The sequence below is a fragment of the Canis lupus genome, chromosome 26 (assembly GCF_003254725.2).
Source record: "Canis lupus dingo isolate Sandy chromosome 26, ASM325472v2, whole genome shotgun sequence".
NCBI classification, from domain to species: domain Eukaryota; kingdom Metazoa; phylum Chordata; class Mammalia; order Carnivora; family Canidae; genus Canis; species Canis lupus.
Genome location: NC_064268.1, coordinates 11,300,275 through 11,586,315, shown reverse-complemented (window position 1 = coordinate 11,586,315; position 286,041 = coordinate 11,300,275). Strand labels below are relative to the sequence as shown.

Below are 286,041 nucleotides of genomic sequence, written 5' to 3'. Positions count from 1 at the left end.
GCAGGTACAGAGCAAGGAGTTCAGGCTGTAAAGTTCCTAGAGTCCTTGGCCTTAAATCCAGTGCCATTCATGCATGACTTAGGGTGGACGTGATGGTCCACACTAAATCCTTGGGTCGCACCATTGCAATAGCCAAGACCATCAATCAGTAGGATTCTGTGTGCAGAAAAATCCAAGCAAAATCTGTCCCTCCGGGGCTTTTCCTAAAGGTTTCACCTCTTAGAAAATGTGACACAACAGGTCACTTTGACCTTAACCAATTCATAAGATGTCCATGTCTTGTTCCTTCCCCTTATGTTGTCCCAAGGAAGAAAAGCTTTGAGCCTCCTTGGAGGGAAACCCTAAGAATATCCCTGTACATAAATCTAATGCCTCTAGGACTGTAATTCTTGCTGTCTGGGTGTCCTGTCCCAGAGAACTTGAGTTCTCTGAGAAATTGAGTTAGGTCTCAGCTGTCCAAATTTGGGAGTAAGAATTAAAAAAGATCACTATCTACTTATGTTGCCAAAATGGTCCATTGGCAGAGAAGGTTCATAAGTTAGAACTCTGGGGTCTAAGCAACTGATGACTAGCAGCATTGTCTGACCCCCAATTTTAGTTCCAGATGGGAAGGTAAACCTGGTCTCTGTATTAAACTGAATAATCCTGGTAGCCTTCACTGCCTAAGCACTTCACCTTTTATATGTTGAGAACAAAAGAAAAAGTCGTAAACTTTTGGCACGTTGAGTGGTATTAAAAGCATAAGAAGAAACAAATTCCTTGTTCCTATCATTTGTACAAAATGCAAACATCAGTAAATAGGGAAATGCATGTTTTCACATAAGGAAACTTTAGATTTTTACGTCTTGTTGTAGTTGGAAAATCCAGTGCTTGCAAGGAGAGGTGAAGAGAGCATCTCCTATGAGGGAATACAGGGAAATGTGCTTGGCCTTAAAAGGGGTGGGTCACCTGACTGGCTCAGTCAGGTACATATCCAACTCTTGATTTCGGCTCAGGTCGTGATCTCAGGGTTTGGGATTGAGCCTCATGTTGGGCTCTGTGCTCAGTGGGGAGTCTGTTTGGGATTCTTCTCCCTCTGCCTCCCCCACCCCCCCGCCATTCATGTTCATGCATGTGTGTGTATTCTTGCTGTCTCCCTCTCCCTGCCCCATTCTTTCTAAAGAAAACTTAAGGAAAAGGGGGGTAGGGGTAGCAAATCTCCCTGCACTTTGAAATGGACACTGACACCTTCAGTTTTGTACATGCTTATCCAAACTCGTGGTCTGGTAACCTCTTCTGTGTTAGAAGTCCCCAAGACCCCACCCAGTTTCAAGGATTCACTAGGATACTCACAGGACTCCACATATACTTGTACTCATGGCTGTCTGTCACAGCAAAAGGATGCAAAGCGTAATCAGAAAGGGCATGTGGGACAAAGTCTGGAGGAAACTAGATGCAAGCCTCCCAGAGTCCCCTTCTCATGGAGTCATACGGGAAATGCTTAGTTCTCTCTAGTAAGTTGAGAACATGTGAAGTGAGCCTCTACCAAGAAAGCTCATCAGCTACTCAGGGCCCCGGGTTTTTATGGGAGGCTGGTCATATAGCCACCCTCTCCTTAGCACATACCCAAATTCCAGATTCCCGGAAGAAAAGTGCATATTCAGTATACACCACACTGCATGGCTAGAAATGGCTCACTATGCCTAAAATGATAGAATGGTAGGCACTCCCAAAATTCAGGTTCCCCGAAGGCAGCCAATGGTCAGTCTTGCAAGCCAGCCTTTCTCAGGAGAGCTATCCCAGGACTGCTGTTAGAACTCTCTCCTGTATTGGCCACTTCCTTTTCTGTGTCTTTGGAGTGCTGCTGCTGAGAATCCATCCACTGTAAAATTTCTGGGGATAACATGGCTCCATTTGAGATTCTAGACTTTACAAATGGCAAAAATCCACAGGACCCCGTAGTCCATTTCCAGTGTCAGTTAGTTGGTATTCAACTTAAATTACAAAGTTGTCAAGGAAATGCCTCCCAAATCCCTTCTCTAAGTCATCATGGTCAACTTACCTGTGAAGTCCTACCAAGGGAATGGGCAAAATGGCTCTGCCGGTCATGCCACATCAAATATCTTGGGTGGAACTCTCTAGTTCTAGCAAAGCATTGCCTGAGTAGCAGAGCCTGTGTTGATCAGGTGAGGGCAGGTGGAGCCAGTAAATGAGCCTGGTATCCTCAATTTCTTGGTCATTCAAGTTAATTCCATGATCTGATGGTTAGTCAAGTATCTTGCTCATCTTGGGGGAAGGCTGAACACGATGTGCACTTGCAAGTGAATGAGAATGACAAGAGCAGAAACATTGCGTTCAACCTGCAATCACTTGGCAGTTCCAGCATCTCTTGAGGATTTGGCATTGAGAATCTGGCCTCTAATGAGTCAAGTCGAAGGTGTTCCTCCTTTGAAATTTCTTGGATGTTTCTGAGGAGATTGGATTTAGTTGACAGTGAAAAATGGTCCGTACCATCTGGAATTCTTCAATCTCAGGAAGTCTTGTAGAGATGGTAGACTTTTCTAGAAGGGGGATTGGGGGGTAGACAGATCTCACTTGAGGGGAATGATAGGTCTTGATTTGTGTGTTAATGGGAGGAGACAGAAGGAACAGAAGCAAGATAACCTTAGAAGATACAAGGACTTCAGATTCTGGTCAACTCTGCATGAATACAGTGGAGTAAGCTCCGCTGGAATGTCTGATTGCGCAGAACCAAGTTCCTAGTGGTGGAGCCTTGCTCGGGCTACCCCTCACTTGAGCAGTTAGATCAGGTACTTGTCCAGAACCTAAGGGATCTCCTCCTGTCATGTGGAGTCCAGGATTGGTCTTCCGTGGGCCTAGAAATAGACTGTGCTTGTAAGATGCTGCTCTGGCCCTCTGCCCAGAGGCCTTCTTGGGGTGGATCGCTGCAGAGGCAAGCGAATCCTACTGAACCTGAAGGGGTGTGGACAGGAACTCCTCACCAGAGGTCCCATTCTCCCTTGACACTACCACCTCCTAAAGAGGATACCATGCTTCTTGAGGGGACACCTGTACTTTAACGGGTGAGGAATTCTCTTTCTGTCCTTGGGATTTAAGATTTCACAACCATGTTCCTGTGTACCAAAGGCTTCATCCTGGTTAATCTGAAAGGACTCTTTGAGTCCATTTCTTCAGGGAGTGACAGCCAGTCCTTGGTCAGGAAGGCTGACTTGGAGCTGACCTAGTTGTCCTAGGAGACTGCTCATGTTTTATCTTCCCCTTACCAGCTGGCACATGAGAGGCATGAAGTCCTGCCAACTGAAGAGACTTTCTCTCCCTTAGGGTCCTGACTGGAGAGGTCATCCATGTTGCTTGACCACTCCTAGATATGGGCAGTGTTGAGGGAAATAGCAGATGTTGACCTCCCTCAGCTAGTCTCAAGACCTCATTGCACTCCTCTCAGAACCCAGAGGGTAGGGGAATAACCAGTGTTCCTGCAGCTCAATGGTGTGCTGCAGCCATAGAAGCTAAAGTCCTAAAGGACTAAATACCCCACCTCTCTCTTCCTACAACCAATGGGAGGTGCTAGCAGGTGATGGAAAAACATTGGCTGGTTCTCTTGCCCCTTGTTCCTTCAGGTAAATACAAATGGCTGATCCTCTGAGCCTAGAACAGAGTAGGGAATGGTAGAAAGAATGAATCAAATAATCACACTCACTTCTATCCTGCTGTCAGCCTATTTTGTGGCATACATTCAGCTATGAGGATTGACAGCTTCTGTATCTAGAGCTGTACAGTCCTCGCTACCATTGGGGCTCTCTGTTCTAGGGTGGCCAGTGCCTTTTTGGAGCCTTTTTCAGTTTTTCTTGTTCACTTGCCTGACCTGGTCAGAGATTCTCCATGCAAGGAATCCTTCCTGATCTTGCCACCATCACTGTCCCCACACCTACGGTGGCTACTACTGTTCTCTGCTTCTCTCCGGTTCTCAGAGCAACAAGAGTAGTGACAATCCCCATCAATTCTACCCCTGTTGCCCCTGCCAATGATGCTGATTTTAAATATGTGTGTAGTAAGTTTTGGTCCTTAATTTTTGTTGGACTGTAATTCTTTGGCTGTGACTCTCTGTACAATGAAAGCTGCAGGTTAAGGGGGTGTAAGTAATCTGTGGCTCAAATGGCTGGTGAGGGGGCAGGAATCTGAACTCTCAACCCTGCTGGGGCCTCTTTGTGAGCTATAGGAGGAATTCTCTGCATCTTGGAAACCGCTCCAGTCCCTGTGGCATGCCCTCGTGTGGGTGAAGCAGGTGCTTATGCTGTGTCTATATCGCCTGGTGTCTCTGCCATGTTCAGATCCACTGGCTCCTGGAATAGTTCTAACAGCCAGTACAGCATCCTCTCATTGGAGGATGAACATCAGGTGGCTTGGGGTGCACATGAGGAAGACTGTTAGTGCTTTAACAGAGGATTGGTGGCTGCAGGGGTATAAATAGTCCAGCACCTCAATGCCACAAGGCCAGCTCGAGATGATTTGCAGTCTCCAGAGCTGTCCTATAGAATCAAGTCAGTTATACCAGACGTGGCTTGAAACTAAGACCTTGAATGTTTCCTTGCCTTTCTGTCCCTGCTTCCTTGCTCCCCAGCTGGTAGATTCTGAGGCCACTTCCTAAGAGCTTTCACCTAGACTTCAGAATAGACCCTATGATGGTAGGGAACCCCTGTTGCTCATGTGTCCAGCCCTGTGGAAATTAAGTTGGGGGTAGATAGAACCACTGGACTCCATTTTCTGAGCTTTAAAGTGGACATGGCACCTTTTAAGATGGAGGCAGAGATGGGATTGGATTGATCAATCCAATCAAATCTGGATTGATGTAGATCCACAGTTAAGCGTGAATTCTGGCATCAAACAGCACAGTGTGATGGGACTGGGAGGACAGAGGGCAGAATTGCTAACTAGGATGCCAAATAGTCCTAATTGCAGATGGCCCCAGGCTAACCAGCTCTCGTTCCTTATGCTGAAAATATCCCCTAGGCAGGTAGTTAAAAAACTACAAAATCTTAAGTGAATCAGGTGAGATCTCCTGCATATAGGAAGGAAGGCCTGGGGTAAACTTAAACAGATCCTTAAAGAGTGCCAATCTTGGGGCACCTGGGTGGCTCAGTGGTTGAGCCATCTGCATTCGGCTCAGGCTGTGATCCCGGGGTCCTGGAATTGAGTACTGGATTGGACTCCCTGCAGGGAGCCTGCTTCTCCCTCTGCCTGGTTCTCTACCTCGGTGTCTCTCATGAATAAACCTTTAAAATGCCAATCTTAATCTAATGGTGACTTGTATTTGTGTACAGCCATAATCCTACATTCATGCTAGGAAACCTCATTGACTCTATACTTATATGTGCACTTCTCTATATGTACGTGGAAACTTACAGTACAGAAAAAACACATGGCTCTATACATCCAGACTTGGTGAAAGTGCTGCCCACAATCCTATCACAGAATTATTGCTAAAATAGGATCCCCAGGATTCCTGAAAATCTTGAAGAATGGAATAATACCTCATCCACCTCTTCCTCATGCCACTGATCCATACTTTGCAATTGCTTTTCCTTCCCAGGTCAGACTTAAGGAAGAAGCATGGGGGAGCATAAGGGTCTTTCTGCCCAATATAGATAGCCTCTGTTCTTCAGAGAAAAGATGAAGTTAGAGACCTTGCCGAGTGGATGGGAAAGAAGTTTGTCTCCCCCGCCACCACCCCCAAGTTGAGGGGAGGCTGCCATTTCTCTTGAACCATCTTCCTCCCAGGTAGACAGATGCCTGGCTCAGTTTTCAGCCATAGCATCTGTTAGTAAGGCTATAAATCAGGCTCAGATGGGGTCAGACCCCATCAGATTGCCGATGGCATTAAGCTAACAAATTGGGGAGTGGGGTGTTTATATTAGTTTTGGCTCTTGAATTGAAGGAAGAATGCTGGCATTTAGCACTGTGATAAACTCGGCACCAACACACCCTGGGTCAGCAATTATGTTTCCAAGATTCCTTGGGAGGAGCTGGGGTGGAACATCCCTGGGCAAGTGTGGCCACCTGAGCAGAACTGCCCTGGCGTGGGCAGTGGATGAGGCTTGCCCCTGATGGAGAGGCACTAGGCTGAAAAGGGGCTGGTGTGAAGACTGGACATAATGCTATTGCTGATGTTTTACTGGAAATAGAAATGCCTCAGTCACTTCTGTACTCTATTCCCAAGGCTTTGCTGATCCTCTTGGAGTGGATTAGTTTGTTAGCAACTGCTTATTGGAAGACCCAGGAGAGAAGTGTGAAAGCAGTGCATAGGAGAGGGTGGGTGATGCCAGCGTGAGATGGGGAGCTTCACATCATGATGTAGATCCAATAAGGTCTCAACAAACCCATTGGGGACTCTAGAGCAAAGATTGCCCCTTAGAGAAGGGCCATGTGGGGCAGAAATGGCTAGGCCCTGGGACCCCTGCTCTGCCAGGGAAGACTAGGACCACAGCATACCTTCCCTTTCAAGAATTCCAGTCCTTTGCAGAATTTGGCTGATGCCCCCATTTTAACCTGACCCTTGCAGAACATGCATCTGTAGCTCTTCTAGAACTCTATCTGTACTCCTTAATGGCAGGCATAATTCAAGAGGTACCTCAAACATCTGTGTTCCCCTTTGTAGCTCCTCTAAAAGCCAGAAGAAAGGGTCTGGAGCTGTGTATTAAAGTCTTCCTGTCTCCAAGTGTCTGCTTTGTAGAAGACCCCCAAAAAACTTAAGGGGAATGGGAAGGAGCTACTAAGGGTGCCTAATGCTTCCAAGCAAGGCAGACAAAGTGCCAGGCAAAGAGGCAGGCACTTAAATGCTTGGTGTGGGCAACTGAATTGAACTTGGGAAAGCAGCAGAGTAGCAGGTTGTATTTTCCAAAAATGATCCCAACAATACTACTTGTCCTTTTTTTTTTTTTTTTTTCTGCCAAACCCATTCAAGAGATGGGGTTTACCTCTCCTCACCCCCTGAAACTTGGACTAGGTGTTTGCTTTGACTGATAAAATACAGCAGAAAAAAAATTGCTGTCTTCCAGGACCAGATCATAAGGGGCAATTAGCTCCCACCTGGCTTATCTTTTGGGACACTTGTTCTTGGAAACTACACCATGTTAGAAGAAAACCCAAGCATTTCCATGGAGAGGCCCAAATGGAAAAGAACCAAATACCAGCACCAGCTTGCCAGCCATGTGTGAGTAGAGGGGAAAGTATCCACATCCAAGGGTGCTCGTGTTCCAGCTATTGCTTTGTGGAGCTGTCTGCTCTCCTCTCCCCCATTCCCACACCATATTGATCTGTTGACAAAAATGACTATTTAACACACTCAATCTAGGCCGAGTGTATCACAAAGGTATCAAAGATACCTTGATACAAAGAGTATCCCAACTCTAAAACCACAGCTATGAGGTCTGGGAAAAGAATGCCTCCTTTTACTGGTGGATAAAAAAATTCAGAGAGGTGAAGTCCCACACCCAAAGTCATGAGGCTATAATAAGGGAAAGAATATTCCAGCTCACATCTGCTTGACCCTAAGCTCTGTACTCTTCTATGCTGCTAATAATCAAGAGTTTTCATGAGTATCACCAACACTAAGGCCAGGCAGTCAGTCACATGTTCACACAGAAGCGTTAGATGTCTAGAGCAAGGATTTCCGAGGACAGAGGGGTATGAAAGAGCTGCTCCTTCGTGCAGACCTCACACCTCTGGGAGGAGGCATCACCTTCTATAGTGGCTCAACCTTCTAAAATTAGAGCACTGCTGAGAAAAGCCATGCTTCATAAAAGCTCTTGGTCAGAGGCCTTTAGTCCTCATGATACCAGGAGATGGGCATGAATTGCTTAGTTTCCAAGTCTTCGTCTTCTCGGCTGTAAAATGGGGATAAGGAGCTTGCCCAATCCATGTATCCTGGAAGGGACTGGTAATTCAAATCGTGACACCCCCCCCCCCAGTCTGTTGCTCTCCCTCTTCCCTGACCAGAGTCCTCCCCAACACCAAGTAGAAGGGATGTGCTGATAGGAAATCTTTCCACCCTGGGTCTCCAGTGCTCTTGGTTCTAGTGCTTGCTAGCAAAGCCTGGGGAACTTCAGACTGGCTCAGACCCCAGGACAGGTCTCCGTTCTCCCATTTATTAAAGTTCCTGCCAGCATGCGAACTTACTATCTTTGAGATCAAGTAAACCTGTCCCAATGCTGTGAGATCATAAACAAACCATACCCCTCCCCGTTATAGGAGTTTATGGTCCTGTCTGTAAAGTGTATGTGCTGGTTCATTGGAGTGGGTTCTTTGGTAACAGATGGTGGTGAGTGGGCTCTGCATAGAAAAGCACTCTAGCCACAGTCCAGGAGGCTTTATAAGAATGGGCAAGGAGATGACCCACAGGGGACTAGGTGATAAAGGGCTGGTGATGTCTATTCCAGGCCCAAAGTTGGAGATCATAAAGGTGACTCTTGAAAGTGGGAGGCCTTGAAAGTGGGAGGCCAGGTAGACACCCCATCCTAGAATCAGGAATGAGACAGATAGGCAAGCCAAGGAATCAGAGCCTGTGATTACTGCCTAAAGACAGGTTTTACTGCCTTGTGGCTTTTATCTGCTAGGAACTCTTAGGTGAGCCACTTATCTCCAATTCATGGATCAGGTGAAAAGGCTCGGAGATGAGATTATTCAACTTGAAGCACTTCATGGGGAAACTCTGATCATGCCAAGTTTTGTATCCATGTCTAACATACTGGGTACTGTGAGAAAATGGTCTTAAGACTGCCACTACCTGCGTGGCCATGGCTGTGGCTACATCGGACTGAGAGGTTCCCCCAAGAGATGTCATAGGTCATATTTCCTGGGAAACCAACGGAGGTGAAGTTTATTAGGTAGGTGATTTAGGGATCATCTCTTATAGAAGGGGAGAGAAACTAAGGTACCATGTGAACCCAATGCAACAGTCTTGACTGATACCCCCCCCCCCCCAGGAAGCATTGGAGCTGGAATGACCCTTCAGAGGTATGCTGGGGCTGGTCTGGCCAGGCCTTCATGCCCCCTGCATAGGAGTATCCCTGGATCTGGGCTGCACAGAACAGGGAATGACCTTCAGATAGGCAGTTTCCTACAGCTAAGATCCAAGTGGTACATCCCAAGGAAATACATGGAGCTGGGGGAGTGGGTAGGGAGGGATTCCCAGAAAAGGTGGCATCTGGCCTGAGTTCTAAAGGTCCTATGAGACAGACTTGCCAGGTGAAAGATACTAGGGAAAAAGGAATATGTAGCTGAAGGAAACCTCACTGGTGAAGGGATGGAGAAAGACAGGCACGGGTCCTGTTGCTGTCCTTAGACAAACTAAGCACTGCCTGTGATGTCTTTGCTGCTCTGGGAATAGTCTTCCCCTAGACACTCCCATGGCTCCCTTCTCATTCTAGTCTCAGAAAGCCTTCCTGAGTAAGGGATCTCTGAGCCAACGATTCTTATCTCTAAAATGACGGCCCCTGCTGCACTCCATCCTGTACCCTGCTTTGCTTCCCATCTCTCACTGCCCTTCCCCTGAGAACAGAAAGCTTCCCAAGGGCAGGGACTATGAGCACCTACTTTGTATCCTCTGTAGCCGCAGCACTTGGAGCAGCACATACTTGGCTGCGTTCAAGGGCTCTGTCTGGAGTGAGTGAAGAGATTGGGGAGAAGCAGAAGCCAGGTAAAACGTATGATGACCTCCCATGCAAGGATCCTGGGGTAGAGGAGGAGCTTGTTTAGAAGACACGGTACATCCTGGTGCCTTGCCAGGTGCATTGACCACTGATGGTGGATGTCCTGGAGTGGACAGAGTGGCTGCCTTCCCAGAGCCCTGGACGATAGGGACCTACACTGCAATGGATAAGGCCCATCTGCCTGTTTCCAGGCCAGATGGTACCTTAAGCCATCCCAGGTGTGGACCCGGCCAGGCTCCTGAGAGAAAGACCTCTCAGAGGTCTCTCACACCAGCCTCCCTTGAAGTCTCACACCTTCCTGGGCAGGATGTTCCTTTATTGCAACCCCCCCACAAGCTGATTGTTCTCAGGACCCAGCCCTTTGATGGTTTTATTGTCCCTAAATTCACACCAGGCCCCAATAACTTCAGAGCAGGTAGAGAATGCAGAGCGGGGAGGGTGCTGGAAGTGAATGGCCCAGGATCAAGGCAGGAGATTACAATCTATAAATCTGCAGGGACCTGGCTTGCCTCTGAAGGCTTCCACGTGTGGGGCAGGGGTGGGTCCTGCAATCTCCGGCCCAGAATGCCAGGGCTAAGTGAATCAAGGTGGTCCCCCCACATCCCAGGGCTCCTGAGTACACCTGCTTTTACTGGTGGGTCCATGCAGCTGCCTGCTGCTCTGCCCATCAGTGACCAATTCCAGGACCTAGTGTCATTGGAGGCTGAAACCACAAGGCTTCAGAGTGGGCCCTACACATACCAGCTCCTGCTAGGATCAGCTTGGCTCACTTGGTCCAGGGACCCCAACTTGAAACCATGATCTGGGTACAAGTCTGTTAGTCTTCCTGCTTATTGTCACATTTCCCCATGCCATCCTTTCTGGGATGACCTCCAGATGAAGGGGGTGGTTAATGTAATGACCACCCTGAGCAACTGGGATTTATCCTACCTGGAACCTCTCAAGCCACTACTCTAAATAAACCTCAGGATTGCTCTGAGGAGGGAGGAAGCTGGGTATATACAACCATCAAGTGCTGTCTTTTATCGACTGGCAGGGTCACTCTGGGTGTTAACTTCTCAGCACTTCTGAATTGTTGCGTGTGATTATAGCATCCTCCCTTGGCTTGAGAAAGCATTTGGAGAGATGAAGGTGCTTTTGATACTAGGGTGGGGGCAGGTGGGCATCAGCATGAAGGCCATGTGACAAGAGCTGTCTGCTGAAGTTGCAAGAGAACTTTCAGGGTGGGTTTGAAGACAACATGTAGGCCGCATGTGCTGTATTTGGAAGCTTGTAATAAGAGGGGTTGTGTAGGGTTCCAGCTCTACACATGCCAGCTTCTGCTTGGACCAGCTTAGCAGTCTTGCTTCAACATTTACTGGTCGAGTTAACCAACAGCTATGCCCTAGCATTGTCTTAGGTACTGAGCATGTAGATCTGAAGAATCTAGATCTCTTGACTTCAAGCAATAACCATACTATTTCCTAACCCACTAGTGTAGTCATTCTTCATCACAGTGGTTGTCCTACTTGGCATCCAAATATAATCAAGAAAATAGCCAAGATGGTGGCACACAGCTGATCTGAACAGAAATCCCTCTAAGCCAGCAGCAGAGTGAAGAGCATCCTAAGTCGGGGACAGAAGAGGAGGGTAGGGTATAAGACTCAACAGAATTTGGAACCAGGGGGTGACTGGGTGGCTCTGTTGGTTGGGCATCTTCTCTGCCTTCAGTTTGGGTCATGATCTGGGGGTCCTGGGATTGAACCGTGTGTCAGGCTTTCTGCTTGATGTGGAGTCTGCTTCTCCATATCACCCTATTTCTTCTGTCTCTCAAAATCTTTTTTAAAATGCCAAGAAACTGTAGGAAGGCCCAGTGTGGTTGGGAAAGTGCAGTGGCAGATTCCCTGGGGAAGGGACCAGTGGAGCTGGACCATAACTGACTTTACAAGTCAGAAAAGGGAGCTTAAAAAAGGGAGCTTAGCTTTTATTAAGCCAATAGAAAATAGAAATGTTAGAATAATGCTTCAAAGTCTATCACCATGGATGAAACCAATTGGTCTCCTTTCTTCCCTTCTCTATAGAATAATCAGAGAGGAAGTGGGTAGATTCAGGATGTTTGTTGAGAGTTTGTGACCTCTTCGATGGGCTAGGAGAAAAGTCTTGTAGTTACAGGCAGAATTCAGATTGTATTCATTGCATCTTTCAGAAAGTAGACGCAGAGACTCAAATAAAAGGGAAACCCATTTCTTTGGGGCAATTCTTTGTGATAGGCTGGAGCTGGCTTTACTTCCCAACTGTGTCCAGAGGAGCCACAGGAATAGGCTGAAATCGGTTGAGGTGGAAGTATTTATACCACACAAATTGCCTATAAATCAGGGAGCCGGGGGTTAACCATTTACCAGCCCATCACTGACAACACCTAGGAAAGATAAGGGGAAGAAGCAAAATTTGGCAGGTTTGGCCTCTGCCTACAAAGTGAATCTAAGTGTCAGCTAATCCAATAGGGTGCTCAAGAGCAAAGATCGCCCGGCTATGAGAAGAGTCTTGTGCTGGGCAGAAATGGCTAGACCCCATGTCACTGCCCTGCTCAGTTGCTGCTGGGAGGCTGATCCCTGCAGCTCAATTAAGAGCTCTTTGAGAAGAAGTCTAAGTGCATTGCCATGCTGTCCCCCCCCCCCACCCCATGCCCCTGTGTGAAGGGCTATCCGTGGTCTCCAAGTGAAACCCTCACAGATCTAGTGGGTCCTACTATACAACAGATGGATAACAAACCCCATTGCCATGTCTCACGTCCTATCTGCACCAGCCTTTTTTCACTTCCTGTCTGTTCCAGCTCTTGACTTTTACTTTCTGGCCTCCTGTGGAGTTCAGCCAGTGGGAGCAGAAGATCAGAATGTAAGAGGAGAAAGACTAGGTGATCTGTTGATCCTAACAGTCCTTGTACTACAATATGAAATAGAGCTTGGACTATGAGCCCCCATGAGAACTGGGATTGTGTTATGTATGTTGATGGCTAAATCCCAGTGCCTAGAATAATACCCAGTGCAGAACTGTTGCACCGTGCCATTCAAATGGTACCCTGTGAGAGAGCCACCCTGGATTGGTGCTGTGCACACCTATATGGCCCAATATGGTGATTCCATCAGTAAGGTTCCAGGTGGGGCTGGGGGGGATACAAGGGAGTTTAAGAGCTTTGGAATGGATTCCATGCATTAAAGTGTTAGAGCAAACAAGGGTAAGGCGAGGCAACCCAGAGATGAGCAGCAGATGGAAGCTGCTACTATATGGGATGGGGAGCATGGGAAAGCAGTAGCATTGCCTCTTCCTTTGCTGAGCCATCAGATTGAATCTGAAAAGGCTTTGGATTTCCCCAGCAGTAGCTGGTGACCAGGGAGGGACAGAGCTGGCAACAGGGCCCAGAAAGAACGGAGAAGACCATCTGAGGACAAGAAGGAAGAAAAACCACTTGGTGGTCTCGTTTCTCCTTGTCCCCATTGGATGAACCTGAACCAGAGCTTCTGTCAAGGAGTCTGGGAAACAGACTGCAGGGGTTTTTGTATTCAGAGCTGAGCAAAGGGAAGGGTTGATAACAGGATGGAGAAGCAAATAGGTAGCAACAAGTGACCAAGGTAGTCTTGGCCTTGCACACAGTAGGTATTCAAATATTTGAAGACTGGTATCTTCTGTTTCCTCATTCAAGGAGAGACAGAATGGAGCAGACTCAAAGGGATGTAGGAGAGGCCATGTGGCCACAGAGAGATAGACCATTGGCCCGGACACTGACCATCTTCTGACTTCTAGCAGGCCCAGACATTCAATTTTCTACAAGTTTCATGCTTGAGCGGATCTATTTATAGTGGCCCAATGAGTCTTGATTAGAATAGTCTGATTCCAAAAAGGTGTTGCTGGGGGTGAGGATATGCTCTGTTCAATAACCTTCTATGGCTCACTGTTGCCTTCAGAAACAAGTATATCCTTTTGCTGATAGGCCTCAAATACATGCTAGAAAGGTTCAACTGCACATTTACATCCTTCTCTCTCACTTCTGCTCAGTGTGGCTCCAGCCAGGATAATCTGCTCAGACCTTGTATCACTTAGCTATTGCTGTGTCAAACTTCTAAGACTCCATGGCCTAAAACGCCAAATGTCTTATTGCTACTGAGCCTCTAGGTCTCAGCTGGGTGTGTATTCTGAGCTCAGTGGGGCTCACTCTGCATCCCAGTCAGTTGGGGTTGGGTAAGCAGCCCTGGGCATTCTCATGTAGTATTTGGGGGATCAATTGGCTATAGATTGATTTAGAATGGCCTTGTCTAGAACAGCTGGACCACATTGCCTATCCTTCTCCAGTAGGCTAGATTGGCTCATTTGAATGATAGTATGTTTTCTCTGCTCTTCCGTTTTTTAGAGTCCAAAGTAGTCGATGCCGTAGAGTGCCACCTGGATATCTGCTTTCTGGATGGATAATTGTTCCCCCAGATTCTGTGGGTTTGGGCTGCCAATGGTTTAGAGATCAGTGGTTCTCTGGGAACTGCCCTCTGCCCGAGACGGAAGCATGACGTTGGGAGAAGCAGTTCCCTTAGCAACCTACATTCATAGGGCGAGTCTATGGAGTGTATAAAGCTTCTCTCTTCACTCCACTTGAAACTGGGGTGGCCTATGAGCTGTCCCAAGGCTCTCCATGAGGCCACCTGAGGCTGTGTTGCAGCTGCATTACAGCTCAATTTCTCCCAGAAAGAAGCCCAGTCTCCTTCCATCCCCAGGTGCTACTCCTGAGGGTGGTCCCCGGAAAAGCCACTTGCAACATGTCCCATGAAGCCCACTGACTGACATAGGACTTTCCTACTATCGGCTGAAAAAATTTGACACACATCCGTAACCCTTACCAGTATGCCACTGGCTATGTATAGTATGCACACAATCAGCTCTCCAGGGGAAGAAATGGAGTATGGCTGCCAGTTTCCATGGTCATGGAAGTATTTACACCACTATCCAATGGGCATCTTGAAGTCCTTGAATGTAGAATTCTGAAATGTGCAAAACAGGCTCATGGGTCAGAAGAAGCCAGCTCTAGGACACCACCGACCCCAAGCCAGCTCCTATGTGTGCATGAGTAACAAAAACCAAAAGGTCTTGAAGTAATACCTGCCTTTACCATATACAGTGAACTTGGATTTGCTATTCTATGCTTTTTAAAGTCTAATGGATTTATGACTTACAGTTTGAAATGTATGCAATAGGATTGAGTCCTGCTTGGCAGAGCAAGCAGCAGCTGGTTGCTGGAAGGAGGGTGATCCTTAATTCAGACTTCTTAATTCAGGAGGTGGGGAGAAAAGGGTAAATAGAAAGCTTGTTTTAAAAACCGTGAGGGGCACCCAGTTGGCTTAGTCAAGCATCTTGACTCTTGATCTCAGCCAGGTCTTGATCCTCAGGGTTGAGAGTTCAGGCCCCACATCCAGCTCCAGCTTACTCTAAAAACAAACAAACAAAACCACAAACATTGAAAACCTTACAAAGTTTCTCCTTGCTCGGTTACTTCCCCCAAAATACTCCTTACAGATCTTAATTTTTTTATTGAAGTGTAGTTGATACATCAGTTTCAGGTATATAACCTAGTGATCTGACAAGTTGCTGTGCTTACAAGCATAGCTACCCTCTGTCACCATACAACACTATTACAATACCATTGTACCATCGACTAATTTCCTTATACTGTGCCTCTTATTCCTGTGACCTATCCATTCCATAACAGGAAGCCTGTGTCTCCCACTCCCCTGTACCCATTTCTTCTATCCTCCCATTCCCTCCCTCTGGTAACCAGCAGTTCTCTATTTATGGGTCTGCTTCTTTGCTTGTCCATTGGGGTTTTTTTTTTTGTTTGTTTTTAAGACTCTACTTGAGTGAGTCCTCTTACCTTTATTTCACTCACATAATATCCTTTAGGCCCATCCATGTTGTCAAAATTCGCATGATCTCATCCTTCTTATGCCTGCATAATATTCCACCGTCTGTATACCATATTTTATCTGTTTATCAATGAATATTTAGGCTGCTTCCATATCTTGGCTACTATAAATACTGCAATAAACATAAAGGTGCATGTCTTTTTGAATTAGTACTTTTGTTTTCTTTTGGTAAATACTCCATACAGAATTATTGGATCATATGATATTTTATTTTTAGGACCTTCCCCATACTGTTTTCCACAGTGCCTTGCCCCGGTTTGCATTCCCACCAACAGTGCACAAGAGCTCTTTCTCTCCATCCTCACCTTTATAATGTCGAGAGAAGTGTTTACACAGGGAGAAGTAGATTGTTCAACACGAATGTGTTTTCTAGTGGGGTTATATAGTGGGGGTTTTCTTACAAGAAAAGCAAAGTCCTTCTGTAACCCAACACCCCTACCATCAACCCTCACCCCATTCAAATAAAACTAGTGGGTTCTTAGGACACCATGGATTATGCAATCAAGCCAGGCATTCATTGGTAAACTCTATTCAGTCATTGATATCCTGGCATTAATTCAGGTCATCTCCCTCAAGATAGCCAAGGAGATGCCGCTTGGACCAACTGGCTACAGAAGGGTTCGATTCAGTGGCAGGCATGTCACTTGGCTTGTGCAAACAGGAAACGGACATTAAGCCCTGGAGCTGGGATTTCTTGTGACCAAAGTCTTCCAGAACTAGATTGTGTTCCCGCACAGCAATGACCTGATGGAGTGAAACCAAAACTCTGTCCTGAGCACACAGGGTCCCCACACACAGCAAGACTCCAAAAGAATGGTGGTGGACACTTGGACATCATGGTCCTGGAATAGATTTGGAAACCAGCACTGTCCCACTGCATGTGCTCTGATCTGCAGTACATCTCCAGGGCAAGAGTTGCCCTTAGCTAGGCAGCAATATAACTGGTTCCCAGCCCAATGTGTCCCTCCTACAAATGCAGCTCTCATGTTGGCTGTCTGTACTGGCTGGAAATGGTCTCCTGGTGAAGTTTCTCTCCTCCCGGGCATCTGAGCCTCCCTTATCTCTTTGAAGATTACAGGGCTTTAGCATGCCTTTAAAGTGAATTTTTCCCCCTGTGTTTTATTATAATTAATGGCCAAAAAACTCTTTTCTTTTTTTTCTCCCCTTTATCTCTTAAATATGTTTCTTTCCTCTTAAAAAATGCAATATTTCTTTTAACCCAGGATATGGATGAGCCTGTCCCTAGCAGGGCAGGCCCAGCTTCATCTGTCAACTTGATTATGCAAAGCCTCTGTTTTCAGCTGGCATCTGAGGTAGATTTCAAAGCCATGACTCATGTGTGCTCCCAGGCTTAGGACCTAGAGAGCAACCCTCCACAATCTCTCTGCACAAGTCTGGCTCTCTGAGAGATGGTCCTCCAAGGTCCCTGGTGGCTAAAGGACTCCCAAAACTTGATGAGCATGCATTCATGCATGGATACAACCATATAGGACGGTTCTGCCAACCTGAACAGGCAGTTTGAGTCTCCTCTTCGATGCAAGATACACATCTGCAATTGCTCAGATAACAGGAGTTGAGAAATCAGATAAATGTGCAAAGATGTAGTGAATAGGCAGGAGTTTTTTTTCTAAATACTTCATGGTACATGCACACAACAGAACAATACACAGATGTCCAAGTACAAAATTGCAAAAATTCGAGACCATTATATGTCCATGTATGTGTATGCGCATGCACAGAACATATCTAGAAGGTTTCTCCACTTCAGTAGTGATACTTGGGGCTGGATAAGTCCTTGTGGGAGGCTCTCCCATATGTCCTAAGATGTTTTAATAGCCTCCCTCACCCCTACCCACCAAAGCTAGCAGCACCCTTCAGGTGTGACAACTAAAAATATCCTCAAGTATTGCCAAATATCCCCAAAGCAAAGTTATCCCCCCAGCTAACCAGTATCCTACAAATGATACATGCCAAACTGAGTAGTGAATTCTTCAGGGTTGTAGAATTGTGGAGAATTGTAGTAATAAGAGATCTTGCTAATTGTCTCTTAAAATTGGCATTGTTTTGGCAGAGGGAAGGGGGAATGTTTTAATGTGAAACAAAGTTCAGAAACTGGTTTAATAAGCAGATAAAATTTATCAACTAAAGATCATGTTTTCAAAATCCAGAAAACTCATGAATGTAGTGTTCAAGGCATAAGTTTTCTGAACGCAAAGCAAAGGGCTCTGTGCATAGGTTCCCAGTGCATAAACCATGTTCTGGAATAAAAAGTAGTATATATGTTCATAGAAGTGTCCTCAGGAAGCTAGGTATGCATGTCTCTACTTATTCACTGTGCACGTGGCATGTGCAAAAGCTTGCTTTTGCAAAGTATTTGCTCATCTTTTTGCCCAATAAATGGGATGCAGTTTTCTATCAGTGTGGTAAGGAAAGCAGTGTGCTTGCTTTGCCTCCGGAGAAACACCCTCAGGAGTGATGGGCAAAGTGGGCCTCTGCCAAAAGTGAGCTTACTGTGCCATCTGAGTTAAGTCCCTAAAATATTAAGGACGCCCCTCTCCACAAACTACTCCTTGGAATGATTCCTGTAAAATTTCAGGAAATCCATCTAAGATCATGGCTCAAAACTGGCTTTGATCCAGTCATTCAGGAGAGTGTAAAAATCCAGAGACCAGAGCCCTATTCTGGGAGATGGGTTTCAGTAGGTCCACAGGACAGGGCCCAGGCCTCTGAATGCTTTGAAAGCCTCCTGGGGGGATTCTAATGTAACTTTACCCCATTTCTTGCGGGCCATCTCCTGCCAGAGTGCACTGCCCGAGGCCCTCTGTGATAAATGAGGGGTGGAATTGAAACCACAATAAAATACTCTTCTGCTATGACAAACCACCGTGAGGAACCTGGGATGGAAGCTTTACAGGTGGGCCCCACGGCTTTTGGCTATCTTGAAGATCGATCTCTAGGTTTAAAGTCTCTGTGGCTTGGACTGGAGGGGCCCTCCCACACGTGCTCTGCAGCCAGCAAGAGCAAACGTGCTCCAGAGGGTTTGCAGACCCCAAATCTGAGCCATGTGGTTGGATTGCCAGCTGAATTTGATCAGGAAAACTGAGATCTAGGGGGCCCAAAGTCTTCAGGCTTGGGATTGCTCAATTATGAAGTATTTAGTTTCTCTGTGCCCAAAACTGTGCTGTTTGGAGGAGGGAGGGCTGAGACACAGGCACACAGGAGATCTCTGCTCAAAGCTGGGGATTCCCACGCCCCACCCCCCAAATTCCACCCATTCCTTTAAGGCCTGATTCTAATCTCCCTACCAAGAAGACTTGCCTAGTTCCTGCAACCTTTAATTTTGAGCACATACTTAAACATGTTCACAGGTGAATATAAAAGCTCAAGCTCAACCTGCCCAAGTGAATGGACTTGTTCAAGGTTTGCTGATAGTCTGGGCTTGGACAGGCTTAGGCTGTCTACTCCACAAAGGATGGGCCAAAGGCTCAGGTGACTAGTATCCAACGGAAGAGTCTGGCTTTCTGCAGTGGGCAGGGATGAAGATGGGAGGAGAAACTGCTAAAATCTCCATGAAGTCTGGAACTTAACAGTAACACACCAAAGCTAACTTCTTAGTTTTAATAAACTCATGATCTAAGATGTTAACGTTTGAGGAGGCTGGTGCATCTGGGGAACTTTCTGTGCTCACTGAATGCCAATGTGGGCACTGGCTGCTGGTGTGTGTGTGTCCTGGTTTTGCTACTTACCAGCTGGAATTCTCTGCAGAAACAGAATGGGGACATCCCCCAAACCTTCACCTTCCACTTCTCTACCTGTAAAGTAGTGAAAATGGAACCTACTTTAATGCCTTAATGGGATTGTGATGGATTCAATAGCATTAAAGTGTTTGTATCCAGCTGGGATACAACTAGCTCTTCTAGAACCAGCTACTGGTAATTTCTTACTATACAACTGGTATTAAAATCTCAGCTCCTGAGATATTAGTTGAATGTAACTTTCTAGTCTGGTTTTCGCATTATTGCGACCTGTGCAAAGCTAGATGATCTCTGGCTCACAACCCTCAATAGTGTCCTGAGACCCTTCTGGCCTCCAGCCCACACTGCAGATCTGTCTACATCCAGCCTGGCTGAGTGCAGCCATTAGCCTGAGGCATAGCCCCTGATGGTGTGGCAAGAGCTTTTCATTGGGAGCATTTCTCTTACTGGCCTAAGTAACCCTATCCTCAAGTCATTTTAGGGTCCTCTTAGAAGGAACAAGGATATTCTTTGCAGCCTTCATTGTGATAGGAGGAAATTGGGACATCAAGAAGGGATGACTTATATAATAGCAATCTATACAATGGGCCACTCTGGTAACATTAATCTGCCTCCTTTCCAATGGTCACTGCAGTATGGAATGATCTCTAAAACAAATTGGGTAAAAATGCCATGTGATACATGATAGTCTATGGTCTTCATGTAAAAATGTTCAATAGAACAGGATAGAGTAATGGCAGTATACTAGATCTCAGCTGCCCAGAGCTGTAACCACTACTATGTAACACATACTATCGAGTACTGGAATGTGGTTAGGTGTGTGACTGGGGAATGTTAATTCTATTTAATTTTTAAGATCTTATTTATCTACTTGAGCAAATAGGAGCAGGGAGAAGATGCCAAGGACTGACTCTGGGCTCAATCCCAGAACCCTGAGATCATGACCTGAGCCAAAGGCAGATGTTTAACCAGCTGAACCAGCCAGGTGCCCCCCTTAGTTTTCATTAATTGAAATTGCCTCATTGACCAGTGGGGTACCATATTGGATGGTACAGGTTTGGAAAGCTACAGACCAGAATCCCAAGGGATTCACCCCACCCCCACCCCCTCCCCCAGTGCCTTTTTGAGTGATTTGGCTTATTTAGGAAATCTAGTCCTATATTATGTTAAAAAAAAAAAAAAAAAACTCTTAAATGCAGTGTGGTACCTTGGATTGGGTCCTGGACAGAAAGACAATAGTGGAAGCACCAGGCTTTGTTTGAATTTCATCAATGCGTTACCAGTAGCGTACCAGTGTTCATTTCAGTTCTGACAAATGTCCCATGGGAGCATAAAACACTAGGGGAGGCTGGGTGTGAAAAGTATATGGGGGGATTTTCTGTACTATCTCAACATTCCTATAAACCTTGAAACTACTGCAAACTAAAATGTAGTTTAAAAATTCTCATAAATGAGGTGCTAGGTTTTGGGGTGTTTTTTTCTTTGTTGCTGGTGCTAGGTTTGGAGTTTTGTTTTTTTGGTGATCCTATAGATTTTGAAAAGTCAGACATTTGTAGCTTCTCTGATCAAGGACAACCCACACTTTGAACCCTTGTTGGCTCTGGGCTTGGTATGTTCGAGAACCTTGCCTGAGATGAGGAGGCTGATCAGCCACTCAGAAGCACAATGAAAAGTGCACTTCCTCTGCTTGGTGGCTGGTCTTCCATCCCTGGTGCCCTCAGATACCTCCAGGGACCTGCTGACCAGCCCCAACCCCGGAGGTGAAGCCAAGAACATCTGTCCAATGGCCACATCTCCATAAAAAGGTAGCAAAGCAGGTGCTGCTTGAGCTCCTCCTGAGTTCATTCTGAATGTACCTGGAATTATGAAAAGCTGAGGACCGAGGACCTTCCCCCCCCCCCCCCCCGCCGGCCCATTTCACCCTCTGTTCTTCAGAGCACCGCCTAGTGGCAGATGGTAAAAGCAGTTCCTGATTTCATCTTCATGATGCAGTTGGGACCCCGCCCTCACCTGTGAGCCTCAGGATCCCACCTTGAGATGCCAAGTCTGACTTCCTGTGCCAGGCAAGGTCCCTGCCCCAAGGGAATGACAGCCTTGCAGAACACTCTGGAGTATGTATTCTAGGGTGCAACAAGCCTTGATTCTGCATCCCATTTCTACCACAGCCTCATGAGGATTTGAGGAAAACTTGCCTCATGTGCTGCTGTGAGCTTCCATTTACTCTTCTATAAAATATGAATGACTTCAAGCACTCATACCCTATCCAATGCCATGAAAATCCTCACAGCACCAATTCTTAAGGCCTGGTACCTGATGAGAGCTGCCATTGTTCTGCAGAACAGAACAATGGCAGAATCGTGAATCACCTATTCTTCTAGAGAGTTCCCTGGCCAAGCTAGGAAAATGGGAGGGGAAAAGCCTGTAACTCTTGGTGGGTTTTTTTGTTTTATTTTTTTATTCTGTGGCTCAAGCCAGAAGTTATGCAGTGATCACCTCCAACCTGGGGAAAAATCTGGAACCTGTTTCAGGTCCTAGTTTTGTCACTGGCAAAGGGTTCATAAGTATTCTGAGTAGCCTGCCCAGTCTGAACAGCTAGAGACCAGTATTTTCCTGTGGGAAATGAAATCTTGCAGTGGATAGGTCTGCCACAATAGGAGCATCTTGGGGGTTTAATGAAGTCCTCCTGCCTTGCCAGGCCCATCGTACAAAGTAGAGGCAGCAGAAGTACACTGTGACTCTCAGCTGGCAGGACTGACAGCTCCCACGCCAGCCTGTGGGTCATGTGACCACGCCTGCCTTCCCCAGCATTGTTCCTGATGTAAGTAAATGATGGCTGTTTAATCAAAACCAGACTTGCGCCTCCCTGGCCCAGCCAGCACCTCGCCGGCACCAACCTTCCCCCTCTGCCTTCGAGCTTTTGTGGTGTAAGTCCCAGGGGTCTTTGTCTACACTATCTAGAAGCAGCTGCTTTAGAGGGCGTTTTTCTGAGCTTCCTTCTGGGCACAGGCTAGCAGGTCTGAGAGCAAAAATGGGAAGGCCAGTTGTGAAGGATCGCCTGTCCAGTCCCATTTCACAAATGGACTACTGGCCATCTCCAGCCTTGCTGCTTGGGTGGGATTATTTCAGGGTCAGATTAGATGCACGGTGTGTAGAGAGGTTTGAGAAGCATTTGCTTCCCCACTTTCGGAAGTAACCTTCTTGGCAGAAGAGAGTAAAGACCGAGTTATGTTGGGGGGAAAAAAAATATGATTGACTAAATGCTAAACCCAGTTGGCCTAATGCCAGCTGGTCCTGTTGTCCTGGTATTGGTAAGGTTTGTAAGGGCAACCAGGATGGCATAAAGCAGGCTCTAGCTTGGTCACTCATACCAGAAATTCTAGCAATCCTCACCTGCCACAGGAGGGCTTGTGGGGTCTCTGGGGTCTGCTGTAACACTTTCTATGTTTCTTCCAAAAGACAAGCCACCATGAGACCTTCTCTCCGCACTCCCATGAGCAGCCTGGGCTCACCTGCATATTCCCAGAAAAGCTCCACTTCCTCCTGGCTATTCTTGGTGCCTGAGATCCAACAGCCAATGTCTGGCTGGCATGTAGCTCCTCCAGCAAGACTTTGGTCCCTTTCTCTGCAGGAGGAGCAGGTGCACAGGCTGGCTTCCCTCCTCTCTTACTCGAGAGATCCCAGCCCCCACCTCCCTGCCTCCGATGCACAGCCCAGGCACCTTTACCTTCTTCTAGATCTCTCCCAGAAGAGTCTTCTTTCTTCCTTGTTCTCTGAAGTGCCCTGCCCCAAGGTTTAGAGAGCACAGCAGCCCCCTGTATTGCAGTGATGAATGGTTTTTGAAGACCTGAATAGAAGTGCGTGTGTTCAACCCATGTGTGCCACTAGTGATATTGTGTCCTCTTATTTGCTTCTGAGCCTCCACTTTCCCCCATCTGTAAAATGGGGACAGTAGTGCCCATCTCCTAGGCCTGCTCTGAGACTTCAGTCAGCAAGTATTAAGAATGGAGAATAGTGCACGGCATGTCCTGTTGTACAAATATTAAATAAACAAATCTGAATCTTCACAAAAACCTCTGGGAAGAAGGAGCTCTTCTCTCTTACTAGTGAGGAAACCAAGCGGGAGTCTGTGCTTCACAGATCACACAGCTAGTAGATGGCAGCTTTGGGTCTCCCTCCATCTGTCATCCTGGCCCATACACCTGTGAATATTCTAGTTAACCAACATGGTGGCTTGAGATGATTTTCTTTGCACGTGACCACTTGTGTTCTGAAGCAGCATCGTCCACCAGCCTGGACACTGCCCTTTCAGAACATTGACTTTCTAGCCCATAACTTCTTAGCTGATCTATTGTGCTATGAAAACCTCATGAAATGTCTCAGGCTGTCTCCAAGTAAACTAAAAAACAATGTGGAAAAGGAAGAGGAACTTTAGGAAGAGGAACCGTGTTAATCCCATGGAGCCTTTTGCCACCTGGCAGGTTTTGAATATCATTGATATTGGACTCTGGGTTAAAAACTCAACTAAGCTCTGCATATGGTCTTAGGCCTTCCTGTGAGAAAGGAAAGTTCTGGGGGTCCAGTTCACCTGCCAGGGAGTGTCACCTGGTAAGAGCTGGACTGTGAAGCTGGGTGTCCTGGTTCCTGGGTGCATGCTCAGGACCAGGCTTCCTGGGACCAGCCAAGCATCCTCCCGGCCATCAGGGCCCTGTCTTGTGTGAAAGCCAAGTGCACCGGGGAACCCGGGCAAGGGGGGGGGGCACGGCAGGCAGCAGGCTTGCTATTCTTGCCCCACCTTCTGGAATGAGGTGGGTTGGCCTCTGGAGGACATTGAGTAATAGCTGGAGAAAGGGCCACTCTGGCTCCCAAATAAACAGGCTGGTGAGTGATGAGGGGACCCCTTCCTCCCCGGCCCCGCCCGGGCCAGCTGCCGCCACCCTGCACGCGTTTCTTACGCGAAGGCGGGTAAACACCACCGGGACCCACTTCAAAAGGCTCTGTGGGCAGCCTCTGAGCGGGCAGCTGCTGCTGATGGAAGCGACGTGCCTTTTGGGGGCTGGGGTGGCCTCCGGTAACAGACGGCCCCAAGATGTCCAAATACATCAGTGTGGAGCCCTCAAAGGCCCAGAGTCTGAGAGCAGGAAAAATAAATAATTCCGTTATCTCTGATGAATTTTTGTCTTTGATCTCATTTTCCCCCTCCTTCCATTGCCTTTTCCCCACCCCCTTACCCGATTTTTCTCTCCCCACTACCTCTTTTTTTTTTTTCTCTCTCTCTTCCTTAAACCTTTCCTCCTCGTAGTTTGATTTATGCCCCACACTGCTCGGCAAGGCTGACATCCCCTGATGGATTGGTGGAGTTGTTCTGCTCAGAGACCCCTAGCAGGCGGCTGGGAAGGGGGCAGGGGAATGGCTGGATGGCTCCTTCCGAGCAGGGAAATGGCCTGGCTCCAGCGAGGGGGCTGCCAGTGTAGACACATGCAGGCAGGTCTGGGTCCTGGGACAAGTGGAAGCAGGGGCTGCTCCAGCTCTTTGTATCTGAGCCAACCTGGCAGTAGGGGCAAGGATGCCTTTCTGTCTTTCCTCATGAGAAGGTTATTCATTCAAAGGCCATTAAGTGCTTACTGCACATAAGGCTCTGGGAAGCAAGAAGGGAGGACAGGCATAAGCTAGAGGCTGCGTATCATGATGGTTCTGTCTCAGTCCGGGTGGGTCATGCCAAGATCCCAGGCTCTGGGTTCGGAGTCTTGCTCTGCACTTCGCTAGCTGTGTGACAGTTTAAGAAAACTACCTAACATCTTTGCCCTGATTTTCTTACCTATAAAATAGGTAAGCATCTACACCATAAAACAAAAGCTTTTAACAGAAGGCAGAAGGTGCCAAGCACACCTGTAAGTGGGGGGAAATGGCAGAAAATAAGGAGCCCAAGGAATAATTAACAGGCATATATGCTAGCTTGAAGCCTCACCGATGGTTTGGGGGTAAAAGTGCATGTGCAAAAGTCCCTTGGCTGAAGCCCTCGAGGAATTATAAAAGCCACTATCATTAGAACTTGCCTAGAAATCCAAGAAGTAGGAAGAACCATGAGATTAGAGGAACCTAAGCACAGTCTTACAGGACAGGATCAGGAGTTTCTTTATCCAGTTGGCAATAGGAAGCCATTGGGGAGTAGAGTGATGAGATGTGTATTTAAGAGCCCTATGTGGCCAGTCCCAGGAATGGGGACTCCCGTGAAGGCTGGAAGGCAGATGGGTTATTGGAGTTGCCCAAATGAAAGTCAATTTTTATCACCCTTACCTCCCATGAGAATGGCAGCCTCTCTCTCTCCTTGACCAACAGTGAGGGATTGTTGGAGCCCAGCCAGACTTGACTGAACATAGCAGAAGGAAAGGTCAAGGCAGCCTCCTGAGTTTGGGAGCAATTGGGCATTGAGAGATGCCACTGGCCATAGCAAGGGAAGGCTGATGTTGTGTTTTGATTTGCCAAGTGGTGAAGACCACCACTGGAGCAGCTGGGTTTGTCTTGCACACTGAAGCAGAAAAGATTGGAAGCCAGAGCTAATAAAACGATTAGGAGTATATGTGAGTAGGAGGCTGTGCTCCTTGAGTCAGGAACTAGGTGCCTGAAACCTGACTTCATAATAAATTAGTGGTCTCCAAACTTTGCTGTGCATGGGGATTTTTTTTTAAAGTACTAATAAATACTTGGCTCTTACCCTTAGACATTGATTTGATTTATATGAGATGAGACCAGGCCATCAGGATTTTTAAGAGCTCCCAGGTGATTCTAATGTGGAACAAAACTTGGGAACCACTGTAATAAAAATTTGTATGTCTGTGCCAGGCATAGTGCAGAGTAGATCTTGTGGCTAACCTTAATCTCCATGATCTACAGGTTTAGTTTGTCACCTGTACAAGGAGATGGGAGTGACTCTTTAAGGTTAAATTTGCCCAAAAGGACACAACTAATATGTAGATTATGTTTGAACTTGAGCCATCTAACTCCAGATGGCAGGGCTCATAACCATTATGTCCTACTGCCTTTCCACTTTGAACTAGAGCAAGGAAGGGGGAGTGGTTTTAAAAGCTCACCGCATGGGTTGCCTGGGTGGCTCAGCCTGTTAAGCGTCTGCCTTTGGCTCAGGTTATGATTTCAGGGTCCTGGGATTGAGTCCTGCACCAGGCTCTTTGCTCAGCAGGGAGTCTGCTTCTCCCTCTCTCTCTGCCTGCTGCTGCTCCTGCTTGCTTGCTCTGTCAAAATCTTAATTTTTTTTTTTTTTACCACGTGTTTGGAGACTACCATCTTGGAAATTCCTCCAGAGCTGCTCATGAAGTTCTAGGGAGGTAGGACTAAGGGGAGGAGGTACCCAAAGAGGATCTTCACCATCAGATCTGGTACAAGGTCTGTTACTCAGTCTCCTGCAGTCTGCTGACTTGATGGCAAGAAGCACTTGGTTGGTGGCTTCCCAGGAGATATGCTGGATTCAGGTACTACTTGTTGGGAACACTATCAATGGAAGTAATACCCCTGGTGTGGAGTCTACCTAAGTGACCTCTAAATCCTTAATGCTTTCATTCCTTGGTTTGGTATTAGGGAGGTCATAGACCAGGCTTTGTGCTACCAAGAACTCCCTATCTGTCTTGGTCACCATACTTTTGTTGGTCTGGCCTTTGAATTTTGGCCATGTTGTGGCCTGCCTGCCTTGAGAATCTACCAGAACTATGTGGTATTTTTCTAATTGGATTTTTGTAATGTTCTGTGAATGTCACAAATATCCATTCTGCTTTGGACATCTGGTGGTTTCCATTTTGGGTCCATGATAAACAATGCTACTATGAACATCCTTGGATGTCTCTCCTGGTGCAAGAGGGGGGATTTCTGGGCCACAGAACAGAGACTTTCACCTTGATCTAGTGAATGATGCCAACCTGCTCTCCAAAGTGGTCTGGGTCCTCCCACCAACAGTTCACAAGAGCTCCTACTGACCTTGTCTACCTGGAAGTAGCAAGTTCCCACCTCCAGCATGTCCTATACTCCCAACGCCTCTCTCCTGTACCCCCTGTACCTTCCTTTTCCCTTGGGCTTCATTTTATCCTCAAACTGATTCTCCAAGGGAAGAGGTGGTAGGATCCCCATTTCGTGGAGAAGCAAATTGGTGTTTACTTGCAACATGTCGATGGGAAGGGACAGATCCAGATCTCAGATCTCTGTACCTTGCATTCAGTCATCACCTGCAAGGATCCTAGTGTTCCTGTGTATGGGTGTCCTCTGTATCCCCTAGAATGGATAGCAAGCACAGTGACATCTTCCCCAGGTAGGAGTAACTCTTCTTGTGGGTGTTTGCCTGCATTCTATGAGCTTTCAGTAGGGTGGTTTTGTTTCAGTAATTCCAGACCATCACGAGGCAGGTTCCATGCTTAGGTCTATAGGGTGACCGTACAGGAGCTGTGAAGAGCTCACACTTAAGAATCCCATTATTTTCTCCATCTGAAAACAGAAATAGCCTCTTACTGCTAGAGTCCTAGTGGACATTAGGTAGCATCATGGTCTGTGATCAGCAGGCAAATGCCAGATCCTTTCATTAGGATGTTTGGAACATGTAGTTTATACCACCACTGCTTCAAAACCAAAAACAGGATATACTTGAGAAAGTAACCTAGCTCCAGAAGTTAAAGCATAAATGTGGAGTGTTTAGAACTCAGAGCTTACAGGGAAGGATTTTGAAGGGAGGGAGGGGGGAATTGGGCCAGGAGTGGGGCAAGGGGGGGTGCAAGCACACATCTGGGGGAGTTATGGTTGCTGGAAGGGGCAGCTAAAAGGCCACCTTGATTAGGTGGGGACTCGCCCTGCTGCAGTCCCCCTTACATCCACACTTCCTGCTAGCCCATCAACTAGGAATACAATTTTAAATGGATAATATTCTAAACAAAGGATAAAGCAAACCCTATTACAGAGATGGATAAAACTAGAAGAGGTTAAAATAACAGAATGAGGGTAGAACAACTCTCCTGGTTAGGTTAAGACCCTAGCTGTACGCTCCGGAAGCGGCCGGCACCCCCACTTGCTAGAACTTCCAACACTGTTAACTGATATGCAGAACCCTCCCTGGATGTGTGGGAGACAGTGTCCCCTTCCTCAGGGTTCCATCGCCAGGGCCTAGCATGTCCTCACTGCGTTTTTCATTTTTCCTATTTGTGGTTTTATTTAGTGAGACCCCCTAAAAGCAAATATCTCTGAATGGGTAAGTGTATTTAGAAACCGACGTGAACCATTAGCTGGGGGTGGGATTGGGGGTGGGGGGTCAGTGGTGAACTCGTGATAGGACATAAGGAGAAGATGAGTGGGACATTTATAAAGTCTAGCTGGAAACTAAACACTATCAGCTGGAGTGAAATGTATCTGCCTGGCTCTCCCCTTCCTTTATGGTCTTCAACTCCCATGTGACCAACCCTTAAGGCTCAGAGCTCCTGGACGCCTTCAAACTAGGGTAGGCTTGACTCCAGAAGGAAAGGATTTTTGCTCATCTGCTGTCCCAGGGTTAGAGTTGTCAGCAAAAGACTGCAAGAGAGCCTTCTTCCTAACTCCCAGCTGAGCAGGACCCTCCACCATGGTGCCCTCAGCATCCCAGAGTGAATGGGTAAATCACCCCCTATCAAAAGTAAATAAACAAGTGAATAAATACAGGGATCTACCCCTAAGCAGTTTCCTTGTTGCTGCTTCCCTCCTCAAAAATCTCCTCCTTCCTGGCTGAGATGCTGTACCTGCTGGAGTCATGCCCTATTTAAGGAATGTCTTCCACTGGGACTGGTAATGCTTCCAGGGGGAATGTGTGGGGTACCTGGACTGGTCAATGCCAAAATGCAAAGGAAGGAAGGTGTGTTGGGCATGGTGGGTCAAGAACATAGTAGGCTGTGGGGTCAGAGGGCCGATTTAAACCTGTCTCCACCAGTTCCCAATGGTTTATTGGATATACTTTCTATCCCTGGACCTTCATTTTTCACTTCTGCAAAAGGGCAATGGTAGTACCATGAACTAGCGTTTCCTGTGGTGGTTGGATTCTATAAATTTCTCCCTATGTGCTCAGACACAGGTTTTGGAATTATAGTATTAAATTATTCCTCCTGTGCTCAGCATTTGCCACTGTGAGTTGAAAATTAAAGAGGAAACACTCAGAGTCCTATAAAATGGGGAGGACATGGTTCTCCCCTGAGACCATCATGAGGATCAGGTGAGGTTTGCTAAGACCTAGTAGTGCTTTATGCAGACCTCACCATCCGCAGAGCTGGACTTAAACCCTGGCTTCCCACTTGCTGTGTGGCTTTAGCCCAGGACTTCCCTGGCTATGCCTCAGTTTCTTTGCCTGTAAGATGGAGATCCTAGGACCCCAAAGTGCTGCTGTGAGGATTTGAGGGGATGATGCTTGGCATGTGATAAGGACCTGAGAAACATGAGCTGCAGTGATATGCATTCTATGTCTTGAGGATAATACAGAACAAGGTGTTCATGAAAACAAGTTGGGCATTGTGATCATTGTGCATCTGGCTTTCTACCTTTCTCTCCAGGGCTTTCCACCCCCTCTCCGTTCTATCCTATCTTTCCTTGCTCTCCACTCCTCTCTGTGGAGAAGAAAGGACTCTGTCTGAGAAGGTCCCAGCCCATCTGTTTCAAAATTCAGGGAAAGATGCCAAACAGCCTCCCCAGCTGGGGCCTAGCTGCCTCTGATAAGGATGAAGAGAGGTGAATTCTGAAAATTAAACAAATCCTGGTGTCTTTGAAAGGTCACCCAGCTCTGAGGTTGGCCGTCCCGTCGGTGACAGACTACAGGGCCAGCCAGCTGGAAGAAGGGAACAGAGGTAACCTGCGTCTGGGGCAGCCAGACAGAGAGGGTCTCAGATGCTCATGCCTGCAGGTAAGCAGCCCAGGAGATGGGGGGCATCTTCTGTGAAGCTGGCTGTTTGCAGGTGCCCTCAGAGCATCTATGTGCAAGTGCCAAGATTGAAGGAATTGTCCTGGAAGAATTCACTTTCCTAGTGAATTCACTTTTTCTAGTAGAAAGTTAGCATTCGTCTGCTGCTGGGCAGTACTAGAAAAGTGCTATGTCCAGAGGTGGACTTCTGATTCAGCGGTAACAGGAAGGGGGTGCCAGGGGTCCCACTGACCTTGCCAGGATCTGCATGAGACACAGTAGTTGTTGATCCCTGGCATTGGAGGTGAGGCAGTTGGGGCTGTGCTGCCTGTTCCGGCAGCCTTGTCTCTGTATGGGAGGTTAGAGGATCCGGTCTATGAGCCCTGTGGTCCCAAGAGGTGAGGGGGGCAGGACGGGGGCCACACTGGGAGGGCAGGGAGTTGGGAGCCCAGCTCTTGGATACGATGTATTGGAAGTGTCCCATGAATGCAGGATTATGAGACTGAAAGCGCAAAGAAACGTACCGGTCTTCTTTCATCCAATCCTCACAGCAGCCCTATGTGAGTAACAGTTACCTCTCTGATCCCCATTTAACAGATGGCAAAGTGGAGGCTTTGGATCCTGGCTCTCCCACTCCCCAGCTGTGTAACTCACAGCTTGGTGACTTGCTCCTGAGACACACACCACTGCCTCCCCATCTCTCAGGCCTTTCCCTTAAATGCAGTGGTTGAGAGTCCCCATTCTTCCGTCATCACCACCACCCCCTACCCCAGCATCTGGAAGGAAGAGCGTCTGTTCCTGTTGTGGACTAGATACATATAGAAACCTTAACACCCAAAACCTAAACCTTAACACCTTAACATATAGAAACCTTAGCTCTTCCCACCCCAGCCATGGCTTTGGGAGCTATCAGTGAGCCTCTCACCAGAAGGAAACACAAACCTTTCCCTTGGGCACCAGCCACCAGTGCAATGGGTCAGAGCCACAGGGGACATGGCTCTCTGGCCACTTATTTCTGGTTGTTTCCCAAGTTAGCCCCTTGAAAACCCACCCAGTTGAGCCCTGTCCAAGTGCCAGATCCATGGTATAATGAGAAATCAGTGGTGTTTAAAGCTATAGAGTTTAAGAATGTTCTCCATTCATTGGTTTGCCATCACCAGGCTGGAAGCTCAGATGTTAGGATTTTGTTCTACTATATCCCTGGGTCTAGAGCATGGTACCCAGCACTTGGTAATTGGTTTCAACCATCTATTAAGATATTGAAGCGTTCAAGTAGGCATGGTTGTCTTCACCACATCGCCGATTCCTAGGCAACAAAATCCCTGCCCTCCTATTGACTAGCAATGACTTGTGTACATTGTTTATCTGTAGTTACATATTCTTAAGGGTGGATAAATGATCGTGGCACAAGGCAGGGTGATTTGGGAATGTCCTCACACTTATCTCAAAGGCAAGATGCTCTCCCACCTGCCCCCGGAAAAGGGGCATACTTCTCAAATCCAGGACCCAGTGGTCTCTGTTGGTGGACTGCATCCCCATTCATTCCTTACTCTGGAAGCTTTCAGCTTCCAGTCAGTGCTGCACAGATATGTTCTCCATCTGTCCATCCAGCAATGGTTTCTGCTGGAGGTGGGGTTTCTGTGTTATGGCTCATCAGCTCTGGGTCCTCATGGGAAGATCTGAAGGGCGGTGGTTTCTGCTCCCTGCCACTACCCAACCCCCCCACCCAACACCGCCGTCTTCTACCCCATGAGTACTTTGGAGAAAGAGGCTTCTGCTTGGCTGCAAGCAAGAGGTGGGCAAGGAAAGATATGCCCAGCTTCCCCCAGCATTGCCTCACCTTTATCTGCCCCCAGCCTCGGATCCCGGCTCCAGTTCCTCACTGGCTGCGCCTGACAAGCTTGTACACTCGCACTTCTCAAAAGCAGTGTCCACTTTGGGAACAATGTTGGAGCCCAAGAGCAGCCACTTCCTTTGACAAATGCCAGTGCTGACAGCTAGACGCTGTTTTACAAACCCTGGCCTCCTGCGGCTCCCCGGGTGGTGCTGGGTAGAGCAAGAAGACGCTCAAAAGCAAGTCACTCACCAAGGACAGCGACACTTGCTGGAAATGTGTGCACACGGGGGCAGTTAGTGCTAAGACCTGGCAGTCCTTGCTGTCCTGCCCATGTCCCTAAGCAAGTTAGCACATTTCTCTGAATTTCCTTGTCCTCACCTGAAAAACAAAGGCCAGGATCTTGCCGTGTAGTTATATTGTTGCTTAGCTGATTACTGTAAACTTAGCTTCAAATGATAAATGTTTACTGGTTTCTGTGGGTCCAACCATAAGGATATGGCAAAGCTGAGTCTGCTGGAACTGGGTCTCCTGAAAGTTGAAAGACTTCCTCCTGAAAGTCAAGTGTTGGCCAGGACTGCAGTCCCACCCTAAGGGCTCCAGTGGTATAGGATCCAATCTCAAGCTCTGGTGGTGGCGGCAAGATCCATTTCTTGCAGGTTGTAGGATTCGCTGGCAAGAAGCTGCCCTTGGTTCTTTGTCACATGGGTCTCCCCCACCATATAGCCACTTGCTTCATCAAAGCCAGCAAGAGGGAATCTGCTAGGTTACAGGAGGTTGTAACCTTCTTTGCTATCACGGTGTGGCTTCCTATCAGCTATGCCCTGTGCTACTTGTCAGAAGCAAGTCATAGGTCCATTGGTTGGGGGGGGGGGGAGCAGTTTTATAAGGGTATGAAAACTAAGGTAGGGTTACTGAAGACCATCTTTAGGTAAAGCATGTAGTGTGGGGCCTGGATGGCCTCTTCACTACTCCTAGTATTCAGCATCCCAGCAGGACACAGATAATACGCTCAAATGAGATCCCTTCATGAAATTCCCCACACACACACACACCCCAACTATCAAAGGACCTGGAAGAGAGCATGAAAACACAAACTGAGGTGGTGGTGAAGTACTGTGGGACTAGCAGCACAGACCTCATTACCACCCCTATGCCTGAAGAGGCAAGGGGATACTATAGGCCCCCCAAAATTCATATATTGAAACCTAATTTCCAAGGCCAGGGTGTTAGGAGGTGGGACCTTTGGGAGATGATTACGTCAGAGTCCTCATGGGTGGGATTGGTGCTCTTATAAAAGACTCCAGAGAGCCCCCTTTTTCTTCTGCCATGTGAGGACACAGAAGATAGCCTTCTGTGACACCAAATCTGCGAGGACCTTGATCTTGGACTTTCAAGCCTCCAGCGCTAAGAGGGATAAATGTGTGATGCTTAAGGTCCCTAGTCTGTAGCATTTGTTAGAGCAGCTCAAGCAGGTGAAGAGGGAGGGGGAGCGGTCCGGAGAGGGCTTCTTGACCAACTATAGCCTTTGGTGGAGGAGACCCCACTAGCCAATAGGCAGCCCAGCAAGGGGAGAGGGTCTGGGGGGAGAAAGCATCTCTATTTTCCTGTTCCTCCTTCCAATAGCAGAGTCCCATGGGAGCAAGGAGCCCGGTTCATTGACCCTCACTGGTCAGCCTCCAAAGAGGTGTAGAGGGTGGCTTTTGGGGCTGACAGCATATCCTGCAGTTACCCATACATACCAGGCAATTTCCAAGGCAACTGATTGTTGAAGTTGAATGCGTGTTTTCTGCTTCCAAAGATTGGAACACCTACTCAGTTCTTGGCCCTAGAAATCCAGAGGCCAATACAGCATAGCTGATGGTCTAGTTGCAGGGGTCAGCTCAGGGCCCAGGTCTGGCCCACCACCTGTTTCTGCAAATAAAGTTTTATTGAAATACAGCCACTCATTTATTAGCATCTTGTCTGATTGTTTTCACGCTGCAGTGGCAGTTGTAGTTGCAATAGAACCTGCATGGCCCTCAAATACTAAAATATTTACTAAGTGACCCTTCACAGGGTAAAAAACGTCCACTCCTGATCCAGTGGAGAAAACATGTTATGATTAGTAAAATAAGCTTTTGGGAGGTTGGGTAGGAGGAAATTAAACATGATCCCTGTTTTTAAAGGTAAGTACGGGATTGATAGTGTCAGGTATCTTGTTTAGCTAGAGCACAGCATGAAAGCCCCTAAGTGACACTGTCTTTTGAGAGAACCTCTGAAATTCCCTTTGCATACTGCTTTAGTTTTAGACTTATTTTAGTTTCTGCACAGCAAAAGAAGCAGCCAACCAAACTAAGACAACCTACAGAATGGGAGAAGATATTTGCAAATGACATAGCCGATAAAGGGCTAGTATCCAAAATCTATAAAGAACTTATTAAACCCAACAGCAAAGAAACCAAATCATGAAATGGGCAAAAGACATGAACAGAAATCTCACCAAAGAAGACATAGACATGGCCAACAAGCACATGAGAAAATGCTTATCACTTGCCATCAGGGAATACGAATCAAAACCATGATGAGATACCACCTCACACCAGTGAGAATGGTGAAAATTAACAAAACAGGAGACCACAAATGTTGGAGAAGATGTGGAGGAAGGGGAACCCTCTTGCACTGTTGATGGGAATGTGAACTGCTACAGCCACTCTGAGGAAACTCCAGAGTTTTCCAAAGTTAAAAATAGAGCTACCCTACAACCCAGTAATTGCACTACTGGGGATTTACCCCAAAGATACAGATGTAGTGAAAAACCAAGACACCTGCATCCCAGTGTTTATAGCAGCAATGTTCACGGTGGCCAAACTGTGGAAGGAGCCTCGGTGTCCATCGAAAGATGAATGGATAAAGATGTAGTATATGTATACAATGGAATATTACTCAGCCATTAGAAACGACAAATACCGTTTGTTTTGATGTGGTTGGAACTGGAGGGTATTATGCTGAATGAAGTAAATCAGAGGACAATCATATGGTTTTACTCATACAGGGAATATAGTGAAAGGGATCATAGAGGAAAGGAGGGAAAATGAGTGGGGAAATATCAGAGGGGAAGGACAGGATATGAGAGACTCCTAACTCTGGGAAAGGAACAAGGGGTGGTAGAAGGGGAGGTGGGTGGGAGGATGGGGTGACGAGCACTGAGGGGGGGCACTTGACGGGATGAGCACTGGGTGTTATATGTTGGCAAATCGAACTCCAATAAAATACACAAAAAAGGACTTATTTTAGGGGGAGGTATAGAATCCCAAGCAGACTCCCACTGAGTCCAGAGCCTGACATGGGGCTTAATAACATGACCCTGAGATCATGTCCTGAGCTGAAACCAAGGATCGGATGCCCAACCAACTAATCCACCCAAGTGGCTTACATTTGTTGTAGAAGATAAACATGAAACAGGTACATAGGCAAGGCACATTCAATCCTAAAAATCTACTTCGTGCATATACAGGTGCTCTCCCTGAATGCTTGGCAATAAGAATTAGAGGCCCAGCAAAATCCAAGAATGCCTTCTGAATTCACAGTGAACTTCTATTACCAAAGCTTTATTCAGTGAATTCCTCTTGCCATAGCAAACTCATTCTTATCTAATTCCAATGAAGATTGTACATTATTTATTCACTCAACAAATATCTGAGCATCTTTTCCAGGCAGGTACCAAGGTTAGGTGCTGCAGATATTTGGAAGCTACAATCATTCCTCTGAGTTTGGACCTTGATCTCAGAGATGACCTACTTCACAGCAGGTGGACCAGGACTGTCTCCCAGGCTCCTGACTCTGCTGAGTGCTAAATACTTACTAGGTGTGAGACCCAGGGCAAGTCACTACCAACCCTCACTTTCCTTGTCCTCCACAAGAAGACTACCATTTCTCACTTCCTTGGCTTTGGAAGACAGGAGACGGGAAGCTCCATATGAGGTCCCCAGAGTGCTCAACTTCAAAGGCAGAAAGTAGAAGCCTGGTTGCCAGGGCCTGGGTGGGGGTGGGAAATGGGGAGCTATGGTTGAATGGGTATGAAGTCTCCATTTTGCAAGGTGAAAAAGCCCTGGAGATGAATTCCATAATGGCTATGCAACAGTGTGAATGTATTTCATGCCGCTGAACTGCACATTTAAAAAGACTGAGAATGAAATAGGAAAGCTTTTGTGAATGCTGCTGCACAAAGAGAGGGGTACCTTCTCGCTCATGGCTGTCGGGCTTTGCTGCCACCCACAGCGGACTCTTGAACCCTAAGCCCTTTGCTCCTCACAGCTGTCAGGCAGCCTCCCCAGCCCGGCTCATCCATCATTCGGTCCTTGCTCTCATCCATCTCCCCAAGGCCATCCCAGGGACCACATTCATCTGTCAGCTACGCCGATACCATCCACATATACTCTCCTACCTCCTTGACCCTCACTCCTGCCCTTCCTGTCCTCCAACTGAGCAAGATGCAAGAGAGCGCATTCTAGCAGGTGCCACAGCAGCAGCCATGGGACCACCCTGCTTGGAGCGGATTCCACCACCCCACCCCCATCCTGCTTCTGGAGACTGGGATTCTAAGGCAGTACAAATGATGATGTGTATGCCAGTCTGCTGGGGGGTCTTGTTCAAATGCAGAGTCTGAATTGGGAGGTGCAGGATGCCAGGCCCCATCTGGATCTCTCACAAGCTACCAGGTGATCCTGATGCTGCTGGCCAAAGGGCCACCACTTGAGAAGCCACATCTGAGACACTACCCGGTGGCCCCCTGATGCCTGGCCACAGGTGGTTGGTTGTCTGAGGACTCTGGGAGGGAACTCAGTTGGTGTTAAGGATCTTGCTTGAGAACTTTTGGTGAAAGCCCAATCAATACAACTTGAATAAAACGAGTGTAGGGTGGTGGTCTTCAATCCATCAAGCCTATTGTTATCCATCTTGGGGAAAGATGGGTATTTTAGTGGAATTTGAGAAATTTCTTTTTACAAAGGTAATTGACAAGGAAATTGGGAACAAGCCTTCATTATAGAAAAAAAAAATCCGAACGACATAAGCAGCTACTTCCCAATCCAGGATGTGGGGGCTTAATCTCCTCCTCCTTCCCCCCCGCCCTCCTCACAAATAAGAATATGGGAAGGGGTGGAGAAATCTGGTAAACACCACCTGGACCACATGATCAAGGTTAACACCATCCGTGAGGCAGGTGGCTGATGTGATGTGAAAGGTACTTCACCTCTGTGCTGTGGTCTTCCCAGTAACCCATAACGCCCATTCACATCATGAGAAAACCTCAAACTCCAGGGACATTCAACCAATCCCAGATCAGTACTCCTGAAATCAGTCAAGGTCATGACATAATAAGGAAAGACTGAGAAGCTGCCATCGATGGGAGGAGACAGGATGAGTAAATGCAATGTGGGGTCTTGGATGAGATGTTGGCACAAAAATAAGATACAACTGTGTAGAAAGTGGCGAAATCAGAATTAAGTTCAGCTCGTGGTTATAAACCAACATTGGTTTCTTAGTTTTGATGAATATCCCCTGGTGGTGGAAGATAATATCTTCAGGAGTAGGGCATATGGGAGCTCCCTGTATTATCTTTGCAACTGTTTTTTATAAATCTAAAATTGTAACAACATTTGAGAAGTGATTTTTTCCCCCAGATGGAAATTAGCCTCTGATACTGACAGCAGCAGTATAGCTTGGAAGCAGTGTTGAGCCAAGGGGGTGCAGTGGTCTTAGGCACAGGTGGAAAGGAAACATTTTATCACTTACATGGACATCAGTTTTGCCCTCCTGCTGGCTCTTCTCCAAAATACTTCTGTGCCAATCATTGGCACTTAGTGGGGAGTGGAGTAGAGGGTTGCAGTGGGCATAGCAGCCTCAGTACAAGCAATTGCAAGGTACATTGTCTATAAAGAATGAAAAAGCAGCAATAAAGTTGACTAGCAGGTGATCTTTATTATAGCTGCATGCTGGCCATTCTAAGCAGTCATGCTTGTTTTTTAGCTTGTTAGGAAAATATTAAATTTTTAGTTGAAATTTTAATCAACACACAACTTTTTACTAGGTTCAGGTGTACAGCGTCGTGATTCGGTATTTTCGTGCATGAGATGATCCTCTTGATAGGTCTAGTTACCCTCTGTCACCATACAAAGTTATATCATTGACTATATTCCCTATGCTGTACATTTTATAATTGGAAGTTTGTTCCTCTTAAGCCTTTTCACCTGTTTCACCTGCTCCCTCCCCCCAACTCCCACCCCTCTGGCAACCACCAGTTTGTTTTCTATACCTGAGTCTGCTTCATTTGTTTACATTCCACACATAAGTGAAATCATACAGTAATTATTTTTCTGTCTTATTCTACTTAGCAAGGTATCCTCTAAGTCCATCCATGTTGTTGCAAATGGCAAGATCTCCTTCTTACAGCTGGGTAATAGTCCATTGTGTACACCACATCTTCATCTATCCATGGACACTTGACTTCCATAATTTGGCTATTGTGAATAATGCCACGATAAACATAGGGGTATGTGTATCTTTTCAAATCAGTGCTTTCATTTTCTTTGAATAAGTACCCAGAAGTAGAATTGCTGGATCATATCATAGTTCTACTTTTAATTTTTTTAGGAACCTCCACACTGTTTACTGTTGTGGCTGTGCCAGTAAATCCTACTAATGATGCAGGTGGTTTCCATTTTTCTACATCTTCACCAGCACTTATTGTCTTTTTTATAATAGCCATTCTGACAGGTGTGAGATGATCTCATTGTGGTTTTGATTTGCATTTTCCTGAGGATGAGTTATGTGGAGCATCTTTTCATGTGTCTGTGGCCATCTGTGTATCTTCTCTGGAAAAAAACGTCTATTCAGGTCCTCTGCCCATGTTTTTAGTTGGGTTTTTAGTTTTTGTGTGTGTGTTGAAATGTAGGAGTTCTAAATAGTCATACTTTTGATCCAAAAATTCATCTCATAGATGCTGAAAATTGAAACCAACGTCAATTTCTGTCTCTGTTAATACCAAGGCCAAGTGAAAACAAAACACACCTCAGAAAAAAAAAAAAAAACTAGCTACTGGTTTGAGGACATACTTGCCCCTAGACAATGCGGCTGGACAACTGACATGACCATTTGCTCACCAAGGTTTGCACCAAATCTTTACCTTGTTGTCTCCTTGCCTGGAGACATTGCATCATAGACTCTCCCCGATCCCAACGATTCCCTGCCCTACAAGACCCACCTTAAAAACAATCCAGCTCAACCTTTAAAAATCCTATAAATGCTCCGTCCCACTTCCCATTCTGAGGCACTCAGGGAGAGGTGCTCTCTTATGGCAGTGAGTCTAGTGACTCCATTCTCTTGACCTACAGCTTTTTTGAGGGGGTCAACTTGGGAAGTCAACTGAGGTATCATATGGAAAGAATACCACACATGCCCAGAGATCAATGAAGATGTTCACATGCAGAATGACTAGCAATGGGGAAAGTTGGTACCTAAGTGTCCATCAAGGAAAGAGCAGGTAAGTAATCACTCAAGGATCTGTCACAGGATGAAATGCTAACCGAGCTATACATATTGAGCTGAAAACCTTCTTCCCCATCTAGAGATGTGCTACATAAAAATCACTATCTTTCAAAATGTTATATAAAAAATATGTTGACTATATCCAGATATAGTCAAATGTTTATATTTGAAATATAAAAATGCATTGAAAAAACTGGAGAGTTAACTCCATCTCCTTGCAAGGGGGAAGTCTGGGAGGGGTCAAGGGAGACTTTTGCTTTATTATATTAATTTGTATGGCTTTGGGCACCTGGTTGGCTCAGTAGCTTAAGCCTCTGCCTTTGGCTTGGGTCATGGGATTGAGCACCCATATCAGGCTCCCTGCTCCAGGTGAGTAGTCTGCTTGTCCTTCCTCCTCTGCTCTTCCCCATGTGTGCTCACTTGCACACTTTCCTCTTTCATAAGTAAAATCTTTAAAAAATTTGTATGGCTTTCTCTTTAATTATACAATAATGAAAATGTTCTTGCTGGTGGTTTTGTTTTACAGATTATCTGTCTTTCTCTCCTGGTCTGACAGCTAGTGTGTCCCTAGCTTATCCTCATCCCACATGATCCCAAGTGTGAATTATGACCTGGTTGGACACCTACCTTGAGCATGACCATGAACATGGTCCTCCACTTAATCCTCATGAGAGTCCTAGGGAAAGAAGTAGCTATCTCTACTTGAACAAGGGGAAGACTGAAATCCGGAGCTTGAATTTTTTGAAGGTCTACTACCATTTTTCTGCCAAAACAAGCACTGTAGAGACAAGTGTGAACCCCCAGCTCAGACCATGGCTGAGCTCCAGCCTAAGAAGTCCCCAAGGTAATTCCAAGGTTACCCCTGTCACCTCCCCCACCCAGTCGCCTCTACAAAGAGCCCTATCTGACCAATTATGGCACCAGTGTCTTGCAAACTTGTTAGAAATGCAATTTAATGTCCCCTGCAGCCCACTTGGGCTAGGGTCCAACTCAGCCTCTGACATTATAGTAGCTCAGGGACAGGTAAGGAGGCTGCCAAATTCTGGGGCATTGCTGGACAGAGTTCCCGGCCAGGGCCCTAGGAGCTGCACACTCTGTTCCAGGACCACTTTCTGAAAACAGTACCTGAAGGAGCCTAGGAAGGCTGGGTGCTAAGCCAGCAGAGAGGACTTGAAACTCTAGTTGATGCTTGACTGGCCGAGCCTGGGGAAGGAAGGTTGAATCTAGTAACTGGTCCCCAAGGGTGTGCCACAGCTGTCATGTGCTTTGGCTGAGCAGTCTACAAAGCAAAGGAACCTGGTCGGGCTTATTCCTGGCCCTGAGCCCCAAAGTCTTTACGGATTTAATTCAGAGACTTCTCCGGGTACAACCTTGGAGCACCAGCCTAGAGCCAATGGCCCTTCTGTTGGACTGGGCTAGATCCTCATTTCCCCAAGACTCCGATCGCATAGTTCAACAGCCTCAACATCAAAGACTCGGTCCCAAGCTCTGGAAATTTTCAGTCCAAGTGTCTTCAGTTTATCATGTGATGAGGGGAGGCTTCGTGGATTGAAAGACCAGTACTTTCCAGAGTGTGTGTCCCCAAAATGACTGTTTTTTAAACCATCAGCATCATTTGTAGCTAAGAGAGCATGGAATCTAGAGCCAAGCGGCCAGGGTTCAAATCCCAGACCCATCATTTGCCAGTTGTGTGGCCTCAAGAAAGTTCTTGAAGCTCTCCATGCCTCTACCCCGACTTTGAAATGGGGATGATGATAGCAACCATTGCATGATGCAGTTACTAAGAGGAGATGAGCAAATATCTCCAAAGTCCCAGAACACTTACCAGGGGTCAGACCCGTATCATCATCCGGGGAACCCCTGTTGCCACTCTGTGTTTACACTTCCTGTGATGCTCTTTTTGTTAAGAATATCAGTATGATAGGGAAGGAGATTCAAAGTAAAAGCTCGGACTTGTATTTCCCTGATGACAAGTGATGTGGATGTGATGAGCTCTGGATGTTATATGCAACTGCTGAATTACTGAGAACTACATCTGAAACTGATGATGTACTGTATGTTTGGCTAATTGAGTTTAAATTTAAAAAAAAAAGTAAAAGCTCTCCCTAACTACCACTGATCCTGTTTCCCCACATTAACCAATGTTAAGAGTCCTTTGTATTCTTCCAGGAAAAAATTACCATCCTTTAAGTGTGACAGTTAACGAATTCCCATGTTTTGGAAATGAAAGTATTTGCAGGGCTTTCAGTGGGATAAACAACTTCATTTATTTAGCATTTGCTCGCTACTCAGGCATTGAAACTCCTATCTTAAGCCACACAACTTTATGATCAGAGTCCTCTGTTCCATTTCACAGATGAGGAAACTGTTACAGTGACCAAAATGTGCAAGATGATTCAGCGAGTAGTACAGTAACAGCTGTTTTCCCAGGCTGTTTTCAGAGAGGTAGGGTGACAAGAGCAAGAAGTATACAGACTCTGAGCTTCCTGATTCACACGCCAAATTCTCCCTGGGAGCTGACTCTGGCTTCTCTGCAGCAGCAGGTGGGAGTTTGAGCTGCCCTGGACCCTTCCGTCATCAGTTGTGAAATGAATCCATCACCCTTGACAGAGCACTTTGAGTCATTGCCATCCTCGTGGGGCCTCATGTCTGCAGACCCCAAGACAAGATTCGTGGGCAAGGGATTTATTAATGGATTGTCCCCCAGGAGAGGCCTGTAAGGGAGAAGGGGAGATGCAAGAGAGGGAGGGAGAAAGGTGGTCCAGCAAGAATGTGATTTCAGGCAGACTCATTCTGGTCCTGTGGGGATACTCAGCACATTACGCCGCTGAAGGTGTCCTGACTCCTGGCAAGGGCCTGAGCTTCTATACATTCCATGGGTCACTCACTGCCTAAGAACTTCCTCCAGAGAACATCAAGTCCCAGACACTTCCTTCTCTGCCAACAAAGGCAGAGAAACTCCAGGCCTTGCTGCCACTCTCTTCCTGGAGTGGTGTAGACACAAGGTACCGGGAGTAAAAGAACACAGACGTGGGTAGATGGGGACACAGGATAAAGGTATCTAAAGGGACCAGCGTGGAGAGCCAGTAGGGTCAGCTCCACGTGGTGATTCTCCTTCCTCCCATTCTTTGGCACCCCACTCTTCCGTTTGATCATAGGTGGACCAGAACCCCCTCCCCGCAGACTGTTTCCCTTCTGGCCACAACTGCCCTGGCCTCTGGGACAAGGACCTCCCCTCCAGATCTCCCAGGCTCCTCTTTTGTGAAATGAGGTACTAGTTCCACTGGAATACACAATTTTTTATTTACCTCTCCCTTTAAGCACAGCAGAAGAAACTTTCCTCCCAACTGCATATTACAGAGATGCTTTAACTATAAATAGAAGAGGAGACCTGACCGTTTTCATGTACAGACTCATTGATCCTTGATATCCTCCCTCCCTCCCTCACCCACACAGATAACACTCGGGCTTCATGGAAAGAGGCACCCAGGGGGCTGCTGGAGGTAGTGTGAATTGTTAGCAGTCTAATAAAATCTCCTAAGATTCCAAAATTATGTGGCCTCTGACCCTCTTCTGAAACTCTATCCTAGCTAAATAGCAGGAGCAGTCACTACTCAGAGAGCATGGCAAGGATTTTGACTGTAGCACATTTTATAACCTCAAAGGAAAAAAAAGCCCCAAACTGGTGTGACCTGCACGTCTGTCGGGGCAATGGCTAAGCGATGATGTATCCACGGCATGGAGTAGTACGCAACTCTTAAAAAGAAGGAAGTCAATTTGTGAATCTTAACTTGAAACATGTCCAGGACACAGCTGTGAAAAATGTGTATTGCAGCATAAAAACATGGTGGGATCCAGCTTTTGCAGAAAGGGAATCAAGGGGCACGTATTCTCTGGAGTATGGAGGGAGTGGAGAAGTCCCCACCCCCCCTTGGATGGTTGCTCTTGGTCAGCTCTGGGTAATAGGGCACACCCCTCTGCATGTCCGTTTTCCTTAAAGACCTATCCTCCTCACTATTCAAAACTACAAAATTGGGTATTAAAACTAAAACCTGTAAGAGCTGCCAGGGAAGGAGGCAGAGTGGGGAGGGGCAGCTTTGGCCTCTCGTTTGCCCCTCTGCCCTCAGCCTGTTCTCCCAGGCTGGCTGGTGCATGGCAAAGCTTCGCCTCCCCCTCTCTGTCACCCCCTGGGCCCTCCCCAGCTGCCCTCCTGGGATGTCTCACGTTGACAGGGGCCATGCTGCCCCCCCAGCCCTCGGCAGGCCTGCTGCCCCGGCCCTGACCCCAGCTCTCCGAGAGGTTGAAAGGCCACAGTGAGATAACCCAGCTCTGCGCCCCCACCCTGCAGAAGGTCAGTTAAAAAGCATCGACTTGGAGGGAACCCCCTTGGCCACCTATCCAGGCTTTCTTCAGAGCCTCCGGTGGGAACAGCCCCTAGGTGCTGAGCGCTTACTATGTGCCAGGAACTGTGCTGGGCCCTCAAATGCTTGTTAGGAGTATGGGCTGGGCTCTGAGGCAAGGCACCTGGTATCCTGGGGACTTTGCTCATCTGTGAAGTGAGGAGGATGACAACAGTACCTTCCTCAATGTTTTAATCTTCCCGATGACATGTCCTGTGTAAGTGTGTCAGATTCCATGTGTGCGTATGTGTTCATGTATTATCTAGCCTCATATATACATACATCCTTATATATATGCTTTCCTATAAATACTTCCTTGTCCATCTTTATGTACATATACTAATTTACATAGATGGATGGATGGATACACGCATTCAAAGATACGTAGATTAGAGCAGGGCTAGTATTAAGTACACGCTCTTTGGGGAAGTTGTCTTCGAGGTAGATAAGAGTTCTGACGTTAGACTCAGTCTGCACCGGGCTTCAAATCCCAGCTCCACTGATGATAATGGTCTCCCAAGATGATTGCCAGGGGATGGCTGGGAAAGCATTCCCTATTGCTACCCTTTCTGAGAGCTAGTAGTGTCAGAGGGAAAATGTCCTTGCAAAATTCAGGGCCACTTGGATAGATTTCTCCAACAAGGGAAGATGTGCACGCAGGCCTGTGTGGGGCAGGGGGTGGTTTCTGGGCCAGAGTCTGGCCTTGGTCTTCTGAGGGGATGGACAAGGAGCCAGCTCAGGTCTCTGCACCACAGCACAGGGCAGGTTCACACCGTATTCCGTGTAGTATGAGCAGCTGCTCTCAGGGTAGCCTACCTGGTGGCCCCATCAGGGCGTCCTCGGGGGAGGACTGTAAGAAGTGTGCTGGCAATGAGGTGGGGATGGGGCTTTGGGGGACCATGGGGAAGCTCACTGTCCCTTCTGACCTCCTGGCAAACAAAGGCTTAGCCTTATTGATCTCCTACCCTTTTGCGTAAAATGAGAACATTAGCAGATCAGGACCATAGAGTAATAGAAACAACAAAATTGTCCATTAATGGTTAAAAAGTAAAAATTCAATCAACTAAAACTCTTGGCTTTGTACCTTATGTGTGCATTTAATCCTGCCCGTGGCCCTCGTGACTTTTTTTTTTAATTTTTATTTATTTATGATAGTCACACACAGAGAGAGAGAGGCAGAGACACAGGCAGAGGGAGAAGCAGGCTCCATGCCGGGAGCCCGACGTGGGATTCGATCCCGGGTCTCCAGGATCACGCCCTGGGCCAAAGGCAGGCGCCAAACCGCTGCGCCACCCAGGGATCCCCCTCGTGACCTTTTTAATCTCCATTTTTCTAGAAGGAGGGCAGCAGACCCAAGAACACTCTGAAGAGTGGCCACTTACTGAGCACCCATGGGCACCAGGCACCATGCTCTGCTAATTCGATAGCAGGATCAAAGATCGGCTGTCCCCAGTGCTCAGATGGGAACACCGAGGTGCAGAGAGGTCGAATCACCTGTCCAGTGCCTCCGGGAGACCATGAGCTAGAGCTGGGATGCAAACCAGTTTCTCAGGCTCCAAACCCCTTTCTCCATGGGCAAAGGGCTGCTCAAGCTTGAAGGGTGTGGGGGACCCCTTGTGGCTAACTTTCGCCTCGCTTGAAAATGATTCCACCTAAGGGGGACTGGTTGACCAGCAAGGAGAAGGGGAGGTCGGCAGGAGGGGTTGCATTCCCTCTATGAGGAGGGAAAGAGAGGCTCCTGTGAAAGCACCTGAATTATTCCATCTCCACATCAGTGAGAAGGTAAGAGATTTACAACCACACAGGTGTGCAACATTGTATACTCTTCACACTTTAAACCAATGTCATATGGTCACACCTGGATCATAATATGAATTATATTCAATTCTTCATGTGTTTAGTTCTTATTTGCATTTTCCAAATTTGATAAGCCTAAGTGCTTTGTTTTTCTTCTGGAGGAAAACACTGTCCTATGAAAAAATTCTTTTTACTAGGACACCTGGGTGGCTCAGTGGTTGAGCGTCTGCCTTTCGCTCAGGTCATGATCCTGGGGTCCTGGGGTGGAGTCCTGCATCGGGGTCCCTGCAGGGAGTCTGCTTCTCCCTCTGCCTGTGTCTCTGTCTCTCTCATGAATAAATTCTATTTAAAAAAAGTTTTTACCATACTCTTGTGGGGGAAAGCCTCAGCTTCAGGGCCTCAGTCTACCTACCTGTAAAATGAGATGACTAGATACCTTTTCAATAACTCCATTATGTGCCATCACTAGACACACCACTCATGTTTTTGGAATGTCCTAGAAGTTGAGTACACTCAAAAAGGTCTTCCAGTGGGGGTGGAGGGTCGTTCTGTCTATGGCTCATTTCAACCCCCTTCCCTCCTGAGGAAGGAGGGATGTCTGCTTCTACCCCCATCTGTCAGAAGGGCAAGTCACTGGCCATGTGTGCTTCCCCAAAGTCCATCCATGAGCTGCAGCTAAAAATCCCCCAAAGTGGGGGATGTTGCAGCCCCCACAGGGATGAAATCTGGGGAGGGGGTGAGAAGTTCGAAAGCACCTCATACATTTTAGAATGTCCCCCCCCCCCATGGGGTGGTGTCACACCCACTGCCTCACATGCGGCAGGGCAAGTGCCCTTCAGAGGCTGACAGGGGTCGCTTCTGTCACCAGCCCCATCCTCAGGCTAGCAGCCAGCCTGTTGCTGTAGCCAACAAGCCCTGCTGGCTCTAGCGTCTTCCTGCCTCCTGGAGAACCAGCCTTTCTAGATCTGATGGGGTTTTGGCTCCTCTAGCCTGTCGCTTCCTTCTGCGGGAGCATTCTAAATCAATTCTGCGATCTGTGTTAGGACACACAGGAGCTGTGGTAAGGATTGTGTGTGGGTGTTGAAAGCCCGGTCCTAACCGTGGCTCTGCCGCTTGCTGTTTCTGCAATGTTGGCCACTGCCTTTTCTCTATTATACCTGGGAAGACCTCGGGGCTCAGGCAGGGCAGTGATTCACCCAAGGTCACACCGCTGCCAAGTGATGGAGTAGGGGGTTTGAATCCAGGTTGGTCTGGAGCAACTCAGATCTTTAAATGTGCACTCCTGGCTTTCCTCCCATTCCGCTACTTCTGCTCTGCATCTTCACACAGGACCCCACCTTAAATGCAAAAAGCAGACAGTCCAGGTTACATTAGGCCACCTGGGTGGCAGGGCCCTGGCATAATTTGAGAGGTTCCGGGAGATCCTGTCCTACGCCCTCCTTGATCTCTCTGCCGACTGGTAGCTAGTCCTGGGCTTGCAAAGTGGTTTGGTTTGTGGACCACAGGACAAAATCCTGGACACCTCTCAGCCCTTCTAAACGCAAATTCTATATATATAATAATATATAGAAACCCAAGTTATTTATATATTATATATTAACATATATATGTTAAAACACTATATTACATACATAATATATTTACATATTATATAAATTATATATTTCTGTATAAATGTATTTATACATTATATATAAACAATATATAAAATGTATAAATATACAATAAAATGTATAAATACATTTATATATTAATACAAATATTTTACATGTATATTACATATATCTTGCATACTTAATATATAAAATATATCGCATATATAGTATCACATACATAATACATATTATCTCCTCTTTCTGTCTCTCCCAACCCTCTTCCCCTCTGTCATCCAACCATCTCTCCCTCCCCAGTCCCCCCTACACACATATGTGCAGTGGGGGGGGTGCTAACACTCCCTCACAGGTGTGTCTGAGAACTAAAGGAGCTGATGCAGGACGCCTGGGTGGCTCATCGGTTGAGCATCTGCCTTTGGCTCAGGGCGTGATCCCAGGGTCTGGGGATCGAGTCCCACATCAGGCTCCCTGCAGGGAGCCTGCTTCTCCCTCTGCCTGTGTCTCTGCCTCTCTGTGTGTCTCTCATGAATAAATAAAATCTTTTAAAAAGATTTTTAAAAAAATAAAGGAGCTGATGCATGTGAAGCACTTAGTAGGTATTCATCCATCATTAGGAGCACCTGATGGCCCTCATCACCATCACTACTGCCCCTAAACACTCAACAGTGATGCTGGCTGCCTAGGCCAGAGCTGGGCCTCAGACCCCAATCTTCTTCTGACCCTAGATACGCTGCTCTGCCCTGGGCTCCATGACTCTTCATGACATGGTTTCGAGTGGAGGGAGGGGCATCAGCACAGAGATGGGCACAGAGGGAGAGGAAAGAGAGCTTCCTAGAGGCCTCTGAGCCCGCCTCGCCCAGCCCCAGTGCCCTCTACCCACCGAGGCCTGGCCCCACTTGGCTTCCTTGCCCACTAAAAGTTTCCACTGCCCTGACTCCAGGCCCAGGTGGGACAGGAGCAGCCCAGATTGGTACGTGTGCATTCCTGGCTGTGTGAGGAAGAGCAGGGGCACTTGGAGTTGGGGTGGGGGGTTGTTGCTCCTGAAATAACTCCAGAGTGACAGCCAGGGCAACAGGCAAAAAGGAGGCTTCTAAAAGAAACTATGAAAAAAAAATAAATAAATAAATAAATAAAAGAAACTATGCCCAACTCCTCCTCTGTTCACCCGAAGCTGGCAGAGGGAGACGAGCCCAGATTACTCTCTGCAGAGCCAGGCAGAGGCCAGGCCCTAAACTCCACGCAATGAGGGCTTGCCACCTAGACTGTGTCAGAGAAACCCCAAGCCCCCAGATCAGCCCCAGTATACACTAAAGGGCTCAGCAGTAGAACCCAGCATCTCTCCCCTAGCAGCTGACTCTCCAAAGAGGGAGAAGGGGGTGAGGGGCAGGTCATACAAGCAGCTTTCTGAAAGTTCACAAGAGCTCAAATCTTTCTCTCACTCACTAGGGGGCCTGGGCCAGCTTGGTTTACCTCTGTGTGCCAACCAAAGGGGGGAGGGTCTTTCGGAAGGAAGGAGGGAAAAGGGCTGCTTCCTCTCTGATGGTGACTTCAAAGAGAGTATGTGGTCTAAGGTGGTGCTTATGGAAAAATGGAAGTCTCACCCTTTGGGATCCCAGAGCATAGACCTCTTGAATATCCGTGTTTCTTGGCGGGGTGTGGGGGGGGGGCTGCTGGGAATCTTCATTTTCTCAAAGTACCCCTCTCCCCAGGTGTTTTTGAGTTACCAGGTAGTTCCCCAGCAACTCTTCTAGTGGTTCCCAAAGTGTGACCCAAATGCCAGCAGCAGCTCCTGAGAACTTGCTGGAAGTGCAGATTCTTAGACTCTGTCCTAGCCCCGCCAAGTCAGAGACTCTGGGATAGTTGAGTCAGAATGCCCGTGCAGGTGGTTCCAAAACACTCCATGGGATTTCTCCATGGGCTCCAGGTGTCTTCTCTATTCTGGCACCTGGGAGGGGCTCGATCCTGCTTCTCTTCTGGGACAGAAGTTCTTAACCTGCTCCTGGGGACCCTAAGGGGGTCCCCTGACTCCCCTGAAACTGCATGCAAATGTCTGTGTACACATGCCCGTGAGATGCTTATCTGCTGAGAGACCCCCCTGGCTGGTACTGCACACCCAAAGGGACCTGTGACTCCCTCCACTGCCAACAAATGTTTGGAACCGCTAAACCTTTTTAAGCTTGGAACTGTGGGCACTTGGAGCTGGACATTCCTTTGTGACTGGGCTGTCCCCCTCTAGATGCCAATGGGACGTGTTTCCTAGTGATGCTGTAACAAATGATCACAAACTCAGCAGCTCAAACATCACAAATTGATGATCTCACAGTTCCATAGGTCAGAAGTCTGACACGACTCTCCCTGGGCGAAGATGAAGATGTCAGCAGGCTGTGTTCCCTTCTGGAAGCTTGAGGGGAAGGGGAGAGTCCACCATCTTTGCTCTTCCTGCTTTTAGAGGTGGCACACATTCCTTGGCTCATGACCCCTTTTTCCATCTCCAAAGCCAGCAACATGGCGCCTCTGAATGTCACTGGAGGCCCCACCTCTGACTCTCTTCTGCATGCCTCTCTTCCCCATTTGAGGAGCCTTGGGATTCCATTTCCTCACCCAGATAATCCAGGATAATTCCCCCATTGTAATGTAAACCGATTAGCAACCTTAACTCCATCTGCAACCTCCACCGGCCTTTACCATGTCACATACCATACTTGCAAGCCTACGGGAATTAGGACATGAACATCTTTGAGGGGACCACTACTCTGCCTACCACACTAGATACCACCCAAATTGTGACAACCCAACATGGTTCCTGATTGGCAAATGTCCCTGGGATTGGAAGCACCTGGGTGGCTCAGCAGTTGAGCTTCTGCCTTTGGCTCAGGACTTGATCCCGGGGTTCTGGGATGGAGTCCTGCATCGGGCTCCCCCACAAGGAGCCTGCTTCTCCCTGTGTGTCTCTTATGAATAAATAAAATCTTCTTAAAAAATGTCCCTGGGGTTAGGAGGGGATCACCTAGGTTGAGAACCACTGATTTCAAGGTTTCTTAAGCATCTTAAAGCTTTGCTTCTGACGGTCATGCTCTCTAGTGAGCTCATTAAAAGGGCATAGAATCGGGGGCAGGGAGGGGCTGGAGCAAATAGTATCAACTCCCAGAGCCTTCATGACCCTCCTGTGAGGCCAATGGCACCACATGAGCAAGCGACATAACCAGTATAACCTCCAGATCCTCATCTGTACCAGAACTATGTCTGGGGTTGTGGAGATTAAAGCAGAAGATATAAGGAAGAGGCTCCCACACAGCGGCTGGGGAACAGTGATGCTGAACATTGGATGCTGAGGGAGATTTTCTCAAATGGACAAATGGTATTAACTGTGCTCATCTTGGGGTCCCCCAAGTCAGAGCCCAAGACAAAGGTAATTTGGGGAAGTGATCCAGGGAGCTGGAGCAGAGGGCAGTGTGGGGAGGGACCAAACAGGTAAAATGAGGACCAGGGAAATCCACTTAAAGATGTGTTACTGGGGCACCTGGATGGCTCAGTTGGTGAAGCATCTGCCTTCGGCTCAGGCCATAATCCTGGGGTCCTGGGATTGAGCCCCACATCAGGCTCCCTGTTCAGTGGGTCCCCTTCCTCCCTCCCTCCCTCTCTCTCCTGGACCCGCTACAGGGTCCCCTACGTGTGTTCTCTTGTACTCTCTCTGTCAAATAAAATATTTTTTTTAATGTGCATTATTGATCTGGGTGCTACTAGGGACATGGGTCAGTCCTACGTGGGTACCAGTGAGGAACCGTATAGAACACGCCTCAAATGTTTCCATCTGAGACATGGGAGACAGATATGGAGAGCATTTATCCACCAGCTCCCGACCTGATGAGTCAATGCTGGTTCCAAAGAGTGTTAACTCCTGAACTCTTCCTGGTGTGTGTAGGTGTCCAAACGGCCCAAGGGCATTTTCTGTGGGCAGAGGAGCTCAGAGCAGAGAAGGCAAGGTTCTGAGTGGCTGGTTTCCCTGGCAATGGAAGGTTGGGATAGAAAGGGAGCTGGGAAGGGAAAAAGGGCTAACAAGTTGCAGTCTTTCTTTCACAGGTTAGGGGTTAGCCTCGACTCTAGGGAAGCCTGGGTCTCAATTCCAGCTCTGCCTCTGGCAAGCCTTGTAACTTTGAGTAAGATTACCCACCCCCCTTTTGGCCCTAGAGCCAGTTTCATAGGGTTGTCTCAAGGGTGAGGTGAAATCACATATGTAAAGTGCCTAGTGGAAAGAATTTAATAAGAGGAAGTTCCTACTATGGAAGCGACCCAGATATACACATTGAACCCCATTTTGGGAAAGTATCTACTTCCCCTCTCTTTTAAAAATGTCTGCAAAATAGACCAAAGTGTCCTCGCCTTAAAAATGGAACTAATAATAAAACCTAGCTCATAGGGTATAGTGAGGCACGAGTGAGGGAAAGCAGGTAACCATGCAGACGGGTATCCAGCACAAGCACATATCATGTGCTAAGTCTCGACACTATTAGATGAAACCCTGTGAAAAAAAAAAAAAATGAAGGGTTCACTTCAGAGAGCTGAGGGACTGGGGCCGGGTTTTGTATGTGAGCCCAGAATGAGCCCAAATCCGAGAAGGACTTTGCGCCAGACCCTCAGGTGATGGGGACATGTGTCAGGAAGGCCCGCGTAGAACCTCACATCCCAGGGGAAGTTGGGAGCCCACGCGGTACCTACGCTGGGGGTCCAGCTGTGTATAACGAAGGAGATGTGGGGGACACACAAGGAGGCCTCTGTCACTAGAAGGCCAGACTCCCAGTCCCTGCTCTGCTCCACCCTTGCTGTGTGACCTTGGCTGGGTTCCCTTCCCTCTCTGGTCCAGGGGGCCCATCTGAATAGTGAGACTGTAGACTGCAGAACAGCCAAAGGATCTCCCAGCTGGACACTTCGGGATCAGTTTTCTTCTCTCTCACCCCCTGTCCATCTCTCCTTCCTCCTTGGATGCTACTCTGAATCCTGGAGGGTCTTGTACACCAGGAGCCTCGGGACTATCAGGATTACCTGTCCAGTGATTGTCACCTGGCTCTCTAGTCTTCACTGCTGTCTGTCCAATGGGACTTGGTGCTCTGTGGACCTGGCCTCCCTGCCTCCTTTCACACTTGATTTCCCTCCTTACCTCATCACCAACTCTTGGCTGGTTCTGCTCTCTGGGTAATAAGATACACTTGGGGAACCTGCAGGGATGTTAACAACCTCATGACCACTTTTAAGATAGCATCTGAGCAGACCTCCACCTGGCCTGGGGGACGTCACCCTGCCTTCCCCTTTCTCTGGAAGCTTGCTGCAGGTAGGTGTATTAATCTGGCCTTTTAATTTTCTGTGTTTTCATACATTTTGACATCAGTGGGAGGCCTGGTCTGGGAGAGACTGTCCCTCTGGCCCCCACTGATTCTTAGACAAAGTAAAGGACTGGCTCATAAGTTGCCTTTGTATGCAAACCAACCAATCCAGAACTCCCTACCCTGGGATCCCATGCTCTGGGCCACTGTCCTCTTAGTGCCCTAATCACCCCGGGACCAGGTACTAGATCTCTAGGACCAGCCACAATGCTCTAGAGCCCCTTCAAAGTATTCAAACGAGCCAATCTTACTTAAGTCGGCTTACCCTACCTCGCCTTGCCTTTCCTAGAAAAACTGTAATAAGGGTTCTTACCCCTGACTGCCCCTGCCTCCTGACCCACCCTGGTGCACCCTCTTATGGGCCCGTGCGCCACACCATCCTTCCTGCTTCCAGGATCTGTCTGTAAAGGTTTCCTCCTTCGTGACCATCATCTCTGTGTATGTGTGTCTTAGCACCTGATTAAAACAAACCCAAGTACATTCTTAAATAGGGTGCATCAGCACCCACTGGTGATCCAGGACAAGACCTGATGAATGCACACAGCCTTCAGCAACACAGCAGAAGTCAACTCCATTCTCACTTTTATTAATTAATTATTAATATTTAATAAAAAAATTATTCCCATTCAAACTTTTGGGTTACCTGCAGGATTAAAATCTCTCCTTGGTGCTGGTATGTTACTTTACTTCAAACCAGAAAAAGTATTATTTGGGGGAACACGTTAGTCTAAAAAAAAAAAAAAGTGTTTCTTCCATTTCATAAGCAGTGAACCTGTTTATTTACCTAAATCCCTGAGGATTTAGTTAACTATTCCTAAGCGAATGGTCTCACTATGCCACGTGCTGGATGTCACAGTCCAGAAGCTTCTTCAAAATCACTTAATGAAATACATCCTGGGGGAAGGGTGGGGGAGACATGTTCATTCTCTCTAACGCAATCAAACTAAAAACTCAACCATGCAAATATTGGGCAAAACGTTTCCTAGGGTTTGTAGTACAATCTCCAGGGTCAGGATCTGTTATGGGCTGAATCATGTCCCATCCCCACATCAGAATATGACTGTACTTAAGAGCTGAAATCTTTAAAGAGGTTAAATGTTAAAATGAGGCCATTCAAATGTGTGCCGTTCCTGACTGGTGTCCTCATGGAAGAGGGGATTTGGATACAGACATTCACAGAGGGAAGACCATGGGAGGACACAGGGAGGAGGAGGCTGTCCACAAGCCAAGGAGAGTGGCCTCAGGAGGGACCAGCCCTGCTGACACCTTCATTGTGGGCTCCCAGGTTCCAAAACAGAGAGAAAACAAATTTCTGTGCAAGCCCCCCAGGCTGTAGTGCTTTGTTGTGGCAGTCCCAGCAAATGGATACAATATCAAACACCTATTCCAAACACGCTGCATTTCAGACAACTTGGCCCTTTTTTTTTTTTTTAAGGTTTTATTTATTTATTCATGAGAGACACACACAGAGAGGCAGAGACACAGGCAGAGGGAGAAGCGGGCTTCCTGCAGGGAGCCTGATGCAGGACTCGATCCCAGGATCCCAGGATCATGCCCTGAGCCAAAGGCAGACGCTCAACCCCTGAGCCACCCAGGAGTCCCGAGCTTTTTAAAACAATGTTTTTTATTTATTTTTTTTGAGGCAAGGGAGGAGGGGCAAAAGGAGAGAGAATCTTAGGCAGGTTTCATGCCCAGCGCAGATCTCGACATGGGGCTCGATCTCACGACCTGAGCTGAAATCGAGTCTGACATTTAACCGAACCCCACCCAGGAGCCCCACAACTTGGTCTTTTATAACCAGGGCTGCCCAATCACCAATCCAAGGCTTTGGACCCTGGAAAGGGAGAAAAAAAGCAGGGGTTCTGGAGCCTGGGGCGTGGTTCCATCTCTGACGGGCTCCGTCTTCCCTGGCTCAATGCCCCACCCTCTGGCCCGCGCTCCTTGGCATCCCCTCCCAAACAAACTGCTTTCACTCGATTCCTAGCCTCAGGGTCAGCTTCTGGGGGAGTCCAGCCCAAGACACCTCCCCACCTAGGAATCTGTGTCTTTGATCTGTCCCGAGTTGGAGCTGAGGTCGTTTTCATGTGTGTGATGTGTTTGGCCGGGCCCACCGCAGCCACGGCTAATATTAGGAGAGGACAGTTGTCCAGGTTGCAAACCAAGCTGCCCCGTGCCCAGAGTGGCAACTTCCCTCTGCAGCAGAAGGCAGGCTGCCATCCTGGCTCCTGTCCCCTTTCAAACAGACAATGTACCTCTGGTTCTTGGCATCATGGGACCCGTGCCTGGGTAAGAGGTCGGCACAGGCTTGCCGCCTTGACACTCATCCTCAACACGCTACATTTTGTGTGACAGATTCCTATTCAAATTCCATTCAAGAGGGTGACCATTAGCCCCTAGAGTCTTACAGAGGAGAGGGGATAAACTGGGATACCCCCAACATCTAGACACGTGGAGATTATGAAGGTGACACATTTCAAAAAAAACCCTACCTAAAAGTTGAGAACAGAAAACCAAGTTGCTGTCAACTTTCTCAAAGCACCAGGCAGAAAGGGAGGGGAAAAAAAATGCATCAGCTTGCCCATGCATGGGCGGTCCTCAACCAAGATACATTTCCTTTGGCCGTAAGATTGTTTTATGGGCTGTTTTTGGAAAAGAAGTAAAAGAAGGTTTATTGAAAATCATCATCAGATGCTTCCAAGAAAATTCAGACCTCTGACCAGAGTGGGAGGCTGTGTGGCTTTGCCTAGCCATGAGCAGCCCCGGAGCCAGGGGCGAGGAGGGGAGTCTGGCCAGCTTCGGCTGGGGCCGGCTGAGCCCAGGGCCGAGGACCACCCCGCGCAGGACTGCCCTGCAGGACTCACAAGTGGCTCATTCTCTCTGAGACAGCCGGGCACCGGGCTTGGGAGGAAAGGTGGAGACTGTGTATCTTGGCAAAGCAGAGAGAAGGGTCTGGGAGATGGTCCTTTCAGAAGAAGGTCATCTATGCGTCCCATCCTAGGAGAAGGAGTTGATTCAGGGCGAGCTTCGAGGAGTGGAAACTTGAAATGTCGTCAGAATCTCAGTTGGCCCGCCTCTCTCTCTAGAGAAGGGAGAGCCTATGGAGCAGAAAGATGGCCAGTGTGGGAAATCTGGACGCCAGGGTCCCTGTGACTTGCAGACAGGAGTTGGAGAACAGTTCCGGGGGGACAGGGCCTTCCCCTCGTGCCCCATGTGACCCGGACACAGAAGAGGTAAGCACCAGGGAAACATCTCCCCATCTTCAAAGCTGGGGCTTGGATCAACCAGAGCCAAACTACCATTTTCTGATATATTAGGAGGGGGATTAGGTTTAGGTAATGTCTGGAAAATGCTTCCTGCTGGTCAGTTTATCACCACATAAATAGTACAAATAGACTCTGTAAAGGCATGTCACGGGCAGCCTGCAGGGAAAGCATATTTTATTAGGATCCTTATGGATTCGGTGGTTTGAGCAACAGAGTCTCAGCTTGGGGACCATCCTGGTTTTATTTTATTTTTTTAATAAATTTATTTTTTATTGGTGTTCAATTTGTCAACATACAGAATAACACCCAGTGCTCATCCCGTCAAGTGCCCACCTCAGTGCCCGCCACCCAGTCACCCCCACCCCCCACCCACCTCCCCTTCTACCACCCCTAGATCGCCTCCCAGAGTTAGGAGTCTTTATGTTCTGTCTCCCTTTCTGATATTTCCCACTTATTTTTTCTCCTTTTCCCTTTATTCCCTTTCACTATTTTTTATAATCCCCAAATGAATGAGACCATAGCAGCAATGTCCATCCCTGTTTTATTTTTTTTTATTTTTTTATTTTTTATTTTTTTATGATAGGCATGCAGTGAGAGAGAGAGAGAGAGAGAGAGAGAGAGAGAGAGGCAGAGGGAGAAGCAGACTCTATGCACCGGGAGCCTGACGTGGGATTCGATCCCGGGTCTCCAGGATCGCGCCCTGGGCCAAAGGCAGGCGCCAAACCGCTGCGCCACCCAGGGATCCCCATCCCTGTTTTAGTGCTGAAAGTCCTGTATCCCAGGAAACTCCCCAGACCTGGGAAAAGAGATTCGGCGGTTAGTCATCCCTACCACACATATGTGTGTACACACTACCTGCCCATCCCTGATCTTTTCAAGAATATCAGTGATTCAATTGCAAAAATTTGTCCCACATTCCTTTTGATCAGCCTGGCACTGTGCTGAGCCCTGTGCCCCATAAATGTGCCATACGTGTCCATGTGCCTCTGCCCACACCCCCTTTATGCCTGATTCACCCACCCTGTAGCTGCTATAAGTCCAGCGGGTGGCTTAGTGCAACCATCCTGGAGAATTGGCCTTGATGGAGTCAAGCCACTTCACCCAGAGACGGAGACCCCCACCCCCACAGGCTATACCACCCCTCACTGGGAACAGCCAATAGCTGATATGGGGGGCAGCTCTGTGCTTCAGGTTATGCTCCTGAGCCCCCCTCCCCCGAGGGTCAGGCAGAAACCAGACTTCACCTGAAACCGTACCCTGGCTGGGCCCCCTCCCCTGCCCATCCTGCTTCCCTCCCTCTCCACCCATCCCCCGTCTCCTATCCCATCCCCCAAACCCAGGGCCTCCGGCAGTAAATCAAGTGCTCCTGAATCCCTGCCTCAGACTCTGCTTCTACAGATCCCGACCTGGGGGGAGGCACACTGCTGGGTACACCCTCCTCAGGTAGCCTCTTGCAGCTGTGCCCTTTGTGTTGCCATCACCAGAGCCTCTTGGTGGCGGATGACACAAAGCCTGCTCCCTGCCCTCCCTGCCTCCACCCTGCCCCCTGCAGGCCACTCTCCTCTGAACAGCCAAAGGGAGCTCTGAAAGGTAGTCTGTTCAAGTTCTCCGCCCCTGCTTCTGGGAACGGAACAACCTTTCATGAAACAAACAAAAATGCTCAAGAAACTAAGGAGGGACGCCTGAGTGGCTCAGAGGTTGAGTGTCTGCCTTTGGCTCAGGGTGTGATCCTGGGGTCCTGGGATCGAATCCTGCATTGGGCTCCCTGCATGGAGCCTGCTTCTCCCTCTGCCTGTGTCTTTGCCTCTCTCTGTGTGTCTCTCATGAATAGATAAATAAAATCTTTATTTTTTAAAAAAAGGGATTTTTTTTTTACAATTTTTTTCTTGTAATCAGAAGATTACAAGAAACCCACAGTGAGCATCAGACTTAATGACAAAAGACCAAAAGTGTGCCCCTAAAGATCAGGAGCAAGACCAAGAGGACTACTCCTGCCACTTCTGTTCACATCCTATTGGAGGTTGCAGCCAGGGAATGGGGAAGAGGAAGAGGGAGGGAGGGGAGGAGGGGCGGGCAACCAGCCTCTGCTGGGAGATAAAATGATCTCCTGCGGCACATGCAGGGTGAGGACCAGATTTGTCCCATTTGCTGATTTCTGTAGCTGACTCAAAACATCAATATGTCATCCCCAAACGTGGAGCTGGAAAAAAACGCACGGAAGTGGCCCTGGGAACCAGGAGTGCACATAGAGGAGACCTGCCGCTGATGAAGACACTTCCTCTGAAAGCCCTTCTCTGATTTCCACTATATACTGTGTCTGGCATAGAGAAGACATCTAATATATATTGAAAGGACAAAACAAAAACATTTCTGTGACTTTGCATTCCTCTTAAGTTAAATGGAAAATCTTCGCTGTGGCCCCCGTGAGGTCTAGCTTCTGCCCATCTTCCCAGCTTCGTCTGGTACTGTTTCCCCTCTTGCCTGCAGCACTCGGCCCCATCACTCTCCCTCCAGTGCCCCACGTTCTTCCCGCCTCAGGGCCTTTGCAAGCGCTGCTTCCTCTCCAAGCATGCTGCCGCCACTCGGCTCTTACTCATTGCTCAGGCCTTGGTTTAATGCAGTGGTTCTCAACTGGGGGGGCATTTGCCCATGTCTGGAGACGTTTAGCGATGGTCAAGGATTCTATTCAGTGTCCTCCAATGCCCAGGACAGCCCCCACAACACGGAATCCTTCAGCCCCAAATGTCAATAAGGCCAAGATGGAGAAAATCTGGCTTAATATCAAAGTGTCTTCACTGATCACCTTATTAACTGACACTTTTCCTGTTATTCTCTCATATCTCATAATATCCCCTGCTAGTCTCTTTTTCTAGGATGACTTGACACGATTTGGACCAGACCCACAGCAGACATCCCAGGATATTGGGGGAGATGCTCCGGATGCTTCTAGAACAGACTAAACAGCCCCGCTTCTGTCAGATTCACAGGAGCAGGAACTGACACCGGGGTCTTATGCACATGATTTATTAAGGAAGCGCTCGGGAGGAGTCAGTAGGCGATGTGGGGGAAGCTGAAGCAGGGACAGAGAAGCAGCCAAGCCAGGATGAGGTTTCAGCAAAGCCTCGGCTTAGCCTGATCCTGTGGGGAGCTCAGGAGTGTAAATTATACTTCTGAGCATGTCCCAATCACTCGAGACACGGAAGCTGGGCTTTCACACTCCTGCGGCAGCCAGCAGCCAGCTAAGGGTCACTCCCGAGTGGTGCTGGGGGTGTGTCCTGTCTGCTGCCACCGCCGCCCTCTGGACTTGCAGCCAGAGCAGCAGGAGCCTGGAGCAGGCTCCAGAGACAGGTGCAGCCTCGGGGAGCAAAAGCCCCCAGAAGCCGGAGGATGCTCCTAGATACACAAGAGAGGGAAGCTGGACGGAGCGCTGATGGTCCAAATCTGCTGGAATCCTGGGGGATGGGGTTCAAATGAATAGCTTCCTGTAACTTCTTCTGGTCTGCAAGCCCCGTATCCTTTTCCCCAGGGGCCGGCAGAAAGGGACAAGCATTGGTGAGCACCTCCCATGTGTCTGTCATGTGGCTGTCATGTGGCTCAGTGGGCACTATTCATACCCAGTCCTCCGGGTTTTTGCTACCTGCACTTCTCTCATCATGAAAGGATACAGGCTTCTCTCCCTTTCCTGTGATTGATGTTTCTACAGAGGTTGTTCATAAAAAGAACATCTGTACATCAACCCACTTGACTTAATCAGCTCAGGGGTGCTTCTTCACTCCCGTGTGAAACTGCTCTGTGTTTCACAGAGTTAACCACCTCCAGAATGTCTCTTCAGGTGTGGACGGTTGGGGGGATGTTTGAGAACTTTCAAAAGTCGCTTCCAAAATTCTATGTGGATGTGCGCTGTCTGCAGAGAGGACCTGTTGTTTCATTTGATTGAGTGTCTCAGGACCCCAAACAAACCCGAAGATCGATGTTCTCAAGGAGAGAAGGTTCTAACTTTCTATTGTGGGAGGCTTATTCATTTGCTAAGGCTGCCGTAATCCAGTGTGGGTGGCTTACACATCACAAGTTTATTGTCATGGTTCTGGAGGCTGGGAGTCTAAGATTTAGGTGTTGGCAGGAGTGCTTCCTTTGGACACTGAGAGAAAGAATCTGTGCCTTCCTTGGGTCTCCCTGGCTTCTGGTGGTTTGCCGGCAGTCTCTGGCATTCCCAGTCTTATGGATGTTTCACCCCAATCTCTGCCTTCATCTTCATGTGGTGCTCACAGGTGCTTGTCTGTGTCCAAATTTCTCCGTTTTATAAGGATACCACTCAGATTGGATTGGGGGCCTGCCCTACTCTAGGGTGACCCCATTCTAACTGATTCTATCTGCAGTGACCCTATTTCCAAATAAGGTCACATCCTAAGGGACCAAGGCCAGGACTTTGACATGAGAATGAACTCCTGGGAGAGAGAACGAGGAGGTAAGAGTAGTATAGGGACTGGGGTATCCAGTCCCTGAGGGCAAGCCACTGGCCACTGCTTATCAGGAGCTCATAGGCATCAGTAGAAAAGCCCCCCAGGCCACTGGGCAGCTCTATTTTCCTAAAATCCTTGCAGACTTACACACTGTCATTTGTAACCTTGATTCCCTAACATCCTCTGCCCTCCAAAAATTAAAAATGCTCTCACCATCAAACCACTCCCAAGAGCATCATCCCTATAGTGGCGAGAGGACACAGTTCTATGATGAGAACTTGAGACTTTGAGGCTTTACCTACCAGTGTGCAGCCCTGGGCGAGCAACTTAGACTCTTCATGCCTCAGTTTCCTCATCTGTTAAATGGAGACCATAACAGTGCTGGCCTCGCAGCATTGTTGCAAAGTTTACATGAGTTCATACCTGCAAGCTACCTGCCTTCCTGCCTTGCCTGGTTCCTCACAAGCATGTGATAAATAAAAACAAAGCTAAGCAGTGTCTGTGGAGGAGTTAGTAACTGGAAGGGAAGATGAGGGAATGTCTGAGGGGCTAGGAATGTTCTGCTTCTCCACCACAGGTATGTTCCATTTGTGACAAAAATCAGGGTGCTGGTGTGTGTGCCTTCTCCTGTCTGCATGTTCTACTGTGCTAAGAAATTTAAAGCTGAATAAAGGTGAAATGACCTGCCACTGGTGGTGGTTCTTTTTTTTTTTTTTTTTTAAGATTTTATTTATCCATTCATAGAGAACACACACAGAGAGAGAGGCAGAGACATAGGCAGAGGGAGAAGCAGGCTCCATGCAGGGAGCCCAATGTGGGACTCAATCCCGGGACTCCAGGATCACGCCCCGGGCTGCAGGTGGCACTAAACCGCTGCGCCACCAGGGCTGCCCCACTGGTGGTGTTTCTGAACTAAATCTGTAGGAGAAAATGGGAGAATGCCTGGCTTGAGTGAAAGACCTGGTGATTTTTGCACTGGGTCCACTGAGGAGAAGCCCAGCTCTCCAATGTGGGCAACCTCCCAGGTGGGTAAAAAAAAAAAAAAAAAAAAAAAAAAAACCCTGGCTGATTCCTGACTTCTTGACTTCCCAGCTCCAGATATCAGTTTCTCCATTGGTCAAATGGAGAGAAATAATTCTTGCCTGATCCCCAAGTCTGGTATGGTTCTCCATTTCACTGATGGGGAAACTGGCCCAAAATGGTTCATAACAAATTCACAGGCACTGAAGCTTTAGCAAAGATGCAGACTCTGTCATTCTCTCCCAGATCTGGCTCTGAGACTACGAACAGCCTTGACGGCACAGCAACAACAGCTGGTTCTCACTGGCCACCAGGCAGTGTTCCAAGCACTTTGGGTTTCTTATCCTCCCCATTTTGCAGAAAAGGAAACTGAGGCACAGATCAAGGGTCACAGAAGCAGAGCTCATGCTCCTCACCCGCTGCCCTCAGGGCCTGGCTCCCTCGGTTAGGTGGGTCCCTCCCCGCTCCCCATGCACCCATCCCCCACCCCCACCCGGCCCTTCCCCTCCCCCACCCGTGCGTTTAGCCAGGCTGGGTCCTTGCCAAGTCTGGGCTGTCACAGCGTTCCCACCTTTGATCACCAGTCAGCGTTCTTGAAGTGCCGAGTCTCCCAGATGTTGGCCTGATCAAAGGCAGCTGTTGCCTGGACCCTCCCGAGAGCACAGGATGGTAGAGCACGTAGGAGAGGCGAGAGGGTGGGAGGGCCAAAGACACAGTGAGGGATGGAGCCGTTCCGTGGGGGGCAGGGCCCTGGGTGCAGTGGGGACGATCCCACCCCCCCAGGGCCCTCACCCTGTCACTGGGGGTCTGGGTAGGACCCGGGTCCAGAGAAGCCGATGCCCGCACCCAGAAGCCATCGGCTTACCCTTGAAAATGCTGGTGCTAGCTACAGGGGCCCTGGCCTCAAAACCAGATCCGAAGCACATCCTCGGAGATTCATGCAGAGGTTGCCAGTAGCTTTGATAATGACAGCAATTCCCTTCTGTTACATGACTCGCCCCATTGACTCCATCTTTCTATGCAGGTCCTTAAGAGCTAAATTTTATGCTTACAATTCATTAAATAAAAGAACATGAATCAGCATGTACAGGATAATCCTGTGAGTTTTTTTTTTTAATACAGTTATAGGAACAGAAGCAAAATCTAGAGGAACATATACTAGAAAATCAACAGGGGCTGTGAAGTGGGCTGGGAGAAAACATGTCATTTCACTTTTTTATCTTCATTCCTTGATTCCACAAAATCTGTGGGCCATTTCTCCAATAAAGATACCTCAGATTTATTAAATGTTTGCTGGATTCCAGAAACTGGCTTATCTCTCTACCTAGCGTCATTAGTATGTGCTATGTTTGTGACAGGAATAATAAGATTGAAGCAAAATATAAAATAGTGCATATATTTGGATATTCATTTTCTGAAAGATGTGATGTAATCATATAAAAGATAGATGGGAGAAACAGACAAAATATAAGGCTGCAAAACCCCCGATATACACAAGGAGCCCCCAGAACCTCTACCTTAACTGGCCTGCAGAGAACCCCACCTCCCTGTCTTGTCTCATTTCCCCGGGAGTGAAAAAGAAATGAACAGTGTGCCAGAAGGGCTTATGCTCCCACCCCCAGAAACCCCAAGGCCACGAACTCTAATGGAAGAAGAATAATGGCAGATACCTGACCCCTCCCACCCCCCCTTTTTTTGAGTGTGTGATCAGTGCCAAGCACTTTGCTGGCATGTTCTCTGACCTTCAACCACCATCGTAGCAAGTGGTATCATCCTGGTTTTACCAGGACAGAGAAGGACCAGAGACAGAGGTATGAACTGATTGTTAAATTTTCAGAAATTCTGTGAATCTGCCATTACTAAAAATTATGTTGCATAAACTTAAAATTAAGTATATTTTAAAACAAAGGAAATGCTCAAAACTCACCCCATCTGAATTGTCTTACAATGTTTTACTGTTATCTGTGCTCTTGGGGTGACTTCTGGCTAAGTGGAAATACGGCATAATGGGTGCTACTATGTTATCTTTATAAATCCACATTCAGAGGCATCAAATATACATAAATCAGCCATGGTGGGAGTGTGCATGCCACAGAAATTGGTGAATGCCACATATCGGTGCTTCCCCCCCTCCCCCGCCCTCCAGGGATCATTGTTAAACATTTACCAGTACACACTGTCCTTAGTGATAAAGTCAGGACTTGAAATATATGCGAACAGAACCTGTGCTCATAACACCTGCACTGGGGGCTCCATGCTGTCACTGAAGCCTGGCCCCAGAGCCACTAGGTACTAAGTCTTCCAGCTACATGAAGAAATTAAGTGCAAGTTTCGTGTAAGCACAGAGGAGACATTCTGTTGAGAAGGAAAAGCACATGAATGGAATCCTATTCTATTGATGCTACAGGCTTTGAACAAATGTCCCATCCCTGCCTCCCGTCCTGACTGGGGGATGGATGGTGGCTTTGTTGGGCACATAGCCAAGAGCCATGCAATGCTGATGAGAATCCTGGCTTCCTTTATTGAGCACTTGCTGGATGCCAGGGCATGGACCGAGCCCCCTAAAGGAACTATCTGGTGTGTTCCCCAACAACAGGTGGTTGGGCATTCAAAGCTGCTTAGGAAAACACATCCACATTATTTTTCTATTTCCTCCAGGCAAGGCCCAAACACGACCTGAATCATCCGCCTCCGGAACAGAAAGGCCTAATTGTTCTTGTTTACCAGATGCAGTGTCTACCCTCAGTCCCCAAACATGCTGGTTAAGACATAAGAGCAACGACAGCAGGAGGTCACTGGTAGTGGTTTGGAACCACATCCCCAGCTGTGTGAGCCACCAGCTTCCCAGGGTCCTGGGAACTGTGCACAGCCAAGGGGTTCAAAGTTAGATCCGCCTCGTCACTCCCCTGCCCCAGATCTTGCCGTGGCAACCCGGAGCTCTCTAGTGAATGTCCAAACGGATTCTCAGGTCGAGGTCTGACGTGGCTGGATTCATGCCTGTGTCTCTAGCTGAAACTCTCGTGGTTCCTTCTGTTGTCCTCTGTAGCCCCAGCAGACCAAACACCCTCAGGTCCTCAAGTGCCAAGTCCGCCACGCCTCTGCCCTGCACACCTAGGTTGTGCTTCCTCCCTGGAGCTGTCTGATCACTCTCCCCACTCCCGCCTTCCCCTTCTTCCAGCCTTAATTCTGGTGTCCCCCCTTCACTTCCTCTCGGTTTATCTCCACTGACCAACCTCCTCTGTGGCCTTTGGGTTCCCCTAGAGCGTTATCTCTGCTGGGCCTGCCTCACGCCTCATCACCCCAGATCACACGAGTCCCCTTTTCTGTCTTCCCCTAAAGAATATATACAATTGGGGCCTGAGCATCCGCCTTCGACTCAGGGCATGATCCCAGGGTCCTGGGATCAAGTCCCACATTGGGCTCCCTGCATGGAGACTGCTTCTCAATCTGCCTATGTCTCTGCTTCTCTCTCTCTCTCTCTCTCTCTCTCTCTCTCAATGTGTGTCTCTCATGAATAAATAAAATCATACACACACACACACACACACACACACACACAGTTGGAAGGTAAGGACTGTGTGCCACCATCTTGATCACCACTATTTACTGACTGCCAAGTGGAACCCAGCTTCACCACTTATGAGCTCTGTGCTCTTAGCCTCATCTGTGAAAAGATACAGGTGTAATGATTTGGCTCAAAAGGGACAAAGAGCTAAGCATGTAAAGTGCTAAGCATGATTAACATCATTCAATAAATGTAGTGGTGTATTTGCGTGTGTGTGTGTGTGTGTGTGTGTGTGTTGATTCTGAGGACTTGTCAGCTGAAAGGGGCATTCTCCCAAAGATGGAAGGGGAGACAAATGGGCAGTGTGGAGGTGCCAGCTGGGTAGCCCACCACTCTGCCTCAGTGTTCCCAGAGCTGGAGTCTCCCCACCCCTCCGTCCTGGCCCGCTAAGCACATGAGACCAAAGAGGGGCTGATCAATCACCAGGACTTTAAAGGCAGTCGGCTTCCATACCCCGTGTCCTCCGATGTTTCTCTTAGCTACATGCTAACACCCGTTTGTTTAGAACTCACAGCAAATACATCTCAGAGAGGACTTTGATCCCTGGCAGCTGTGTACGTGTGAGTGAGGCAGAGTCCCAGGGGCAGAGAGAGCCTGGAAAGAGGGCGGGCTGGGCTTGCCTCTCTCATGCCCTCTGAGCTTGGCACTCCATCCAAGCCCCACCCCAACACACTGCCTTTGGAGTCAGAAACAAGAGCAAAAGTTCAAGCTCGGAAGTCAGAACATCCTGGGTTCAACGGAAACTCCACATTTTCTGACTGTGTGACCTTGGGCAAGTCACTCAACCTCTCTGGGTATCACTTTCTTCATCTGTCCAATGGGCATAATAACAGCTCTTGAAGTCGGTAGTTTATGTCGAAAAAACAAGATCATGCACAAAAAAAGCATTTGGGGTAAGTAGGAACTTAAATGTTTGAGGAAAAGGCAGCACAAGAGTGTAATTAAAAGCACAGGGTGAGGTGCCAGGTGGTGCCACTAGTGTCTGACCTTGAATAAGTCCCTTCCCCCTTTAGAGCCTCAGTCTCATATATAAAATGGAAATTAAATAGTACCTGCCTTATAGGGAATGTGGAAACTAAGGCAGCACCTTCAAGTGCTTAGAACAGTTCCTGGTACATTGCACACACTCAGTAAACATGACCTCTGCCATCACCGTTATCTGTGGCACCGGCGTGGTGTGATGCTGTGTAGCCACCAACATTACCCCCATCTCTGAGCAGATTCCTATCAAGAAAGGGTAGCAGGAACAACGAGGAAGCACCCAGAGCTGTCTCACTGAAGGAGACCATGTGGGGAGGAGCCCTGTGCTATGCTGATCCCATGAGGACAGATGATGGATGGGCCATGGGGTTGTTTAGCTTAACTTTTACTCTGTTTTCTCAACCTGGAACAGAGGAAGCTTTCCCCTCCCAATGATGCAGACGTGACATCAGGTGTGGACTTCCACGAGATAGGTAGAGAAAGCCACATCTTTTTCCAGCCTCATTAAGACGTTCCCATTTCATGGAGAATACTTCATCGTGAATATGAGAGATGGTGAGAGCAGGGAGGTCTTGATTTTGTTCCTGTCCCTCTCCTTCCAGCAGCAGAGGCAGCAAGTCAGAGGAAGGTCTTCTCAGGTGGCTCAGAGACTATTGTAAGGAAGACCTGCCATGCCCCTCTTCGTCCCCACCATCATGATCCAAGCTGCCATCACCTCTCACTGGACACCTGCAGCGGCCTCATTTATGAGCTCGTTGTACAGAAAAAAACCCAGCACCTACTCTTCTTCAGTAATAGGACTCTGAGTTCATCAGGAGTGGCAACACTGCCCCCCTGGAAAGATGATTTCCCAGCATCCGTTGTAGCTGGAGTGAGCCACGGGACTGAGTTCTGAATGATGGTAGGTAAGTGGAAGCTGTTGGTGGGGTGGACTTCTGGGAAGACCTGTAAAGGCACCTGATTCTGTTAGCAAGGACTTTTGCTCTTCCCTCTTTCCTCTTCCTCCCTGTCTGGAATGTAGACACGTTAGCTGGAGCTGCATAGCAACTTCTTTCCGACGGCTCTTCCATTTTCAACAAATGTCACCTCCACCTCATGGTCCCTTATGGCTTCCCTAGCTCCTGCCTTTGTGTCTCCATCCCAACCAGATGGATGTGGCAAAGGGGATCCAAGGACCATAAACAGACTGCCTGCAATCCAAAAGTAACCCAAGGACTTGACTGATTGATTCATTGACTGATGATGGACTGATTTGGTTCACAGAATTTTTTTTTCTTACTTGATTAGTTCCAACATTGGAAGGCTAAGACAGTTCATGTGAAAAATCTAAATTTCTGGCTTTTCTTGAAAAGTCAGAAGATCGTTCAATATTGGGGCTACACGTCCACGTGCCGACATCTGTAGGAGCCAGCTGGGAGCTGCCCCCACTGCATGACCCATTTAGGCCCGTGGAACTACCTTAGCCCTTACACAAATCAGCGTGCAAATGAGTGTGCGTATGGCGGGGGTGTTGACCAATTTTATATGCTAGAAACATAGAATTACAGCTTTTTTTTTAAGATTTTATTTATTCAGGAGAGACAGAGAGAGAGGCAGAGACACAGGCGGAGGAAGAAGCAGGCCCCATGCAGGGAGCCCGACGTAGGACCCGATCCCGGATCTCCAGGACCACACCCTGGGCCGAAGACAGGCACCAAACTACTGAGCCATCCAGGGATCCCCATGAATTAGAGCTTTTTATATCAGACACAGACACACATTTTAGAAAATTAATATGCATCTATGCTTAAATAAGTGGTATTTGTAAAGACTAAAAAATTTTAAGGCTTCAAAAGGGTTAAGAAGAAAAAAGGATTGTCTCTCTCCCATGCAGTTCCCTTCCCAGAGAAACAATTGTGGCTTCATCTCCTAGACACAGACTACAAGACAAAGATTTGAATGAAAGTCCTTTGTTTGGTAGTTGACCCCCAGAAGCACTGGTTGGGGGTGGGGAAGTAGGACGGAAGAAAGAGAACAGATACCCAGATGGGAATGAGCCCGTTGCTGCTGGAAGTGACTTTGCCATTTGGCACCGCAGATAACAATGTCTGGGGCCCATGACCCCTTTAAGGGCTCATAGAAAGGTTTTAGTGTTAATTTTTTTTTAAATCGGGAGGGGAAAAAATGAACATTACAATAATGAATATATAAAGTAGTGACGATAGCCTGCATTCTGCTTATACCAACACAGTCATAAAACATTACAATAATTGTATGACTATCATGTTACAACATACGTAACTATATGCTATACACTATACATGTAAGTTACATACTCTGTTATACATGTATGTATATAAATGCAACTGCATATATGTATGTGTAGTTACACAGGTGCATATTACATGTATGACATAGTTATATATACATACAATATTCGCATCCTTTATGCACAGGACATATGCACATATATACATACACATACACACACATACACACACACACACACAAATGCATACACACACATATATATTTTATGAGGAAAGACTCCCCAAAGACAAATGTGTCCCAGTCCTGCAGGAGTCGAGTCCTGATATGGCCCTGCTACATCAGGACAGCTGGAGTTCAGTCGAGCTGGAAGGGTCTGGGAGACTGTGGAACACACCGGAGTTGTCCCTTTCACCGAGGGATGAAGATCTGAGCTATTTATGAAACTACTTGATCATGATCCCATGAGCCTGGCTGGTGCAAGTGTATTGGTAGGAAGCCTTTAGTGGGGGGATGAGGGTGGGGAGGACAGGAGATGTGGGGTTGCAGTAGAGGGCAGGGTGTCAGCGTCCAGGGAATGACGTGGGGCATTGACAGCCTCTCTTGTAAACGTCACGGTTGCCAGTTTCTTAGACACCTTTCTGGAAGTAGTCTATGCACACATAGGCATGGTGTGTGTATTTTATACATCTTTACACAAGTGGTAGCTGAATAAATAACATACACACATATGAAGCCATCATCAAGATACAGTAAAAATAAAAATGCGCTGAATGGGGTTTTAGCCAAAATGGAATCACATTCTACATAATAATTTGAAGACTGCTCTTTCTCTCCAACTAACATATATTGAACATCTCCTTATGGCATTATTTTCATGAGTTCAGTGGATTCAATTGTGTAGATAAGCCCTAGTGTTGAAAAATCTTTTTTAAAGTTTTAAACAATTCTTGACTGTTGGACATTTCTATAGCTTTGACTTTTCACTATTATAAACAACACGTACTCAAAACTTTCATACACGTGTTAAGATTTTTTCCTTGAAATGAGCTCCAAGAAATGCAACTGCTGTGAAAAAGTCTCCTGATGTGGTTTCCAAAAAATCTTTTCAGAAAATTGTACCATTTTGTACAACCTTTTCCAGAATATTATGAAATGCCCATTTCCCAATACCTTTGCTTAAAGATGGACTATATTTTTATAATAAACATTTAATATATATTATTTAATTATTTAAATATATTAAAATATAATAAAATTAATAAAAAATAAAATATCTATTTTAAAATATTATTATATTTTTTATTTTCGCCAAGTGGGAAACTATAAGTAATCAGTAAAGATATGTTCAGGAAAGTTCCTAAAGCATCAATGTGCGTTATATATGTTGTCTTTGTAGAAGACAAGAAAATTCACCAAAATATGAGGCTGCCCTGGAAGATAGGAGGTCTTGGCCAGTTAGCTGCCTATGCCAGGCACAGAGAGAGGGTGCTGGTTATGATCCATTGTCCCCGACCTCTGCCCAACTGAGCCTGACCTGTGTAGACCCCATCACACAAGATTCCCGCATCAATTCTTCACCCGCCAGTAGGGTTCAGCCCATGGGAGGCATCGTCAGGCAACAGGCAGGAGACTAAGCAGCTAGGTGTCCCCCATAACCAGCGTGACAATGTCAGCAGACACTGGCTGTATCTCGTGTGCTCTCAGCTCCCCTCTAAGCAGCCCTGGGCAGCATCCTTATCCTTTTAGACCTGCAGTACGAATGGTTCTATATTATTTCCCTGTGGCTGCTTTAACACCTGCCACAAATGTGATATTTACAGTTCTGGAGGCCAAAAGTTGTAAATCAGGATTGCTGGATGGAAATTGAGGTGTCAGTGGGGCCATGCTGCCTCCGGAGGCTCTGGGGGAGGACCTGTGACTCCCCTCTTCCAGCTTCGGATGGCTGCCAGCAGTCCTTGGCTTATGGAGGCTCTCTCCAATCTTCATGGTGGCCGTCTTGAAATCTCTGCTCCATTTCATATCACTTTCTCCTCTGTTGGTGTCAGATCTCTGTCCCTCTTCTAAGGACACATGTGACTTCATTTGGGTCCACCTAGAAAATACTGGGTGATCTCATCTCAAAATCCTTAATCACATCGACAAAGGCACTTTTTCTTTTTTTTTTTTTTTTTTTGCCACAAAAGGTAATCTCAGATTTAGGGATTATGGCATGCATGTGTAGTGGGGGGGCCACTTCCCAGCCTTCCATGGGCTCCCGCTGTCACGGGTCCTGGTGCCCTGGGATCCTTGGCATCTCCTTATCCTGCCCAGAACTCTGGAGATGGCCCCTACAACCAAGTGTCCTCCAAGACCACAGTGACGTTTCCCCTGCTTGCTAACATGACCAGCACAGTATCCTTACCTTCCTCCCCAGACAGAACTCTCTCTCTCACTATATGCCTTTAGACACTTCAGGCTTTCTTTAATTGCCTCTGGGTTCAAATCCACTTATCCAGAAATACTTAAGGACAAACTATAGCCAGGAGCTAAGTTCAGCAGGGTTCTATCTTCCTAATGGGGTGAAATCAGGAATAAGCCCCATCCACTGTGACCGTATCTCTGCTGGTCCTGCAGGCCTGTGGGCAGTGTCCTGGTCCTGCAGACTTCCAGCTGCGGACGATTTTGTCCTTCCTGACCCGCTCTGCATGGGTTTATATGTGATCCTCGTGCGCCCCCTGCTGGCCGATCTCTGGAATTGCAGGCAGCCCTCCTAACAGCGCAGGACCCGCTGAGCGAGGATGGCCTCTCGGGGAAAGGACAAAGAGCTCAGAGGGCTGTGGACACCGCCTGCACTTCGCAAGAGCTCTAGGAGACAAAAACCTAACACCAGCAAGGGGAAGCGTCAGGCTTGACCCTGGCCGTTCAAGGAGCAGCTTCTATGCCATATGCCATAGTGGATAGAACTTAGGTTCTGATTTGTTGCCTCCTACATCCTGACTGAGCTTGGCTGAGTCGCTTCTCCTCTCTATGCTTTAGTTTCCTCATCTGCAGAATGGGGTTAGTAAATGTTTCCACATCGCTGGGTTATTGTGAGGTTTCAATCAGCCAGTTCATCTATAAAGCTCTTAGCCAGTGCCTGGCACATGGAAATATGATTTTGTTGCTATGAATGGCAGCCTGGCTATTTTGTCTCCAGTCCTCACCACCTCCCTGAAGGTGACTCCGGTTTACTGGCCCTGGTTTACAAATGAAAGATGAGATTCAAAAAGGGTGGTTGACTTGCCCAAGATCACATAGTAAAAAGTGTCAGAGATGGAGATGGTACCCAGATGTCTCCACCTTCTATGTCCCTGCTTTTCCCAGAGCTCCATGGCATCCTCTTCTTGCTCTGATTTTTCAGAGGTCTCCTCACACTGGAAGAGAAAAGGACATCTGCATAGACAGAAGCACTGTTTACTCAAAAAAAAAAAAAAAAGATCCAGGAGGGGCAGGTGGGCACAGCATTTGGTTTGGCCGGGCAGGGCCCCTCTGCTCATCCAGAAGAAGAGAGATCAGATGGACTCTGCAGAAGGGAGTGTAAATTAGCAATGCTTCTGAGGACAATTGATGTTCTATATCAAAGCCTTAAAAATGGGGGCACCTTGGTGGCTCAGTGGTTGAGTATCTGCCCTCAGCTCAGGGCATGATCCCAGGGTCCTGAGATCAAGTTCCGCATTGGGCTCCCCGCAGGGAGCCTGATTCTCCCTCTGCCTATGTCTCTGCTTCTCTATGGGTCTCTCATGAATAAATAAAAATTTTAAAATGTCCATGCCCATGCTTGCACAAAATATTTATCTGAAGCAAAGGTTGGCAAACTGTGGCCCAAAAGCCAAATATTGCCCGTGGCCTGCAAGCTAAGAATGCTTTTTATATTTTCAAATGGCTGACAAAGTGAACAGAATGGCAATGCCTTAGAACCAGTAAGATAAGTCAAGGCCAGGGGTTAGCACCCTGGCCCACTGGCTTGTCAATTATATTTTATTTGGTTGTTGGTTGTTTTTGACACAGCTATACTCATTCATTTACATCTTGTCCATGACTGCTCACAATGGCAGAATTGAGTGGTTGTGACAGAGACCTTAATGGCTCTCAAAGCCCAACATGTTTACCATTTGGCTTTTTTTTAAAGGATTTTATTTATTTATTCATGAGAGACACACAGAGAGAGGCAGAGGGAGAGAAGCAGGCTCCCCATGGGAGCCCAATATGGGACTCAATCCCAGGACCCCGGGGATCACGACCTGAGCTAGAGGCAGACACTCAACCACTGAGCCACCCAGGTGCCCCACCATTCAGCTTTTTAGAGAAAAAGTGTGCCAGCTGTTCACTTAGGAAATCCTTACTGAAAAAAAACAAAACCAAAAACAAAATAACCACCCCCCCCCAAAGTGGGCACACTTTCCTATGAAGACTTCTAAAGGCAGATGGAAGGTGACTGGCCTGGGATGCCATGGGCAGGGGGGCAGGGGTGCGTGGACCATGGTACATTATGGGGTGATCTTGGGATGAAGGAAAATCTGGACTAGGATGGGAAAGGAGCAAAAGAACTGTTCCAGATGAATTGCAGGGCCAAATGGGCCTTAGCCAAGCTTGTGGAGAATTTTGAAGATGGGCTGAAACTTCAGGGTTGCCACTAATTAGGGCAAGGAGGCTGAGCCTTTACAATCCCTCACATCAAGCAGTCAGTGGATTGAGATCACGCAGTTCGATTCAGAATCCTGAGGCAAGGCAGCTCCCTGCAATGGGGAAGAGGCTCTGCAAACAGTCCTTCATGGCAGGGGGCTTCCCATCATCCACCATAGTGAGCAAAAGCAGACATAGACCCTGCCCAGTGAGGCTTACCTTCTAGCGGGGCAGCGGCGTTAAACCTATAAGCAAGCAAACGCTTACGTAATTACAAGCAGCTGGGAAAGGCAGAGGGTGTGCTCACAGTCAAAATTGGGGGGGGGGCTGATGTAGATGGAGATGTCCTCTTGGGCTGAGGTGTTTAAGCTGAGGCTAAAAGGATGAGCTGGATTGGTCAGATGAAGAGTTGAGGGGCAATCTCAGGATGTGCAAAGGCCCTGGGGTGATGTGTTAGTGTCCTTGGGCTGCTGTAATAAATTATCAAAATGGTGGTGGGGGTAGGGTGCTTAGAACAACAGAAATTTATCCTCTCACATTTCTGGATACTAGAAATCCTAAATGAAGGTGTTGGCAGGGTCATGCTCCCTCTGAAGGCTGTAGGAGAGGATCCTTCCTCACCATTTCCAGCTTCTGGTGGTTGTTGGCAATTCTCAGCTTGTGACTGCATCCCCCAACCTCTGCCTCTGGCATCACAGAGTTGTCCGTGTGTGTGTGTGTGTGTGTGTGTGTGTGTGTGTGTGTTCATGTGGCCTTCTTGTTAAAGAGACCAGTCATTGAGGTTAGGGCCCACCCTAAATCCAGGGTAACCTCATCTCCAGATCCTTGACCTAATTATATCTGCAAAGACCTAATTTCCAAATAAGATCACACTCACAGGTTCCAAGTCCTTCTGTATATTTTTGGGAGAGCCACAATTCAACCCCACAATAGGTGAGAACAAGGTCTGCCCATCTGAAAAACAGAAAGTGGCCAGTGTGGCTGCAGCTGAGTGGGTGGGGAGTGGCGGTCTGTGGTTGGACCTTGTGGGACCTTGAGGCCAGTCAGGAAATGAATTCCCTTTTCAAACCAGCCTTTTGATCCTCTGAATATGAGACAGAGGCATCTGCCCATGGCACAGCTAAAAAATAAGAAAAGAAAGGATGATTCTGGACTTAGCCCCAGATCATCCTGTCTTGGGCCTGCAGGCCAGGTTTAAAGAGGCATTGGAATCTGGAGGCACCAGCACCAGGAAGAAGATTCCAAAGGGTTTTTCTTCCTAGAATGGGTTCAGTTTTTCCCCAGTCACAGACTATTTGAGGAATGATTTGTGATTTCCGTTGTGCTTCCAGGTGAATCTTTATGGTTCACTGAACTGCCAAGGGTGGTAAGGCTCGGCTGCTACCTGTCACAGGTGCGCTACCTGGTGTCCGCACAGGTGCAGCTGAGGGTGGCTCCCACCTGGTCTTCTGGCCATCGGCATCTCTCACAGTCACTGCGCAGCTGCCTGGGAGTAAGAGGATACTCCTCTGGGCAGGGGGTTCCGGGGTGAAGGGCAGTGAAATGCTGACCCCACATGGAGAATGTCAGGCAGTTACACATAGGGTAATAGTCTCCAGCACCTCCCTCGCTGCCCCTACTTCATGACCCCAGGGAAAGGGCACAGGTAGGGGAGGAGCAAGAGGAGCCCAGCTTGAACCTGGCCTTGATTTCTATTAAGTGATCTTGAGCAAGTGTTTCCTTCACTTGGTTTCCCCAAGTGTCAATGGATAGGAGAGCCATGGCCTGGGACTTGTGTGACCCTATACAAACTAAAATCAATGGCCTCTAAGCCTTTCTAAATACTGGCAAATTTTCTGATTTATTAATGACAAAGGGAAAAGCATTGCAGAGGAGGAACCTGGCACACAGCCCTTCCCCTGTGTTCCCTTCACCAGCTTTGCAACAAATCGGCAGCACAGCTCGAATTCAATCATGGGGAAAGTGTTAGCCCAATCAACCCTGAGGGACAGTCTACACCATGACTGACCTGCAGCTTTCAAAACTATCACAGGCACCAGAGGTACAGAAAGGCTGACGAGATCCTACAGAGTGGAGGAGTTTAACATGATATGACAAAGGATGGCAACACGTAATCTTGGGCTGAGTTATGGGCCAGGAAAACAGTGGTGATTGAGACACTTGTTGCAATTTGCATACCCATTATTAGGTAAAAAGTATTGTATCAATATTGGGGCATCTGGGGGCCCAGTCAGTTGAGCCTCCAACTCTTGATTTGGGTTCAGGTCATGATCTCAGAGTCCTGGGATCGAGTCCTGCATCGGGTTCCCTGCTCAGCGTGGAGTCCTCTTGAGGATTTCTCTCTCTCCTTCTCCCTCTGCCCCTCCTCCTAATTGTGTGTGCGCATTCTCTCTCTCTCTAAAATAAATCTTTTTTAAATCCTTTTTAAGATTTTATTTATTCATTAATGAGAGACACACAGAGTGAGAGAGGCAGAGACACAGGCAAAGGGAAAAGCAGGCTCCATGCAGGAAGCCCAACGCAGGACTCGATCCCGGGTCTCCAGGATCAGGTCCTGAGCCGAAGGCGGCACCAAACTGCTGAGACACTCGGGCTGCCCCACTCTAAAATAAATCTTTAAAAAAGTATTTTATTGGGGATCCCTGGGTGGCTCAGTGGTTTAGCGCCTGCCTTTGGCCCAGGACGCGATCCTGGAGTCCCAGGATCGAGTCCCGTATCCGGCTCCCTGCATGGAGCCTGCTTCTCTGTCTGCTTCTCCCTCTGCCTGTGTCTCTGCCTCTCTCTCTCTCTCTCCCCCTCTGTCTCTCATGAAAAAATAAATAAAATTTTTTTAAAAATAAAAATAATAAAAATAAAAAATATTGTATCAATATTAAACGTTCTGAGTTTGATTGCACTGTGGTTATGTGTCAAATGTACGTAAAGTGTTTCAGGGTGAAGGGCCATGATGATTACAAACGGTTTTGTAATAACGAGACTATAGAGAGAGACATAAGTCAAATGAGGTGAATGTTAATACTCAGTGAGCCTGGTGAGGATACATGGGTGTTCATTGCACTTCTCTCAATAAAACATATTTTAAAATATAGTGAAAATGTACATTCAGGTGCTCGCAAATGCTGCTCTGTATACACATTATCATGTTGTACTTTCACCACACACCGGGTACTACCATTATCCAATTTTATAGAAAACGAACCCTGGGACCAGTAGTTTGCTGGAGACCCCCTAGCCAGTATGCGGCAAGCCATGATTTGAGTCCAGGGCCACCCTCTGGCTGAGGCTTGGGGTTTTGACACCTTCCCTGTAGCACCTGCCATGCTCAGCTCCCCGGGGCCAGGCCATGCTGTTCCCTGCCTGCAGACTTCTCACTTGCTGTTCTATGCTGTCCTCTCTGCCAGAAGGTGCTCTCTCCTTCCCACACCCTCTCGTGCCCTTTCGAGTCACCCCCAGGAGTGACTTAGATTCCCCAGCCTCAATCAGGTCCCCTGGGGACTATACTCCACTTCTTAGAGTCCTCACTGCACGTGTGATTAGTTCAACGTCAGCTCCTCCTTGAGCACAGGGAAATGCCTGTTTTATTAACTGCTGTAGCCCCAGTACTGGGCACAAAAGTCACTCAAATATTTGCTGGACTGCATTAAATTAAAAGGTGTCAGGATCCCTAGAAAAGCTGCTACTGGAAGAAACAGGAATGCTCAGAACAAAAAAAAAAAGGGGACGGGTATCAGGGGAAAACTGAAGAAATCCAAACAAATTTATTTGACTTTAGTTAATGACAATGTGTCAATATAGGTTCAATTGTGACAAATTGTAACAAATATACCATTGCAATGCTAACCGCAGGGGAAATTGGGTGCAGGGTATATGGGGACTCTAACATTTCACAACCTTTCTATAAACCTAAAATGATTCTGAAATAGTTTATGAAATATTTTTAAAGGTATTTTGAAAATTAAAAGGATTTGGGAGGTATTTGTAGACATGAAATAATGGCTAAGACATATTCTAAAGGGCAAAAAGCAAGGTGCAGAAAAGATTTTTGTTTTGTTTTGTTTTTTTTTAAGAAAAGTCTCTCTAGGGCAGCCCGGGTGGCTCAATGGTTTAGCGCCGCCTTCAGCCCAAGGTGTGATCCTGGAGACCTGGGATCGAGTCCTGCATCGGGCTCCCTGCATGGAGCCTGCTTCTCTCTCTGTCTCTGTCTCTGTCTCTCATGAACAAATAAATAAAATCTTTATTTAAAAAAAAAAAAAGAAAAGGCTCTCTATGCATGCTCGCTTCTACATGCAGGTCAGCAAACTATGTTTTGGGCCAAATTGGCCAGCCACCCATTACTGTATGACTTCACAGCTAAGAATGATTTTCACATTTTTAAATGGTAGAAAAAAAATATGAAAAAACGAATACCATTATGGGATCCAAGAAATGATATGGAATTCAAATTGCAGTGTCCGTCAATACAGTTTTATTGGAGCACGGCCATGCACATTCATGTATGTCTTATCTGTGGCTGCTTTCCTGTGGCAACAACCACAAGCTTGGCTGTCCCCGGAGAGAGAGATGAGAAGTTCCTAACAGCGGTTTCCTGCAGGAAGGAGAACAGATTGGATGGGGAGGCAGGAGTGATGGTTGCTGGATGTATGTTTGATCTCTTCTAAAAAATCCAGTTCATTTACCAAAAGAAATTTTGAGGGCAGCCTGGGTGGCTCAACGGTTTAGTGCCGCCTTCAGCCCAGGGCCTGATCCTGGGGACCTGGGATCGAGTCCCACGTCGGGCTCCCTGCATGGAGCCTGCTTCTCCCTCTGCCTGTGTCTCTGCCTCTCTCTCTCTGTCTCTTCTGAATAAATAAATAAAAATCTTTAAAAAAAATAAATTTTGAGAAGGAAAATGGGCTTCTCAGGGCCCAGGGGATAGGGACAATGTTGAGACATTTTAAGTCGAAAGGATGATGCTGGAAGGCATTTTGGGTATCTATTACTTTACTGTGTAGAAGCACTTTCCAAAGGTCGGTCGGATCGTGGTGGGCAGAGGGCCTTCTCCTCTGGGGAAGGGAACTCCCCCCAGGATCCAGACACGGCTTCCCACAGTCCCCAGTACACTCGTGGAGGCCTTGGGTGGCACTGGCTTTGACCTGCCTGATTGTTAATCCTTGAGGGTAATCAGAGAGGCCAGCCTGGTGGTGTCCAGGTGCCCCAGGATTATATTTGCTGGGAGAGAAAAGAAGGCAGGAGACAAACGGGGAAGGCAGGAGAGCAGGAAGACTAATAATGTTACAAGTGACTGTTTATTAAATGCATGGGGATACATAGCCCAGGAGTGGTCCCTCTGTCCCCAACATGTGGCGACCATATTTTCCTGGCCCAGCCTTGGGACGTGCGGATTGGCAGACAGCATTCCATTTCTTTTAATACCTTTGAAAAACCTTCTGATTTGTGAATTTCTTTAGGGAAGGCTACGTGTAGTTGCACATTTTAATAAAGGCAGTTCACGAAAATAATAAAATAAAAGTACATGAAACCAGGATTGGCCGGGCAACCCGCACTTGGCCCCTCATAAAAGGCTAATATCCCGGAGCTGCCTTATAAAGCCTGCTCCATCCCGTCCTGACCAGGGTCTTTGAGTGAAAAAAAAAAAAAAAAAAACAACCCCCTAATTGTCATTTAATTAAACAGCACTTTCATGAATATCAATAAATATCTGTCGAATAAATGAATGACACTGAAACACAGCGACCCCTTAAATCATCTACTCTAGGCACGAGGGTACATTTTCACGTGTGTACGTGTGCTTCCCTCGAATAGACTTTCTGCAAGAGGTGGAGAGGGTGAAATTCGATCTTCCAAGTAACCTACCATAAAGCAAGTAAATCTTGACGTAGGGGGTTGAAGAGTGTCCCCCAAAGAGATCTATACCTCCATGCCCTAACCATTGGAACCTAGGAATGTGACCTTAGCTGGAAAGGGTCCTTGCAGATAGAAAGCTGTATCTTGAGATGTGATCATCCTGGATTTGAGACCCAGTTAGAGAGGGGCGCCTGGGTGGCTACGTGGTTGAGCGTCTGTCTACCTTTGGTTCAGGTTGTCATCCCAGGGTCCTGGGATCGAGTCCCACGTCGGGCTCCCTGCAAGGAGCCCGCTTCTCCCCGTGCCTGTGTCTCTGCCTCTCTCTGTGTGTCCTTTGTGAATAAATAAAAATCTTTTTTTAAAATTTCAAAAAAAAAAAAAAAGGAGAGGGAAGCGGATTGGACTCACTCTGAGGGAGCGGGATGCGGGGGAGGGGAGGATGCGGTCACAAGTCAAGGGACACCTGGGGCCACCAGGAGGCGGGCCAGGCAAGGAAGGACCTTCCCCTAGAGACTACCAGAGGAGCGCAGCCCTGCTGACACCTTGATTTGGGGTTTCTTGCCTCCAGAACTGCGGAAGAACACATTTCTGCTGTTTAAAGTCACTGTATTTCTGGTAATTTGTTGCAGCAGCTGTAGGAACCCCGTGAACCTTAGAACCTAGCTCTTAACTCCATCCGTCACAGCCCTATGACTTTGAGCAAGCTGGTTGGGATCTGGTTCCCGGTCCACTCGCCGGGCAGACCAGATTTCCAGGGCACACATCCCGATATTTGCAAGCGATGCTCAGACGCTGCTCCCTGGCCTCGGGCTCCGCATCTCTGCAGGGGAGGCAAGCATCCCTGATCCATCCTCCCCTCTCAGGGCAGCTTTAGGACACACGAATAATACAGAGTAGAGGAGGAGGTTGAAACGTCTTCGCAGAGTTCACCGGACTCACCCCCAGCCCCCGCCGTACCGCGGGCCACACGCAACCCCCCGCCGACCTTGGGAACCATCACCACCCCCCGCCGACTGCCGCGCTGCACGGGCTTCCCCGGGCGCCGCCCAACAGCCCGCGCCTGCGCAGAAGGCAAGCGCTCAGGCCCGCCCCTTGGGGGTGTGGCTTCCTAGGGCCGCTCCGGTTAGGCCTCGCCTGCTTCCGGAGGGAGCGTGCTGACGTCCGGAGCACGTGATCTTGTTCCGGCTCGCCAAAGATGGCGGCCCCCAGGGCGGGAGCGTGAAAGTTGCTGGTGAAAGCCGCCGCCCGTCCGCGCTGGAATCGAAGCAGCAGCGACCGTGCGCCATGTCGCGACTGATCGTTAAAAACCTCCCGAATGGGGTGAGTGCAGAGCGCGGAATCTGGCATCGGGGCCGGCCAGGAGCTGGGGACTAGGAAAGAGATGGCTGGAGGGAATGGAGGGGCTTTGGCCCTTGGGAGGATTCCGGGCGCAGTCGAAACCCAGAAGGGGCAGGGTTCTCGGCAAATCCTTATTTGACGGTCGGGAGAGGGGGTAGTGGCCGCTCAAGGTTTCACAGCCCGCCCGGAAGTACCTGGCTCCCGTCGCGACAGCTCTTTGGGGGGCACCCGTGCCCCGCGTGTGCTGAATGGCCTCCTGCAGCGCCTCGCGTTTGGTCACCGTCTGTGGCCGTTGACTCGCCACGGGGTCGGACCCTGCACTCTGTTCCTCCACCGCTCGGGGCTGGGGCAGAGGCACATGGGGAGAATTAGGGGGCGCCCCTGCCTTTGGGTCCCCACGCCCGCCCTTAGGGCCCGTGGACATAGCTGAAGACAGCCGAGCGCGTGTGCAGGGCTGGAAGTCGTTCATCCGGGAGGCGGAGGCCGGTGCCCCAGTCATGCTTGTCTCTGTTTCCCGGGAGACCGGCACAGAACCAGGCACTGGGTAGGCATGCCGTCAGAACATGCCTGCTGGAGCGGGCGAGGCAGCAGCTGCACGCGTGTGGTGTCAGGCGCCTGGAGGCGGTGGGCCCCGGTGGTTCCTCCTTCCCGATTTCATCGTGGCCTCTGTTTGGATGGAGAGCTCCCACTCCGTTGGTGGGGCCAGTAAGCTCGCTCCCCAGATATAAAATGTACCCTTTGGATGGGATGAGAGACCTTCTGGACTCCTCAGGAGCGTCTCTCTTGAGGAGGAGTGACGACACGAAGCTGTTTCTGCCTTATCGTGGTTTTTAACTTTTCTCTCTTGTGGGAGACCTATGACGGGATCTTAAGAATTCAAACAGTACCCCCAAGAAGAGTGCAAGCAGTATGGTAGCGTATGAAATGAGAAGCGAAGTCTTCCCTCGTGCTAGCTCCGTGCTACCCCCAGTCTCTCTTCAGTGACCTGTTTTTAGGACTCCTCCTAGGTATCGCTCCAGGTCTAAGTAGTGTGCTTTCTCCTCGGTGTCTTGCTCTATTTACCCCAATGACTGCTGACCCTCCCCCATGAAAGGTGAGGAACCCGATCATCTATTCTTTCAGTCTATTATATTACTATTTTTAATTCTTCCATTATTTACCCCAAAGAGTAGACTTTCAGAATACATTATGATCCATCCGTCTGCTTTAGGCAGTGTCTCTTGATGCCTCACTTTGATGGATGAGGATTTTAGCATGGCTACCCTTTTCTTCCCCTTCACTTCCATCTCATTGGGCTTCCTCCCTCATAGGAATGACTCTCTTACCATTGTGTGTCTTGTCTGGTGAATGAAAGAATTAATTAAAAAAAAAAAAAAGACAGTAGTAGCAGCTAACATATGAGAGCCGACTATGTGCCAGGCGCTGTACCAGTTGCTTTCTGTAAAGTAACCCAAGTAATCCTCAGCAAAACCCTACAAAGTAGGTTCCGTTTTATTTATTTAAAGATTTTACTTATTTATTCATGAGAGACACACAGAGAGAGGCAGAGACACAGGCAGAGGGAGAGGCAGGCTCCACACAGGGAGCCCGACGTGGGACTGAGTCCCAAGACCCAGGATCACACCCTTGGCCGAAGGCAGCACCGGCCCGCTGAGCCACCTGGGCTTCCCCCAGTAGGTTCCATTTTAATGATGAAGAACCTGAGCAACAGCAAGGGAAAGTGACTTGCCTGAGGTCACACACAACTGGTAATTCATAGAGCAGGGATCCATTGAATTGAACAGTCTATGTCTAGAATTTGCATTTCCGACCCCTACACCCTACTGTCTCTCTTTTCATGATAGCATGCACTCTTTCTTAACTCTTTCCTTACTTATTTAGCAGTAAGTACTCATTATATTGCTGACATTGTAGACAGTGGGGGATAAGACTCAATCCCCATCTATATGGCATTTACAGTCTAGCAGAGGACACCAGATCACTATGATGTAAGGAGCAGGGATGGAAGCATGACCCAGTGCTGTGTGAGCACAGAGGGCTTGGTCACCTGACCCACCCAAGGAGTTCAGGAGAGGCTTCCTGGGGGAGTTGATTGAACTGAGAATGAAGAGAAGGTAGCCCGGGTCTGCTGGGAAGATTTCATATGGGGAGACAACTCATAAAGCCTCAGAGGTGAGAAGCAGGGAAGGTTGCAAGGCATTTGACAAAAGATAGTGCTGAAGGGGTCAGTCAAGATAGATCATGGAGAATCTCACACTTTACCTTAGCTGCTTATGCTTGAGCCTTTGGCATTAGGAAGTCACCAAGAGGTTCTTGACGGAGGAATAATGGGGTCAGATTTGAGTCTGGTGGCTCCCAAGTAATGGGGAAGATGAATTCGCTGCCTTTTATGTATCTGAGCTGAGTCACAGATCTTGATTCTGTAGACCTTGGGTAGATCATTTATCCTGTATGAGCTTCCTTTTCTCCTCTATAAAATGGGGATAATAATTCCAGACTCATAGGGAGATACAAAGTTTTAATGAGCAGAGTTTACTAAGAACATGCCTCAGAAAATGTGTTTTCCCTTCCTACTAGGCTGCCAAGGTCTGTAGTTTCTTGAATCTTAGACTTTATTTTAGCTACTTGTGGGGTTCTTGGTGTCCATACTGCTACCCACACACAGATCTCCCAGAAACTGTTTGGAAGACTCACCGAATTGAGGAATAAGGCTGAAGTGAGAATGGGGGGATGCCAGGGCCCAATTTCCATAATGTTGGGTCCCTTGATCGAATAATAATAATAACGTTAATAAATTAGTGTTCTAGTGCTACTGTAAGAAATTACCTCAAACTTAGTGGTTTGAACAATAAACTTTTATTATCTTACAGTTTAGGAGGGGAGAAATCCTAAAATGAAGGTGTTGGCAGGGCTGCCTTCGTTTTGGAGACCCTGGGGAGAATCTGTTTCCTTGCCTTTTTTCAGCTTCTCGATGCTGCCTGTGCTTCTTGATTTTTGGCCATATTCTGAATGGTCAAAGCCAACAGCGAGGCATCTTGCAGTCTCTTTCTTTCTCTGTCTTTTAAAGTTTTTATTTATTTATTTGTGGAGAGAACATGAATGAGGGTAGGGGCAGAGAGAGAGAGAGAGAAGCAGACTTGTTGCTGAGCAGGAAGCTGGACATGTGGCTCAATCCCAGGACCCTGAGATCGTGACCTGAGCCGAAGGCAGAGGCTTAACTGACAGCTCCCAGGTGCCCCCTTGCAGTCTCTTTCTGTCTTCAACATCACATTGCCTTTTCCAGTCCTGACTCTCCTGCCTCTCTTGCATAATGGGACATGGACATTGGATCCGCCAGGATGATCCAGGATAACTTCCCCATCTCTAAGATCCTTAACAAAATCACATTTGTGAAATCACTTTGGCCATGTACAGTCACATGCTCACAGGTCCCAGGGATTAGGACATGGACGTGTCTCTGGGTACTTCGTTATTCCCTCTACCACAGTGAGCAAACAAGTATAACTTACCACATTCGTTCATTTGTGCATTTATTCTGACATCATCAGGTATTGGCTCTGGAGCAGCCACGGTGCTGGCCTCCTTACATCATGGGTCTCTTTATCCTCTGAACAGCCCATACCATAGGATGACTTCATTGCAGCCATTGGTGAAGTAAGCCAGGCAGTGTCTGAGCCAGAGCTGGAGCCAGCCCCACTGCAGAGCACACTGTGCCCCAGCCTTGTCTGACTTTGCCTTCAGTGAATCTCAGGGCCCTGGGTCTCCTTCCTGCCCCCTTGGCTCTGATAACTCCTTGCTCCTCCCTCACTGCGCCCCTTCTATTGTAGATGAAGGAGGACCGTTTCAGGCAGCTGTTTGCCTCCTTTGGCACGTTGACAGACTGCAGCCTGAAGTTCACCAAAGATGGCAAGTTCCGTAAGTTTGGCTTCATTGGCTTCAAGTCTGAGGAAGAGGCCCTGTCGGCACTGAACCATTTCAACAGGAGTTTTATCGACACTTCCCGGATCACGGTGAGTCAGTCTTTGCCCACTGTGACAGGGAAGCACCAGGGACCTCTGGGGAACAAAGGAGGCCTGTGTCCTGGGTGAGGAGGTGTCAGGAGAGCTTCCTGGAGGAGGAAGTCCCATCCCTGTCGCTCATGTACATTTCTATTATTTTTTAATTTTTTTTCACTCATGTACATTTAATGACTTGGTAAAACATCCGTAACGCTTTGTTGAGAAGAGAAAACCAGATGTTAGACAAGTATGTATCACGTGATCCCATTCACACAGAACCACAGTTCTTAATTTATACGTGTGTGAAACACAGAAAGAGCCATGCAGAAGGATTTTTACCAAAACATTAATTTCTCTGTTTGGGTAATAGGAATTGGTGTAAAAACATTTTTTTTCCCCCACTTTCCTTTTACTTGTCTGTTGATTTGGGTTTTGTACTTTGGGCTCTTGTCATTGCTACAGAAACAGCAGAACTCTTTTGAAAGTCTAGAAAGGGGAGTGGCCAGAAGTGCAGCCCCTTTGTGGGGGAGGAGTGTTTTGAGGGAACGTGTCATCTCAGGCTTGACCTTGAGCACTTCCAGGCTTCTGAGTTGTCACCCACCTCTCATTGCCCTGGAGCAGTTCTCTGGGGCTAGCTGAGCTCCATGGGGGCCAGCTGAGCTCACTCCATGGTAATTACGGTGATTCCGGAAGCTGTTAGCTTAGCCTTGCCTCGTGCCAGACCCTGTGTCAGCCACCCTAGGGGCTAGATGGCTGAGAACTCCCACTCTAGGGCCAGCCTCCCCCCCCCCCCAACCCACCCAGCCGTCTCCACTTTGTTACCTTCTCCCAGGGTGACTGGCTGGGGCAAGTGACTTCACATTTCCCATCTGAGAAGTGGGGAGGTCTTGGCTGCTCCCTCCTTCTGTTTGGGAGGCTCCGTGTATTCCTGCTTGCCGAGGACTCCTGACTGCCTGGTGTGTGGAATTTGTTGCTAAGTGTAGTGACTGTAATGACTTTAGGGACTGGAGGCCAGTGGAGGCCAACAATTGGACAGTTAGGGTTTGAGCTGCGCAGGCTCACCTATACACGGATTTTTTTGTAAATACATTTTCTCTTATGTTTTCCTTAACGTTCTTTTTTCTAGCTTGTTGTAACAATATAGTACATAACACATATGACACACAAAATACAAGTTAATCGATTATTATTGGTAGGGCTTCCGGTCAACAGTAGACTTCTAGTAGTTAGGTTTTTGGGGGAGTTGAAAGTTATGTACAGATTTTTAATTCCACAGGGAAGGGGTCAGTGCCCCTAACCCCATGTTGTTCAAGGGTCAATTATAATTTGCTTTAACTGACTCAACTAGTAAATGACAGCTGCCTTTTTCAAAAGCCCAACTCTGAGGTGCTGAAGGGTAGCACCTGTGCTGGGCTGGTGGCAAGTGTCCTCATCACTCTCTCTCTCCTGTGCAGGTGGAGTTCTGTAAGTCATTTGGGGACCCAACAAAGCCCCGAGCCTGGAGCAAACATGCTCAGAAAACAAAACAGTCTAAGAATCCTTCAAAAGACAAAGATTTTGTCCCCACAGAACCTAAGAAAGTACGTACATGGTTACTCCCACTTGCATCCCCCAGGTCAGCAAGGCAGTCACCCCTGTGGGGGGAGGGGGGAAGGCAGGGCAGTGGGAACGGGAAGGACCAGAGACTCCCTCGCAGATAGTTCCTCAAAGATACAGATACAATGAAACGCTGGGACACCTGCACCCCGATGTTTCTAGCAGCAATGTCCACGATAGCCAAACTGTGGAAGGAGCCTCGGTGTCCAACGAAAGATGAATGGATAAAGAAGATGTGGTTTATGTATACAATGGAATATTACTCAGCTATTAGAAATGACAAATACCCACCATTTGCTTCAACGTGGATGGAACTGGAGGGTATTATGCTGAGTGAAATAAGTCAGTTGGAGAAGGACAAACATTATATGGTCTCATTCATTTGGGGAATATAAATAATAGTGAAAGGGAATAGAAAGGAAGGGAGAAGAAATGGGTAGGAAATATCAGAAAGGGAGACAGAACATGAAGACTCCTAACTCTGGGAAATGAACTAGGGGTGGTGGAAGGGGAGGAGGGCAGGGGGTGGGGGTGAATTGGTGACGGGCACTGAAGGGGGCACTTGACAGGATGAGCACTGGGTGTTATTCTGTATGTTGGCAAATTGAACACCAATAAAAAATAAATTTATTATTAAAAAAAAAAAAAAGATAGTTCCTCAAGATGGCCCCTCCTCAGACAATGTCTTCTGTCCCCCCTCATTGTTCGTCTGTAATCCTCCTTGTCTGTGCCTTCTATTTGCAGGATGACAAGACAAAAAAGGTAGCAAGTGAGCTGGAGAAGGTGAGCGAGTGTGTCCTGTGGACCCAGAGGGGAGGTACCCAGGATGGCACTGGGAGGGCTGTGGCAGGCTCAGATGGAGGGAGGCAGCCTGGCAAGCAGAGACATGCCTCTCGTCTTCCCTTAACACATCTCTGGGGCTTTTTAGTCTATTTATGTGATGACGAGTGTACCCAGCTGATCCCAGGGGTCCTCCAGAGGCTGGCAGGAGAAAGGAGCTTGGGGTAGGGGTAGTTAGAGCAGATGTCCTCGCTGAGCCTTCTCTGCCTGGTCTCCCTTCTCCCCACGTCCCTGGTGCCACCAGCTGAAGGAAGACACTGAGTTCCAGGAGTTCCTGTCAGCACACCAGAAGCGGACACAGACAGCCACTTGGGCGAATGATGCCCTGGACATCGAGCCCTTGAAAGGGAAGAGCAAGCCTCCTGCCAGTGACTACCTGAACTTTGACTCTGACTCAGGACAGGAGAGTGACGAGGAGGGAGCTGGGGAGGACCCAGAAGGTGAGGGCATCCATGTGCACCCTGTCTGCCTGAGTATGTGCCCCTGTGTGTGTCCTGGCTTGTGGATGTGACCTTGGGCCCTTTGGTGACAGACCCAGGAAATGACGTGAGACACTGTCCTCTGTGGGGGCAATTATTCAACCCAAGATATGCCCTGACCTATCCTGGTTCCAGTCAGTCAGATATTTATTGAGCTCCTGAATGCCAGGTACTACTTTGGGCATTGAGGATAGAGCACAGTGAGCAAAAGACAAAAGAATCCTGCTCTGCATGGAGCTGTCATTCTACTTGGGGGAGAGAATACAAAATTAAGTCCACTATTTAGGATGATATTTAAAGATGAGCGCCATGGAGAGAAAGCAAGAAAGGGGGTAGGAGGGCTCCTGGGGAAGGCCCCTGAGGTGGGGAGGGAGGGGCCTCTGTCCTGGAAGGGGCTCACAGCATAGTGTGGGAGCAGAGAGAACCTGAGCAGTTGCAGTCCAGAGTAGGAACTGCTCTGGTTGTGGGTCACTCGTAATTTTGCTTGAAGGTGAGAGAAGGGATTTAATGTGAATTTTATGCCTGGTTAAGTTTTTGTGCAAAACTGGGGTCCAGAGGGCTCACTGGGAGTTGGTGGGGTACAGCAGGGGAGAGGCAGGAAGGGGGGGATTGCAGGCCAAGGGGAGAACATGGCCAGGACACACAGGAAAGGGCAGTGCAGGTGTCTGAGGGGGCCCTGCATGGTTTGGGGTGGCTGGAGAGGAGGCGCTGGAGATGGGGGAGAAGCCAGTCAGCTCACACATGCCTGGTGAGCATGGGTGTCCTGCAAGCGTCTGCAAACCACTGGAAAGTTTTAGGCAAGGAGTGACAATCCTGTCTGTGCTCTCAGAATAATCACATAGGCTGCAGTGGAAAGAGCAGATTGAGGAGGGCAAGTCTGGTGCAGGGCACTAGTGAGGAGCTACGGAGCTCTCTGGACTCATGTGAAATATCAGAACTCCCAACAGTTTCACCCTGATTAACGTTACATATCAGCAGACCCACGGGGGGTGTTCGGTGCGTCATGCCACTCGCGGTGGCTCCGCCATGCTCTCTGCCTTCCAGGCCTCTGCCCTCCCCTGACTGTCACTGACCCCGGCCTCCCTTTTTTGCAGACGACGATGGCCACAAACCCAGGGCAGCCGTGCAGAAGGAGCTGTCCGACATGGATTACCTAAAATCCAAGATGGTGAAGTCTGAGTCGCTGTCATCTTTGGAAGAGGAGGAGAGTGAAGACGAAGCTGTGAGCTGCGGGGAAGAGAGTGGGGCCGAGGAGGAGGCCCCTGGCGCTGCACCCACCCAGCAGGACAGAGGGAAGCCAGTGGCCGGCCCGGAGCAGGGTGCCCCATCTGAGAATGAGATACCAGGGGCAGCCCGAGCCGAGGTGTGTGTGGTGGAATGCACAGTGGCTCTTGGGAGGTGGTGGGAGGAGGGGGGACAGCTGTCCTCATCCTCACTCACCTTTCCTGAAGGCAGCTCAGCAGCCCAGCGACCTGCCTTCAGCTCTCAGCCCTGCCCTGTGCTTGCTGTGTGACATCAGGCAAGCACTTCTCCCCTCTGAGTTTATTTTCTATGTGGACTTGGACAAGCCACCTCCCTTCTGGAGCTGTGGGGTGTTAATGAGCTGCACAAGGGACCTGGGTGTAGGATGCTTTGTGCTTAGTAGCAGGGTAGGCAGGTGTGAGCCACAGTTGACCATAGTAGATGGAATGAATTGAGTACTTAACTATCTGCTGGGCTGTCATTTGTTATTAAATCTTATGACAGCTTTCTGGGGAGTGGGGGATTCTTGTCCCATTTTATAGGGAAGGAAACAGGCCTAGCAAAGGAAAGTGTGCCCAAGGTCACAGCTGGGAAGTATTGGGGTCAGGACTCAGACCAGGCCTGCTGGGCTCTGAAGTCTACATTACAGACGTGGGTGCTGCCTTTGGCGACAGCTATCTTTTCTCTGCTAGGGCGTCCTCTCCCCTCAGACACGGGGCAGGTCATGTTTGGGTCCCCATCCCCTCACGTCCCTCTTCTCCACCTGGCCCTCTTCAAGGCTCCAGACATCACTGCTCTCTTTTCTTTCCTTGGCACCCTCCCTCCTTGATTTTCGGCCCCTTCTCTTTGCCACAACCTGTCCTTATCTCCTAAAAATGTGTATTTCAGAGAGGTAGTCGAGTATATGGCAAAGTCAGAGAGCTATGGGTTCAAAATCCCGGCTCCAACACAGAGTAGCCATGGGGCCAGGGTGAGGTGCTTTGCCTCATGCTGCTGATCCTCATCTAGGATGATGGCACGGCAATGGCCTCTGTGTCCGGTTTCCAAAACCCCTGTGCCTAACCATATGCTGGCATTCAAAATTTCAGAGTTTGGGAAGATACCTCAATGCCTCGTGCAGTGTATGTAGCACCCTCAGCGGGGTCTCGGGCAGCACCCCATGATCAAGCACATGTCTGTTTCCACAGCAAAACCAGAAACAACCACTTGTGCTACAAGGGGTAAAGGTAGATGTTGGTTGTCTCACATCAACTCAGCAGATTTTGCTGGTCAAGGACTTGAAGTCAGGGCAAGTTTTGTTGCCGAAGGAATTATAGAAAATTTAGATTTTTTTCAGAGCTATTTGGATTTCAGAATTATAAAGACAATCCTGAACCCATACCTCTCTAAGGTGGTTGTGAAGATTTAATAGGCTAGGAGCATTTAGAAAGTGCTTTGGACGAGTGTCTGACACAGAGTTAAGGCCTAAATCAATGGTAGCAAGTATCACGATACCTCAAAGCTCCATCCGATACACCCTGCCCCTCATAGCCTGAAGCCCCCGTTAACACACTCTTACCTCCACCTCCAGCCATTGCACATCCTTGGCAGGCATAATGCTCGTGAGCATTCCCTGGTTCACGCTGGCAGCAGGTGCCTCACTGAGATATCTGGCTCTGCCTCCTGCATCTGTACCAAGGAACTCACTGTGGCCATTTCTGTTCTTCACCATCATTCAGGCAGACAAACTGGCAAACCAAAAGGAACCTACCACCCCCTACACTGTGAAGCTGCGTGGTGCCCCATTCAATGTCACAGAGGTACGTACCAACAGTGCAAGAAGGGCAAGGAGATCCTGGGAGAATAGGAGGCTCCGCCGCATGGGGGTGGGGTGGGGTTTTAGGATTATTGAGGACTTGAACTAGAAGGGATTGGAGTCAAAAAGGTGAAGATCTCAGGTGTTGTCAGGGTCAAGAAACAGGTGGCTCTACAGAGACTGAGGAAGACTGGTGTCCTATACATGAGGAGCAGAAGATGCTCTCTGGACAATTTCTAGGGGTGCTGGGGTGCTCAGTTGGTTAAGCATCCCAACTCCTTATCAGCTCAGGCCATGATTTGAGTCCTGAGATCAAGCCCCACATCGGCTCTGTGCTCAGTGTGGAATCTGCTTGGAACTTTCTCCTTCTTTCGCTGCTCTTCTGACCCCCCCATGTTCTCTCCATCACAAAACTAAATATATCTTTAAAAAACATTTCTTTTTTAAACATGAGCTGGTAAACACTTAGGGCTTTGTGATCAATATAGTCTCTGTTGCGACTACTCAACGCTGATGTTGTACCATTGAGGCAGCCCTAAAAGATAGGTAGACCAATAGGCATGGTTGTGTGCCAATAAATTATTGACAAAAACAGGCCATGGGCCACATTTGGCCTGCATATTGTAGTTTGCTGACTCTGGGTTTATACAGCAGAGAACTTTTTAATTTACTTCCTTGTGAAAGTAATAACAAGTTCAGCCTAGAAAATTTTTTAACAGCTAAATAAAGAGAAGTGAAATTACCTATAACTAAGATGACCATATAAAATGTCTTCCAGCTGAGTTGAGAGTGAGAGGAGTGCTAACCAGATAGGATGCCAGAATGTAGGTCTACTTCCTGCAAGTGTAATCCCTATAGCCTACTTCCTACAAGTGTACTTCCTATAAGCCTACTTCCTACAGGCAAAATCCCTTACAGGCATACTTCCTGCAGGTTTAATTACTGTCCCAAGCAAAGTGGAGAAAATCCTCCCGCCAATCCACACACACCCCTATATCCCACTAAGTGACAACCAATAATAAATTCTGAGTATATCTTCCTAGACATTTTTTTCTTTGTATATAAACACTAACTTTTGTTTTCTAGTTTTAAAAATCATTCCTGTAGGAACTCTTTTGAACCTTTTTTCTCCTCTATTATAACAATATGTTAAAAATATCTTTGAATGTTGAATTTTAAGCTACAACATCTCTGTTCATGTTGTGTGTTATTTCTTGCTCTGAGCACATTGTAATATATACTCATCGGGTCCTATAAGGTGGAGCATAAGGGTTGTTTCCAATTTTCTGTTAATAATAACGTTAATAATGATTAATAATTCTGCTAACAGTAATGCAGTCAGCATTCCTTGAGACGAGGTGAGAAGATTTTTATTTTTTATTTATTTGTTTTTTTCTGTGAAGGTCAGTGCAGATTTTAGGCTTTGGGGACCATTTGGGGTCAGGAGCACGTTTCTTCGTTTCTTCTTTTTTTAAATACCCTTCAAAAATGTAGAAACCATTCTTAGCTCACAGGGTCATACAAAAGCAGGCTATGGGCAGTATTTGACCTGCGGGCCACAGTTTGCCAACCCTTGCTCCAAGTAAATACTTGATGCAAGGGCACACACAAACATTCTCAAGGCTTTGATACAGAGTGTCAGTTGCCCCCTGGAAGCATTGCTAATTTATACTCCCTTCAGCAGAGTATGAAAGTGCCCACTTCTGCGGATCCTGAGTATTCATCTTTTGCAATATGACAGGTGTAAATGGTGTCTCATTTTAATTTATATTTTAAATTATTGGTGGCATCGATCATTCTTTCACATTTGTAAATCACATGTACATCTCTGTTTAAAGTGCCTGGCCAGGGACACCCGGGTGACTCAGCAGTTGAGTGTCTGTCTTTGACTCTGAGTGTGATCCCGGGGACCAGGATCAAGTCACGCATGGGGCTCCTGTGGGGAGCCTGCTTCTCCCTCTGCCTATGTCTCTGCCTCTGTCTCTGTGTCTTTCATGAATAAATAAATAAAATCTTAAAAAAAAAAAAAAAAAAAGGTACCTAGCCATATCTTTGTCCTTTTTTCCCTCTTGAAGTGTTCATCTTTTTTGATAGTCTGTATATTTACTAATGTTTAAAAATTAAGCTAATCAGTTAATCCACATAGGCAGCATTTGGGTCACACCAGACTATCCAGTTAGCTGGTAAATTAGAGTCCTTCTGGAAAAAAAGAAATTCATCTAGCCACACTCTTCTGTATGTTGCATCTTCTACTTGATGGTACATCCTGGGGATCTTCCAAATTAGGACATTCTTTTTCATGATACATTATATTCTACTGTTTCAATGTGCTACACTTTAGTTTCAATACCAAACATGCAGAAAATCATGCTTTGTTTTTTTAGAGGTTTTATTTATTTATTTGAGAGAGAGCAAGAGCACTAGCAGAGGAAGGGGCAGAGGGAGAAGCAGGCTCCCCACAGAGTTGTGAGCCTGACGTGGAGCTCGATCCCAGGACCCTGAGATTATGACCTGAGCCGAAGGCACTTAACCAACTGAGCTACCCAGGTGCCCTGAAAATCATGCTTTAATTTAAAAAAAAATAAGTAGATACTAGGTGGCTTTTGCAAAATTAATTCATAAAAAAATAGTGACTTTTTCTCTCTCCGTGAACAAAAACAAAATGAAATAGAAGAAAAAGTTTGTATATAAACCAGAAAGAAAACCTACCTTTAGATAGTTTGATATTACATGTGTGTGTGTCTGTGTGTGTAGGGAGGCTTTATAGATACTCTAATAAAAATTTTATAGGTTCTATATAAAGAAAACTTTAAACAGCAGTGAGGAATTTAAAAGAATACTTACATAAAGGGAAAGCTGTACATTTTGAGAATGTAAAGATGGTAATTCTCTAATTATGGATAAATGAGTAAGTTCAGTTATAGTTCATTAGGATGGGGGCATGTCCTAGAGCATTGTGGAATATCGTGCAAGAAATAGAGCCTTTCCCTGCAAGATACTACAGCAATTAATATAGTCTGGTTCAGGCAAAGTCGTGGACAGGTTGATGGGGTAGAATAGAATCCAGATATAAACTATTTCTTATTAGCATTTACATGAGGATTATGGGGAATGTTTCATATCAATGAGGAGAGAGATTTTTTTTTTCTTTAGTAATGGGACAACCTGTTAACCTTTTTGAAGAAAGAAAGAAAAAAAAAAGATGGCTCTCTGCCTTACTCCTTATAGCAAGATAAACTTCAGATGTATCAAAAGCTTTAAAAAATGAGACTATAAAAGTTATAGGAGAAAAGCATTGGTGAATTTACTTATAATATTAGACTGAAACAGGGCTCCCTGAGCCGTTTGCAGAACTTGGCCATAAGGAAAAAAATGGACTGATTGATGACACAACAGTTATAACTTCTTTTTTTTTTTTTTTTTTTTAACAGTTATAACTTCTATAAGACAGCAAGTGTCATAAAGTTGAAAGACCACAGACATTTGTAACCAAACAGCAGGCAAAATCTGGTTTCTTTACAAATAGATCGATCGATATTGGGACCTGTGACCTGACAGGAAAAGGGACCACAGGTTGGAGGTCTTCTAAGGAAGACAATTCGTATGGCCAGTATAACTGCTTGAGTTCACTCATAGTTAAAGGTCAAAACTGGAAAATTACATTTTGCAAAAATTTCAAAAGCTCAGTAATACTTTCATGCGCTCTTGGCAGAAGTGTGCAGTGCAGCTTTTTGGAGGGCAATTTGGAAGCATCAGTCAAAATTTAGAATTTCCATACGTTTGACCTAGCAATTCTAATGCGAGAAATTTGTTCTATAAGTGAATGAACCAAATACGCCAAGATTTCAGTACAAGAATATTCACTGCTCTTGTGTTACTGTTGTATTTGTGACTTAATCTTTCAATTTGTGTCATGTCACTTATAAACACAAAAAGCAGTAAACAGCCTTTATACTTTATCACTAGAGAAGTGGCTAAGTTGGTGGGTCTCAGCTGGGGATGGTTGGCCCCCTCTAGAGAAAACTTGGCAATATCTGGAGGGGTTTTTGATGGTTGCAGCTGAGGAGGGATGCTCCTGGCATCCAGGGGTGGAAAGTAGAGATGTTGCCAAATACCCTACAATGCACAGGACAGCCCCTTACCACAGAGTGATCAGGCCCAAAATTTCCATAGTGCCCAGATTAGAAAACTCAAGGTTAACTCAGGTTTAGTTATCTTGAGTTAACTAAAGTGTGGCACATTGGAACAGTACAATATAATGTGCCATGAAAAAGAATATTCTGATACGGAAGATCCTCAGGATGTTCCATCATACATACAATGTACAGAAGACTGTATGGATAGATGAATTTCTTTCTGGAAGAAGATGCACCTTACATCGTATGCTGGATTTCTCAGTAGGCACATAAAAATGAGGAAAATATTTTTTTGGGAGAATTTGATAATTTGACATTTTAAAAAAATGGAGGTAGGAACAGGAAAAATTCACAGCTTTATTGGACTTCTTCCATTCGTTGTGTAGTGCTTGGATTTTTATGGTTCCCTGGATAGTCTAAGCTTTCCCAAAGGACTTACACCAGTACACAGATGAAAAGGGGCCTCCTACTTTCATTTTTTTTTTTTCCTACTTTCATTTTTAATAAAAAGCTAACAAGAGTGAGCTGGGTGTTGGAATTAGGAATTTTGTTTTATTTGGCATTTGCTAACATTGTATATATCTGTGTGTTTCTGCATATATAAAAACATGTGTTTAATCACCTTCATGTCCAAAATAGAAGAGTTCAGAAAATCTGAGACCGTCTACAACAGCACTTTTTTTTTTAATTTCATATATTTTTTATTTAAATTCAATTAGCCAACATAGTACATCGTTAGTTTCAGATGTACTTTTTTTTTTTAGTATGGATTTTTTTTAATTATTTTTTTTTAGTATGGATTTTTTTTAAATTATTTTTTTAATTATTTTTTTTATTGGAGTTCAATTTGCCAACATATAGCATAACACCCAGGGCTCATCCCATCAAGGGCCCCCCTCACTGCCCGTCACCCAGTCACCCCCACCCCCCGCCCACCTCCCTTTTTACCACTCCTAGTTTGTTTCCCAGAGTTAGGAGTCTCTCATGTTCTACAACAGCACTTTTGATTGCTGTGTCTCACCTTCATGAAGTAACATGGACAAACATTCATGCATTCATGAGAAATGGCAAAAGCAGTTAACCCCAAATATATAAAAAGGTCCTTAGGAAAAAGAGATCAGAACAATGCCTGAAAATGCCAATTGGAACATTACTATTTTATATATAGATCTGTATTTTTCACTCCTCCAACTTTTAGTTCCAAACTCATCTAAGGTAGTTTTATTTCATGTTGAAGAAAAGATTTGTGTTTAGCAGTGAGAGAGAAGCTGAAGGGTGAAACGCTGTGGAGGCCTTTCTGAATTCAGAAATTCGGCCCCTATCTCTTTGTTAGGTTGCACTTATATTAGTGAGTTGATAAAAGAGGGAAACTTCTCTTCTTGTAGAAGAACGTTCTAGAATTCCTGGCACCTCTGCGACCAGTGGCCATTCGGATAGTGAGAAATGCTCACGGAAACAAAACAGGTAAGGCCTGGGCTATTTCGGGTGGGTGTGTGGAGGCAGAGAGCAAGGATGGAAGGTTGGGCAGCTGCCTCAGGGGGGATGTTTTCAGGGCCAGTGTCATATTGGTTTTGTGTCCCCTGTTTTGTGAACCCCTGTGGAGGGGTTCAAGCACTTGGGACAAGTGTCTGCCTCTGACAGTCTCGTATGTAGCTTTCTGCTGCTCCTCTCCTCTACCCCCCCACCCCCACCCTCAGCCTATGCTCATGCTAGTGGATTCACCAGTTCTGTTTAAACACATGTCCCTCGGCTTGGGGCTGGCTGGGCCAAGTCTGTGGTCAGCTCTCCCAACGGGCGCACTCTGAAATGCTGCACATGGGTGGTATTGCCTCTGCTGCCCTCTCGCCCGCCTTTCCCAGTCTGATGGCCAGCCTACTTCCTAGGCTTTGGAGGGGTGGGGACCATGCTGGAAGGGAGGGTCTGAGCTTGGAGCGCTGGAATCCTACCTGTGCCTACTTGCTGGCCAGGTGGGGAGGCTGCAGGACATGGAGCAGCAGAACTGGTGCCCCTCTGAGAACTGCACCAAGGACCTCTGGCTGGGGGAGGCCAGGCAGCACTGGGCATGTAGGGTGTCCTTGGCAAGAAGATTCCTACATGGGCAGAGGGGTTGTGAACTGTGGGAGCTGACATCTGGGGAAGAAAGGGTGCCTACTTTAGGGGTGGTCTGGTCACTTTTGAGCATCTGCGTTTCCTTCCCAACTCTCTGAGCCTGAAGCCCAGTTTACCAGGCAGCTCCATTCAGCCAGTCTGTGTGTTCTTGCATACTTACCTGAGTGCAGTAAAGGAAGGGCTCTGCATCATTCCAGCGTAGCCACTTACCGGCCCTGTGACCTTGGATGAGGGACTTGGCCTCTGTTTCTCATCTGTGCTTGGGGCAGTGCTATCTTGTTACATTGTGAGGATTCAGTGAGTTAATACACAGCATTTAAAGAATGCTGAATGCCTACTGCATACTCTCTGAAAGCTACTATTGGTGGTGGTGGTGGTAGAGGTGGTATCCCCGGTTTCCTGGTACTTTGGAGACCACAAGGTAAGCAGGGATCGGCCAAAGGGAGCAGGAAGGAGCATATTGGAGCTGTCAGGGCTAAGAAAAAAACCATATTAGAGGCTCGGGAGCTGGAGGGAGCTTGGCATGGGAACAGAATGTTTCTGAGGAGCAACAGAATGTCCCCTTGGAAGAGCCTAGACCTTACTAATGATCACGGACTTCAGTGTGGATATAGGAGCCCCACAGGGGTGGGGAGGCACAGTTGGATATAGAACAGTCCCCTGGCTGGTGGGGCCCATGAGGGGCAGGTGGTCTGGGTTGGACTTTTGCAGCCATCCAGGGAAGGATCGATGGTGGGCTGGACTGGAGTGTGGCAGACAGGGAAGAGGATAGAGAATGTTTATGGAGATAGATGAGGTACTTACCTTTGGGAACAGAGAGGAAGGAGGAATCCTAGGAGGGAATGAATAGCCTTATGATAGAGCCCTGGACCCGTGGGCTTTGGACCAGGTACAGCACTGCCACCTCTTAGCCATGATGCTCTGCTGCCTCACGGGGTCGAGGGCCTGTGAGTTGAAGAATGTGAGGCCTCCTGTGCTCTAGGAAACAGTCCCATATACTTGTCTGTGTGTACACCGGGGCCATCGACAGAATCATTGTTGAGATAGCCACTCAGGTGCTGAGCTGGTCACAGTACTTTAGCCTCGGCAGGTCTCCTCCAGAGAAGGCCATGGAGGGGAGGAGGTGGTTCAGGTGGGGTGAAGGTGAGGCTGGAAGGGAGCTGATGGCCTCCTGTGTTCCTGACTCCTACGATCTGACACCTTCATCTGAAAAACCAGACTTTGGGGTCCCAACACTCCCTGTAAAAAGTGTGGCTGGGGGGCGGGGGGATCAGGGAGAGTCCACCTGTATTTTGGAGACTTGGCAAAAATAGGGGTTTTCCAGCACTTTCTGCTCAGATTCCCCCAAACACCAGCGCAGTGTGGGTGTTCCTGTGTGACTTCCACCAGTGTCTGCAGATTCTACCTTTGTCATTGTTCCTTTTCAGGGTATATCTTTGTGGACTTCCGCAGTGAAGAGGAAATAAAGCAAGCTCTGAAATGCAACAGGGAATACATGGGTAAGGAACCAGCCTCTGCCTGGTTGCAAGGCTTCATTCACTCATTCATTTACTTTGTTATGTTTTTATGGAGGGTCCGCTCTGCCCAACACTGGTTTAGACCCTAGGGATACAGAAAGTGTAGTGAACTAGGATGTCAGCCTCCCAGAGGTCAGAGTAAGCTGAGATAGAGGGGGGAGAGACAGGCAATCATCAGATGGGCCCGGACTGGAGCAGGTGGATTTTAAGACAGGATTGTGCCTACTTGGGCCTCACTAAGAAAGTAACATTAGAGCAAAACCCACAAGAGTAGCAGGAGCAAGCTCTGGCTCTGGGGGCAGTGCACAGAGATTGTTCATCAACGGTATGAGGCAGGTCTCCAGGGTTGGCTGTCCTGTGAAACCTTAGCACAGGCAGAGCCAGGGAGTGTGCCCTGAGGGGTAGAGGATGCAGTATAGCATGTGGCCCAGGTAGCCAGGTAGGCTCCCCCCAGGATTGAAGCTGAATGTGCAGGAGGAGTGAGATTTGGGGAGAGGGCCCTTCCCGTTCAGGCCCATCACCAGCCCTGACCTCTACCCTGGTAATAGAACTGGGTGCCAGCACTCTTACCTTGGGTGTGGCACCTGGAAGGCAGTGAAGGAGAGTTTGGACCACCACCCAGGAGTCTCTGGCGAGTTCCAGGCCTGCCCTGGAGCCCTGATTCCTCTCCTCCTGCAGGTGGACGCTACATTGAGATATTTAGGGAAAAGAATGTCCCCACAACCAAGGGGCCCCTAAAGAATAGTGCTAAACCCTGGCAAGGCCGGACCCTTGGGGAGAACGAAGAGGAGGAGGACCTGGCCGACTCCGGGAGGCTCTTCATACGAAACCTGCCCTATACCAGCACCGAGGAGGACTTGCAGCGGCTCTTCTCCAAATTCGGTAGGGACGCTGCCTCCAGCTTAACATGCATGTGCACCTGTAGCACATAGTGTGCGAGCAGGTGGCCTGGGTTCAAGTACGGTACGCCTCCCATCAGCTCCTGACCATGGGCAGATGGTTTCCTCCTCGTCTCTGTTCTGTCACCCACAGATGGGGTTGATGGCTCCTGAGCTGCTGTGAGCACTCCCATGTCATGGACATAGGGGGTTAGCAGGGCTCCCCATGTAAGGTCGCGTCAGAGGCATCGTGTGCTGTCTGAACCCATTGGCTCCTCACTCTCACTGTCTGAACTTGGAGCAGAAAAGATTTAGAGACATTCTGCTGATCTAGTTCCTGCTAGCTGAACTCTTGCTGCTCAGTGTTTGAAGTCCAGTGGCTAGAGGCACGAACGTGACAGGGCTCCTAGGTCTGACCTCTACCACCTGAGAGCTCCACTCTCCCAACCAAGTGTCCCAAGTGGATTTGATAGCAAGGGTCATGTTTGTCACAGTCGCTGCCGTTGCTGTGTCTCAGGCGAGAATGGAAGGCCTGAGGTTCAGCTCGGCACTCGGGGATGTGTGTGTGTGTGTGTGTGTGTGTGTGTGTGTGTGTGTGTGTGTAAGAGAGAGAGGTTGGGGCTGTTGAAAGGAGGTCTGGCAGCTTTGGGATCCCTCACTTCTGTTTAGAGGCCAGCTGTGGGTCGTGAGGATCTGAGCTTGCTTGAGTGGCTGTTGTGGGGGCAGGGAGGCCCCCCGGTAGGATTCTCCCAGCCTGTAGCTGTGGGTTTGCACAGCTGCCTGGGTGAGGGGATGAGCAGTGGCCTCCAGGTTTCAATGGGGGAGGACAAAGACTGGGAGGGGGACGGGCGCTCCCTGGTGTTGAACACCAAGGCCAGTTCAGAAAAGCTGTACCCAGCACACACCTCTAGGGCACTAACTGTGGGACAGGCGCTGTTCAGTACATACAGGTACTGACTCATTCATGGATGTGCTGACACCTGCCCTATGAGTTAGGCCCTCTTAGGATGCCATCATACAGAGGAGAAACTGAGGCACGTGGAGGCTGGTAGTCTGGCCCCCGGCCACATGTGTGGTAGATGTTGGAGGCAGGATCCAGCCCAGGCACCTATACTTTTAGGTAGACACATAAAGGATTGCGGAAGGCCACTCTTGACCTTTGAGGTAGTCTCACAGCAACTGCTTGCCACCTTGTTCCGTGGGCTAGGTGGCCATGACCATCCTGGAAAGAGCAGCTCTTATGTGTTAAAACCCATCGCCTGATGGGTGCCCAGCACTCAGGCCCAGCCCCAGTCCCTGAGATACTGACACCTGTCCTGTTCTCAGGTCCCCTGTCTGAGCTTCATTACCCCATCGACAGCCTGACCAAGAAGCCCAAGGGCTTTGCCTTCGTCACCTTCATGTTTCCTGAGCATGCTGTGAGGGCCTACGCTGAAGTGGACGGGCAGGTGTTCCAGGTGACTGCTCAGGGTTGGCGGACCATGGCTAGTCCCAGGTGATGGGGAGAGGAAGTGAGCCTACATGTATGGGAGCCCACATTTCTAAGCAAATGCACATGGAGTGTGAAGCCACCACCTTATAGGAGCTGGTGAAGGGTAGCTCTCCGAAGGCAGGGCCCTTCAGCACCTAGGACAGCACCTGGCACATAGATGCTCAGACTCTTTGTCAAATGAGCAAATAGGCTCTATGTTCCCAGAAATACCACTTGGGAGAGAAACTAGAAGAAGAGTTTGGACCTGGTCATTTTAAACAGCCATAGTAGGATATAAGAAACTCTTCTTTTTTTTCTAGTGTTACCTCCCCCTTCCTCACTACTCCCTTCTTATCATCCCCCTCCAGGGCAGGATGCTCCATGTGTTACCATCCACCATCAAGAAAGAAGCCAGTGAGGACACTGATACCCAAGGATCATCTTATAAGAAGAAGAAAGAATCTAAAGACAAAGCCAACAGCTCCAGGTCCTTACCAGCCTCTGGGCCCCACCCCTCCAGCTGACCGCGTGCTCTGGTTCCTTGGGTTCACCTCTCATCCATGACCTTGCTGAGCTCTACTTTCCTTTTCTGCTTAATGGGGGAGGGATCACAGTGGTGCCTTACTTTCTTGATATTGTAAGAATTAAATGAGTTAATATAAGCAAAGTGCTTAGTGCACAAAATTAGTGCTTGTCAAATGTAAATGTCAAGGATCACATCATCATTGCTGACATCTCCAGGCCCTGGGTACTTGGCCTGCGCTAGGTAAGTTGGCAGGAGGAGAAGTCTTTGGGGGCTTAGAAGGACGGATGATGATGAGCTTATTTCTTTGATGTTTTGCATCTGAGAAAATACTCTGCTCATTCAGCCTTGGTCTGACTTCCCTGTTCTGCCTCTGCCTCTCAGCTCTCACAACTGGAACACGCTGTTCATGGGCCCAAACGCTGTGGCCGACGCCATTGCACAGAAGTATAATGCTACCAAGAGTCAAGTGTTTGACCATGTGAGTGGACATCCCGTCTGACATGCCTGGCTCTGGGCCAATCACAAGGGCAGAAGGAGCAGGGGAGGGACCATTGTTCTGGAGTCATTTATAAGCCCTGGGCCTCAGGCTGAAGGTGTGACCATCCTTGGGGTCTTCTCTGGAAGTACCCTGTCCACACTCCAGGCTTGCTTCTACTGGGCTTGTGTGGAGCCAAGTCAGAGAGACTCACCTGGGCAGTGCTCCTCACCACAGCCCATTGAGCGAGGTGCTTTTGCTGTCCCACTTTCCAGATGAGGAAACTGAGGCCTAGGGACACACAACAACTTGCCCAGGGTGACACACTTGGAAAAAGGCAGAGATGGGATGACACCAGGTCTGACCATGGTGCCTGTGCCCTGAACCCTGTCACACACTTCTCCAACGGTTGTTGCAGCCAGTCCCTTGCCTGGGGCAGCCACAGTCTTTGAAATGAGGAAAGAGGAGTCTGCCTCTCTTCCTGTCAAAGTTAAACTCAATTCCTGCTGACTTTTCCCATCCAGTTCTCCAGCCTCCTCAGATCACACAGCTTCTTTAAAATGCATGTGTCTTTAGTTACACCATTGCTAAGTCCATCTTAGGCAAAACCTCGGAGTATGTTTTCCATCCAGTCAGCAGAGGATAGCCATGGTTTTGGTCCATAAACTGCCGACCCATTGTCATTTACTCCTGCTCAGCACTCATAAAGTCCACATTGTTCATTAGAACTAGAATATGTGCCCCATGTGTATTTGCAGACATTGTAGTGGCCACGTTTCTTAAAAAGAAAGAAACAGGCGAGATTCATTTTGTATTCTGTTTTATTTAATTCAGTATAGCCAAAGCATAGTCAAGATATCATTTCAATGTAACACACAATATAAAAGATGACAAGATATTTTGCTTTTTTTTTTTTTTCATCATAAAGTATTTGAAATCCAGTGCATGTTTTATACTCTGAGCACTTTTTGATTCAGGTGTGCCACATTTCATGTGTTAAGTGGCCAGATGTGGTTCATGGCTACCATGTTGGGCAGCTCAGCTCCAGGCCTTAGCCAGTTAGGCAGTGTGCAGCCATTTCAGATCCCTCACATACCCCACACAGAAAGTCTTGTTCTTTTAGAGGCTTCCAGAGAAGGAAGACACTGGCTCGTAAACAAGCACAGCATGCCAGTGATGGCAAGGAACGTTAAGCGGAACAGCAGGCAGGGTGTGAGAATGAGGGTCACTAGTCAGAGTAACCTCTAAGCAGAAATTGAATGGAAGGGAGGGATCATGGGGTACGCACCAGGCAGAGGTCAATGGATGCAGAGGCCCAAGGTGGGGATGAGGTTGGCCTGCTTGGCTGGAATGGAGGGTGAGAAATGAAGTTGGAGAGGTAGATCCAGGGTTCCTGATTTACTGGGAGAGACACAAGCTGGAGCCAAGACATCACAGTAGGTCCATGAGGGGCCTTGGTGGGGGAGACAGCTGACCTGTCACCAACCTGCCAAATGACAGGGCCTCTCCCCTCTCTCATCCCACAGGAGACCAAGGGAAGTGTGGCTGTGCGCGTGGCCCTGGGAGAGACGCAGCTTGTCCAAGAAGTACGGCGCTTCCTCCTTGATAACGGGGTCAGTCTGGACTCCTTCAGCCAGGTGGGTACCAGCTCAGCAAGCCACCAGCTGCTAGAGAGCCGAAGGTGGGGCTTCTGATCCAGGACATGCTGGTGGGTTTAGGATCAGGCCTTTCAAGGATAATTATTACTAATCCCTAAATTATCTCTAGAGAAAATGTCACATGGGCTCAGATAAGGGCCCATCTGACACGGATGGTGTCTGTTGGAGGTTGTGTGCAGGTGGCTAGCTCACAACTCGCAGCTTTCGCACACAGATGACGGGCCCCCACACAGCCCATGCCTGCTGCCCCATGCCTTATTAAGAGCATCCATGATCTGACGGGGGGGTTTGAACCTTCCTTGGACCAGGTAGGAGAGAGGTCAGGACCGCTCATTCTCCACCAGGTAGGAGTTTTGATTAATGGATGGTTAAGTCTTAGTGGGCCTACTGAGACCACCTCACATCCTCCCCTCCCTTTCACAGGCTGGGAAACTGAGGCCGGCCCAGAGAGAAGTTAGGGGTAGTGACTAGAGGTCTAACGCTGAGCCTGTGGCAGGAGTCTGGACTAAATTTCGGCTTCTAACTCCTGAAACTCCTCTCCTCAGCTGCCAGGCCCTTGGTTTTACTGCAAGTAGGCAGTTGGGATGCAAGGGGTGGTAGATATGTTAAGTAAAGATACTGACAACTAACACTTACTGGGACTCACCAAAGTGTTCCTCTAAATTTGTGTCTCAGTATTCATTTCACTCACGTGACAACCTTGGAAAGCAGCCCTACTATGCTCCCATTGTGGCCCATAGAGGCACAAAAGAGGCCAAGACACATGTTCTGGGTCACACAGCTAGTCGTGGATCAGAATGCAGCCCCAGAGCTCACACCCCTGACCTCTGTCCTCTGTGGCCTGAGTTGCACCTGAAGCCCACTGAGGCCCAGCCCTTCCCATCTACAGATGGCTTCCACCTCACCTGCCTCACTCAGTCCTCATAGCAACAGTGAGGCCTAGAGGATGGGTATTACCTCCCATTTTGCTGCTGAAAAAACAGAGGCCAGGGTGCAAGTAGCTGAACCAGGGTTTCAGGTTGGATTCCTAGCCATGCTGAGACTTGTGCTCAGATGCTCCATATGCCTGGAGTTCTGCTGTTCTGTCTTGCCTCTTCTGTACTCCTCTGCTACATGGTTTTTCAATAAACTAATCTGTGACGTTTACAGAGTGTATATATGAAGTGCACGTGGCTCATATTGACACACACAATTAAATCCTTCCTTGCAGTGATCCTGTCAAATAGGTGTTGCCCTTGGGTTAGGTAAGGGGCTGAGGCTGAGTTAAGTATGTGTCTCAGGGCCTTATATCTAATGTCTTGGTTGGGCTTCTCGCTAAAGCAGACCCTGAGATGGAGGTTCAAGTGCATGTTGTTTACTGGCCAGTGCGGAGAACACTGATAAGAAAGGGGTAGGGGAAGGAGACTAGTATAGGGTATACTTATTACAGTAACTGCTGATACAGTGCAGGGGCTGAGGTCTGTCTGGGGGAACACTGCAGAACTCACTCCTCATGCTTGTCCCGCCCAGAGGACAGGGGATGGTCCGAGTCCTGAGCGCCTAGGCTGCTCCCATGGTGTTAACTTCTCAGCCCTTCCCTCCTGCCCCATGTGTGGCAGTAAGCTCTCCCCAGTTCCAGGAAAAGGCTGTTGGCACTGAGATGCATTGACAGTCTGGGTGGGTCCAGTGAGGGCTTTTCACGAGCACTGTTAGAATCTGCTGTGGCTCAGAAGTGGAGGGGCTGAGACTTGACCTAGGCTCTAGAGCTGGAGCCCTCACCCCTTGTCTCTACCCCTGGAGTGCCGTGCCTGAGAAAGTGGGGTAGTGGGGGCCCCCTCCCCAAGTGCCTGGTACTTGAGAGGTTCCAGGTGTGGAGTCAATCGCAGATCGGTGCTGGGGTCAGACTGGGGATCCTCCCTCCTGTTGCCCATGTGTATTGATTTCTACCCTGCAGGCCGCGGCCGAGCGAAGCAAGACTGTGATCCTGGTTAAGAACCTCCCAGCGGGCACCCTGGTGGCTGAGCTGCAGGAGACTTTCGGCCGTTTTGGCAGCCTGGGCCGAGTGCTCCTGCCCGAGGGCGGCATCACTGCCATTGTGGAGTTCCTGGAGCCCCTGGAGGCCCGAAAGGCCTTCAGGCATCTGGCCTACTCCAAGGTAGGGCTGCTGGGGGCCTGCTCAGAAGAGGGCCAAGGGGGCCGATTACGGGCAGGCAGCCTTAGTGCAGACCTGGCTGGTGCGTTGCTGTGTACAAACCAGCCTTCTCTGACATGGTCTAAGTATGACCCCACCCCTAAGAACACCTCAGGACAGGAGCACGTGAGAGGATTGCTCTAGACCTCCTCCAGGAAGCACGTTTGTCGCCTCACTATGGCTTCCCTTGGCTTTCCTTTCCTGTATGAATTGGAACCATCATTCTTGGAGCTCCTGATATCTAGGATTTACAATAAGTACACAGTCACTTCTGTAAGAGGGCTGTCCCCTGTTTCCTGATAAAGAGAGAAAGAAGTTATGTGTACATACACATCTATGATAGTGTGTTAGTCGTGGCTTCTCTTACAAACGGCCACAATGCAGAACTGTATTGTCTCATGGTTCTGGAGGCCCAAGGTCTGAAGCCAACTGTCACAGGGCTTGTGACAGGGCTCTGCTCACTCTGAGGGCTCTAAGAGATCCTCCTCTGCCTCTGCCATTTTCTGGAGGCACCAGGTGTCCTTTGACTGGTGGCTGTGTCTATCCGGTCTGTGTCTCTATCTTCACATGGTGGTCTTCCTCTGTCCCAGATCTGACTCTGCCTTCCTCTTGTGTGGACACTTGTCATTGGATTTGGGGCCCACCCAGATGCTCTCATCTCAAGATCCTTCACTTAATGATACTTGCAAAGATCTTTTTTCCAAATAAGGTCCCATTAACAGGTTCTGGGCTTTCAGATGTGGATGTATCTTTGCAGAGGGGCACCATTTACCCACAATGAGTAGCTTCTCTCTATCAGACACTAACACTCCGCAGACTATTTATCAATGTTGGTTTGTCCTGTTTTTAAAAGGAAAGACTCTGTACATGCACATGTGTGCCTGCCTTGCCTGTGGTGTAAGGGCAGGGAGGGAGAGAATGTGTGTTTCTGACAGCCCTACTATACCTCCTCCTGGACATGTACTTCATCAGTGATCCTGCTTCCCCATCCCACTCCCCTCCATTCCCCAATTGAGAAAACACAAGCAGACGCAAATGTGCCCAGTGACAACAGATGCTCAAGCCTGTCCCCTGAGCCCCGAGCTGCAGCAAGGGGGCCCCTGTGGTGGTCTCTGGGATCACGTGGCACAGAGTGTGCCAGTCTGTGCTGGCTCCATTCCCTGGGGGGAGGTGCCCATACTCTGAGCCTCAGGCTCTTCCTCTGCAGAAGGAACTGAGCCCTTCCCCTGCCCGGTCTCTACAGTTTCACCACACCCCCCTGTACCTGGAGTGGGCTCCAGTGGGCGTCTTCTCAAGCTCAGCCCCGCAGACGAAGGAACCCCAAGATCCACCAGCAGGACCTGCAGAAGAAGACAGGGCGGAGCCAGAAACCTGTAAGAGCTGAGATCAGGGTGTCCTGGGGCAGTGGGCAAGCTGAGGGAGGGGAGGTGGCAGGGCTGGGTACTACACTAAAATCTATCAGATGTTTGGTTTAAAGTTCTTGATTTGTCCTGGAGATCAGCGCATCTCAAACTCTTGGACCTTATAGCCAGGTTAAATGTCCTTAAAATCGGAGCATAGAAATTATGGGCATTGCATAAAGGAGCCAACTTTTCAGTTTGTCTATTAAAGGTTGAAAAAGACCCTGAGAATCTACCAGTAGGATTTAGAACAGAGCAGGTAGGAACCTTATTTTATACATCCGCCAGGATGCCTGGCCAGTGAGGGCAGCTGGCAGAGGGGAGATAACTTCTCTGGGTCCTTGGAATGGCACAATGTCCCCTGGCCACGAATGACTGCAAGGGCAGGGCAGGGCAGGAAAGGGTCGCTGAGTCAGGGACAGGGATGACCCACCCCCAGCTAATGCTTCACATTTGGGGGCGGAGGGGGCGCCATTGGCACGGGGGCAGCACTGTTCCCCCTTGCCAGTCATTTTGCACCTTCAGCCTCTGCCCACTGAATGTTGGGGAATGCCCTCAGTGCTTAACTGCAACCTAAAACACCACCCCGCACTCCCTCAGTGTTCCCCAGATGCCCCCTAGGGGGCGAGAAGCGCTCATTGTAGGGACCAGGACCATATCCTAGAATCTGAGACCTTCAGAAAAGTTTTGAAAAGCCCTGGACAGTCCTGTTGTCCAGCTGTTAGGACTCTGCTCCTCCACAGTATCCCCCACTTTCCTTCACAACCTCCCATAGGGTTACCCACATATTAAAATATAAATTGAAAAAATAAGTCTCCCATCTACCATTTCCATCCTTACCAGAAAAGGTGTCTCACAGCAAAAATGGGGCAAGCAGAATTCTCAGATTAAAGAATAGACTTTTCATTGAACAGAACTCACTGTCTGTGAACCTCCCTGGGCTGTCTGCATGTGTCACCTTGTCGTGAGTCTGAAACCTTTAGGACTAGCCCAGTCAGCACAAGGCACTTGGGAGCCCCTGGTCTGGTATCTTTGTTCCAATCAGGGAGGGCAGTTCTTTCGTCTGCATCTTGCAGCTCTGGGAGCCTCCCTGGTCCTCAGGGTTACTGATTACTGGTATGAACCTTGGAGAACCCTTCACCAGCCCCTGTTGATGAATTAGTTTTGTCCACAGATTGGCTCAGGATTCCTTCAAATCCCACTTTTGCCACCATCAAGAAGAATTGTCTTGACACAGTCATGTGTTTTTCTTAACTAGCCATCACCCCAAAATCATCAGCTGCCTTAGTGTTCGCCTCACTTGCTAATCCTGAACTTGAACAGTATCTTTTGGCCAAAGCCAGTCCTCCTTTCAGGTGCATAGATTTGCCACAAGGGAGGGCCCCTTTCCCACCTGCTTTGGCAGGACCACTAAGCCTGGTACCATGTGGCCACATTCGTATGCACATGTCCTGGTGTGGCCCCTTGCTCTGGTCTTCTGTAACACTTGTCATGGTTTGTACTCTATTCATTTGGTTTTCTTGCTTCACATCTATCTCTGGCAGTTGACAAACCACGAGGGCAAGGAGTGGCCAGCTCGCTGGCTATTGGGTGCCCTGTCCTCTATGAGGTCCCAGGTATAGCCTGGGCTTGACTATGTGTAGATGGAGTGGGTGAATGCAGGAAGAAGGGTTTTTGCACCTGTCTGTGCCTGCAGGAGGTGGGGCTGGGTTATCTGTCTTTGTGTCCCAAACTTCCAGCACACAGTAGGATCTTAGTGATGAGGGGCATGTGCTCCAGCGTTCATCCCTTGTCAGTGGAGTAGAGGTGGTACCAGCACCCATGACAGTGATAGTCACGGCTCCTGCCGTGGGTACCAATTGATGCCTACACCACGAGCTACCCCTTGCTTTGTTCTAACCCTTTCCTACTTCCTGGAACTGTGTGTGGACAGGCTCATTTCCTTGGTGTCCATCTGCTTGACTGCCTATTAGAAAGTCTATTCCACAAGGCAGGTACCTTGCACACTTGCTCACTGCTGAACCTCAGTACCCAGCAAAGTGCCTGGCACCTGGTAGGAGAGCAGTGCATGGTGCTAAGTGGACCCAAGGGCATTTACTCCATGCCTGGCCCTGCACTAGGGACTTTGGGTTCCTCTCTGTGCAGCTCAGAGCTTCTGTGGAAGTTGCCATCTTCCTTGTTGTCATCTCAGCCCTGTGGCTGGGCAAGCCACTGTCCTCTGAGGCTGTTTCTGCATCTGTAAAATGGGTATGATGACCATGCTGACCTCTCAGGACGTTGGTGAGAGTGTGGTGAGGTGCTGTAGGTAAAGCATCATTACTCTGCTCCTTTCGTGCATTTGGCAGCAGAAGCCGGAGTGGATAGCCTGGCATTTAGCTGTGAGCACCAGCATATGCTGAGTGGGGGTGACCCCAGTGGGTGCCAACACAGACCCTCTTCCCCTGAAGAGGCCTGGTGGGGGGACAGATAGGGCTGGGTAGAGGTGGGGCAGCTGAGATGTCTCACTCCTAGTAGGAGTGGGCCCTGCGTCCAGAAACGCTCTGGAGCTCACTGAGAGGAGCTTTGCAGAGACCACGTTCCTGAGTCTGCAGTTAAGAGTGCTGTGTGCCCTGTTTCACTGGGCCTGTGTGGCCGTGTTGAGAGCGTCCCAGACAGACTCCCTCTGACAGGCTCTGCCTCGTAGGGCTGATGGGATTCACACAAAGGAGGCCACGGAGCTGGGCAGAGGGGCTCGGCTGCAGGCTGGATTTCAGACGGGAAGCTGTGCCTGTCTGGACTGATTTCAAGGCCTGCTGAGTCCCCCATCACCAGGTGAATTCCCACAGAGCTCACCTCCTGGGCCTCTTTTTGCCCTTTCTGTTCCTTTTCTTCCACAGATCGCATACTTAGCCCCCGCCCCAGCCTCCTGGGGCCTTTCCTTTTCACCTGCTCCTCCCCCCACACCCAGGCTTCCACCTTGTTCCTGAAGCTTCCGGATCCCCATCGTGCATGGGGACTCAGTCAGCCCCCCAGCCCAGAGACTTTCTTCAGCCCTGAAGGAAGGGGGTGGGGAGTGGAGTGGATGGAGCTTTTATTTTTCTACCCCTCCCTTCCTTTCTGGAAAGCTCTCCGTTCTCTGTACCAGTCTCAAGGGAGGGGGACCGTGTGTTTTATCTCCCCACAACCAAGACCCTCACCTCCAGATAAAGGGCTCAGAGTCGGGGGAGGTCCTGGAAAGCTGCTTGCAACTGATAACGGTCTTCTCTGCTGTCAGCTTTCAGCGCCCAGAGCTGGGGGGGGGGGGGGGAGCCACAGTAAATTCTGCGGCCTGATTATAATAAAGCCCCATGTGGTGATGCGTGACTGGGTTTTATTGTGCTAACTACAGATGGAAGCACATTCTCCTCTGCCTGCCCCAGCCCCCTCCAGCCCACCTTGCTTTGAAATCCTGCCCTCCCGCCCCCACCATGCACCCCCACCCTCTGGCCTAACCCTGCTCTCCTCTTTACTTCTTCCCTCTTTCTCTGATTCCTGGTGATTTTGTTGGCAAACATCTGTTTGAGTTTCACAGGATCTCATTTTTTCTTTCTTGTCTTTGTCTCCCCACTCGGGCCAGGAGCAGAAGTGCTTTTAAAAATGACCTTTGGCTTTCGCTGCCATGACACTTGGCCTCCACGCCACACCTCTCTGGACATGGATGTGGGCCTGGGCCCCAATAGAGCCTGGCCTGGATGCTCTGGGAGCAGGAGCCCTTCCCAGGGATGTGGCTAGCAGGGACACGGTCCCCCTAGACACTGAGGTGTGGTGTGGGCAGCCCACCCTGCAGGGAGAGACCTATGGGCTGTGGATAGCCACTGCCTTCCTCTCTTGGCTGCGGGGTTAGGGGTCTGTGACATTTGCCCCCAGATTTCTCATCAAGGCCTGGCTGGTAGCATGTGCAATGTGGACAGTCGGGGTGATGCTAAGACCAGTGAGACTATTCTAGATCACCATAGGCCCAAGCACTGTATTTTTTTTAAGATTTCGGTTATTTATTCATGAGAGAGGCAGAAACAGAGGCAGAGGGAGAAATAGGCTCCCTGCGGGGAGCCCAATGTGGGACTCGATCCCAGGACGCTGGGATCATGCCCTGAGCTGAAGACAGATGCTCAACCACTTAGCCACCCAGGAACCCCCACCCCCAAGCACTGTTCTGATAGCCTTCTATGCTCTAATTATCCTGATCATCCTGCAAGGGGGGGCCCTCTTAAAGTTATTCCCTGTCTTAGATCACAAAAAGGAAGCACAGAGATGTTTAGTGACTTGTGAACTATAGGGAGAGCCGGATGCACCCAGAGCCACCAGCCCTGATGTCTTGTACACTGAGCTATGACCCCACAGCTCCTCTTGGTCACACTAAGTGCCATTTGTGGGATGCCAGCTGTGTTCCAGTCACATGCCAAGTGCTGGACGTAGCCGTCATCCACGAATATTTGGGAGTGTCTGCTCTGGGCCTGGTGTAGGGGATGCAGTGGTGACAAGTCAGAAGGGGTCCCATCCTCAAGGAGCTCGCTTGCTCGTTGGGGGACACAGAGAAGTGAACAGACAAGGTGATTTCAGAATGGGATAAGGGATTTGAGTTGAGCCTAGGGGAATGTGAATGGTGAGTGGCTGGACCTGGGCTGGAGACCTCTGGAGCTGGAGTGGACAGGAAGTGCTCTGAGGGGAGGACACTGAACTGAGACCTGATGAGAAGGCAGGTCTAGAAAGAAGATGAGAGCAGAACAGGCAGAGGGGGGCGGCAAGTGCAAAAGCCCTGTGGTAGGGCTAGGTTTAGCGATCAGAATAGAGGCCTGTGCAGCTGTAGTGGGGGAAAGGGAACAGATGGGACAAGCTAGCAGGCCAGAGACCAGTGCTCAGGGGAGACGAGTAAGGTGGCCACTTGTCATCCAGATGAGAGGTAGTGATGCCTTGCACTGGAGATCCTGCGTGCAGATGGAGTAGCGGACACTTGTATTTCCAGACAACCCAGCAGAGTGTAGGTATGTGCACGCATCCATGCATGAGCATGTTTAATTCCACGTTCTAGATGAGCATGCTGAGGTAGGGGTCCACATAGTCACCCAAGCCCACACCACTAGTGAGTAGCATCACCGGGACTCTGACCAGGCCACTCATTCCTAAGGCTTGTGTGCATTTCACATCTCTGTGCTATTCCTGGCTAGTCTGTGGGCCCCTTCTCAATTTTCCAAGGCCCTTGTTTTCAGCAGATCTCAAGACCAGCCCCCTTGTCTTGTTAGTTCTCCCAGCATCCCAAGGGCAGTTACAGGTGCAGGCAGGTGGTTGCTAGGGACACAGAGGTTTATAGAAACAACAGGCACCTCTGTGCTGTTGGAGGATGGCCAGGCCACATTTAATCATGTCTTTGATGTCAAGCTGGATGTTCCTCCCAGATACTGGGGGTCAGGGCTGTTGGTTGACCTATTAGCAGTTGGAGGAGCCAGGTGATCTAGGCCAGCCGTGCACCTGGGGAGGAAATAGGTCCCGGCCGCCCTTGTTCTTGCCCGGGCAGGGGCCAGGGGCAGCTCTCTCGCCATGATAAGGATCCATCTGCTGTTCCTGGGGTGCCAACCCTAAGTGTAAGCTCAGCTCAGCTCCGCTCTCACTAAACCCACACATCACATCTCTTGGGCAGGTGCTTCTGACCTTTTACATAGCTCTTTGAAGCAGGGCAGCCACTGCTTGTAGGGCAGGGAGGCAGGCTGGGGTCGGGTTCCCCTAAGCTGCTGTGTCCTGGTGAGGCTTTGAACCCCCAGGACACTGGGGACTGGCTGGGTTCTGGGCCCTTGGCAGGGCTGGCGACCTGGGTGTGCTGGGGAGGAGTGAGCAAAGGTCCAATGAGCTGGTTGGTTTATTGGTTGACTACTGCCTAGTACAGAAGCGGCAGGCCATTGAGTTAGTTGCTGAGATTTAAACAGCATGGGTTTTTCTGTCAAAACATGGATTTTCAGCTTCTCTTGGAAGACCTGAATGCAGGAGTGCACCAACCTGACCTCCCATGGCAGCAGCTGGCTGGTATCAAGAAGGGGCTGCCCCCTGAAGCTAGCCATGAGCCTTCTTGATCACCATCATCCCCACCGCTGTTTTCTCTTTAAGAAGAATTTCTTTCTTTGGTCTTCCAAACCTCTCTCCCAACCTGAAGATCCTTAAGATTGATGGTGCAGATGCAGCAACCTCCAGCATTGTCCGTGGGCTGCCCACTTTTTGTTATGTGGCTACCGTGGTCATTAATGAGACAGTCCACCTGGGGCATGGAGCCTGGTGCCTGGCGCGTGGGGGGGGGAGAGGGGAGTCTAATCAGCCTTCCCTCCCCCCTGCTTTCATCTCCGAATTGGCAAATGCAAGGAGTCAGTGGGGTGGAAATGTCATTCCTGGCTGAAGGTCATGGTGTTCAGTGCGATTGAAGCTCTCATTCAGAACCCGAAGTCTTAGCTACTTTGCATAGCTTTGCTTCCCCATCATTAGCAATACTTTGTCCACCCTGCTTTGCTTTGAACATTGAGTACAAATGGCCACACCATGGAGTCCCTTGTTGGGTAAATTGTGTGAGTTTCTTGGGTGGGGGAGGAGCCTTTGTGTTGATTTCTTCTTTTTGTCCTGGAGTGAGAGTCTGGGTTCTGGGTTCACCTCCAGGGGAGCAGGAGGGGCAAAGGCTGTCTGTTCAACTGATGTGAAACAGACAACATTATCACTGCCGCCCGTCACCATCGGGGCTTGAAAGGGTTTTTTTTATGACAAAGCGGTTGAAGCTTAATTAGGACTTGCAAGCATTAAGCTTGCCTCAGAAGGGGCAGGGGAGACAGACATGAGACGGTTAGAGTACTCGGCATGAGGGTGGGGAGCGGGCTTGGACCCCCGGAAGCCTGAACTGTTGGAGTGCAGGTGTGCAGGAGGAGAGGGCTGTGTCTGTCAGCCTAGAGCCGGCTCGCAGAGCTGCCTCCGAGGGGCCAGTGTCGGCCAGTGTCGGGCAGGATGTGGCAGGTTTGGATCCGTGCAGAGGGACAGGCCCCCCCCCGCTCAGAAACACACGGGTGCAAGGGTGCCGTCTCATGACCGCTTTGTAGAGCCTCCAAGGTGGGGTTCAGTTTCCCCAGGGTGTGGAGGAGCTTCAGAAGCTTGTATGGGGTGTTAGGATACCCTGGACCCCGATTATGTGACTTGGGGAGGTTGACCTGAACTGCACGCATTTTGTCACAGCAGGACTTCTAAGAGGTCAAGATACTAGGCACAGTTTTCCGAGGCTTCTGTCACCTGCAGTCACCACGGCTGGCTTTGAGTAACAGCCACGCACACTGGCCTGCTGATGCACAATCTCCTGTTTGCTCTTCCTTCTTCCTAAGATGCTTTTCCTTCTGAATAGCCGTGGCAGGAAGGCTCTGTAATCCTGTTCTCCAGAAACACCCAGGAGCACATTCAGTGTTCCCTTCCAGCTTTTGCTCCCTGCACATATCTCTCAGAAACTGTATGGAACCTGATTGGGCTCATGCTGTTCATTGTTTCATGTCTTAACTTTTCTTGTGATTTTTATATCCTAAGTGTCGCTCTGTGTTCTCACACATTCTTTGGAAACATATTTAATGAACACATATCCCAACCTTTGGTGGCGCTGCATGTGTCCTAGTGTCCTTCTTAGGAGTATTTACTGGGTTTTTTTATTATTATTATTAATTTTTTACTGTCATGCACAACTCTGAATTTATGTTGTTGGGTATAGATAAGGCACGGTCTTAACATGTATGGCTACTTGAAGTTATGTATATTGGGAATTCTGATTGAACATAACATCCCTGAAGTTCATGGGGTATTTAGAATGTTCTAAGTTTTGCTCCCATTCGGTAATTTTTCAAAAGTTTTGAGTCACATTTTAATTTGAGAGTTCACTCAGTCTTGTTTTTGCAGAAAAGTAACATGTTACAGAAGTTTGTAGTTCAATAAAACAGTTCATGCAGTAATTTATTTTGAAGTTCAGATTAGCGTGGGTTAGTCCAAGGCTCAGACTTCTGGTCTGTCTTTCACATTTCTTTCTCTTTAAAAGAGGCTGGAGGCAGGACAGCCTTGTACCTTCCCCATTTTCCCCTGTTGCCCCCAGAGAGGGACTAGAGCCCCGCACCAGCTGGGAATCAGTGCCCCTTCCCCACGTTGCCCGCACAGTGGTGGCACTTCTCTGGTCTAGCAGGTTCTGTGCTTTAGGCCCCTGAACTTTGATGGATTTGACATTTAATGGATTTTTTTTTGGGGGGGGGGGGGGGCTTGTGCCAGACAATGAGACCCCAGAAGGTGAAAAGCCAGCAGAAGGAAGAGCTGAGGATTGTCCAGCAAAAGTGGAAGAAGAAGAGGAAGAAGAGGAAGAGGAGGAAGAGAGCCTCCCTGGGTGTACTCTGTTTATTAAAAATCTCAACTTCAGCACGACGGAGGAGACCCTAAAGGGAGTGAGTGATGGTTAAGAACGGAGGGTGGGTGGTGGGGCGGGGAAGGCCCTCTCCTGATGTGGTGCCTGTGCACATTCTGCCTGTAAATCTGGTTCGTGCTGATACGGGGCTTCACAACCAGCCACCAGCCACTTGACATCCCTGCTGGGCTGTCCCGTAGGCATCTCACCCAGGGGTTTGAGTCGTGGGCAGACTAGCCTGGGGGCTGGGAGGGGCAGCCACAGACATGGAAGGGGACGTGTCAGGTCGGCTAGAGAGGCACATGCAGTGTGAAAGCTGTAGTCTGCGTTCGTTAGCATTGTACATTCAGAAAACAAAGCTCCCCCCTCCCATTGTTTCTGTGATGTTAACTACCCAAAAGCAAATGTTAGCACAACCTTCTGGCCTGATGAGAGCATACAGAAGACACAAGAATGAGTGTGGGGCAACGCTGCCTGTAATCCCTGGATAGGGTGTAGGTTTTGCATTCTTGGTAGAGGGAGGGCAGAGGGTAAAAAGATAGGCATCTCCAAGTAGGTATTTGGGAAATGTCAAGCGGGTCCTACACTGAGTGGGGTTGGGGGACGTTGGGAAGGAATTGGCCAGAGATAAGGAAATGGGGCCTCCAATTCCAAAGGATTAGGGTCTGCAAGCTCCCCCCGCAGGTCTGAGAACTGCTACAGGGAGACTCTTCATTTCTATGAACTGGGTTTGACACTTTTTTTTTTTTTTAATGCGTAAATCAGCAATTATTAGCAGGCTGACAGCCATGGATTGGTTCTGAAAAAACAAGATGGCCATAAGGATTGAACTAATTGATTTCTAAAAACTCTTTGGAGTTCCAAAATCCCACAGATGGATTCAAGAGGGAGAATGGGGGTCTGCAGAATCCCAGAGGCAGGAAGGTGGTGGCTCGGTAGGCGGAAAGGAGGTCAGCCTGCAACTGGAGGGAGAGATTGAGGTGTCTCCTCTTTGGGGAGGCAAGAGGTCAGAGCCTCCACCCTGAGGCCATCTGGCTAAGTCTCTGTCATGTGACCATCCTCCTGCAAGACCAGAAGAGTGGCCATGGCAGAGGGGCACCTCAGCCAACACAGCAGTATCTTAAGGGCAAAGATTCACTGTCTGGAGCAGCTGGAGACCCACCCTTGGATTTATCATTGGCTGCTTCCTGAATCTGTTTTGGTTCAGTTTGAGTTTGCTTTTGTAAAGAGGCACGCCCTAGCTGTGACGGATTGCTTCGACTAGGCGAAAGCAGCTTGTAGCTGGTGTTCATTTCCAGTGTGCTGGCTCTCCTGGGTCTGGTACGGGAATGTCATCAGGAAGATGCACCCAGGCTTCAGACTCATGAGCTGGGAGGCACGGCCAGGATGATGTTGTCCAGGTGCCTCCTGCATAGCTGTGAGGACTGAGCTTCAGGATGTCCAGTTACGGTCCCAGGGCCATAAGCCCATTGAAAGCTCTGCAGGAACAGCATCCAGCCCACAGGCCCCTACCACCACATGGTGCCACTGGGTTAAGGTCAGACTGCCTGCCTGTGGATCCCAGGCCTCATTCCTGGCCAGCGGTGCAACCCTGGGCGAGTCCTTTGTCCCGTCTGTGCCTTGGTCTCGTCACCTGTAAAATAGGGATGTTAGGAGAATCTTCCCATGGAGTGGTTTTAAAGATCTGTTTAGGACGAGTGAGATAGTCCAAGGGTCAGACCTTCAGATTGAGAGAGTTCCTAAGTGTCTGTATCTTTTTTTTTTTTTTTTTTTTAAGATTTTGTTTATTTATGAGAGACAGAGAGAGAGAGAGAGAGAGAGGCAGAGGGAGAAGAAGGCTCCATGCAGGAAGCCTGATGCGGGACTCGATCCCCGGACTCCAGGATCATGCCATGGCTGAAGGCAGCGCTAAACCACTGAGCCACCTGGGCTGCCCAAGTGTCTGTATCTTAAGCACAGTCTGGGTATCGACTCTGCTGTTACTCCCTCCATCTTGGGGCCTGTGGTCACATACGCAGCTTCTTTCCAGATGCTCCTGTACTTGTTGCAGGATTAGCCTAGAAATACTGCTGATGCATGTTGACATTCCTTTCCAGGTGTTTTCCAAAGCAGGGATGGTGAAGAGCTGCTCCATTTCCAAGAAGAAGAACAAAGCAGGTATTCCTTAGGAAACTGCCTTCAGAAAGGATAATTCCAAAAGAACCTGTGGCTCTGGGTAGGGGTAGGGGTAACTTTTGCTTGCTGATTTTGAAGGCCCTCTTGGACTGAAGCACTGTCCCCCTCAGAGGCAGCCATGCACATCAGGTTCTTCTGAGTTTAGACTCTGCCACCTTGGACTGTCCCATGGTCTCCGAGCAGTACTTTTGATGTGCCACCAGTGTACAGTGACACTACCATAGCAGAAGCCTTGCTTTTCCCCTAGCACCTCTGGGCTTTGGAAGTTTCTTAGAGAAGAGCAGGAAGAGACCCATCTCAGGCCTTCCCACTTCCCTTCCGAGAGAAACAACCCAGACATAGAACCTTCTGGAACATTCCACTGAGCCATGAACCATATATCTCCATGGCCTGTGGGTCACCTTACAGATGCCACCCTCATCTCTCCGTTTGGCCTCTGGTATTATCATGAGGCCCTGGGCCCCTGCTTGTCTCTTCTCCAGCCCTGGCTCCCTACATATGATGGACGGGCCACACGTTCTTGCTCTTTCACAGCTGTTCCATCCCATCCCTTTCACATGGCAGGATTTGCAGGGATGCCACGTGAGTCAGCCAGAGCTGTGTCCTGGCACAGAAACAAGCTGGTGGGTACAGCATTGGGTGATGAGGGACTGGAGCCCAGCACAGGCATCTCCACATAGCATAGAAGTCCAAGATCAAGGTTTTAGCAGATTGGTTCCTTGTGTGGGCTGTGAAGAGCCTGCCCCAGCCTGTCTCCTTGACTTCTGAATGGTAGTCTTCACACTCATGGGGTGCTCTCTTGGCTTGTGCCTGTCCTGTGTTCAGATGCCCTCCGTCCCCCTTCTTAAAAGAACACCAGTCATATGGACTCAGGGCCCAACCCCAACAACCTCACTTTTCACTTGATCACCTCTATAAATAGCCTTTTCCCAAAGGTCACATTCTGAGATGCTGGGGATTAGGACGTCACCATAGAAATCTAGGGGGCACTATAACATCCTGTTCTCTGGGAGCCACAGGGCTAGTTTGGGAACATAAGAAAGGCAGTTAAGTACCAAGGAAACAATTTGAGGGCTTGGTTGCAGGAGCTTCAGGAAAGGAGGTGACCCTTGACTTCCAGGCAGCCAGTCGGGCCGGCAGAGGTGCTGCCCAGCCCGGGGCTGCCCCTGTGGGTTACAGGCTTGCCGGGCCCCTCTCTGCCGCCAGACCTATGGAGCCTGCCTCCAGCCCTCAGGAGTGCTCTTCAGCGTACTTTAGAAAGAGTTGCCTGATCTTTCAGTGTCGCGAGCACCTCTCTCGTGCGCTCTCTTTCTTAAGAGCTTGTGTTGGAGAGCCCTGCTCCACCAGGCTCCTCCATCAGAGTTGGAGGGGACTAAACAGCCTGTATACCTGGGAGGGTTGCTGCAGGTCACGGAAAGCACGCTTCACGCGTGGTGGGTCTGCACAGCATCAATGATTGGGTGATGAACCAGACTTTCCGTAGCTGCCTTTCACACAGTCTTACACGCTTTCTAAGTGTCCTGTGTACGCAGACACCACCCACCACCACCTTTAATCTTGACTTCTCCCAGGGAGAGCTTTCCAACATCCGCTCAAGAAACCAATGGTCAGGGTTGTCGCAGAGTGGCGCTGCCTGCTGATGATAGTTCTGTCATAGACTCTCTTCTGTGGCCCACAGAGAGAGTCACATTTGGACAGTTCGTGGACTTCCTTACTGCCTCGGGGCCTCATCTGATATAGCACATTTCCATAGTGAATGGAAATGCAAGCAAGAAGCCCACTTGGTTGGGGCTTGAGTCTTACGAACAATACAGTCGATGCAAAGATGGGGCCAGTGAGCAAGTCAAAGGTGATGAATCTTGCTTGTCATTTGGACCCATCAGACTTGAGCCAGTCTTCTGAGTTCAACTGTGAAAAAAAAAAAACAAAGAATAAAATAAGTATATCTGTGTAATATGCAGGGAGGGGAGGAGGCGTGTGTCACCTTCTGTGACATAGGTCAAGGCGTAATCAGACAAATGCCCTCTACCATACCTGCTCCCCTGAATTATACAGTTGTACATATATACAAACCAGAGAGGTTTGCATAATGCAGCCCCCCTCCTCATCGGAACTTGGTATCTGAAATTCAGGAGCAGCTGTAATTGGATGGCCAGTGTTACCTGTAAAGAGTAAGTCTTTGGTGCATTTGGCTTTCACGCATATATTCATTTTCCGCATAATGTGTGGAAGAGGAGGACTGCCTAGGTAGACGTTGTGTCGCTTATCATAGCGATGGTCATCCCTGTTCATTCCTTCTCCCTCCCAAAGGTGGAATTCTATTACGAAGTTAATTATCATGTCAATCATCTGTTAATTAATAGTCAACTGGGCCTCAGGTGACAGCTATATAACTTTGTTGGCTGGTTCTTCAAGATGACTGGTAATACATGTTGAGCCAGGAGTGGAAATCTTTTTGGGAATGAAGGAGAGGTGTGAGGAAGAGAGAAAAGAGTGGGCGTCCAGGGGCCTGCTGAGACCCTTGCACTTGGGCTCATGCTTTCTTCACTTTCCTGTCCACCTGCCTCACCCCTGTGATTTCTGCCTCCTTCAGGAGAGCTGCTTTCCATGGGATTTGGATTTGTGGAATACAGGAAGCCAGAGCAGGCCCAGAAGGCTCTCAAGCAGCTCCAGGTAAGGTGGGGATTTCGGCTGAGGTCCCTGGAGGCACTTGGTGGTGCCTGGGGTGGGGGCTGCCTGTCAGCACTCCTGAACTTGAACAGGAATGCGGATTAGGCCATATTTTCCTGGGCCTTTCACTTCCTCTAGTTGTCTAGGGAGGAGAGAACTGTAGCCTAAGAAAAATTGAGACCCATTCTCAGCACTCTGTCATCACTATAGTGTGTTCATTAATCTCCATCTCTGTGCCACGTCTCAAGGAGACTGGCAGAGCAGACCTCTGAATAAATACACAAGACCAGGCCATGAGGAGCACTTGGATGGAAATAAAGAAGGCACTGTGATGGGTTGGGAGGGCTACTTTGCATTGTGTGGTCTGGGGAGGCCTCTTTGAGGAGGTAAAAATTGACAAGAAGGAGTCAGCTACCTAAAGATCTGAAGGGGGAGCAGTCTAGGAGGGAGGAACAGCACGTACAAAGGGACTGAGGCAGGGCTGCTAAGGTAGGAGTGAGCTTAGTATGTTTGAGAGGCAGGAGTTGGTGTGGGGTGGTTGGTACCTAGACCTGGATCTTGTAGGCCATTTAAGGACTAGAATGCAGTATAAGGCAGTGAGATTCTGGCAGAGTGCTTGGAGCACACTGGGAAGGGACTGGTTTATGCTTCCGGACAATCTCTGCAGCTGCTCTGCAGAGAGCGGATCATAGGGAGGCAGGTGAGAGAGCATTGAGTCGTCCAAGCAGGAAAGGGTGTTGGCCTGGGCAGGGGTGGAGGCAGTGGGGACAAGGGAGCCAAACTCCGAGGTGTCTGGACATGTCCTTTTCAGAAGTGCAAGATCAGACTGGGGCCCTCAGTAGCAAGAGGGAACCTGAATTGGGGCTGCAGGGAGCCAGACAGCCTGGGATTTGCACCTTCTCAAAGTGAGCCAGGCCTGTGCTCGAGATGGTGTCCTCAACAGTCTTGCCCTGGTGCCCTACATCCCGAAGGCGTTGGGTGGTAAGGGACAAGGAGCAGTGCCCTCCCACACACTTCTCTGTCTCTCTGCAGATCCGCTTGTTCCCCTCCAGCACTTGCCTTTCCCTCGTTCTGCAGCCAGAGTGCTCATGACCAGGCCTCTAGGACAGGCTTCTAGACCCAAGTCTCTGGAAGGGCTCCAAGGGGTCCAGGGGCCCTTTGAAGCCATAGTCAGAATGTCATGTGTCTGTGTGTACTGCACTAAGGAGGACGTGGTCTGCCTGGCATGAGGCCAAGCAATGTGAAGGTAAAATAAGAGTTGAATCAGGCCAAGTTTACAAGCCAGGGCATGGCAGGCTGCACACCATACCCCTGCCCTCATTCTCTTCTTGAGGGGTGCGCCTGGGCCAGACCCAGCTGGGCTGTTTGCAGTGTGGAAAGGATGCCCAAACAGGGCTACCTCCCTATCCTAGCAGAGCTTCCTGTGCAGGGGGAAGGCTTCAGGGCTATAGGAAATGTAACCCGGCCCTTAGCCAATATGTTTTTGTAGAATTTTGATGACCTTGGCTCAAGGCAACTTCATGAGGGGCTGAGTTGGTTTTGGGTAGGATGATGGGGAGGGGACCCCTTCGGGGCTTCTGCTCTCTTCGAAAGGCTCTCTGTTCTCCACCAGGGCTTGTAGACTCATGCCCATGGGGGCCAGTGGGGGCAGGCAGTGTAAGGGGTGAAGAGGCAGGCATCACCCAGAACAAAACCAGGTGCTTGTGCCCTGTCTAAAGGAGCAGCGACTTCTTGGCTTCACCCAGTCATTGCCTCGTGGGGAGGCAGATTACAACAATACCAGATCTCTAGGGGGTTTTTTTTTGTTTTTTTTTTTTTTAAGAGATGCCAGAAATGCCACTTCGTTATTAGATGCCATCAAGGCACATAACTGAATTTTAGCTCTGCACGTTTAGTGCTTCATTCTCTGCCACATGATGCTGGATTCTATAATAAAACCCCACCTCACACATGGACAGTGTTAGGTTCTGTACCTGCCTGTGTGCATATATATGTGCATATTTCCACAAAGAACTATTTACACGAATCTACATGTGGTGTATTTTATGGGAGATTTAAAGGATTTTTTAGGGTAGTTTTGCTAATATGCCAGTTTTGCCTTAAGGGACCCACGTGAGAGCCTGGCTTTCCTTGCAAGTCCTCTGTGGTTTAGAAATTTTTATTTTTTAAGCCCATACAGTCTAACCCGAACTCTGTCTGCAAGCCAGACCGAAGGGGCTTCCTTTGCCTGCACATCCTTACACACTATGGAAAATTCTATGCCCCTCGAATGGTGTAAAGGTCAAGGCCCACACATGGCTCGAGAGGATGTTGGAAGGCTGGGTCTCTGTGACCGCCAGCTGCTACCTGGGCTCAGCATGAGCCATTTCCAGGAGAAGCTGTTCTGTCCTTGATTCCAGCTGGCCCCTCTGCCTGGGAACATCTTCCCTCTGAAATTTCCCTGGCCCTCTAGGGAGGCCTGCAGTGGTGAATGGCAAGGGGGCAAGTGCGTATTTCTGGAAGGACAGAATGACAAGCTGTGTTGTCTTATTTCTTAGGGTCACGTTGTGGACAGCCACAAACTGGAAGTGAGGATCTCGGAACGAGCCACCAAGTAAGTCTTCAGTGCCCCATGTTTGCTTTGATCTGGGGTGGTCCCTTCTGCTCTGGTGCTGGTGCCCCAGTCCCTTAATGTGCCCTCCACCCAAACCCTCACCGATCTGGGACTCTCCCTCACAAAGCTTGTGTCCTCTTTGCCAACTCCAAGGCCCATTTCTGTGATGAACTGGGATTGCTCCAGTCCTTTTGAGTGAATGTTTAATGCAGTTACTGTAATCAGAGGAGCAAGAATGGGAGAATCATCCTGCTTATCTTGGTGGTATCCGTAACCCAACTAAGAGTTGCAAGTTGTTGCTGGGGCTTTGGAGGGACCAGAGAAGTGATAAAACCTGAACATCCGCCTTTATAGACCTTTCTTTCCTGGAGCTGGATGACAGAGCCCAGAGACAGCCTCCAGTTGTTTTGAAAGAGATTCAGTAGGCATTAGTGATGGAGACAGACCTATTCTGCCCAGTGACCAGTTTCCTGAAGTAGTGGGGGTTTTTTCCCCAGGAGTTTCATTTTGCTCCTACCCTTCTACCCACTTATATGTCTAAATGAGCTAGTAACCCCCAAGGTGCTTTGAACAGTGCCCGGCACGAAACGTGCCCTGCGTAAGGCATTATTGTCCTTGTCACGAATTGCCTCAGGTGATGAGGTGATTGCTTCTAACAGTCCTAGGGCTGGTTTAAGATATTTATTTGGTAGTTTTCAGCAGGTGGGGGGTCATTTGTTGTGGTCGTTGAGCAGATTAGCTGCTGGTGACTGTTCTGGAGCTGCTGCTTTTTCTTCCCTCTCTCTGTTTTCAAAGCAACTCATGAATCTAGTGCCATGCCACCTCTGCTATTGTTCACCCATCCCAGTCTGTGCCATGTCAGCATCCTTCAGGAGAAGAAGGCCTGGTATGGGAAGGGTTCCTGAGCTGTGATGGTACAGTGGAAGTTGAGTCAGGCCTGGGACTCCACAGCTTTGGGTTCTAGTCCAGGAACTGCGTGACCTTGGGTGGCTGCATGAAGCGTCTGGCACATGCCCTACATGTGAGCACTCAGCCAGTGGTGGAGATCTTCTTTCCACGCCCTATCTGCAGGGAGTCAAACTAAGGTCACCTTGCAGATTTCCAGTGTCCAGCCAATGTTGATTTAGTAATCCTTTTATTCAACAAAAAATCAGAGAAAGCCCACTGTATTCTACATACTCTGCCCAATTGCCAGGAATGGAGTTGCCTTGTGCTCGCATTCTAGGGTAGTGTATTTGGTAGAACCTTCTACAGTGGTGGGATTCTTCTCTAATGTTCTGCATCTGTGCTGTCCAGTATGGCAGCCGCTTGCTACGTGTGGCATTTGAACACTCGAAATGTGTATTAGTTATCTGTTGCCGCATAACAGAATATCCCAAACTTAGCTTAAAATAGCAAACGTTTATTATCCCACTCTCTTTGGGTCAGGAACTCAGGAGCAGCTTAGTTGGGTACTTCTGTCTCCAGGTCTCTCAAGAGGTTGCTATGAGGATGTGGGCCAAAGCTGCAGTTTCATCTGAAGTCTCCCTGGGGGCTAAAGGATCCACTTCCAAGATGGTGCCTTCCCATGGCTATTGGTAGGAAGCCTCTGTTCCCCACCATGGGTGCCTCTCCCTGGGATTGCATGAGGGTTTTTCCAGCCCATTTCCCACAGAGTGAGTGATCCAAGGGGGAGCAAGGAGGAGGTGACAGTGTCTTTTACGACCTCATCTCAGAAGTCACTGTTGGCATCTCTCGTCCATTGGTCACACAGATCTCCTGTCTAATGGAGCATGGGAGGGGACTCCCCAAGGGCATGAATCCCATGAGGCAGAAATCACAGGGGACCATCTTGGAGGCTGGCTCTCCCAGCAGTTGAAGAGTTGAATTTTGAATTTTGTTTTCATTTAGATTTAGCTGGCCATGTGTGGCTTGTGGCTACCGTATTGGACAGCATAGCCCTAGGGCACAAAGAGTAAAGGGAAATATAAACAAATACATATTATGCAGTTAGGTGGTGATGAATTCTAGGAAGGAAAATAAAGTCGGGCAGGGATGAGTTGCTGTTTTAGTGGCAAAACTTAGAGAAGGTCTTTGAGGAAGTGATGTGGAGCAGACCTGAAGGGAGCAAGTCATAACAATCATCTTTATGACAACTGCTGCCATTTACTGAGCGTTTAGCACATGGTGGGCACCATGTAGAGTTTTTGACAGGTCCTCAAGCAGTATGACAAGACCAGCACTATTATTAGGGCCATTCCCCAGTTGAGGAAACAGAGGCCCAGAGAGGCCAAGTTAACTTGCCCAAGATCATTCAGATCCTATGTGGCCAACTTGGCATCCATACCCCGATTATCTCAGCTCCCTGCTCACAATCCTGCCCCACTTTGATGTAGGGACTTAGGTAAGGTGGGAGTGTGTTAGAGGTAGCCCTGAGCCCCAGGATAAGTTTCCTCTCTAAACCCCAGCCCATCTCCATGGCTAGAAATTGCTCTGGGGCCTCAGGACAATGTTCTTCCAGTGAGCAGTGGAAATGTTCAGATAAGCCCTTTGGACCATCTGGGGTCTTGCTGCATCCACAAAGGGACAGTGGAGACTGGATATGGTGAGGAACTGGCCTCACTCTCATCAGGTTTCCTGTCTCCAGTCCCCGCTGGCCCCTGGGTCTCTCAGATGACAGGCAGGAGAGACCCAAGGGTGGGCAGGTGGGCCAACCAGATGCTGTTTTGAGAAGAAGATGGTTATGCTCTGTGTTATCCAAAGGAGACCACCTTCCTCACATTTCACATCTTCCTCATCCACACCAACTCCTTGAATCCCTCACCTGCACAGACCAGAGCATCTGCTCTTTGTGGGGGGCGGGGGAGTGGGGGGCAGTGTGGTGCAGGCAAGGGAGTCCATATAGGGCAACAGCTGCCTATACCCTGAATAACAACCTGAACCCTTTCCAGGCCAGCCCTGACATCCACTCGGAAGAAACAAGTACCCAGAAAGCAGACAACTTCGAAGATACTGGTGCGCAACATCCCCTTCCAGGCTGACAAACGGGAGATCCAAGAGCTCTTCAGGTGAGAAGCGCTGGTTCGGTCCAAGGGGTGGCGTGTGGGTGGGGAACGTGCTGGAGCCTTGGAGAAGGTGGCTTCAGGTCCTTGATGGCTCTGCTGGCAGCCGGCCCAGTGGTCTTTCAGAGGTCATTATTTGGCTGCCTTTGATTTATCCCCCTTGAACTCACACACTGCTTTCCAGAGCACTGTGCAGAAAAGTCTCAAAACAGCCAGGCCTCTTCCTCCCGAGGTGAGACAAAAGGAAAGGGAGGCTGATCTTTTCCATCCCCACCCACAACAGGATGAGGTGGGAGCCCAAATGGCCGAAGCTCAGCTCTGTCCATGATCTGCCTGAAATTCTTCCTCCCAGGTCACTCCTGGCTTAAGCCAATGGTTCTCCACTTTCTTGGTAGTTTTGAGTCAATTGGGGACTTTAATAAACATACCTTTGCTCAAGTCCCACCCCCACAGAGGTGGATTCTGTTAGTCAGGGGTAGAGCTCCGACATGGCTGTTCTGATCAGAGTTCCCCAGGGGCTTCTACTGACCAACAGAAGATTGGGCGCCTCTGTCTACATTGCTTCTCATGGAAAGGCCATTTCGAAAGAAGGATGAATCACCTGCATAAATAATGCAGTCCATCAGCAGATGCTGGCACAGGGTCACACATTCCAGGTGGTGGGACCTGGGAGAGCAGGCCGGGAGGAGACCCAGCTGGAAGGCCGGCAGCAAGGCCCTGCAGAAAGGAAGATTTAATCAGACCAGGTTCCCCATGTTTCAAAAGATAAACTAGCAATCCTGATTTTAAGGAGAATAAGTTGGCAACTAATTTACTTTCTGAAAGCAAACATGGTATAGGACAAAGTGTCTGCCTATGGCCAGGGGCCACCATTTTGCTGCCCCCATGCTGCTACATTACATTGTTGGACATTTCTGATTAGTTGGGTACCACTTAGAACCAGGCCCTAGGTTAGCCATTCTATATTGGGGCATCGCGGGAAGATGTTTAAAGCCAAGGCCCTTCCCAGGCATGATGCAGAGAGACCATCTAGCGCAAGGGCAGAGGGAATTAGCCCCAACTGAACAGATCGTCGGGGCCCTCAGAACCTACAGCACTCTGGTCCACAGGTTCAGGAGAGCTAGGTCCCTGTTGGAATCATCAGTTAGCATCTTACTCATTTGGTCAACTGTGGATGCAAAATATAAATCCTATATTCGGGAGACCAGAAAGAAGTGCCTTTTATGACATCTACTTCTTTGCTCTCATTTGGTGTAAAGCTGGGGGACCCATTTGTGGGATTTGCTTCAGAACTCGCTGTCACTCTCTCCTCCGATACACTGTCCACTGGCGTGCAGTTCGTTCACAGGCGTGGCTAGCGGATAGTGATGCGGATGCCAGCCCTGCTGGTTTCCTGAGTAGCTGGGTCTTAGCTGTGATACTGGGTCCCCTGGGCAGCACCAACAGTCTGGTGAGATGGGGTCACAACCTGGGGGATGTTTTCCATCTCCCCATACCCAGGGAGATGAGTCCCGAGGAGTTCGCCAGCAAGGTCGTTGCGGGAGAGAATGCACCCTCAGCCTCATGCGCCTGCTTGTTTTAACACGAGTCTGCTTTTTAAAGAGTCCAATTTAAGAACTGCCAGATCAAAACAGGATTGCCGCAAACAGCACGTGCTGATCAGGAAATAGTATCCCGCCGAAATGACAGTTTCACTTGTGTCTGCAGCGTATGTAGGATGACACTTATCCAGGGAGACAAAAGACCAAGTTGGAAAGGGAAAAACGCTTTGTTTGATCTTCCGTTTTATATTTATTTTGAGAAGACAGGGAATTAGCATCCAACGAACGTAATTACGCGGTCTCTCTTCTCCCTGCCATTGTTCTGGTGGTAGTTTCTGGCAGCCCTTGGAGAGAGGGCGGAAAGCCCTCGCGGCTGGCTCACCTTGCTTTGTTGTGCACTCAGGCTGGGGCCCGAGGCAGTTCCAAGCGGCAGGCAGCAGGGGTCGCTGTGAGCCTTCTCCGGGGGCTAAGCTGGTCGGGATTTCAGACAAAGCCAGTGGCCGGCAAAGGTCAGAGCCAGGGGAAGATTTCAGGATTTAGGGGAACCAATCTGGTCCATTTTGTAGACAGGTTTTGTGGGCTTGTCCTGCCAGGTGTAGTCAGAATCCCAGCTCTGATGGAGCATTCGCTCGGTGTATGCTGGGCCCCAGCTGCGTGTCTATTTGTGCTGTGTCTTCTCTTTTAAGCTGCGTAGCCGTGTTGAGGAGGAGTAGTGCTGTTACCTGTTTTGCACCCAGAAGGATACTGGAGACCTGGGCACACAGAAGCATCCAGCCCAGGAGCCTCAGTTGAGCCAGGAATGGGAGTTCAGTGGTGTGCCCCAGAGCCATGGCTCAGAACCACTCCTCTCTGTAGCCTGTTGTCCTTCTCTGGGCCTAGAAGGATATTACGCCCTAGATCATGTCAGTGGAACCACTGTCCCACTATGTTAGGTGGGAACGTGTCATTCATACCAGCCACGGTGCTAGGTGTTGGGCAAGCAGCTGTTTCAGGAGAGATGGGCCCCTCTCCCGAGGACTTCACTGTCTGTGGGGGACCAGGGAGCAAAACAACAGGGCAGTCAGACAGTGACATTTCTATGGTGTGCAGGAGTGAGTGTGGGACTGTGGGAAGGCACGGTCAGGTTCTCAAGAGTGCCCGCTGCAGGGTGGCAGTTCACCTACGCTCCACAGCCTCCTGGGGACCTGCACATGAGCTGCCAGCAGCTTCCCGGCCAAGGCAGCATTTGCCTGCGCCTTCTCTGGAGGTCACCAGCCTTGCAGTCAGGCCTGCTTGCATCATACTGCAGCCCCTTGAACCCCATCATGAGACAGGGGCCAAGAGGCACTGCAGATCCATGCCCCTACAGGATCACCATCTGGGATGATTTGAAGCTCGCCCTTTAGAAAAACCAGAATAGGGATCCCTGGGTGGTGCAGCGGTTTGACACCTGCTTTTGGCCCAGGGCGCGATCCCGGAGACCCGGGATTGAATCCCACGTCGGGCTCCCAGTGCATGGAGCCTGCTTCTCCCTCTGCCTGTGTTTCTGTGTCTCTTTCTCTCTGTGACTATCATAAATAAATAAAAATTAAAAAAAAAAAAAGAATAGACACAACAGTGGATGAGGAGATTGCACTTCTCTCTGCCACCTCCTTTCTGGGCCTCAGTGTCCCCTGCCTGGCACAAGATAACAGTAGTAAGGCTACTGATCGCATATGCTGTAATTTGCAGTGACGACACAGTAAGAATGTTTATCATCAAGTAAAGTCTTGAAGCCCAACCTGTGTCGGGCACTGCTTTGCATTGTCAGTATAGGTCTGTTCCCCACAACAGCCCCGCAGAGGAGTGTTGCCTCCATCTCCAGGGAGGAAGCCAGCTCCCTAGGCCAGACTGCCGCCCTTGGGCCATCCGCTGGCTCGGGCAGCACCCAGCTCCCACACTGTGTGGCTGCCTCAAGGAATTTTGTGTGTGGAGCATTCAGTACAGGGCCTGGTGGGGAGTAAGTAGTTGACAGACATTAGCTGTGGTTCTCAAACAGCACAAAACCGGTGGCACCAGGCTTTGAACCCCAGGCAGGCTGGCTCTCACAGAGCCTGACAGCGGAACAGATCCTTGACAGTCTCCTGGGACATTTTCATAGTATTTCTCCTCCTTTTTATAAGTATGTCTCTCCTGCACTGTGATCCTCTCCCCCTCCAGCTGGTTCCAGGCTGGAGAGGGTCAGTTCTGGAGGACACAGGCCTCTCAACCCCAAAAAGGAAACACAGAAGATGAAAGGGGGGTTCTCTGGACCATGCAAGTGTGTGTGTGCATGCAGGGGCAGCAGACTCCTCACCCCACAGCCAGAGCAGGGGTGAAAACGGCCCCCTGCTTATCCTGCACCGTGCACAGTCTTAAGCTAGTAGCTGTTCCAGAGGAAGAAGGTACTGGCTTCCCTTCCTGTCTGGGTTTGCTCTGGGGTAGGTATGCGTGTGGGAGGGCCTATGCGTGGTGGGGGGGGGGGGGCTTCGCCCACCTCCATTGGAAAGCCTGGATTTGAAGGTCCCTGGGACAGAGGGTGGTTCAGAGAACAGCTCCACAGATAGGGCCAAAGTCTGTACTCCCACCTGAAGCTTGCACATTCAGGACCCCTGTCCTTAACACACAAGCACATGTGCAGAGCCAAGGCATTTGATGGACAGGTCTTGTTCCCACCCAGATGTCAAGCACTGGTCCCAGGATAGCACAGACGCCTTGAGAATGGGATGATTCATGCTCACAGCACTTGGGAGGTGGCAGGCAGTAGGCTGACCCCATCCCATGCATCCATCCTATTGGTACATCCTGACAGTGGACCAGCATGCCAGAGCTGCAATGCCCACCTCCTAGAGGGGGAACCTGGGGCCCAGAGGTATGGGGGCTGTTCCCAGAAGGACCTTCAGCTTCCCCGTTTCTTCTATATCCCATGGGCAACCTCTGTCAACAGGGCTGGCTTTGTGAGTATGTGACCCTGTAGCCCCATGAGCCCCATGCTTGGTTTAGTGTTCTCTTGTCATTATCCTGAAATTCTTAATGTTTGTACAGGAGGCCCCAAGTTTTCGTCTCACACTGGACCCTGCAAGTTATGTAGCCAGTCCTGCCTGCAAACCAGTGGAATGGGGCCCGACACAGAGTAAGCACAGTCCGTGCACGCTGGAAGTAGCGATTTAAAATATGTCTTCAGCTCGCCATCAGCCAGCATGGTTTGGCCTGTCCTGTTCTCTCAAAGCTCCCAGCCCACTTCACGGCCACCCTTGGAGTGCTGTCCATGTGGTAGTTTAGTGTCCCTTACCCCTACTCCAGACTATAATCACACTTTGGTCACTGCTCCGTCCTCTGGTGCACATAGAGGGTGCTTGGTAAATGTTTGCTAAGCACCCTGCACAACTTTGCTTATGGAATCCCGATAAAGGCAGGATGTGTGAGGCACAGAGAGGTTAGGGAGTTTGCCCAGGGCCACACAGCTCTGAAGTGGCCCCACCTGGTCATGCTCACTCTGGAGACCCACCTACCTCCTTGGAATTATCCACAAGGGTCAGGGGTGTTGGGTGAGAGCTGCTGGCAGAAAGATTGAGGCAGTAGCTGTGGGCTACAGATGGAGAGAGCTTTTCATCTTTTTCATCTGATCCTTTTTTTTTTTTTTTTTTTTTTTTTGGTTATTTTGTTCCTCAGATGTGTGAACCACCTGCTATGGGTGTGAATGGGTGAGCTCCCAACAGGTGTCTCGAGACCTTAATTACACAGCTTGCATCTCCTGTCCCCAGTGCACCTGTTGTGCCCTCTTTGTGGACAATGTCCGTTGTCCCTGGCCTCTCTCCTCATTTCCTCTCCTCACAGTGACCGTGACTGTGACCATGACCATGGAGGGAGGGCTGAGGATAGCAAGCCAGCCAAGTTCCCCTTTCCCAGGTATGGGGTCACTGCCTGATTAATTCCTGGTTGTGAGCAGTACTTTTCCAAATGCTAGGAGCCCTATAACCTGTTCTCTGAGGAGGTCCCAGGACTGATGGGGCCAGGTTCTGCAGGGGAGAAGCTCTGCAAAAAGCAGCCTTGGGCAGCTACCAAGAGCCATCCCAGAAGGACCATTTGAGAAGGAGTTTGTGGGTAGGTGGGAGAAAAACCCTTCAGCCACATTCTAGAAGGGATGTAATAAGGAGACCGTCCTTACCTGCATAGGTCATCCCCCTACACGCATCCCTACAGGGAGCCCCTAGATGGAGGCCACTACACCCCAAGGCCACATCCGGCCCTACTCATTTATTCTCCTGTTGGCCGGCTGCTCTCCAACCATAGCAGCAGAGTCGAGTAGCTGTATCTGAGACCAGCTGACCCGCAAGCCCATAAAATACTGTCTGGCCCTTTGTGGGGTATGTTTGCTGATCCCTGGACTAAGTTAAACGTAGGGCTCCTTTGGAGCTGGGGCATGCCCTAGGGGTTTTTGGCATTGTCTTTCAGATTAATTACCCAGACGTCATTTTTTTTCTTCCCCTTTTTGTAAAACATACAGACCTTATAGGTAAAGCTGTCGCCCCATTGACCCCCATTGAACTGTGAGATGTGAGGCACCACTGAGAGAGTTGCTGTGTTCACCTCTGCAGGCCACTTCCCCACTCCGACATATTTTCTCATCAGGGACATCCTTGTTCCCCCTGCTTTGCTAAGGTCTTTGTTGTTTGTTTTAAGAGCCATTTTTTTTTAAGAGCAGTTTGAGGGTTATAGCACAATTGAGAGGAAGGTATGTGGTATCCGTAGATCCCCTGCCTACGGCCTCCCCATTATCCACATCTTCCATCAGAGTGGGATGTTGGTTACATTCAGTGAACCTACACTGACGTGTCTGTCACCGAGTCTGCAAGTTGCTTTGGGGTCCATTCTCAGTGGTGTATATTCCATGCATTTGGACAAATGTGGAATGATGTGCCCCCATCATTACAGTCTCCCATAAAGTGTTTTTGCTGCCTTGAAAGTGCGTTGTATTCTGCCCATTCACCCCTCTCTTCCCCTTTGCTGAGTTTTTAAAAGACGGTATGAATGTGTTCGTTCATTCTCAGCTGAGCCGAAGAGCAGCGGTCAGTGAATTTAGGGCCCACCCAAATCCAGCGTGACCTCATCTTACCTAGATCACATCTGCAAAGACCTCATTTCCTGGGTAGCCCCAGTGGCGTAGCGGATTAGCGCCGCCTGCAGCCTGGGGCCAGTGGCGTAGCGGGTTAGCGCCGCCTGCAGCCTGGGGTGTGATCCTGGAGACCCAGGATTGAGTCTCACGTCGGGCTTCCTGCATGGAACCTGCTTCTCCCTCTGCCTGTGTCTCTGCCCCTCTCTCTGTGTGTCTCTATGAATAAATAAACAAAATATTTTTTAAAAAAAAGACCTCATTTCCAGGAAGATCCCATTCATAAGCTCTGGCGGACATGAATTTGGGGGACAGGCCAGTGCCAGGTGTCTTAGAGAGGTGGTCAGGGAGAGCTTCTCTGAGGAGGAGACATTCCAGTGGGGACCCAAGGGTATGAAGAAGTGAGCTGCCTGCAGGCCTAGGGGCGACAGATGCCACATCCTGAGGTAGGAATGAGCTTGGCCCTCAGGGGGAATGGGCAGGGTGAGCAGGAACAGAGGGACAGCACTGAGATGAGACCAGTGGACAGGGCTACAGTCTTGTGGGCCATGATCAGGGCTTTACATGGTTTTTAAACTTGTTATTCAGGTGTGACCAGCAGCCAGCTCAAGAAACAGAACATTCCCAGCCTGCCCTTTGCCCAGTGCCCCCTTCTCTTCACTGTCCCCCACTCACTCCCTGCCCACCATTATCCTGCCTTCCAGAAACACGTATTTGCACTGCCAGTTTTGTTGTTTACATAAATGACATCATAACATATATACTCTTTGGTGTCTGGTCTGTCTGCTCAATATTTTTTGTTGTGAGATTTTTCTGGGTTGTTAGGTTGTTGTGATTTGTTCAATCTCAGTGCTGTATAGTATTCCATTGTGTGAACATGTTGAAATACATGTATCCGTTTTACTGATGAGCGCTCGGTAGTTTTTAGATTTTGGACTATTTCGAATAAAGAATGCTTCTGTGAGTACTCTTGTGCATGTCTTTTGGTGACCGCGTGCCTATGTTTCTGTAGGGTGTCCCTGTATGAGTGGAATTGCTCGGTCATGGGATGTGCATATTTCAGCTTTAGTAAATATCACAGTCAGGTTTCTAAAGAGACTGTGTCATTTTGTACTCCCCATGGGTCTGAGTGTTCTGGTTGCCCCTGGTCCTCATCGACACTTGGTATTGTCTGTCTTTCTTTTTAGCCATTCTGGTGGGTGTATAATGGCATCATCATATTGTGGTTTTAATTTTTAAATTTGTGTTTCCCTAGTAACTAAGGAGATCAAGTGTTTTTTCATATGCTTATGAGCATGTTTAGACCCTTGTGGAGGGCCTGCCTGTTCAAGTCTTCTGCCCATTCTTTTAAAAGTTGGGTTGTTTGATTTTTTTCTTTTTTTTTTTTTTTCCTAATTCCTATATAATTTTATGTGTTCTGGTTGTCCTGTGATGGATATATGGTTGCAGTCCTTCCCTCTCCCATTCTGTGGGTATGTTAATGGCATCCTCTCAATGGTGTCCTTTAATGAACAGAGGGCTCTTAATGTCTATTGCTTTTTCCCTTCATAGTTAGAACCTTTTGTGTCCTAGTTAAGCAATCCCTGTCTCCTCCAAGCTCATGAAGATAGTCTCCTATTTTCCTATAAAAGCTTTGACCTTTCACATTTAGGTATGAAGTCCATCTGGAATTGATTTTTGTATATGGCATGAGGTAGAGATCAAGGTACTCCTCTCCTCCCCTCCCCCCATGGATAGTCAATTGACCCAACATCATTTATTGTGAAGGCCATTCTTTCCTCTCTGCTCTGCAGTATTGATTTTGTCATAAATCAGGTGGCTGTGTATGTGAGGGTCTGCTGCTGGACTCTCTAATCTGTTCCTTGGGTCTATTTGTCTACCCTCGTGCCAATATACACCGTCTTAATTACTGTGGCTTTGTAAAAGCTTGATATCTGGTGTCTTTGTTCTTCCCCAAGATTGCCTTGACTATTCCTGGCCCTTTGCACTTCAGGCCTTTGTGTTTTATTCTACAGCCACAAGAGGTTCTGAGCAGAAAGAGTGGTAGGTGACTTACATTCGTAAAAGATCTTGAGAGAAGAGGGTCAGAGCAGGGTGTGAGGAGGCCCACAAGGAGGTGTTTGCAGCCATCTGGGCCTGAAGCGATTGTGGTTTGGACCAGGTGTGGGTGGTAGAAGTGTGTGTCAGGTCAGTCTGGGGGCACAGTCGCAGACTCCTCCAGATTGATGGCTTTAGTGAGTCTCCTGTGATGGAGACAGGAATGGAGGACAGCTCCTGTGTTTGGGGTCCTCAGCAACTAGCTGGATGATGCACCATGTTCAGGGGTGGGGCAGCACGAGGAGGCACCGGCCCCATTCTCTGTGCCCACCCTTTCCTGGCCCATGATGTATCACACGTCACCAACATCCACAGTGGTAGTGCCAGAGCTATGCTTCTCATTTGATCTGTGCATGCGTGTTTAGGAGTGCCTGGGAGCCTTCCTTTCGGGAACAGCTCTGGTTCGCCCACAGATGTCAGCCGCAGCACCAGCACTGCTGTATCCACATTCCTTCTCGGCACATTCTCTGCCGTGTGAGGGAGGCGCAGTTGACGATACCCCCAGACATTTGCACAGCTCCTTACCAGAGGGTTCTGCCAGGGCCTGAAGTGCTCTGGTGCTCATGATTTCACTCATTCCTCCCCCGACAAGCCTCGGGAGCCGAAGCCGAAGCACACAAGGCAGATGGCTGCCCAGCCATAAAACCCCAAGCAAGTTGCAAAGTCGGATTCACACTCCCCATCACTCCCCTTCTGTGCAGCCTCTCCCATTGCAAATTCCAAGGATAGAGATGTGCCTTTTTAACCCTTTCCTGGACCCATTCAGCACATTTATTAAGTTTTTTTCAGTATGCCTGTCCCCAGGCATGTTGTCATGTCTGAGATTCTGTGTCCATGATGCTTATTAAGGCCAGTCTGCAAATATTTGGCACGTGCTTTGGGGAGCCAGTCCTTCCCTCAAGAGCACTCCATTTGGAAAGACGATAAGTTATAAGGCTGTAACTAAAACATGCCAAGCAATCCGTTCTTCATTGAAGGGAGTGTCCCAAACACAGAATGTAGCAGTCCTTGCCGGACATGTTTTTATTTGGGGGAAAAAAAATCTGTCATTACGAATGAACTCCAGGATTCACGGTAGCCAGCTATGGGATGCAGCTCAACAGAATCACCTGGTCCAAATCCCAGGTGTCCCATCTACCACCACCCCCCGATGGCAAGGCTACATCTTGAATCCAGCTCTTCTTTTTTTTAAAGATTTTTTATTTATTTAAAAATGAGAGACAGAGAGAGAGAGAGAGAGGCAGAGACACAGGCAGAGGGAGAAGCAGGCTCCATACAGGGAGCCTGACGTGGGACTCAATCCTGGGTCTCCAGTATCACGCCCTGGGCTGCAGGCGGCGCTAAACCATTGAGCCACCAGGGCTGCCCATTGAATCCAGCTCTTAATGTGGGCCCATTTGGTTTGGAGGCAAGGGGCATGGACTAGGTTCTATCAGGTTAGAGGACCAAAGGCTGGCCAGCATACACAGGTGAGCCCAAGGGGAGACTGCTGATCATTGCAGCAGATGTTACCCAGAGTCAGACTTCAGCCGAGTAAAGACAAGTGAATATACACACCCATCAGCATGGCTAGACTAAAAAACAGGAGGAACACAGAATGCTGACGAGGATGCAGAGAAACTGGACCCATTCACACATTGCTGGTGGGAATGCGAAATCGTACAGTGACTCAGGAAGAGAATAGGCACTTTCTTCCAAACTAAACCCACACTTACTGTGCGACCCAGCAGTTCTGCTCTTGTGCATCGGTATCAAAGAAATGGAAACTGAAGTTAATGTAAAAACCTGTACAGGTGCCCATCAGCTGATGAGTGGATAAACCTGATGTGGTCTGTGGAGTGTAATCCTGCCACCAGGAGGAATGAATGCACCCCTACCATGGTCCATCCATACCATGGATGGACCTTGAAAACATTATGCTAGAGAAAAGAAGCCAGTCCCAAAAGTGCGCATATTATGTGATCTCAGTTATATAAAATGTCCAGAGTAGACAAATGTAGAGTGAAAGAAAGTAAATCAATGGTTACTTGGGGAACGGGGTCAGGGAGGTGATTGCTAAAGGATTTGGGGTTTCTGTCTAAGCTGATGAAAATTTTCTATAGTTGTGGTGATGAGTCACAACTCTGAATATACTCAACCATCTTATCATACACTGAATAGTTGGATTGCATGGTGTGTGAATTGTGTCTCACTAAAGCTACTAGAGAAGGAAGGAAGGAGGGAGGGAGAGGGGAGGAACCTGTAGATAGAGGCAAATAGCAGCTTTATTCCTTGTAGCCAAAATCTAGAAACTACCCAAATATCCTTTAGTGGGCAAGTGGTTAAATGAACCATGGTTCATCTGTGCCATAGATTACTACGAAGCAATAGAAAGGGACAAACTCTCGGTACACCCAGCAACCTGGGTGAAATCTCTAGAGCATTATCATTATGCCAACTGGGAAATGCAGATCTCCAAAGGGTAGACACTGTGTGATTCTATTCATATAACATTCTTAAAATGACAAGATTAGAGAGATGGGGAGCATTGATTGGGGATCAGTTATATGGAGAGAGAGAGGGTGGTTGTGTCTGTGAAAGGAAGTACAGGAGATCCCTGAGGTGAATGTTCTAGGTCTTGATGGTCATGAGTCTACAGGTGGTACAATTGCATAAAACTAAATACATATATTCAAATGCATTCATGTAAAACCAGTGGAATCTGAATAAGGTCGGTGATTATATTAATGTTGATTTTTCTGGCTGTTGATATTGTACTTTTTTGAGATGTTACCACTGAGGGAGACTGATTGAAGGGCATATAGGATCTCCTTGATTATTTCTTATAATTGCCTGTGAGTCTATGATTATCTCAGAATAAAAACTTTAAAAAAAAACACAAATATCCAAATACATAAAGGAACAATTTGGCCACACCCTGCAGTAGTGAGTTGCCCATCACCATGGGCAAGCAAGTGAAGACTAAGTGTTAAAGGTGCTCTAAAAGGGATTTCTGATGGAGTAAGTCCAGGCTCACTCCCTTCAAGACACTTGCACCCCAAATATTATTAGCATTTGCAACCTGGGGAAGGGGGTGGTCAGAGAAAGGAGAATCCTCTGTCCTTTGGGTCAGCTGCAGGTGGACTGAGCCTTTGGTCAGAAGGAATTCAACACTCAACAGACACAGACAATAGCCAGGTGTGGAGGCAGCAGGAATGAGAAGAGAAATTATCCCAACTTTTATGTGCTATATAAACAGTATTTATACTTTATCACTTAAATCAAAGCTAATTGAACGCAGGGAAATGAAGAGACTGGCCTCCTATGTGTATTTGATCTCCTGGAATCTCCTCCTATGTTGTAGATTCTCACATGAACCTGGTATTGTAAAGAACATCGAAAAATATTAAGTATCCGTTGTTTGCAGTGCGAGAAAAGAATTATGTGTTGCTGCCCCCTTCTCAGAGAGCTAAGAAACCAGCTCATAGGGACACCTGGGTGGTTCAGTAGTTGAGCATCTGCCTTTGGCTCAAGTCATGATCCCAGGGTCTTGGAATCGAGTCCTCCATTAGGTTCCCCGCATGGAGCCTGCTTCTCCCTCTGCTTGTGTCTCTGGCTCTCTGTGTCTCATTAATAAATAAATAAAAATCTTAAAAAAAAAAAAAACAGCTCATAACTTTCTTAGGTTCTTGTAGATCTCTATCCCTACAGACACTGGGTCTAGCAGGCTGGGCACAAAGCCACATTTCTCAGAGCATGCCCTTCCCCATTTAAGATCTCAGGAGCACAGCCCTGAGGCATTTGATGGGGATATGCGCTGAGTGAAACTTTCTCCATTTGAGAGGCTTGTTCTGCAGAAAATCTGTTTCAGACCCCTTGCTTTTTTTAAATTATCCTGCTCTCTGCCTACCAGTATGCCCACCAGGGGATGGTCAGAGGCTGTAAAAGTTATTGCTGTTCAGACCGGGACGAAGCAGTGCTTGCTCTGATAAGACCCTCTGGTTACCCGAGTTCTCCTTTCTCGTGTCGTCCTTTATGCCGTGGTCATCAGAAGTCAGCTGTCAGCTTGGAAAGGAGCCAGTGTGATTTTCCAAGTGAGCAGAACACCGGCCAGGGAGTCAGGAGACCTGAATTCTGGCCTGGCTCTGTCTTGCACCCTTGAGGTCACCTTGGGCAGCGGTATGACTTCACAGAGTCTCCGTTTGTTGAATGAATCAGTTTAAGGGGTCGGGTGAGGCCAGCCAGAGCCGATTGCTTCCTCCTGGCAAGCCGACACAAACCCGTTGGTCACGGCTGCCTGGAGTCCTGTTCTAGAGGATGGCAAAGCTGTCTGGGCTCTGCAGGAAACGGCACTGCAGTTGATTAGCGATGTCTGCCACGGACGTGGGAACAGCCTCCGTGGTAGGTAAGCGGCTCCAGGGGTTCACCTGAGACCGTGGCTTTGATTGCATGTCGCTGGAGCATTTACATTTCCGTCTGCCAGACTGGCTGGTTAGAGGCAGTCCCAGACCAGGGCCCGTGTGGAAGCCTGCTTCATTTTCCTCTTTCAAAAAATGGTAATAAACTCAGAGTCGAGAAGGGTTTTTTTTTTTTTCCTTTTCCTCTTGTCTGTTCTCTTCCTTTGCAATTCCATAGATGTGGTCTTGGGTCGCAGCTGACATTTTCTCTCCCTCCCTGCCTCGCCTGATTCCAGGATAGGTGACAAAGGGCCAGACGGTAGAACGGGGCACCCTGGGGAGAAAGCGCAGGTCCCTGGAGGCGGGGGAGGGTGGCATTGTGCGCCCTGCTTCCCTCCCTGCAGCCTGCTCTAGGCTTGCTTTCACACCTCCCCTCTCCCCCCGATTCCATTCACTGCCTTTTCAGTTACAAGGTCTCTGCGCTTTGTCTGGGCTTGTCGGGAGAGCGGCCGTCAGTGGGCTCTTTGTTGCGGCTGATAATTGTGCTCCGTGTCTCCAGCATCCTGGGTGCTGAAAGGCAGCGGGGGAGCCCTGGGATATCTTGGGAGGCTTCCGAACAGGAACAGCTTCTGCCTGCCCACGTGACTCGGAGCCTTCCCTAGAAAAGGGAGGTCTCGACACGCTGCTTTTTAGTTAAGAAATAACTCGCCGGTTTAGCAAATATTTGCTGAGCATCTCTAATGAGGCAGGGACTGTGCCAGGTGCTGGGTTACAGAAACAAACGTGAACTCCAGGCGGGAAAGGTACTGACTGCCTTGGTTTAGGGAGAAGCGGATGCTCGGTTTACACCGTTAAAACCCTTACAGCAGAGGCCAGGTCTTGCACGCCGCCAGTCTGGTGATGTCTCCAGGCCCCAGTTGTCTGGCTCCAGAGAAGGGTGAGGTTAATGACAGTTGTGGTTTGCTGTGAGGACAAGATCCGTGGTATTGCTAAGGCACCTGGCCTTTTTCTGGCCCAGACGCGCTGTTCTGTGCGGTGCTGAGGGCTCCCAGAGCACAGGGCTCTTACCCAGCCCTGCCACCCAGCTTGGAGCTCTTCAGAAAGTTACCTTACCTCCCTGGTCTGGTCCTCCCTGAGGCCACTCCAAAGTGTGGGGGATGGTCCCTGAAAGGGTTTTCTAGTTAAAGGAACAGTCTGTAAAATCACAGGCCATGACAGCATTTCTCAACACCATCTCATTTCTTGAGCCATGTATTAAACGGCCCTTTTGAAGAAAAATAAAACTCTCTTGGCCTTCCCCCATAGTGGTGATGGGAATGTTTTTATCATTGTATTACTTAACTCTGTGCAAACGTAACACTCGGAATAAAGTGACAGCCTATGCTTACGGTTCTCTTAGGACTATAAAACCAAGACACGTTTTCAAATTAAATACAAACAAAATTTCAAATCAATAAAATTCAAATTAACAACATTATTTTAGTGTGATGAATGATGTTGTTTTGCAGGAACTAAATTCAGAATGTGGGTTTTGATATTAGAAAGACGTAGCCTGGGGTTCAGATCTATAATCTGTTTCAGTGCTTTTACGTCAGCAAATACTAATGCAGAGAATGCCTGTTTGCATAAGTGTATGCAGAACGGGAATATGGACTCGGAGGCTTTATTTGCCAGTTCAGCAGAATCAGACCTCTGGCTTATCTCAACCCCAGCCCGTCATCAAACACCCTTCTCAGTGCAGTGTCGCTTACTGCTTCTGCAAAGCCGTCTTGATCACTTAAAAAATAACAGTTAGCATTATAGTATTACTGAAATTATCAATGAGTGGATAAACACTTACTTTCATTGGTTTCATTGTTCACTGTGGCTGATCCATCTCTTGTTGCGAATTAGAATGCAGGAAGACACGTTCCACACAATACAGGGCCCCCCGTCACCCTGAGATAGGTACTGGCGGCTCCTCCATCCCAGGTCTTTGGAAGTCATTGTGCCTGTACCACTGGGTGCCCAGTCTCTTTAAGCACTGTTCTGATACACATGTGTATGTATATTAAGAGTTAAGAGAGATTGTCTCAACACAAACCAAAATTTTAAGTTATCCTGCAAAGTAGCTAAGTCTCCCCACACCCCTGTCTCTTCCCTCACACACACGTGTGTGCCCGCATCTATCAGAGAGCCAGCAGACCTAATTTTGAGAAACTCTGTTCTATTAAGTAGGCTCTGACAAGAGCACACTTATAGGTCCACAATCCTTGCTGGGCCCACTTAGACTTCTAGATCTTTTTCTCTGCTGAACCTCCAACTTGTGGTTGAAATACCTACCGCCAGTTTTTGTTTGTTTTTTGCAATTCACCCTTTTGGAGCTGATCATTTTGCCGCCTGGTTACCAAGGTTAAATGAAGCTTTTGGAGTTCTTCAGCATGTCCTGCCAGTCTGAATTTGCTAGGGAAGCAATGTGGGCAGAGGCCCTTTAAGGTGATTGTAGAAGTTCTATCAAAAGGCTGCTCAGTGAAGGGGCTGTTACAGCTGGAGGCTTTGTCCTAAATCTAACACCAACTGTTAGCTTAATGATTTAGAGCATCAGCATTGTAGTTCTGTGGGAGTGGCACGCTCTAGAATTGTGTAGAGTGAGGGGTTGTTCATTGGATCCCCCATCCCTGGCTGTCAGACTCGGATATGTCACTTAAGTACTGCAAATGTCAGTATCTGCATCTGTAAAATGGGGACCATAGTACGGATGTGTCAGGGTCATTGGGAAGGTTCAACGAAATAATGAAAGTAAAACAGTTAACCTGGTTTCTGGTTCCCAAACCGTGCACTAAGGCCCCTTGGGAGTGCCTCCCTGAACTCACAGGGGAACTGGGGACTATTTTAGATATTTGAGAAAAATAGAGTGACAGCCATCAGAGATGGTGCCAGCTACTACTGTTAACATTGTCACCGTAAGCTTAGACTATGATTTGTTATAACCAGACTGCTGGGTATTCCTTTTAGCCTGGAAACACCATGAAAAAAGGATCTGAGACCCGAAGGGAACCACACACAAACCAAGAGTGTTTGGAGAGCTGTGGGCTAGCATTTTGTGCAAACCAGCACAGCAGAGGTGGCTCTGTTGTGACCAGAATGGCAGTGCAGAATGGCAGTGCAGGATTCCATTTTGTTTCAGCTCTTCCTACATTTCAGTGTGGGGCCCGGGACTGGGATCTAGGATCAGTAGGCTGTTCCTTCTGCCTCCTCTGTCTCCACTTCTGCTCACTTGTAAAATGCAATTTGGAACATTGATTCCCCAGCTCCAATTTTGGAAAAACCCCAGGTTGCCTGCAGTCATCTCAAAGGGGTGTCAGGAAGCATCCAAAACATAAAAGTCTTACAAGAAAATGAATTCACTTGCATGTCCATGTCTTGCAGTATTCCTGGCAAGGTCCAGTGGCCACTGTCTGGACCCAGAAGTCAGGGGGTGGGGAGGTGTGGAGGTGTCTCCTCCCATTCAAGGGGCAGACCCTGGCTGTGCAGCCTGATTTCTGCAGAGGATGGCCATGGCCTTGACTGCCATAAGCCTTTGAAGTGTACACAGCCTCCAGCTGAGAAATCCCCCTGAGCTCTCAGTAGCATCCTGTGTGTTGGGGCTGTGGCATCTGGAGAAGCGGGCTCTCGCTGCAGACCCTATACCGGGGCAAGTGAACGGTACACATGTGCCAGCCCAAGATTTTTTGGTTTGGGTAGGTTGGGTTTTCATTCCCTTCCTCCTTCCAGCCCTCTCTGGCCAGCAGGTGAATTGAGATGCTCTTTAGCCTGCAGGCATTAGATTCAACTTTGTAAGAATGCCAACATGGGTATATCTTTGACCTGCAGAAATAGCGCTTTTACTTACCTAGTTCAGCCTCATAGTAATTAGTTATCTGTTATTGGACCCCTACCACGCAACTAGCTTGCTCTCACACATGTATGCTCTGTGTGTGTGTGTGTGTGTGTGTGTATATATGTATGTATGTATATGTATGTATGTGGTTTATTTATGTATGGTTTATACGTACATATGGTTTCCCATTTAAAAAAATTTTTTGCTTACACAATTGACATAGGAGAGTGTTTTCCTGGCTGAGAGGCTCTTTCGCCCACTGCTGGCCCTGGTCAGTGCCATCCTCCTTCTCAAAGACATTCCTGTTAACCATTTGCTAACTCTCCTTCCAGGGCCTTTCTCTGTGCATTTCAAACATAGGTGAACCTGTAGACAGAATAGGCAATTGTGTCACATGCATTTTGACAAAAACAGTGCTATGTTTTACATATCATTCAACCTTTTTCCCCCTTATCTGAAAGGTATCTTGACAGTCTGGTTTAGTCCGTATAGCTCCACCAGACTCTTAATGCACCACATTATCTCTTCCCTCTGAGGGAGTCTTGCAGCCCATTGTACAGATGAGGAAAATGGAGTGCAGAGCAGAGAGAAAATCCCACAGCGGGCAAATGGCAAGGCCACTTGTGACACCCCCCACCCAGGCTGGATTTTCTCCCACCAGCTGACCCTCCCCTATTCTCAAAGCACCAGCAGCCTGCCATGGCCTTCTCTACAGACTCATGTGTAGCTCCTTCTAACCCAACCAGAGCAGAGGGATGGGGCTTTCTGGCAGACCCACCATTCAGGTTAATGGAGAGTTACCATCGATACCATGGATGGCCAATTTCCAAGGAATTAGAATAGAATAAAATATACTTAACATTGGAACTCGGTGGAGTGTAATTGAATCTTTGACGATCCAGAAGGCGATTCAGGGCCTGCAGGGCCTCGGGTCATCATCACAAATATCAGTCATCACTGTGCGCGCTGGGCAGGAGTCTCAGTTAATGGGGCTTCCTGGCTGCTGGCCTAAGTGGCTCTCATTGTGCACGGCATCCCCTGTGACGGGCCTTGTCCTCCGGCCAGAAGAGCAGGCCTGGGGAAGGGAACAGCTCTTGGCCAGTATCAGAGAGCTCGAGGCCATCTGTGGGTGGGTGGCTATCCCACAGGAGCCTCTGTGAAGCACTTTCAGCTTGGGCTCTGCGGTCAGACAGCACCAGCTTTGAGTGCCAGCCCAGACCTTCTCCCATTAGTGGGAGCAGGTACACAGTATAGTCTTCTCTTCTCAGGAAGAGGAAGCTCTGATTGCTGAAGGAACTTGCAGGTCTCGGCACCTTACCTAGGAATCTGTGAAGTTGCCTTGTATTTGTTTTTTTTATTTGCAAGTGGATTCCTCACCTACTTCCAGAAGGGTCGAGACCTCTTTTGATCAGGGCAGAAATTTAAGAAAAATGTCATTTGGAAGGTTATATTACCACTCCCAGACTGAGGAGGACTTCAGTAAAGGGGCACTAAACTGAGGTCTGAGCTCCCTAGCAACCGGAACAAGAAGGGGAAAAAGCATGAGCATCTGCTCTTTCTGAATCTACCCCCCACCAAGCCCCCAAAGAGATAGAACTGACACTCCCCTGGAGAGTTCCCACAGTTCTGGCAGGCTGAATTTAAGCCTCGAGTTCTCAAGCTAGAGAGAGTGCACTATGCACTCGACTGCCTAAAACCACAAGATTAATAGGGATCATCCTCCTGTAGCACATTATACTCAATAATACAGAGGGGAAAAAATCATCTTCCTATGTTTTTGCGCAGATATGGCCCTGTTGTGCAGTAGAATGCAAAGTTTACAAGAAATGTTTATAAGCATAAGATAATCGTGAAGTACATTCACTGAGTCTTTAGAAGTGGGTGTTTGTTCTCTACTATATGGGGTAAGGGGTGCTGATGGGAATTTTTGAGCGTTTTGACTCAAGTACTAAGTGGAGAAGAAGGACAAGGAAGTAGCGGCGGGGGAAAATGACACCAGGTTGGAAGAAGAGGGAAGTGCCAGCCAGCAGTGCCACGCTCCTCCCTGTGCACTAGCCTGTGCTACGAGTGTGTGGCATGTTCCTCTAGAACTTTCTGCAGGAACGGAACTATGCCCAGCATGGTCGCCACCAAGCCCTCGAAATGCAATCTGCACAACAGAGGAGCCAAATTTCAATTTTATGTAATTTAAACATAAATAGCAATATAAGCATTACTCCTTTTAATTTTAAATAGTCACATGTGTCAGCAGCTACCGTGTTGGACATCACAGTAGCAAAATGATCATTCTCTTATTCTAGTTCTGGAGTTTTATCCTAAAGAAATAATTGGAAATTTCAGCAAACTTTCCACATGCAGGGGGATCATCCATGAAAGGTGGCTTATGACAGAAAAAAAAAAATTGGAAACACGGTTAATAATCAGCGATGAGAGAGGATGGGTTCAATAAATTATGGGTGGAATACCAAAAAGACACCAACAGTGTTTATAAAGAACGTCACCTAGGGGGGAGTTGCTTTGATCCAGGAATTCAGTGAAGGAAGCAAGAGTCAAAATAGTCTAGCGTATGACTTCAGAGTAAACACGGGTATAAAAAAAGCCTGGGAGGAAATGCACCAAAGCAGTCATCATTGTTGGTGAGCTCACCGGCCTCACTATTTCCTCCTTTGTGTTACTGTGCATCTGGCAGATGGTCTACATTGAGCATGGAGATCGCTGTAGATTCAGAAGGAAAAGTATTTCTCCCAAGTAAGACAATTGCCCATTGCTCTACCAGAGCTGCCCGGGGGGGCAGGGGGAGGGCATGCATGAAGTATTCTGGGTCAGACTCAGGCCCAGCTCACCTGGAATAAATCTGAGTGGCTCAGCATTCTCTTCCCTCATATCCGTTCAGTATGCACACCAAAAACAGCCCCTTTTGAAAATCTGATTGCACTAAACGGAGCCAGGACAAACCTGGCTCTCTTGGTGCTTTTGCCCAGCACTTTTCTGTGGCTTTGAAACCGTTCCGTGGACTGAATGAAGTCCTTTGAATCTCTCCGCTCTTAGCAAGTCAAAGTTTTACTCCTTTAAAATTCTTTCTTCTGATGAAAAAGAAGAACCTCATTGTGGGGACTTTGGGAAATGGAGCAGAGGCAGGAGCACAGCACCCAATCCCCACCACATGCTGCAGCAGTGCCTTTGTCATGCACCCTCCCCTCCCCTGCACCCTTTTCTCCCCTCTCCCACCCCCCCCCCCCCCAGCCACGACATCCTCCTTGCATACGCCTGTGCAGGCAGGCTGGTATGAATATCACCATTTCACAGATGAGGAGACAGCGGGTCAGAGAGGTTAAGTGCCTCGCCTGAGGTCTCGTAGCTGGTTAAGTGGCAGAACCAGCCCCAAGCCTGGGTTCCAATCTGCGTTCTCCCCCTGGCTCCAGAGGTGAGGTTGGACGTAACCCCCAAATGGGCTTCTCACCTATTCATGGGATGCTGAGAGCCTCTTGTCCTTCCGAGTGTAGCACTTAAAAGCCTTCTATAATGGCTGAGCTCACAGAGTAAGTTACACCGGGCTGATCCTTCCTTTATGGGAGTTTACAATTTAAAGTCGGCACGGGTGCCCCAGACAGTGTTATTCAGGATGTGCATTGTCACACACAAACGGAATAAGCTAAATGTTTACCCGACACGTGGACAGAGGAATAAAGGCTTTCTGCAGGAAAATGAGTGGGAAGAAAGAGAGAGGCATGTGGAAGAGGTTTTAATCCTGGCAGTATGATTGCACTTCCCTGGGACAATTATACTCTGCCTACCTTGAATTTAAATAAAGTCCCTTTAATGGCTCGTTCGCAAAAGAGCTTTTTTTTTTTCCCCCACCCCTGCCTGAGCCATCACCTCAGCTTCTCTTCATGAAGCCAGGCTCAACCCAGAACAGTTTAGAAAAGAAAAATCGTTGGGTTTTCAAAGCCTCCAAACCTCCTGGAGTGTGTACGTTGCTCTGGAATTTTCGGAAGCCTACTGCATCCTCAAGTAAATGGAAGTCACAGCCCCTGCCTTCTCTCCCGCCTGGACAGCTGCAGCCCTGCCTGGTGTTCTCAGACCCTGCCTTGACAAGCATGGAGACAGCCCAGGCAAGGGTTGAGACCCTGGCGAGAGGGAAAGAAGTTTCAGATCTGCCTGCCTCTGCTCCTCTGAATCCCTCCAATCCTGAGAAAGGGGGAGAAGTGCTGACCACACACTCCTTACTCCCTGGGGCTTATTTGTGCTTTTCTAAACAAGTTGTGCTAATGTTGACTTCCCCGTGGGAGATACAGCCCAAGTTTTAGGGAAAGAGTTGGCTTGATGCATAAAAATGGAAAACCAGCCCAGCAGCCAGGCCAGGGATTACAGGAAGGGGCAGGGGACTGGTGCTGCATATCCTGGGCAGGAGTCCATGGTTCTATCTGGGGCTCCCGAGGCAGCCTCCCCAGGTTGGTGGACGGATGCACCCGCCTGGGTGTTTCTGTTCCGAGGCTCCCATCAGCGTGTCCAGCTGCGTCTTGGACTATGCAGCATTCCTTCGAGGGGTTGGGGAGGATTTTGGGCCTGTTCTGGAGTCCTGTGGGACCCCCTTACGGGGAACAGAATGGGCACAGTCATCCACGTCCAGCTGGTTCGGTGGTTTGTTTTAACCTGTCCCTGCACCGCAGCTGGAGCTTAGCTATAGCATCCCCGAGCGTTCCCCACCACGCCAGGGTGGGAGAGAGTGGTGCACGGCGCGTCCCCACTCACGAGGAGCCACTCATTTGTATCTCATTTTCGAGTTATTATCGAGCTGCCGGTTGTGAGGCTGTTTTGACAGCAGCTGTCGGCAAGGTGCAAGCGGCTGCCATCACCTCCGATTGGCTGAAGACACCTATGGCAGCGCCTGAATAATATTCAGGCCCTCCCGCCCCCACCAGAGCAGGAGCCAAGGGAGGCAAAGCAAACGCAGGAGCAGAGGACAGCCCAGCCACTCCAGCCCCCCTTCCCCCCAGCCAGCCTGGCTCAGCCCGGGGCCCCGGAATCATTAGCATTTTTCTGACTCCCACTAGAGAAAGGGCCGTAAAAGACTCAGATTGTGTCTCTTGTTTTATTTATTTTATTTGCAGTTTTGGGCAGTGAAAGGGGGGGTCATTGAGAGAGGATCCATCCAAACAACCATTTAGGCTTGTCAGAGTTCATTTATTCAATTAGTGAGGTTACCACTCCCGGGCTCCCAGCTGCCAGCCTGCAAAGCCAGGGCGGAGGCAGCCCAGGAGCAGGGAGCTGGGGAGGGCGGTACCCATTGGGGAACGGGGCGCTCTGATCAATTACAGGTCTTCCGCCTGCCCCCCCCCCACCCCCCACCCCCACCCCCCGCTTGACTAAAGTGCAGAGGGATGCCTGTGATTTCCCTCCTTCCTTGAAGAGTCTTCTCCATAATATAAATTGTGCCACGTGTGTGTCTTTGCAAGTGCTGTGCATCCAGGCAGGGGAATAAATAATGCTTTGTATTCACTGCCTTTTACCTAAGCAGTTTAAAATTCATTCTTTTCTTTTCTTCTCTCTCTCTCTTTTTTTAAGTATGAAAAAAAAAATGTCAGCAACACCAGAAAGCAGATGTTTTGTGATCAGGAAGCAAGCACACTTCTGCCTTAAATTGAGGACCCGTGGGGGTCGTCTCAAATGCATAGCGACTACAAGATAATGTAATCTTTGTGTGCCAGACAAGGGAGACCGAGTGTCATTCTTATTTCCTACCCAAAGAATTCCCAAGTCAACTCAGACTTCACGATGGGGTCTCTCACTCTGGGGTTGCTGAACCCTGCAATCAAGCATGGGGCTCAAATGACATTGGCATTCCAGATGTACACTTGCTGCGTTCCTACTGGTTTTCCTTGCCCTTTGGTGCCAGGGAGCCAAAAAAAGCCACATTCTCAGGCTGTATCTCTTTATCTACAACCTTGGTGTTCAGTCAGGGGCACTTATGCCCATCAGGGGACATTTGGTGATGTCCAGAGTCATTTTTGGTTGTCATGACATGGAGGGTGCTGCTGGCACCTAGCGGATAGGGGTAGGGCTGCTGATGGGCATCCTACACGGTACAGAACAGCCCCTACCACGGGGAATCACACTCTCTGACCCCCCTCCCCCACCCCCCCAGATGTCAGCGATGCTGAGGCTGGAAATCCCTGGACTGTAGGTAGAGGGACCTGTTTGCAGAGAAACAGCAGAGGAGTTGGGAGTATCCAGTATTTCTAAATAGGGGTGCTCTGGCGTGGGGTGGGGGTGCTGTTCCGTGCCTGTGGCCATTTCACATGTGTGGCTGCCGCCTAGTAAACACTAATTGGGCTCCCCATCATTGTGACAACCAGAAGCAGCTCCTATGGATTCCTAAAGGCCCTTTGGGCACCAGTGCCCCTAAAGAACCACACGGCCTTTAATTTTGCCATGTGCTCGGTGCCAAGCTAAGATCTCATGCATCCCTTCGTTTGTCTTCCTCACCACCCCAGGAGATGTGTGTTTACCACCAGGTCAGACATAGGGAAGGCAGATGATGCCGAGAGAGCTGCCATCCCTTGCCGGCAGCCAAGATGCAGGGGGAGATGGGATAGAAGCCCAGACCTGTCAGAGGTCAAAGTCTTAACCACTCTGCTCATCCCTGAGCATCTCAAAGTCTCAGTTGGCTCATCTGCCAAATGGGGGGGAAAATGATACCCATCCTTGCACCCTCATCTCATGTTTTTCTTGGGAATCTTAAGAGAGAATGCACATAAAGTAGCTTTGAAAAAATACAGAGCACAACTGTGAGGAGATTGCAGTAATTATTGTCGCTGCCGGGAACCTAAAACCACATGGACGGTAAACAGCGTTCCTCGTGAACCAGCGCTATCTGCTGAGTCAGTGGCCGCTGGAATTTGCACGTAGAAGAAGAGGTTTAAAGCCAGATAAGGTTTGGGCTGAAATGTATAGAGTAGTCCCAAAGCAATGTCAAAAACCCTTTGAGTGATGTGAGGTTGGCTACTTCGGGATTGTTAGGTGTTATGTCATTAAACAGGTTATATAATGGCATTCCAAAGGGTATGTCTTTAAAGCATTGGGTTTTGCAAAAAGCAGCACGAGCAAAGGCCCCTGACTCGGAGTCTCACTAGAGCAACATTCTGTGCCCATGTCTCCTCGGTGAATGGATGATGAGAGTGTGGGCAGCAAGTCAAGGGAACCAACCACAGGTCATACCCAGTTCACCTTGCGGGGGGGCTTTCACAAAGTAAGGGAGACTGGACCAAACCCTCGCCAATGAAATCAGAACTTCTGGGTGCTTGTGCTTAAAGCCCCTCCCACCCCTCAGTGGTCTAGATCTGCAGCCAGGGGAGAGAATGGCTCACCTAGATTACGAGCTAGCGACCTTTTTCATAAAGGGCCAGTTAGGAGATATTTTCAGCTTTGTGGTTAGATAGATGGTCTCTGTCATTCCATCTACCCTGCCCTTGTTGGAAAACAGCTATAGACAGTAAGTAAACAAGGGGACAGGGCTGGTCTAATAAATCTTCATTATGGATGTTGAAGTTGGAATTACACATCATTTTCTTATACCATGAAATATCATTCTCTTGGCTTTTTTTTCCTTTCTAACCATTTAAAAAATTAGAAAAAAAAAAAAAAAACGTTTTAGTGCACAGGCAGTACAAAAAAACTGGTTATAGGCCAGGTTTGGCTATAGCTTGCCCACACCCCAGGTCTAGAGGAACACTGAACTCTCTTCCAATGCAGGCTTTCTAGAAGTCTCAAAGGAAATAGGCTTTCCTCCAAATCATATGGGTTCTCCTGGCGAGACACCTCTGTCCTTGGGCATGATGGCAGGTCTCCCTGCCTCTGTTGATAATATCCTCCCCAGCCACACTGGCCCCCTGGTCTGCTCAGCACCTTTGACTTTGCTCTTCCCTCTGCTTGGACTCCTCTAACATATACCCTGACCCTTCATGGTATTCACCATCCACCCAGATGTCACCTCCCCTGAGATGCCTTCCACCTTATGTATGCTTCGAAAGTTGAATGGTCAGGCTCACTATGGCCTTGAACAGTGCAGACAGAGCATGTGGTCAGTTCTCAAGAAGCTCACGACCTTTGCCAGAGCCCTGCTGACCTGTCCTCAGACTGTACCATTTGCATGGGCCCCCCAAGAAAGTCCCATCATCCCTGTTTTACAAATAAGGACGTGGACTTGGCACTGACACATCACTTGCCTAAGGTCAGGCAGCCCCCAAATGGTCACATGAACCCTTAGAATTGTTGACTCCTCCATCCCAGAGTTTCCTCTGGCAAAACCAGGCAGGAAGCTTGGTCTTCCTTCTCTGGGCCAGGCCGTGTCCCTCTGGCTTGGGCTGGCTGTATGGGCTGGTCGGTCACTCTGGCCTGTTGGCTTGAGATGTTCCACTGAAACTTTCTGCAGCGGAGCAGATGGGCTATGTGGGAGGCGCTGTTTCTTTCCCAGCATGCGGTAAGCTCCTTCTTCTTTTTCATCACTTCTGACGGCTCAGCTGGTTAATCTCAGCAGACACCCCAGCCCGAGTATGGCTCACCATCAAAGGGGGCTCTCTCTGCCCTGGACAGTGACCCCTCTCCTGCTGTCCTGCCAGGACCAGCCTCCCTCAGCGTAGGCCTGTACTGTCCAGAACGCCACCTGCAGGGTCTCACCACCTTGCCATTCTTACGGTCATTTTGGCAGTCACGGGCCCCTTCTTAAAAACTCCAGGGAAGAATGTTTTTAGGGAAGATGGCCTGCCTTTTGCCCTTCCTATTCCTCAAAAGCACATGTCTCTGTCTCTCTCTTCTTTTGATTTTTTCAAAAAGATATTTAGGCTCGCCGTTTCTTTCAAAGGCATCCCAAGGACTTCACATTACCATCTGACTCCCTGTCCCGGGAGGAAGAGAGTGGCTTTGGTATTGCTGCATAATCACCCAGGGGCAGAGGCCTAGGAGAAGAGCTGAGTCGCTGAACCCATGTTTCTGGAGTCTTTGTGGCAGCTCCTGAATCTCTCCAGTGGGGGAGCTGGGGCTGTCTGCAGGGACCTGTCCAGGAGCCACACGTGCCTTTGCTTAGATTGTGGGTGGCGTGGAACCTGATGGAAATCCTGGGAGTAAATGGCCCCCAAACCAGCCTAGTCTTGGTACAGCTCCCCTTGATATGAGAACCATCCCAGCCCCCTCTCCTTCTGCTGCCCAGAGCTATTACTTGAAACTCACCTGGCTCCAGTGCCTTCTCTCTTCCTTCTAGCACCAACCAAGTTTTGTCTGGCAACTCTTTTTAGCATGACCTTAGAGCTCCTTTAAAAATAAAATGTGCCAGTTCTTACATCTGAGAAGGAGTGTTGCCAGAATGCAGAATTAGGGCAAATCGGGATGATGCTTTGCAGTCTGTGGACTCTTTCTGGGAGCCCCCGTGGAGGGGGCCAGGCCATACCTGGTGTCAGTGACTCGCTTAACATAGCAGAGTCCCAAGGTCCAGGTCTCTGATGGCTCCAAATACCTGGTTAAAACAAAGGGCACCATCCCGTGCTACAGGCAGCTGTTAATCTGTCCATTCCAGGAGGAATGTGGTTTTCTGTCCTTTCACCTTGAGCAGGAAACCTCAGCACCCGGTCTTCTGTACCACTGCCATTCACTGTCTCGTCCACACAGCGTCCGCAGACAGGTCCATGCCATGCTGCCGGGAGAACAGAGGCCCTCAGGACTCTGCCCCACCTGCAGGGACCTGGGCAGGACTCAGCTGGGGTGGGGGTGGGGGTTCCAGTGCTGGTCAGATGCACAGTCAGCAGCGTGCAAGTGTGCTTACACCCTGGGGGCAGACACCTGTGTGCACCCCTGTGCATGCAGGTTTTGCTCCCAGCCAGCAGAGCCAGCTTTCTAAGGAGTAGCACAAGGCAGTAACAAGTGGCTTGTAGGAGGAGGGTTTTCTCTAGCCTGTAGAAGCAAATCTCGTCCCTGGGTCAGGGAGAAGAGAGGTCATGGGCCAGAGCAGTGATTTCACTTTTCCACACCCTGTCCTGCTCCCAGCTCCCTTTTCCTCCATGCCAGGAACCCCTGAAGGAGGGAGGAAGCCAGTCAGAGGCTTGGACGAGCGGTTGCTTTAAAGAAATACGCTCTAGGCTCTGGATATAAAAGGAACATAAGCAATGGCCAGAGGAAGACACAGTTTGGAATAGATGTCCCTACGGCTTTTCTAATGCACTTGTTTGTTTCCCCTCCGATGAAGGTAGATAGGTAAGGCATTCCTACCTGCGTCCTTGTAGAAAATGTTCTCACTCTTCCATTTCTCCAGCCGGGGGCCTTCTCTGGCTACGGGAACTTAGATTATTTTTTGGAGGTGGGGACATCGAGCCACACGACACTGTCCTCCTTCCTTCCTTCCCATGACAGAGCGTTAAATTGTCCAGGGGAGCCGGAGCTGTGAGGCTAAATTACCTCAACGACTGTATCATGGCAACTGTACCTGTCTCGTGTTCTAGCACTTTCTTCCGCAGCTGCAGCCTCTGAGAAACTTGGTCGAGAAAAGTCATTATCAAGGCCAGGCCAAGAATCCAAGATAATAAGTGTCCCAGAGCCCGCCTGTCTCTGCAGACTCAGGGCAGCCCTCCAGTTGGGGCAAGCCTTGCATGTAATGAAGCCGATTAGGGATGTAGGGGGTTTAGTTTGTGACATAGGTGCTTATGTTGACACGCAAAGAGGGCTCCCCTCTTCCTGTGGTCCTGATTTTTACCCTCAAGACCAATGAGAGCCCTGCCCTAGTGGAGCTGATGTACACATGGGGAGATGGCCCATGAACAGGTGACGTCAGAGAGTGACACGTGCAGTGCCGACTTGGTATGGGGTGATGGGGTCTGTGGTCCCTGACAGTTTGGTACAAGCAGTCAGGGAAAGCTCCCTGGAAGTGGTGACTCTGATCTGAGACTGAGATGTCAAGCAGACCTTTGCAGGGACTACAGCAGGCAGAGCTCGAGGCCCTCCAGCTGCCCAGGCCCTGTGGCGGTGTGGCTCTAAACCAGAGTCTAACCAGGCCCAGCAGCGACATCATCCCACTCACCCAAAGAATTTGAAGCCGCTTGACAGAGGATGCAGCCTGAGCTCCTTAGCAGCATAAGGAATAAAGGAAGCAAGTGGTTCTACTGGGCACCATGCATACATAGTATAAATATATTATTGTGTTTATGCATATATAGGCATGTTTTTTAGAAAACACGCACATAGTATAAAAGCTACAGTAAGTTATAGAATAAACGGGGAAGGGAGAGCAAGATGAGGAAGGGGCTCTGCTGCTACAAGCACCAACACCTTACCCCACAGATGGACGGAACCCCTTCCAGAGCTCCCATGAGCTCCCATGGCAGTGTTCTGGCTGGAGATGGCCTCAGGGCCACGGCCGCCCTGCCGCCTGGATTGAGTAAGCAGGGGCAGAATGGGTGACTGCAGGAGGGAGGGCGCTGGCTGGGAGATGGAAGCCCTGCGGGCACCAGAACCGGCCAGCCCGCCCAGCCCGGCCCAGCAGCAGCCAGCCAGGGGAGGGGCCGGGGGAGGGGCGTGGGACGCGAGGTCCAGCTCTTTGGGCCCCTTACAGGCAGCCGCTGCAACCAAGGTCCCATGTCTCACTCCAGAAATAACACTGTGCACATACACCTACATACAAGTCCCCTTCACCATCACCCTTTTTTTTTTTTTTAACTCTTTGGCTCCTGGCTCTTTTTTCTTTCTTTCCACTTAATCACATTTCTTGGTGAGGATTTACTTTGGGGAGTGCTCTCCTAACATTGCTACCTGGATAGGTGACCTCAGCTGTCTTCCCGTTTCTGAGGTCTCCATGCTGTGGGGTGAGGATGTGTGTAGTGGGCAGCGGGGGAGGGGGCAGCACCCATGCCTTCCAGGCACCATGTCTTGTCATGACCACGGTGGGTGATCACGCAGGTTCCCCCTCTCCTGGCCCTATAGAGAAGAGCTGGGTGGGGGCACTACTGTAGGGATGCCAGGTTCAGTCGTCTGTGATGGCTGGCTCCCCAGAAGCAGTTCCTCACCAGCGCCCCTCAGGTGAATGATGCACGGGAAGGGTGAGGCAGGGAGGCCTCGTGGAGGTTTGTGCAGACCTCCATAAAGACCAGTTGACTTGTCTACTAAGTGCCTCTTGATCTAATATGTACCTGATTAAGGAAAACAACTCAGGAGTGAGGAGGTAAAGACCTTGGTTTTCAGGGGGAAAGGACTAGGGTGCAGCAGTGCAGGGAGGAGGTCCAGAGCTGGAGCACTGGTGGTGTGGAGTGAGGTTGGGGACTGGGGACGGGATTGGGCTACATCTGGGGTTGTCAGACTTCTGTGAAGGGTCTGTGGTAGTCAGTTTCATGTGTCAACTTGACAGGGCCACCAGGTGCCCAGAGAGCTGGAGAAGCATTATTTCTGGTGTGTCTGTGAGGGTGTTCTGAAGGATGTTAGCATTTGAATCAGTGAACTGAGTGAAGCAGATGGCCCTCCTCGGTGTAGGTGGGTACCATTCAATCTGCAGAGGGCCACAATAGAACAAAAAGATGAAGGACAGGTGGATCTGCTCTCCTCTTAAGCTGGGACATCCATCTTCTGCCCCTAGACATCGGAGCTCCTGGATCTTAGGCCTTCAGACCAGGACATTACCATAGGCCCCCCAGGTTCTCTGGCCTTTGGCCTGGGACTTGCACCATTGGGTCCCCTTAGTCTTAGGCCCATGGATCTGGACTATACCACCAGCCTGGTTAGCCCTCCAGCTTGCAGACAGCAGAGCATGGAGCTCCTCGGCCCCCACAATCCTGTGAGCTAGTCCCATGTAGGAAATATCTTTCTATATCCTGTGTATATCCTACCACTTCTGTTTCTTTGGAGACTAATGCAAAGTCAGAGAGTCCATATACAGCTTTGTGGGCTGTATGGTCTCTGCTGCAGACACAACTGTGCCGCTGTAGCTCCAAAGCAGTCATAGACAAGCAATGGGCATAGCTGTGTTCTAGTAAAACCTTATATACCCAAGCAGGTAGAAGGCCATATTCGGCCCACAGGTCATGGTTTGCCAACCCCTAGTCACTTTCTCCTCATTATCATTTGAAATGGGAAGAGCCATCTTCATGTGAAAGGACTTGAGAGAGCGGACTGGGCACATGGGGGGGTGCCACACAACTGCACAGAGAAGCAAACCAAACATGGATTCTGAAGACCCATATCCTTGAGCTCCCATCCCGGGAGCTGCTGTTCTTAAGCTGATGTGCTTTACATTTCAGCTACTTTCCTTGCAGCAGGCCCACAGCCAGCTCGGTCCCTCCCCAGACACTTCTGTTTTGTACACGTATTAGGATAGACCCGGTGAGCTGCAGTAACAACCAAGCCCCCAAACCTCAGTAGCTTAACTCAATCACAGGGGGTGCGCATACCTGGTGGGGGTCAGTGGGAGGCTCTACTCTACATACTTTCCGCAGGTCCCAGGTGAAGGGAGGCCCACCTCCTCAGTACTTGGCTTTGGGCTTCTCCTTGGCAGAGGAAGAACGAGCTGGACTGCCACGCTCAGGCTTCTGTTCTGACCTCATGACCATGGCTCCATCCCTCCAGGGCCTGGGAGGTGTGGGGAGCCATCGGTGCTAGGAGAGCAGGTGGTGGCTCTGCCACGATAACTGACCCCATCCCCAGCACACCTTCAGTAAATGTTCCTAGAACCCACCAATGGTCATTGGTGTAGCAGAGAGAGGCTTTCTCCCCGCCAAGGGGAACCATGTTTCAACTGAAATCATCCCCCAGAATCCCAAGTCTGTAAACCACACCCAAGGGCACTTCTCTGTTTCCAGTTGGGGAGGATGAGACAGAGCATCCCTGTGGGCTTCCAGTCCCATCTCTGTGGCTTGACTTTTTGAAGGTAGGCGGGGCAGGTGCCTTCCCCTTTCCCTGTCTGTAAGATGGGATTCTGGTCTTGGCCCAGAACCCCCTGCCACTGGCTCAGAGGGCAGGAGAGATCCCAGTTATCCTTACCTTCTACACATGATCTCCCCCATTCATTCTGTCATTCACTCCTTCATTTGTTCATTTTGCTTCTTGGCGAGTGCTCATTATGGGCCCCGCCCCACGTGAACTGCCTCAGACATATCTCACTCAGTCCTTACCACCACTCCGTTGAGTAGTGGACCATTATCCCCATTTTACAGGCGAGCAAGCCAAGGCAGAGAGTTGAGGAGCCAGCTTGACCCCCAGCCTGTCCTCGTCAGCCCAATACCCCATCTATGCTTCCAGACTTCTGATATCTCCCATCTCGAGTGGGGGCCAACCTGGAACACAGGGTACAAACTCATCCTGGGTGTTGGAGGTGCAGCTCCCTGCCAAGGGTAGGACACACCACATCTGATGCAGACAGAATTTCTGTCTTACTGAGGATCTGAATGCAGCCAGAGGAACCAAGTCCAGTTTTAATTACCTCCCACTCTGCCCCACAAAAGCCTAAAACCACTGTCTTCACAGTGCTTTCCCAGCCCATGCCCACCCAGGACCCAGGTCACTGCGGACCTGCTGCCTCAGAAAAAGCTGTGGCCACACTTGTTCGTCATCCAAATGGACTGAGGAGGGAAGGCAAGGAAGGGGAGGTACAGCCCAGATTTGCACAGCTCTTCTCCTGAGTACAGCAAGGGAACAGGGATAAAGTGTGTGGAGGGATTTGTGTGTTGCTAAAGACAAGATCATTCACCTCTCCCTCCTTGCAGCTTTGCAAATGATGCTCCTTAACTGGCTCCTGAGACCAGCATTGGTTGCTGCAGACAGGGCCTTCTTCCCTCTGGCTGCTGGTTTTTCTCCTTTCCCTGTACCTCTGCCTAGAAATTCTTGGTCGTCCTACACCTCAGAACTTATCTGGCCCTAACAGGGCATCTTATCAGGGAAGAGTCTCCCCACCCCACACCCTCGGATGCTCTGCAGCAGGACCCACATTCACACACCCGGTTCACCGCTTCTCCTTTGCCTGCAGCCTCCAGAACGTGACAGCTCAAGGTCCAAGTTAGACCCCTGTGGCTCTCGGCTTCTGGTGACCCCCCGATTCTCAACCTCCCCTTCCCCTTCTGTGATTGAGTTGAATTCTGCATTGGTTGGTTTGCCCCAAACAAATGGGCCCCTCTCACAAATCCATTTCCTCCTCTCCCTGCCTCTCAGAACTCACCAACCACCCCAAGCCGGAGTTGTTTTATTGTTGTTTTCTTTCCCAGACTTTTAAAAATAATATTTGTCCCAGCCAGGGTGAGTGCCTCTCCTCCCCCTCTGCGCTGGCAGGCTCAGTGGCATGAATCACTGTCCTCACTTCCTGTCTCGTGCCGTGCCCCCGGGACGGCCTCCGGCACCTTCCATCGATTGGCCCACGCTGTGGATTTGCCTCTCTCGCCTTCTTGCAGAGCTCTCTTGCTGTCATCCCCTGTGGCTGTGGGCCTGGCTTTCTCAAAAGATCACATGTGGAGGTGACTCAGTTATCTGAGCCACACCTCAGTCTGAACTGCAGTAGACCAGGAAAGTGGTCACCTCCCAGTGTCAACTTGTCCACCTGGGGCTTCCTGGGGAGATAGCTTCTTCCTAGCTCAGACAGATGCCTGGAACTCTCAGGGAGGCAGTAGAGGGCATCCACAGTGGGTTTTCCTAAGGCACTGGGGGTCTGGACTGTTCCCCCTGATGGCAGGTGTTAGAAGTTTCCAGAATGCCGAGCTCTTTAGAAACTACCCTCTGTATCTTTCATCATCTCCTTGGCTGCTTTTCTGCTTCCTCCATCATTTTTCTGATGGCTTCCCAGTGCTTGGCAGGCTCCAGCTAGAACTGGAGGAGTTAGTTTAAGGGCAGAAGTGGGCATAGTGGAAAGCCCCACAGGCCTGGACCCGAGCTCTCAGACAGACCTCCCCTTAGTGTCTCACAGGTGCTCTGGGAATGCTGCCCCTCTTTAGGATTGCTCTGGGCCATCCAACATGGCACCAGCACATGGTATGTATCAGCCAATGCTGGTCCGCTCCCCACTCTCTGGCTTTTGTGCCTGGTGTCGAAAATCTAGGGGACCAGAAATAGAAAGGCGAGGAATAGAAGCGTCCATTCACAACTCAATCAGCAGCCACCGGATGGTCTACACTGAGCACCTACTGCATTCCAGGCACAGTTGGCCCTTCCTAGGTGCTAGGCACTTACTAGTCCAGCAGGGGAGATAGACATTTGTCCTCACCAACAGGCCAAAAGTCAAATGACATTGAGGAAGAGGAATGGGGCAAGTGACCACAGATGGAGGGCCTGTGAGGCAGGTGGGCTTGGAGGGAAGGTCTTTGAGGTGGCATCGTCCACCCTGGTATTCTTTCCCTCATGCCATTTAGTAGGGCAGCAGCTGGCTTTGTGAGTCTGTCTACTTGCTTCTATGCTGAGCAGGTCTCTGGGCAGGGGAGATGCGTGACTCTCCACGCTGTGGGGCTGGACACTCACCACTAGGCACAAACCACCAACAATGAGGATTCCCCAGTAAGTGACTTTGCCACCTTCTACCTTTGAGCATCAGTCCTCTGAAAATGTTGATCACTCAGCGGAAGTCATTCTAAAATACACAGTGCCTTTTCCTGTTTGTTCGAAGGATGCTGCACCCAGGCTGCCCACTGGTGCCAATCAGAGCTGTCCAGGCATGGTTGCTGTTTGCCCCGCACCTGACATTCCCAGACTACTGCGTTGTGTCAGTTAAATATCATGTTTTGGGGGTGGGGGGGGCTAGTTTGGGGGTTGGCAAATAAGGCTCACGTGGTTCCAGCCCCCCCTTTTTTCTATAAATAAAGTTTCGTTGGCATACAGCTGCCCCCATTCATTTCCATATAGCCTATGGCTGCTTTCACACTACAGAGTTGAGCAGATACAAAACCAAATGTATTTACTGTGTGACTCTTTATAGAGAAACTGAGCATGCCCTGGTCTGATCCATGGCGTCCATCATCACTTCTTGAGGCCTGATAGGCACCTGCCACTATTAACCCCAGTGCCCTCCGCCAGCTGTTCTGAGATGAGAAATTAGGTAAACAAGTTTGTGAAGTAAAAGTAAATAGACTTTCAGTGGGCCAGGGGCAAGGTCAAGGGCTTTCCCATCAGTGACAGGCAGAAGCTTAGTGTCTGGGGGTTGTGGCCTCGTTGTTGGGGTGGGTGGGGGTGGGGCGGGGGGCCCTTATCTAGCTTCTGGGTTCTCTGGATTCTAGATGAGTGACCAAGAACATTTGTGCAGGCTGCAGTTGCTGTGTGGCATTAACAGCACGCAGCCCCCTGGCTCTCCCAGTCTCTGTCCTGGGCCTCTAAGTAGTGGCATCGGCTCTCATCCCACTTGTGTTCCCAAGAGGGCTTGGGTTCACTGAACCCCTACAGAAGCTCCTCCCACCGTCCCACCCCTTTTTAGAGATGCTGTCTGGGACACCATGTAGACTTGTGTGGCTACCTTGTGCTCCTCCAGAGAGGTCGGAAGAGACGGGGCCTGGAGGCCATGTGTGGTGTACTTCAATAGCTGCAGGATGTTAAGTCGTCAGGCTTCCATCTCCCCAGATGCCTGCCTCTTGATCAGTAAATAGAGGGTGGTGCTGGTTACTGGGGGCTGCTGTTTGGCACTCTTAACAGGGGGATTGTCCCAGGCAGTTTCCTAGCTCCCTAGTGACTGTAACTCTCTCCTGACCCACATGTGCCCTCTGAGGACCCTCCACAGCCTGGGCACAATTTCTCCTTACTTTTGTAGGATCCTCTCTTCTTTCCCTGCACATCCTCCCCCTGCACCTGCCATGCACGCTCCCCATTTAGGAGGACCTAGAGCCTGCCCTTACCTGGGGGGATTAAAACAGTCCAAGGCTCGTTTGGGAGAACCGTGTCCAAGCCAATGGGAACAAGCTGGAGAGAATGGGGATTGGGGACATGAGGCTGTCCTCCTGAAGGTTCTGAGCACTGAAATGGATCCGAAAGAAATCTGATTGCCAGGGCCCTTTCTGAGTGTGGGGGAGACATGGCAGGGACAGGCGTGGGTATCGAGTGTGGGGAGTAGGTGCTAAGAAGTTGGCTACCCTTAATTCAGCCTTCTCAGGAGGCCTGCCATGACTTGGCAGCAGGTGGCATGAGGAGGTGTGGGCCAGTGCTATGGGGAGCCCCCTGCTCAGCCCCCCAGGCCCACCCTGACACAGGGGGTCCTAATGCCTGCTCTGTTTTGCATGGGAGGTCACCCTAGTTCTCCTGCCTCACTCAGATCCCAGGGACAGACACTTACTTAATCCAGTGTGAGAGGCTTCTGAGTTTGGTGGTGGCTTGGGGCCCTGGGGTTCATCCCTTAGTGGTCCTTGCCAAGCAGATTTTGGGCAGAGCAAAAGGTGTGGAGGGGTCTGCAGATTTCCCCATGGCAGGTGACTTCCAGGTGTGCTCCACCTACTTTGATATTTTCTGAGGTTACCGTGGAGATAGCAGACGTGGTGGAGATAATAGCGAGCAAGCTACTTGGCAGATCCATTCTTTAACCAGATTTAAGCCAACAAGAAAAAGGCTGGGCTTTCTTTTTTTTCCTTTTTAATTTTTTTCCTTCCACCTCTCCCACATTTCCTGTACTGAGGATAATGACACCAAAGGGTGTTAAATTGGTTCTGAATGTCCACCTCTGGCTGGCCACATTCTTGTAACGATTTCATTAGCCTGAATTATCCACTTTATTTTCTTGTAATGGGATTAGCTGTACTTGAGGCAGCTGAAGACCAGAGGGGGAGAAAGTAGGGGAGAGCGTCTGCTGTGGATTTCATTAACTCACCCCAGCAGAGGCGTGGAACTGACCAGAATGTGCGCCCCAGGCCAGGGGTTGCGTCTTGATCCTCTCCTTCCGAAAGGAAGAAGGAACACAAGCTGTTCCAATGGGCTAGCTCGGCCCGAGGGGAAACAGGGGTGCCGGGGTCTGGCTGAGGGATGCCTCCCTGGGGACAGTTTCTTCCAATTATCTTGTAAAGCTGATAGGTCATGTGGGTAAGACAGAGAACTGCTGCTTTTTTCAGGGCACTAAGAATCACAAGATCACATCTGGCTCTCTGAGCTCTTTGCTGAAAACCCTGGGGTCCCCCAGGAGGGGCCTGAACTGGCTCAGCCTGCCTCTTCTCCACTTCAACCTGAAACACCATAAGGGCCTGGAAGCCATCCCTTGCCTGGCACCAGTGCTGATCCCTTTAATGGTTGAGAACATCATCGTCAAGAGCTTCCTTTTCTTCATTCCCATTCTGTGTAGGGAACCCTGGATCCCGCAGCCTCATAGGGTGAGATGATCATTTTTCAGGTGACGAGAGCTTGAGTCTCAGGTGATGTCATGTGTAGGGCTAGGCTCTGAACCGCCATCTGACTCCACACTTCTGTTCTTTCAGTGATGCTGGGCTGTCAAAACCACCCCCCCCCCCCGCCGCAGCAGCTCCCCACTTTCAGACCTTTAGAGTATGTGTGCTTGCCTCAGTGTGTGTGCTTGGGTCTTCCATGATGGCCACCTGCCTTTTCATCTCCCAAATTTTATTCCCCAACTGTGTCCCGAGAGATGCTAATAGATTTTCTTGTTTGGGGGTAGGAGGGGTTTGGTGGCCAGATAAGTTTGAGAAATACCTCACTCTTCCATATCCACCTTCCATGTACCTAATACCTTAAAGACACTGACAAGATCTGCAGGAGAGAAGCTTGCTGAACTCTTTTTACCAGATAGCTCTCAAAGTTATTTAATTCCAGAAGTCTTTTTACACAAAACACCTATTACCATCTTTCAGGACAAGTTTGAAAAGTACTGTCTTTAAAAAGTTACCTTTGATCTTAAAACGTTTTATGACATCTTCTGCCTAAGGACTATACTCAGTTTCAGCAGACAGTATTCAGCCTTCAGTGGCTTCTTAAATCCTTCAGCCATGCACAGATGGCCCCCCTCTAGTGCGAGACAACAGTTAAGAGCACAGTCTTTACAATTTCCTTAGGCCTAGGGTTGAGTCCTGGCTCTACCATTCAACATAGCCTCGTGAGTTTTCCCTTAAATCCTCTAAGCAGCTGGGCCTTCATTTCTCCATATGTGAAATAGGTATATAACCCCAGTTTCACAGAACCACTAAAGATGGCATAAAGTTACACATGGAATGTACTTATATACAGTCCTGGCCCACTGTGTGCCTTCAAAAACATGCCGATGACAGTCTGTTGGAGGAGCAAGAGAAAAACATTAGAATTTCCATTTCTATTTTATCTTATCCTTTCAAATTTTCTAATTTTTAAATATTTAAAGATGTATGTATGCAGTGAAAGAGCAGTGCGTACATACCTTTACAAATGAAAAGCATTCATATATATTGGAGATGAATGCTCAGAACCATTTTACTGAAAATGTGCATCAAGCCCAGGATTTAAAAAAAAAAAATTGAAAACCACCAGCATATAATCTTTGAGAAACAGGCTGTGCCCTGCAGAAGGCCAGAGCATGTCTGGCCCAGTTCTTTCCCAGCACAGAGCTCAATTTCTGCTCTGTACAGGATGCAGGAAATAGTTACCAAGTGAACGAAGGATCCGTTAAAATCCCTACCATGCCTCACATCTAGCTCTGGGTCCCGGAGGATGATGAGCAGTGATTCTCGTGGTGCATGTGTAGCCACAAGTGGTCCACACCTGGAGTAGATCGAGTAGATGCTATAGAGCAAAACACACTGGCAAGGCCCTCTCTGTCTCACGAAGCTTAGAATCCCATAGAGGCCACATCATGGGAACACAAACCAGCAAGGGGGCTGCTGGACTGCAGGGGGCCAGGTGAGACTCAAGCCTGGGTGAGAATGAGGTAAGGAAACTTCATCATGTTGGGAGTAGACCAGCCCTTCTGATCTCTTGGAACCAAATCAGAGGGGGAACCCAGATGTGGAGGTGATGCACAGGCAGCCCACAGGCTGAATCTGGTATTTGGTGACAGAGTGTCTAAAATGTTTTGACTTTGTGACCGGTATTTAGAAATGTCATTTCTCAAAAGAACCTGGTGTGTAGGCCTGTTTAGAAGAAAGAGAAGATCTGCCAGACCTGGGCCCATGGCCCAGCTGGCCATGCAGCCTGGGGCTGAGTAGCCCCTGCCCCCTCTGGTGGAATAGGGGTCCTTAGTCTAGAGCTGGTTCACACTCTCCTCGTGCCTGCCCACATGCGTGCTTGCTTGTGCTATCATCATCATCATCATCCAGCCTAGAAACAACTAGGCCAAGGTCACCCAGCTGATGATGACAGAGCCAGGCCAGAAGCTTCCATCCCTCAACGCCATGTCCCCTCCTGGCAGGAGCCTCTCGAGGAAGTGTGGGCCCCGCCTGGAATGCAGGCCCCGACTCTGATTCAGAGATACCATTTAACTGCTCATCCCCAGGAGTTCTCATCTAGAAAACGAGAGGGTCACGCTTGCCTGGAAAGGACCCCATGAAAGGCTATTGAGAAAAGCTAAATGCTGTCCTCTGCGCTTCCTTTCTCACTTTCTTGGAAACCAGGTCATTTTTCAGCCTCCAAGAGCCCAAAGTGAAAGGAAGGATTGCTCTGATGGAGACAAGGTAACCTTTCTACATCCGGCTCTCGCCAGGATGAGTGGAGAATAATTGGAAAAGTTCAGTCTAAAAGCCACCCTTTAAAAAGAGAGTGAGAGAGAACAAAAGAAAAAACCACATGCCTGGATCTGTCTCCGTTAAACATCTCCGAGAGCTAGTGCCCGACTAGGCTCTGGTCCGCGGTGTAGCCTTCCAGGAGAATGCACACTGCCTGCCGTAGGCAAACTGCGGCCAGACTCCCTGCTCACGCGCGTCTGTACCTCGGCCGAGGCTGTGTAGAGGGAACCATGTCTTCTCTTACCCCACAGGGCTCGATTCTGATCCATATTGTCTGGGTACTAGTTCCCTAGTAAAGCCAGCCCCATTCTGGCTTTCTGTAATTTATGCACTGTGATTATAGTAAAAGGTGTGCGGGTGCCCTGGAAGGAGCACTGACCCCAGGGACCACACAGTCCAGTAATAATTCACGGTAGGTGAGGATGCGTCCTCAGGACAGAATGACCAGGTGTTCTGCCCCCAGATGTGACCCTGTGACCCCAGTAGCATGCATGGTCAGGATAGGGACCTGGCACTCAGGCTGGACTCCAAAGGCTGAACGCATGGCCCACTGAGGGGTGAGAGCGTATGCTCTCCACAGGCTGGACTCTGCAGTCACAACAGGAACAAGAACCCGGCCTACTTGGAGTGTTCTTTCTGTTTCTGGAACAGGTAGGGGAAAGACAAGTGTAAACAAGCCATTTCCGACAGGGCTCAGATGTGACAGCATGGCTGGTGGGGTAGGGAATGACATTAAATGGAGTGGCCTCTTTGAAAAGATGGCATTTGAGCTGAGATCAAATGATAGGAAGGAGTCAGTTGTGGGAATATCTAGGTAAGGAGAGGTCCAGGAATGAGATGAGTAAGGTCAAAGGTCCTCAGGTAGGCAAAGGTTTGGTGGCTTCAGGAGCAGGGGGCCAGCCAGTGTTGTTGGTTTAATCTCCTGTCCCTGTTTGTGAGAGTGGAGGATTGGACAAGGCTGCCTTAACTGGAGGCTTTGGTTTGGATGCATTGCAGAAGTGGGAGGTTGGTGTTGGGGCTGGTGCCCAAGCCTCCCTGCACCACAGAAATCACATCGTAAACAGAGGGATGGGTTTGTCTCTAGGTGTCCAGTCGGCCAGTCAGTCTCTCCTTGCCTCTGCAGGGGCCCTTATCCATATGGCGCGTGTTAGGGAGGGCACAAGACAGCTCACCAGGCAAAGCAGCCACCTGCCAGCCACATTGGTTCACCTCATGGAATCACTGGTGGGTCCTTGAATCCACAGGTAGACCCTTCTTTCAGATGGTGGGCACGGGGGATCCCTGAGTGGCTCAGCGGTTGAGCGCCTGCCTTTGGCCCGCATCATGATCCTGGAGTCCCAGGATCCAGTCCCACATTGGGCTCCCTGCATGGAGCCTGCTTCTCCCTCTGCCTGTGTCTCTGCCTCTCTCTCTCTCTCTGTGTCTCTCATGAATAAATAAATAAAATCTTAAAAAAAAAAAAAAAAAAAAGATGGTGGGCACGGAGAACAGAGCAGTGAGCAAAGATCAGGAGCCCTGGGCTGTGACCCTGAATCGGCTGAGATGAGAGGTTTGATTGCAAAGTCCTCCAGTGTCTGCAGGGCATGGGGGAGCGGGGGGGGGGGGGGGGGTCCCTTGCCTTGCCTGGCAGCTCTTCCCAGCCAGGCGAGGGTTCCCTGAGAACAAGGGTGATGTATGACCCACTATTGACTACCTCCCAGCACCTGGCACACAGGGAACATTGGGCTGGCTGTTGCTACACAAGACAGGGCTTGTAACCCCTGAGGGATCAGAGGCACAGGGGGACAAATTGCCCACTTTGAACCCGGCTCGGCTCATTGCCACCTGTGGGACCTCGGGCAAGACACTTCACCCCTGTGGTATGTGTGTAATAACTTGCCGAGTGACCTTGGAGAAATCACATGACTTCTCTGAGACTCGCTCTCCCCATTTATAAAATGGGAATGGCAATGCCTAGCTCCTGAAGCTGGTGTAAGATCATGTACAGCAGATGCTTAACATGCTCTGAGGCCTGTAGCCTGGAAGTCCCGGGAGAATGCACGGATATGCTGTGTGTTGGAAAATTGGTGCTGGTAGTGGGGATGTATTTGAAAGGCTTTTTTTGCCAAGAGATTTAGCCCTTTCTTTCCTACATCTAGAAGGAAGAGAAAGAAGCCTGGGGTTTATTCTTATCACAAACCACCCCTTCATCTTGTCGAGACCACACTGTTGTCTGACTCTGGGTCCCTTGGGTGACAGCTGATATTTTTTTCCCCTCAGCAGTGCGTTGAGCGCAGGTGGAAGAGAAGTCATGCCAACAAACTTCCCCACGTGACTCAGCACTTCTGCTGGGGTGCTGGTTCCTCTGGCAGATCCAAATAGGGGAGTGATAAGGACTTACATCTTGGGAGCAGAGGGCCTAGGCTCTTCAGGGTGTACCTGACTCCCACTTGGTGTCAGCATACAGGTCAGAGGGTCAGGCCAGCCTCCCAGTCAGCTCATTAAGCCCCAGGACCCAGGCACCAGAGCAGCTGCACAACTGTCAAGTTCTGCATCTCTGGAGGGTTCTCTCTGCCTCCCCCTCACCTCTCTTCTCACTCCTTCCTCCCTCACTTCAAACAAGGAGAGAAGAGAGAGGATGATTCATCCCCTTTTTAGCAGCAGAGCCAAAACCCCAGCAGTTACCAGCCAGGGCTAGAGTCCGGTTGGGGGGATAGGTAGTGTGTGCGGAGGGAGGACGTCCCCACATGCACACACAGCACATGCACGTACTGCATCCACGTTCAGGCCTGTGTGCAGACATGATTTGCATGCCCAGACCTGTTTACGAGGGCTGGGCATAATTGGCTCGCCTCGCTCAACACCTCCCACCCCCTCCCCTCTCTCCCTCCCACCCCTACACACCTCGGAAGAAATTAGAAACGTGACAACAAACTCCAGTCGTGGAAAACCCACCGGCCTGCCAGCAGTCATGCGCTCTGGGTGCGGCAGAGGGGGTGGGGCTGCGGCATGGGGGAGTAATTGGTGAACCCAAGGTGAATGAAGTAATTGGAAAAGTGAGGTGTGAGTTTGTTATGAAGTGTGAGCATGGTGGGGGAGGGAAGGAGGGCCATGTTTAAAAGCCCGGTATGTCCTCTTTATTCACAGCTTCTGATACAGTAATTGCTATTTTGTGGTTTCTATTATCTACACAGTGGGGAGCGCACGCAGCTCCTTCCCGAGCGGCGGGGTCTGGGGTGGGAGGGGGCTCCTGGGTGCCTCGCGATTTCCCTCCCTCTCTGGTCCCTGGCGGCCCTGCCTGGCCTCCCCTAGGCAGGCAGCCTCTGCTCCCAGGAGACCAGGGTCCATGCAGAACTTCCTTCAAAAGCCACTCTTAAAAACGGCTCCGTGGACCTTCCTGTCAGATAAGAACCTTAATAATGGCTGGTATTTATATATCGCTTATCTCCAAGGAGCTAAAGGTACTTCATCGATTTTTCCCCCCAACCTTTTTTTTTTTTTTTTTTTTTTTGCTTTTTTAATTCGCTTTCGATATCGCTCCAAGATCATTAGTACCAGCCTTATATTATCTGGCACAGTCACACTAGCAGCCAGAGCCGGCCACCTTCCCAGCATTGTTCTTGGGCCGGAGGAGTGGCAGCCGGGGAAGAGCGCTTGCCCGGGTGCCCAGTCCCGGCCAGCGGACACGGCAAGGGGATGTGGACGGGTTTTCTGGCCACTCCAGCCTCTGGCTTTCTCACCTGGGAAAATAGAGATGCTAACACCATTGCCTCACAGTTGTTACAGCTGGAAACAGTATATTTTAAAAAGGCCTAGCACATCGCAGGCACCAGGTCATTGGTTGCTGGAGTCACGGCTACAATCACGGTGTCTTGAAGCCTCGCTGGTTCATTTCAGGGCTTCCCAGATGTTGGGAAGTTCCTTCTAAGATCCAACCCTAATCTTGCAGCTGCTTCTTAAGTCCCAGCTCTCTCTTACGCTCTTCTCAGAAGGAAGGGGGAAACATGGTCATCAGGACCATTTCCCTGGTCCCTGTGAAGAATAATGGAATTTCTGAAGCTACTAGCATCTTCAGACCCAGGATTCTGTGCTGTGCAGGTGGGGCCTGTGACCTCCCCAAGGCCCCCCCAGATGTCTGGAACAGGAGCCCCTGATCCCTGCACATGGTCCCTCATGGATCCAGGGCCTCCCTCTGCCATAGCCCCCCTCCCTTGCCAAGCTCTGAGATGCCACTTCTCCAGGCCACATAAGCACACCGCCTTCAGCCTCTCCTCATCAGCTTTTTTCTCCACCTTTTAATTATTTTCCTTGCCTTTCTCCGGACCCTTAGCTGCTTGCCATGCACAGAGCATCCGCAGCTTGCAGTGCGCTGCAGAGGGAAGAATTAACCTCAGCTATTTCTCTCCTCCTCTCTCTGTCATGCACACACTCACAGAGGCTAACTCACCAGAAATTAGACAGGGCTACGAAGAAATCTGGGCAGAGGCCATTGGGACCATCAGGGTACAGGATCGTAATCTGTGTGGGCAGAGGCAGGTGGGAGCAAAAGGAACTGGGACCCAGTCGCCATGTCTTACCCTGGGGTCTTGGGTAAGTCCCTGGATCCCTTGGAGTCCGAGCAGGCCATTCCCAGCCACCCTGCTCCAGCTTCATGCCAGATGGGGCCACACCTCAGAAAGTGACCCCCAGCCCAGAAGCGGCCAGTCCCCATCCAGATAACTAAAGGACCATGAAACACTGCAGTGGAAGGAGAGCTCTGGCTTCACATCAGAGCCACCCGGACTCATGTCCTAACCCGCCACTTGCTAGCCAGAACTGCTGCCTCCCTGGGCTCAGTCTCCCCATTCATTAAATGGGGGTGGCAAGACTACTAATGAAAATTTGTGCTGATTTGTACATACCCCATGGCCTGTTTCATGTCCTCCTCAACACAGCTCTCTGAGTGTCAGTGGTAAAGTACCAGTGGTCTCGCATGCAGTCTGGGGCTACTGTTTCCTTGTTTGTTCGTTCCAAAAATGCTGCCAGGCATCCCCTCTGGGCCGTGCACTGGGCTCCTTGCTGCGGCTCCCCTAATGAGCAAGATAGATGTGGTTTCTGCTGTTGCAGAGCTGAGCTCCAGCCTTGAGGGAAGGCAGAGAGCACACAGGTATCCATACCACAGTGCCCTGGTGGAGAAGCCCTGACTGCTGGGGGTGCCATTCAGCCCGCCCAGAGGGATGAGAAAAGGCTGCTTGGATTAAGCAGTAGTTAAACAAGGTCTGCAAGAGCCTGGAGCCTGGGGCAGGAAGGGAGAGACCAGCACAGCCACGGGATGTCTGCCCCTTGTCTGTACAGCACCGAGCATGGCCTGGGCACATGGGAGGTGCTTGCTAAGGCCTCCTCTTACCATCTGACTGCTGTCATACTCTGGTCCTCATGGCCATCAGATGCACCATCCCTGCAGTCCCCATGTCTCTCTGAAGAACTCGGAGCCAAAGGCCCATTTATCTGAATAAGCATATGAGAAAACTCCTCTATCCGCTGCCCTCACTAGCCACGGCTCAGGCTCCCATGGAGGCAGAGGCAGTGCCTGTCATGGGATGCTTCGGCCTTTAGATGGCAGAAGAAAGCAGGGTTTGCAGGCTTGAGTCCTCAGGCCCTCCCACCTCACCTTCTTGCTTATCCCCACCTGCCTAGAGTCTGGGCCCCAGCCGCGCCCCCTCACCCCCCTCGGAATGAGCCAGAGCCTCAGCCAGGCTGGGAAGACTGACAGGGCTCTGCGGCCTACCCCCTCCAGCCCCTCCCCTCCCCAGGAGGCCGGCCTTGTCGCTAGCCTGGGGGGAGCTGCTGGGGGAGCTCCAAGGAGACGTGCAGATTCATTTTGAGGATTCATAATGCTGCATTTACACACCATCCTGCCTTCAGAAATTGGGCTGGCAGATGCCTGGTCATGCTGGCAGGGCTGCAGGTTAACGCCTCGGATTTAGCTTATATCATTTCACGAGAGCTTACGGCCCTTACCGTGTTCTTACCCAATCGGTCTTTGGCCCTGAAGCATCCTAGGCCGTTGAGTGTATATGTGTGTGCCCAGGCACCCGCAAGTGTGTGTAGATTTTCAAATAAAATAACACCTCTTCAGATGCTGTGCACATTAAATATTTATCGGCAGCAATTTGTGCATATAGATTTGATAAATGGACATCAGGATAGGGTTGGGGTGGGGGAGTGAGACAGAGCCAGAGAGGCCTGATCCTTTTGTCCGGGAATTTCTGGAACATTTATCTGGAAGGAGGAGGTGGGGGTACGGCAGGGGATGGTCCAAGCTATGTTTACCTGTTTGATCCCTGTCAGGGGGAGCCAAGCCATTTCCTTCTCCAGAGCTTTGCCTGACTTTGGCTTAGCAGATATCAAAACTAAAGCCCAGAGGTAGGGGATGTGGGGTTTAGAGGGAGTAGCCGTGTGTCATTCCAACACTGAGCACCAAAGAAACATCCCGGGGCCTTGGGCCGGGAGAGGAGGCTCATCCTGCTTGCTCCACACAGGCTTGCTGTGTGCTCAGCCACGCAGGCGGATTCAGGTCAGGAGACCCTGCTGACTCCGCGTCCGGATCCCTGGCTTGCACACATGAGCAGCCCCGTGCCCTGGCCATGCGTGTACAGGGCTGCATCCCCCCTGCCAGATATTCGGCCCCGTGGGCAAGGGGAGGCCAAGTGTGCCAGCCTGTCAGAGAGGAACCAGAATTTCTCCGGCAGCATCTCCAACTTGATCATCCCTCCCTGCCCAGCATGATGGCCAGGATCTAAAAGGAGAAGGCCAGTCATGCCCCACAGCAAGTGCTGGCCAGTGGGGAAGCGACACGTGTGTGTGTGTGTGTGTGTGTATGTGTGTGTGTACACACGTGCACCTATGAGCACTTTTCTAACCAGAAAGGATGAGTGTGAGATTTGGTCCTGCCTTCCCACACATACCCCAGCCCCTTTGCAGTTCTTAAACTACTGTGTTCTGCTTTGTTTCTAGCACCTTCGGGGAGCTGAAGACTGTCCGCTTGCCAAAGAAGATGACCGGGACAGGCACACATAGAGGGTTCGGCTTCGTGGACTTCCTCACAAAGCAGGATGCAAAGGTGAGACCATGCCCTCCCCCACCCACCCCACTACCCTCTGAACCCTTGGGAGGGGAAGCAGTGGAACGTCTTAAGGGATGAGGGTATGTTGCTGCCCCATGTGATTCTGCTTTTACCCTGACCTTGCTAATTTGTAAGAAAAAGCCCTGAGTTTTGTATTTGGAGGAGGGGGCAGTTTTATATCCCCTTCTCTCCCTCCCTGACGTGACATCCACAGGAACCTGGGATACAAAGTTGGGGAGGCGAATGGGTTTCCTGGGCCTCCTGGTTCAGACAGAGTTCCCCAGTCATGAGCCCCCTGAGATGGGCAGTGTGGGAGACACTGGGCAGCATGGCAGGGGCCAGGGGCCAGCACCTTGGGAAGATGTATCCACAGGGACACACCTTTCCCCTCATCTTCCCACTTGTGGCCAGGGCCTCAGTTGTGCTCGTTATAGGCAAGGTCAGCCCAGGCGGGTGCCACCGTGTATAAGCACAGGTACAGAATTTTCCAGGCTTCTGGAGGCAGGGCATCTTTCATTTTGGAAGCAAGGCAGCCTCCTGGGGTTTGGGCTCAGTGCAGCGTGGCAGTGTTGCTCTTGTGGTGGGTGCCAGGCCCAGCCCGACAGCAGATGTGGGAGCAGAGGCAGTGTGACCAGGGCTCCTGGCTGTGTCTGCGGCCCCTGCCCTGGCAGCACCACATCAGAATCCCCAGGGGAGATGGCAGCACACTGTCACTGTGGGCTCCCCTCTGTGGGCCCCCTCCTTCTTCAGGGGTAGAGGAGGCAACGGGCGGTCTCGCTCATGCCGGGATCCCCTCCACCTCTCACGAGGCACCTTTTGAAAAGCAGAGGGCAATCATCAGAATCACATCCCTTGGCCTTTCGTGAGTTGGCGTTGCCAGAGGCCCAGTGGGTGGAGCCCAAGGTGACATTTCAGGGACGCAGCTGCAGCCTTTGTGGGTCCTGGGAACACGCACAGGCACAGAGGCGCTCCTGGGACCCCAGGGAGCCTTGCCAGCCACCTTTGTCTCAGCGCCTTGAACTCAAGTGCCTGTTGTGTTGACACGTGGCCGTGTTTGTCCGGACATCTGCTCCCCTTTCTTCTCGGCTGGCAGCCTTTCCCTTGCCTCCTGTCCGTGGCAGCAGGGGCAGGACCCCCTGCGTGCAACAGGCCCCAGCCCTGGTCCCCGTCAGCAGGGCAGGCGCCTTTGGGGGACCGGCACTGGCTGGGAGGGAAGCTGTGGAGGGCAGCCGTCCAGCACACCCTCCCGCCGGCCACTTGGCTTCCCAAGCCCTGCTCTACGCCCCAGGCTCCTGAGTTGTAACACAGCAGTAGGAACCGGGTCCTACCCTCATCGGGTAAAGGTGGACAGCGCCTGAAACCCAGGCCTGCCGTCCTGGAGACAAGTGAGTCGTTGCTTCCCTGTTCCCACCAACCCTGTTCCCCTGAGGGCCACCATCCCAGCTAGAGGGCAGGGCAGAGCAGTATTTTCTCCGCGGCCTTCCACTGAGCTCTGTGTTTCTGAGGGGTTGGACGGTGAGGGTACAGAGTCGTTGTTCCCTGTTTGGTATCCCTGGTTTATGTGTGAAGTTGTGAGCAGGGGAGAAGGGGGGGATTCACTCCTTGCCCCCAAGTGATGCCTCTTAACAAAGGGGCTCGTTAGAGCACAGACTCGGAAGCCAGACTGCCTGAGTCGGAATCCTACCACTATGACCATCTGCTGTGTGACCCCGGGCAGGTGCCTTATTCTCTGTGTGCCTCAGTTTCCCCCCTTACAAAGCAGTAATAGGATTTTCCTCATTGAGTGATCATGAGGTTTGGATGGGGTGATGTTCTAGGATGGCGCCAGTCCTGGGAGCTCCGCTTGCTAGCTACAATGAAGAAGAAGGTGGTGACAGTCATGACAACAGAGATGATCTGAAAAGGAGGAGGGATAGGACAGAGGGGAGAGAAGAGGCGTCAGAGCCCCTTGGCTGAGAGGCGTACTCTCTTCTGCATGGGGGCCTCTCTCCAGGGCAGAGGTTGCTGTCAGAATGGACGTGGCTCTTGGGGCTGGAGGGTCAGACCAGGTGTGGGCTCCCGGCCTCCAGGTACACATGCTGCAAGCTCTTGGCCCCGGGGCCAGGCTGCAGAGGGTATTTGCGAAGCCAGCCAGCACAGCCCTCCGGGGATTGATGCAGGTGGCTCCTCCCCCTGCACCCCTTCCCTGCCTCCCATTCTGGGCTCCAGGAGGAGAAAGGGCAGCCGAGGACAGGGAGGACTCAACCTGCAGTCCTTCTGGGATTGACTCCTCCTGCCCCTTACGTCTGACAGGCGGCCGGCCAGGCTCAGGGACGGTTCTGGCCCTGGCATCCCCACCACAGCTCTTCCCTTTGGGTACGTAAGGATGAGGGCCCTTGTGCCCACCACCATGCCAGCTGGCCCTCCCCGAAGAGTGAACCCACCAGGAGTGCGTCTTCCCTGCAGATAGCCCTTTGCTCTTTTTGCCTCCCGGGGAAGCTGCTTCTCTCTCTCCTCCATGTCTGAAGAACTTCACTGCCTTCCTTTGGCACATTTAGCGTCAGCCACTGACCCAGGGAGCCGTGCACACTGCAGACTGGTGAATAGAATTCTGACTGCTGTACACATCGAGCCTGCCCGAGGGTGGGTGTGAGCCTGAAGAGGGAGTACAATGCTGTAAGGAGACGCTGAGCGAAACACCCCGAGATCCCGGTTTACTTCTTCAGAAGGAATTTGTGGGAATGCTAGGGGAACCTGCCCGATCCCAGTTCTTCCGGTGGCCTTCCTCTGCATGGCTCTCGTCCTTTGGAAGCACTGGAGGAAGCAGACCTCCTTTAGAAACCTTTTCAGGGCTTAGCTGATCCCTGACTCACCCAAATTCCTTACCAGGGACTTCCCTCCCATTGCCTGGCAGGACGCCCTCATGGAGATGGAAGTGGTCACTCTTGGCATCAGCAACCCTTGAACCCTTGGAGCCTCACCTGGGGTGGAGCCCGGCCAGTGCTCTGATGGGAGGAGGGAGAAGGGGAAGGAGAGGTAGAGGAGAGAGGGGAGAGACGGGAGGGGGTCACGAACAGTGGACTGTACAGCCGTGAGTCTGGAAAGCAGTGGAGGAACTGGTTTCTGGGTGGGGCCAGGGCCTGGACCCCAGGCATATCAGGTCCTAGTACAGTGCTCCTTCTCCAGCATCAACCAGCCCACTTTGCCAGCTGGCAGAGGAGAGAATTAGGTCCTGGTCAGTCCCTAGAGGCAGCCCGTTGACACCACTGTCTGCTTGGGCCCCAACATGTGCCCATCTGTGCCACTCCTGCGCCGGGCACTCTCGAGTCTTCCAACCTTTCTGCACAACACCATGTCCCACCCCGCCTGTGATCAGGGACTTTGTTATCCATCAAGCCCCTCTGGGTCAAGCACACACCCTCAAACTGGAAAGAGAATCCTAGCCCGAGGCTCCGCAGAGGCTGTCATGGCAGAGCTCAGAGTAACCAGGTAACTGAAGAGAATAGCCCGAGGCCCCCGTGACTGACCATGCAGGCTCTGTATGTGACATGTACACCGCACGCGCATTGTCTCGCCCCAACCTGCAGCAGCCCCAGGAATCGGACGGGAGATTTGCATAACTCCCTCCCCGTCTCTCCACGCGGCCGCTGGGCTCCATCTGCACAGACGCTGCAGAGCCCCGTGGACCGATCCCCGTGGACTGATCCCCGTGGACCAGTGGGAAGCCCAGCCCCAGCTCCAGGGGGCCGAGGCGCCAAGCTCGCCATATTTCCCATCCCAGGACATTGTCAGCCCTTGCTGTCCGGGGCATAAGTATCACTGCCTCCGATGGCAGTAGCATTCCCTAAAACTCCAGAGGTCATGTTTCTCAAAGAACCTTCCCCCTTGAGGTGGAGGGGAGCGGACAGAGGCTGACAAGGGAAGCCTGGAAGTCCAGGACTTGAACCATCCCAAATGCAGTAGTCTTCCTTGGGTGGCCTGGCTCTCCCCCTCGCTGGGGCGCCACATGGCCCTCTGGACACTGATGTTTCTAGAACAGCAACATCTTGGCATTGATCAAAACTGTCAACTTCTCAGAGCCTGTCTTTGGCAGGGAGGTGCTGGGTGTTTGATTTGTCGCTTTTAATCCTCCCAGGGCTCCAGGAGGAAAAGTGGCAGGTGGCATTTGATACCTGGGGAACTGAGGCTCCAAGGGGTGAAGTCACTGGCCCGGGGTCAAGCAGCCAGGACTGGGCAGAGCCGGCCGGCCTGCCTGCCAACCAGAGACCAAACCCCACATGTCCAAGCTCTCCCTCCTCGTTCACTTGCTTACACAGAGCGCCAGCCTCTCCTCTCTCCAGCACCCCTGCCACCACCCCCGCCCCAGCACCCAGCAGAGAGGACTTGCCAGTTAGAGACATTTTGGTGGGGGTGGGGGGCAGAGCATCTCTTGGGAGCATGCCCAGGCTGAAGTGAGCACACACACACACACACACACACACAAAGAAGGAGTGAGCACCCCAGATCAGCCCCACCAGCACATGTATCGACTTCTAGCCCTCCCCAGCCTGACCACAGCCTAGCCTCAGAGGGGCCACCAGTAGCCACTGGGGTTCTGTTACACAGCCGCCACCTCCTCTCTCTTTTCCCAGAGGAGGAAAAGAAGGGTGGCCCAGAAGGGAAAGGATGGAAAGAATAGACTTGCAGCCCGGAAACCAGAATATTAATTTTTTTTCCCATGCATGCGCCTTTAATTTTTCCTTCCCGAGCCCGCCGTGCCTTTGTACTTTTGCAGTTGCAGCTGTTTTTATTTGCCGCCGCTGCTGTTGTTTTAAAAGGTCTATTTTCACATGGAATGTTATCCAATTAGCAGAGCAATGTGTTGGCTTAAATAAACACTTGGGGGGAGCCGGCAGTAGGGAGACGTGATGGCGGCTGGTGTTGGCAGGCAGAGCTGTTCTCACTGTGGTAAACAACCGCGGCTTTAATTGTGGGGTCGAACCAGCTCATGTGTCCCTTCCATTTCTCGCTTCTGCACCATGCCAGGGGAGGGGCCGGGGAGTAGGTGGTGGACACATGGCCTGAGCCCCCCCACCCCCACCCCATGGTTGGGGTGCTGCTGAGGGGTTTGTAGAGGGCTCCCATGGGGCTGGCCGCATCCAAGCTGTCACCTTGTGGGCTCTGCTGAAACCAGCACCTTTGTGGAGACAGCAGACCATAAGGGAACCAGGGCTGCTCAATGCAGTGATGGCCACCTCCGTGCCAGGTGCCCGGTGTGGCCAGTGCAGGGCTGGGCTGTTTTGCCTGCCCTGTAAACGATGATCACCATCAGATTATCAGTGGTGTGCGCTCAACACATGTTTGCTTAATTGAGTGTAAGAAGGGAGTAGAGCACTGTCTCCATGGGGCCTGTGGGAGTGCAGCGGGATCCACAGGGGCCATCACCCCGTGGAAATGAGGAGGCCATGAGATGCAGATGAGGGGCTTTGTACCTCCAAGCCCCAGATTACTCATCCATCTCCACGTTGGAAATAATACTGCCCCATGAGGCAACTGTGAGGATGCAGGGCTAGGCCCAGGCCGTGGCACAGGCACCAGAGAAGGGGCGGCAGCTGCATGTGCTGGAGCCCCGGGGGTCAGGGCTGCCGCCTGGCCATCAGATATTTTTCATCTCTAGAAATGTGAACTGGAAGCAAACTTGAAAATTGGGGTTTTGCCCCCATTTTTCTGTTCAGGCAGGTGTGTTATGTACATACACTCAGGCCTGTGTCTACCTGCTTCCCATCATTAGTACCCAGGGGTGAAAGAAAGTGTGTTGGATCCTGAGCCTTGCTTAGGGATTTGGGCTCCGCCAACACATTTAGGGGCCGAGAAGCCAGGGTCAGGACAAGCCACTCTCCTCAGACCCACAAGTGTGCATTGTTCATCATCAGGGTATAAGCAGCGCCACAAGGTAGCCCTTCGCTCACTCTGTCCCTCCATCCAGGCCTCTGCCCCTGAAGGAGGGACTTAGGCTCCAGTGTCCTCACTTCAGAGTTATCAGGCAGTCAGGACACGTTACCCAGGAAAGGTGACAAGGTAGTGGAGTGGGACAACTCTCTTCCTTCCGGGACCACTCTAATAACTCTTTAAAAACTATCCTGCCTGTGGCAATAACAGGTCCCAGGATTCAGGCTCTTAGCATGTGCCGGGCAGTGGGGGATAAATGAATCGTTGTGTCTTATTTATTCTGCCTGGGAGCCACGAGAGGTCAGAGGGCCCCCACTTGCAGAGAAGTTCCTCGTCAGATCCCAAGGCCAGAAAGCAGCAGGGCCCCACTGTGTGTCCCCCTTGGAGCCTGAAGCCGTTACGGAAAGGATGTGCCCCTTAGCACGGGATGCTGCCCAGAGAGACACAGAGCCTCCTCCCAGAAGCACAGGCCCCACGTTTTTCAACCCCCTCAGCAGAGAGAAGGAGCCAAGCCCCCAACAGTCCCAGCCAGGGCCCAGTGCTCCCATTCCCTTCCTTCAGCTCCCGGGCACACATGGTCATTCTTGGCCATCTTAGGTCACACTTACTCCAGGCATTGGGGGCACAGATGGCTTGGCATGGGTTGCACTTGTCCATGCTCAGGTGCACTTGATGTCTGCTGAGAGATACAGCCCTCCCACTCTGCAAGACAGTGCAGAAGGGGCCAAGAAGTGCCTGGACTTCTAAAGACAGGAGTCCTGTCCTCGGGTCCAGGCTGGGAGCCATGGCCCTTGGGATGGGAGTCCTGCCAAGGGCATTGAGTCGACTTTTGTTGCTAGGAGGAAGAGGTCTATCTCCAGGGAGAGCTGCAGAAAGGTCAGGCCAGTGCTGCGCTGGCCACCTTCCAGCACCTTCCCTGTTATGGAAAGATGACTGCCAGGCCTGGTCACAGCGTAGCCGGTGGCTGTCATTCCCTGTCTACCTTCGTAGATTCCCTTTTTGGGAGGTGGGGGTTGGGGGTAGAGGAGGATTTGCGGAAGAGCAGCCAGAGGCTTGGGCTCTCCGTGCCCACAGTTGGCAGCTCAGGTCAGAGGAGGTCAAGGGGGTGTGATTCTAGGACAGCCAAGCCAGGAAACTAGATAATGGCTAGCCTGTACTCCAGCCAGACCTGCCTGAGCTCGCCTTAGTCCGCCTCAGTTCTCTGAGTGGGGCCAGGCCCTGAGACCTGCTGCCTGAAGTGAGAAGTCTGTCTATCCCAGGTCAAAGCAGAGGGACCTTGGGCAGCCATCTGGGTCAGCAAATAGCCTACTCTACTGGGGTCCTGGAACGTATCCCCCATAGGTAAGGGGGAGCTGCCGTATTCCCTGGGCACATTCTGTCCTGAGCAAGGTTCCACACTGAGCCAAGGGGGCCAGCACACAAGCAGGTTCTGGGATGGAGGCTACATGCGTGGGCCTCAGGGAGGGCACCTGGCTGTAGTCTGTGCGAGGAGAGCAGGCTGTGCCCTGGGCCACCAGCAGGTCAGCTTTTCAAGGGAGCTCTTCCAAGGCCAAAGCATGTTACAGAGGCCCAGGGATGGAACATACAAGGTCTAAAAGGAAAAGCGAGAAGGAAGTTCACGTGTGTAGGGACCTTGACCAGTGCCTGTATTCCTTTCACTGAGATGAGAGAGAATAATGCTTGTTCTCTTGAGTAGGTTGGGGTCAAGTGCTCAGAGTTCCAACCCAGGAGATCCATAATCTGTGGGAAGAAGAAGGCCCTTTCATTCCAAGAGAGGAAAACAGGCAGCAGAAGTAGGCTTTGGAGAGAAGCACCAGGCTAGGAACGCCTGACTCCCCGCTTCTTCTGAGATACCCACATTGCGCTGACCCCCAAACATCCCAAGATGAAACAAGGCCCTGAGAGTCCATTTGGCAGAGTTAAGCTGCACCTACAGCTGAGGTTCAGAACTCTCGGGGCGGGGGGGGGGGGGGGTGGCATGGATCTCAGTAAGCACAGAGGCCAGGGAGAAAGCTACTGGCAGGCCCCAGGCCATAGATGCCAGGGCTGCATGTTTTCTCTGCTGTGCTTGGAACTTTCTGTGTCTCCTGCGTGAGCCTGAAAGCCCCTTAAGGTCCTCCTCCTCACTCACTCCCCTGCCTCTTTGGATCCCCCAAATATAACAAGCTCCCATCAGGCTCTTTTAGTAAAGTGTGATCACTCTGGATTGTCCAAGGCCAATCCTAGCCTCGAGTCCCTGTCTCTGCTGCCTATGACAGTTTGAAGCTGCTCCATTGCAACTACTGAGGCAGTGAGGACTGGTCTCCTATCACCCAGAGGGGACTGGAACTAGGGATGGTAGTCCTGCTATCTTTGGAGAACCATGAGCTACTCTCCAACACCAAATCCACAACAGCTTTCATGTCCCACCAAAATACTGCTCCTGCTCTTTGGTGGCATAAAGGGAACGGGTGGCATCCACAACAATAACAGCCAATAGTGCTGCAAGTGGCACACTTTGCAGTTCATGGGCTTCTCCTATCCATTCTTTCCACTCAAGGAAATGAGTCCCAGAAAGGTTAAGCAGCCTGCCCAAGCTCACACAGCTTGTAAGTGATACAGTAGGGGATTCGAACCAACGTAGCCAAGGTCCAGAGCCCCCAGTCTTTATGTCTGTGCCACTTCCAAAGCTCTTCCAAAGAGGAGATGAGAATTTGGAAGGGTTGATGTCAGAGGAATGGCAGGAGAGGGAGTTTTTAGCAACTCCTACAGGGAACAGAGTTGTCTCCAGACTTTGTGAGGCACAGCAACGGAGTACAGGGTTTCAGGAGTTGGGAGGAAATGCCAGCTTGAAGGTGCACGCAGGAGAAGGCCAGGGTCGGGGCATCTTGCCTGGGCCCACCTCCCAGGCCCACTTTCCTCACTTCTCTCTGCCACTCAGCCGCCACCAGATGCAGCCTCACAGCCGCCCCCACCCATCTGCATCCCCGGGACCGCAGCTCCTCAGGGACCCCAGCACCAGGACGGAATACCCGCCACGCCAGACTCCCGACTGGCTGTTCTCCCCCCATCTTAAAACCCCAGCTCCCCCAGTCAGGCTGTTTCTCTGCCGTGCCAGCTGAGAACGCGTGTGTTTTAAAGCTCTGAATGGGCCATTTCGGCTCGGAGTCCAGATGCATTTTTATATCCGCATGGAAAAAATGCAGAGGCTCTGCTGGCAGTCAGAAAGAGTTTTTTAAATTAAAGTTAAAAAAAGGGGGGTGGGGGAGAAAAAGTTTCCTGCACCTGGCCCTTCTCAGAAAAAGCACAGCTGAGCACAAAGCATTTCTTCAATTTGGCCACAGGTCTAGTTTTTAAAGATGCATGTCCCACCTACCTCCCACCAGTGCTTTTCAGATGCAGTTGTGTATGGAACAGCAGCCATGGGCTACCCATGGGGTTTGGTGGATGTTCATCCCACAATTGGCCCCCTTTTACAGAAGAGGAGACTGAGGGTCCCAGTAGGGCACCTGGCTTGCCCAGGGTCATCCCAGCTGCCGTAACAAAGTACCACAGGTTACATGGCTGAAACCAACTGTAACTGATGATTTCATGGTACTCAAGGCGAGGAGTCCAAGATCAAGGGCGTGAGAGTGTTGGGTTCCTTTTGAGGGAAGTCTGTTCCCCGCCTCTCCCAGCTTCCCGTGACAGCAGCATTCCTCTGTCTCCATGGGGCAGCCACCCTGCATCTGTCTTCACGTGGCTGTCTCTCACAAGGCCACAGTCATAGTGGGTTAGGGGGCCCACCTCCTCCAGTATCCCCTCACCTGAGTTTGACTACACCTGCAAGGACCTAGTTCCAAAGAGGGTCACAACCCGAGGTACCAGGGGTGTGGATTCCAACACCCATTCTCTGGGGGCACATGGTCCAGCCTGTAATGGTCACACTGCAGCAAAGGGCCAGAAGCGGATCATTTTCAGTGTGGAGCTCTGCTGGTCCCATGGTGCCTCCTTGCAGCATGGAGGGAGCAAGAGGGACATGCCCCACGGCCCCTCTTCTCATACCGCATGGTGCTGGCTGCAGCCCAGAAGCACGGATGAAGACGCCACCATTAGCCAGCTTTGCCTCCATTGCTGATGAGCATCCCTGACTAGCCCTGCCCATACCCACTGCTGACCCGAGGCCTCTGCTGAGAGAAAGGAACTGTCTGCAGTAACAGTACAACCAGGACGAGAGCTAGCATGTATTGGGCGCTTACTATGTGCCCACACACTATCGTAGGCACATTCCGTGTTAACTCTCATCCCCTGTGAACCCTTAGATTGGAGCACCATTAACATTCCCATTTCATGAACGAGGAAACTGAGGCCAGAGAGATTCATGAACTTGCTCAAGGTCTCAAAGCGAAGATGTGCAGGGCCCACCCTGCCCAGACATGGTGGCTCCAGAGTCTAAGCACATAGTGTCTTTGTACCCCAGGGGAGCTGCAGGAAGAGCCCCTGGGCAGCACCACTTAGCTTGGGCCCCAGCGATGCTGGAGAGGGAACTTGCCAGAACTGCATGGTTCCATTCACATAAAATGTCCACAACAGGCAAATCCAAAGTGACAGCAGACTAGTCCTGGTTGGGGACTGGGGCAAGGGTGTGGAGTGGCCACATCAAAGTGTGGGGTTTCCTTTGGGAGGAGGATAATGATGAAGTGCTCTGAACTTGTCCTGGTGATGGCTGCACAACTCTAAATATCCTGAAAAACCATGCACTGTGTATTTCAAGTGGGTGCCCTGCATGCCTGATGGGTTCTATCTCAGCAAAGTGGCACCAAACCCCCGAGGGAGGGGTGGGCAGACCTCACCAGGCCAGGCGCCGCAGAGAGCAAGAGGAAGGAGTGTGCTAAAGGCAGAGAGGTGGGGGACAGAGCCACCAGCCAACAGTGAGGGCCCTGCATGGCCATCACGAGCCCTGACACAGCTCAGCTTTCTCACGTGGCGTTGCCCCTGATGGCACAGTGGGAGGCGAACAGACCAATGGGGTGGCCCTCCCCAGACAGGACACAGCATGGGAGAGAGGACGGCAGCTGGCCCGGGCACCAGTTACTGCAGATATATTGACAGCACGGTCACTTGCAGCTCTTTCCCTGGGAACGTAACCCACTAATTGGACAAAGTGCCCAACATCTCCCACGCCCTCACTAGAGAGCAGGTGTCACAAGGGCCAGAGCCTGGCCTTTGAGCTTGAGGGGCCGGCAGGTGGGAGGGTGACAGGATGCAGTGTCTGAGCAGGTCTCCACTAACTCGCACTTTTATATCCTGCCCATGCTCCCCAAGAGAGCCTTCCAGGCCCTGTGTCACAGCACCCACCTGTACGGCCGCAGACTGGTCCTGGAGTGGGCCGACTCCGAGGTGAGCCTGCAGGCCCTGCGGCGGAAGACAGCCGAGCACTTCCACGGTAAGTGCCCCAGGGCTCCCTGGAGGACTGTCCTTGTCAGGACGGGCTGCCTGATGCCCTGTCTCCTCCCAGTGCGTGCCCAGTGCCCTCCATCTGCCTCCTAGATCTGTTTTCCGCTCTCCTCTCCCCACTTAACATGGAGAGGCTGACCTGTGTGGATGACACTGGTGTAGCCTCCATGCCCTGTGGCTTCTGGCTGGACTGGGTCATTGGGAGGCCCGGCAGGAAATTGGGAAGAGGAGGAGACTGGAGTCAGGGTGTTTATCCCTTCCCCTGCTCTGTCCCTCGCCTTCCATCCCGCCAGGTGGCTGGCTAGCTGGCACTACCACCCAAGACCACAGCTCACGTCCAGTTGCCCCCTCTACCTGGCACTTTCTGTCTGGGTCGCAGTGGCCAGTCTAGGGGGTCACTTGCACTGAAACCCCATCCTCTACCACCTCTTTGCTGGACCGTCCTCGGTGACTGGGTTTGAGGGTCATCCACTCCCTGCTGGGGGCCTCATGGTCACAAGACCTGACTCCACCTCTTATACACTTTGGTGGCATCACATGGCCTCCCCAGTTACTCAGTCCATCCCCAGAAAACTCAGTGAGCACCTGCTTGGTTCTAGCACTAGGGGTGTGGGTGGAAGAAGCTTGGTACACTCTTTGTGCTAGTGGTCTAGAAAGGCCTCCTTGCAGACATGATGTTTGTGCCCACAAAAGGGCTGCCTGAGCCGTGGGGACCTTAACTGTGGCATGTGGAGAAAGGAGAAGCCAGCGTGGCTAGAACAGATAAAGTGGAGAGAGTGGGGGGCCGGCTCACAAGGGGCCTCATCCTTCCCAGCAAGTTGCTGGGAAGTCAGGTAGGTGGGGATGAGGGAAAGCCCCAACTGAGCATGTGGAAGGTGTGACAGGTGCCCCCCACTGCCCCTCCCTGTAGGCACCCTCGTGCTGAAGACATCGAGGGATGTTTGAACTTCAGTCCCATCTCCACACCTCTTCCATGCATCTCACAAGGCATTCAGGCCAGGCAGTAAAGGGGCAGCTGCTGGCCTCCTACCCACTTAGGATCCTGAGGGCTTAGTGACGGGTGCCCAGGAAGTAGCCTTGCCCAGCTGGGAATGTGTCCATTCCTCCTGCCTGCCTGGGAAAGCCAGGCTTGGTGAGGGGGCTCCATAGTCTCACCCACAGCATCAGCCATGGCTGCTCTGGGGTCTTAGGTGGTAGGTGCCTTCCTTCACCCAGCAGTCCCAGGGACAACTGGAGGGTTCACAGCCCTCGGAGGATTTCCTGGATGGACCAGTTACCCCAAGCACCTGCCACTGCTGCCCTTGCCACTAGGTATCAGGGGACCAGCATTGTCACCTGGGGACAGTCTAGGGGTGTTGGTGATGACGCCCACCCTCCCCCACGCTCCCCCACTCGTCCACATAGGGATGGAGCCTGGAGCCAGGACATGATCACTTACTGTCCTGCCAGTGACACCCGGTCCTCCACCACCACCACTCCAGTCATGCAGCGGCTCAGGAGAACCCGTGGAGGAGGTGGCCCTATGGGGCTAGGAGTTTCCCAGTTGGGCCTCGCTGGTCTTGCTCTGGGCTAGCACATGGGGCTCCCGAGCAGTGTCTCTGGGATGCAACACTGCATCCCCCTTAGGTGTTCTAGGAGCTGCAAAGACAGGACTGCAGCCCAGCCTGACAAACCGTTCAAAACACCCCCTGGCCCACTCCAGTGGCCTGTCCCAGCATAGTCTCACCAGACCTCTCCCAATGCCACGTGGTGTTCTGTGTCTTCTGGTGTGTACTTTTTCTGCTCAGAATGCTCTGCCCTCCAGGTTTTTTTAACCGGGCAGGACCTATTCAGCCATGAAGGCCTAGCTCAAATGACACCTCCTCTGGGAGGCCCTCCCCTTTTCTGCCACCTCCTTACATATCTGTAGTGGCTCATCCTCTGCTTTCCCACCTCCATCCCTCTACTTCCCTGCCATGTCCTAATTTAGTTGAATATGGTTTTATCCTCGCTGGACTGATGTCTTTCCCAGCACGGAGACCATATCCTCGGGTTCCTCTCTGGGCCCCCATGCCTGGCACAGTGTCTGGCATGGCCAGGCCCTCAGTCTAAGGCTGGGGAAGATAGGAGCAAAGAAATCAGAACACAAGAAACCAGAGAAATCGGGACTGAGCACATAGTTACCAGCTTACAACTCAATAGGTCCCCGAATCCTGACACGCAGAAAGGGAACCTGTCCGTATCGACAGCCATTGACAGGCCCAAATGCACCGGTCGGCAAATGTTTATGTAAGGGACTGTGCCCACTCCTCCCCACCGCCCACCCCCGGGGCCGGCAGCGTGCAGTCTCAGCAGTTCTGCCCTGCATCAGAGAGAAGCCCCCTTCAATAAATTGAGTTCCAGAGACAGCATTATTGCTTCACCCCAGTGGGAAGACTCAGCCAGGAGTATTTCTATGGGATGGGCCGTCTCCCACAGCCGCAGCCCAAGGCCCACGCAGGGCAGGTGCAGTCACGGCAGTAATACAGGTAGTAGCTTACTTCCACTCATCTTCCTATGAGCTCCCCACTAGCCCGACGAGATGGGCATGGTCAGCCCCCATTTCTTTTTTTTTTTTTAAGATTTTACTTATTTGAGAGAGGTCATGGGGGAGGAGGGACAGAGGCAGAGTGAGAAGCAGACTCCCACACTGAGTGGGGATCCCAATGTGGGCCTTGATCCCAGGACCCTGAGATCATGACCTGAGCCAAAGGCAGACACTTAACCGATTGAGCTGCCCAGGCACCCATGAGAAGCCTCATTTTACGGATGGAGAACTGAGGCCAAGCACTGAAGTGACATGTGACGACTACTGTTTACTAAGGATTCGCTCTGTGCCAGGGCCATCCTCAGTATATGACCTGTACTGTCTCAGCCTCAGAATAGCAGTAGTGGCTCTAAGCGCTGCCGTCTCCATTCTACAGACAGAGAAACTGAGGCACTGCCCATGGTCATGTGGCTGGAAAGTGGCAGATTTGAACCCAGGCCAGCTCAGGAGCCTCTCATCCCACCCACTGCCCTGTACTGTGTGACATTAGGAAATGCTATTTTCCAGAAGTTTGGGGCCTTTATTAGCTCTGGGGTGTGTGTTTCCTGTATTTCCTTCGTCCTGACTCATCCAGACCCTGATGTAGACTCTCCTGGGTCCCTTCAAGAAGTGGAGGGGATGAATAATAGATGGTGCTGGAAAATGTCATGTGGCCCCTTGAAACTGATGTGGTGTGTCCTCATAGAAGGCCCTGTGGTGTGCACGTTACAGTGTCCCTGCTGACAGGGAAGCTCAGGTACAAGGTGAGATGAAAGCCCCAAGGTCAATTTGGAGGGTCAGCCCAGCTCTGTGTTTGGACTGCCTCTAAGTCCTCCTGGATGAACATTGCCTGCTCGGGTTCTAGAAGGGGTCATGAGCTCTGAGCTATAACTGAGTGTGTGGAAGCAGGTGCTATCAGACCCTCCCAGCACCAAGGGAAGATAGGCAGGGTCCCACCAGGGAACAGAATTTACCCCAGTGGTTGTCGGGAAGAGCCTGTAAATGCAGAGGGGAGGGTGGGGGCCAGAGGTGAGCAGCAGTAAGGAGCAGTCTCCCAACCCCCTCCCCAGGGCCTATAGGGGCAGCGAGGGGGAGGAAATGATGTCTTTGTGGGTCCATCGAGATCAGCGCCTGCCAACAGCTACTCAGTCCCCTGGTATAGAGGGAAACAGCAATGCCAGAGAACTCACCAAAGCAAGTGACGAGCCTGCAGCTCCCTCCTACCTCTGCTCTCCTCTGGGTCTCCCATTGACCCACTGAGGGCCAGGTGACACCTTCCAAGGGACAGCAGGACAGAGGATGGATCTGGTGGCACTAGGGAATATCCAGCACATGGTGCCCGCGAACAGCAGGATGTGTGGCTGGGATAGAGCTGGCTGGGTTTGCTGAGGGCCTAAGTATCTGGTTTGGAGGGGATGCCTCCTATCTGGAGGGGTCTCTTAGGTACCCACCCACATGTCAAACCTCTACACTGGCCTCACCTGTCTGGGTCATGAAGAGGCGACAGGCAGCCTGAGAGCAAACTAATTCCCAGTTGTGTTTCACAGCACTCTTTCCCAAAGAAACATATGATAATCCTGTGAAAACAAAAGAAAGCTCTCTCCAGAACACAGCAAGATAAGACACAGGGATTTGTACCCTAGAATATGTGAAACCTTGTCTTCGTGGATCCTAGTTTAGGACTGGCCTCAAAGGAGCTATGAACACCCAGGAATGTGTCATCCAGTGTGTGTGTGTGCACGCGGGCGCGCACACGTGTGCATATACTTGTCTGGCAAGAGAATCTATTGTCATCAGATTTTCTGTAAGCTCCTGGTCCCCAAAAGGTTGGCTTTAGGAGAAAGCTCGTTGACCTTGTAATCAAGGAGACCTGGTTTCTGTTGTTTCCCTGCTGTCGGGGAGGAGACACTGGGCCCTCTGGGCCACTGTCTCCCCTTTTACCAATCAAGAAGACTCACAAAGGCACTGCCTTAGAGAATTGTCCTGAAGATGAACTGTGCAGTAACTAAAGCAGCAGGAGCTTCTGTTTTGGTTTTTTGACCCACAGGGCACTCCCCTAGGGGGCACTCCCAGGAGGTAGAGGGTGTGTGCCTTCCCATTTTACAGATGAAGGGAGGAGGCTCATGGAGAGGAAGTAACTTGCCGGGGGTCATGCAGGCAGTGAGCAGGGGAAGCCAGTTCCAACTTGTACAGTTCTGCTAAAGCCCCTGTACTCAGGGCAACAGCTCCATCTGTCCTTCCCACCTTAGCTGGACCCTGGGGCGGGGGGTAGACAAGTGAGCGCAGGACAGGTGCTCTGGAGCCAGCAGTCCCTCTGACCCACCCACCCCATTGTCTGTCAGTGCTCTTTAGGAAAGGGAAGTGCCCCCACCACCCAGAATGTTCAGGATAGGGCTGCTAGCCTTCTGCTCTCCTGGCTGGACCCTTTCCCCCCACTCTGCCCCTTCCCTGTGGTGAAAAATACCCAGTTCATTTGTGTTGAAATCTGTATTGTTCAGCGCTTCCAGGGCTCTGGCAGACTCTGAGGGCAGGTGGGACCCATGCCCAGTGGCCTCCCTCCACCCCGAGCTCTGCCAGGAAGGCACTCAGATCTCAGGTGGAGGCCCCAGCCCCATTTGCCCAGCCTGAGCCCCCGAGGCCACGACAAAGGGCCGCCTGTGGAATGTGGGAATGACAGGCAGGCGTCTCAGCCATTCAGCAGGGCCAGGCACGAAGCCTGCTGGCCAGCCCAGAGCCCACTGGCCCCTGTCTCCAGCCGTGGTCCCTGACGAGCCTAGGTTAAGGTGGACAGCTCCGCGTACGGTTCCGGCCAGATAACACTGATTATTATTATCACCACTATAACAACTTTCATCTGTTAAACCTTACTCTGTGCCAGGTGTCATCCTCGGGCTGTCACAGCTATTAATCCTGCAGAATCCAAAGAAGTAAATACGGACGTTGTCTTCAGTTTCACAGATGAATAAATTGAGGCACAGGGAGGATAATAACTTGCCCAAAGAGGCACCCAGTTACTGGCGGCTCTGTCAGGAGTAAGGCCTGGCCTTTTAGTCATCCTGCTGGACTGAGTCTTTGTTTCAGCAGGTGTGCACCAGTGCCCTTTCCATTTACTCCAGCGTGTGTCCCTGGTGCTCTGGGACCTGGGACAAGGTGCTTGGCCTCAGCTTTGTCATCTGTACGGTGGGACAAGGGCACTCACCTCCTCTGGGGAATCACGGGCCTTAAGGAGGCAATGCCTGTAATGCTCCTGGCACAAGTGAGTGTGCAACAGATGTTACTCATCCTGTTCTTTGGGCTGCCATGAGCACCTTGCTGACCTTGCATTCCAGTCAAGCCAGGCTGAGAGAAGGTGTGCCCAGCACAAGGAATAGACAAAAGAAGAGCCCTGGCTTTTTTTTTTTTTTTTTTTTTTTTTTTGAGCCCTGGCTTTTATAAGCAATAACTGAGTGCATGTGTATGTACGTGTGCATGCATGTGTCTGTGCGTGAGAGAATGAATATGCCCACCACGTGGGCAGCGCTCAAGACAGTGCATTTGCATCTGACTCTGGATGCCATCTCGTCTCCCCTGTCTTGAGCTCCCTTGTCTATGTCCCTGTGCCCGGCACATAGTAGGCACTTAGTACACAGTGGCAGTGAGGAAGAGGAGGATTCCTCGCTGAGGAGACGGCACTTGTGATCCCTTGCCTTCCAACTTGGGCGTGGGAGCTCAATGTGCTCAGTGCCCGGTCTGGTGCTCGCCACTCACCTAGGCTCCTGTATTGGCAGCCAGAGAAGCTTGATTTAAACCACCCAGCCTCCCCACCCTCTGGAAGCCTTCATCCTCTCCATTGTCCCTGTAAGATGGCAAGATATTACATTAGCCTACGATAGACCCATCAAATTGAACAACGAAGAGCAGGCCTCTGAAAATCTTTGGAAAAGTTGCCCCATGTCTAAGACCTTGATGTCAGACAGAGATACTTTAAAGAGAGTAGCAGGATGGCCGCTTTCCCCTCGCCCCTGGCCCGCCCCTGCCTCCCCTCCCGCCCAGAACCAGCTTTCCCCACTGCACCTTGAAGCCCGGTAGGTGAAGTGCTATTCTTCAGTGCCTCGCGTGTGGGAGGGTGAAAAGAGAGAGCAAGGAGGGAAGAAAGAGGAAAGTCGGCCACTGGCTGTGTCCTTTTCTTCCTGAGCGTGTTACAAACCAGCAGGGTCGAGGCATCGAGAAGCTTTCAGGGCCTCGGCAGGCCGCGGTACCCGCGAGTGGCACCGAAAGAATATAATGGTAGAGAAGCAATCCGCCCGCAGAACCCTCTTTTTCAGAGCCCGCACAGCCAGGGAGGCCTGGGCAAACAGGCTTTTATTTGGCCGGGAGCGCGGCTCTGCTTCCCGCCGTTGTCTTATTCCAGCTGGGAGGACTGATGGGCTGTGGTTAGCGGTTGCACCTTTCACCTCCAGAGCTGGGAACAGAGACATGACCGGCATGGCAAGTGGCTGGCAGCAGTGCCTCCCCCGCCCGAGCTGGGCCAGGCCGGGGAGGGAGATCTGCTCTGTCTGGGTGCACACGGGTGCCTGTCCGGGTCGGTCACTAGCATCGAAGCACCTGCTGCCCGCCCCCAGCCAGGCACTGGTGGGAACCAGGCAGGGAAGGGGCCTGATTGCCAGCGCCCTTGACCTGACAGCCCGACCCCTGACCCTCCATGCCTGCAGGCCTCAGCCAGAGCATCAGAGATTGGCCCTTTCCCTCATAACCCACCCCTGTCTTCTCCATTTCCCCCTCACGCCCCTCGCTTGGTCATCCTGCCACTTTGTTCATGTGTGCAATTGTCTGATGTCTCTTCGCCCCATAAGGCTCTACCCTCCAGGGCCTGGGGCCCTCTCCACATCCCCTGTGCGGTCTTGCGTCTGGCACAGGGTAGACTCCTAAACTGTCTGTGTGGCGGATAGACAAACATCGGAATGGCCCATTCTGACAGAGCATCTCATCCGTACCAGCCACTATGTGAGAGCCAGTTCAGTTCCTCCTCACTGTCACCCCACAGGAGGGAGGCTGGGGCACAGGGAAGCTGGACAGCATGCCTCAGATCCCACGGTTAGCCAGACGTGCAGCCAGCCCTGGAGTCCTGCTTGGCCTAAAACCAGCTCTTACCACTTTGAGCCTAGACACACCACCAGTCTGAAAGGGGCAGCCATGTGACTTCTTATTAAGAGCCAAGTCAGGGATAAGAGAAGAGGGGAGAGAGGGCTGTGTGGAGGACCTGCTCCATGCAGGGAGCACTGCCAAGGGGTTCTGAGTACACAGTCCCATTTTGGCCTCCTCGCTCCCTGGAGAAAAGTGCCATTCCTATCTTTCTGAGGTGCAAACTGAGACCCAGAGAGGTCTAGTGAATTGCCAGAGGACACACAGCTCTGCACACTGCAGAACAGATAACCTTATCTCACCATGCACTGTATCCACAGAGGCCCCCAAATCCCAAATCATCCCCCTTTTATCGGACCTGGCCTCCCAATCCAGATGGGTCAGCAGTTGCAAACCAGAGCCAGATCCAGCCTGCAGCCTTCCTTTGTAAATAAAGGGTTTTTTGGCACACAGCCATCCCCGTTTGTTCATGTGGCCGGTACGGCTGCATGCTCACACTGCAAGGGAAGAACAGAGTGGCTGCAGCAGAGACCCTGTGGCCTGCAAAGCCAAAACTATTTACTGCCTCACCACGTACAGAAAAAGTTTACAGCCCCTGGGGCTCCTGAGATGCCTGCCTTATTTCATCTAAAAGCCATGGGGGCAGCTAATTCCTCCTACCATGACTCCTCCTTTCTCTAGAGAGTGTACAGCTCTAGAAGTATCATAGCCACACCCTCACCATCACCCCCCAGCTGTAGTGCTCAGCTCAAGAACTCCAGCTTTCCCTGGGAAGGAGGCCCTATTACTCTGCCCCTCGTTTACTCGATTCATTCATTCATGTGCTTAAGTCTGCATTGAGCACAAATCAATGATCAAGCTTTACTCAGCCCTGAGGATAAAGCAGTGAACCAAAGAGAAGACCCCTGCCCTCGTGGAGCTGTTATTTGACGAGGAGAGGCAGATGACAAAGAAGAAAAAGTAAATAACAATGTTAGGATGACAGCAAGCCCTGTGGAGGAAATGGGAAAGAATGGCAAGATGTTCCTCAGGGGTGGGAGGAGTAGAGAGATTTTCCCCTACTCTTGGCACAGGCCTGACCTAGAAAAAGTCTTTCCAAGGAGTCAGTATTTTTGTGATAGGAGGAAGAAAGCCAGCCAGCCAAAGAATGGGGGGGTGGGGGGTAGCATTCCCGGCACAGAGACCCGCAGGTGCAAAGGCCCTGGGGCAGGAGCATGGTCATAGCAGGCCATCGTGGCTAGAGAACTGTTCAGGGTGGAGAATACTAGGAAACAAAGCTGGAGAGAGGCCAGTAGGGCTCCTTGTGGGGCCTAGAGGCAGGGAGCCTGGCTTTTATTCAATGTAAAGCAGGAAGTTCCCTCAGAGATCAGTATGGTGGCCTGATTTACACTGTCAGACCTCTTCCTCCCTGTTATGTGGGGGTGTGCATCGTAGAGGGATAAGAATGGAGGTAGGAGTCCCATCGCCATCCTCCCAGCAAGCAGGGGCAGTGGCTTGGGTGGGGATAAAGACCGTGTGGGGATGGAGAGAAGCAGGTGGATTGATCCTATGGGCTCTACCTTTAGTAGAGCCGGCCTAATTTGTTCTGGAAGGCATGAGGGAAATTAAGGCCAGTGTGGAGATTTCTGCTCAGAGCCACTCAGAGGATGGTGGTGCCTCGTGATGATGAAGCCTAGGAAGCTGGGAAAAAGCAGGTGGGGGCTGGGGTGGGGGGGCACATGGGGTTTGAGACACCTATTAGGACTCCCCGCGGGATGTCAAGCAGATAAATCTATGAGTTCGGAGCTCAGGGGCGAAGTCTGGGCTGAGATATAAATTTGGAAGTCATCAGCATACAGATGATATTTAAAGCCTGCAACAGTTCACCAACCCCCCCCCCTCCATAACTTAATCATTCATAGGACGGCACATTTTCAAAAGATCGGGGACCAGGAGAGCCCGTTATCCCCACGCCAGCCCTTGCAAATATGCCTTCTTGATCTTGGCCATGAAAACATAATCATCGGGCTTTAAAAATCACAGTCGGGAAAGTTCAAGCAAGTATGTGAAGTCGCAGAATTTATTATTCAAAATATCCCTTTGCTGTGGATCTTTCCAGCTCCCTGAAGACAGAAGGTTCCTGTAAGCTCCCCTCACCTCATTTTTATTCCTCCATTTGGGTGCCTCTCGTTCCCTCCTTAAGGCTTCGCGGAAGCAGGCAGCCCTTCCTCCAGGGGCATGGAGACCGCCCCATCAGGAGGCAGAAGGGGGCGCGGGGAGCTGTCCCAACTGCCACTGTGGGGACCGGAGGGACGGAGGAGCCGTTTTACCCCTGCCCTCTTGGAAGTGCGCGGCCTTCCCTGGCCGGGCTGGTGTGTTTTGTTCTTCAGCCTGCTCCCAGCCGTGTTGGTGGGTGGCACCTGGAGAGAGGTTGAAATTGGCCGGGAGACCAGCTCTTTTCTCACGTGCCCCCAGCCATCCCAGCGGGCGGAGGCAGAGTGTCGCGAAGACACACGGAGAAGCAGGAATTGTTTTGGTCAGGCAGCTCCTAGGCGGCAGCTGCCAGCAAGGGTGCAAATGGCTGGCAGGAGGGAGGGATCCACGTTCAGACAGCCGAACGTCTCCCCCTGCGGAGGTGCTGGGGAGGCTGCAGGGGCCTGGGGCCGGCGGGAGCAGGTGTCTCCAGGTCACCTCCTCCTCCCTCCTTCCGGCCTCACGCCCCGAGCCTCTTGGAGTGCTGTTTTGGAAATATTTCCAAGCGCTTCAGCAATATCCTGCACACTCTCTTCCCCTTCCCCCGGGAGTGGCTGTCCGTGCGGGGAAGGTACTTGCTCCCAATCCAGCTAAATTGTTATTGACTTGTGTTCTCTGCGTTCCGCAAACATTTCACTCAGCCGTCGCCAGCGAGGCCAGGAATCCCTGCTAGGGCTAACGGGGAAACCAGCTGTGCCGGGCCATTTCTCCTGCTCTTCCTCATCGATCACAGAATTAAACTGACAGAAGGAAAATTTCAGAGCGACTTGGGAGGGGAAGGGGCTGGGCCCGGATTGGTCAGGGGTTCAGGGACCTGGGGACCAGAGTGCTAGAAATAGGAGCAGGAGGAGGGTGGACTTCCCTCCAGGGTTGTGGCTGGTGGCAGGGGGTGGCCGATTTTGCTTCTGAATTGTCGGTTGGCCTAGTCCGAAGAAACCCAAGAAAAACAGACAGACAGGGAGGTTTTTGTTACTGCTTCACGGCCACAAGTGGAACCGGTAGGGTTCTGTAGACAGAGGGGAGAGAGATAATAAATCAGAGGCTGCACAGGTGAGCCATCAACTGAGCTCAGCCACAGATCTTTATTTTGCATGGAAAATATGGACAAGTGGGGTTTGGGATTTTTTTTTTTTTTTTTCATGAGTTGCCACTCTTTTGCTATCAGAAGATTTGATCCAGAAGTCGAGCTTCTGGCCTCTGGAAAAATCAGGTCTGACCACCTTGGTTCTGTGTGCCTGTAGGGCAGGTGGGGCTGAGTTGCCAGTCTGCAGCCCACCCTATAGTTTCCCTCCCGTGCCTGCCTGGCTGCTTGAGGCCCCCACACTTACAGATTGGATACAGACTTCCCTCCACCGTGGCCCCCTGAAGGCTTCCCTTCCAGCCTCTACTCCCAACCCAGGGCTGTGTCAGGAAGAGGGGGCCAGAAGCTAATGCCCATCAAGCCACTACTAGAAATGGAAAGATCCCTCTAGGCCTGAGGCAGAGGAGAGGGGGATCCCTTCCAGCAGGTCCTCTTCCTTTTCCTTTGTTTCCCCGCAATGAGTCACCTTCACCTGGCCACTCTCTGTCCTCCCCAGCCTGCACCGGCCCCTCCAGCATCTGTAACTAATGCAAACACATGCAGGACGGAGCCTGAAAGCCCCCAGGCTTAGCCCGGCCCCAGAGCCCTACGATGGGCTAAATCCACCATAATCCAGGCCCTGTGGATGGGGAGCTTCCAGGCCAGCTGCCTGGAACGCAGTGTGAGGGCCACCCACCAAGCTGCACGCAGGCTCCTGCTTCACAGCAAGCCAGAAGCCCATAGCACTGGTGATTAATAAAGGCAATGGGCATCAGTCTCAGTAACCAGTGGCCCACCCCAGACCATTCTCATCACCGGCTTCAGTGGTTTCTCGATGATTCTCTTAGGCAGTTGGGTAGAGAACCACTGGCCTCGAGAATGCCACTACTGCAGGTTGGTGGGTACCGTGGGGCCTCTGTTTCACACCTTTTCTGCTGGGAGCTATTTCCTAAAGGGGCTATGCCAGTGTCTCTACTGCAAGCCTGGCCGCTGAGCCACAGGACCCTAGGCCTCACTAGTGTATCGGGGCACAGGGAAGGGGGAAGTGTGGTCACGTGACTTCCCTAGATCCGCTACTTATCCATCTGACAAATGGGATGATAATCTCACACAGCTCATGGGATTTCTCCCAGTACACACCCAGCCTGCTGCCCCAAGCCAGCAGGTGCCTGGGCCCTGCCCACTCTGGGGTCCCAACGTGGCCACCATGGCTGGTGGTTCAGAACATCCTGTAGAGTGTTCTTCACAGCTGCATCCCGAGCACCAGGTCTGGCACAGAGTATATGCTCACCTTCAGGTGGGGCCACGGGCTCTTTGTGGCTGAGTCATCCATTTTCTGGAGAAACTAGACATGCAGCAGACTCTTAGGTAGCATCTCCCTTTTTTTGGCATATTAGTAACTAGCTTTTTAAATCTTAAATCATGTCAGCAAATCCAGACACTCTACCAGGGGCCTGTCACGTGTGAGGCTTCCTCCCATTTGGTCACCCACAGACATGGTATCCCAGTGTGGTGGATTTCCCAGGGGCAGACCCCAAGACGTGGACTCGGGTACCGATCAGATCACCTAGGAGGTGAACCCGGGAAGTGCATGAGGAACCGGAAGGAGGCGAGGGACCCAGTCCCAGGGGTCTCTGGGGCTTAGCCCACCAGGGCCCCCCAAGATCTGTGTCGTATACACCTCAGAGCTATCCCCCCGGGAGTCCAGGGAGCTGGGACATGTGTCCACCCTCACTGGTGGAGGATTCCTCTGAGGGAGCTTATGTACCCAACGCTTCCAGCCGGCCCCGTGCCAGGGCTGCACATGCCCCCGTGGCCAGGGAAAGCCATTGATGTGTCCCAGAGCCGCACGCTAATGCTGTGGGTGGCCACCAGGATGGGGCACCCACAGCGGCTCCTATGTTTGTCCAGGGCTGGTATTGCCGCCCCCATTTTAAAAGAGAGAGAAGTGACCTGCCTGCATCCGGTGACAGCGTCCCATCAGGGGACCGTAAGATCCGCCAACCTTCACCGCGCTTACAGTGCGCCAGGCGCTGCTGTAAAAACTTAAGCGCCTTTACCCTCCCGGAGCCCCCCGCGCCGTCCACGCGGGGTACCATTCAGCAGGTGCGGGGACAGAGCACAGAGAGGTGAGGCTCCCTGGCCCCAGGTGGCCCAGCGGGGAGCCGCGGGCTCTGATCCTGGCAGCCTGGCGCCCGCTCCTCTCAGGTCCTTTCAGAATTCCCTTGCCCCCCGCCCTGCCCGCCCGTCCTCAGCCTTCTGCCTCTGGAACAAAACCCCACGAGGCGCGTTCTCCCGTCCTCCGGCAGCTCCCCGCCCACCCACTCGCGCCTTTCCGTCTGCCCGCTTTTGCCTTCCATGCAGGGCGACAGCGCCAGCCAGGGCCGGGAGAGAGACGCGGGCTGGCATTCTGTCAAGGAATTAATTGAAAAATAAAATCATTAGATGGGAACTCCAGAAATGCAAAATGGTGGTTGGAGGGGGGGCGGGGAGGGGGGCAGGACTGGGGGGTTGTTGGGGGACGGCTGAGTTTTTTGTCAAGTTAATTTCTCGGGTATTGATGTTTGGTGACATTCACTTGTTGTTTATCTTCGGGTGCAGCTGTAATGCTGAAAGAAAATGCACAGCTTGTTTCGTTTATTTATTTTACACCTTTCTCCAGTTCTGCATTATGTTTGTTTGGTGAAAACCCACTGAGGCTTTTGATGTCGAAGAAGTGGGATTTCAGCAGCTGTTCCCTGCAAGCAGGGTGCTCCATGCGCAGACAGGGCCGGCGGGGGCTGCTGGGTGTCACGTGGTGGGGACTCGGGCCTGACGCATCCCCTGGGGGGGCGGTCGGGGGCCCGGCCTGAGCCAGGCCAACCAGAGCAGTCATGGCCCCGAGCGCCGAGCCCTTGGTGTACTGGGCTCCGAGCACAGACTCACTGATGCTCACGGCTGCCCCAGGAGACGGGTCCTGTCCTCAGCCCCCACGCACAGATGAAGCCGAGACCTGAGGAGCTGAAGTGACTTACCCAAGGTCACTGAGCCATTAGGTGGCAGAGCTGGGACCTTGAATTGTCTGATCTCCAAGGCTAGGGAGTGAGCCCCTCGCTGACCTACTTTGTGCACTCCTCACCCCGCCAGGGGTCCGGGGATCCCCCTGGGCCTCTGTTTTCCAACCTGGGGTGGGAAATGGGTACCGTACCCTTTCAGCCTTTACAAACCAAATCATTATATTCATTTACCTAACAACTGCTCATGGATCACCTACTAGGTATTGGCTATCCTCTGACAGTCCCTGCCCCAGTGACGCCCCCTGGCCTAATAGCAAAGTGAGACATTGAGTCCACATCTCTGATGGGAGTTAGAGCGGCAGAGATGTTGGTCTGTCCACCACGGACCGGGGTCTAACCAGGTGCCAGTCATTGCTCTTTTGCCTCCATTAATTCTGCCCGTGACCCCACATTACAGGCAAGGAGACGGAGGCAGCAAAAGGCTGGCCAGCGGTGGGGCATATGTGCCCATGCCTGCGTTCCTGAGCCTGTATGCTAAGTGTTGAGGACAGGTGGGGGGTCCCCGGAGAGGCTTCGCTGGGAAGAGGAGCCCATAACTGCTCCAGGCAAAAGGAAAGGCCTCCTTACGTCTGGGCCTGCGGGTCAGCAGGTGGTGGCCACAGAGAAGGGGAAGGGTGGAGGAACAGCCCTGTCCGCCCCCCACCCCACATTTTATGCACGAGGGAGTGAGCCTCACTGGGTCCGGGCCCCACCCAAGGCTGCATACTGGGCAAGTGCCAAAGCCAAGTGTGTGTGACCGTGCAGTCACACCCGCACCCCCCACCCCGAATCAGGGCCCCCGAGAGCCGTTGCAAGCATGTGTGAGACAACGCTAGCAAGTGAGACAGGCCAGGGCAGCAGCCGGGGGCTGCCGTGTGTTAGCCAGGGGCCCTGGGCTGTGCACCTCGCCCTGCACCTCCGTGTCCCCAGCTGTGTAGTAGGGGTGGCAACGCCCCCTCCTGCAAAGGGTTCCTGAGACTCCACCCTCTGGTTTCCCCAGCCAGATGACCTCTCGGGTGCCTCCCAACCCCACCCCTGTTTGTTGTATTGCTGTCCCAACCACAGCAGTGCTGTTTCTCAAAGATTATCCACCTCAGTGCCCTAGGACTCATTCATTCATTCAGTCCTTCATTCGTTCGTTCTTACATTCAGCACAAAAGCACAGAGCTCAGTCTGGCAAGCTGGGGCCAGTGTGGTCCTGGGGACATCCAGAGAGCAGAAGCATCCAGGAGCAGGACCCTCCAGGCGAGCTGGGCCCTGGAGATGCCCTGTGTGGAGAGGTGCAGGAACAGCAGCTCTGTGTCCCATCCTGTGTCCATTGCTCCGGGGCCTCCTGCTTGTCCCAGGATGGGGAGCCGAGGCTCGGAGGGGTGAAGGTCCCACCACCAGGGAGGGGAGCATAGGACTGGAACCCAGCCATGGGTGGCTGTGTCACAGGATGTTTGGTATTCAGGTGACTCGGGGGAGGGCAGCCAAGGGCAGGGCTGACATTCCAGACAAAGACGCGGAAGAGCTGGTTCACAAGTCTTTAAAACAGTGAGGCCAGCTCCCAAGCAAACTGAACGTGACTGGTGTCCCTGGGGCCGGGGCTGAGGTTGGGAGGTGCCCACTGGTTGGGAGGGTGGGAGATGCTCTGAAGCTATGGGCACAACCACCTGCCAGTGGCAAGACTTGCACAGTGGGGTGAGAGGGCCAGAGCTGAGAGTCAGGCTGGGTTCTGGCCATGTTTACATTGTCCCCTCCTCCAGGAAGCTGCCCTGATAGCCCACATGGAGCAGGTGCCTCCCCATCACAGCGCTGATCCTGCCCTGGGTTGTGGTTGTCCGGCTTCTTCTCCATCACCCCTCAGTGGTCCAGGAACAGCCTAGATGGGGGCTGTCCCATTCATACCAGGCCCAGCCCAGAGCGGGCACTGCCCAGCCTCTGCTGTGAGGGGATGAAAACATGAACAAAGGTGGTTAAAGACTGCTTTTGGTCCAGTCCCTGCTTCTGTGTGTCCTTCAGCAACCTGAACTCTTTGATCTCATCTGTCCCTGCCATCCGTCCTTTCAGTCAGCAGGTACTTACTGAGCATCTGCTGTGTGCCCCACGCCATTCCAGGCCTTGGGGGGACAGCAGTGACAATGCAGACCAAAACCCCTTCCTCCTGGAGCCAGCATTCCAGTGGGAGAGGCAGACAGGGAGCTGAACGGTCGGTCGATGCTGTAGAGGAATGTGGGCAGGGGCTCTGGGAGCCTTGTGGTCTTAAACAAGGAGAGGAGGGAGACCTCCCTGAAGAGGCGAGTCCCCCACCTGCAGGAGGAGCGCTCCAGGCAGAGGGAACAGCAAATGCGAGGCCCGGAGGTGGGAGAGGGGGGTGCCAGAAACCAAGAAGGGGCTCACCTGGGTGGCCTGGTGGCCCTCCTGCTGGCTTCAGCTTTTCCCCCAGGGGAGAGGAGATGGCCCCACTGAGGGCTGAGACAAAGGAGCCACAGGTTCTGATCCCTCTGGGTGCCCCTTGAGAGCGGACTCTGGGAGGGAGGGCAGAGGAAGCTCCCACCATCCTGCAGGCCAGAGATGCCGAGGACTGGGACCAGAGGGCGGCAGTGGAGGTGGGGGGTGTTCGGGGTGCAGAAGTGATGGAAAGCTCGAGCCCTAGGATGCATAGGCAGAAACCGGCTCCTGTGCTGGTGCCTCGGAGTTAGAGAAGCTCTGGAGGTGAGGCCCGCAGCTCCACTGCAGCGGCTGTGCTGGCCGCCACCAGCCAGCCCTTGGAGCCTGGGCCAGCCTGGCCCAGGAGAGCGGGGGCCCGCCAGCCCAGGAGCTCGCACTCCCATTGTTAGTAACTAGGAGGAGGCATCTGTGACAGGCCCACAGGCCCTATTTTGCTGTTCTTCTATTTCTCGGCTCCCATTACCTGCCCACAAATTCAATTTCCAAAGGCCATTGTGCACCTCCAGAGCCTGCGATTCTAAGGAAACCAGGAGCATCGAGGAGGCAGCAAGGAGAGGAAATGTGCGTCTGAGCCACGGGCTGCAGCCTCCACCCCCAGCCCATCCCACCCTCTCTCCCTTTCCATGACTAACAATGATGGGTACAGCTGCCAGGCCCGGGGGCTCCTGGGCGGCGGGCAGCCCCCCACAGCGTCCCCAGCCTTACTGTGTCCCCCCCCTTCCTGCTCCATTTGCTTCTCCCTTCATCGGGCAGACGTTAGTGAGCACCCACTAGGTGCCAGGCTGTGCACTGAGGCAGGGACACGGCAGTGAACGGGACAGCTCTGTTCCCAAACAAAGAAATAACCGCCGCGATGTCAGCAGTAAGAAGTGCCCCAAAGCAGGTGGCGGGGTCAGAGGAGGAGGGGGCACGGGAGCTGGGGCTTCACTACAGGGTCCTCTGGGACCTGCAGGTGCCAAGGTCCTGTGGTGTGCATGCAGTGTACCAGCCCGGAGTGGCCAGCTCAAGCAATGGCACCCAGAGGACTAGAGAATTCCCTCTCCTTGCTTGCAAAGCCGTAGGAGCCTGAGACCCCAAGCAGTAGCACCTGTTCTAGAAGGATCGCTCAGGCAGCCCTGTGGGGATGGCAGGAGCAGGAATTCAGGTGAATGTCTTGGATCAGGCAGGTAGCCATGGAGAAGATGAGACAGGGTCAGTGCCCTGTCGCTTTGGGAGGAACAAGGTGAAGAAACAGGCCCAGAGAGTCCAAGTCACTAGCCTAGGACTCTATACAACAGGCCCAAGATTCTTCCTGTCAGGGCCAGGGGCCAGGCCAGACTCTGGAGAGACCCTCGTGAGAGACATGCCCTTGGGAGCTCCAGCCTAGTGGGGAGTCGGAGGCAAAGGATCACAGGGCGGTTGTCTCCCTGAGGACTTCACAGAGGAGGTGTTGTTTGAGGACGGGATTGGGACATCCTGTCTGCAGCTGCCTCTGAACAAGTCCGCATTCTCTGGGACTGAGGCCGACCGTGAGAGGTTAGACAGGCCAGGCCTGAGCCGGTCTCCCCCCACCACATCCCTCCTGGGAAGACCGAGGGCCCAGCTCACCTTCTCCTGCCACCCTCACTACCTCCCTGGCATTCTCGCGCCAGCCCTGGAGACTTTCATAGGAAGTGGGAACACTGTGGCCCTGGTGTTGCTTGGTTTCGAATCCTGCCTCCACGTGTGGCTGAGTAACCTTAGACTTACCTGTCTGCAGCTTGGTTCCCTCCCCTGCAGGAGGCAGTCCTAGCACGTCCCTGTGGGACTGCTGAGAGGAGGAGAGCTGTAGCACACAATGCATCCTCCGTAGTGTTTGGGGCTCAGAGCGACCATGTATTGCTGAGCCCACCGTGCCTTCTGTTTGTGCTGTCATCCACATCCCCGTCCCCTCTTCTCACAGAGAACTCCTATGCGTCCTTCAAAGTCCAAGTCAAATAGCCCCTCCTCTCCAAAGCTACCTCTAATTGTTCTTTCCTCCATGCTTCTTTTGGAATCTTTGAGCAAGCCGCTTACTCTACTGTTAAGAATGTATAACCTCCAGGAAAGCCGGAGCAGCTTCTACTTGTTTCCCCAGTGATGGCCCCCTCACTTTTGACCCATCCCCTCTGAAGGTGTTCTGCTCCCTGCAAGCCAGGCAGAGACCTGTTACCCCCTGAGCTGCTGGGAGGGGGCCTTCCTGGCTCCCTTCCTAAATGGAGCCCTGTCCTCTGCGGGTAGAAGTTGGGGAGGGGGTGGTGGGCAGAGCCGGAGAGTTCCTGGGGCAAGGAGAGGCAGCCCCACGGTGAAGCCAGAGACTAACGGGCAGTGTCTCTCTCCTCTCGTGTTTTCTCTCCCTCGATGGCTTCTGGTCCCTTGTGCCCTCTCTTGTGACTCCCTCCTCCCTCCCTATACCTCCTACCCTCCATTTTGCTCATCCCGGTCCCTCTCCCTTCCTGCCATTCCTCTCTTCCCGCCTCCCACCCCTCTCGGCTGTTTTTTCCTCCTCTCCTGCCATCTGGGCTCCCACAGAGCCCCCGAAGAAAAAGCGGTCTGTGGTGTTGGACGAGATCCTGGAGCAGCTGGAAGACAGTGAAAGCGACAGTGAGGAGCAAACCCTTCAGCTGCGAGCTGGCACCGAGAGGGTACGTGGCTCCAGGGCCCTGGGGACTGGGGACAGCCGCTCCGGCTTCTGCGCTCCTGCCGGGTGGGCGAGGAACGCAGGCACCCCCACCGTGCCCCAGCCTGAGGTTGACACGTTCCCGCCGTCCCCATGCATCCGCTCTGTGCCCCACACGCAAGGGCCAGGGGGCAGGGGAGAGGCAGCCACGTTAGGAAGTCTCGTGGCAGCACAGGGACCCGGAAGCAGCAAACACAAGCCACACCCCACCAAGCCTGGCAGTCCACCGCTGGTTGGAAGGTCAGGGCAGAGGGACTCGGGTTTGCTCATGCGCAGCTGCATGGGAGCAAGTGTGGCATCAGGGTGGAGGGGCAGGACCCTGGCGCCATGACCTAACCTCCCTTGGCCCAGTATCTGCCTCGCAAACGATTCCCACCTCGTGTGGTTTTAGTGAGAAAAACACGCCGCGTGAATCCATGAAAAACCCCTGGTGCGGCACTGAGCGTGTAAGACCGGCTCCAAAGCTTCTGTTCTTGCCCTCCTTCCAGGGCTGCTAGCTGGAGTTCCCACTACATCCATCTACGGGAGTGCTCGCAGCTTGGGACTTGACCTGTGTCCTGCCCGAGGCCCCTTGGGACTGAGGGCTCTGGTTCGACCGCCAGGGCTGACCACAAGGATGCTCACGACACCCAGATGCCAGCCTCTCCAGTTGAGCCTAAGATGTGTCTCTGATGGCAGCTACCCTTGGCTCGTGGATGGAGGACTCTGTGAAATGCATTCCAGCCCTGTTGAAAGGCTTATTGCAGGCTTGGGGTACCCGCCTGCACACACCTACTCCCACCTGTACCTACAGCCTCCTCCCACTGGGAGCACCTGCACCCAGACTCGCCAGAGGCTGGATGGTGTGGAGGAAAAGAGCCCCTGCCACTCATCTGACCTGGGTTCCAATCCCAGCCTCCTGAATCTCACCTCTGTAGCCTCAGACCAGCAAGGTCCCCTCTGACCCTCAGCTTCTCTTTCTGTCAAGTAGGGGTGATGTGCTCACCTGGGGCTTGACCACCTCAGTCAATCCAAGTAAAGCCTGGAAGAGATGCCCATCAGCACTTTTGTTTATTCCTTCATTTGGGACCTCTGGCAGGGGCTCATAAATCTTGGTCTCTGCATTTTGGAGGAAGGAGGTTCCAGTTTTTCATCCAGTTTTCACAGTGGCCTAGAACCCAAGCAAAGCTCCGCAGCGCCGGTCCCCGTGTGAGTCTAAGTGTACTCCCCACTCCCCGTGGGGCAGGTGCTCCCTGGCCAATCCTGGGCTCGTTCCTAAGAAGTAAGAGGCAAAAGGCCCAAACCCAAAGTGGCTTGTTCCCCGCCGTTTGTAGTGGGGTGCCCCACAGACCCCAGGTATGACCACAGTGTGTAGGTGAGGTCAGTGTTAAGCCTCACCCAGGCCAGGCCCTCGATGACCAGGCCCTCCAGTTGCTGTGAGTCTTGGGGGTGACAGGGGCCCACCCTAGTCCTCCCCACTGCTTGTCCTGTTCAGGGACATGTGGGTCCTTCCTGATGAACACACAGTCTATACTCACACCGCCAGGGCCAGGCCAGTGGCGGCAATGTAGTCACCACATTGGAGATCATCAGACCCATGGGCCTGACACACGAAGAGGCCTCGTTGGCATCTACAAGACTGACTCGGATGACGGGACTAGAACATTCCCAGGACAGGATCCGCCAGCTCCTGCAGCCTGATGCCGTGTGTCCAGCGCAGGCTATGTGTTCAACCAGCCTGGGAGACCGGGTCGCCACCCCCCTTGCTGCTGCACCTGGCCTCTCGGCCCCCCCACCCCAGGGGCTTACTGTCTGGACAAGGAACAGCCACGTAAGCAAACAAGAACAGCCAATTCAACTACCCTGGAGATCTTGGGGTGCCCCATCACCTCCCCCTTCATGCCACCAAGGATGTTGACGGTGGATGCCACCCTCATCGCCTCCCTTCCCCTAACCCAGGAGCACCTCATTCTCCACAAGCAGCCAGAAGGAGCCAGTTAGATCTGTAAACTGGGTTTTGGAAGTCATAGCTTAAAACCCTTCAGGGTTCCCCACACACTTGCAATGAAGTCACACACTTCACCCAGCAAGAAGTCCCTGCCACTTGTCCCCCACTTACTGCATGCTGGCGTTTCCAGTGTGCTCCCACCCCAGGGCCTTTGCACTTGCTCTTCTCTCTGCCTGGGACACTCCCCCTCCCCCCTCATCTGTCCTGACCATCTCTTTTTTTTTTTTTTTTTTTTTTAATTTCCCTTTGAGATCTTAGTCTAAATTCTCTGAAACAGTCCCTGGCCACTTTATCAGAAGCAGTCCACTCCACTCCTCCCCCACACCCAGACCCATGCCCACACCATTTAGTCACAGCACCTAGTGCAGGGAGCAGCCCAAGCCCTGGCCCTTCTCCTCTGAAAGTGACTGTCGCCTTGGGCGGTCAGAAATTACTCTCACTGTCATAATTCTTACATAGAAGCCACCACCACGTGATGACCCTGGAACAGCTAGATAATGGTTAGGCGAAGTTAGGTAAGGTAGGCTCGGCGCAGAGGACAGGCACCACTCTCCTCCTTGGAGGAAGCCCTTGGGAGCCCCTGGGGAGATAAACTTCCATCCAGTGTGTGCCGGGAGATTTGTGGGGACTCGGGCAGCCAGGACGTTGTTGCTGTTGTCACCAGGGATGCAGGGTATAGGGGAGCTTGTGGGGAGGAGTTAGAAGTGACAATAGGACATCAGTCAATCTAGGAGAGAAGTGCCAGGAATAAACCATGGCGGGGGAAGGGGGGGTGGTCGCTGAGGAAGGGGTGCAGCCCTGGGGCTCAGTGAGCCTCCTGATGCACGTGTGGACCCATCCATTTCTCACAGGGGTCCGTGGCCCTCAGATGGTCAGGGGAACTAGGAGGAGGGCTGTGCTGGAGGCTGGACCGGAACAGGCGCCCCGGAGAGGGGAGGGGAGGTGGCAGGGCCAGAGACCGCAGGGTCAGAGGGGGCCCCTGACCTGACGAGGCTGTGGGGCCCGCCGTTTGTAGAGGCAGGAGCTGGAACCCTTCCTGTGTGCCCCATGGCCACACCCACACCCCACGCCGGCTCTCACACTCAGGCCCTGACCCCTACAGGCCATATTTCCCAGGCTCCCCTGGCAACAGGCTGCCAGATGGGTCTGGCCAGAGGTGGGCACCAGCAGACGTCTGGGGGCTGGTGGAGGAGAGAGGCCAGAGCATTCCTCCCAACCCCTCACCCCTTTGGTCCTGTGCAGGTCCTCGCCGAGGATTCTAGCCCTAGGTTCTGGCAACACCACTGTCTCCCTGGAACCCTCCAGGTGGGTGTGTTGTTACCCACTGGCCTCTGGCTCTGCCTGAAATCCCGTCTGTGGAACTGACACAGTTCCCCACCAGGCACAGCGAGGAGATGCGGGGGGCGGAGGCCGGGAGTGTAGCTGGTCTGTGCACATGGGGCTCCAGAAGGAACAGAGAGAGGCCCCGAAAACCCCTGAAGGGTGGGAGGGAATATTTGGATGTAGGGCCAGGCTTGGGGAAGGAGAGGCCACCGAGGCCTCTGGGACTGGCTGGGAGAAGGTGCTGTACAGACCGGCCTGGATGGGTGAGGAGGCTCTGGCTCCTGCCTGCAGGTGGAGGACAGGCGAGTGGCTGGGGTCCTCGCAGAGCCGAGTGAGAGTGGGGTGCGCTGCAGCTGGAGGTGTGGGCAGGAGAGAACCCACAGGCTCCGGTTCCAGGAAGGCCTGGGTGGGATCTCAGCAGCACCCCCCACCGCCTGTGCAACCTGCACCAGGGGTCTCAGCCTCTCCCGCCTCAATTAGCCTATCTTAAAAAAAAAAAAAAAAAATTAGCCTATCTTTAAAGTGGGTACGAGAAGAATTTTGGCCTCGTAGGATTTTTTTTGAAGATTAGATAAAAGATCACGGGTAGGAAGCACGTAGCAGACTGTTATATGCCTCGGGGACGCTAAATAAGGGGGGGTTATCGCCATCGTTTGTTACTCAACAAAGGAAAGGATGGGGCATGGCACCTGCAGATGCCCGAGGAAGCCAGAGCCCAGCGTGCACACAGCAGGCCCGTGGGGCCCACGTCGGAGGCATGGGGCAGGGTGGGGAGTCCCTGCATCCGGGAAGGTGGCCTGGAGAGGGTACCCTCTGCCCACAGCGCCCGAGCCGGCACATCGTCCACCCGGGCACAGTGAGCCGACGGTTACCAGGGTGCGCACTTGGGAAACCAGGGAGGGCTTCCCCTGGTCTGTTCCTAACCCTTGCGATCCTGGGGTCACCCGCAGGCAGGCCTGCCGTTGTCACAGAAACTCCTCTTCTGAGAGCCAGGCTCGGGCCCCGGGTCAGCGCTTCTGGGCCGGTCCACAGACTTGGTGGGTAAGGAGGGTTCTTGGCCGCCAGAGGGCCCTGCCGTGGGGCTGGCCCGGGGCCCGGGGTGCGTGCTGAAGGCCTAGGGCCAGCCCTGGAGGGCTGCCTCCTCCCTCCCGGGAAATCCAGCTGGCATCTTCCGGCCGGTTGAGGGCACTGGCCAGGGGCTGGCGTGACCGGAGTGAGCCTCCCTTCCCACGGACGCATCTCCGCTCCGGGAGGGCGCCGGGCAGCTTGGGGCGCCCAGAAAAGACCAGCCACGGCGGCTTCACGTGGAGCAGGAAGGGGCCCCGGCCAGAGGCAGCGGCTGGCGGAGCCAATCCTCGGAGGCCCTCGTCCCGGCCTATGCATCCAGTCATCAAACACTCGGTGCCAGAAACCACAGCCACATGAGGGCCTGTCTCCTGGGCTTGGAGACCCACGCGTCAAGCACAAGACGGTTTCCAGCGGCCCTACCGCCGGATTTTCCTCCTCTTTTACTGCCTCCTCGGCTTTTTTGTCTTTTGAGGCCGGGCCGGCTCCCAGCGCCTGTCTGTGCTCTGCGGCGTCTAGGAAAGGATTAGTGCAAGCTGAGCATGCAGGCTTTGGTGAACAGAGCCGAGTTTGGTTTCAACATCTAATTCAATTTGTTCTGCCGAGATTGAAATATGAAATGGTTGCCAGTCAAACGTTCAAAGGATGGGGGGAAGGGAGAGAGCACGCCTGCTGAAATTTAAATTTTAATGAAAATGACTTTAACCCTTTGGTGCACCTTGCAGAAACAGAGCACAGTCTCCCCTCCCGCGGAGGAGCCCCTCCTGGGTGCCCCCCTCCCCGCTTCTCTTTTGCAGAGCTTCACTAAGACTATGTAGTGCTCTTTCTTTTTTTCAGAAATAACTGTTAATAAAAGATGAATGGAATACTTGGTTCGTTATAGGCTCCCATCTTCCCCCAGTGGTGACTTGTGCAAGTCCAGGCCCCGAACCCATGCTGGGCACCAGTCACAGGTGTAAATGGTCACCTGTGTCTCGGTTTCCTCTGTGTGCCCTGCCCCCTCTGGAGCATAAGCCCTGGGAAGGCAGGATCCATGCCTCGTGCACACCGCGACCCCTGCCTGGCTTGGGGTCGGAGGCAGGGGGCGCTTGGCAGTATTTGATGGAGAGAACGCTCCCCACTTTAAGCCCCCGACAGCTTTGGGAGGCGGGTTTATGGGATGTATAGAAACGGAGGCAGGCGGCATCCCCAGAGGACAAGACGCGGAGGGCGGGCACCAGGACTCGCACCCAGCTTCACGTCACCAGAAGCCCGAGTTCCCAACCTAGTGGTCCCCTGCTCCTCCAGGCTGTGCGAGAGCCTGACCCTGAGCAGGGTGGCAGCCACACTCTCCTCTCCTCGCCCCTGTGCAGTGGGCTGTGCCACTGTCCCTGTTTCACAGCTGAGTTTGGGGCTTGGGAGGGCAGGCCTCACAGGTGCCACATATGGATCTCTAACTCAGGGCAGCTTGAACGAAAGGCACCTTGTCTTTTTTCCCTTGATTCGGCTTTTCCTGTTCAGCTCCTACTTGCCGTGAACTGCTAATGTGCTTTTTGGGGTATGTGTATGTTTAATATCAAATGCCATCAACCCCGGGCACGTGTTGTGGCTCACAAGGCTGTGGCAAGCACCAGGCGTTGCCATGCCATCCTAAGGCTCCGGGGCAGAGAGTGGGGGTGATGGGGCGGCCCCGAGACTTCCCTCGGGGACAGTGGGCTCCCGAGGGCTAATCCCTTGGCCTCATCCCTGGGAACTCATAGAGCCACGGAGCCAAAACTGTTTGAACTTAAAACGCCTTGTCATGTGCCTCTAGCCTGTTTGTGGAGCCCACTGTGCACGAGGCTGGGCCATGGGTGAACTCAGCAAATGACACTCCTGGTCCCGAGGAACTGATGGCAGAAGGTGGGGAGACAGCCAGCCAGCAGACGGCTCCTTCTCTAGTGCCACTGAGGCTGACGTGTATGGGGTGTCCACAGGGGCCGAGGGAGGGCTCCCTGAGGGGGTGGCATGTGAGCAGAGCCTGGGAAGGCGAAAGCAGGGACCTGAGTGCAGAGGCCACTGCAGTCATCTAGGGGCAGGGGGTGACTTAGACCTCAGAGGAGGAGGTGACTGGCAGCTAGGTCCTAGACATGTTGAAGATGGACCCCATGGGATTCATGTACTAAAGTTCCAGCCCTGAGGTGTGCAAGGCCAAAGTTGACTCCATGGTTTGGGACCTATGCAAAAGGTAGCTTATGCTGAGGCTGGCCCCTGCAGGAGCTGGCACAGGGCATGCCAGCAGTTGGGGTGCAAAAGCGCATTATGTTGGAGATGACCATAAGCCGTCAAGTGGAGAAGACTGTCAAGTTCACAAGAGACGGCTGGACCAAAGACATGATGGGAAATCCTCTGTTTTCTTTAAGAAATCTAAGAAACAACATGGGGCACTGACAGCCCCATGTAGGCAGAGCTAGTAAATCTTGGCTTGAAGCTCAGAACTTTCCGGTTCATTTTTAAGCCACCCATAGACAGTTCCAAACTCTTGGCCACAGGATTTTAAGAAACAAAAGTTTTACCAGAACCCCAACATAGAAAACCACAGAACTGCTCTGTTCAAAGTCGGGGTGTGCGGCCTGGTCCCCCACCCACATATTCGTCCTCCACCTCAACACCCCAGGGTTTGAAGACCTGAGGTAACATGCAAATGTGACTCACAAACATGATGTGCAGGCTTCAGGGGTACACAGGAAGACTTTTAATGTATGAGTTTATTTGCACATGTTTGTTGCAAATACAAATGCACAGCTAGCTCATCACACCTGCGATTTCACCAAGCTCTAACAAGGAGGCAAAAAGAGTGTATCGGGATAAAAGAAATTATTAAGACCGTGAGTATAGTAAAACGGAAGTGGTAAAGAAGAGCCGTGAGTGGTCTAAACCAGGGGTTGGCAAACGGCAGCCCGTGGGCCAGATCCAGCCGCAGCCTGTTTGTATAAAGTTTTATTGGCACACGGCCATGCCCGTTGGTTTCCATACTGCCCGTGCTGGCTTCCTGCTGCTGCTGCTGCTGCTGCTGCAGAGTTGAGTTGCAACGGAGACCGTAATATTTACCGTCTGACCCTTCACATCAAGTTTGCTGAGTCCTGATCTAAAGCGAACCCCTGTAATTTTACAGCTCAGAGATCTAGACCCAGAGAGGGCCAGTGGCTTCTACAAGGTCGCCCCATGCAGAACTCCCCATTGGGCGCACTTCCCACGGCACCACGCTGCCTGTGCACAGACCAGAGCCCCGCGCTCTGGGCTCAAATCCCGGCTCTGCCCCTTACCTGCCGCGTGACCTTGAGCTAGCTCCTTGACCTCTATGTGCCTCCGTGTCCTCATCTATGAACTGAGCGCAGCAGCAGTGCCACCTCTCTGGAGTCAGAAGGGTTAAATGAGTACAGACGCCGAGGGCTGAGACCAGTGCCCGCCACGTAGTGAACACCCTACAAGCAGTTGCTGCTGTTACCCCATCCCCCCAGTGTAAAGAAGTGTCCCCCGTGCCTGCCCCATCACCCACCACCCAGGAGGCCGTGTGCTCCAGCACAAGACCTGAGCCCAAGGCTGTCTGGCTGAGCAGCAAAATAAAAGGGGCCCTGCAATCTAATTAGAGCATCGCCAGAAGCCAGGCCTGAGTCCCCTCCAGCTTCCTTAATAAACCCCACTTCCCCCTTAATTGCAGCTTTCATGAAGACGATCCACTGGGGCCTCAGCGCCCCATCCTTGGGCTCAGGCCAGCAGCAAACATTTTCCTGTTTTGCAGATTTCGGGTGGCAGCTGCTTCTGCCTTCCCCAGGTACTGTCAGGAGCCCTCCCCTCTCCTGGTCTCCAAGAGATTCCGGGCGATAACATCGCTGCCACCTCCTATGTCCACGTGTTACCCTGTAGTTGACAAAGCGCTTGAAGCCACCAACTCGATGGATCTCAGCTGAGTCGCAAGGCAGAGACTGTCAGTCTTGTTGCACGAGTGAGAAACTGAGGAAAGTGAAGCAGCGCATCTCCCAGGAAGGTGCCAGACGAGGGCAGGCTGCTCTCTCCCCCATGTGTGCAGTGGCCACACACTGTGACCCGCAGCATAATCTGAGGCATCCTCTTGCTCCCCTTGGCTTCGTGGACAAAGGACGGAAGCCGGAGGCATGGGGAGCCACAGGCGCCACCACCAACAACACCGGTTCCATCCGTGGTTCTCAGACTGACCTTCCCAGAGGAGCTGGGGATGTGGCCTGGGTCCAGAGCCTGCACCCCCTGCAGCTTCCAGGGAGTTCGTGTCGGGTGGCCCAGCGCCCACCGTGTGAGCATCTCAGTTGGGAGCTGAGAGATTTATTTGGCAGCTGCCGAGATGCAGGCCAGCTTCATCTGGGGCTCCAAAATCAATCGGCTCCAAAGCCAGGGCACCGGGCAGCTGTGTCGGCTTCGCGGAGATGACCCTTCCCACTGCTGTGACAGACCCAAGTATCAGCGGTTTAGACAAGGTGGAGATTCTCTCCCTCGAATGACAGCGGGCAGGGCAGTAGGCTCCGTCCACTACAGCGCCGCAGGGCGACGGGGACCAGGCTGCCCTCTCTGCCAGGACCAGGCAGCGGGGTGGGGACCAGGAGAGGCCTGCCCCGCCCTTCAGGGGCGACAGTCTCACGTGGCTTCTGGTCAGGACAGAGTCACACAGCAGAAGCCTCCTGGGGGTGAGACCGAGAAGCAGTCCCGGGGTGGGGGTGCCATGTGCCCAGGAGCCCGGGGTCCTCGTCCTGCAGGAGGTGGGAGAGTGAGCGTGGGAACAGCCAATGGCCTCTGGCACCGAGGTCATCGGGCTGCTGCCTGGGCTCTTCCTGGGGCATTTTCAAGATTGATTTGTTCCTGATTTCCACCCTCTGAGCCAACTTGATTCCTGAACCCCCCAGGAGCATCCTTCAGAGGTCCAAAATGGGCTGCTGCGTATTCTTAACCCGAGAAAAGGTTAAAGCCTACTCTCCGATACTCAAGCACCAGCTGTCCTCGAAAAAGCCCAGACAGAGGGTCTTGCTTCCACACGGAGACATGTCTGCTGCTGCCCCACGTGGCAGGGACCGCAGTCATTGAGCGAGGAGATGGGGGAAATCGGGGTTTGGATGCAGTCCCTCCCCCACACACCTCTTAAACGTGCCTTGCTTCCGCCCCATCCCGGGGCACCATCCGATGGTCTCCCTCTCACCCCTTCCCCAGGCCACCTCCTGCCCGCCTGTCCCCACCAGCCACCCCTGGTTCGGGTGCTCTCCCTCGGGGCTTCCAGGGATGTGCTGTGGCTCCGGCACTGCCCCCACCTGGAAGCCCTTTGAGGGCGGGGCCGGGGCCTTGTGTACGCAATGTCCACCAGGGGAGGCACCCACTTAGTGTTCGCAGGAATCCAGGCTGTCCCTAGTCTGGCCTCTTGAGAAACAGGACATTCAGAGGGCCTTCAATGCCAAAACCAGGGAAATCCTAGCCAGGCAGGTGAGTTGGACCTCCCCAGTTGCCTTCTCACCTCCAGAACATTCATGCCACCCACAGACCTAGATGGCACCTGTCCAGCCCTGGGGTGAGCTGACCATCGAGTTAACTCCATCCTGCCCGAAGTTACTGTGCTCTGTCTTCTCTGCAAGGTCGGGTGGTCCTGCTTGATCATCACAGCTAGGCGGGCCCAGCACCTGCCCCCCGGCCACGCAGCCTCCGCCCTCGTCCCCCTCAAAGCCAGCGAGCCCTTGGCGGGCCTGTGCTCCCCGGTTTGGCCTGCTCAGCTTGGCCTGGAAACAGTTCTCAGCCTTCCTTCAAAGGGTGCCCCGGGGTCCTGGAGAGCCCGAGCTGGTCCATTCTGGTTCCCCAGACTCCGTCTGTGCGAACCCCGGATCTTCTCTGGGAAGTGTTTGGGAGTTAGCCATACTTCTCCACCTTCGGGCTCCTCTGCCATCCCGGGCCTCCCGCCCTGGCTCGGTGCCTCAGGGACAACAGCACGGCCCCCCTCTCCACCCAGCTGGTGCGGCCACCGTTCTGGGGTTCTAAATGCAGGTCCTGCTTGGTTCTGGGCGCTCTCCCCTGTTCAGCCAGGCGGTGATGTCCCTGGAACACTGTTCACGTCTGTCCATTCGGCCGCCGCTCTGGGGGGAGTACTGTCAGCATTTTTACTTTCTCCAAGTCGACCGTCAAGTATTTACTTTTACTGTGTCTTGCCGGGGAGCCTTGGCTTCTGGAGCAAAAGCCACTGGACCCTCCAGATGAGAGTACTTCCCAGAAACCCAAGCCCTTGGGGGTGAGAGGTCAAGGGCCCAGAAGCACAGGCTTGAGAATCACCCAGCCTAGATTCACGATTCCTCCCATCTCGAATCTCAGCATCTGTTTCCTCTGAAAATAGGAGGAAAGACCATCCCTTCCCGGGGGCTGGGCCACAGCCCAGGTGCTGGTCCGTGGGAAACACTACCACTCATCTCACCGAGTCTTACAGATGCTGCCCTGCTCCAGGCCCCAGTGGGAACCGGGGTGCAAGCCCAGGTCCCCGAGGAGCTTTGCCCCAAGCACCAGAAACAATATCTTGGACTGTGGTCCTTTGCAATTTATATGCAGGGACAGCACAGTGGCCATGAAAACAGCATCAGGGGTCTTGCGTGGGTGAGGGCAATGGGAAGGCGGCTCTAAGAAGTGACATCCCAGCTGCAGGGGGGTAGGAGATAACCAAGCCGTGGGGTGGGGGTGGGGGTGCGGTGCGGGGAGGCACAGCTCACGAGAAGCTGCAGTGGTGGGGACTGAGAGCCGAGCTTGGCTGCCGGTTCCTCCCACCCCAGCCCCTGGCACCCCCATCCATCGCCCATCCAGACGGGAAAGCCCTGCTGGCACCCCCCGGTCCCGGCCACCGCCAGGAGTGGACCGCCGTCAGCCAGGGGTGGCTCACAGGGCGCCCTGCTGTCCGCAGCTGGGGGCCGCCGTGGTGTGTCAGGGCTGCTCAGGTCCCCGCATCCCCCAAGGCAGAGAGTCATGTGACAGCTGTCTGAGGTTTCAGATGGATCCACTCATGAATATCAATCAGGCCTGGTAATTCACAGTAAGTGGGATCCAGATTGACTAATAAGGAAGGCTTTCACCCCAAACTGGGTCCAGGGAAGGAGAGTGGCGGCGGCGTGCAGCGGCAGGCAGGTGCGGGCACGATGTGACCGGAATTAGAAAGCCTGATGGCAGAACTGCAGGCAGCAGTGGCCGCTCGCTCGCTCCAGGGGAGGGACAGCTCAGGGAGCGGGGCTCCCTCCAGGCGGCAGCCAGCACCCCCAGCGGAGTGGGGAGCAGACCCCGGGGAAGGCTGCAGCAACAGCAGGTGGGAGACGGAGGGAGAGGTGAGGCCGCCCTTCAGGGATGCTGGCGGGCATCTCGGGTGCAAGGCCCCTGCAGGTTCCTGTCCCTCCCCTGGATCCTGACTATGGCTGTGGGGTCCAACTTGTGGGGGCCCAACTGGCACCCCCTGCCGAGATGGACTGCTGGGGCCGGTTCCAGGAGGACCACAGTCCTCCTCACCAAGTGAAGAGCTGGCTGCGGGGAGCAGTGCCCCCGGGATTCCGGGGGGAGCCGAGGCCCGTTCTGAGCACGTCCCTGGGTGCGGAGCTCCTGCATGCACCCCACAGCCCGAGGTCAGGGGATCAGGATTAAGGACAGCCCCAGGAACAGGCCAGATTTGGGGGCAGACCCAGCTCTGCTCTTACAAGCTCTGCGGCCTGGGAACCGAGGCGCCTGGGCTTTCTGTTCTTGGGTCTCTAAGTGGGATGATGAGAACACCCACCTTAGAGGATTGGCTGGGCTGTGGCCCCATCTGCAGGGGGCGCCTGTGGCCTGAGAGGCACCCATGAAGCCACTGACACACTGTGGGCATCGAGTGAGGGTCACTCCCTCGATGTGAGGGTCACTCCCTCCCTCGCCCTCCCCATCCTGCTTTTATCCACCATCCTGATAAGTCACCGTCGTCGTCATCACTGCCCTAACCACAGATGACTCCTTGAACTCGCCACCCCACGAGGTGGGTGCCATCCGACCTGCAGGGAGGAAGCAGACACTCAGAGGTTAGGTGCCTCACCCAAGACCACACAGCCCCGGGGTCGAGCCGGGGTTGGTGTGGGGTCTGCACCTCCGGGCTGCACCACTCGGCCTGCCTGCCGCGTCTGCCCCTGCCTGTTGCTGTCTCTCAGCTGCCCTAACGGAAAGGCTGGCAAGGCTCTGAACCAGTTCCTCAGCCTAGAAACCCCTCCGGCCCCGCAGCTGCAGGCTGCTGGCTGCCAGGGCCTGTTCCCTTCCCTCACGCACCAGGCGGAGCTTGTGGGGGTCTGCCCAGAGCACCTGCCCAGCATGCTTGCCTTCCCGGGGCGCCACTGTGGTTCCACGGCCCCTCAGGGCTAGGGCGAGCCGTGTCCTCCTTCCCAGCCACACTGGGTACAGGAGCAACACCAGCCCCCCGACTCCCAGCTGGGGGGGCTCTTCCGTCTCCAGAGGCAAAGGCAGTTCCCCCGGGGCCTGTGATCGGCCTGGAGTGGGGGCTTGAGAGATTCAGGGGCCTCCTTTAGAAGCCCCACCCAGCCGGCCTCCAGGCACATCCTGGCCAGTTCTCAGGGCTGGGCTCTGAGTCCTAATGACTCAGCATCTTTCTTTGAGAATTAAGTCCTAGGCCGCGGGGATTCCGTGGTACAACGAAGTCAGATGATCGATTACTGAATCCTCGCCGCAGCCCAGTGACCCGTGTGCAGTGCTATCCCCCCACATGCCCCCATTTTTGCAGGGCAGGAAATGGAGGCTCAGGGTGGTGCTGGGGACCCCCCGCCCACCCCAGAGTCACCCGGCTGGGAAGAAGGAGGCCGTATGGTCCTGCCCGGACTCTGGGACTCCCGGACTCCCATCCCCGAGCCCCAGACGGCTGGCCGAGGCCTGTGCCAGAGCCCGGTGCATTTGTTCCTCCCAGGGGACTCCGACCAGCCCCTTCCCCGGGCCAGGCCCTGGGGTCCGTGGCAGACCCAGCCCCTGCCCTGCAGAGCCCACGGGCGGACGGGGAGGAGACAGGAGACGGACATGGGCCAGGCCCTGGGAGAGAGGAGGCTCCCGGCTCTGAGGGCACGCGGGCACCTGGCCGTGCAGTCGTGCGTGTGGAAGGACGGGGAAGCCGCGGACACGCACGGCCCGGTGGTCGCGGGAGCTCAGCCTGGCTTCAGAGGGCCATGCCCGGCACAAGCCGCTGCCTCTGCTCGCCCATCAGCGGCCAGGACACGTCCTCGGTGTGCTCCGGGCACCGTCCCCACCACAATGACTGTTTAGGACAACAAACGGGTAGTTTAAAAGCCCCGGCCTCTGTCACCCAGGGGGGTGAGGGGGTCACCTGCCTCCGTTGCAAATGAGCCTGCCTCCGTCCACAACGTGTACGTGATACCCTGTGGGCAGAGAGAAGGACCGGAGATCAGAGCCAGGTGAGGGCCCTGGAAGTGGAGGGAGCTTCCACGTGCGCTCGGGGCGGCCGCTGACCAGGTGACAGTCTCCCTACTGCCGTCACTGGGTTCTTGGGAGCCCGCGATGAGATGAAGCTCGCCAGGGGCCTCTGCACAGCGCCTAGTGCACAGCAAGTGCTCAGTAAACAACCGCCACGGCGATGGTGGGTATTGTTACTTGCCAGGCTAGCCTTGATCTCATCGACTCTTCAGTGGATGGCACGTCGGTGCCACCTGGCCCCTGGCCCCCTCTGAACTGCAGGGCCAGGCAACACTCACGGGGGGGCCACGAGGAACAGATGAGCCAACGTGCCAGGACTGCTGCTCTGTGTTTGCTCGTCAAGTGGGCCACCATGCCTCCGAGGTGTAGGGGGGCCCAGTGTGGAGGCAGTGGGGGCCGTGAGTGCTGGCCCCCCAGTCCGAGGGCATCCGCCAACCTGCACGCCAGTGGCAGGGAGGGGTGGGGGGGGTGAGGGTCGGCCAGCACAGCCCACCGCCTCCTGTGAAACACGGCGACTTTCTCATTTTCCCCTTGAGCGGTTTCACCTGCAGCGAAGGCTCGCTGGCTGGAGACCCAGGCCCGGGGTGGGAGGCGGGTGAGGGGACTGAGCACACCCCACACTCTGCCCTCCCCGCCACAACAAATAACCAGAAGTAACCAGAAAGGGCTTGAGGGAGAGACTGATTGATAAATACCAGCCCTGGCCCCTCCGCGGACCCAGTGGGAGTCTTCACTAAATACATAAATATGCCCAGAATTTAGATTCACTTTGGACATTTGCACACCAGGCAGCAAACTGTACAAAGACACCTTGTTCCAGCTCCTTATCTTTGAACGCAGAGATGTGCCTTCAGTTCATCTCTCTAAAGGGAGGGTCAGCTTCGGATGCTTTTGCTGTGTGCGATACTCTTACGTGGCCCGTCGGAATGCCATCATCTTTTATTTATAGGGGCTGTGTTAGTTAGAAAGGCTTCTAAGGAGAGTGTCCCTGGGCCAGTTTCTTGATACGAAAGCCCAGCTGTAACCATGTGAGTGGGGCTCGCGTGCCCATTTTCCAGATGCAGAAGCCAAGGCTCCTAGGGCTGTGGTGGCTTGCTTGCAGTTACACAGTCTGAAAACAGTGGATTGAGGCTTCAGGGCCCAGGGTCTGTCTGACAGCAAAGCTGGTGCTCTCCATAGAAAAGCCCTGATGGGTGGGGGCAGCGGGAGAGAGACAGAGACAGAGACAGAGAGAAGGCCCTTCCGTGCCCATCCTTTTGGGAACGTGTCCAGCCTGGGCTCCAGGCCATCACCAGCCTGCCGGGCCACTCGCTTTAACTCAGCGAGAACAGGTGGGATGAGACCCTCTGGTAAGTGTAGGCCCAGCCCGGCAGCCAGGGCCCCGGGCCCCTCACCGCACCTCTGTGGGCTTCCTCTCCCAACAGGACTCGGGTCACATGTGACCAAGGCCGGCCGGGCCGGGCTGCACCGAGTCCTGCTTCACGGGGCCTCAGAGCGTCCGAGGCCACAGGAGCTGAGCCCTGCCCCGTACCCCTGCCCACCCTTGTCCCGCAGCTCCAGCCTCATGATGATTCCCAGAAGTGTTCAGGCCGGGCCTCGGGCCCCAGGGCTCATCCCAACAGGTCCTCTGCTGCACATTCTCCACCCTCGTTCTCCCTCAGAGGTGACCTCACCCAGTGTGACCCCCCCACAGCGTACACAGTAGTGTCCCCCACACGCTCTGTCCCCCGACTCTGTTTCATTTTCTCCTGAGCATTTACCACGCTCTGACATGCTTGCTAGTTATTGTCTGTTCCTCCTGTCCCCCCCCAGCTAGAAAGTTCTACGAGGGCAAGCATGTTATTGGTCACTGCGGAGTCCTCAGGGCCCGGCACAGCTCTGGGGACAAGGGCATGTCGGCCCAAGCCAATGACAGGTGGGTAGAGAGCTCCCTCCTTCAATCAGAACGGTCATTCTCCATTCTGCCTTTTTTACCCCCTTCGCAGACGAGAAGGCTGAGGCCCCTGGCCCAGCACACAGAGCCCCCGCGGTGCCCTGCGGTGGCCCTGGCCCCAGGACATTATCCCCTCCTCCAAGGGGGGGACGTCCAGCTAACTCCTGGCCAGCCGCTGCTTTTGAGAAGGAGGAAGGAGGATACAATCAAACCGGAGCCTGGACGCTTGGGTCGGCCTGCGCGGCTTGGAGCCCCGGCGGGCGGCGGGCGGCGGGCGGCGGGTGGCGGGCGGCGGGGTCTGGGGCGTGCTGGCAGACGGCCGGCGGAGGCCCTGCTCGCCTTACTTAGAATGCAGCCGTTAGATCCTGCCCGCTCTCTGATGGCTGCGAGTGATTGACACTTACAAATTACCCAGCCGAAAGTGTCGAGTCTTTGACCCCTGAGTAACATCTTTGGCAAGCCTGAGATTTGCCAGCATTTTGTCATCTAATTACTACAAATCCCTTGAAAATTCACTGGCTGGTGAATTTTTAATGCGGGGCAATTTCAATGTGATGCATTGCCCAGATGGGTTCTTGCATTTCTCACCCCTCTCTCTCCGTCTCGGTCTCTCTCTCCCTCTCTCTCTCTCTCTCTGTCTCCATTCCTCTTCACTTTAACTTTAATAATAACCTCACAAACTTCTGGATGAGCCGCCGCAGGAGTCGCACCCCGAGCGTCTGGGCGGAGCCGCTGGAGGTGTGCGGTCTTCCCTCTGACAGCCGGTTGCACGGTCTGCTCCCTGGAAACGTGCGCCCAGGCCGGTCTCCAGGCAGCATGTGGGTCTGCTTCCCCCCACACACCGCAGACTTCCCCACCCAGCACGACAGCCGAGGCAGCACCAATAAACCAGCTCCCTTCACAACACACCTTGCGAGGGGTGGCTTTCCCTGGGAGAGGGCTGGTGGCTGTTTGCAAGGTCGATTACTTTTTAGGCTCAGTCTTGGGCAAAGCAAGTATTTCAGCCCATCATCATCATCATTATTATTTTATCTCACTCTTTAGATCCGGGATGATGGCGTTCACCAGGCCCGAGGAGAGACGGCTGCCTTTTTCAGAGCAGAGGAGAGACTGTCCCTTCCACTCTGCATCCCTGGACAACCCCAGACCCCAAGGAGGAAGCCGGACTTTCTCGGCCCGAGCAACACCCCGACCCTCTCGTGCTGCGGAATGCACCTGGGCCGTCAGCCCACGGGAAGCCGGCGCTTAGGACCCAGTTCCCCACGACAGCAAAACTGTCCTCCCACCACGAGGTGCGGCCCCTGAGCGAGAAATCTGCCTCCTGTTCCTGCACGTTTTACAAATACTCGTCATTCCTTTTCTTCCCTCATCTTTTTATATGTACATTGGAGTCTTATGTCTAAATGCAAAAACAAGATGCCGTTTGAACTTCGTCCCCAGAACAGCCCTCCGGGTGGACATTTTCCTCGTTGACAACGCGGAGGGCGAGAACCGTGGCCGCAGCCGTGTTCTTGCTGTTGACCTCGCAGAGATAAGTCCCTTCTCGCCACCTCCGCCAGCCCTCTCCACCCCGCCTGCCTCCCCCCCTATTCAGGGAGACGAGGTTTTGCTTTTCAGCCCCATTTCTGGTTACATATGTACACGGCTGATAAAATATTCCACTTCACCCCTTCTCCCCGTGGGACCCGCCGTCTTACGGGAAAAAGGTTTGTATGACAGCGACCGCGACAGCCCGTGTGTCGCCTGGAAACGGTGGTGGGGGCCGGATGGCTCTCTTCCGGCTCGTCTTTATTCAGATTCCCTCTCTTGGTTCTGATAATGGCATCGCCGGAGAGAAGAGGCCTGGGCCTCCTCCGTGGGCTCTGGTGGAAGCCTGGGCAGCTGCCCTCATGTCCCTGGCAAGGGAGATGCTACCAAGGTCCCCACTGTTTGCTGCCTGGCGACCCCCCTCCTGCATCTCCACCCGGGGCCACCCATGTAGCAGAGTCGGTCCTGCCCTTCCACCGGGTGGGCAGCGCCGCACCCACACAGCAGGCTCACTCCGTTCCACACCAGACAGCCTGGCTGTGGATGCTCAGCACAGGAGCTCACCCTCCCTGGACGCCTTTGAAAGTTGGGACCAGAGCAGCACTGGGGTGGGAGGAGGTCTCAAGTTCCCTTGGCTGGAAGGATGGACCCCAGCAGTGGGAGAAAGGGCTGGACACCGTGCAGGGGGAGGGAACGTCGTGGCTGTTTGATGTTGTCCATTCCTGTCTCTGTCTCCACCCACTTGATTGTCTTATGTCTCCCTTCAAGACTCACTGATGTTCTCAGATCCAGAATATTCCAGAGGCCCAAGGCAGGGGAGGTGGAAGGCATCATCAAGCTTCTTTGCAACCTCCTTCTACAAAAGGTGACAGCTCACTTTTCTGGGAGGTCACAGCAGTGGAGCCATTGCACTAGCATTGGGAAAGCCGCCCCTGAGGCAGCACCCCCACCCCCTTCCAGAAAGCCTCAACTCAGGGCAGCAGGTGTTGCTGAGCTCCGAGACACTGGGCCCAGCACCAGGGGCAAGGCCACGACCCTCGGCTGAAAAGAGCTTCCGGTAGGGTGTGGGGTTAATAAGACCAGAAGGAATCGAATAAACTTCACATGGGAGATGCAGAGTCTTCTGGAAGATGGAAGAAAGTGAGGTTCGGCATGAAAGCAACAAGCATTTACTAAGCACCCACGGGGTGCGAGGCGCTAGGGTGATAAAGATGAAAGACGGGGCCCTGGCCTGGGAGGGTTAATGTTCGGCAGAAAGGGTTTTGCACAGCGATGACTCTGAGAAGGGGGCTTTGAGGTGGGAGGTTGCCGGGGTGAAAAAGGGGTGTGGGGATCCTCACCCTCCCTGAGACCCCTCATGCTCTGGCTGGGTGGGCTCTGCACAGAGGTGTGCATGCACATTGCATGTGAGATGCAGCTGGGTCCCTCCGCGCTGTGGCCCGGGGAGCATGAGTTTGCCACACAGGACCCGCGTGGGAAGAAATGCATCTGGGCCTAAAAATAAGCGAGTCACTACAAATGATTAATCCCCTCATCTGTCTACTGATGCTGCCCATCCTCAGCCTCGAGGTCCCGAAAAGGCCAGCAGGACAGACGAAAGCATCTTTATTATGCCTCCAAATTCCCTGCTCTCCTAGTTCAGTTTTACCTTGAAGTGTGCAGGTGTGCACATGCATGCACACGCGCGTGCACACCCACACATTTTCTTCCCAGCGACAGTGCTGTGAGGACCGTTTAAAGTCCTAGGCTTACTTGAGTCGTAGCCTCCACTTGCCAGTACCTGCCAATGGTTCTGAGACTATCAACCTCTTTTTTTCCTTTCTCTTATTCCTTCAACAAATAGTCGTGGAGAGCCTGGCACTGTGCTCTGCACGGGGAAGGTACCTGCTGACGTCTCAGGGGAAAACAGACACTAAACCAGGAGCGAAAACATGCACAGTATCGAGCAGGGGTGAGGGCTAGGGAAAGGGCGGGCGGGGCCTGCAGTGGTCTGGGAAGCCCACTCTGGGGAAGCAACTTTTAAGCCAAGAACAGGAAGAAGCCAGCCGTGCATGCCGACGTTGGAGCAGGGGCTGCTGCGTCTCGTGCAGAGACAAGCAAGTCCAAAGTTCCACGGGCAGGCCTTTCCTTAAGCAGAGGTGTGCAATGAAATAGAAATCATACGGCAGCCGGTAACTCCAGGTATCCCAGCATCGAGGGAAACCTCAGTGATTTCTACCTGATGGGATGGATGTGAGGACCCTGGTTCTAGGCATTCAGCAGAGGGCCAGTCCCTTGACCTGTGGTCAAGAGCCAGTTGGGGCCAAGTGAAACCATCACTCCCAAGGGGAAGGTGCCAATGCCGCAGATCCTGAATCCACAGCTCTCTGCCTAAGCTTGTGGCGTGATGGCATCCAATCAACAAACATTTGTTGAGGACCTACTGTGTGCATACCGTCCCGAGCACCGGAATCATCCAAGACTGAAGGTGGATGATAAAAGATAAAAACCGTTGTTAGGGGAGCTGCCTCAGAACTAAGAATCAAGAACATCTAACCACCGCTTTCTGTGCTAGGGACTGTGCTTTTGCTGCCTCTCCACCAGGACATGCCCATTCTACGCCTGGAAAATGCCAGATGTGGCGTAAATGCTAAAGACCACACTACCATCAGTGTTAAGCATCATCAGGAACGCTTCGAGGGTATCCCGGAGGAAGCATCCCAAGGCCTTGGTGTGATTGGAAACACAAAGACTTGCAAGAAGGAGCTACGAGACATTGTAGAGGCCCACACAGATTGCACTTGATTGTATTTTCCGTGCAGGTCTGCAGCACTCTGGACCCCAATTGTGGAGATGCAGCCCCGTGGTCTAACTTCTCTTTCCTGGTTCAAGGGAAGCCTTGGTGTTGACACCTTTACTATTAAAAGAAAAAAAAAATTGGATGTGGGGTGGAAGGGAAAAGGAGAGAGAAATAAAATGTAATTAAAATGAGACCTAGACACCAAAAGATCCGTACGCGAATGTTCGTGGCAGCTTTGTTTGCAATAGCTGGGTGCTGGAAACAACCCAGATGTCCTCCCGGCGGTAGACCGGGCAAATAAATCGTGGCGTGGCCACACCACTGAACAGTGCTCTGCGGTGAAAAAGAGCGGCTGGTTACACGGCAGCACGGATGAATCTCGCAAGGAGTGTTCACGGAGGGAAAGCAAAGCCAGGCACAGACCCGCCGCGTGACCGCTGGGCTGAAGTTCAGGACGAGGCAAAGCGGGTGCATGGTGATAAAGGTCGGGCAGTGTTAGCCCTGGGGGGAGCCTGGCGACGGGCTGCAGGTGTCCCACGTCTTGATCTGGGTGGTGGTGACACACGTGTTTACAGAGGTAGAAATTCAAGGATCTGTGCCTTTTATTTACCTCAAAAAATAAACAATAAGACAAGAGATTCCCACGTGCGTGTGTAACCAATAGTAAAGCCTGCCGTGTGACAGGAGGGTCACCTGGGAGAGTTTGACAAACGTACGCCTTGACCCCCACCGCCCCCCCCCCCGAGATTCTGGGACGTTGGTGGGGGTTCCAAAGCTCCGGCTAGTCTTTTGCTTTGTTTTTTAAGCAAAGACCCTGCAGCTGTCCCCAGGTAATTGTGATGGGTAACAACAGCCCTGGGCCCTGGGACTTCTGTCTCAAGGGCGGCCCCGGCCTTCCTCCCTCCAGGAGTTCGCTGTCTATTACAGGAGATCAGATACCAGAAATAATTAAAAGTTGGCATCGCCTCTGCTTCGAGAAATCTCAAGGAAGAAGTTGGCATAGACCTTGTGTCAGAGAAGGTAACGCTTTGTGGAGAAGATAGACCTCAAGTTGGACAGGTCAACCCCAAGCAGATGGAGAGGGCACGGATAAGCATTCCAGGGTGGAAGGGCACGAACGGGGCACAGAGGCAGACGAGCCTTAGTAGCGTGAAGCGCCCTACCCATCTCTTCGGGGTCCAGTCCAACCAGCATCCTCTCCTGGATGCTTCACCGCCTCCTCCTCACCTCGCATGACCTTCGGAGGTCCCCCCAGAGTAACCACCCGGTCTGCAAGTCTAACTCCCTATTAAACCGTAAGCTCCCCAAATACCATGACTGACATACTCACTTTTGAACCACCCAACTTCTGACCTAATTTCTCGCATAGAGGGAGAGAGGAATCTAGTTTCCAACAGAGAGCTGGGAGTCAGGCTGAAAATGGTGTCAAACAGATCTTACCTGACGTCGCTCCGCTTGCAACGGGCAGAAATTTTGTTTTGTTTTGTTTTAATTTTTTATTGGTGGTCAATTTGCCAACATATAGAATAACACCCAGTGCTCATCCCACGGCAGAAATTAACTCAGGATCAGATGCTGGACGTCATCCGTTTGCGCTCCACCCCCGATCTAGTCTCCGCTGCACTCCGCCCTGCGCTGCGCCCGGGACTCTGGCCCAGATGGATCGAGTTGTGTTTGGCCTGGGGGAGGCCCTGGGAGAAGATGGGAGGGGGGGAGAGGTTGGGCTACTGGATGGACTTGTGCCCCCCGCCCCCCCCCCCCCCGGCCACCACCAGCAGCCCCAGTGTCTGACAGGCAGCTCTTTCCACCAGCTACAGCAATGTTTCTTTGTTCTTTTTTTTTTTTTTTTGGTCACCATCCCCCTACAGAGACTTTTCAGACATCCTTTCCTTAATCACGCCCCCCCTCCCACCTTAAATTGCAGTATCACGGGCACACTGGGTATCTGTTTAGGCATGCGTATGTATGCTGTATGCTTCCTACATAAAAAGGTAAGCTTGTTTCATCTCCCAAGCACCCATTTTTACCTCTTTGGGGGTGATATGGACCCCACTGAGAAGGCATGAGCTCCTGGGACACCCTGCCTCCTCTGGGCAGCCTGGCAATGGCCAGTCTACACCCACTTTACAATACCTCTTAACCTTGCCCACACCTTTGTTCCTTTATTAAATCCTCCAGCCTGCCACCAGCCTGATGGATGAGGATTCAGTGTCTGAGCCCACAGCATACCCCAGGAATGTTCTGGAACATTCTGGAAACAAGGCATGAGAGTAGATAGAGAGTCACCCCCAGATCCAGCTCACCCCAGACCTCTATCCCTCCCACTTGGAGGCTGGCATGGTTTGTCCCTCTCACGGCTCTCTCCCCCCGAGCCCCGGGCTTACACGTCAGCCACACAGCTATGCTTCAGAGCCTCATTGCTTCCAAGAGCATTTAGCATTTCCTCGGGTGTGCAGAAAGTGCTCCCTTTTCTTGGAAGACCAGGAACAGAGAGGAACAGAGTCACTTAGCCTCTTTACAAGGCTGATGGATCGTCAGCCTCCAGCCTGCAAAGACAGTGGTGTCTCACACGCCTCAACCCGGAGCCCTCTGAATGTGTTCCATTAAGACAAAGGTTTCATATAGTACATGACCCAGGCGGGTTGGCCAAGGAACTTTCCTACCACCGGCTTCCTTCAAGGGCCTGCTTGGGGTTCTCACCTAACCTGTGGCTCTGGGGGATGCTCCTCAGCAAGCATCTTTTCCGAATGGGTGAGCTGGCATCTGCGTGATGGACCGTGAGTCTTGCAATGCCACAAACTCACTCTGATGGACACGGGAGCTGTTTCCTGCTCCAGAGCCCTTGACTGCCTCTTTTCTGATTCCACCCACTTCTCTTTCTTCTCTCTTTGCAGTCAGCCCAAATCCTCTGCCCAGGGTTGCTAATAATTTGGTGCCCCATCACACTGAAACCCACTAAAGGTATTTGCTCAGCACCGTTTTAAGGATCCACAGAGCTTCCTGAGAAAAATGGCAAGAATGATCGCCCCCTGGTGGAGGAGCTCAGCCTCTCCTGCACCAACCACAGCAATTCCACTCTGGCCCTAACCTTGCATGTCCTCCAGCGAAGCAGTGCTGTTCGTTACTAGATACAAAGTACTAGGAAGGCAGTTTAGCAAACATATTTGTTAAGTGGAAAAAATCTTGGCGGGGAGGGGGTCTCACACTCTGCTCCAAGTGCCTTATCAGCATTCAGACCTGTATAAGTCTCCCCTAATAAGAGTTCTAGAAAACACTCTACATTATTACATGTCTTTGCTGATTTTATAACCCTTAAGGGTGGCTGTCCCTCGCCAGTGTCCAGTGGCCTGATTCTTAATCTACTTCTTTTTTCTATGCCGTCCTGCTTTGCCTGCCACATCTCCTAGGATGTTCCTTAGGCAAAGCCCCCATCATACCCTGGGTTAAAGTCAGATACTTCTCAGCCCCCTCTCTCTCAGCCAGGTAAGTTTGTAGAGCAGCAGTTCTCAAGCTTTTGTGTCTCAGCCCCTTTCCACTGTTAAAATAGAGAGGACCTCAAAGAGATGTCATTTTGTGGGTGCCATCCACTGATATTTAGAAATTAAAAATATTTATTTCACTTAACAGTACTAATAAGCTCAATTACATATTAACATAACGTATCTTGGGGAAAGCTCATAGTATTTTCCAAAAAGTACGATAAATGTAGTGATAGGGGTGGCATGGTTTTACCTTTTTGCAAATCTACAATGCCTGGCTTTATGTTCTCAAACCTGCTTCTGCACTCAACCTGACACAATCTATTGTTTTGGTTGAGGTGCAGGAAGAAAATCTGGCCCCACAAAGTACGAGGTGGAAAAAGAGGGCCCTGCAGACCCCCTGAAATGGTCTCTGGGACTCCCAGTGTCCTCAGAACACTGTCTGAGAGGGTTCAAATCCCAGCATCCCCAAGTAGAAAAACTGGTCTTCACAGGAAGCAGAGAGCTCGTGATAAACCTTAACTCTTGTGATCACCTTGAGTATCTGATGAAAGGGACACTGTTTTTGCCAAGAAAGAACACTGTTTTTAGTGATTGCAAAAGGAGTGCACATGTGCATTTCAGGGGCTGCACCAACCCTACAGGCCTCGTCTCTGACCTCAAAGTTACAACCGTGGGTCGAAGGAGAAGATACCAGAACACTTGCTTTGCTGGAAAGTTCCATGATCCCGGACCAGAAGAAGAACGCAGCCCCCTCCAATCCATTCAGTGCAAAGTTACATCCCAGGGCTAATCATGATGACAGTAGCAGCTGTAATTTGGGGGAGTCTTTATGCCATGCCAGCACCGTATCTGGTTGGTGCACAGTATCCCACTTTCTTCTAGTGCTACCCCTTGGTGCTGTGATTGTCCCCATTTTATAGATGAGGAAACGGGGACTCAGAGAGACAAAGTCACTCACCCAAGGCCACACAACAGAGCCAAAATTAGATGAGCTCACCCTGGCAAGTACAGTTAGTCAGATCTCAGTGCTAGCAGCCTTACAACTGGTGTGTGTGTGTGTGTGAGAGAGAGAGAGAGAGAGATTGAGAGAGAAAGAGAGAGTTTATAATCATGCTGTTTGCAAGGAGAAGTCTGGAAAAATGAACGCCCAACACCTTTGCAGTTTTCAATTACAAGGTTGAGAAAACAGATGGACTTTTACTTGCTAAACCTTTACTGGTAACATTTGAAATTTTAAATCAGAAAAATAAAATAGAGATGTTTTGGGAAAGTCCACAATACTTTTGTTGCTGGCATGTGGAGCAGGCCCTAAGCGTGTGGCCGTGTGTGTGCATGTGTATGTGGGATGAGGCCAAGAAAGAAACTTCCAGGAAGCCACTAGCTGGGCAGACAGTTGCCTGGGTCCTGGGCACTGTAAGGCTGGACTGTCAGATGATGTGTGGATCACAGGTGACCCACAACCAAGCTGTTTTCCCCTGAAGTCCTCGAGTTGTGCACCCACATGTGGCACCGGGCACCCCCAGGAAAACCATGGGGACCCCAGGCCACTGGACACCTCTGGGGCCACAGGCCCTGCCTCCCAGCATGCCTGCCGCCGTCCTGCAAGTGTGAACCGTCCCTCTCGAAGTCCCCGGGGCTCACAGGACAGGAGATTCTCATTTTCACCCAGGAGACAGCCTGTCTGTCGGATAGCTAGGAGCCTCCTTCTATTTTTTTTCTGAATGATAATTTTCCCCCTTTTTTTGTAGCTAAAAATCACCCAGGCTTGTCCAGACGAGAGGGCAGAAAATTATGCCGTGAAAGAGAAGGGAAGATAATTTCTCCGGGTCACAGACGTTCTCACTTGTCATCGGTCTACAGCAGCAAAAGTAGAGAGGGAATGAAAATGAAGGCTGGCCCAGATCCATCACTGTGTCGCTGTCCTCCTCGGCTCTCCCTGGCGGGGACAAACCTGGGGAGGCGGGAGGGAGGGATGGGGCTTTGGGCTCCGATCACCAGACCTGGCAAAGGGGGGAGGTTGCAGAGCTGCTGTCCCAGCTGGACGGTGCACTCCCCACCCCCATCCCGGGGCCTCGGTTTCCCCATTGAGCAAACAGGGATAATCACTCCGTCCTCGCTCACCACCTGCACCCCTCCCCCACACAGCAGATAACAGACGGGAGCATTCTGAGGACTCCAGGCCACGAACGCACGAGGTACGGCAGGTGCCAACACGGAGGTACAGCCCGCAGGCCGGGGACGCAGAAGGCAGGCGGGGTCAAGGCCCAACCCCGTCCTGATCACAGCGTGGGCACATGGCAACCCTGCCTGGGCCTCAGTTTCCCCACCTGTAACCTGGGGATGATAACATGACTTATCTCATCATTGTGCGGACAAAGCAGCAATTACGCATGATGTGTCCGGCATATTGCAATCACTCAATTGTGATAATAATAGAAACAGAAAAGTGCAAGGAAACCACCCGACAGTCACCCATATCAACAATGGGGGACACCTCAGAGTCTCAATTTCTTGGATGCTTTCAAGGGGCGGGTTGTAGAAAAACACAGAATCTGGCCAAACTGGTTTGAGCCCTAGCTCTACCACCCCCTGCGTGGCCCTGGGCAAGCCACTTTCCTCTCAGAGGCCTCATTTTCCCCATCTGCAAGGGCAGGTTGTGCTACCTCATGGGGTGGCCAGGAGGCTCAGAAACACCTCATGGGACAGGCCTGGTCTAAGGATGATCTCGGGTCCCCCGAAGCGCCAGCTCTCTGTGGAGTCATGTTTCCTCTTCCTCTCCACTCCCCCTCCTCGGCTGTGCCACCGCCACTCCCCAGAAGCCAGGGTCTCCCTCTCTCTGCCCCCCAAGACCCAGCAGGGAGAGGAAGCCTGTGGGAGGGCCCAGCGGCCTCTGGATGGTTGGCAGTGAGTCTCTCGGCTTGCATTGTGTCTCTGCAGAAGGGCATTGACGCGCTGGGTTCGTCTAGTGCAGGAGGCAACAAACTCCCTCCGTAAGGGGCTCGATGGTGAATATTGTCATCTTTGGAAGGCAGACAATCTCTGTCGCAACAACCCCTCTCCTCTGCCACTGTTGCAGAGATGAGTGGACCCAAATGTGTGACTGGACCCCAGTAACACCGCTGGATAGAGACCAGCTGTAGGCCAGCTTTGGCTCAGGGGCCACCATTGGTCTATATGGTGGTGGGGTCCATTGTCTGGGTCCAGCGCTGGTTTCTCTTATGAGCAAGAAGTGAGATGAAAGTGAGATGAAGGGTCCATTTCATTTCTTCTAGCATATCAGGTTCCCTCCTGTCTCCAGGTCTTGGTACCTGCTGTTCCCTCTGCCTCAAACACCCTTCCTTGCCCTCTTCACCTAAAAAGTACCTACGCATCCTTCAGATCCCAGTTCAGACATGCCTTTCTCAGGGAAGACTTTCTTGACGGGCTGCTGCTTCTCCCACCCCAATCTCTCTCACAGCGTGCAGGGGTTGGGACTTGGTAGCATCACATCCTCCACTTGATGGTAAATCCCACCATCTGTGCAAGGAGGGGCTGTGTCTGTTCATTGTTTCATTTGTTTGTCCTACTGACATCATTGACCGAGATCTACCAGGTACAGACTGAATGGTTGGAAGCAAAAAGAAAAAAAAAAAAAAAAAAAGGCAAGACTCTTACAAGGACATATGTGCAAGAAGGCAAACGTGGCTGGTGTAAAGTGAGTGAGGCGAGGAGCGAGAGATGCGACATATGGGAAGAGGTGGGGCTCGGGAGGAGGTTGGACTTAATACAAAAGCAAGGGGAAGCTGTACCAGTCAGCTATTGCTACAGTAATGCTGTGAGACAAATCACCCCAACACTCAGAGATTAAGAATTATTTTGTGCATCTGTGGGCCACAATTTTGATTCCATCCAGGCTCCCTCAGGCACCAGCGGTCTGCTATGGGTCAGGTAGTGGCTGCAATCGAGGTGGGCCTCTCACGTGTTTGGGATTCAGCTGGCTGACGGTTGGTTTTGCATGGCCTCGGTTGGGAGGAGCCGGCTCTCCTCCACATGGTCACTCATCCTCCAGCAGGCTTGACCAGGCCTGTTCTCGAGGTGGAGGCAGAGCTAGGAGAGAGAGAGAGAGCAGAGCTGCAAAGTCTTTTGAGGTCTAGGCTCGGAGCTGGCACAGCATGACTTCTGCAACCCTCTATTGGCCAACCCAAGTTTGGAAGCCAGTTGGGTGCACCATCGTCCCTCGCTGCAGTAGCATGGGGCCAAGCACAGCTGAGGATCTCAGCCAGTCCTTGTGGGATGGATGTACAGGTGGAGCGATGAGGGATGGATGTTCTCCACCTTTGTCTGAGCCAGAATTAACAACGGGCCGAGGGATAGAGGGTAAAATCCCCAAGGCTGACTGATTAGGAACCCCCACTCCCCTTTCCTGAAGCTGCAATGAGGAGAGAAGACAGCATTCTTCCTCCCAACGTTTAATTAAGTGATCTGCCTCCATGGGGCTAATCCTGTTATTACTGCCCAGAGCTGACCACAGGGGCAGTGTAAAATGTCAGCTGTCTGGAGGGCCTGGTGGGGCCCTGAAAGCCGCTGGAATTCGGGGACAGGCAGGAGGTGGAGTGGAAGCAGAGCCCCCATGGGGGCAGGACGTCCGCTTTCCAGATGGAACACAAAGGAGCTAAACTCAGTTTCAATCCCATCCCAGGAGGAGACGAGGAGCAGAAGGAGGAGGAGGAGGAGGTGGAGGAGGAGGAGGAGGGAGTCTGCTAAGAAGCTTCTGGCTTGGATGGCCTTTGCTCCAGCCACTGCCCATCCCGGGTGCCGCATTCCAGAGGGGAGCCGTCCAGCCCCACATCCCGTCGTCTTCTGAAGAGGTGGGCACCCCCTCCGCCCAGACACACAGCCATGGGCCAGACCAGCGTGGGTTTGGGGCCTTTGCCAACCCTTCCCAGTGGCCATGGGCAGATCCTCTCATCACCCCGAGCTTCCTTCGTCCTCTGCACAAGGGAGGCAGCAGTGTCCATCTTCCGGGGCCAGTGAGAACACGCGGCGAAACATCTAGAGTAGCAGGTTCTCAGAAAATGCTGCCGCGGAGCCTTCCTCCTACGACTACGATCACACTTACCACAAGGGATGATTGCCTCCTGTCGCCCCTGCCCATCCACGGACTCCTTGGGAGCAAGGCCTGTGTCTTAGATGTAGGGCCACCACCCCACTCATCCCAGGGGCACCTCCCACCTCGGGGCTTGTGACCAGAGCCCCCGGGACGTGTGCAGAGTGCAGGCAGCTCTGCTCGCCGCTGAATCCCAGCCCCGAGCCTGGGGCCTGGCAGGTGCTCCCTCGGCGTTTCACCTGTGACTCATTCATGCATTCAATCATGCATTCATTCATTCGTCCGTCCGCAGGTCTAAGTGGATGCCATCTCACTTCCCCACCTATAAGTAGGCAGTGGAGGGGGAGGACGAGATGGCTCCATCTTGCTCAACATGCAGTGGTTTGGGGAAGACCGACAAAAAAGTCTCCTTTTCCCTGAAGGTCATGTTCCTCTCCAGTGCCAGGGCAGAAGCCATCTGCCAGGGCAGAGACCTCTGAGGACCGGGCCACCTGCGGGGGCGGGAGGGCTTCTTAAGAGCTGTAGCTGTGCAGGGAGAAGAGCAAAGCCCCGGAGATGCAGAGGAGACATAGAAGCAGAGCCCGGCCGGAGGGCCATGCAGCAGTGCCCTAAACTGACCCTGGCGTCACCTCTGTAATGACCACCGGTTTGTGTGCCCTATGCTGTCCCGAACGCTTAAATTCATCCTCCTGACGAGCCTCAGAGGCGGGTACGGTTATCACCCTCATCTGTAAGATGAGGGAACCGAGGCCCAGAGAGGTGCCCCAAGCTGGCTCGTGGGGAGCTGGGCCACCAGCCCAGTGCATAATGGCCCGTGCTTCTAACCTGTTTGCTGAATGACTTCTTGCCTCAGTTTCTCCCCCTGTCAAGGGGGGGCACTCATGATCCTCCATACAGACCTAACAAGGGGGTTGAGAGAAGTGTGGGGCTCCTCCGGATGCTGAGAGCTGTTTGGGGATGCCGAGGCCATCAGTAAAGTGGTGAGGCCCAGGATGTGACGTCAGACTTCCCAGTTGCGAGAGTGGAGGCAGCCAGTTACCCTCTGGCAACTTCCATTTGCTCATCTGGCCAAACGGGGTGACGCTTTGTGCCGATGGCCTGGGCTGTCTGGGGGCCGGCAGAGTGGTGTGTGTGCGTGTGTGAGTGTGTGTGTGCCAGCCCGTGGCCAGCGGCCGGGCCTGAGTCCCCGGGAGGCACCAGCTGGACATGTGGTAGGAGGCACGTCTGCCCCTGCCACCGTGGTCTCCAGAAGTCACGCAGAAATGGCAACCCCAAAGAACTCCATAAAATCCAAGTGGCAGTTAAGTCGGACTTCGGAGTGAACAGGAGTAATTAGCGCACTTCCCGCAGAAAGTAAAACCCAAATGTCAGACAATGCCAGTGCCATTAAAGCCGTCCTCTGCTCTGGCTCCTGCCCGCCCACCCCTGCCGACCTTCTAGAAGCCTGCAGACCGCGCAGCAGGGGGCTGCCCGGGCCCGAGGACTGGACTGGGCCATGGCAGGTGGGCTGCACGTACTGCTCAGCTCTGGGACCAACAGAGCCTCATCTTTGCCATCCGTGAAATGGGTCATATCTGCTCCAGAGGGTTGTGGGGAGAAGTAGGTTTGGCCACGGTCTAGAATGTCGGGCCCATGATGGGCACTGTCTGTGGAGTGGGTGCCTCGAGGCAAACAGCGCCCTAGACACAGCAAGTGTAGCAGATGCAGCTGGTACCCCCGCCCAAGTCACCTTTGCCCAGTGCTCACCCCGCCACCGTGGGGTGACACACACGCCGTGGGGCTGGCTGCTCGAGGCCCCAGGCCTTCCGCCTCCAGAGGCAAGCCCTCTGCCAACGGGAGCCGCCACCGAGGGAGTCCGGCCAGGCGGCCCCCAGCCCGTGCCTGCTCCATGAGAAAGTCAGCCTCTCGCTTCAAGAGCGGGGCAACTCCGGGTACCAGCCACCTGCAGAGCCCCGGGCGGGCCGGGCCGGGCTGAGGCCCGACTCCAGTTAGAGCCCCACCTTTGGGCAACTTCTTCCTCTGCCGCATCAGGCTTCCCTCACCTCTCATTCCTGTTTCCTGCCCACATTCCTGCAATAAAGCACTTCCGGTGACTCTCCAATCCAATCCCGGGCTCTGCCTAGAAAGGACATCCCTTGAGGTGTTCAGTCAGACTTGTTGAATCAGTAAATATTATTTTTTTATTCTTTTAAAAGATTTTATTTATTTATTCATGAGAGACACACACACACACACACAGAGGCAGACAGAGGCAGAGGGAGAAGCAGGCCCCATGCAGGGAGCCAACGTGGGACTCGATCCCGGGTCTCCATGATCACATCCTGGGCTGAAGGTGGCACTAAACCACTGAGCCACCGGGGCTGCCCAATATTATTATTTTAAAAACCAGGGCCAGGGGCACGGGGGTGGCTCAGTGGTTGAGCATCTGCCTTTGGCTCAGGTCCTGGGATCAAGTCCCACATCAGGTTCCCCACGGGGATCCTGCTTCTCTCTCAGCCTACGTCTCTGCCTCTCTCTGTGTCCCTCATGAATAAATAAATAAAATCTTTAAACACAAAGACCAGGACCAAGACTAGGGCGGGGCAGGTGAGGTGCCCAGGATGTGAACTATAGGCACTCCTGCCTAGCATCGTGCAGATGCCCAGTGCTGCTGAAGAGCTGGAAATCAATTAGAGTGATCAAATCAAGAACCGGCTATTTACGTCATGGGACATCCTGAGACGGGGGGAAGGTCATGGTTGTGAAACTGATTCTTGACTCAGATGGAGACAGACCCGAGTTCAAATCCTGACTCTGCTGCGTCATTAACCGTGACTTTGGGCAAGTCACCACACCTCTCTGAGCCTGGGTTCCCTCTTCTCTAACGTGTGCATGATAATACCTCCCCCAAAGGACTGTGGGAGGATTCGATGAGATTGTGGTTCAGGTACTTTGCATGTAGCACATGCTCAAGAAAGAGTAGACATTGTGATAAGCTTTCACGTACTTGGAGCAGTTTCTGGAGGTGCCAGAGGTGGAATGTCTCCTTCCCACCTGTGCTCTGTGGCCCCGCCCCAGATATCTGCTGCACCTGTTGCTTCTGCTTCTCACGAGCTGCAGAGCAGAATCGACGGTTAATTGTTAATGATGTGTACTTTCCCTCTGCTTACCAGTGGGCAGCTGAATCAACGTCTCAGGGATCTTTTGATCAAAATCATGATAAAATGAAATGCGCATGAGCGTACCCCATTCTATGAACTGGACCGAGTACTTAAAAGGATGACCACAAAAGTGCCATGGAATCAGCACCCCTGCAGAGGTGTGATGACGAAGCACAGGCTTTGGGGACTCCATCTGGCCATGTGTGGGACCACCACCCACTGTGTGGCCTGAAGCCTGCTGTGTGTCCTTTCTCAGTCTCAGTTTACATGTCTGCAAAATGGGTGTGCCCCGTGTGAAGGGAGATCCAGGGGAGGTGAAGGCCTTTTCTACTTTTTTTCTATTTTCTATTTTTCTCTTTGGGGATCCAGCTCTGGTTTATCCTGACTCAGGATGGGCCAAAGTATTCCATCCCCCCTGGCCTCGCTGATTGGTCCAGGATGAGCCTGTGGCCCAGATTTGGCCAATCAGGACATTTTAGTCCCCTAGCCATATTGATTGGTTCAGGGATGGGCACATGACCAAGTTGGTCCAGTTGGAGCTAATCCAAGGGTATTTTTCTGGAGTCTCTCATTATTCCTGGATTGTTGCTACCAGTGAAGAGGTGAGCAAGGGACTGTAGGGGACTGTCATGAATGATGCCAACACCAGGAAGCCAGATCAGGGAAAGAGACACACACCAGGCTCTGATGATGTTGTTTGAGCTTCTGGGTCCAGCTGAGCCTGATTTTTGTTACACAAGACAAGAAATTTCCTTTTTGCTTAAGTCAGTGTGGGTTGGGTGTCTACCTTAGCAGTCTAAAAAGCTCTGTCTGACACAAATATCAGGCCTATTTGCATCATATTTCTCCAGGGGAGGGTTTCCTTCTATCACCACTTGCTGTCATTTCTAAGCAACACTGTGGAAGAGCAGCGAGTGCATCCATTGTGGCATCAGATACACTTGGATCAATATCAAGGTCCTGCACTGAGGCAAGGCTCCCATTGTTCTAAGCCTCAGTTACTTTATCCACAAAATGGGGATATTCATACGCCCCTCCCAGTGCAGATCCAGTGGGAACAGGGACGTTAAATCTTTGCCTATACTGTTCCCTGCACCCAGAATGCCCTTCCTTTCCCTCTTTGTTGACTTGGCATCTACTTGTCTTTCAGATTTTAGCGCTAAGGTCCTTTTGTCAAGGCTACCTCTCCTAACCTTGCTGGCCAAGTCTGATTGCTCCATGAAATTGTACTCAACTCAGCAGCTCCTGGTGCAGTTTCAATGTGTCATTACAGGCACAACCGTCTGACTAACATCCACCTCCTCCACCAGGCTGTAAGTAGCAGGTGAGTAGGGGAGTGTCAGGTGCTGTTCGCCACTATGTGCCCAGCGCCTGCATGTAGCAGACCCTTGAGAAATGTGTGTTGGATTATCTGCTCTCAAACCCAGTTTCCAATCAGGACATTCGAGGCAGGTGGTGCTTCTGTGCCCTCAGCCAACATAAGTTGAGTGTCTGACAGGTGCCAGGATGCCATGATTCCAGCAAGTGTCCATATGCATTCGTTTGACCTGAAACCAAGGGAGAAGTGTGTTGGTCTCTATAGGGTCAGGCTGAGCCTCGTAGATGGCAGATCTGCACCCTTTGGCCAGCTAAAGTTCAACCAGGAAGGCAGGAACAGTGGCCCGTGGAAGAAGGGGACCTCAAAGAACCCTTGGAAGTTTTGAGCTTAACAGTTAGGGAGATACGGTGCTATTGTGGGCTATGGAGCAGGTGTAGCTCTGGAGCAGAGTTTGTAACTCAACTCCACCACTGACTAGCTGTGTGGCTTTGGACAAGCAGGATCCCTCTCTGAGCCTCACTTTCTTCCTCGGGAAAATGGAGATGGTCATCCCTGCCTCCCAGAAGCATCCGAGTCCCTGTCCTTCTTTCAGGCTCTATGACCCTGGGTCTGACTCGCCCATTGCGTGCCTTGGTTTTCTTGGTAGGATGGGGTAGCAGTGGAACCTAATTCTTGGGGAGAGATAGTTTAATGACTTATTAGGAACCAAGCCTGAATTTAACAGGCTCTCAATCTATGTGACCACTGCTCTTCTTCTGCTACTTCTGTATTAGTAATATTAGTAAGAATATTAATATAATGAATGAGCCGCCTTGCGTCAAGCACCCAACACAGTGGCTGGAGGGCCATGGGTCCCTGTCGCCTCCCTTGAGGTGCATCCTAGCTCTGTCCACGGGCTGACCCACCCCAATTAGGTGGCCCTCATGTTAATATTGACACACAAAGGAACCAGCTGGTGACCTCTGAACCCACCTCACTTGGGATCCCAGGCTGATTTGAGCCCCAGTCCTCAGCTCTGAGAGCTGGACTCCTAATCTTCTTTGACGCCAAAAGGACATGGCCTCACCCCAACCTTTGCTCCCTGGCTCCCTGATTCCCAGTGTGGCCTGGGCCTGGTGAGAGTTACACTGCCCACAGCACGGACACTGCCTGGACCAAGGCGTGGGAAGGCTGCCTGGGCCAGCATTTGCTGCTGGAGAAGGGAGAGGTCGAGGCATAGCAGGTGGAATCTCTTTGGCCTCTGACTTCTGGATAGAATGTAGATGAGTGCAGGCAGCTTTCCAGCCAGAGAGCCCACGCAGGAGGGCCAGGCAGGCACCCAGGAGGGAGATGCCAATGGCCAGATCTGCATGCTGCTGCAAAATGGAGCATTGATGGGGAGAAACCAGGGAGATGGAATTTTAGGGTGTGCTGAGGGTATTGGGAGGGGGTCGTCTAGGAGGGAGACCCCCTCCCAAAGGTCAACAACACAGGGTTTTGTCCCGCATGGCTCTGGGCTCACAAGGCGAGGCATCCAGGAACCTCACTCACTGCTCCTGTCCCTGCAGGACTGTCCAGGGAGATGACGTCTATCTTGGGTCAGAGGAGTCAGGACCAAGCCAGACATGAGTCCCAGGACCTGGTCCTGTGTCAGGACATCAGGCAAAAACTGCATGGGACTTAACATAAGGCACTGGAGGCAGAGACCGGGCTCCCATTCTGGCTCTGCTTGCTCCTGAGCTGGGTAGTCCCTGACTACTTAGTCTCTCTGGGCAGCAGACCCCTCACCCTGGAATTGGGAGAGCAACAGAGTCTCTGAGGTCAGGCAGGTACAGAATCCGACAGGTTGGACATGCTTCATAGATATTAACTTTGTGATAAGTAGGACATGATTTCTTTTTCTGGAAAAGTTTTGGAAGTCAAAGGACACCGGCTTGGGGGCAGGTGACAGACCTCGCTGACTGTTGGATTCTCCTTCTAGCTGTGGAATTAGAGAACTGCAAGCTCCCCAAATGAGTTTCTACCTCCCAGGCCACCAAGGCTGGGACCTGTTAATGGAGGCAGGCAGAACCAGCCAGGTTCTCCGCGGGGCCTGATGCAAAATGCAAAAGGGGGGGGGGGTCCCTTGTTCCAAAATATTAGAATGTCAAGAGGTGACAGCAACTCACAGAATCAAGCGCAGGGGCCTGTGCCTCAGGGCAGGACACACGGCCATGAGGCCGGACCGGGTGAAGGAACGTGCCCTCCAAGCTGCCCCACTTTGAGCCTCTGAGCGGCCACACAGCCTCCAGCCATGATCCTGGAGGACACTAGGGAAAAAACTGCTGCTCTGTGTGCTCTGCCATGGCCTGCAATGCAGGGCATCTGAACACAGCCTTGAGAGCTAGGTAATATCCTTATCCCCATATTACAGAGGGGGATACTGAGATGCAAGGGAAGGACCCGAGCTGGCCCACCTAAAGGCATGCAGCTGGGTGGCAGGCTTAAAGGCAGGTGTTTGGGAAACTACAGCCCAGGAGCGGGAGGCACATTGCCCCACCAACCCACTCCTTCGGGAAGATAAGAGGTGCATTCCCTCAGTTCACCTGCCACCCGCCCCACTGCCCCAGGGTTAAATTAGTGGTTTAACCCAAATGTGGGCAGCCATGGTCCCCCGACTTCGAATCCCAACCCCTTGGGCAGCTCCCTCCCACCGCCCCCTCTTCCTGGGGCTGGGGGCCCCCTCCCTGCAGCAGGACAGGGGCTGGCTGCAACCACCTTGCTGCCGGGGCTGAGGCCAAGAGTTGCCGTCGGAGGAGAGCCCGGAGAGTGCGGGAGCGAAAGGACATGTCAAATCAATCATATTTAAACAAAAGCCTCTCCCGCCCAAGGGCCCTTTTAAAAGCTGCTTATTTAATTAAAAGTCCCATTTTCCATATTTATGGCCCTTATTCAGTTAAATATTAACCGCTGGGGCCAGGGCTGGTGTGTGCTTTGAGAGCGCTGTGTGGGGAGGTTCATTACCGCGGCCGGGATTTACCCGGTGGCGGCGCGGCCCGAGGATCAATGCCCCTCGCCTTGGACAAACACGCTCGCCTCCTCCTGCGCCGCGCGCTCCCCCGCGTCCTCCCGCCGCCTGCGCTCTCGCCCGGCCCGGGCCAGGATGGGACTGGGAGGGGGACGGGGACGGGGACGGAGCCCGAGAGGCAGTGGGGAGCCGGCTGGGGAGCCAGAGAGCCAGCCAGCCAGAGACAGTGAGGGGCCGGCCAGAGAGACCGAGAGAGACCCAGAGACCCCTGGAGCTGTCCTCGGGCTCCCACGTCTCGGGCACCGTGCTAAGCGCTGCCCAAGGGCTAGCGCAAGGTAGATATCATTTGATCTCCATTTTCCAATGGGGAAACTGAGGGCCGGGCCCGGGAGGTCAGGTAACAAGTCCAGGCGGTCCCAGAGCTGGGATTGGACCCTCGTGCTCTGACTCCTGACCGCACAGTAGAAATGGCCAGAGTCCCTGAGATTGGGCGGACTCTGCCCTTTACAAGCTTCCTGACCCTCCCTGAGCCTCAGTCTGACCATCTGCAAAACAGGCGTAACAACAGGAACTCCTCGAATTGCAAGGATTGAGTGGTGACTCCCGTGAAGGATCCCAGCAGCGCCTGACACACAGTGAGCATCACAGCCGCGCTGCGGTCGGTGGGGAGGCAGCCGCATCCCCCCGCAGAGTGCCGGCCATCGCTCCCAAAGGCTGCCGGAGCCCCCGCTCCCCCGGACACTTTGCCAGCCTCCCAGTGGCCCGAGCTCCAGTGCCACCTCTGACCCTGCTGTGACCTCGACCCTCGAGTGCATCTTTCTTCTTCCTGGGCCACAGCTTACCCATCTGTGGGAAGAGTGGCCCTTTGGCGTTAGAACATCCCTCTGGGCCCTGTGCGGGGCTAAGGCATCTCTCGGCGGCAGGCGGGGTGGACGATTTGACCTGGATGTGAGAGTCTTGGCAAAATGTGCCCACTTATGTTCTGGAAGGACTGGGTGGAAGGCGAGGGAGGCACCCAGGCCCCCGGAGCTGTCTGTTAGCTGCCAAATGCAGGCTGGAGAAGGCATCTTCTACATCGCAGACACATGCAACATGCGCGTGAACATGCACTTTGCACACACACGCAGGCACATGCAGGCACATGCCACAGCGTACCTTTTGCCCTGTGTTCTACCCCTCCCGTTAGATCCTGTGGGGAGCTTGGCTGCTTCCACCGCTAACCCCCTCCCCCAAAAGAAAAAAAAATTCTGAAAAGCCAGATTAGAACTTCACACACGCATCGCCGGAAAAAATCTATGTCTCATTTTCATATCTAGCAAAATAAAATGACACCAGAACACTCCAGCAAACCCCTAGAGGGGGGAGCGTGTCTGCAGGAAGAGGAAGGGTGGGTGGGGTGGGGAGACACCTTTCGCAAAGAGGGGAGGCCCCAGGGCCAGGAAGACGGGAGGGGGGGTGGGCCGGTGAGGGGACGAAATCGATCAGGCCATTTTCTCCCGGGTCTGAGGAAGGCTGGGGGTCCTGGGAAGAGCCTGGGGGGGGGGTTTGAGGGGGGTAGGGAGGCTGTGAGAGAGGGAGAGAGAGGAGGAAGAAAATCCCGAGGATGGTGGTGTGAGTGAGGGAGAGAGAAAGAGAGAGAGAGAGAGAGAGAGAGAGACACTAGGTTATCAGAGAAGTGTGAAGACAATAATACAATCTGACATTTCTGAAACAAGACCCCCCGGTTGCCATGGCAACGTCTCATGTGGGAGCAGCTCCCAGGAGACGGCTCTGAGATGTACTATAAATGATGTTTGATTAGAATTTAAATCATTTAGGCAGAGAGAAGATAGGCCTTTTGTCAGCAAGGGGACCTGGGGGTGGGGAGGGAGGGGGCCGGGGCCGGGCGGGGGAGGGGGCGCAGCCAGGGACGGGGCTCGGGCGCGGGCTCCACCAGCCGGGGCGCGGGGAGCGGATCGGAGGTCAGCCCGGGGGTTGATTACTTTTGCCCTCGGCTTCATTCCCGTTTACAGTAACCTTTCGGAGGTGGCCGGAGGGACCGGGAGGGCAGGAGGGGAGAGGCCTGGGGGATGGGGGCGTGGAGGGGAATGCGGGAGAGTAGCAGAGCCCGGAGACATGGAGACAGCACAGAGACAGAGAGGGAGAGAGAGAGAGACAGCAGCGAGGGAGAGAGACACGCACGGAGGGGCGGAGATTGCGCGCGAGAGAGACAGAATATAGACCAAGAAATAGCCTGAGAGACACAGAAAGGAGGTACAGAGGGAGGCGGGGAGAGGCTGCCAGAAGGGAAAGGAGGAGAAGCAGACCAAGAAGTGGAGAGAGAGAGACCGAGACAGACAGAGAAGTCAAAGCCAGAGCATCTGTTGCTAAAAGCACCTCTCGCTCTGGTTTCCCCCACATGGGGGTTCCCTGGGCCTAGAGACAGGCAGCACAGGCTTCTGGTTCTAAGGAAAATGAGCCACGCTGGCCCTCCCTGGGAGGCAAACCACTCAGAACCTCAGTTTCTCCATCTGTAACACGGGCCGTCTAAGATTACCTGTGGACAATGAGTTCGGTGCCTTTTAGTTGCCCTGGTTGCCAACATCTAAAAATTGCAAGACTTCACAGGAGTATTTGGATTTCTGGGTCCTTTAAAAAAAATCAAGAAGGGGCACCTGGGTGGTTCAGCGGTTGAGCATCTGCCTTTGGCTCAGGGTGTGATCCCAGGGTGTCGGGATCAAGTCCCACGTCGGGGTCCCCACAGGGAGCCTGCTTCTCCCTCTGCCTACGTCTCTGCCTCTCTCTGGGTGTCTCTCATGAATAAAAACATAAAATCTTTTAAAAAATCAGGAAACCTCTCTAGGCTGGGTCTGCATGTCTGCGTGGCAGTCACCTGCTGGAAAGGAGTGCCGGTCACCCCTTTTAGGCTGACCAGGAGTCTCTAGTTTGCCACAGTCCTCACCACCCCATTTTGTCTTGTATCCAGCCACATTTCACTTGTTTGTGGCTCCTGCCCAGCTACTGTGGGCCTTTGAACTTGCAAAGCCTGCACATAACCTCCAGGACAACAGACATCATGGGCACCCACAGGTTTAGAGCACCCTACCCGGCCATCCACATCACATGGCAGGTGCTCAATTAATGTTTCATGAAGGCAGGGAGGAAGAGCTGAACTTCAGCTAATGACTAGGGAGGCTGACCAGGGGATGCTGATGGTATGCAGCTGTTTGAGAAAACGGACCGGCGCCATGAAGGATAAAATTATCTGCTCGGCCACAGCCCATGGGGTGGCTGGGAGGAGAACGTGCTTCTGAAGAAGCAGCATTGCAGCTCCCTGTCTCGACCTCTTCCTCATGCCCTTCACGGTGCTTATCACAGTCTCTATGTTTGTTGTTCATTTATTTATATGCATGTTTGGTCTCTCCTCCCCCAGAAGACTGTGAATTCCACAAGGATGGAGACCACAGCTGGTCCAAGCAGTGCAACAGCACATAGCAGGTGCTCAGACAATTCTTGATGAATAAAGGAATGAATGAGACTCCCTTTCTCTCATGCTCCTCACTGTTCCCATTTTTCTGCTGCTTATGTGAGCTTATACGAGCCCTGTCCTCATACCGTATTTGTCTTATCAAATCCAAGCAATGCGGTCTTGTTTTGTGCATGTAAGGGGGCACTTCTCTTGTAAGAGGTGATAGGGATGTGACCCTAGGCAAGTAAGGCGCACTTAACATCTCTGAGTTTCAGTTTCAACATCTGCAAAGTAGAGCTAATACCTTCATCGTGGGAATGCTCAGAAATGTTCCACAGAAGCATCTGACATATAGTAGGTGCTCAATAAATGGAAACAATTCTTATTCCCTTAAAAAAGGAAAGAAGTAAAATTTAGGAGTGCTGGGAACATAGGGAAGAATTTGGGACTCCTTCAGCAACATTTCCCTTGGACAAAGTTGTTTGTCCAAGAACATTTTCCCTTCTCTGTTAGGAGTTTTTGAAGGGGATGGTGAATTCATATACAAGAGGTAACCAGCAGTGACCGTGGAAGCTCTTGGCCCGTCCAGCTGCCGTGACATTGGTAGGGCCCTCTACAGTGCTGTGTTGAGAAAGAGCTTGGAAGCATGTCTGGACTTAGTGAGCAAGAATGCTGTGATCAATTAGTAATGTCTGCCAGGGGCAGGGCAGCGTCCACTCGCTTGCTATCCTCACTGGGATGTTTCCACATGCAGAGGAAGGAATGATCCTCTTCCAGGTCCTTGTGTTACTGTTACTGGATATTTTTACTACCAGAAGGTTGGACTGTGACTACATGTGGCACATCTGAAAGGTGACTCCTGGAAAGAAAACAAAGAGGCAGGCAGAGTTGACAGCCTGGGAGTGGGAGGCGGGAGGGGGTCACTTGATCACCTATGAGAGTGGGCAGGGTATTGGATGTTGCTGATGCTTGTGAGCTGCACACCAGAGGAGTCCCTCAGACTGGAACCCCCATTAGGTGGGAGGCCCTTGGGGGACCCAAGAGGGCACACATAAGAGAAGGAGAGAAGGGGCAGCCCTGGTGGCGCAGCAGTTTGGCGCCGCCTGCAGCCTGGGGTGTGATCCTGGAGACCCGGGATCGAGTCCCACATCAGGCTCCCTGCATGGAGGCTGCTTCTCCCCCTGCCTGTGTCTCTGCCTCCCTCTCTGTGTCTATGAATAAATAAATAAAATCTTTAAAAAAACATTTAAAAAAAGAGGAGAGAAGCTCTTATGATTTGAGTGGAGACAGAGACAAGATGTTGCTGAGATACACAACTGTGGTGACAGCATCGTACCTCAAGCATGAGCTGTGTGTCATTCTTCCTTCTGGCCCAGGCCTGGTCTGGTGCTGTGGGAACCCACTCAACGGTACACGACGCAGCCTGAGGCTCTGGCTTGCATTAGCTTCCCATGGCTATTATATCAAATTTCCACCAAGTTAGTGGCTTGAAACCACATAGATTTATTGTCTCACCTTTTTGGGGATCAGAAATCTAACATGGGTCGTAATGGATTAGCATCAAGGGCTGTGTTCCTCTCGGAGGCTCAAGAGGGGAAGCATTTCCTTGCCTTTTCCAGCTTCTAGAAGCCACTCATATTCCTTGGCTCATGGCCCCTTCCTCCATCTACAAAGTCAGTAACATCGGACCAAGTCTTCCTCCTACTGCCGGCTTTCTGGTTGTCCCTCTTTTGCCTCCTCTTCTATTTATAAGGACTCTGATCACAGCGGGTCCACCCAGCTAAGCTGGGACAATCTCCCTACTTTATAATCATCTGATTAGCAACCTTTATTCCATCTGCAACTTTCGCCCCTCTGCTGGGGTAACCTAACATATTCACAAGTTCTGGGGATTCGGACATGGAGAGCTTTAGGGGGCTATTCTGGCTTCCACGTCACCCCTGGGACAGCCCTTCAAATGTTGGAGGATAGCAGCCAGTGGATAATCTGCCAGCCTTCTTCTGCTCTCTCATGGATAATTCTGGAAGGCTTTCTCTACATTCCTCAGGAGGTCCCAGAGAAACTGAGTCCCTGTAGTCTGCAGGAGCAATTTTGGCAATGACTTGCTATTGACTCTCCCGCTTCCCTGGATCACTCCCCCTCTTTCTTCATTCCTGGACTCCAGAGATCACCTGCCAAATAGTCTGCATCCAATCTACCTCTCAGGCTCTGCTTTCAGGGGAACCCAAATGAAGGCAGGGCTCAATAAACATCCGCTATTGCATTGGTTACGCTGGGGGTGATACACACTCAGTTCGAAGTGGCTTAAGCAAAACCAATTTATTTTTTCATGGTCTGAAGAGTTCATAGTTAAGTCTAGGACTTCAGGCACAGCTGGATCCAGGTCCTCAAACAATGTCATAAAGCATTGTCTCTCTCTTTTTCAATTTGAAAGTTGTGTTTTCCTCTGAGTTGGCTTCACCCTCAGGGAGTCTTTCCTCAAACATTGGTAAAGATGGTCCCTAGCTGCTCTGGACATCAACCACAGCAAAAATGAGAGTGACTTTTATCTGACAGTGCCAGTGAACGGCAGGTATCTTTGTTCCTTAGTTCTTATTGGTTCATCTTGCATCATATGCCTATGCCTGAACCAATCCCTATGGAGAGAGGGGATGTGGTACTCCCAATGGCCTTCCTGGGATCACTTGCCTGTCCCAGAATCTGGGGGTAGGGTCAGCCCCATCAAGAGAAAGCAGTAAGTTGTGGTTCCCCCAAGAAAATTGGGGTGCTTTTAACATCATGAGGGATAAAGGAAATATCACCGATGTCCTCTGCAAGTAAGATCATCACATGGTGTTAATTTTAGGTAAACCTCTCCCAAGGATGGGAGACAAGATGCTGCCCAGCAGGTGGGGGTCTGGAGCTGGGAGGAAGGGTGAAGCCAGGCACCGTGCCAGTCAGTGGTGCCAACCCATCCTAGCTGGAGGGAATTCTCAGGATCAGAAATCTGCAGTCTGAGAACTTGTCTATATTTTTGCAATTTCTATTTTCTTTCTTACAGAGCTGAGGGGAAGCCAAAAGGAAATAAAGCCCCTTTCAGAACTGCCAGCCTGTCTGCGCCGTATGAAATGGCGCGGAAAAGAGCACCCGCCTTTTGTGGAGGCCTGGGGAGATGGAAGAAAGGGAGGGGCCGAGGGAAATGCACAAGGATCCCCGCCCCCCACACCTGGGGAGGAAGCCAGCAGGGTGGGGAGGGAGGAAGGGGATCTTCCCGCAGGAGTGAGAGGAATCCAGGAAAGCGTGTGCCACTCATTGCTGCGGACCGCATAGACCTGGACATGAATCCCGGTCTTGCCACTTCCTTGGACGTGTTTTATAACCTCTCCAAGCTCAGTGTTTCCATCTCTGAGATGGGGATGAGAACACCAGTACCTCCTCTCATGGCTCGTAGGAAGATCAAATGGAAGGATACGTATGAAGCCATTGGCCTGATGAGTTTGATACCTGATAAGGGCTCAGGAAATAGTAGCTGTGTCTTTATTGCTTGTCAATTGTCACTGGTCACCTGTCAAAGGAAAATGGATTCCCAGCTTGCTTTCTAACCAGAAGGTGGGAAAGGCAGCTGGGAGAGGCCCCCCATGCTGTGTTAATCTCTTCTTGCTGTTGTAACAAATGACCACGAAGCGGGGACTTGAAACCGCACACATTTGCTCCCTTATAGCTCTGGAGGTCAGAATTCCTAAGAGCAAGGTGATGGTAGGTCCGTGTTCCTTCCCGGGGCTCTGAGAGAAGAATGCGTCTCCTTGCCTCTTCTAAATTCTAGAAGCTGCTCACGGTCCTGGGCGCGTGGCCCTTCCTCCAGCCTCAAGGGCCAACATCAGAGCCAGTTTGGTTCCTCTGTGTCTGTCACCACAGCTCCTCTCTGTGACTGAGCCTCCTCCCGCCTCCCCCGTCAGGGACCCTGGAGGTTACCCTGGGCTCACTGCCCAAGTAACCCAGGATGGTCTCAAGATCTGTAACTGAGTCCCATCTGCGAAGCTCCTTTTGCCACATCAGGGAACAGATTCACTGGTTCCAGGGACGGGAGGGACTGGGAGGAGGTGGATGTGTTGGGGGCCTTTGGTGTGCCTGCCACATATGCTGAGCTTGGATAACAGGGGAAATGCAAAACTCGGTGGCTGGGGGGTCAGTTAACTTTTGCTGCATAACAAACCACCCCAAAGTTTGTGCTCACAACAGCCATCGGTTTTGTCGTGACTCTGAGCTGGCCGGGTGTATCTTGTGGTTTGGGCTGGCTCTGCTGATCTTGGCTGGGCCTGCCCCGTGTCTGCAGGCAGTGGGGGTGGTTAGGTGATGTAGGGGTGACAGGCTGTGGCTCTTGTAACTCTCCGGGCTGGCTCAGGCTCCTTCAGGTGTGGACATCAGCTGCACAGCTGCTTAGGGCTGAGGCTTAGACCTGGCATCACGTTCCCGCCACTGCCTCGTGGGAGACGAAGCAAACCACAAGGCCAGGCCAGACTCACGTGTGTTGGGGGCGGGGAACAGACACCACCCTCAGAGGGGCAAAACCGCTAAATATTGGGGCCATTTCGGCCATCCACTGCAGGGCTGTGGGTTAGCGAGCATTTACTGAGCCCCGCTGAGGGCGGGCACTGTGCAGGCTGCTTTCATGACACCACCTCTTGGCATCCTCTCCTACCCCGCCGAGACCAGCACATTTGGGTCCCCAACTTGGAGGGGAGATACCGAAGCCGAAGCCACCGAGGAGTAGTCGCCTGGCCGTGGTCACACAGCAGGTGCAGGGCAGCCTGCCGCGAGCCACCTACGCCCCCTGGCTTCCTGCAGACTCTTCAGCAAAGGCCATGCCCTGCGAGGTGGGGGCCAGTGAGACCTGACGCTGAGGCTAAGGTCCAGAGGAACGCACGCGTGCACGGGCACAGGGGGCCGGCCTCCGAGGCCCCAACACCGAGCTCGCCAGCTCTGCCTCTAACCCGGCCGGGCCTCCCACGGCCAGACTCCCCAGGGGCTGAGCGGGCTCCTGACAGGGCGCCCTTTTTGAGGAGTCAGGAGCCCTTTCATTACCCACCTGGGGATCCAGGAAATGACCCCATCCCTTCCCCCTTGCTTTCCCACCAGAGAAGGAAGGGGAGGAGAGACAGCTGTGGGCCTGGAAAGGGCCTTGTGGCCCGGGGAGATTTTTTTTTTTTTAAGATTTTATTTATTTATTCATGAGAGACACAGTGAGAGAGAGAGGCAGAGACACAGGCAGAGGGAGAAGCAGGCTCCCTGTGGGGAGATAGAGGCAGGACTCGATCCCAGGACCCTGGGATCACGCCCTGAGCCAAAGGCAGATGCTCAACCACTGAGCCCCCCAGGCGTCCCGGCCCAGGAAGATCTCACCTGGTTCCACAGGGGCCAGGTCGGCAGCGTGGGTCCACAGCTACACCGCCCATCCTTAGATCCTTACTCTCCCATCTGGCAGCTCACTGGTAATGACACAGGATCTGCTTTGTCTCTGGAATCGTCTCTCAAAATGGTTTCTCTGGGCTTTTAGGAGAAAAGCCTAGCAGAGGTGATGTCACAGAAGCCAGCTCTATCCCGGAGCAGGGCCCTGTCCTGAGACCCTTCGTAGCAAGACCACCGAATCACGTAGTGGGCATAGGTGTCTGTGGCTCCTACCAAACCCACAGGACCCTCCTTCCTTTTTTTTTTTTTTTTTTTTTTTAGGACCCTCCTTCCAACAGGCATATCTCCTGACATCCTTCAGTGGGAAACAGGAGCCCGGATGCTCAATTGTGACTTGATGGGGACATCATGAACCTTCTTTCTTTTTTTTTTTTTTTTTTAAGATTTTATATATTTGAGAGCATGAGAGAGAGACAGAGACACACAAGCAGGGAGAGGGGCAGAGGGATAGGGAGAAGCAGATTCCCCACTGAGCAGGGAGCCCAATGTGGGGCTGGATCCCAGGACCTGAGATCATGACCTGAGCTGAAAGCAGATGCTTGATTGAGCCACCCAGGCACCACCAGCACAAACCTTCTAACGTGGAATTGGGAACTGTGGCCAGAGTGTGGGGCTTCCTCCGCTCACCAGATCTGACCACAATGCCACCTCTGCATCAGGGGCCATGTGGCCACAAAGCTCCTGGGCTCCCAACCTGACAACGACTCACGGCTGCTGAAGAGGTGAGATAGGTGGTGGTGGGCACCCTGGGCTCCCAAGCCCACCTGAGCTGGGATCCTGGCCCTGTCAGTCCCTTACTCTGTCACCCTGGGAAGGATGCTCAGCCCTTTCATGCTTCTGTTCCCTCATCTCTAAATCGGAAACAAGAATCGCACCTCCTTCAGAGGATGAGATGAGAATTTTGGGGAAGGACTGTGCACAGGGCCTGGCACAGAGCCAGCAATGGCTCTGGAGGGGGGGTCAGCAATGGGGAAGGAGGGGGGCGGGCAAGGAAGAGCGTTCTGGGCAGGGGAATAGCAAAGGCGAGGGCTAAGCTGGGGGGGGGGGGCGTTGCTGGCACATGAGTGGCATGTTTGGGCAGCAAAGCTCAGAGGATAGTGGGTCTGAGCCCAGTCTGGGTCATTCCCAAAGTTGGGTTGACTCATCCATGATCAGAAACATGAACACAGGGGCGCTTGGGTGGCTCAGTGGTTGATCATCTGCCTCTGGCTCAGGGCGTGATCCCGGGGTCCCGGGATCGAGTCCCGCATCAGGCTCCCCACAAGGAGCCTGCTTCTCCCTCTGCCTGTGTCTCTGCCTCTCTCTGTGTGTCTCTCAGGAAAAAACAAATAAAATCTTAAAAAAAAATGAACACATTCAGATTGATCCCAGTCTGATTTCAGGAGGGTCGTGGAGCAGAGTTTCTCAACTGTGACACTAGTGACATCTGGGGCCAGAGAATTCTTGGTTGGGGCTGTCCTGTACATTGGACAGCATTAAGCAGCGTCCCCAACCTCTACACGCTCGATGCCAGTAGCACCTCCTGCCCCAGTTGTGACAACCAAAACGTCTCCAGACGTGGCCCAATGTCCCCCAGGGGCATAATTGCACTCGGCTGAGAACCAGTGCCCTAAAGCATGTCTTTCAGCTGCCATAGGCCAGCACAGCCTGGGCTGCTGGTGTCTTCTGCTCCCCACCCCTCCTGAGCTAGGGCCACAGAACGGATGCTCCCCTCATGCGAGCTGGCCTGGGGGACAGGAGTCCTGGAAAGAGTCAGGCGGAGTCTTGGCTGCCAGGCTGACCCATTCAGAGAACTTACTAAGGCAGAGGGTCTTGGATCCCTCCAGGGGGCACAGAACTGGGCGGTGCAGCGGCCATAGCCATGGGCTGCCTCCCCTTCAAGAAGAGCCTCCCTGGCAGGCTGCGGGGCCGTGGCTAGTGGGTTCTCTAGCTGCTTGCCCCCCTGAAAGTCATGCTTTCCCAGGCTGGCCTCCGGCCAGGGGCTGCACAAGGCACGGGAGTGGGGCGCACCTCTGCTTAGGGCAGCCCCTGGGCAGTGAGCAAGGCGGGGGCACTAGGGCACAGTCACTCCCCCCACCTCAGGACTCTGTGGCCTGACACCAGCCCCTGCCGAGTCCTGCTTTCTCCCTCTTCCTCCCTGCCCCTCAGCCTTCCAGAAGGGCCAAGAGGCATGGAAGTCAGGGTGGGGCCCAGAAATGGACGTGCTACTTTGTTCCCCAGGTCAGCCCATGTGCTCGGAGAGCTTGGGGAGCCTCCAGGTAAAGAAGCCCCCGGGTTCCTGCCAGCTCTGAAGTTCTGGGGTTTAGGATTTGGGAGAAACCTAATTTGACTTGAGGCGAATTTGAATGGTTGCCCTAAACCATGCTGCCTCAGGGCTCATCACCTCCTTGGGGCACAAGTTTTAAAGGCTCCGCTTGAAAGGGCACCTGGGTGGCTCAATCCGTTAGGCATCTGACTCTTGATTTCAGCTCAGGTCATGATCTCAGGTCATGGGATCGAGCCCCGCATGGGGCTCCGTGCTCAGCACAGAGTCTGCTTGAGATTCTCTTCCCCCTGCTTGCACTCTCTCGTACATGCATGCTTCCTCTCTCTCTCTCAGATAAATAAGTAAATCTTAAAGAATTTTTTTTTTTTAAATAAAAGCTTTGCTTGGAGGGGGTAAAAAAGTCTGGCTCCCAACATTCTGATTTGGGCTCTAGGGTGATCAGAAGACGCATCTCCAAGTTCTGTGACTGTCTCGTTTAGAAAAGGCAGGAGTCACCATTATCCCCATTTTACAGATAAGGGTAAAAGGAAGCATCAAGGAAAAGATCAGAGTTTCGGCGTCGGCAGACCTGATCTGCTGGACTTGGAGCAAACCTGGCCTCACAGAGCCTGTGTCCCTACCTGCAAGATGAGGCGGTCAGCCACCATCAAACTTACAAGCGCTTTGCTGGGTCTGCCACTGTCCTCAGGCCTGGGGATAGAAATGTGAAGAGAACAAGGAAGACAAGACACGTGGCACAGAGAGTACATTCTAGAAGGGGGAGATGGGCAGTGGAAGAGAAACAGTGAATACATGATTTCCAATAGGGTGAGTGCTTGCAGGTAGCAAACGGGGGATGAAGTCATGCTGGGGCTGGGGGTGAGCATGGGGGGCATGGTGTGGATAATAGGGTGACGGCGGGGAACGACAGTGAAATGGGTGCATCAGGATGAGAAGAAATCGGCCCCTGGAGGAGGCAGGAGAACAGCATTCTGGGCAGAGGGAACAGGGCGCAGGGACCCAGAAGGGGACGGGAGCAGCGTGGAAGGCAGTGCGGAGGGAGGGTCTTGGAGGCGGCTTTGGCTCCTACTCTGACCTTGACGGGGTGCTACTGGCCGTCTCCAGCAGGGGAAAGCCGTGGCCTGGCTCCCTGTGGGGATAAAAAGGAGCTATAAGATAAGGGACTTGTCCAAGGCCACCGAGCCTGCCATCCCAGCTTCCTTCGTCCCAGGGAGCCCCCTCCAGCAGAGAAGGCAAGCGAGCTGAGGACACCCAGAGGCAGAACCAATTGCACAAAGGTCCCTCCAGCAGGTGGGCCGGCCATGCTGGGACAGGAAGGGTGACCCATCCACCCAGGGAGCAAAGAGATCCCAGATGCTGTCGTGGCTCTGCCACGTGACACCACAGTGTGGACAAAGCAAGGATGCGGGGAGCCCACACACATGGAGACCAGGCCTCCTGGGTACAGAAGGGAGCTGGGAGTGGCAAGAGAAGGGGGGGATGGACCAGGGCCAGAGCCAGGGCAAGGAGGGGGAGGCTCTCACCTCAGGGGCCATCAAAACACCGTCATCCACATAAATGTTGTAACGCAATATGTCAAAAACTCAACGTAATGCAAAAGAAGCCATGGTACACAGACTCTCAAAGTTTTAGATGGAGACAGAAAGGATCTGTGTGGTGTGAGGCTGGGGGCCAGGGGCCAGGGCACCCGGTGCCAACACACCTGAGCCCAAAACGCTCCTGAGTCTGAGAACGCAAACCTCCGAGCTGGCTTTCGAGTTTGTTATGATGGCATGTTTGTCCAGGCAGGAAGATGGAACATATTTTATTTAAGAGTTTGTTAGCTCCATTTATAACTTTTAAACACTCAGACATATGGTCTGTGGGCCTCCATCTATCTTCTCACCCCTGGGCCTGCTCATGTAAGCAGCTGGCTGCCCTCTGAGGGAAGAGCTTGAGCAGGGAGTGGGACCCCTTGCTTGGAGGCAAGGGCTCAAGAGCTGCTACGGGCACAACCAAGGGCAGGGGGCTGGGGGCAAGTGCTGGGAGGGGGGGTAGGGAAAGTGGGGAGTTTGCTAAGAGGAGGGATGAGGGATGATGGGTTGAACGCTGCCCCCCACTGCCGCATCCCTGTCTACTTGGAGCCTCAGAGCATGACGTCACTGGGGAAGAGGCCTTTACAGATGTCACCAAGCTGAGTCTCTCAAGAGGAGACCATCCTGCAGGTAGGGTGGGCCCTCAAGCTGATGACTGGTTTCTATAAAGAGCATTGAAACAGTCACACGGAAGGGATGCTCTGACAATGGACACAGAGTGAGGCACCCTCAAGCTGAGAAACACTGAGATTTGTCAGCCCCACCAGAAGCCACAGAGCAGAGTCTCCTCATAGCCTCTAGCAGGAAGCACTCAGGGAAAACACCCTGGCTTTGGGTTTCTGGCCTCCCGAACTGTGAGAGAATAAGTTTCTGTTGTTTGAAACCCCCCATGGTTTGGGATACTTTGTGGTGGCAGCCCCAGGGGCCTGATAGTGGGAGAAAAGAAGTGCCAGGCAGCGGACCAGCCAGCGCAGAGGCCTGGGGGTGCCATGATGCCTACCCAGGCATAGACAAGGCTGGAGATGTCCGTCGGAGATGCCCAGATCCATGTGCCTATGTTTTATGCAAGGCCGGCACCTAGGACTCGTTGTCTGTTTCCTAATATGTCATAACTTAGACTGTGAACCTCTAGAGAATAGCAAAGTCCTAGACTTTAATTATTCCAAGGCAAGTGTTGGATTAGCAGAAACAAATGAACCCTATATTAATTACTAACAGTGTACTGCATGCCCGCTAAGCACCAAGCCTTATATACATTATCCTCACCTCTAAGGTAGGTACTGTTATTATGCCCGTTGTGCAAGTAAAGACTCAAACTTTCAAAGAATTGCTGCATCTGGGAAAATAAAACCCGTAACTCCCAAACAAAACAAAAACACCTCGTGTTTCCATGAGGCTCACACATGCCCAACAGTGGTCCAAGAGCTTTGCATACAAGTCAACTCATTTCACCCTGACAACAACCCAGTGAGGGACTTCCTATGACTCGACCCACGTTACAGGCGAGGAGACAGAAATAAGGTCTTCGGCACTTGCTCAGGGTAGAGCTGGAACGCGCACCCTGATAGAATCATTCCAGCTAAGCTGCTTCCCATTTACTAAAGACCTGCTGTGGGCCAGGCAGCATGCTGGGCATTCTACTATTGACTCCCCCCAGCCACCCAGAGGTGAGGCAGAAATATCAGTGAGCATTGCACACATATTCCATTGTGTATTTGAACACACAGGTGATAGCAGAATGCAGAGGGGTGGTTACTGTGTACAGCCTTCTGTCCTTGTCTCTGGACACATTCCTATCCTCTCCACCAGACTCTCAGGAGGCATGGAACATGCCTGAATGATCCTTGAATCCCTGACACACAGCACAGTGCCTGGTACATAGTAGGTGTGCATGTTTCCTGAACTGCCCCCACATGTCCTCCTGTGTCTGGCATGGCCCACTGGCTCAGAGAAGCCACTGGAAGGTACCCTCCTCTCCATGAATGCTGCAGCCAAGCTCACCGTCCCAAGCCCCAGGCACTGGGGGGTTGGGGGGCAGAAGGCTAGTGAAGCCCTTTGGTTGAATTTATGCCCACCTTTCCTGCCTCCCAAGGGCCCAGGGTAAGGAGGAGAAGGAGGAGGTGGTGGCAGGATCCACTTCAGTGCAGCCTTGATGGACGCATACATCACCCAGTATAAATGGATCCACTCCGAGAAGTATCGAGCGGAGTGAGGCAGACGGTGTGAGTGTGGCAGGCCTGCTCGTCCATCAGTGCTGCTGCCCCCGAGGCCCCAGGGTGAGGGCCATGGTGGGGGTCCACACAGGTGCTCCAACTTGGACCCCTGCCCCTGCTTACACTCTTGGCAGATGGGTCAGGGGGTGGCTGCTGCTTAAGGATGGGACCTGATTGTGCAAGGCTCCTCGTGGGCCCCAGCTGTCCTAGACTCATGCTGGAGGGGTGGTGGGCAGCCAGGTAACGACAGGACATTCAGAGTTCTGCTGGGTAGACAGGGAGCCCGGCAGAGGCAGGCAGGGGCAGGAGACAGGTCCGTGCAGTTGATGGTACTTATGGCCGATGGGATCTGGATAGGTCGCAGACAGATGCCTTCGGAGACAGCCAGCCCCCATCACGGAGGGCCTGTGGGTAGGGGACCGCCAGCCTGGTCTCCATGGGTGGAAGGTGAGGCTTTCTAGAGAAGGGTGAGGGGAGGTGGGTAGGAAGGCAGCAGCGGGAAAAGCTTTGGCAGTGATGGGGGCAGAGGACCAGAGATCGCCTGGACACAATTTCTCTCTTACTCTCTGTCTCTGCTTGTCTCCTGCTGCCTCCTTATCTCTGCCTCTTTCTCTTTTCTTTCTTTCTTTAGTCTGCTTCAGCTTGATCTCTCTCTGTCTCTCTCTTCCTTTCCTTTTCCTTTTCTTCCTCTTCCTCCCCACCGACCACCGACCACCGACCCCCCAGCCTGCCTCCCCTCCTATACAGGTATGCACCATGGGTGGCATTTACCCAGCGTGGGTGGTATTCAAGACACTGCTCTAAGCTCTTCAGCTATATTTGCACACATTACAGAACTCCGTCCTCCCACAGCAGGCATTGCCTGTGACTCCCCAAGGGGCTTGCTTGCATCTAGATCCAGGATGCCCATGTGGGGTTTTCCTGGAATTCAAGCGTGTCTGTGTCTGCTAACAGCAATGACAGTGGTGGTGATAAAAAATAAGGCATTGGAGTATTTCCCCTGTGCTAGGTGCTAGGTGCCACCTCCAGAAACCCTCAGAGCACCTCCGGGAAGTAGATATTATTAGCCCCACTTTGCAGATGAGGAAACTGAGGCTCAGAGAGCTTACGTGACTTGGTCATGTTCACACAGTTGGTAAGACAGGGAGCAGGGCTGGAAACAGGTCCTTCTGAACGTTGCCTGTCTAAGCCTCTAGGAAGCCTGGAGACTTGGGGCAGACTGGGGACGGGGCCTGGCTTCAGAAGCCAGCTCCATGGCCATGCCTGTCCCTGTGTCATTTCTCTATCTCTCCCCTTTTCTCTCTCTGATTCTGAAAATCTCTCTGCATGTTTTCTCTCTTACCTCTCAATCTCTCGTCTTCTCTGTTTTCCTCTTCATCGCCAGTCTGCTGTCCCTCCCCCATCCTGACCTGTCTGCCACCCCCCACCCTGTTTTTTTTGAGGGACTCTCCTCCTCAGACAAAGATGATGCCCCTTCCCCCCATTATGGGCAATCATGTCTATCAGCGAAAACACTTCCATCCTAAACCAACAGTCATAAAAAAAAGAAAGGTATCGTTCTTGGGAAACAAAATGGCCTCCAGGCATTCTAGAAAGTTCAGAAATTGAAAGTTCATTTCTGAAATGAGTAGCCCTATAAAATGAGGATTCGTGAAATGTTTCAGTGAGAGAGTGGAGATGCGCATGGAGAAGAGCACCATCCCCGTTTTCCTTCTGACCTCCCAGAAGGGCATCGGGGCAAGAAAGTACTGAAGCAGAAAGATGCCAGAAACCACCGCTCATCTTGGCCATGGTCTTTCACCAGCAAAGAGGGCCTGAGGTCATATCGGTGCCCAACAAAAGGCTGAGAATTACAGCTGAGCTTTCCATCAAGATGGTGGCTCTTTTTTTTTTTTTTTTTTTAAGATTTTATTTATTTATTCATGAGAGACACAGAGAAAGAGGCAGAGACACAGGCAGAGGGAGAAGCAGGCTCCCTGTGGGGAGCCGGATGTGGTCTTCAATCCAGGGACCCCAGGATCACAACCTGAGCTAAAGGCAGATGCTCAACCACTGAGTCACCCAGGTGCCCCAAGATGGTGGGTCTTGACTCAGAGTTGGTCAGAAATAAAAATAACAAATGCAAGAGTATAATACTTTGGTCATCACCCACACATAATTTTTTCTGTAATAAAATACCTAATGGAGAGTAATCTATGTTTTTGAGATATCTGCCCAGTAAACACCCTTCTTTTTCTGAGAACCACGCATTCACTCCCTTATCCTATAAGAGGAAAGCACTTGACAGCCCTGTTGGTGTCACTGTGACTCTACCTTCCTGGCTGATTGGCCCAGTGGTGACCACATGACTCCAAAATACACCAATCAGATCCTGTCGCTGGAGTTTGAACTAGAGTATCTAATTTTTTTCATTTTTAATGTTTTAAACATAATTTGTCACATAAAATAGCATTATTATGTTTAAATTATGTGAATAATACATGCTGATTGGGAAAAAAAAGTTAAGTAGTGCCTAAAAATAGAATGAAGGCAATAAAAATTATCTGGAAGCCCATCATCCTGGGTTTTCGCCAATCACAGTTTTGGTGACCATCCCTTTATGCTCACTTTGTGTGTAAACTCACACACATATATCTAATTTACAGAAACCTAATTTTAAATATAGGCTCATATCTATTTAAATATATTTTAGTATATTTAAACTTAAATATAGGCTCATTAATTCTATTTAATTTTAAATATTTATTAATTTTATTAGTATTATTTTAAAAATTAAATAATTTTATTTAATTTATTAATTTTATTTAATTTTAAATATAGGCTCATTAATTTTAAATATAGGCTATATCTATTTATTTAAGCATATTTAGCATATTCAAGTATATTTAAGTATAGGCTCTTATCATACATGCAGGTTCTAATATGCGCAATTTTTTTCTTATAATGAAGATGTTTACCTTCCTTCTTCCCTTTCCTCCTCTCCCCACTTCCTTCCTGGCTTTTGCTTGCCTCCCACTCCCTCATCCCCACCCAGATCTAACCTTAGGAGCCACTTCATAATCTGCTGTGTATCCTTCTGTGGGAAACTGCATACTGGCCCCCAAAAGATGCCCGCATGAAGCCCATATTACCTTGGCAAAGGGGACTTGCAGGTGTGCTGAAGTTAAGGACCTTGATTTGAGGAGATTATTTTGGATTATCTGGGTCGACCCGATATAATCACAAGGGTCATTCTGAGAGAGAAACAGAAAGGTCAGAGTTCAGGGAGAAGGCAATGTAAAAATGTAAGGAGAGATCCAGGTGATGCAACTATGTGTCAGCAAATGTCAAGGCAGCCTCTAGAAGTTGGAAGAGACAATGAATAGACCACCCCCCTGCAGCCTCTGGAGGGGCCAGCCTTGCTGACACCTTGATTTCAGCCCCACAGGGCTGATTTTAGATATCTGATTGCCAGAGCTACAGAAGAATAAACTTCTATTGTTTTCAGTCACATCATTTGTGATAATTTTCTGCAGCAATAATAGGGAACTCATACAGATTTTGGTACCAGAAGTGAGGTGCTGCTGTAAAAAAAATACCTAAAAATATGGAAGTAACTTTAAAATGGGGGATGCATAGAGGCTGGAAGAATTTTGAGGTGCATGATAGAAAAAGGCTAGATTGCCTTAAATAGAATCTTGGTAGAAATAAAAGAAATGCACTTCTGGGGGCTCAGAAGGAAACAAGGAACATTTTTAGAAAGTAGAGGAGAGGGAATCTTTGTTATCCAGTGGCAGAAAGTTTAGATGAATTGTGTCCTATGGTCTTGTGAAAGTAAAGCTTGCAGGTGACAGATGAACTTGGATATGAAGCTGCCTGCTTACTCAGGGTGTTGAAAACACAACATGGTATCTTCTTGCTATTATAATAAAACCCAAGAGGAAAGGGAAAAATTCAGGGAAGCCCTTATAAGCAAAAAGGAACCAGGATCTAGTGATTTGGGAAATTCTCAGCTTATCCAGATTGCAAACAATGGGAAAAATCTGGATATTTACTATCAGGGAAGCATGTTTTGGAGACAAAAATCAAGGGTGTGGCTGATTAGATTAACATTTTGCTAGTTCTTTAGAAGGAAGAAGGGGTCACAGAAAGCTGTCACATAGAGGGCACTTTCCAAGGATTAGGCATGTGGCTTGTTGATCCCTTTGGCCATTTGGGCAGAAGCGGGTGATAGAGATGAGATTGCATGGGAAGGACGTGCAAAGAAGCCTCTGGTCTAAAGGAGTGAATCCCTGTGACATACATGGGAAACCCACAAGGTTTTTGAGAATGTTATATTGATAGAAACCCTGCCAGCGTGGACTGAACAGGATAGAAAGGACTAAATGAAAGGAGGCAGTCAGACCCTCCAAATCTGCAGTAGGATATAGGCTGATAAAATTACTCAGTTGGAGAGATGCCTGGGCAGCTCAACAGTTGAACGTCTGCCTTTGGCTCAGGGCGTGATCCTGGGATCTGGGATCAAGTCCCACATCAGGCTCCCTTCATGGAGCCTGCTTTTCCCTCTGCCTATGTCTCTGTCTCTCTCTGTGTCTCTCATGAATAAGTACATAAATATATATTTTTTAATTACAGTTGGAAATGTGTGCCATCCTTCATTAAAAAAATAAAAAGTAAGGATGATTCATTCAGAGGACAAAACTGAATGATTCATTCAGAGGCTCTGATGGCAGCAACTGGAAATGAAGATACCTTTCAGACCCTACCCCTGCTCTTACCACCACATTAAATTATCTGTCACTGACTAAGGACATGTAAACTCGGCATACTTACACCAAAAAAAAATTTGTGTTGTTGTCTATCTGAAATTCTAACCTAAAAAAAAAATGAAATTCTAACTTAATTGGTTATCTTGCATTTTTATTTGCTAAATCTGGTGACTAGATACCCAGAGGATTCTGTTACCCAGTGAGATAGGGAAGCAGTGGGGTGGATGATGTCCTTTCCAACCAGAAAAATCTGAAGATCTTACTCTCATGTAGGGTAACCCGAGGGCTGGGGTTTCAATGGCCACACTGTGGTTTGGGCTGACTTTCTCACCACTTTTATGGGTTTATCAAGGCATGATGCACTCAGAGCCACCTAGAAGGAGTGGGGGTCTGGTATCTGCAAATGTCCTGGCTCTGATACTCTGACTGGGGTCTCCGCAGCTGCCCCTCTGCGCATTACATTCTTCCACTAAACATAATGCACTTCTGTGTGTTATAAGCATAACCACTCTTTTTACAATTTGTAGACACTTAATTTGTTTCCTTTGGGTCTAAATTCCACCAGGCCAGGGAGCAGGCCAATCTTCTACCTCAATGCAACGCCTGGGAGATGAGAAATACTCAATACATATGCACAGAATAAATAAATGACAGTTTTGGAGGTGGTGGCAGGTCAATTTCTCAGTTTGTGTCTCTTCAATGTAGAAGTCAATACATGTTTGCTACATCAAGTGTGGCCCATGGACCCACCCCATTGACATCACCTGGGAGCCTGTTAGAAATGCAGAGTCTCGGGCCCCACCTTGGCCCTCTTGCACCCGCTGAATCCATCCCACCACTTCCTGGTGGGTAATTTTATTCAAGCCTCTAAGGTGTAGTTTCCTCAGCTGAAAAATAAAAGGTAATAAAGCCCTTTACTGCCCCTTTCTAGCGCTGTTGCCCATATCAGGTGCAGAATGGACTGGAAGGCACAAGCTTGAATATGCTATTTGTAGGATGACGTTGTTCTTAAATGAGCGGCAAGGGGATTCTAAAAGAGTGCCCTGTTTGCCCACTCCGGCTCACCCTCTTCCACTCTGGCTCTCTGCTCCCAAGTTCCCAGCCCCTAAATTAGGCTCAGTGTCCCCTCTGGCTCTTCTCTGAGTTTCTAATAGCAGGTAGAACTGCCCAGGTGCTTGATAGTTGCTGTGGCTCAGAGACAAGTATTTGTGTGTGTGTGTGTGTGTGTGTCTGAAGGAGGTCGGGGTTGGGGGTGGCTGGGGGGTTAGTGGGACCAGTTCCAACAGGCTCAAGTCCCCTGCGCTGGGTTTTGTCTTGTTGCAAATGCAGCATTTGATGCAAGCCTGATTCAAACATGTGTCAGGAGCTGGGGGATGCAGGGTGGGCTGGGAGATGCGGGGATGGTGAGAGGAATTCACATTTTTCTCTCTACAGAGCCTGCCAGAGTCCCACCCCCTCCTGCATTTGGGCCTCATGGGGATCGCATCCAATTACAGACGGACCTCCAAGTCCAGCGCCCGCCTTCACATCCCGCACCATCACTGGAGGTGTGCAAGAGAGTGAGCTAACATCTATTAATGTTTTCAACATGCCAGGCTATGTGCTGGGTGCTTTACAAACATTTTTATGGGGTGACCAGGGGGTATAAAATGCAACATGGGGTTAATGCATTTCCTGAAATCAAAAATCCCATCAACTGTAGCTTTGTCCACTCGATGTAATCACAGCCACATTAAACAAAGCAGTCAACGGCTTCCTGGCTACTCAGAAGGTGGTTGGAGGGCTAGCAGCCTCCCCTGCCACTGAAGAACTTGGTAGAAATACGGGCCCTACCCCAGGCCTATTGAATCAGAATCTGCCTTCTAAATAATTCCCCAGGCAATGTATGCACCTTATAAAACCTATCTGGATTTCGGAATCATTCAAATACGGGTGGAAACACTGGTGCCATCATCAAGGATGCAGGGGGATTTATCTTTCCGATGAGGAAGTGGAGGCTCAGAGAGGCCGAGTTACTCGTCCAAGGTAACACAGCTTACAGCTGACCAAGCCCGAACGACAGCTCAGACCTCTAAGCGCCATGCTGTCAAGAGCTTGAAAGGAGGAGATTAGAATCGGCAGCAACAGAAGAGATGGGGACTCAGCCCCGTCACCCTCCCACCACACTGCACTCTACTCCACCCCTCCAATGACAGATGCCATTGTCACCAGTGGTAATCAATACTTGGGTTTTGATGTCAGCTCAAGATAGTTACCAAAGACCAGGTGTGTTTTTCCCATCACTTTGAGAGACTGACCTTGTGAACCATTATAGGCCTGGCTGCAAATATTTCCAGGTTCACACAAAATTCTGGAGGGTTTAATGTTGAGGTTGTTGATGCATCGCATTGTAATGATCAAATATTGAATGACTGTCTGCATAGAAGGACTTTCTGCTTCCCATCTGGGCTCCATATCCGTGTCACCCCCAGGCCTTTCCAGCACACCGACAGGCCCTCATTCTAAGTGTGGCACTTGTTACTGGTTAAGATGATCTTGCTTATCTGTTGAGTTGTTTATGACCTTTACCCCACTGGCACATCAGCCCCATAAGGGATCCTGTCTGCATAGTTCAACGCTGGGTCCCCGTTGCCTGGAGAGGGCCTGGCACGTGGCAGGTGCTTAGTAGCTGTTTGGTAAGTCAGTGAATGAATGAATGCGTGCATCGCATAGATGGATGGGCGGACGGGTGGCAGAAGGATGAATAGATAGACGGATGCCCAGGTGGATTTTAGACAGCCAGAGGGCTTGAGAAGGGCTTGCTTTCCTATTCCACACCGTAAGCCGTCAAAGGAACGTCTCCAATGAAAACCACTTTAAAAAATCATTCCCATCAGCCATGAAAGAAGTCATAGTTCCTTATGAAAGAAGAAAATTTAAAAAGAGAGAAGGAAGCATTATTGACCTGGCAACAATGGGTCTCGTCTTCGCTCAGATTGAGGATATTTAGGAAAGCAAAACAAAATGATTATCACCCACCCCCCTTTCCTTGCTCTGTGTTTCTCTCTCCTGTAATTTAGTGGGGCTGAGATCCAGCCTTCTCCTTCTGATTCTTGACGGCTCAGGGGCAGCTTGCGGCTGACCCTCACGGTCATTAGGCTCCCTGCCTCTGCGCTTGCTGGCCCATATGGTGCCTTTGTGAGCAGGAGGGAAAGGCTTGCCTTCTGAGTGAGCATGGCCTTGGGCCATGAGGCTCCGGGCCTCTCCTTGGCTGGGATCTTGGCACGGGGGAAGGTCTGCCCAACTCTGCGAGGTAGCCTCGTCTGATCCCCCAGGACTTGGTCTGTTCCAGTCCCAGAGGCTCTGAGCTGCCTGTGGCCTTGTCACGTGTCACGAGTCCCAACCCGATCTCTTTAGGTGATGTTTCAGCCACTTGCTGCACAGAAGCCCAGCAGCCTGGGGGGCAGTCTGTTCTCAGTCTCCCACGCTGCCAACAGAGGACACTTGGAAGGGCTCTCTCAGCCCAGACAGTTCTCTTCTGTCCTCCTCTCTCCCCGCTCCCCTCTCCCGGCTGTCTTCCTCTGTGGTTAATAGCTATAGTCCTCGGCAATAACAACACCCCAAACTCCCCGTGATGTGGGCTCCCCCAGGTGGCAGTCTGAATGATAAGATGCAGCCCCTGTCCCTCCGTACTGGAGACAGGTGTGGGCAGAGGGGCCCGTGCACATCCCCGCTCACCTGAGGGTCGTTCTAAGGACTGTGAGCAGGATCCAGGCCTTTGGGGACCAGGCAGAGACTGCGAGCCGGCAGTGAGGAGCACAAACATACAACTAGAAAGAACGGGATTCCTGTCTGCTACCTCTGTCTAGGAGATGCGCCTTCAGGCAAGCGACATGACCTCCTGGAACCTCTGTTTCTTCTTCTGTGGAACAGGTATGATGATGCCATGTTACAGGGCTGTGAGGATGAGGTGGAAAGGCCCAGCGCTGCTATCCTGACAGGAGTGTTTTGAATAGTGGGAGGAGAGGTGAGTTGCAGGTGAGGGGTGAGGGTGAGCAAGCAGCTGACCTCATCCGGTAACCAGGACACACGTGGCCACAAGTACCAGGACACAGAGGATTCTGAAAGAGAGAGAGGCATGGCGAGGTGAGCACCCAGGCCTTTGGGGCAGGGGCATTTCCCCATCTGTGGGCAGTGGGGTTGGTCGTCTGAGGCTGGAAGCGCCTTTGGGCAGTGTGTCATCCTCTACTGTCCCCTGACAGGAAGGAGCTGGGAACCCAAATTCGGATAAGAATGTTCTGATCTCAGCAAACTCGCTGGGGCCCTAGGGCCAGCTACTTTAGACTCAGTCTGGACTGCCGAATGCGGATGAGAAATCCCCTTGGAGAGCAGCTGTGGGGATGAAAGATGACGAGCGGTCTGGAAAGTCCTCTACGAACTGGGAAGTGCTTCAAAACGTGGGCAAGTACTTTATAAACTGTAGAGGACTTTACAAATGGGAAGGTGCATGGTCATAGTTAGACCTACTGGCTCCAGTCTCCACCTGGCCTCAGTCACCTGGAAAACCTCCCTTTGCAGGTGGTGTGGATAACTCTGAGGCTGGAGTACAGAGACTGGTGGCAGGGGGAGGCCGGATGCCCAGAAGGTCAGGGAAAGGCTGCGGGACCCGGGAGCCAGGGACTGCTAAGGGCAGGTCAACGTCATCCCTGAGTCCTGTGCATCCTCTGTCCCCGCCTAAGTCTGCCCCCTCCTCTGAACTGGTGTTTCTCAAAATCTTTGCGGGGGGGACCCCCTGTCCCAGAATCACCTGCAGGTTTTTTAAAATATGCAGGTGTCCGACCCTCTCCCGAACCACACGCACCAAATTGAATCACCGTCTCTGGGAGGGACAGGGTGGGGGGGTTGCGGCCAGGAATTCATATTTTCAAAGGGAAGCTTGATGCTCCGTGATGGCTAAGAAACACTGAGCCCCTGGGCCCCAGTCCACAGCAATCCTAACCCCGGGTCTGGAGGAGGGCAGGCACCCAGCATATGCTTGTTGAATGTAGTAAAACCTTTATATCCTCAAGGCCCTCATCTGTGAAACGGGAGGGATGATCATCCCTGCCTTGCCCACTAGCCTTTGAGGCAATTCAGCAAACAGCCATCCTCCTGAGAACAAGGGGAAGGAAGGCATAAGAAGTCAAACACAAAATGACATCAGAAATGGAAGGATGGAAGGTACAGAGCAACACATGTGTGTGCGTGTGTGTGTGTGTGTGTGAGAGAGAGAGAGAGAGAGAGAGACAGAGAGAGAGAGAGAGAGAGAGAGAGAGCACCTCCATGTTTTAAGCACCAAGGAAAGCAAGCCGAGGCCCAGAGAAGCCAGGGATGACCTCTGCTCCCTGAGCTCTGAAAGGGTGGCCATCTGCCCTCAGGAAGCTTGCTACCTGCCTCGGTTTGGAGTCCTCCCAGCCTTGGAGGCCAAGACTTGGGTGCAGGTTGTTCATTTGGAAGCAAGAGGAAATGGGGGAACGGGACAGAGAAGTGAGAAAAACAGAGATGTCTGTGTTCAAGCACAAGGTCCTGCTGTGAGCAGCTGAGGGTCCCATGGGAGACCTTGGAGGGGCCAGGTAGCACCTGCCTCTGTACTGAGCCACCGAGGGACACAGAAGCTGGGGTCTTTCTCCACCGGCTGCCATCCTTCATTGGTGGAGAGCTGGCCCTGGAGCTGCTAGACCCCAGCACGTCCCAGCTGCCTGGGGTGCCTTGGAGAGAGGCCGCGGGCAGCAGGGCAAGGAGTCATGGGTGCTGGGTGGGCTGCTGGCAGCTCATGGAATGTCCACAGATGCCACTGCAGGTGAGCTGAGGCCATCTGTCTTTCAAAGCCACCCCAGCCCACAAGCCTCTTCTCCATCCATCCTGGCCTTCCCCATCTTCCCTTTAAAGAGAGGCAATGATTTAAATCCTTCTGATGGCTTTAGATTACATGTGTGGGACAAAACTGTAGGGAGAGGAACCGAGGAAGGAGGGGAGGGAGGGATAAATATTATTAAATATGAATGCTTTCCTGTCCATGGTCTCCTTAAAACCATCACAAGGAGTGCACGCAGTAGGTAACATAATCCATGACTTTTTTGTTAAGACAAGGAAACCAAAGCTCAGAGAGGTGAAGTCACGTACACACTATCACACAGCTAATCAGTGGCCAACCACTGGACTCCCAAACACGAGTTCGTCCCTGCCTGTCCCACTGGGCTCTCTTGACCTTCACCTACTCTGCGGGTGAATATCGTCAGTCCTCAACTAGATCTTCAATACTCAGCGCATGGTGTGCAGCCCCCCAGCTTCACACCTAGCACTTGTTAGAAATGCCGAGTCTCAGGGCCCTAGACGTACAGAGTCAGAATCTGCATTTTAAGGAGATTCCCCCTGGGGCAATCGTGTGCCTGCTAAAGATTGCAAGTGAGGTCCTAAATAACCACTGAGGACCAGGACAGTGCCTTCTTTTTGTTTTGTTTTGTTTTGTTTTGTTTTTTTATGTTCCAGGAGAATATTTTCTAAGTCTATTGGAAATGCTAAGAGCATAAAGCAAATAACAGGTGCCTAGTGGTCAGAGACGGATTTTGTGCGGCTGATGTGGAAGCTGTCGGGTTAGCCACGAACCAGAGAAACGTGTGCGCCTGGCCACGGCAGGCAGGGGCCGTTCGTGTGGACTTGGCCACATTATTGGCTATGTATTGAGCACCTGCGCCAGGCGATGCATTGCATGGGGTATAGATTTGTGAGTCTGCTGGGCAGTGACCCGAATTCAGTGCTGGGTAGAGTGCCGGGTGCACTGGGGAGATCAATAAGCAACTATAATTATTATTACCATTAATAATAAATGCTACACAGTTCGGACAAGGAAGCGTGATGGAATGGGTGCCTGCCTCGGAGCCCAGGCCTGGGGGTGTTGGTGCGCTGGCTCCGGGGGGCTCACTCTCAGCCCTGTGCCATTAGAGAGCACCTCTGTGCACGGAGGAGGCCGGGCTGGGGCTGTTCTGATGGTCTCTGCCCCTGCCTGCCTGCTCACAGCCTCCCCGGGTGGATGAGAGGGAGTGGGGGACCCACAAAGAAAGCAAGCATTCCTGGGGTGTAATGGGGTCAGAAGAGATCCCTGGGGGTTGATTGTTTATGAGGTGACTCTAGAAGACTCTGTCAGATGGTCCAGCTCAGTGGAGTTCACTCTCACCTTGTCCAGGGCAGAGCTCATTGCTCATTCGCCCACCATAGTCCTCCGTGCGCCCTCTCAGAGGGCACTGCTCACCTTGAATGCACATGATGGCAAAGTGGCAATGTTGCCCAGTGGTCAGGCACACAGGCTCAACAGCCAGACCGTCTGGGTTCCAATCTCAGCTTCACTTCCGATGAGCTGTGTGTCCTCAGACAAGTCACTTAACCTCTCTGTTCACTCCTTTGTGGAATGGTGCCAATAGTAGTGCTCAACACATGAGGCTTCAGAGAAGATGAAAACCAACGTAAAGTACCTTGCACACAGTGACCATTCCAATGTTCTTTGTTATGATTTACTTTCCTGTGACTTGGTCCCCACGGAAAGCCTGGTGTCTGGCACAGAGAAGGTGCTCGGTACATGTGGGCTAAATCAGTGGCTCTATGAATCATCACAGCTGATGTTTAGTAACTGCTCCCTGTTGCCAAGTACTCGTCTAAGCATCTACTTGCATCTACTAACTAGTTCGTCTGTGCACCAATTCTTGGAGGGAAGGACCACTCTTGTTTCCATTCAACAGATGCAGAAGCTGGGCCAGAGAGATTACGTAACTTGCTCGGGGTCGTTCAGTTAGTAAGGGATCCAGCTAGAATTTGAACCCAGTTTAGACCTAGTTTGAGTCTAGAGCCCGTGCTCTTACCACTGGACTGGACTGCCTCTTGAATGAATGAGGGAGGAAGGAAAGGAGAGGGAAGCGGGAGTGGGAGGGGGGGGCAGGTATTTGGAGTCAGTAAACTCACTCACAGACAGATGACAGAGTGAGAACTGGCCTCAGACTATGAAAACTAAAGTGAGTGTAGGGAGCAGGCTGGGCACACGGAACGTGCTCAATAAACCTTAGCCATGATGACCACCACGTGGCAATGACGGCAGTGGAGGCAGAGTGGCTAAGTGTGTCCATACACGAATGTCCGTGGAGGGGACCAGGGGGTTCACGTTTGGAGGACCTGACAGGCCAGATCTCTCAAGAAGCCAGGAAGCGAGACCTACGTACAGACACTCAGGTTTCTCCCTCTTCCCATTCCACAGGTGGGGTGATGTGAGGCACCAGGAGTGGAGAGACCTCCTGGGTTGCACCACTGATACGGGAGACATGCCAGGACAACCCCCTGGGCGCAGCCTCTGTCTTCTGGGGCCCTGACCTGGCATCTGCCGGTATCAGGATGATGAGCCTGTTCTCGAGGACTGAGGCAGGAGTTCTGGGGAAATTCCTATTTTTCAGCTCAACAAGTAATTATTGGGGTGCCTGGGCAGCTCAGTCGTTTAAGTGTCTGCCTCTTGGTTTCGGCTCAGGTCCTGATCTCAGGGTTGTGAGACTGAGCCCCACATCAGGCTCTGTGCTGAGCATGGAGCTTGCTTGAGATTCTCTCTCCCTCTGTCCCTCCCCCTGCTCATGCGTGCTCTCTCTCTGTCTCTTTCAAGACAAATATAAAAAACCCACAAGCAACTACTGTGTGCCTGGTGTGCCTGGTCCTGTTTTTGGTGGGGATGAGTGGGGAGTAGGTTCTGATCTGCTGATCAATGTCCCGCTCACCTCCCCTCTGGTTTCTGGACCCCGGGGCCCTTTTGTAGGGCAAACTCGTGGTGATTAGGGCCGGAAAGAACCCAGAGGGGACCCCTGCAGAGGACAAGAGGCATCTGGTTGTATCAGTCAGGTCCATGCTACGGTGACAAGCAGCTCTCAGAACAGCCAGCTAGAGACTCATATTTTAGTCGTGCTACGCGTCCCCTGTGCGTTGCTGAGGGCTGGACCTCATGCTGTCCTCACGCAGGGTCCCAGGCCGGTGGAGGCTGCCCCCTGTGGAACATTGCCAGTCACTCTGGCAGGGCGATGGGACGGTGGAGAATCACACATTCGTGTTTCAGGACACACTTCACTCCTGCTCACATTTCATTGGCCAGAGCAAGGCACACGCCCAAGCCTAACGTGAAGGGGGTAGGGAAGGCACTCCTGCCATGTGGCCAGAGGAAGCGAATCAGAATCTCAGGGAAGCCCACAAAGGATCACTGCACAGACCCACAGGGAGAAGGGGCCTGTGGCTGGGGCTGTGAGCCATCCACTTGCTGCCTGCGTAGGCGACAGAAACTTCGGCAGGTGGCGGGCCAGGGGGAGGAGTCATACAAGGCTGGGGCTGGCTCAGCTCAGGGTTCAGAAACCAGTGTGAAGGCGAGCAGAGTTGGGGGTTAGTTTGGGATTATGGTTGGTGCTCAATCTGTGACTGGGGTCAGGCCGTCTGTGACGGGGTCCAAGGCTCAGTGTGAGACTGGGATCAAGGATCCAGCTAGGAGGGATGCCTGTGGGGACTCAGTGGTTGAGGACTGTCTCTGGCTCAGGTCGTGATCCCGGGGTCCTGGGATCGAGTCCTGCATCAGAGTCCCCCCACCCCCAACCCCTGCAGGGAGCCTGCTTCTCCCTCTGCCTGTGTCTCTGCCTCTCTCTGTGTCTCTCATGAATGAATAAATAAATAAAAATCTTAAAAAAAAAAAAAAAACGATCTGCTAGGATCGGGACTCAGTCTGAAACTGGGATCAAGGCTCAGTTTCGAGCCGGAGTCAGGTGTGGGTCTGGAGCAAGAGGCCGGGCTTCCTCTGGGGCGAGGCTGAGGGTCCAGAGCCTCAGGGTCAGGCCTCGGCCGGCCCATCAGCAGCCAGTGGCTGGGAGCTGCGCCTCCACTTGGCGGGCGCGTGGGCCCTGTCCCCAGGCGGGGGTCTCGAGCTCCGCCCGGCGCCCCCGCCTCCCCCTCTGCCGCCAGCTGCCGGCGCCGTCTGCTCGCTCGCTCGCTCGCCCCCTCTCTGCCTTGGAGACAGCTATAAGTCTCCCGTGAAATATATACAGTGTAAATATATAAAAAGCTTGTGCCTGCCTGCTGCTTATGTATTCATGAAATAGTAAATAAATTTTATGGGATAATTTGAAGGCTGCCAGGAAGCCAGGAGATGGAAACGAAGCCCTAATGAGATGAAGGATCGGGGCGGCACACACGCGCGATCGATCGCGGCGCCGGCCAGCGGGGCCCAGCTCGTGGCCACGGCTGGGGCTTGGGGTCGCGAACCCAGGTGGCCGGGCCGGACGCAGGGCCGGGGTGCCCACGGCCACCCTGTGGGAGCCCCAGGCAGGGGACGAGTGCGCCCGCCCTGCTCTTTCCAGTTCTGCCCGGGTCTTGCTGCGTGACCTTGAGCCAGTCCCCCCGCGGGCGTGCCTCAGTTTCTCCCCGCGCAGGAGGAGGAGCTGGAAGGAGCAGCCGGGCTGGGGCAGGCAGCTGTGACAGCTCCCTCCTAGGGTCCTGCTCGGCTCCTTCCTGCGACTTACTGCAGTGTGTAACGATATGTTTATTTTGTGCTTATTGGATTAATAATCTGTCTCTCAAAAAATAAAAATAATCTGTCTCTCCACTGAACTTCCACTCTGTTTGGGCAGGCGCGTGGGCCTGTTTTGTTCAGTGCTTAGTACCCCCGGGGTCTGGCACAGAGGAGGTTCTCAATGGGTACTTACTGGTAGATGGACAATGGAATAAACGAGGCGGGAGCAGGAATGAATGAATGAGGGTGTGAGCGAAACATCTAGAACAGACCCTGTCTCATGCACTGCCCTCCACGGCGGCCCCCGTAGCCCAAGCCTCTGTCATCTCATGCTTGGACTGGTGCAGTAGCCTCTTCTCTGGTCTTCCCTGTTTCCACCCTGCCTCCCTCCAGTGCATTCTCCCTGCGGCCACCAGAGGTATCCTGCTAAACTTACTAAGTCACACCATGTCCCTCCTCTGCTCAAAATCCTCCCAGGGCTCTCATCTCACTCAGAGAAGCAGTCAGAGTCCTCCCCGTGGCCCACAAGGGGCTGTGACCTGCTGTTGGCCCCTCTGTCCCCCCTACTACCCACCACTAGCTTCTGTCCCTCACTCCACTCCAGCCCCTGGCTGCCTCTGCTCCTGAGTCCTGCCTCCGGGCCTTTGCACTGGCTGTTCCCCTCTCCCTAGAATATTCTTTCCCTGGACATCCTCACAACAAAACCTCTCTCACCTTTTTCGGGTCTTGGCTGAAATCCTATTCTCCCTCTGAAGCTGCCCCAACCACCCTACACAAAAGTACATCCCAGCCTTCTCCTGGCCTGCCCTGTTCCCTATCCTGCTCTGTCCCCCCACAGAGCCCTTACTTCCTACCATACCACATCATTTACTCACTGTTTGCTCTTGACACTCCCTCCATGAGAATGTGAGCTCCCTGAGGGCAGAGACTTTTGTCTGGTGTGTTCACTGCCCTCTCCCAGCACCAGAACAGTGTCTGGCACACAATAGGTGCTCAGTAAGCATCAGATAGTCGAATAAATTAATATCTAAGGGGCTGTCTGAAGCTGATTTCATTCATTTCTCGAAATTTTTTTTTTACTAAGCACTTCTCTGAGCCAGGCCTTGGCTTGGGCATCAGGAATGTTCTGAAGGGTGGGGTGGGCAGTGTCCTGGGGGAGGGAGGTGAGAGGGGGACACAGAAGGAGCGGGACCTGTGACAGCTTGGATGGGAACAGAAAGAAGTGTGGTCCTAGGGATGGGCGGCAGACAGGGTAGAGGCCAGCCTGGAGCCTGGGCCTGGGAGGGGAAGAGGACCCAGATGGAGCTCTGTTTGGGCTGAACTGTGTCCCCCCAAAAATTCGTATGTAGGAGTCCTGACACCCATAACCTCAGAATGTGTTCTTATCTGGAAATAGGGTTGTTGTAGATGTAACTAGTCAAGGTGAGGCTACTAAAGTGGGCGCCAGTCCAATAGGGCTGGTATCCTTGTAAAAAGGGAGAAATTGGGGCATAGCTGTGCACACAGGGAGAGCGCCAGGTGGACACAGATCCAGGTGATGTGCCCGGGAGCCAGGAATGCCAAAGATCGCCAGCAACACCCCCCACCCCCAGAAGCTAGGGGAGAAACGGGGAACACATTTTCCATTTGGAAAGGACCACATGGAAGAAGGGACCAGCCCGGCTGACACCTTGACCCTGGACTTGCAGCCTCTGGACTATGAGACACTACATTCCTGTGGCTTTAGGCCTCGCCCCCACCCCCCACCCTCCATTTGTGGCACTTGGTTACAGCAGCCCTGCAAACTCATACAACCTCTGAGAGGCAAAGGCAGAAACACGAGCCTGTAAAGTTCAGTCCGAGCTGGAAGTGACCTCAAGAGGCCACGGGAGCCATCCCCCTGCCTCCAAGCAGGAGCAGAGATGACAGCCTGGTTTGCTCAGGACTGAAACTGTCCTCGGGGCCTATGAGATTGTTGGAAAGTCCTTCCTTGAGCTGACCTAAATCCCACATGCTGCAGCTGCTGCCCTCCCTCTTGTTCTTGGTGGAAACCTACAGAGTCCCCCCACCACCACCCCCCAGATCTGGACACGACACTTCACCTTTGAGACCTCACCTGGAACACAGGAGTCAGCACACCTGGGTTCCAGCCCTGGCTCTGCCACATGCTGGGGGAGTGGCCTGGGGCAAGTCATTTCATACCCCAGCCTCAGTGTTCTCATCTGCAAAATGAGGCCGGGAAAACTGCGTGCTACATGGCGGGATCACCGTAAGGATTAACGAAGTCCGCCGTGTGAGCACACCTCGCTCCGTGCCAGGTGGGCAGCACGAGTGACGTATGCCTCTGGCGCTGTTATGGTTACGGGTTTGCTGTCGGGTTTCATGAGGTAACATGGGGAGGACGCTGAGGGGCTCCTCTGGAGGACACACGTGCTGGCAGGAGCCTCCCCAGCAGATCAAGGGACACGTCCACGTGCCCCGGACCTACGAGAAACATAGAGCCTGTAAACACATCGATGTAGATGAATAGGAGCAGACCCACAGAGACAGGACGGCTGATCACGAGGCGCTGCTTCTGAAAGTAAAGCTTCAGGCTCAAGGCCTGGCGTGTGGTAAGTGTTCAATGAACCGTGGCCAGAATCGGGTCCTAAGAATGTGGATGTAATGCTTCCCCAGTCTCTGTCCTCAGCCCACACACCTGTAAAATGAAGCTGGGGGTTACGTCTGTGGCTTCTAGCTCGGTGTCGCCGGGCCATGGGCGGCAGTTTGTTGCTTGACATCAGTATGATCATGTCTTGCACATCGTCCATCCTTCCTGGACACAGGTCCACTTCGGAAATCCAACATTTGCCGCAGACAGGCTTCCTGCACCGAGGGGAATGCGCTCCTCTCCACGTGACCTTCCCCCCTCCCCTCTCCCTTCTCCCCCCTCACCTGACCATCTCTGCCAGTTGCTCCCCCACCCCCACAGAATGTGCCTGGGGACATTGGCGTCTCTGAGCTGCCCGCTGTTCCCCTGGCAAAACGTTTCCTGGCAAAGCCCTTAATCCACTTCCTTCCAGTAACCCAGAGGAGGAGAGCCAGCAGCCTGGGGACGGAACCCCAGGCTCTGATCACATCTCTTCCTGCCTCTCCTGCTGGGGTACTCAAATGGGGCTGGGGAGGCTGGACAGGAGGGCCCGGAAGTCCTTCCTGGCCTGCCTCTGTCCCCCTGCAGACAGGACCACAGAAGAGCCCAGAGAGAGCGAGGGAGCCCGGGGTCCACGGCCGGAGGTCCACCTCTCAGACAGTGATGCAAAGTCCACGCTGATGGTCACTGTGCTGTCAGTGCTGGGGTTCCTCCTCCTGGCGCACCCCACTACTTATGGAGAGAACTGTGTGCCCAGCGCTGCACTGAAGTATTTACGAGTGTCACCTCATTTGAGCCTCAGGACACACGGATGGGGGTCAGAGGTGGGCAGCGGGGAGTCGCCTTGAGGCTTCGGAAGCATGGGCTTCAGGGCTTCTCGCTTGCATGGGCCCCTTTTAAAAAAATATTCACTCCTGTAGCTCACTTTTTATTCATAATTAGACATATTTTTTCTTAATGACATCTTCCAAAATTATATAAGCTTCAGGCCCTCCAAACCTGGATCCATGTTAGGAGGAGCTAGTCTTATCATACCCATTCTACAGAGGAGGGCTTTGGGGCCCAGAGAAGGTCCCTCGGTTATCCGAGGGCACACGGCTTGGAAGAAGCAGGGTGGGGACCTGAAGCCAGAGCCCTTGGCCACCACATCGTGCAGCCTTCCTGTGGGAAAGAAAAGCTCCCAACCCATCCAGCCCCTAAATCTCCTGCTCCCCAGTGGCAGGGCTGGGGACTCCAGGCACTCGGAGGAATCACTGAACATTACAGGGTGGGATGCAGATCTGAGAAGCAAGGACCAAGCATGAGAAATGGTTGCTTGGCTGGAGAGGGGTGGGTGGCCTGGACAGGGAGCCTGTGCGAATAGTCACAAGTTGTACAGAAAATGAAGTTAAGGTTGCCAAAGAAAGTAGGAGAGGAGGTCCCCCTAGGAGTTTTCCAGCCACAAGCTTATTATAGTCTCTTTTAGTAAGACCTTTGCGGCAGGGGGCCCCTGAGTGGCTCAGTCAGCTATGCATCTGCTTTCGGCTCTGGTCACGATCTCAGGGTCCTCGGAGTCAAGCCCCATGTCAGGCTCCCTGGTCAGCGGGGAGTTCGTTTCTCCCTCTCCCTCTGCCCGTCCAATTGATAGGCGCTCTCTCTCACTCTCTCTCTCTCTCTCTCAAATAAATAGATAAATAAAATGTTTAAGAAAAAAGATGTTTGAAGCAAAATGATTGATTTTTAAGTGAAAGTTTGGAATGAATTAGTGTCAATGGCACCTACCATGGGGACCCTGATCCAAGCCATCAACACAGCCACCTCCTAAGTGGCTTCCCTGCCTCTGCCTTTGCCATGCTCTTCACCCACCAGCACGGAAGCCACTGTGTACATCCCATCACAATCAGAAAATGTTAACAATCATAAAGGTTCCTACACACACACGCGCGCGCGCGCACACACACCAGATTACCTCTCTGACCCCATCTCCTGCTAATTTCCTCTCACTCATTCACTCCAACAATGCCAGCCCCCTTGCTATGCTCAAGTTCTCCCAGTATGTTCCTACCTCAGGGCCTTTGCACTGGCCACTCCATCTTCCTGGCCCTCTCCTTCTCCAGGTAACCACATGGCTTGTTCCTATGCCAAAATCAAAGTCTAACACTGTAATCTCACACCCAATATCTCTTGCCCTATTCATGATGTGTTTCCCTCCTTGGCATTTACAACCACCAAACACCCTATATTCTACTTATTTATCTTGCTCATTATCTGCCTCCCTCTCTAGAGTGCTGGTTCCACAAGGGCAGGGATTTTTGCCTGTCTTGTTCATCACTATGTCCCCAGCACCCACACACTGACATCGGCCACTGGCGGACCTGTGCAGTGACATGGCACCTTCCCGCCTCTAATAGATACCTAAACTCTGAGCAGAGAAAAAGTGGCCTGGGAGGCACACTCAGGGCATCCAGAGCTGAGCATCTCTACAAATGAGGCCCCGGGAGGGGAATCTATGCCGATGGCTCAGGGAACACGGATACAGAGGTCGGTGCGCATTGCATGCGACGCTGCCAGTCAGCCCCACCACTTGTCCTTTCTGTGGCTGCCTCTTCGATGAAGTAGAGAGGGCCCTTTCTTCTTTTCCTTTCCTCCAAAGCCAATCTTTATATTGATTTCTCCACCTCCACCTCCAGCCGCAGTCACTGGGTGTGGGGAGAGGCTGAGCATGTCGGTTTTGCTTAAGATCCTCAGCCCTGAGGGGCTTGCACAGCCTCGGGCCGCCACATCAGGCTGCAGGGACCCTGGCTGGTGGACGCAGGCTCCCCTGGGGCTCTGGAGAGAAACGACCAGCACCCAGTCGGGGTGAGTCATTTACGCCCTGAGCAGTATCTGGGTGCCTAGTGTGTGCTGGGCCCCGTTCCTAAGGTGGAATCACTGAGTGAGTCATTCAGCTAATAATTCAGTGAGCCCCTACTATGCACCAGGTACTCTTCTAGGTCCTGAGATACAGCTTGGAACAACAAGGATGAAAATTCTCTATCCTTGAAGAGTGGGAAACAAGGGAAAAATGGAAAAAAACTATATCTGTTAGATGGTGACAAATGCTAAGGGAATATGTAATGTAGACTAAGGGAGATAGTGACTGTTGAGGTGGAAAGGGCTACAATTTTAAGTGGGGCATCGGGGTCACATTTGAAGCACAGATAAGCTTTGAGCACGGACTTGGAGGAGGTGGGACCGAGGGGCTGCCTGGAGGAGGGGAGGAGGAAAACCCCATAGGGCCTTCCATGCCCTGGTGAGGACTTTGGCTTTTTCCCTGCAATGAGGTAGGAGCCACTGGAGGATTGTGAGCAGGAAGCCACAGGATCTGACCCGAACTGCAACAGGTATATCACGGTTGCTGTATGGAGAGGAGACTCAGGGAAGGAGAGTGAGGAGGCAAGGCTACATTTTGTTGACCACACTCCTTTATTGGTTGATACTCTACCTGACTTTCTAGCCATCAGAATTGTCCCTCCAGGACATGGGCTGCCTGCTGAGAAACTGAGTTCCCAGCACTGGAAGGACGCAGGCGTAGCCTGATGCCCTGAGGGATGAAGTAGATGATGTCCTGGGAAGGCTCAAGTCCTCCAACCGGATGACCCTACAGTCCCCACTAAGCCCCCTCCCTGCCCTGACATTTTAAAGACAGAGCTTAGATTTGTCTGGCTTCCTTATCCTTCCTCCGCAGCGCACCGCCCTCTGCCCCCACCTAGACCGAGAAGTCAGAACCCTGTCTAGTTGTAAGTGACAGGAACCCACATCAGCTCGGTTTAAGCACATAAGGGAATTGCTTGGATGACAAAAAGTGAAAGATTCCTGCTTCAGGCACAGCTAGATCCAGGAGCCCGATGACTCTTATTTGAAATCTGTCTCTCTCTAACTTTGGGCTGTACTTTCCTCAGTGTTGGCTGTGTTCTCGGGCAGGCTCGTTTCACATGGTATCGAGAACAGCCACCAAACAGCTCAGGCTGACATCCTTCCGGTGGAGCGAACCAAGAGAAAGAGACCACCTCTTTGCCCGCAAACGGGCCACAGTGGAATCTCATTGGGCCACGTGGGTTGAGGCACACATCCTTTAGTCGGTCATTACAGGCAGAGGTGTGACGGCTCCGGTCGGCTGGGACTGTTCTCAGGCTCACCCCAGGAGGTGAGGGTAGAGGGGCAGCCCTGCCTGAGCCGTGGGTGCGCCCTCAAAGGAAGATGGGCAGGGGAACTATGAGAAAAGTGGGAGTGGCGGGCTTCAGACCACCTCTGACCAATGGAGCTTCTACAGGGACAGCCAGCATTACCCCACTTAGCTCCGGCAATCATTTCTTTTCCCAAGTCAGAACCCGAGAGCTCACAAAACACGGTCAAGGGCAAAAACACTTGGGAGCACAGTTATAGTTGTTTGCAAACAAAGTCTGGACCATAAACATAAAGCTTTCCAATGTTTGTGCTCAGCCATCAGCCCCAAGGCCACCTGAACCCCTGCCAAGTCTGAACTCATGGAAATGACACAAAAACAATAGCGAGGCGATGCTTAGCGGGGAAGGGTGATCTGAATCCCGCAAAGCCAACAGTGTCTGGCAAAAATACCACCCCTGCCCTGCCAAGAGGAGCTCAAGAGGTCCTTGGACCCATCCTCCTGCGTCCAAGTGGGGCTGAAGACAATCCCTAAATCACATGAATCAATCATGGACAGATGTGACTCAGAAACATCAGATGCAATTGCCCTCATTGAACCGGGTTTTTGATAGCAAAACCCACTTCTATATTTGCTGTAAAAATGCCATAGAGAATAAGTGGCTCCATCAGATGCAAGCCTTCTGCTGCTTGCAGAATTCTTTCTTTCTTTCCTTTCTCTGTTTTTTCAGTGTCTTTCGGTGGTTGATATCCTGGCTGCCGGGGAGCTCAGAGCCTAAAATTTACACTTAGTTAAGTTACTTTGTGGGCCTGGATGCCTGTGTGGTCTTTTTTTTCCCCCTTGGTTCTGATTCTGCTTAATTTTTTTTTAAATTCTAACTATCCTGTTGCAAATACCTTTAAACTCCTTTTTTGGAAAGAGTTGGTAATGTGTATAAGCAAAAATAAGATAGAAGAGCACTGGAGAGGTGCCCTGTAGTCAGAGATTCAGCGGAGAATTCACTAGAAGACTGATCCAGGACAGTTCTGCAGTTGGGAGCTGGAGTTTTAAAGTCAAAAGACATGGGTTTGAACCCTGACTCCTCAAACTGTGCAGCCTTGAGCAGATTACTTAACCTCTCTGAGCCTCTCTATATATTTTTTAATCTGCATAATGGAGTTAGCAAATGTCACTAGGCATCAGGGAAAATGCGAATTAAAATAGCGACGAGATACCATTTTATGTGCACTAGGCTGACTAAAATAGAAACTGACATTATCAAATGTTGGCAAGAAAGTGGAGCAACCAAACGATTTGCCATTCAGTGATTGGACCACACAGTGATGTGCAAGTCTTCTTTAGTCACCCATCAAGGCTGGTGGGAATGCAGTTTGGAAGAATGTGTGGCAGTTTCTTATAAAACTTAAACCTATAGGGGCGCCTGGGTGGCTCAGTTGGTTGGACATCTGGCTCTTGATTTCAGCTCAGGTCCTGATCTTAGCAGGGAGTCTGCTTCTCTCTCTCTGCCCCTGTCCCTGCTCAAGCGCTTTCTCTCTCTCTCTCTCTCTCTCTCTCTCTCTCTCTCTTCATAAAACTTAAAAAAAAAACAAACTAAACCTATAATTATTATATGATCCAACAATTCCACTCTTAGGTATTTAGCCAAAATAAATAAAATAACATGTCCGCAAAAGTATTCGTACAAAATATTCATAGCAGTCCTTTTCATAATGGCCCCAAACACGAAAACAGTTCAAATGTCCACCAACAGGTGAACAGAAAAATATATTGTGGTGTGTCCAAGCAATGGAATACCACACAGCAATAAAAAGGGACAAACTACCAATGGATCTCCAAAATTTATGCTGAATGAAAGAAGCTGTATACTGGCCAGAGTACGTACTGCAGGATTCAGTTTATATGAAGTTCTGTTGTCACCAAGTGGATCTGTGGTAGGAAAAAAAAAGCTGGAATGATTGTTTCTTCTAGAAGCTGAGAACTAATCGAAAGGGGAATGAGGGCATTTTCTGGGTAGATGAAAATGATCTTTAAAGTTATAAGGGCTTTTGATACTGCAATGTTGGTACTTGTCAAAACTCAGCAAATGGTCTACTTAAGGTTAGGGCGCTTCACTGTTTGTCATTTTTCTTTTTTAAAAAGGTACCTAACCAAATATTGCATTCCAATTAATTATAGACATGCTGAATGAGTTGGCAGGGTGGGGGGGAATAGAGAGATGTCTGCAATTTTACTCGGATTGCATTTTAAAAATGAAATGCACTGATAGATGGGGAGACAGATGGGTAAATGAAGCAGTCTGTGATAAAGCAAATATAGCAAAAAGAGGTAGAAATTATTTTTTTAAGATTTTATTTATTTATTCATGAGACACAGAGAGACATAGACAGAGGGAGAAGCAGGCTCCCTCCAGGGAGCCCTATGTGGGACTCGATCCCAGGACCCTGGGATCACAGCCTTAGCCAAAGGCAGCCGCTCAATCACTGAGCCACTCAGGTACCCTAGAGGTAGAGTTCAGAGGCACCTGGGTGGCGCAGTTGGTTAAGCATCAAACTCTTGGTTTTGGCTCAGGTCGTGATCTTGGGGTTGTGAGATGGAACCCTGAGTAGAGCCTTGTGTAGGGCGCTCAGCACAGAGTCTGCTGGAGTTTCTCTCTCGTTCTCCCTCTGCCCCTCCCACTGATTGATTCTCTCGTTCGCTCTCTCTTGCAAACAAATAAATACATTTTTTTAAATAGAATTGAGGCAGTGAATATATGGTTGTTCACTGAGAAATTCTTTCACCTTTATGTTTGAAACTTTTTGTAATAAAAAGTAGGAGGCACAAGGGTTAACTAAAGACCTGCCTCACAAGGTTGATGTAAAGACCAAGTGGGATGAAGTTTGCAAGGTGGCCAGTCCAGAGAGGACGTTGCACACATGATAACAATTACCACGATAAGCGAAGATGGTGCACAGAGCACAGGGAAGCATTTGGAAAGGACAGTGAGAGCGTACGAGATCTTCAAGACCCAAATTGGCAAATCTTTCCCACTATTACTATTTTAATTTTGGATCTGTTTGAATTGGTAATACTTGCACGTAGTATGAAATTCAAAAGCTACCATGATGTATAAAAAATGAAAACTCTCCTCCTTCCTTCGATCCCCCAGCTACCCACCTTGTCCCTGGTACCAGTTTCTTATATTCCCTTTCAGGGATATTCTATACTATATACATAATTATGTATATATTTTTCTTTTTGTCATGAGAACATGTTCTAACATTTTTTAAGACTATTTTGGTGGGGCACCTGGGTCGCTTGGTGGTTGAGCATCTGCCTTTGTCTCAGGTCGTGATCCCTGGGGTCCCGGGATCAAGTCCCGCAACGGGCTCCCCACAGAGAGCCTGCTTCTCCCTCTGCCTGAGTCTCTGCCTCTCTCTGTGTGTCTCTCATGAAAAATAAATAAAATCTTTTAAAAATTGAACTATCTTGGTAATTCTTCCATAACAATACATAAAACCCATCCTTGTTCTTTTATATGACTGCATAGTATTCCATTGGGTGGATAGACCAGTGTTTATTTGCTCAATCCCATATCGATGGACTTGTGGGCTGTTTCCATTGTTCGCTAAACCTTTTAGATGGTGCCATTGTTTTAAAGCCTTTGAAACTGAACCTCACACCTCTCAATAAATGAGTCAAAGAATAGGGGGCTTCTCTGAGCAAAACCCACAGCGCATCATTAAGTCCTTGGGCTTCTTCACTCCAGCTTTTATTAAATTATCCCAATTTGTCCTTTCAAATAGATGTCTTTTCTTAAGTAGTGATTTACCACAATTAAGCCCCCCAAAATTAAATTAAATGAATTACGTCTCTTAGGTTGGGTGTCTGCAGGAACCAAGGTTGGGCGCAGTAATGGTCCAGATGCTATTAAAAGCAAAGGCAGGAGAATGTGCGCTGGGTTAGAAGGGAAAATTCATAGCTCCACTGATACGCCATGATAAATAATTATGAGTTATTAATTTTAAATTACATCTTTAATGCGTTGCATGATTTTAATTCCCCCTACAGTATTAATATCGGACTGGCTTTGATTAATTTAAAGCAGAACAGAAAGGTGCCAATTAAGGGGACTCGCTGGGAACTTTGAGGTGTTTATATCTGTCTTGTGATAGCCTCCATGGTGGGGGGCAAGGTCATAGCTCAAGGGAAGCTGGTGATTATCCACAGGAACCCAGGGTGGGATGTGTCAAGAAGAGTGGGAGATGGATGTTAACCCTTTTTGTGTCTTTGAGTGCCAGGGAGGAGATAGATAAGGGTAGAAAAGCAAAGGAACTGAATAAATATTTTTCATGAGCCAAAAGACAAGTCAGAGTAAGGCCAGGCATCCCATGGCCTCGGGGAAGACTCCGAGGACCAGGACTTCTGGCTTCTGGGGTTTACCGTGTCACTCCAGACAAGAGCTTTAACCTCCCTACGCCTTTATGGACCTCACGACTTGGGAAAAAATGGCTAACAATAAATCAGAAGAGTTTCCTAACTAGCTGAATGCTTACAGGCTAACACTTGGGACAGCAGCCCACTGTCAGAATACGGCACATGTGAAGATGCTCCTGGGTGACCAAACATTGTATTTTGTTTAATAGCTAAGTGTTCACTTCCAATATATGCTAGAAAGAAATAGGTAACCAGACCATTGAACTCATGATTTGAAAGACATCATTGCTTATGTTGAAGCTAAATTTCAGTTAAAAAAATAAATAAAGAGGAACCTCCAAACAAAATATTGAGTGATACTAGTATTGGGCATGGAAAGAAGGAACGATGATGATGATGATGATGATGATGATGATGATGATGAGATACACAAGTAACTGAAGTTAGCACTATCAAATTAATGCCATTATAGCCACATGTGACAGCAAGCCCTCAGCTTGGAAAAGGAAGATAGGAGTTGATAAATATGAACCAATGAATCTAAGGTTCCTAGTTAACTGGATGGCCAGAGGTGATGCCTGGTAGAGCAGCCCACTGTGGGGATATGGCACCAAAAAGGGTGATTTGGGGTGGCAAGCGGGTGGGGTCAATTTTTTATTCCACCTAATAGCTAAGTGTTTAACATGTGCCCCTCTAACTTTCGGTTTCATGGATAGTATTGCTCAGGTTAAGGTTAAACCTGCATTCAAAAAAATAGGTGATTCAAAACACAATATTAAATAAAGCAGAGTTGTATGTGGTACGTGGCTACGGCAAATAATAGTAATTAGGATGATCATATGCAAGTAACTAAGGTTAGTGAATATCAAATTAATGTCACTACAGCCACAGATGATAGAAATCCCAGTCAAGGCTCTAAATTAATGACCCTAGATGAGAGGAAGCTGAAAGAGGAGTCACCACAAGCCACAGTGTGAATTTATCACCTCTCCTCTTCCATGACAGATTAGCCCTGATACTGCCAGAGTGCTTTCTCATTTGGTACATGTGATTCTTAAAATAGCTCTGGAGGAGGGCAGTGCCTAGAAAAGTGCCCAGCTCATGGCAGGTGCCCAACAGAGGATTGCGACGGACAAGTTGGAGGAGGCAGGAGAGGGAGAAACAGGAAGAAGAGGAGGAAAAGACATGAGCAGGTGTTCCCAACACTGATATGATTACTCCGTGCCAGGTGTGGTGTGGAGCACTCCGCGTGCATCATCTCGTTTAATGCTTGTGACAACCTATGAAGGAAGCGTTCTCAGCGGTCCTCATTCACCAGTGAGGATGCTGAGGTTCAGAGAAGTGAGTCGACTTGCTTGAGGTCATCCAGGCAGTAGGCAACAGACGCAGGCATTATGACTATAGTAATACTCTATAGTGTCAGAGGTGAGGCAGAGAGAGGTTAGGCGGCCAACCCAAGCCCACGCAGACATTAAATGACTGGAAGCCAGGCCGTCTGCAGCCAGAGCTTCAGCTCTTCGACACCCAGCCATACTGCCTTAGACAAGAGATGCACGGTTTGGAGACAGGAAGACTGAGTCCAAGCGTGTGTCAGTCCTAAGGCCACTAACCCAGGGCAGGATCGAACTCAGGTATCAGGGCCCCCGCTCCGTATTCTTGCATTCACAGGTGGCTATGCCTACATGACCCGTGAACGCCGAGAAAGGGTCCCTCTGTGAAGGGAGTCTTGCCAAGCGCATAGTAGGTGCTCAGTTCATGGCTTCCTCCGGCCTGGCTCTGCTCCTTCCAGGGTCGGATCCGTGGCCTGCTGGTCTCCCCCGATCACCCCCTCATGCCTCCCAGGGCTCTGGGGGCCTCAGGAAGCCCCAGCCGGAAGCCCCAAGCTCAGGCTTCCCAGCAGAGTCGCAGAAGCGAGACAATCGCATTAGGTCCCCGGGGCGGATTTGGCAGCCTCGCCACGCCTTTGAAAGGCGAGGATTGGCCGTTGGACAGCGGGAGCGGCCGGAGCTGGTTCCTGTTCAAAGCTCCTTCCTCCAGCCGCATTAAAGATGGATTATAATTCAGGGGGTTAGAGAAGGGTGAGTGAAGCCAGCCCTCTTCCCAGATAAGATGGCCATGCAGGTGGGAACTCTCTGGTCAAGGGGCAGCCGAGCTGGCGACAACAGCCAGGGCCACAGCAACAACAGCAAAGACGCCTGCTGTCCTGAGCGCCTACCAGGTGCCAGGTTCTTTGCTAAATGCTTTTGGTCAACATCTTGTTTTAACTCTCACAGTCCCCAAACGAGGGGACCAAGACACAGAGACATCAGCCAACCAACCCAGGGCAACCCAGCTCGTGAACGGGCGCTGAGCTCAGATTCCAAGTCAGGTGTGACACACCTCTTGCCCTTCACCTGTTTCTCCCCAAATGTAATAAGGTAAGTATTTGTACTATTAGTTAAGTCCCTGTTTTCCCTGCTGCTTCATGAGACCAAGGCCACCGTCCACGTCCGTTCATCTATTTTACTCCCTTTATGTCTTCAGAGTCGAGCAGAGCACCTGGCATAGCGTGGGTGCACATCGGAGCTCACACCACAGGGTAGTGATCGCTGAGTCCTGGCCCGGAGAACAGAGAGCCCGGCTCCAGCCCTCCCTCTGTGCCTCACGAGCCATGTGACCTTAGACACATCAGTTTATGGGTTAAAGGTGATCCTCAGTTTCCCCGTTTCCCTGCCTCTAGGGGCTGTTCTAAGGATCAGATGGGAACAGGTACTGTTCGCACCCAAGGTGATCTGATGAGAATGTCAGGTCCCTCCATCAACACAGATAGAACAAAAGGACAGTGTCCTCTGGCTTGGAGATGAAAAGCCGATAGGGTGGGTGTTAAGAACCTTAGTTCAGGGATTTGCTTGCTCTCTGCGTCTCAGTCTCCAGGCTGTAATTTGGGGATAATGGTATGAGCACCTACCTTACAGTGTCCAGCAATGATTACACAAGAGGCGGCTTGTAGCATGCTTAGTGCGGCCCCTGCCACGGTCAGTCCTGACTGTACAGTAGCTGCCCTCTGCGATACTATTACATTTTAGAAAGTCAGCCTGAAAGCCCTGTCAGGGACTGTGGAGGTAAGGAGGGGTTCCTGGAGGAGGTGGGGCTTGGAGGAACAATTGAGTGAGTTTGATTCCGAGCGAATGTCCTCAATAGACACAATGAAGTCAGAATGGAAAAAAGTCATGTAAGGGGAGCAGAAGAATGCATTTTTTAGGGTCTCCTGGGGAGCAGAAACTATCTTATACATTTAAACCTTAAGTTGTGTTTTTTTTAATCTTGGAAGAGGCAAAGCATCCCCATAAGCATCAGCTACCAATGGCCACCATCATGCTGCATAACAAACAATCATAAAACCTTAGTAGTGTGGTCAGTGGCCAGGCAGCTCTGCTGACCTTGCCTGGGCTCATCCAGGTGTGGCTGCCTGTCATAGCTCGATGTGGATGACTAGGGTGGCTCAGCCCTGCTCCATGTGGCTCTCATCCTCCGGCAGGCAAGTATAGCTATGCCAGAGGGCCAGAGTAAGCCCAACTGCACAAGTGATTTTCAGGCCTCTGCTTGTGTCATATTTTCTACCATTTCATTAGCCAAAGCCAGTTAGATGAATAAACCTAGAATCAGAGGGGCTCAGGGCTACAGACTACAGAAGGTGTGAATGGGGAAACCGATGAACAGTGGGGCCCGATTTTGTGATCCACGCGGTTCAGCATTCAACAAGTACAAAAGGTGTATGGTAAAAACCTTCCCTTCTACTTCCAACTCATGGCAGCCACTGCTACTGGGCTCTTTTATATCCATCCAGACATATTCTGTGATTTTACAACATTTTAATAATCTTTATGCCTCAGTGGCCCTGACCCATTCCTTATTATCCTTGTAAATTCAGCACCTGCCAATAGTGTGGAGGCTGTGATATCATGCCCCTTCAGTTCTAATTCCTGCCCTGTCACCTGCTGGCAACGTGACCTGGGGCACATCATTTCCACTCACTGAGCCTCACTCTCCTCATCCGTGAAATGGGAATAATAGCATGTCTCTTGCACGGCGTATGAAGAGGTTTACACAGCATCATGCATGCAGAGTCCCCAGATACGGTAGCTGCTAAATAAATGTCTTGTCATTATCATTATTGTTCTTATTAACTCAGGAAGAACACGGTTTGCTCCACCGGTTTCAAGGCTTCTTAGATTCCCAGTGGGCAAGGGCTTTCCTTCTCACCGCTGGGCCCTGGGAGCCAGCTGACCATCTGCCAGGAAGGATTTCTGTTTAACAAGCTCTTGTAATCTTTGCTGTGATCACGACTCCCTTCCCAGTCCCGGCTCTCCTCTAGGGGCCTGCAGCCTCTTAGGCTAAGCCTCTGCTGGAGCTATGAATATCTGAGCACCTGACCCCGCATTTCAATGTACCCAGCCCATCCCTGGGCTTGTGTGCTTCCTGAAGATCTGCCCCAGGAAGGCTGTTGCACTCCCCAGCACTAGAAATGCTTAATCATTCAGGTCTTCCACTCAACAAGCATTTCTCCAACGCCCCACTGTATGCCAGACCCTGCCGCAGATGTCAGTGACATCTCACCGTGGCTTCTGAATCTTCAAGACGTCGTCAGGGCTTCTTGAGAAGAAAGCTCAAATGCTCGGCCAACAACCAGAGTGGTTAGACCCAGTTTAGGGTTAAACCATCAGCCAGTTTCCAAGAATGTGTCTCATGCCCCTATCTCAGGGAAGCTTAGGCAACCTACTTACTGAAGCCAAACACCTGGTGGAGAAGGTTCTCCGGTCAAACCTAGAAGATGCTGAGGGAGAAAGGACAGGGCAGGGGCAGGGAAACCAAGCAAGACATGGTTGCAGGTGAAGTCTCAGCCCAACCTGGAGCTCTGGAATGTGAACAGCACCGCAGAGTGGGTCTGTCCCTCCTTGAGACAAGGGAACAGGGCTTTTGTGCCCAGACAGGAGTCAGTCGTTGGCCACAGGCCACTCCGGGGTGTTTGGGGAGGCGATGGAACTCCAAGGCACCTCTGGGAAGGCAGGCTCCAATTGTCCAAGGCAATCCTGCAGGAAAGTTGCAGGAGTGAATGCTGAGCAGCGGCACCTGCCACAGCTGGGGCCAGGGAGGGATGGGCATGCTGAAGCACACACACACACAAAAAAAAACTATGGAAGTGGGTGGGCGCCCTCTGTTCCCAGCATCTCCTCTAGACACAAGCCCAAGCAGTCACATTGTTGTTGATGACTGTCCCTGAGCAGTAGGGAGGCAGCTGGAAGTGTGGGCTTGGCATCAGGTCAACCCAGTTTCTAACACTGCCTCTGCTCACTAGCTGTGCAATGTTGGGCAAATCACTCTGCCTCTCTGAGCTTCAAGCTGCTCACGAGAAACAGACAATATCCATCTTGGAGAGGTGTTACGGGGTTTCACTCTGTCTGGCCAGTGCCTGATTGCTCTTGAACACTCAATAAGGATTTGCCAGGGGCAGAGTGTGGATTCGAACTCACGATTCCTTGGATCCTAGCCCAGTGCTTAGTAATAACGAGAAAACTCTGGGGAAAATCTCACAACCTCTCTGAATCTCCATTTTCTCATTCACAAAACAGGATGATAGCTCTCCTGCCCATTTGGGGAGGAGACTTTGGGAAGGTGTAGATGCTAGTTTATAAAATAATCAACTTTCCAAAGCTGGAAGAGATGGCATTGAGCCGTCATCCTACCTCTGCTATTTGGAGCCATTCCGCGGATGAGTAAACTGAAGCCCCGAGCAGTCCAGCAACTTCCCAGTTGTCCCACAGCCTGTGTCAGAGCTAGGAGGGGAACTCAGCTTCCTCACATCCTGGTTTCTGATTCCAGGCCCTTCCTAGAGCAAGTGTGCCTTCTAAGCCTACCCCGGGTGACCCTGACCACGCATGGTCCCTTCTGGCCTCTGCTCCTCCGTCTAGAAGTCAAAGGGGCAGAGCAGAGACTTCCATGTTCTTTTTGATTTAGAACATGTGTCCGAGTGCACTGGGTGCTCTGAAAACCCAACACACATTAAATGCCCCCCTCCCCGCCTTCAGGGGCACCTGGGTGACTCAGTGGTTGAGCATCTGCCTTTGGCTCAGGTAGTGATCCCAGGGTCCTGGGATTGAGTTCCACATCAGGCTTCCTGCATGGAGCCTGCTTCTCCCTCTGCCTGTGTCTCTGCCTCTCTCTCTTTCTCTCATGAAAAAAATAAAATCTTTAACCATACCCCCTTCAGCTACAGCCAACAGCAGAGTGGGGGGGGGGGGGTAGGAAACCAGTTCGCCCATTTCATGGATGAGGAAACTGAGGCCTACAAAGACTTGCCTTCAGGAGAAGGACCCTATGCCCACACACTTGCAGTCCCACCTGAAGGGGTGAGGAAGACCAGGAAAAGTGAGGAGGGAATCCAAGAATTGTATTTCCCCACAAGATCACATTTACCTGAATTTCTCAACCCACAGCCAAGTCCTTACCTCTTAATCACTGGAAACTTCCAAAGGATGTGCCACTCGATTCCTTACCAGAAGAAGGTACCTGCAAATCTGGTGTCAGTGGGGGAAAGCAGGGTCCAGGGTGACTGTGGGAGGTGAGACTCCTTCAACACGGCTGTGAGGACAGGGTGGTGGGATGGGACAAAGGGGCAATCACAGAGAGTTCCGTGGGGGGAGTGTAGGGACACGGAGGTGTCCCTAAGGCCATCCCACTGGCAGGAGGCCTGATCAGTCCAGCAGATACCTCTGAGGACACAGGGCCTTGACCCCGCAGAATACACGGTCCTCTTGGGGCCTGGTGGGATGGGGATAAGACTGAAGGATGTGGTAGGAGACGGAAGACCCACACCGCCTGGGGGTCCAGGTGTCTTTCTGGGAAGAAGGCCAATCCTCTTCATGAGAACACACTACTATTTCGAGAGATGGCCCCACCGTGCTGCCCTAGGGTGGCGGGGCAGCTTTATTCCAGGTCAGGGGTGGGCAAGCTGTTGGTGTACGCAGGCCCATCTCGGGGACCTGCCCTCCTCTGGCAGGAGCTGACTCCTGGGTGGCCACGCACCCACCTTACCTGGGGG

At 51.2% G+C, this 286,041-nt stretch overlaps 1 protein-coding gene and 1 long non-coding RNA gene across 2 annotated transcripts in view; both read left to right on the top strand.

The window, feature by feature from the left end:
• Positions 1-79,998: 79,998 nt before the first annotated feature.
• RBM19 (RNA binding motif protein 19) lies at positions 79,999-206,737 on the top strand. The gene is made up of 25 exons (XM_025474069.3): positions 79,999-80,197; positions 84,043-84,225; positions 85,668-85,793; positions 86,554-86,592; positions 86,894-87,089; positions 88,223-88,491; positions 90,089-90,169; positions 95,687-95,765; positions 97,838-97,909; positions 98,606-98,809; positions 100,132-100,262; positions 100,645-100,763; positions 101,184-101,280; positions 102,804-102,914; positions 104,869-105,069; positions 106,349-106,478; positions 114,783-114,952; positions 117,009-117,069; positions 119,681-119,760; positions 122,295-122,350; positions 125,281-125,397; positions 170,961-171,066; positions 182,260-182,380; positions 201,347-201,459; positions 201,983-206,737. The coding sequence occupies exons 1-25, from the start codon at positions 80,162-80,164 to the stop codon at positions 201,989-201,991; spliced, it is 2,907 nt and encodes a 968-aa protein (XP_025329854.1). The 5' UTR covers positions 79,999-80,161; the 3' UTR covers positions 201,992-206,737.
• Positions 206,738-280,438: 73,701 nt separating this feature from the next.
• The window catches only part of LOC112676600 (uncharacterized), a 22,214-nt gene continuing 16,611 nt past the window's right edge, over positions 280,439-286,041 (top strand). Inside the window, exons 1-2 of the long non-coding RNA XR_003146605.2 lie at positions 280,439-280,594; positions 281,237-281,380. This is a non-coding gene — a long non-coding RNA (uncharacterized LOC112676600). The remainder of the gene's footprint in view (positions 280,595-281,236; positions 281,381-286,041) is intronic.

Excerpts from the sequence above, each read along its gene's own strand:
- RBM19 (XM_025474069.3), top strand. The coding sequence starts at position 80,162 with ATGTCGCGACTGATCGTTAAAAACCTCCCGAATGGG. Across the intron at positions 87,090-88,222 it reads AGCTGGGGAGGACCCAGAAG|ACGACGATGGCCACAAACCC; the intron begins GTGAGGGCATCC and ends CCTTTTTTGCAG. Across the intron at positions 102,915-104,868 it reads GTCTGGACTCCTTCAGCCAG|GCCGCGGCCGAGCGAAGCAA; the intron begins GTGGGTACCAGC and ends TCTACCCTGCAG.